A 288,358-nucleotide genomic window follows, 5' to 3' on the forward strand; every position below is an offset into this window, starting at 1 on the left:
GTCAGGTTAGGGATGCTTGAGGAGGGGACCTGCTCTCTAATCCTGTTGTCCTGGCCGAGCAGCCACAACATCACCGGGCATCACACGGCTGAGGGTTTACCCCATCCTCAGCCGTGACAATAACATAAGCATCACCAAAGCAATACAAACATACATAGAAACGCTATATCGCGGACCCACAGTCAATGTCTCTGCCCACTGGACAGGCCTAGCCGATGGTGGACACAGCAGAGCCTGTAAGTCGTGCTGTGCCACTACAGTGGACACCCCTAGCCAGTAGCAAACGCAGCAGAGCCTGCAAGTCAATAACTGCGCTGCAGTCCAGTACAGCCTAGCAAAAACAATATAATCTTAACTGACTAAATAATGCGAGGCCTAGGCTAGTCTCTGTAACTTCAGGCGCCACACAATATATTACAATCAGTAACCAGGTGTACTGACCTGCATCCATTCTGGGCCCGAGGATGAGATGGCCACCAACTTCACAGCAACCGTGCGACCTTGCTTAATGATGAGGCCTTCTGTCCACACACTGAACTGGTCTTCCTGGGGCAACCTCTCTTTCAAAAGAGCTGGATACAGAAAGGATATTACAGCTACTCTCCTTCTCCTGAGTGTCCATTAACTGCCGGACATCTGCAAGCCAGGATGGAATCGGATTCAGTCACTCACAGCAGAATCCTTCCACCATGCCAGATTAACACACTTCCTGGTTCACTCACAGGCAGCAGCATGAGTCATCATCTGTTTTGCATATTCAAATCTCAGAGTGTGCTGGCTGTAGCTGCAAAACAGTGACCTCTTGCGCCCGGAAAGCCAAATGACAGTTTAAGTACAGACATGATGCAGAAATATAAAACACAGAGAGAGAATGCACCAAACAGATATAACACTGACTATGCTGGCAAGACATAAATGCAGGTATTAAAAGCTGAGACTTTTGCCAATATATTCCAGTCATGGAGATATCGGAGCCCATCATGCACCACGTCACGGTTCTCAGCATGGCAAGGGGTCCTAACCGCTGCTTTAACTATGGTGTGAACACGGTCTGAAGGTGATATAATGCAACTCACAGCCAAGCTTCCCACAAATGCCCAGCATGTATACTGCGGTAGTACTATGTGAATGAAGCCAGGCCGCGAGCCACACCCACACCAGACCATGTGATGGAGGTTACCAGGTGCAAAAGAGTGTTAGAATGCCAAGTAAAGGCAAACGCACTCAAATCTAACAAGGCAGAAAGAGAAAAACAAAAAAATATTGTGGCAATTCTGGAGGAGCTGCTAAACCCCTGACACTGTGGCGTGTCTTTTATTGGGGGAGCAGCCCGACCGCATGTGGACCGCAGTAATCGACTAACCCCAGCAAATTATGCATACAATGGAGGATGTCGGCGCGGTCCACATGCACCACAAGAGCAAACTACACAGAATGTAGCAATTAATCATATAAAACACGGAGAGAGAATGCACCAAACAGATATAACACTGACTATGCTGGCAAGACATAAATGCAGGTATTAAAAGCTGAGACTTTTGCCAATATATTCCAGTCATGGAGATATCGGAGCCAATCATGCACCACGTCACGGTTCTCAGCATGATGCAGAAATAGCTGTTTCACAATTTCACATGACCACCACCTCTTCCTCTGAACTGCACACGTCACTCGCATGACCCTGAATCAATGTGGGGCCTAGGACCTCATTATCCTCCACATCATCTTCCACCCTCTCTTCACCCCTACTTGCCGGTCTGCACACTGCAGAAAGCCGCAGCAGTTGGCACCTGTGTTTTGTCATCATCATCAGAGACGTGCTGCAGTCGTCCTCCCATGTCCACATCCTGAAACATAAGTGGTGGGGCATCAGTGCAGTCAATCTCTTCCATTTCTGGGGCAGGGCTAGGTTGATGGCCCACGGAAACCCTGCCAGCAGAGTCATCAAAAAGCATGAGACTGCTGCATGACTTGGGGCTCAGACTGCTTGGCTGATTTGCAAGGGGGTGAGGTGAAAGACAGATGCCCCTGGGCTGCAGGTGCCAACTCTGTGATTTTAGCAGGGGACTGGGTGGGAGACAATGTGAAGGAACTGGAGGCACTGTCAGTCATCTAATCTACTACTGCTTCTACTTGTCCTGGCCTCAGCATTCGTACGCCGGTATTCGGGCCTACAAAATGACGCTGAATGTCCTGTTGTCTATGTGCACCTGAGGAAGGTGTTTCATTTGGGTGTGTAGCTGGCACAGATCGACCACGTCCTCTTCCTGCAACAGGAGCTCCACCAGCACTAGCAGCACTACGACCAGGGCCACGTCCCTTATTTGATGCTCTTCTCATTCTTTAAGGTCACCCACCGAACTAACAGACAGATTAACTATATTAATTTCCCTGTCATGGATGCAGTGCAGCTGTACCTCACACCAAAAATGGGAATATGTCACCCACTGAACTAACAGTCGGATTAACTATATAAATTTTTCTGTCACAAATGCAGTGCATATGTATCTCACAGGGGCGTCGCTAGGTTAAAACATTCGGGGCCTGGGCCCCAGATGTTTTGTCCCAGGCCCCGAATGTCCTGCCTGCCTGCGCGATACAACTGTATTGCCGTACACAGAACGGCAATACAATTGAATCTTACACTGGGAAGAGGTGAAGGACCTGTGGTGACATCACAGGCCATGTGATCAGCAAAACAGGCTGTGATAGGATGACCTGGATGATGTCACCATCATGTGACCAGTGCAGGATTGGACCGGAGTGAAGAGGAGAAGGAGCCTAATGGTGATGTCTGTACATGAGGAGAGGTAAGTTGGCAGATGCTGGGAGTTGTAGTTATTTAACTGGGATGTATGTTAGGGCTGAAGGGAGGGATGTTATTGACATGGAACTATGTGCTTGAGGTGGCTGGGGGACAGAGTGATGTTATTTACATGGGACTGTATGTTGAAAGTGGATGGTGGGGGGAATGATGTTTATGTACATGGGACTTAATGTTTAGGCTACGTTCACACTTGCGTTTGGTGATCCGCTTGTGAGATCCGTTTCAAGGCTCTCACAAGCAGCCCCAAATGCATCAGTTTAACCCCAATGCATTCGGAATGGATGCGGATCCATTCAGAATGCATTCGTTCGGCTCCGTACGGCCCCCCGTTCCGTTTTGGAGGCGGACCCCAAAATGCTGCAAGCAGCGTTTTTGTGTCCGCATGGCCTTGCGGAGCCAAACGGATCCGTCCTGACTTTCAATGTAAGTCAATGGGGACGGATCCCTTTGCATTGACACAAAATGGTGCAATTGTAAACGGATCCATCCCCCATTGACTTTCAATGTAAGTCAGGACGAATCCGTATTGGGACTTAGAAATTCAAATCTAATACAAACGGATCGGTCCTGAACGGATGCATTGGTTTGTATTATCGGTGCGGATCTGTCCTGTACAAGTACAGGACAGATCCGTATGAACGCAAGTGTGAAAGTAGCCTTAGGGGGTGATGTTTACATGGGATTGTGCGTTGGAGGCGGCTGGGGAGGAGGTGATGTTACTTATGCAGAGACGAGGTGGCTGAGAGAAGTTGTACAGACCGAGTGGAGAAGATCTACAGAGAAGATGATGACAGAGAGGAGACGTCACCTGGAGGCCCTGGATGTGACAGGTAAGTGCTGCTGTATAGTAAGTACAGCAAAGTGCGCGGGGGGGGGGGGGGGCAACATATTTATTGGGGCTTGTGCCCTGGATCTTTTGAGACTCTAGTAACACCCGTGGTATCTCACACCAAATATGGGTATATGTCACCCACCAAACAAACAGACGGATTACCTATATTAATTTCCCTGTCACGTATGCAGTGCAGTTGTACCTCACACCAAAAATGGGAATATGTCACCCACCGAACTAACAGTCAGATTAACTATATTAATTTCTCTGTCACATATGCAGTGCACGTGTATCTCACACCAAAAATGGGTATATGTCACTGGCAAAACTAATACTTAGATTAACTATATTAATTTCCCTGTCACCTATAAGAATATAGGGGAAAATATGTCCGGCGCTTTGCTTGTTATGATACCTTCCTGCCGCTGCAGTGCTGGAGTGGAAGGGCCGGCCGTGCTACGGGTGCTGGGAGGAATGGTCGGGCGAGCTGCAGTTGTGTCTAGGCAGGGACTGGCCGCTGCTGGAGATGGCATGATGCAGGGGCTGGTCGCCTCTGCGGGTTGTCTGTGGTAAGGGCTGGCCGGCCGCAGCAAGTGCTGTGCCGGCCCGAATGCGATGCGCTGTTGTGGAGGAGGAAAATTGAATGGGAGTGCGGGAGCAGGCGGAATAGGGGCGGAGCAGACTTCCCTGTCACACATACCTGCTCCGCCTCTCTGTCTTCACACGTGACTGCTCCTGGCTACGTGCACTGTGAGAGCTGTGCCCTACCCTCCCTAAGGACCCCCCAATAAAGTGACTAGAGATGAGCAAATTTCATATTTTGAAATTCGTTCACGTTTTGTTTGGTGGTAAAAGCAGAATTGTGTTATGGATTCTCTTACCACGGACCATAACGCAATTCTATGATGGAATGCATAACAGAATGCCTCTAGTGTAATTCCGTTATTCATTCCATCATAATAGAAGTCTATGGCCTGCAAAACGGGTCCGTACCATTTCCGTTATGCTGAGGAGTCCTCTTCTGCATAACGGAAACGGGACAAATCCGTTATGCAGCCCACAGACTTCTAAATTATTATTTTTCCTATTTTCACCATCTAAAACCTAGTGTGCGTCTTATGGGCAGTTGCGTCTTATAGGGCGAAAAATACGGTAATTTCCCTGTCTCATATGCAGTGCACGTGTATCTCACACCAAAAATGGGAATATGTCACCCACTGAACTAACAGACAGATTAGCTATATTAATTTCCCTGGCACGTATAAAGTGCACGTGTATCTCACACCAAAAATGGGAATATGTCACCCACCAAACTAACAGACAGATTTATTATTATATTTCTGTGTCAGGGGTGCAAAGCTGGTGGATTGCACCCACAAAAAAATCGCTATAGGTCACCCACAGAATTAACAGCTAGAATAATTATTATATTTCTGTGTCAGGGGTGCAAAGCTGGTGGATTGCACCCACAAAAAAATCATTATACAGTGGATATAAAAAGACCTATAAACTGTACAACTCAATTGAAAAACAAACTGCAATCTTTTTGGTGGAGGGAAGAAAAAATATAAAAATAAAATAATATGGTTGCAGAAGTGTGCACACCCTTAGACTAATACTTTGTTGAAGCACCTTTTGATTTTATTACAGCACTCAGTCTTTATGTCAGTCTGGGTATGAGTCTATCAGCATGGCACATTTTGACTTGGCAAGATTTGCCCACTCTTCTTTGCAAAAACACTCCAAATCTGTCAGATTGCGAGGGCATCTCCTGGGCACAGCCCTCTTCAGATCACCCCACAGATTTTCAATCGGATTCAGGTCTGGGCTCTGGCTGGGCCATTCCAAAACTTTAATCTTCTTCTGGTGAAGCCATTACTTTGTTGATTTGGATGTATGCTTTGGGTCGTTGTCATGCTGAAAGATGAAGTTCCTCTTCATGTTCAGCTTTCTAGCAGAAGCCTGAAGGTTTTGTGCCAATATTGACTGGTATTTGGAACTGTTCATAATTCCCTCTAGCTTAACTAAGGCCCCAGTTCCAGCTGAAGAAAAACAGCCCCTTGGCATGATGCTGCCACCACCATGCTTCACTGTGGGGATGGTGTTCTTTTGGTGATGTGCAGTGTTGTTTTTGGGCCAAACATATCTTTTGGAATTATGGCCAAAAAGTTCAACCTTGGTTTCATCAGACCATAACACCTATTCCCACATGCTTTTGGGAGACTTCAGATGTGTTTTTGCAAAATGTAGCCTGGCTTGGATGATTTTCTTCATAAGAAAGGCTTTCGTCTTGCCACTCTACCCCATAGCCCAGACATATGAAGAATACGCGAGATTGTTGGCACATGTACCACACAGCCAGTACTTGCCAGATATTCCTGCAGCTCCTTTAATGTTGCTGTAGGCCTCTTGGTCGCCTCCCAGACCAGTTTTCTTCTCATCTTTTCATAAATTTTGGAGGGACGTCCAGTTCTTGGTAATGTCACTGTTGTGCCATATTTTCTCCACTTAATGATGACTGACTTCACTGTGTTCCATGGTAGATCTAATGCCTTGGAAATTCTTTTGTACCCTTCTCCTGACTGATACCTTTTAACAATGAGATCCCTCTGATGCTTTGGAAGCTCTCTGTGGACCATGGCTTTTGCTGTAGGATGCGACTAAGAAAATTTCAGGAAAGACCAACTAGAGCAGCTGAAATTTATTTGGGGTTAATCAGAGGCACTTTAGATGATGGCAGGTGCATGCTGACTCCTATTTAACATGATTTTGAATGTGATTGCTTAATTCTGAACACAGCTGCATCCCCAGTTATAAGAGGGTGTGCACACTTATGCAACCACATTATTATTATTTTTTGTTTTCTTCCCTTCACCTAAAAGATTTCAGTTTGTTTTTTAATTGAGTGGTACAGTTTATAGGTCACATTAAAGGTGGAAAAAGTTCTGAAATGATTTTTCTTTGTCTCATTTTTTTTACATCACAGAAACCTGACATTTTAACAGGGGTGTGTAGACTTTTTATATCCACTGTAGGTCACTCACAAAACAAATAGCCAGATTCCTCACACTCTCCACCGCTTCAGCTGCCTGCTTCCTGTCCCTGCACTACTCAGAGCTGATGGGCGGTGCTACACATGATCCTGCTTTTATAGAGGCTGGGTCACATGATGCACCGGCCAATCACAGCCATGCCCTTACTAGGCATGACTGTGATGGCTTCTAAGTGCCCACAGCTTAAAGGCTTGTTGATTGGCTGCCCTGCAAAGTTCGATACGGACCCGAATTTTACAGTTCGGGTTCTCTCAACACTAATTTGGACTACTATTAAAAAATATTTAATGTTATGGCTGAAGATCAGTGTATACCATGTATGTGTTGTCTTTGCCTGTTGCCACTTGATGAAAATATGATTGATTACAGACCAGATCTACTTGTTACATTGTTATATATATATGAAATGTAGAGCAGAAAACCAGTGGCACTACAACAAACCTAAAATGATCAAGGTGCGACCGCCGAGGAGTGGTGCCTCACGGAGGTGCTCAGCTTGTAGCTGCAGTGAGCATATATGATAAAAGGAAGAAGAGAACAAAACGAGCGGCACTCACCGATGATAGGCAGGTAACTTTATTCCATGGCAGGAGGGGGGTGCAAGGGTTGCAGATACAGCAGCAAGTAAGCGACAGCCGTTTCGCACGTATATGCGCTTCTTCTGGCTTTCCATCACTGAAGGGGTCACGGCACCTTATATAGTGCACAGGAAGCCGCGTCATCACAGTAATTTGCCTAATTACTAATTAATAAACACCTGGCCTCTCAAAGGGAGGGCAGGGGTTTGAATCCAGCTGGACCTCTTCAATGATGTAAGGTGCATATATAAAAATACATAAACCAATAAGAACAAATCAAAATACGAAAATACAATAAACAAGAGTGGTTCATTACAAAAATACGCTCATATCTATTTTTTCATTTAGTCCCAGGGGACCCATTGCATCCGTGCGTAGGATCCATATGGCTTCTCTTCTCAGAAGCTCCCTTTCTCTATCACCACCTCTTTCAGTGCGGTTAACTACTTCAAGGCCAGCAAAAGTCAACACATTGGGATTTCCACTATGTGCCCTGTTCACCTGCTCTATTAACCGCGGAACACCCTTTCCTGTTTTTAAGGAATTTAGGTGTTTGCGGAATCTTTCAAATAAGCAGCGAATGGTTTTTCCGATGTAGAAGCGTCCGCATCTACATAAAATTATATAAACCACAAATTTGCTGCGGCAGGTAATAAGTGGAAAAACCCTGTGTTCTATCCCTGCAACAGAGATCACTTGTAATTGGGAATTGAAGCTGCAGAAGGAGCAGCTTCTGCAACTCCTATTCCCTTTTGGTCTCTGTTCAGACAGCCATGTGAAAAGTTTTTTTCTGAAATGGCTAGTTACCACTTGATCGCGTATAGTATGGCATCTTCTAAACGCTATCACTGGTTTGATATCTTTCAATTGTTTTAGGGAATCGTCCCTCACTAGGATACTCCAATTTTTCTTTATGACCTGTTTTATCTTATCGGCCATAGGACTGAATTTAAAGGAAAAAGCGAAGGGTGGGGGCCCTTTTATTGAGGGTTCACCCTCCCTTAGTTCTGTCTGATGTACTTCTGACGCTTTTTTCATAGCTTGATTCAACAAGTCTGGGGGATACCCTCTATGTCTCAGCCTATCGCGCAGATCTTGCGCTTGTTTTTCATAACTCATTAAGGTGGTATTTATGCGCGCAAGTCTTCTGAATTGGCCATATGGCACTGATTGTTTCACTGTGCTTGGGTGATAGTGCCCGGAGAAGTGGAGAAGGGAGTTGGCTGCGGTTGGCTTGCGAAAACCTTCCGTCACCAGCTCCCCCTCCACCACTGATACCACTACATCCAGGAATTCTATTTTATTGCCCCCAAACTGGTAAGTAAATCGCATGTTCATGTCATTCTGTGTATTCAAGTAATCCACGAAAGCCCGGAAGTGTGCCTCGTCGCTGGACCATATGATGAATACATCATCCACGAACCTGTAATAGGCATGCATGTATGTCAAAAATGGATTAGAACTCGAGTACACAAAACGATCTTCGAAGCGGGCCAGGTACAGATTGGCAAAAGTACATGCCACTGGGGTCCCCATCGCGGTACCGACTCTTTGTTTATACCAGGAATCTCCAAACATAAAAAAAAGGCATTGTTTGTGAGAATTAGTTTCAGGCCTTCCGTGATAAACATCTTGAAGTCCTCACTTCTATCTGTATTCTGTAGGACTTCCATCACTGCCTCAATGCCCTTATCCTGAGGGATCCGGGTATAGAGACTCTCCACATCGAGGGACACAAGTTGAAACTCCTCCTGCCACTGAATATCGGTCAGTGACCGGAGGAGGTCCGAAGTGTCCCTCAGATGCGAGGGTATCATCTTAACAATGGGTCTCAAAAGCCAGTCTATGTACCTGGACACCGGTTCGGTCACTGACCCAGTCCCGGAGACAATAGGTCTCCCAGGGGGCTGGGTCAGTGACTTGTGTATTTTAGGCAAAAAATACCAGGTGGGGCGTCTCGGAAAAGTCGGAAGCAGTTTCTCTGCCTGCTGGCGTGATACTACATTTTTCTCTACGTATGTATGTAGAAACCTGCGCTGGGTATTTAGGATTTTCCAAGTGGGATCCGTACACAATTTCTCATACACTTGTCTATCATCCAATTGCCTAAGTGCTTCGAAAACATAGTAAGACTTGCTCAATATCACTATATTACCCCCCTTGTCCGCCGGCTTCACCACTAGATCCTCTATATTTTTCAGCCACTCTAAGGCTTTTTTCTCTACATCTGTGAGATTATTTTCAGCACGGGGGTATAGCAAAGCCTTAACCTCTTCCAACACTCTTTGCTGAAAGAGGTAAATGCTGGAGCCGGCGGGCAAGGGGGGACAATAGGTGGAGCGAATGCCCCCTGTGAACGTAGAGCATTCAATATCCTGTGCTTGATCCCTCAACACAGAATCTGTCAGGGCCTCAATGCAGGAAATTTCCTCATCGCTAAAGGTAGCATTGATGCTGAAACCTAAAGGGCCGATACTCATGGGTCGTTCCCCTTCAAGATGGATGGGAGGTATTTTAGGGGCTATAGGGTTCTCATATATTCTTTTGAGGTTGAGTGTTCTGGTGGCTTTAAATAGGTCTATCTCGAATTGTACTGGATCGAACTGTTCCGTAAGACTGTAGTTGAGGCCCTTATTGAGCACCCGTTCACAGTCCCGAGGCAATTCGATCCCGGAAAAAATAACCACCAGAGTCTCTTCACTGGCAGGTTCCTCCTCTATCGTTTCCAGGATACCTGTTTGCGTTTGTAACCTTGCTTCCCTATATTTTTGTTTTTGTTTCTTACTATTCCCTCTTCCCCTTCTAATGCCCTGTCTAAAGGGTTCATGTCCATAGAAGAGTTGTCTGTATCATCATGGGCACTAGAGTCCGAATCTGATGTCCAATAGTCACTATTCCTTCTTTTTGGGCGTATCCTTATCTGTTGTTTGTTACCCCAGTTGAACATTTTGCCTGCGTCGTAATCTAGCTTATCACGTAAAAACTTGTCACGTTTATTTGTATTATGGTCAGTTTTTTGTCCATTCGTTTCAGGAAGGCTTGCGATTGGCTGTCAGTATGGCGGGAAGCCAAGACAGTCTTTGCTTTCTGTAGTTCAGTTGTTATTTTAGCGTATTCTTTCTCATTTTGTTTTAGCACTGTGTCCATAATGGTGAGGAAAAATTCCTGGTGGATCAGATGCCATTCAGTGACAAAAAGTGGGTCCTCTTGGAACTGAGATATTTCCTTAAAAATTCTTAAACCTCTTGGCACTCTTTTGCTTTCCTGGTAGGATTTAAGCGAGCTGACTCTCCAATATATACGGACTTCTTTTGTAGCCATTTGTATCACTTTTGCCTCCAGAGCTTTTGTGCTGAGTATTTCGTAAATATCTTTTTGGTTGCACTGCAAAAAATATGCGTCTGCCCCCTCTCTGCCTTCCATTACTCCCGGTTTAGGTTCAGACTCCGCTGAACTGTCCATCATATTTGGTACAGAACCAATTTGATCCATATGAGTAGGTTGCGTGTGTGCTCTACCGGAACCAGTAAGGAGCAAAGTCCAAAAAATTCATATGAAATGTAGTGCAGAAAACCAGTGGCACTACACCAAACCTAAAATTATCAAGGTGCGACCGCCGAGGAGTGGTGCTTCACGGAGGTGCTCAGCTTGTAGCTGCAGTGAGCATATATGATAAAAGGAAGAAGAGAACAAAACGAGCGGCACTCACCGATGATAGGCAGGTAACTTTATTCCATGGCAGGAGGGGGGCTATCACCCAAGCACAGTGAAACAATCAGTGCCATATGGCCAATTCAGAAGACTTGCGCGCATAAATACCACCTCAATGAGTTATGAAAAACAGGCGCAAGATCTGCGCGATAGGCTGAGACATAGAGGGTATCCCCCAGACTTGTTGAATCAAGCTATGACAAAAGCATCAGAAGTACATCAGACAGAACTAAGGGAGGGTAAACCCTCAATAAAAGGGCCCCCACCCTTCGCCTTTTCCTTTAAATTCAGTCCTATGGCCGATAAGATAAAACAGGTCATAAAAAAAAATTGGAGTATCCTAGTGAGGGACGATTCCCTAAAACAATTGAAAGATATGAAACCAGTGATAGCGTTTAGAAGATGCCATACTATACGCGATCAAGTGGTAACTAGCCATTTCAGAAAAAAACGTTTCACATGGCTGTCTGAACAGAGACCAAAAGGGAATAGGAGTTGCAGAAGCTGCTCCTTCTGCAGCTTCAATTCCCAATTACAAGTGATCTCTGTTGCAGGGATAGAACACAGGGTTTTTCCACTCATTACCTGCCGCAGCAAATTTGTGGTTTATATAATTTTATGTAGATGCGGACGCTTCTACATCGGAAAAACCATTCGCTGCTTATTTGAAAGATTCCGCGAACACCTAAATTCCTTAAAAACAGGAAAGGGTGTTCCGCGGTTAATAGAGCAGGTGAACAGGGCACATAGTGGAAATCCCAATGTGTTGACTTTTGCTGGCCTTGAAGTAGTTAACCGCACTGAAAGAGGTGGTGATAGAGAAAGGGAGCTTCTGAGAAGAGAAGCCATATGGATCCTACGCACGGATGCAATGGGTCCCCTGGGACTAAATGAAAAAATTGATATGAGCGTATTTTTGTAATGAACCACTCTTGTTTATTGTATTTGCGTATTTTGATTTGTTCTTATTGGTTTATGTATTTTTATATATGCACCTTACATCATTGAAGAGGTCCCGCTGGATTCAAACCCCTGCCCTCCCTTTGAGAGGCCAGGTGTTGATTAATTAGTAATTAGGCAAATTACTGTGATGACGCGGCTTCCTGTGCACTATATAAGGTGCCGTGACCTCTTCAGTGATGGAAAGACAGAAGAAGCGCATACACGCGCGAAACGGCTGTCGCTTACTTGCTGCTGTATCTGCAACCCTTGCACCCCCCTCCTGCCATGGAATAAAGTTACCTGCCTATCATCGGTGAGTGCCGCTCGTTTTGTTCTCTTCTTCCTTTTATCAAATCTACTTGTTACATTGTATCAGTGAAGGGAAGCTTGTTCTTGTGATTCTCCTTCCGTCATTCCACCAGACACTGTAGCGACATGTCTGACAACAAGCTTGTTGACTGTTTCCTATGACAGCTGTAATACCCCAGAGGGGGCAATACCATTCTTACACCAAGCTTCTGTCTCTAATGGCTAGCAGAGAATGTCATCTGTGTATTTAATTCCAGATCCTCCGATACTGTGCCATAACAACAGTGCTATGTAACTGTAATGTATTCTATTTCATTCCCTGTGCCTGGTTTACCAGCAGGTGTCATTGTATCTGGCAGAGTATCTATAGATAGAATGGAACTTACCATTCTATTCTCCCCCCTTTTTGGGCAGAAGTGGGCTAGTCCTGCTTGCTACCAAGGGAAGCAGAGTTGAGAGTGGAGTAAGAGGAGTTCAGAGTTTGAGAGAGACAATGAGGCAGCTTAGTGTGGTGAGGGAGCGTTTTCCCCCACTGCTGCAGGAGCTTTAGGAAAGCAGCTCAGAGAGCAGCCCACTTCTGATATAAATAGACTTAGGGGGTCATTTATTATATTGGTGTAAAGTAGAACTGGCTTAGTTGCCCACAGCAATCAATCAGATTTCACCTTTCATTTTCCAAACCAGCTGTCCAAAATGAAAGGTGGAATCTAATTGGTTGCTATGGGCAACTAAGTCAGTTTCATTTTACACCAGTTTGATAAATGACCCCTTGGTAGCTCTGAGAGGCAAAACAGAGCCAAAACCCCTACTCTGTAAAATGGGTCACAGGATACCTCAATCTCATAAGAGACAGTAACTGAAGCGGATAGGAACCAGACTGAAGCCAGAGATTAGCACAGCAGCAGATTGATAAAGCAAAGTATTCAAGTTTACCTGCCAGTTTACCCTTAGTCTACTGGAGCCAAGAGAAAGATCAAGTATTGTTTGGATGACACAAGTTTATTCAATTAAAAACTGTTGAACTTCACCCATTATAGACTCTACTTACGCCACCAACGATTTCAGCTCAATAACATAAACCAGTTAAGAAGCAGCAGGAGGATTGCATTCTTTAATGAGAAATCATTCTGTAGATAACAATATGACATACAAAAATAGTTCAAATAAACTGTGATACAATCGCTCTCCTAAGATGCATAAAACAATATATTGTACAGTATTGTCTTCTTGTTTGATAATAAGCACCACATCGTTGAAATCGGATTTTATGAAATCAAGAATAAAAAACTTTGATCTTAACATTTAGATTTTTTTTTATTGCATTGTGAATACTGTAGACGCCCCGATTCTGAAATGTAGCATGGCATGCTGGTTATTCATGTGACCATGGACTTGATTGATACTGTACCTTTTTACCCAAGCAGAAAGCTGATAGCACCTATTTAAAGGGACAGTACATGCGAATCCACACCTTCCAATGCAACTCTTCAGAGGAGGACTTGGGAGTCTTGATCTAAGGGCTCACGCATTTCCGCATTCACAAAGCCAATATGGCGATGTACTGGATCTGTATTGTGAACTCAGAGATATTCTCCAATAGAATTGTCTGATATCTGGCATGCAATGGAGCAAGCCATAAAATATCTGAACGCCTCCATGTAAAATTGACAGGCCGTTGGCTCAGTATCATGGATTTGTACAACATGAATCATACAGTCTCTAGGATGGCACACCGACTGTGCTTGTCTATGGATAATGCTGGAGAAGTTGTAGAGCTGCGTCTGTACTTTTTGACAACCTATCGTTATAGGATTTGTTATTTTTGGAATTATGTATAACCTGCTAAGTAAGTTAAAACTCAGTGCCAAGATCAATGGTTGAGAAGGTTTCTGGGAACACAACAATCCACAGGCTCCTCCATCCCCTTACAAAACAGAATAAGAATAATTTGTAGAATAAAGGAATACTTCAGCAATATGGGCCTTATGGAAGCACCATGCTATGTCTTAATACCTGATATGCAGTGTCAATAATAATAATAATAATTATAATGCCCTAAAGTACCCAATAATAAGTGTTAAAAACTGGAATAAAGGGGGCAGTAATAAAAGTGTCATAAAATACCCAAATAATAAGTGCCATAAAGTGCTCAATGATAACTCAGCTATATCGTGCCCAATAATAAAAACATCATAAAATATCCAAATTGTAAGTTTAATAAAGAGTTTAAAAAAAACACAGCCATAAAAGGCCCAATAATAGCACTGCCAAAAAGTGCCCAATAATACCAGAGCCATGAAAGGTCCAATAATAGCGATGCCATAAAATGCCCGATAATAGCACTGTCATAAAATGCCCAATGCCATAAAGTACACTGACCAATCATACCACTGCCATAATGTGATGAATAACAGCACTGCCATAAACTACCTAATAATAGCACTGCCATAAAATGCCCAATAATAGCACTGTCATAAAATGCCCAATGCCCACTGCCATAAAGTACACTGACCAATCATAACACTGCCATAAAGTGCTGAATAATAGCACTGCTATAAAGTGCCGAATAATAGCTCTGCCAAAAAATGCCCAATAATAACACTTCCATAACGTACCCAATAATTACACTGCCATAAAGTGCCCAATAATAGCCCTTCTATAAAATGCCCAATAAGTGCACTTCTATAAAATGACCAATAATTACACTGCCATAATGCACACTGGCCAATAATAGCACTGCCATAAAATGCCCAATAAAACACTGACTTAAAATGGCCAATAATAGCACTGCCATAAAGTACACTGCCGAATAATAACACTTCCATAAGGTGCCAAAAAACAGCACATACTGTATGGCTTTCCCATATTGCATGTGCTAATTATCTAATGATGGAGACCCATAGATTGTGGAGGCTGTAGGTCACTTTGCTCCTCCTGTAATCCGGCTCTAGTTTTCACTGTGCACACAGGGACAGTAAAGTGACACATTTAGTACTGCTACATCTGCATTTAAACTACTATATAAGGTCCAGGAGGCTGCCCTATCAGTGATTGACAGCCTTCCCTCTATGAGCTAGCTCTCAATCACTGATAGGACCGCCTCTTGAACTTCAAAACCAGAATGAGCAGGAATTAAAAGGGGTTATTCCATGAATAATGTAAAAGAATGAAAATCAGACATCATATAGTCCATGACAATAGCTTTCTGACAAAGCTACAACCAGCCCTGTACCTCACATGGATCCAGAGATCTCCCCATTCATTGTTCTGCTAGATTTATATCAAGCTGACCGCTGAAGGGGAGTGTCTTTTCTGCTACAGCTCAGGGGTCGTGTCCATGCTCTCCCTATCACAGCTCAGGGGGCGTGTCCATGCTCTCCCTATCACAGCTCAGGGGGCGTGTCCATGCTCTCCCTATCACAGCTCAGGAGGCGTGTCCATGCTCTCCCTATCACAGCTCAGGAGGCAGTTGAAAGATGAAACTGAGCATGTGCGGCCATCTCAGTGAGCAGGGCAAAGAAATAAGAAATTAAGTGGTGCTATAAAGATACGTTTTACTAAATGGCTCAGTGGCTATACAACATTTTTGTTTTACATGTAAATACAAAAGTAGATCCAGGTGCTGGTTTGAAAACTGTATAACATTTTTCATGGGACAACTCCTTTAAATGAATGAAATCCTTTCCTATAAAACGATACATCAATCTGCTCAGCTCCTCCTGCTCTATAACATGAAGCTTAGACACAATGTTCAACGTGACAGGTTCCCTTTAAGCAGGTCAAAATATTTAGTCACCACAGAAGCTGTGATTATTGCTCTGACACTGATCTGTCAATAAAACACATGCCCGCTTCTGTCACCAATTCTTTTTATCGCTTTGCATCTAAAATAAAAAAATAAGCAACTTCCTAAAAAAATCTTCCTCTAAAATATTGTACTATGTGTTGTATACGGCTTCTCTGCAGAACCTTGCGTCTCTATGGTTGCGGTTAGTGTTGAGTGGATTGAAGTATTCAAAGTGGACTTCTATCTGAATTTCAGGAAAAATTTCATTTGCAGTGAAGCCGAATTTCCTCGCGAATCAATTTTCCCTGAAATGGCTGTAAAAAGAAAAAAATACACACTCACCTCATCTATTTGTGTGCAAAGAGGCCACTGGAGATTTCGCGCCAAGATGGCTGCGGCGGCCTCCACGCGATCAAATGGATAAGGTGAGTGTTTTTTTTTTTTTTTTTACCGGGTTAGTTCGTGATGAAGTACTGTAATCCGTCACAAAGCGAATTTCTTTGTGAAATTTGGCGAAGCAGCTGAATCGAATTTTTCATAACTTCGCTCATCTCTAGTTGCAGTCTACAAATAAACCCTGTGTAAGTAATGTGATCCTGCAGTCAACTGTTAAAGTAGCCAGGCACCATTGCCAAATTTTGTTTGACTCAGAAACGACCCTCCTTCTTCATCCACATACTATACAGGCTTGGCCAAGTATGCAAGTGTTCTCGAAAGGAAGGAATAAGCCGCTGCCAGGCACCTCTATTGGATGCTCATCTCATCTTTTTGCTCACATGCAAGGGAACATTTTTGTATTTTTTTAAATCTTTCCTGCTATGTGGGGGGGGGGGGGGGGGAAATTATGCACAAACACCAAAGATTAGCACCATTGTGGAAATCTGCTGCAGAAATACAAGGGTGCAGCGCCAATTTTAATTTGATGTCTGAACATAACCTTACACAATCAGTTAAAGTATATGTGCTGTAACCATAGAGACATTTAGGTATGCATAAGAGCTGTGTACACAAACTCTAGGATGTTATTAACAAAGTATTTTTTAGATGTATTGGAGCAACAGAAAAATGTGGTTGCAAAAGTGTATATGTATATATTTTTAAAGTGCACCTCCAGATATAAAACAACATTCCACAAGTGAATAGTACAGGTGACTATAAGAAACTTTGTAATATATCTTTTTTATAGAAAAATACTTCCTTCTGGTTTGTTATTTATTGCTTTTAACATTGAATTCTTGGGAGAAAGGAGAGGGGTAAAGGAGGTTGCTGGATGAGAGATGCACAAACTGCAGTTTCTTTGCTCTGCTGTATTTAGAACGTTTGACTCTACGACATCTAGTAGGATAAGGCTCTAACAATGTCCAGAATGAGGTAATAAATAACTAAGTAGCATACAGCAGCCTCTTCATCCCCTCTCCTTTTACAAAAAAACTTCTGTGTGTGAGGCTGGAAAGGAGACAGGAGCTACTAGAGATAACAGGCTAAGTGAAGGGAAAGAGGAGGAATGTAGCCTGAGAAGCCCAAGAGAAAGCATCATTCTTAAATCAAATATATTACAAAGTTTTTTTAAAATATTTATCAGTACTTGTTTATAACTGGAGGTTACACTTTAACAATTTTATGACCAGTTTTGGCTACTTGAGTTCCAGATATTGAAAGATAAGTCTTTCTGAAAAAGTACATAGGGGAAATAGTGTAAATAGTCCATTTAAAAGGATTTGGGACTATGCCTCAGGATTTCCATACAATATATACACAATCCAATAATCTCATCAGTTCATTTAAAAAAATCTATACATATTTTCTGATGGAAAAATAGCATTTTCATGTTTATTTTTTCTTTTAGAGATTTTTTTTAAAATTGAAGCAAAACAAATTCAACGTAAAAGAAGGTGAACACCGGCATGTGTTCAGTATGTTCAATGGCTCTTGGTCATTTGTCCTTCACAGTAGAATCAGACAGTATCAGTTCTCATCTGATTATTGTTATTCAGGGCAGGAGAAGGTTTGCTTTTAGGGCACTCTGTCGCTGCTCTAGAGAGTTCCTGAAAGAATAACCTTGGCATCCACAGTGACATTAAAATCCTTTTGTATTCTTTCCGAAAGTTTTGGTTTAGAAGTCCATAAATCACAGCATTAAGGCAACTATTAAAGTAAGCCATGAAGTAACTTAAGACAAACAACCACTCAGGAATTTTGGGTGCTACTTTCGTAGGGTTGATGGCCACGGCTAAACCGATGAAGTTCAGAGGAGCCCAACAAAAAGCAAAAATGACAAAGACTACAAACATAGTAAGAAAGTTCCTGAAGTCACTTTGCTTCATCCTAGGCTTCATCTCGGATTTGACCTTCCTTCTTACTTGAATGACCAAAATCCATATTCGGAGATAGCAAAACGTCACCACAGTGATTGGAACAATGAAATGGATGACCACAACCGTGATGGTGTATGAGGAGCTTACAGTCTGAGTAAAAGTACAGGAATAGATCCGAGGGTCATATTCCAGAGACCCAAGAAAAAAGTTCGGAACTGTGGCCAGAATGGTGAGGACCCAGATAAGACATACATAAAGCATTGTATTCCAAGGTCTGAAGAGCTTGTCATAGACAAAGCTGTGGCAGATGTAGCAATACCGGTTGATGGCAATCCCTGTGATGTTGAAGATGGATCCAATGACGCTGAGGCCCATGACAAATCCACTCACTTTGCAATGAATCTCTCCAAGAACCCAACCGTTTTTAAATATAGCCACCAGGACTAACGGGTAGGGATACAAGGCCACCACCAGGTCTGCAAAGGCCAGGCTTACTACAAACGCATTACCTGCAAGAGAAGACACCAGGTTAGCCTTGAGGAGCACATTTATATTTCAAAGGTTCTCTGAATAACTTAGAAGGTGCCATGTTTCTGAACATAGCTGACTTAGGCTACTTTCACTCTGGCGTTTTTCACTCCGTTCAGGGCTCTCACAAGCGGTCCAAAACGGATCAATTTTTGCCCTAATAAATTCTAAATGGAAAAGGATCTGCTCAGAATGCATCAGTTTGCCTCCAATCAGTCACCATTCTGTTCTGGAAGAGGACACCAAAACGCTGCCTGCAGTATTTTTCTGTCCGCCCTGTGGTGCGGAGCAAGACGGATCCGTCCTGGCACACAATGTAAGTCAATGAGGGATGGATCAGTTTTCTCATGGTGGTCATGACGGATTCGCAAAAAACGCTAATGAGAAAGTAGCCTTAGGGTACTTTCACACTAGCGTTTTTCTTTTCCGGCGCTGAGTTCCGTCCTAGGGGCTCAAATCCGGAAAAGAACTGATCAGTTTTATCCTAATGTATTCTGAATTGAGATAAATCCGTTCAGGATGCATCAGGATGTCTTCAGTTCAGTCTTTTTAACTGATCAGGCTTTTCAGAAAACCATAGCATGTTGTATTTTTACCTCCGGTCAAAAATCCGGAACACTTTGACTGAACGCCAGATCCGGCCTTTTTCCCATTGACTTGCATTAACGCCGGATCCGGCGCCGTGTGTTCCGTCAAAACAGATCCGGCTTTTGCATGTTAAACCCGAAAAATGTGAAAAAAAAGTTAAAGTCCATAAATGGCGGATCCGTTTTTTCCAATGCATTTTTTCATTGTGATTTGTGATCAAAATCCTGATCAGGATTCAAATGTAATCAGTTTTCACACATTTTTCCGGATCCGGCGGGCAGTTCCGTTGACGGAATTGAACGCCGGATTCAAACAACGCTAGTGTGAAAGTAGCCTTACTTACATACTGTACTTACTGGGCCATAGGTAAATTTTTTTGCTTTGAAAGAACTGATAAAACAGGATAAAAATCTTAAGAGACATTTTTTTTAGATGTATCAGCATAGCAAAAATAAGTTAATTGTCGGATCCATAAGGCAGCTGTTCATATGTAATAGAGATTGTGGAGATTATTGTGTCTAAATACAGTAATTTGAGTATTTTCCATCTCTCTGGTGCTTTCTCCAGTACCACGACAATCTTAATAGCATGCTTCAGCGAATAATTTTATTAATGCAAATAGCCTTTATCAGGTGCAGAAGTCATTATTCCATATCCAGTAAGGGCTCTTTCACACGAGCGAATGTCGTGCATGGAATCCAATGCGTGAAAGACAGCCAAGCCCCGTTCCGGACAGCAGAGACACGGAGTAGTAACATGACTGATAATGCTCCGTGCCTCTCTGTGATCTTTTTACTACAAAATCACGGTGACAACTTTATCTCACTGTGATTTTGTAGTAAAAAGGTCACAGAGAGGCAAAGAGCATTATCCATCATGTTACTGCTCCGTGCCTCTGCAGTCCAGGATGGGGCTTGGCTGTCATTCACGCAGCGGATTCCACGCACGGGAGCCGCTTGTGTGAAAGAGCCCTAACACTCGTATATTACCGAATATCACGGTCAACATTGACCTTCAGCAAAAAAATTTAAAAAAATACATTAAATAAATAAAATACATGAATAGTGCAAATTAAAGTCTTTGAGGAACATTAGTCATTTGAGGTTGCTTTTGTGTCCGTTTTAAGTCTGATTTTGCTTTGTGTGCCAGTGACTAATTTATGAAATGGCGAGGATCACCAAATGTCGCAAAATGTGACCAAAAACATCGCAGAAAATGTCACAATCGCCATGAGTTTTTGAAGCTACAAAAGAGATGTATCTGATTTTCTACATGTCCCCCCATTGTATATGTATACATATACAGTCATGTGAAAAAATTAGGACACCCTTTGAAAGCATGTGGTTTTTTGTAACATTTTTAATAAAAGGTTATTTCATCTCCGTTTCAACAATACAGAGAGATTAAAGTAATCCGACTAAACAAAGAAAACTGAAGAAAAGTCTTTTCAAGATCTTCTGTAAATGTCATTCTACAAAAATGCCTATTCTAACTGAGGAAAAAGATAGGACACCCTTGCCCCTAATAGCGAGTGTTACCTCCTTTGGCTGAAATAACTGCAGTGAGACGGTTCTTGTAGCCATCTACCAGTCTTCGACATCGGTCTGAGGAAATTTTACCCCACTCCTCAATGCAGAACTTTTTCAGCTGTGAGATGTTTGAGGGGTTTCTTGCACGTACAGCCCTTTTCAAGTCACCCCACAGCATCTCAATGGGATTCAAATCTGGACTTTGACTTGGCCATTCCAGGACTCTCCATTTCTTCTTTTTCAGCCAATCTTTGGTTGATTTACTAGTATGTTTTGGGTCATTGTCATGTTGCATGGTCCAGTTTCGCTTCAGCTTTAATTTTCTAACTGATGGTCTCACATGTTCTTCAAGCACCTTCTGATACACAGTAGAATTCATCGTGGATTCTATGATGGTGAGCTGACCAGGTCCTGCTGCAGCAAAGCAGCCCCAAACCATGACACTTCCACCTCCATGCTTCACAGTTGGTATGAGGTTCTTTTCTTGGAATGCTGTGTTTGGTTTACGCCAAACATGTCCTCTGCTGTTGTGTCCAAATAATTCAATTTTGGACTCATCTGTCCAAAGAACATTATTCCAGAAGTCCTGGTCTTTGTCAACTTTATCTCTGGCAAATGTCAGTCTGGCCTCGATGTTTCTCTTGGAAAGCAAAGGTTTCCTCCTTGCACACCTCCCATGCAAGTTAAACTTGTACAGTCTCTTTCTGATTGTAGAGGCATGTACTTCTACATCAACAGTAGCCAGAGCCTGCTGTAGTTCTCGAGATGACACTTTAGGGTTTTTGGAGACCTCTTTTAGCATCTTGCGGTCTGCTCTTGGGGTGAACTTGCTGGGGCGACCAGTCCTGGGCATGTTGGCAGTTGTTTTGAAAGCCCTCCACTTGTAGACTATCTTCCGGACAGTGGAATGGCTGATTTCAAAATCTTTTGAGATCTTTTTAAATCCCTTCCCAGACTCATAGGCTGCTACAATCTTTTTTCTGAAGTCCTCTGACAGCTCTTTTGCTCTCACCATGGTGCTCACTCTCACTTCAACAGTCAGGAGCACACCAAACTAAATGTCTGAGGTTTAAATAGGGCAAACCTCATTCAACATGCAGAGTAACGATCTACTAATTATGTGCACCTGGTGTGATATACCTGTGTGAGATCTGAGCCAATTTAAGAGGGAATACATGTGAGGGTGTCCTATCTTTTTCCTCAGTTAGAATAGGCATTTTTGTAGAATGACATTTACAGAAGATCTTGAAAAGACTTTTCTTCAGTTTTCTTTGTTTAGTTGGATTACTTTAATCTCTCTGTATTGTTGAAACGGAGATGAAATAACCTTTTATTAAAAATGTTACAAAAAACCACATGCTTTCAAAGGGTGTCCTAATTTTTTCACATGACTGTAAGATATCCAATATACATCAGAGAAATGTACAGAACAATTTGTGCCAAAGTTACAAAAGAAGGCAAAGCAGATAATTCATACAAACTCAATTTATCAAATATTGCAGTAGAAATACAGTACCGGTATGTGCCATGGATATGTCACTAGAATAAAGTTCATACTCAATAAGCGTAACTGGAGCAGCACATATTATACAGGGCCGGTGCAAGGATTTTTACCGCCCTAGGCAAAGATCCATTTTGCCGCCCCCTCATGTCACTCACTCACTGACAGACAGATACACACTGACAGACAGACACACACTCAGACACTCACTGAATGACGTACACAGAAACTCACTGACAGACATACTCACTGACAGACACACATACACTCACTGACAGACACACACCTACCCACTGAAACACACACACACAGAAACTCACTGACAGACGCACACACACACTGACAGACATACACCTACCCACTGAAACACACACACACAGAAACTCACTGACAGACAAACACACACATATACTCACTGACAAACACACAGACACTTACTGACCGACATGCATCCACACTCACTGACAAACACTCACTCACTGACATACACACACAGACACTCAATGACAGACACACATACATTTACTGACAGAAAGACAGACATACATACACTCATTAACTGACATAAATACACAGGCAGACAGACAATCAGTCAAACACTTAAACACTCACCTCCCTGGGGTCCAGTGTGGTGCAGCTCCTCAGTCCTCCAGCGCGCCGTTTAGTATGCCGAGGCCGGAATGACGTCATATTCCGGCATCACAGAAGGCGCACGAGGGAGGAGTGGGCAGCTGCTAGAACAGCCTCCCTTGCCGCCCGCCTCCTCTCCTCCGGTAATTTACTGGCAGAGCAGGCACCTGCCATCGGGGTAAGCAGATGCCTGCTTTGCCATATTTAAGAAGGACCTCCACCTCCTGGCCCCCTTGTAACGGCGCTGGGGGCGGCTCAAGAGCTGCTCGACCAGGGCTGCAGCCCCAGTCAGGGGGAGGCCACCAGGGCGACCCCAGCAGGCCGGTGCCCTAGGCGAACGCCTAGTTCGCCTATATGGTTGCACCGGCCCCTAAAACGTAAAAAAAAAACTATGCATATTTGGCATTGTCAGGTTTGTATCTACTGATTAGATAAAGTGTGTTCAGTTACCAGCCCTGTGTCTACAGTGAAGTCCTGTGGCAGTGTTCTAGATCAGCTACTCCACAGTTACAAGCTGAACACTGCTACTCCACAGTTACAAGCTGAACACTGCTACTCCACAGTTACTATCTGAACACTGCTACTCCACAGTTACTATATATAGTTTTAAAATAAAATATTCAGTGTGCCTGAAGCCACCACTAGGGGGAGCTTGCTGCATACTGTTTATACAATGAACTCAATAATGGCACATTATTATATACAGTTCTTGTAGTGGTGGCTGCAGGCTTCCAGACTGTGTTTTAAATCTATACTCACAAGTAAGGTAATGCTATGCAGTGTGGTGTATATTCTGAGCATGGGGTAAGCACAGCCAGGGTTAATTATCTTAGCTCAGCCCTCTTAGGGAGCTTAGGTTGTGGGCTGGCTCCAACCCTAGCTCTAGAGAATTCTAGGCAGATGTAGGGATAGATTGAAGGAGGCAGGGAGCAGACTCTATGTGTTCCTCTCCTCAGGCCTCTAGCTTCAAGAATCCAAAGACTAACAGATCTCTGAAGGATCCTCTGCTTCTGCTACAGCAAGACGAAGAAGAGACAAGATTGGAGAATCTGCACGGCCAGGAGAGGAGTGAGTCAACAAGATAACATGTGTAAAGCTTTCCCGGCGGTGCTGCTATGGAGGGGTAACATGTAAAGACACCCTACACAACCTCAGTAATGACTTGGCCAGTCATATCATGGAACATGCACAGGGCCTGGCAAATTGGAGGCATTGTTGATAGAATACAGTTGCTAGCCAGAGATTCTATTAAGAGAGACTTTAGCAATAGTGTAAGCAAAGGACCTTTGCTTCCTAAATTGCCTAACTCATGCACAGACATCTGGGAAGAACCTGTACTGTGTACAGATCATTATTGGATGTACTACAACTCCTATTTTGCATGAAGGTAAAGAAGGACATTTGCTTTGTTAATCTTGGCCTGGTTACTGACTCCTGTTAAACCTGGCTTGGTTACTTAAGCCATATTCTTACCAGTTTGATAAGAATTGAGCTATAATGTGTGTTTATGAGGTTAGGAGATCAGAGATAAGAGCTTCACACGAGCCATCAGATGACAGGATTAAAAGAAAACTGTGACAGTTTGGAAACAGACTGATTTTTAACCAATGTATCTCAGAAACAGCTGAATATTTTTAATAAAGACCAATTAAAAACATTATTATTTGCCCAAAATGAGTCAAAAACAATTGCCCCGAAGGTGTCCATAGCCTTGAATGCTGCTCCTATGAAATGGACCTGGGGCATTATAATGATTTATAATACTGTGTGTTCCTGTGTGACCTCAACTCTCATTGATTTGTACTGACGGCATTATGTGAGTACAATTCATTAGATTTGAGGTCAGGCAGGAACACACAGCATTATAAATCATTAGAATGCCTGGGTCCATGTCACAGGTGCAGTATTCAGGATGGGAAGGAAATACCTCTGACACATGGATTGTATTTCTCGCACTGAATACACTTGTGGGAAATTTGACTTTCACAAAAACTTCACTAGAAGGGAAAAAAATGCCCAAAAAATGCATATAAAAATTTGTGACCAAAAACAACAGTGGTAAAAAAATAAAACGCAGGAATTCCATGGTGTTTTTTTTTTTTTTTTACGAGTCCAAAAAGCTTCCACAAAAACTATGTTTGAAGAAAGCCTTAGGGCTTGTATCCAGCATATGATAAGTCCTTGTCACTTACATCATACTCTTCTCCTGTCTTACTTTGAGTGTCTAATAATAGAGCTGTCATCATCCAGTTTTCTACATCTATGGCAGGGTAATCCTTATCATTCCTGTGTACATTGGAGAGAAGCTGCTGTCTATGGACTGTGTTTGAAGTCTATCAGAAATCAACGACCCCCAGACAGTTGTAGACACGGCAGTGACATCTCAATTCACATCGCACAGTGAGGGTAGGGTACTTATACCAGCTTGAAAAATGTAGCATAAGTGACCCACGCCTGCATTACGCAAATATTACGATTTTCGCAATCAAGAATATAATCTCGAATTCGCGAATATATGACGAATATTCGACAAAATATTTGCAAAATATCACAAATTCGAATATTGCCCCTGCCGCTCATCACTAGTAAGGATATGGAGGCAGATTGGTTGGTGGCAATTCAGCACTTAGGTGCTACTGGCCTAGTGGTTGTTTGGTGATGGGTGGTTTGGCTGTAATCCCACACCTAGCAGCAGTGTCTTCAATGCTGATGGTAGCAGTTCACTCTGCTGTCTGGAACCTCAAGGCTTTTCTTCAGAACAATTAGAGTTGTTCTCTCTGGAGAATTTGTAACAGGAGCAGGAGCTCTGCAGTGTGCTTCCTCTCCTCGCTGTCTCTGGACAGGAACTCTTAGCAGGGTGCAGGTCTAACCCACTCCTGCCAAGAGGGGAGGAACAGTGTGGTTAGCTCTGTTCCTTGCCAACCTTTGCCAACCATTCCTTGAAGGGAAATACGGCCAGAAGCAAACAATAGAAACATAATGCACAACAATATACCGTTTGTAGTACTTCCAAGTCTGGGGTACTACACATACAACGGAATTGCTGCAAACTTTCAGTCTGGATTTATGGTGCTAAATTTTTCTGATAAGTATCGATTTCTGATGTACAATGGGCATGTGTTTTGGCCGAGTGATTTGCTACATTGAGATCAATGGGAAAGCTAAAATCTGCAACAAACTCCAAATGTAATACTCACTCCCCTTTTGGCCTTTCAGGTATCTCTTGCATAGTAACATGACTGTAGACCTGGCCTTCTGTGGGACTGCGTCAGTCATATAGGAGAAGACATCATTACAAGAGACCTGTAGATTTCTCTGTGGCAGACCACACAGTTGGTGTGGGGATGGGGGGTGGGGGTGCCCTGCCAGCACACTAAAGAGTCCCTGAACTTCTCTAAAGAGTCATGGTTGGACCACTCCGCCTTTCAGATGCTGCTACTAAACTGTGCTCTTAGACTTCCCTGGTCTTCTCTAAGGAGTATGGTTATTCTAATAGTGATGTGCATGCTTTTGTGTATTTAAAACTTTCATAACTTTTTTTTTTTTTTCTAGTTCTATTATTTTTTTATATCTGCTACCAGGTCTTCAACCAGGACCTACTGTTTATTGTCATTTGTTTTGCTACATACATTTTTTTTTAAATTGTTGTACTGTATGGAGTATTGAGTATTGACTGAAGATTGATGGGGAAAACTTTAATTATTTTTTAAAAAAATTGCACAAGGCTGCAACATAACAAAATGTAGAAACATGAAAGGGTCTGAAGACTTTCCGAATGCATTGTATTCTAGATTTGTTTTACTATAATGGAACCCATGCTCACCATGCTACTGCATCCACCAGGGGCGGACAGGGAATTTAAATTGGCCCTGGAAAAAAATACTAAAAGTGGCCCCGTTTTGTAGTTGGGTCCAAATTGATGGAAGGCAGGGCCAGCAATACCATATTGTGGCACAATATACTACCCCAACAGAGCCAAATACCATAGTCCATCACAAAATACTGCTGTCAACAGCACAAAATACATCCCCAAAAACTTCCACTGCCCGGCCGTGAGGCACAGGTGGCCCCCTGGGCATCGGCCCACCGGGAAATTCCCTGTAAGGTCTATGGCCAATTCGGCCATGGCATCCACACATATAACCCGAGCTCCCCCCAGCAAACTGTGCCCACCTGCATACATACCAAATCAACACAACTGTTTGGGATAGACACATAAACGTCCATTATTGGCACCTGAAGTGCACAGCTACCAAGGATGAGTTTAAGTGCAATGTTGTGTAAGGCCTGATGCTGAAGGCCACATTTATCATTTGTGGGTTGTTCTTTGCACACATGGGTCCTTCCTGTGCTGTCCTATGATGCCCCCCTGACTCACCAGATACAACACTTCTAGAACAGGGTACCTCTGTATTACAGCACATAATGTAGCACGCTCCCGTTATTCTGAATTTCCATATTACGGGCCCATAGAAAACTATGGGCACCAGATTCGGAATGTGTATGATACAGTTCCAGAATAACACACTGTGGCACATTTATCAAGACTGGTGTTCCTATAGTCTTGATGCCTGTGCACCAAAATGAGATGCACCTAATTTATTAAGAGGCGGATGAACCAAATTGTGGGTTCCGTGCTCCCCTCTCACTAACATTAGCTGTTCTTTGTAATTCAACTTTAAGTTTCTTAAAAATAATTTAAAAAAAATTCTAAATAACAACTTCAAAAATTAGGAAAAAATTAATGAAGAATCTCTTTACCATAAACAAGAGTCCTCAGCTGCAGGGCTCTTCAAAACAGGTAATCAAGGATTATTGCAAATTTTATACAAAATGAATAAATTACTCAAACCATCCAAACTGTGAACCTAGTGACACATCACCACATAGATATGGGATGGCTACAGCCAGAGAGCTGTGTTTTACCTGTCTGTAATCGGACGCTACAGTGGAGCTAGGACACTTTTTGAGATGTTGCCCAACTGGTGGGCCATGAGCCACATAGAGCCTGATGTGTGGCCCATAAGGGCAAATTTATACAGTGCGGCTGCCTTCCTTCCTTCAACATTATTTATGTGTAGTGTATATGGTGAGATTATATGTATGTTATGGTGGCATTTTTTATGTGTATGGTATGTACAGCATATAGCAGCGCTATTTATATGTATGTATGGCAATATTATTTATGTTTCACCCCTTTGTGCAAAACAATGGGCAACACGGTGGCTCAGTGGTTAGTGCTGGTGCCTTGCATTGTCAAGGTCCTAGGTTTGAATTTGACCAATTGATTTGCTACATGGAGTTTGTATGTTCTCCCTGAGTTTGTGTGCGTTTCCTCCGGTTTCTACCCACACTCTCCATTGGGGGCAGCTTGATGCTAATGTCTGTAAAGCACTGCGGGAATATAGTGGTGCTACATAAGTGCATAGAATAAATAAATAATGGCAGATTCCAGCTTCATACAGCTGACATCTGCCGTCAGCAGCCAGGATTGAAAGATTGAAGGTAACTCTGATCCCATCCAATTAGCCCCTGAGATGCCACGGTTAGTATTGACTGCTGCATCTGAGCAGTTAGACAGAGGAAGGGGGCTTTCTCTGTTCTCTCGCCATCCCCCCTCCCCACGACATAATTGCAAGGTCCCAAGTGCTTGTCAAGGTAGCCAGAGGCCATGTGCTATGCCATGTTAAGATTCGTATTACACCCTGCTTGAATCGGTGGAATAAAATTCTGGAAAAACACCATACACCATAATACAGAAGTATTGCAGTGCACAGTATAAGCAATCGAATGATCACATGTTCAAGTTTTTTAAGGGGACTAAAAAACACGCAAAAAATGTATAACATTTTTTTAAACACAAATGCACAAATCTTAAAAATTCCAAACCTCCTTTCTCAAATTATCTTTATCAAAAATAATTGGTAGGACTGTCTCTGATAATGTCCAAACGACTAAAATATCACATTTATCCTGCATGGTGAAAAGCCTCCTCAACAATTGTGAAATAAAACATGAAAAAAAAGTTGCATGTACCAATAAAAACTACAGCTCCCCCTACAAACGAGCCCTCACACACTTCCATCGGTGGAAACATAAAAAGTTGGAATATGGCGATACAAAGCCATTTTAAACACTACAGCGTTGTTTTGGCATCCAAAACTGCATCAAAACCTTGAATGTGTGTTCCTACTCTAAAGGTCATAAAAAACTACTCAGAGCAAGGCTTTAAAGCAGTGGTGGTCAATCTGACATTGCATCACCACCAGTGGATCTGATGAGCTCGGAAAGCAGCAGTCATCAGATCCACTGCTCAGACGACGAGTTAACCCTATAGAGAAATACAATATGTAATTTCACCCAGCATTATCAACCCTACCAGGCAATATGCCTGGTTTAATAGGGTTGATGATGTAGACAGATGGTCTTGAAACTTGGCCCGTGACACCACCATACATAGTACCGCCATTTCCTGCGCATAACTAGTGCCGCTATTACTCACAGTGTTGATATTCTGTCACATTTGACAGGAATTTTATTGCTGCGTGCTGCGCTATTTTTCCCATCCAAACGATTTGAACTCTATGTAAAATACTTTGAAGTTTGCGCAGTGTTAGTTTATGACGCACCTAAAACGTGTATGCGGCGTGAGATTACTTTCCTACACTTGCAGAAACTGACAAAAAACACATCAAGAGTGTGAAAAACACAATCCAGTCAGCAGAAAATTGATGATTCTGCCAGGAAGAATTATCTAAAGACCTATAACTCCAACAGCTACTACTAGTTTATATGTGCAATGGTGTTAAAATAATGTCTGTCTATCTATCTATCTATCTATCTGTCTTTCTGTCTATCTATCTATCTATCTATCTGTCTATCTCCTATCTATCTATCTCATATCTATCTATCTATCTCTCTATCTATCTCCTATCTATCTATCTATCTATCTATCTATCTCTCTATCTCTCTATCTATCTCATATCTATCTATCTATCTATCTGTCTTTCTGTCTATCTATCTCATATCTATCTATCTGTCTATCTACAGTGGGGAAAATAAGTATTTGATATACTGACAATTTTACAAGTTTTCCCACCTACAAAGAACGGAGAGGTCTGTAAGTTTTATCGTAGGTACACTTCAACTGTGAGAGACAGAATTTAAAAAAAATCCAGAAAATAACATTGTATGGATTTCTAAATACAGAATTTGCATTTTATTGCATGAAATACAGGTGAAACTCGAAAATTTTTAATAGCGTGCAAAGTTTATTTATTTCAGTAATGCAACTTAAAAGGTGAAACTAATATATGAGACTCATTACAGGCAAAGTGAGATATTTCAAGCTTTTATTTGTTATAATTTGGATGATTATGGCTTACAGCTTATGAAACCCCAAAGTCACAATTTTGAGGTCCCCTTTGCTCATGGGGTATGGACTAATTAGCTGACTAGAGTGCGACACTTTGAGCCTAGAATATTGAATCTTTTCACAATACTCTGCATTAATGCAATTACTTTGAATTTGCACTACTGAAATAAACGGACTTTTGCACGATATTCAAATTTTTCGAGTTTCACCTGTAAGTATTTGATCACCTACCAACCAGCAAGAATTCTGCCTCTCACAGGCCTGTTAGTTTTTCTTTAAGAAGCCCTCCTACTCTGCACTCATTACCTGTATTAATTGCACCTGTTTGAACTCGTTACCTGTATAAAAGACACCTGTCCACACACTCCATCAGTCACACACCAACCTCTCCACCATGGCTAGGGATACAATTGGCCTACAGGACAATAGACAAGCAGCTTGGTGAGAAGGCAACAACTGTTGGCGCAATTATTTGAAAATGGAAGAAACACAAGATGACTGTCAATCTTCCTTGGTCTGGGGCTCCATGCAAGATCTCGCCTTGTGGGGTAAGGATGATTCTGACAAAGGTCAGGAATCAGTCCAGAACTACATGGGAGAGCCTGGTCAATGACCTGAAGAGAGCTAGAACCACAGTCTCAAAGATTACCATTAGTAACACACTACACCGTCATGGTTTAAAATCCTTCAGGGCACGCAAGATCCCCCTGCTCACGCCAGCACATGTCCAGGCCCATTTAAAGTTCGCCAATGACCATCTGGATGACACAGAGGAGGCATGGGAGAAGGTCATGTGGTCAGACGAGACCAAAATAGAATGTTTTGGTATCAACTCCACTCGCTGTGTTTGGAGGAACAAGATGGATGAGTACAACCTCAAGAACACTGTCCCAACCGTGAATCATGGGGGTGGAAACATCATACTTTGGAGGTGCTTTTCTGCAAAGAAGACAGGACGACTGCACTGTATTGAACTTGAAAATTGCAATTGAAAGTTGCAATTTTTTATTGAATAAACCAGCATGCATTGAGGACCAGGGAGTGCCGTGGTTTTATTTGATTCATTCTGAAGATTTGGGGGTACTACAGACTGGTACCCAACACCGCAGGCAACACCACCATAGAGACTTAATACACAGATTCGTTAGTGCTGCTACTTCTTTTTCTTCCTTTGAGTGCACTGTACTGAAGGGAGAATGGATGGGGGCCATGTATTGCGAGATTTTGGCCAACAACCTCCTTCCCTCAGTAAGAGCATTGAAGATGGGTCATGGCTGACAATGACCCAAAACACACAACTAGGTGTCACTGGCGTTCCCGTGGCAGGAGATCAATGAGTCTGGCAACATGTGGTTTAATCAGACAGGTTTTCCTTGTGGATCAATAGGTGTCTGTGTTGTTTCTGGTAATGACCGGACCCCTTGCCTCAGGTGTTGCTAATGTGGTCATTTAACCTTCCTTATTTATAGTTGCTTCTCCCACAATGCTGTGCGGTTTATAGCTTCAGTTGTGGATTGCTGGTGTGTGGATCTCGGCGGAGTTCCTGATGTTTTAATAGCCCCTTTGAAGTTAAAGGGACACTGTCACCTGGATTTTACTTACTGAGCTAATAACATCACCACGTTAGTCTCCACGATTTACATTCAAATATGCTAGTATTAATGCCCTGTGTCTTTTATTTAGTCTATAAAATCGTTTTATTAATATGTAAAGTACCTCAATAAGGAGCCCAATAGGACGTCCATCGTGGAGACTAATGTGGTGATGTTATTAGCTCAGTAAGTAAAATCCAGGTGACAGTGTCCCTTTAAGTCTTTCCTTTCCCTTTTTGTATTTTGTTTGGGTTCTGTGTGTTGCATTTCCCTATTGTTTGTATTGGACCCGAAAGAGACTCCTGTTCGTCCTTCCTTTTGGAGGAACAGGTAGTCTTGTCCCTGCCATTAGTACCAGGGTTCTATAGGGCTAGATAGCACTTTAGGTATTCCTGCGTATGAACTCACCTACCTCTGGGGTCTGTTCCTACTGGTAGTCAAGATTTTGGTTAGGGTTCTACTAGGAGGTGTCCATTTTCCTTGCCTAGCTCTCAGGCCTGATTCCCTGTTCCCCCCTTCCCTCTTATGCTCGGTGTGGTGTTTCCCTCTCACACCGAAACGTGACATTATAAACCGCCAAAACCATAATTTTTTTGTTTGTGTGCAGCCATGGATCCTATTACTGTACTGGCAGGTCAGCTGCAAGGGCTGTATTTGGAGGTAGCCGACCTCCGCATGACCGTCTAGCAGATGCCACAGGCTGCTGGTCCTAGTGGTGGTTACCAGGCCTGTCTTGAACCTAAAGTTGCCCTCCCGGACAGATTCTCTGGGGGACGTGATAATTTCATTTTGTTTAGGGAGGAATGCAAACTGTATTTTAGGCTACGTCCACACTGATCTGGGGAGTCGGTCTGGTTATTTCCTTGCTTAAGGGAGTCATAAGCAGTCATGGGCTTTTTCTCTGCTGACCGGATCGCAGTCTCTCCAGTCAGCAGATAATTTTTCGAAGCTTTGGGTTTTATCTATGATGATCCGGATCGGACCTCTCTAGCCGAAACCAAGCTGCGCGGCCTTCGTCAGGGTGATCGTTGCACTGAGATTTATTAGGCTACATGCACACGACCGTTGTTTTGGTCCGCATCCGAGACGCAGTTTTTGCAGGTTGGATGCGGACCCATTCACTTCAATGGCGCCGCAAAAGATGCGGACAGCACTCCGTGTGCTGTCCGCATCCGTTGCTCCGTTCCGTGGTCCACATAAAAAATATAACCTGTCCTATTCTTGTCCGCAAAACGGACAAGAATAGGCAGTTATATCAAAGGCTGTCCGTGCCGTCCTGCAAATTGTGGAACACACACGGACGCCATCCGTGTTTTGCGGATCCGCAATTTGCGGACCGCAAAACACACAATGGTCGTGTGCATGTAGCCTTACTCTGAGTTTAGGAGGTGGGCTATGGATACGGAGTGGAACGATCCTGCCCTCCGTAGCCAGTTTTGTCAAGGGTTATCAGGGAGGCTGAAGGACGCTTTGGCCTTTCATGAAACCCCAGTGTCTTTGGAGGCTGCTGGAGGGACATTTTATCAGAGTATATCCATGCATTCAACGGCAAAAAAGAAAAAAAAAAGGGACATTTAATTCCCATCTGACTCTTGGAGGGGTGAGAGGAGAGTCTGAAAATGTGCATTTGTCTTTTACTGTTAGTACCCGATTTCTCCTGGCTGCTGAGGTAGCACTAGAGTAAAAATCTGTGGGGATTGAGGTGTTTATCGACAGCGGGGCCGGGGTGCACCTGATTGATGCTCATCGAGTGCATTAGAAAAAAAAATATTCTGTTTTTGCTATTGATTCTGCACCTCTAGCTCAGAAGTGTTTATCTCAAGTGGTGCATGATATCAGATTAAGAGTGGGTGATTTTCAACAAAAATGTATCTTGTATTGTATATTTTGTGTTCGAGGGTCTCCCTGCACTGATGGTTCTGAGTTTACCGTGGTTAAGCAGGAACAATCCAACCATCAGATTCTAGATTGGGGTGATTATTGCATTGACAATTGTCTGAATACTGTACATCTTTTTCTGTTTTAACTACTAAGACATTACCCTCTTTTATATCTGATTTTGCTGACGTGTTTTCTGAGAGTGGATGCCAGGATTTACCTCCGCATCGGGAGCTAAATTGCCGAAATCTAGATTGTAGGACCTTTCTGAACCTGAAAGACAGGCCATGAGAGAGTATGTACAGTTTATTGCCGAGAGTTTGAAGAAAGGGCACATAAGACCTTCCAAGTCTCCAGTGGCAGCAGGGTTCATTTTTGTTAAAAAAAAGGACGGCGGTCTTCGTCCATGTCTGGATTTCCGTGAACTCAATCGGATTACTTCCGTGATCCTTACCCTCTTCCTTTGATTCCAGATTTGTTTAACCAGATTATTAGTGCCAAGGTGTTCTCCAAGTTGGATTTAAGGGGGGCATATAATCTGGTTAGGGTCAAGGAATGGGATGAATGGAAGACGGCTTTTAATACTCCTGAGGGCACTTTGAGAACCTGGTCATGCCTTTTGGATTGACCAATGCTCCTGCGGTTTTCCAGCATTTTGTGAATGACGTTTTTTATCACCTTGTGGGGAGGTTTGTAGTCTTGTATTTGGATGACATTCTAATTTATTCTCCAGACGTGGAAACACATCAGGATCATGTTAGAGAGGTGTTACAGATCCTAAAGGACAATAAATTGTATGCAAAATTAGAGAAGTGGGTTTTTGCTGTACACAAGGTTCAGTTTTTGGGCTACCTGCTGTCATCTTCGGGTTTTGGAATGGATCTAGAGAAAGTCCATTGAGGAGGTAAGTATGAGGAGGTAAGTATGATTTTTTTTGTTTTTTACACTATTTCAGGTTAAATCGATTCATTGACACAAAGCACGAGGAAATTTGGATCAAATGCCACTTCATGGGATACGATTCGCTCATATCTAATACTCACTTTACAAATAAACGTGAGCAAAGATATTTTGATCAAAATTATTTGTACACATCCTGCATGGCAAGGTGACCTCTTTTGGATGGGAACCTACCCAAATTCTACTGTCTTGTTAAGCTCTATATAGACCAGTGTTGGTGAACGTATGGCATGGGTGTCAGAGGCGGCACTCAGAGCCCTCTCTGTGGGAACCCGCAGCCTGGAAAAAGTCTATGGTGTACCAATATGCCTTTGCCGTTTCCTGCCATCATCAGCACAGTGCGCACAAGCAGAGCACTGAATGTAGACAGGATATTATAGCTAAATGATAAAGTACATGGAAGATATACTATACTGGTATTCAGGTTAAATTGCCGTGTTGGCACTTTGAGAGAAATAGGCGGGTTTTGGGTTGCAGTTTGGCCACACGGTCTCTCAAAGGATCACCATCACTGGTCTAGACTGTTGTTTATGTCTGCCATCAGATTAGTCACCCCCATTGACTTGTATTGAGGCTCAATGCAAGTCTATAGCAGACTGAAACTGCAATAATGTTTCTGTTAGGCTGTGCTTCTCCATTCCACCTCTACCACTAGAAGGTTCTTTTTTAGCTAGAAACTGTATAAAAGTGGATAAGTCAGAGACCCTAGTTGTCTGCTGATAGGGACCATTGTTTAGTAGGAGAGACTGCCAGACTACATGAGTGACCAGAGAGATGCTGAGATATGCTGGGAATACTTTACCACAGACCCTGGCTCACCAGCCCTTTGATCAGGAAGCCAGCCGGATGACTGTGCCTGACCCTGGGCCATGAACCCTCTGGCCAGAGTACCAGCTTTCTAAGGGAGAGAGGGACAGAAGGTGCAGGCAATTCCTTTGCACTGAACATTCTTCTACCAGATGGATGACTGGAGAAGCCAAGCACTGCGTCTACTGTAGACCCTGACTCTCTGGACTTATTTCCCATTGGGGTGCACCACGCCTTACCATTTGCTCTGGAGAGCAGCAACATGTGGTGACACCTCAGCAGTGTCCAGGGGACTCAGCGTAGTGTTGGGGCCATCCCAAACCCAGCCACTGGCTTTTGTCCTTTGTATGCTCATGTCAACAGCACCTTACAAACATCTCCATTAAGCAAACAGCAAAAACTCATTGTTGTTCTGATCCATTCTTGTCTTGAATACTGTAACTTATTACTAATCGTCTTCCCCTCACTAAACTCTCCCTTCTCCAATCTATTCCGAACTCAGCAGTCCATCTCATTTACTGTATCTGTCTAACGGCTACACTGATGCCTCCATCCTGTACATCAAATGTAAAAAACGTAAAATACAAAAGTAACTAGTTTTCATGCTGTATTATATCAAAATAACATATAATGGCGGCACAACCCCTTTAAGCCTGAATATGCTGATAATATCTATATTTTAAGTTTTTGAATAATTTCATTGCAAATACCGTAGTAAACTACGCAGCCCGACTTGTAATTAGGAGTGGAGTTGGCTTTGTAGGATCACACACTTTCAGCAGGAAACGTCTCTTTGTATTTCTGAACGTCTTAGTCCTTGAAGAGACAGAGATAAGTGAATCTGCCGCCTGTGATAGCTTCGTACAGCACAGGAAACAAGATACGGAAACAGTAGTAAAATACAGCGATCACGCATTTCATTTTTGCCACTTTTTTTTCATCTTGCACAATGTCATCTCACTTTTCCTCTCTGAAATGCAATACAGCAATCTCCAATCCATTCATGTATAAAACAATCACAATAGCGACTAATTCTCTCCTCCGCCATTAAGAAGCCTATATAATCAGCCTGAAGTAAGATACCGAAGTCATTGAAAAGAATAGCAATCAGGCTTGAAAGGCGGCCATGGTAGGCACAGCTTCAGGTGCTTTCCGGCAGATAAACCATTTGTGAATACTTACCACCTATTCTAATCTAGGCAAAAAGACGGCGCTGAATGTGGAAACTTAAGGAAAGACTTATTTCAAGATGTTAATTAAGAGAGTAAAATTACCGGTGTAGTATAAATAGAGAAATTACCAAATTCATTTAAATATTAAGACTTTTTTTATTATTTAGATTGTCAGTTAACAATACAATGTAATAAAATAAAAATAATTTGGGATGGGAACAAGTGTCTGATCGGCAGAGCGTCTGACTGCTGGGGCCCGTTTTCCTATTACATGTCCGCCTCTCTATTAATCTCTATGGGACTGCTGGAGAGAGACGAGTACAAGCCTCATATTGCTGAATCTGAAAGGCAGTGTGCATGAGTGCTCCAAATGTTAGTACATGGGCCGCTGTTCTCCTGATCGGCAGGGGCCCAGACAGTCAGACCGCTACCAATACGATACTTATCCCAACTTGTTGTAATGGGACAACCCCATTAAAATTAAAGGGCTCGTCTGAGATTTTGATGAGCTATCCTTATCAGTGGGGGTCCAACTCCTGGCAACCCATTCGATCAGCCGTGTGAAGAGATGGGGGAACTCTGAGGCCTCTTCCTAGGCCAGGGACGTCATGTTCATTGGTCACATGGCAGGAGCCGACAGCCTCCTCAAACAGCTGATCGATGGGGGGGTCCCAGATAGGGTATTGGACCTTGGCCGATCTAATACTGATGATTTTTTTCTCAGGATCAGTATCAAAATCTCGGAAAACCCCTTTAAGTGGGTTTCATCCATTTTATATTTTCAAATTTTGTGGGATAGTTCCGCAAACCAAACCACAAAATTGGTGTGTGTGTGTGTGTGTGTGGGTGTGTGGGGGTGGTTATGTTAATTTTCCTAAAAGGGTTGTGATCAGCCAGTTTAGGGACATTCCATATAGAGCAGGGACAGAGCTTAAATAATTGCTAGTTGGGATTCAAGTTTTTTTATGTATATGATTTGCCTGATCTACAGGAGTAGAGGTCTCCAACATTTTCTACCCTGAGAGCCATAAGTAAGTTAGAGTGCTTATCACAGTCAACTAAATTACAGAAGAAAGGCAATAAAATACAAAAATACAGCCAGGGCAGTTTTAACTGAATTCATGACAACCACCCCCACCACCTCTGTGCCCATGTAAGCAAGTTTAGCACAAAACAAGGTATAGCGTAGTCTAGGCCCCAAATTAAGTACAAACCCTAAATCTCCTAAATAAATACAGACCCTAGATGAGATAACTTTTTCTTGACGTGTGATGGGCATGTACATTACATGTCACAACAAAGCGGTTTATGGAGTTGGCTCAGAAGCTGAGCATGAGCCATACATGGAAGGTGTCAAAAGTTTAAATGGGCTGTTTGAGAATTTTATATTAATGGCCTATCCTGAGGATAGGTCATCAATATCTGATCTGAGGGGGTCCGACTGGTATGCTCGCTGATCAGCAGTTTGAATAGACCGCGGTGAGCGCGGTCACCTCACAGGTTACCAAGCACAGAGCCGTACATTACATAGCGGCCGTGCTTGTTATTGCAGCTCAGGCCATTCATTTGACTGGGACTGAGCTGCGTCTAGGCCACGTGCCCGATTGATGGTGACATCACTGGCCTAGGAAGAGGTGAGCTCCACAGTCTCCTCAAACAGCTGATTGGCAGGGGTACAGACAGTTGGACCACCACCGATCAGATATTGATGACCTATCCCAAAGGAAATATTAAAATCCCAGACAACCCCTTTGATAAAAAGTTTCATACGGTTTTAGAAACATACAAAAAATATTAAAAGTTCAAACCATTTTCCATTTATCAAGTAACAATGTAAACAATAAAAATTAAACATAGTTGGTATCGCCACGTACATAAAAGTGCAAAGTATTAGTATCGAAATGTTGCTACCAACAAAAACTAAAGCTTGTCCCACAAAGAAAACAACCCCCTACTCAGCTCCATGGATTGGAAATTAAAAAGTTATAGGGTCAGAATATGGCCACACAAAGTGTTCGTTAAAGTTTATTTTTATTTTGTAAAAGTAGCAAAACATAAAAAAATATATCAATTTGGTATTGCCATAATTGTACTGACGTGTAAAAGAGAATCCCAGCAGACGTGACTTTAGTCTTCAAAGAATTTTATTTTCACAAATCAAATATGTCCCATCATCAAGGAAGCGTTTCGGCAACTGCCTTTTTCAATAGGTAAATTTACATGGTCAGAAGCACATATATATACAGGCATCAATGATTGAGGATGGGGAGTCTCCCAGTGGCATCACCGCCCATAAAGGGTGGTACACCGCCCATAAATGATAATCTTATCATTTTTCTAGACATCCACTTATTGAAGAATTTTCTCAGCTACACTGGTATTTATTATTTATTATTCATCAGTATGTGTTCTAATATCAGTGCCGCCCACTTGAGTGACTAACCCTTGATTTGTATACCTAATTGAAATGTACCACCCTTTATGGGCGGTGATGCCACTGGGAGACTCCCCATCCTCAATCATTGATGCCTGTATATATATGTGCTTCTGACCATGTAAATTTACCTGTTGAAAAAGGCAGTTGCCGAAACGCGTCCTTGATGATGGGACATATTTGATTTGTGAAAATAAAATTCTTTGAAGACTAAAGTCACGTCTGCTGGGATTCTCTTTTACATTGCACGTGAAACTGGTCCTATCCCGCGCGGCGTGCACCTCAGCGAGTGCTGGTCTACTTACTGCAATAATTGTACTGACGGCAGAATAAAGTTAACACTTAACATTACCATAAAGTGCATGCTGGAATGAAACAAAAAAAAACTATCGCAAAAAATTCCAGAATTGCAGAACCCTGAATACAGTCCCTTGAACAAATATCTACCCAGAATAAATACAGAAAAACGTCTCTACACAAAAACAGATCCAGACCTGACCACTTAAATAGACACCCCAAAACACAGATGCCCCAATTCAGACCCTTAGAAATAATGATGCCCCTAAAACTAATATAGACCCCAGATCAGGGCCCAGACACTTACATAATGGCTCACCCTCTTTTTCTTTGTGGAGCTTTGCAGATCCATTCTCTGGTTTGGGGACCTGCACAGATCTGGATAGATGACCTGATCTGGCAGGTCCTTCAACTGTAACAAGATCTGCAGAAGATATGTGGGAGCATTGCTGGGCGCCTTCTCTTTCTCTACTGCTCCCCTTACCCCCAGGTATTAAAGGGGTTGTCCACGTTCAGAGCTGAACCCGGACATACCCATAATTTCACCCCGGCAGCCCTCCTGACTTGAGCATCGGAGTAGTTCATGCTCCGATGCTCTCCTTTGCCCTGCGCTAAATTGCGCAGGGCAAGGGCTCTTTTGTTTACAATAACACACTGCCAGGCGGAAGCTTCCGCCTGCAAGTGTATTCGGTGACATCACCGGCTCTGATGGGCGTGCTTTAGCGCTGCCCTAGGCGTTTTACTGGCTAGGGCAGCGCTAAAGCCCGTGCATCAGTGCCGGTGACATCACCAGGCTTCCTGGCAGCCCCATGGTGAGCCCCGGTACGTCACCGGATCTCCAAAAAATGCCTTTGCCCTGCGCGATTTAGCTCAGGTCAAAAGAGAGCATCGGAGCTTGAACTGCTCCGATGCTCAAGTCAGGGGGGCAGCCTGGGTGAAAATGAAGGTATGTCTAGGTTCAGCTGTGATCCCGGACAACCCCTTTACCTAGTAAGTCCAGTGGGAGACGAGGCAGTTGCTGGAGTAGTGTTCAAATGTATCTCCATCCAAGGCATGCAAAGTCAGTAGAAAATGCATTGATGCCAGGGAACTCAGTGCAGATCCACCAATTGGAATATGATCAAAGTAGCCTTGAATAAATATATGAAGCTGAACGTGTCATCTAGAAATTAACAAACTTCTCGAAATTCCTTTTGGCTGCAATTTCTTCAATAAATTAGACCCAAATGAACAGTGACCCAATTGCCTGAAAAGTTCATTTACGACTGTGTCCAACCCCGTTAAAGCTCTTTACTGCCAAGGGTCCATTAGTAATGTCAGAGTGACAGTCACATATATGGCTATGGATGGATGATAGCTGGTGATAAACAGCCTGTTTAATAATACACTGTGCTCTTATCATTTTAATACTTAGTTAAAAAAGGTCCAAAAATTATCCCTTTTTGGTGGCAGATGCCTTCTTCTCTGTCTTTCTGACCTGTGGTGGCTGGCATTTTGAGTTATCTGCCTGAAAAACTAATATTTGGAGGAAATTTGTAGCTAATTCGATTTGTTTTGAATAAATTTTCTCAATATCTACACACAACTCATTGTGATAGGATAGTAAGTACAGGTGAAACTCGAAAAAATTAGAATATCGTGCAAAAGTCCATTTATTTCAGTAATGCAAATGAAAAGGAATTGCATTAATGCAGCTTAAAATTTGAATTTTGTGAAAAGGTTTAATATTCTAGGCTCAAAGTGTCGCACTCTAGTCAGCTAATTAATCCATAACCCCTGAGTAAAGGGTACCTCAAAATTATGACTTTGGGGTTTCATAAGCTGTAAGCCAAGATCATCCAAATTATAACAAATAAAGGCTTGAAATATCTCACTTTCCATATAATAAGTCTATCTCATATGTTAGTTTCACCTTTTAAGTTGCATTACTGAAAAAAAATTAACTTTGCACAATATTCACATTTTTCGAGTTTCACCTGTACTGACATTTTTAAGTTAGTGAGGCTGTGTGTATTACATGATGAGCATGCTTCAAAGCTCTAAAGTATCCTGAGCATTCTTCTCCATCTTACTTTTCGAAAGAAAGTCTAAATTTATCTTTAGGATTTCTTTAAGCGCTATGTTTTTTTAAAAATGAACTCTGATTTGAAACCAAAATTCACTTAGCTTTTATCTGCTCCTCGTGGTAGATTAGTGCTAAGCTCCACATGGGATCAAAAACAATGTGGTAGAAACGTCAGCTAGAGGAGAACTGTACAGGGTTTACCGCTGGAGTCTATGGAGCTTGTCTTGACTGATGGCACGCAAAGAATGAATATTATAGAGCTGGTTTAAATAGATGAGCCTGACCATGGAAAAGAAGAGAGGGAGGATGGGGGGGGGGGGATTAGTAAAAATATTAGACACATGGTCAATCTTAAGGGGCCATATGGCTCTTGGTGCTCATTTACCCAACATATTTTCATCCTGACTTTACCATATACATGCACTTTTGATTCATCTGAGCGTGTATGTGTCTAGGGTGGCCAGAGGTCCGGTTTTAGGCCGTACAGTCCGGATTTCAGACTCCCTGTCCTCCGTCCGGCGCAGGGCCTGGGACACAGGGATGTCCATTTGAACAGCTCGCTCTCAGACAGCAGCACTGTGCTGTCTGAGCGTGAGCTGCAGGAACAAACTTAGCCTCCCTCCCACCCCTGCAACTGACCTGTGGTTGAGTTTACCTTAATTTTTTAAACCCCTGTCGGTTGCGGGTTAGGAGGCGGCAAGGCATAACCAGGTCAGGGGTGTTGCTTAACAGGGCCGGGGTTTTAAAGTCCGTCTTTTGAGGGACCCTATACAGGTTAAACTCGAAAAATTAGAATGTCGTGCAAAGTTAATTTATTTCAGTAATACAACTTAAAGGGTGAAACTAACATATGAGACTCATTACATGCAAAGCGAGATATTTCAAGCCTTTATTTGTTATAATTTGTATAATTATGGCTTACAGCTTATCAAACCCCAAAGTCACAATTTTGAGGTCCCCTTTGCTCAGGGGGTATGGATTAATTAGCTGACTAGAGTGTGACACTTTGAGCCTAGAATATTGAACCTTTCAGAAAATTCTAATTTTAAGCTGCATTACTGCAATTCCTTTTAATTTGCATTACTGAAATAAATGGACTTTTGCATGATATTCAAATTTTTTTTGTTTCACCTGTATGTGTCCCTTGTGAACAAAGGAATTTCAACATGCCAATCCTATTTTTCTCTGACATCTGCTAAACAAGCAATACTGCACTTCTATTAGAATCATGCAACGCCTCTGTGAAGAACTTCCCAGTAACCATTCGGTTATTTTACCTCCCTGCTACTTAATCCCGTTGGATACCTACTCCTAACAATGGACGTAGACATCTATGTGTATCAGGGACTTGTGTGTTTGCACACTTCCAAGACATTCAGTCTGCTTCTGGCCACAAGACTGATCTACTAAATTAGGATACACACGATAACACTCTTGGCCATTGTCTTGGAAAACACACAGTAATTGCTTGTAGGCTGCATGACCAAGCCCCTGCTTTGTAAATTGAGTTTAGTATGTTTTCAAAACTCCATTGTCTCGCTGGCTCAGAGGAGGAGTTTGATGCTGTTTAAATTGAATGCCCTTGCTTTCCATTAAACGTGTCTTGTTCCAGCATGAAGCTTTGGCTCCTGTGTGGATTATTATGTGACACCAGCGATATTTTACTCTGTGGATTCTTGGAGATATTATTTCATGGGAATAAGGGAACGACAGACGGTAACTCATATTCAGACAGCCACAGCCTCCAACAGCGGAGTTTAATATTCTAGATTATGGCTTCAGGAAATCCCCTTTATTAGAGTTGTCAGCATTCAAAGACTGGCCACAAAATTGGTGACTTTTGCCAAGTGGGGCCCAAAAGAAGTCTGTGGGTCCTCAGAGGTTGTTTGGAGCTGTAATATTTCTTCTGAATTCTGCATTAGATAAATTCAGGAAGTATTCAATGAAAATCCACAGCTAACATATTGTCAGAGGTGGATTTAACCGCCACGCAAATGCTTAGGGCTCAAGAGATCAGAGGGCCACCCCCTGCCCCAGGTAGCTGGACCTCCAATAGCGGCACCACTTTCAATAGCATCCTTGTCCTCAGCATGCAAATACAATTAAATACAACTGTGAAGAAAGTCCCTCAAGCCCCGGAGGAGTGGAGGATGGAAGTGGTAGTGTGGCTGGCAGTGACAGTTATTCATACAAATCACAGTCGCAATCCTCGCACTGATGCTCCCTAGGGCCAGGGCATTGATAGGAGAGCGGACACTTTCTTCCTTTGGGGCACACCCTGATGTTGGGGCTCCAGGCTGATGGTAGTTGGGGTGCCCTTGGTGTCGTAGGTTTGGTATGGGTGCAAGGCAGGGGATGTAGATGCTATGGCTGGTGAATGGTGCTGGAGTCAGTAACCAGATTATTTGAAGAAAATAGATAAGTACTAAAGTGCATAATGGGAGTTGTAGTACATCCACACATCAAACACACATATCAAACACAGTTCCAGTGCAGATCTTTCCTGCTAGCAATGTATGGCTATAACCAAGGATGGCAGTTGTAGTACTCCTTCTTGCTATCTTTCTAAAGTCTCCTTCTGCAGAATCTAAGTCTGGCTATAGGGTTTTTGCAAACATGTCTGTAATTCCCAGCTGACTTATGTCTTTATCAGTTTTAAACAGCAAATACTTTACTGACTGATTTCAATGTGTTCGGCCATACAGATTCTGGACCTTCTTGGTTCTTTCTCTCTCTGGAGTACTGTGAAGTAGAGAGGACATATAGCTCCTCTCAATATCTCAGTAAACACAATGCTCTCTGACTGAACTAGGGGCAGACCTAAGTCCATCACCTAGTTTCCTACAAGGGCTGCCAGGGGTGTTAACCCTGACTGATCCATACAGAGCTATATGGGTTACAATCAGTGGCGTGCCTAGGGATTTTGGCACCCAGGACAGGTCCTTTCTTTGGCACCCCCCCAATACTTAAAAAAAATGGAACCCCTCACAGTAGTATTGCCCTCATTGTACAACCTTCACAGTAGTTTTGTACAGATGTGTGCCCCCTCACAGTAGTTATGCCCTATCTGTGCCTCTTCACAGTAATAATCCCCATTGTGCCCCATTTATAGTAATAATGCCCACTGTGCCCCTTCATAGTACTAATGTCCATTGTGCCCCTTCACAGTAATAATGCCCTCTGTACCCCCTTCATTGTAGTAATGCCCTCTGTGCTAGTAATGCCCTCTGTGCCCCCTCCATAGTAAAAATCCCCATTGTGCCCCCTTCACAGTAATAATGCCCTCTGTGCTCCCTTCATTGTAGTAATGCCCTCTAACTCTGTGCCCCCTTCATAGTAGAAATGCCCATTGTGCCCCCTTCACATTAGTAATGCTCTCTGTTCCCCCTCCATAGTAGTAATGCCCTCTGGGCATCCTCCATAGTAATAAAGACCTCTGTGCCCCCTCCATAGTAGTAATGCCCTCTGTGCCCCCTCCATAGTAGTAATGCCCTCTGTGAACTCTCCAGAGTAATAAAGTCCTCTGTGCCCCCTCCATAGTAATAAAGCCCTCTGTGCCCTCTCTGTATTAAAAAAACACAGTAACTACTCACCTTGTCCCGTTCCTGAAGCTCACAGTCCTCTCTTCCCTGCAGGCACAGATCGCTCTGCAACACTGTGTGGGCAGAGCTTATGCAGATTCCTGGTCTGCAGGCTCCACCCACACATGCCGCCAGTGCAATCTGTGCCTACAGGCTGAATGGCGGAGCGGGGAGAAGTCTTCCTGCTTCACCATTCTGTGCCCCGCCAGCGTGAAGGAGGGAAGGAGTGCGGGGAGCTGAGCGGTGAGTGACAGGACATTAGCTCCCTGCACTCCAGCATTGAGCACTGCTCATTGCTTCTGACACCCCCCTGAGAGCTAGCACCCGGGGCGGACCGCCCCCCCCCCACCCTTAGTATGCCACTGGTTACAATGCATCAGAACATTGTAAAACATGAAACAATTTGCAAGTACCCTATTCTGCAGAAGTAGCAGTCAGTTACCTGCTCCAATATGCACCCTGCAACCATTTGTTTGGCGCTGGCAGGTGTGATGAAGTGACATCATTGGTCTGCTGTGCCTAGCCACCAGATAGACCGAAGCAGATCTACCCTGAGAGATCTGCTCCATTCCTTGTGGGAATGTAGGCTAGGTGAGTAATCATTTTGGAGATGCTTCAGGAGCACCATAATGTGTTGGGTCACATAAGGGTGCATTGTACTGTATTGGGTGCACATACGGGGCATCCTATTGCATGAGGAACATATAAGGGGGCATTACACTGTGTTGGGGGTACATAAGAGGGCATTACACTATTGATTGCACATAAGGGGGCATTATACTGTGTTGGGGGTATATAAGGGAGCATTACACTGTGTTGGGGGTACATGAGGGGGCATTACATTATTGAGGGCATTGTACCCCTATTAGGGATGGGTTAAAGTTTAGAAGTGCAACAGGGATAGATTTGATTAGGGCTCCAGAAATGCCAAATCCGTCTCTGTATATTCTATAGTCACAATGAGCTGTGGCCCATGACAAACTCATCAACTCTACTAGAAAACCTAGCTCTGCTACCTCTGTCTAGAAATAATTGCTGAAATGCTCTATGGCAGAGCGCTCAGTTACCAAAAGCCACATATTTCTTCATAAATATTGTAGACATGACCTGTTATGCCCTCCTGCCACATAAATGTTTCAGCATTAAAGAATATTGAAATATTTTTTTCCATTTTCCCCTGTTGCTGCATTACTCTAGCTGTGCCGGCTTTTATGTTCTGTGTCCCCAAGCTGTCTGGGGTTTGGAGAAAATTGGGAACGCACGTCAATAATAACAGCACGATGCAGCTTGAAGTAGTTATAGCAAATTACAGGAGCACACCAATCATTACACCAGCAATAGAAGGCTCTTAGTATCACGGGCCGAGATACAGCAACCTCTCAGAAATGTACAATCCCTGGGCATTCGAAGGTTCCTCCAAAATAAGCTCATCACAAGGTGTCAGGATGCTGGAATCTCCAGCCATCGGTTGCAATGTCTGGGGGAACCTAGTAGTACGTTCTCTGCAGCGCCACCACAGGGGAGGTTATGCATTACATCCTGTTCATTCCAATCTATGAGGCTGTTTGCGTACTGCAGAGACGGGGTGGGTCCTCCAGTAAAAGGTCCTCTTTGCTGCAGATTTCACTCTCTGCATTGTAAAGTGTGAAATGCATGATGGCAATTTGCAGCCTAAATTCCCACCGCATATCAAGTAATGCGTAAATTCAGTTGCAGAAAATTTCTATATATGTTGTGAATTGTCCACACACAATTCTGCTTGTGGCCGAACACTTAACCCTTTAAAGCCCTAGGGGCTTTTTGGGCAGATCCCCCCTATATGCCCATTTGGCAGTACCTGCGCAATCATACTTACCTGCTCCCCGGTTTTGGGTTTCAGCTGCTTTGCTGCCCTCTGGACTCCCAGAGTCAAAATCTGGTTTTACACAGGTCATGTGTGGCCACTGCAGTGGTGACGTGCCCCCCATTCAACATGTCACTGGGTCACCTGATCCACGGGGGACACGTTACCTCTGTGGCGAGTCAATGGCTGCAGCAGCCACGTGACCCGAGGCAAACCGGATGTTGACACAATGAGACCAGAGAGCTATGGTGGCAGAAGGGAAGCATGCTTCCCACTGCAGGTCTGGCCACAAGAGGGGAGGGAGGAGGTCTGGCAGAAAGGCCCCCTGGTGTGAACAATCCTTTAATAACCAGACACCTTTTTGTGATTTACAGCACATAGTGGTTTAACGGCCCTAACGTTTTTCCTTGTTGGATTACCAAAATAATTTGTGATATTTTTTTTATGGCCTTTTTTTACGGTTCAATCAGTATTTTATTGAAGCATATAAGTAAGTGATATAATAAGCACCTCAAAATACCCATACAAAGGGAATATATAATGGCCAACACTGGCCTCACAAGTAGTTCAAAAGTAGTACAATCCAGATACATCCAGATATAACATGGTTGATAATTGACAAACCATTAAAAACTACCAGAATTAAGAGTGAGAGATAATAGGGTATACATTCTCCAATTTCCTTACACTCAAAAACAAGGAACAAAAACTAACATGACAAGACTCGATAAACCAAGACATGACACAAACACAAGGAAAGGGGAGAGAGGGTAGAGAATGGGTTAGCCCTACTGTGAATAACACTTTTATAAACCACTATTCTGAATGGTACCAGTTGACAACCAGCTAGGAAAAGATGTGGAAGCACGGAATTGGTTCCATGGATCCCACACCACCCAAAAGGCCGAAGTCGATTCATTGTCTGAAGCACTCAGCTCCTCCATATGCACTAGTAACATAGTACATAAGTAACATAGTACATAAGGCCGAAAAAAGACATTTGTCCATCCAGTTCGGCCTGTTATCCCGCAAGTTGATCCAGAGGAAGACCCCTCTCTAGTAGCTATAGCCTGTAATATTATTAAGCTCTAGAAATACGTCCATGGCCCTCTTGAATTCCTTTATTGTACTCACCATCACCACCTCCTCAGGCAGAGAGTTCCATATTCTCACTGCTCTTACCGTAAAGAATCCTTTTCTAAGGCATCTAAAGCGTTAGACCAGGTCACTCTCAACAGATTCTCAGTAGACCTCCATTGGCAGGGGATTATCTGTCTCCTAGCTAAAATAAAGAGACGCAATGCACCTTTCTTAGTCTGAGAAATCCGCCCTGAGAACATGGATAAGAGAGCTATCGCTGGTGAGGGCACCACAGTAGCTTTATATAAGTGGTTGTACAAAATGAAAACATCCCGCCACAGGGGGGCCACACCTGGACAATCCCACCAGATATGTGCCATTGTGCCTTTTGCAACAAGACACCTCCAACACACATCAGATACCTGTGGGTAAAACTGGTGTAATCGTACTGGGGTCCTATACCATCTAGTTAGAATTTTATAACTAAGCTCCTGTAAATTACAGGATATAGTTAACTTATGAGTAAAGAGGAGAGATCTAGACCATTGGTCAGCTGAGAAGGTGGATCCCAGTTCCGATTCCCAGTCAGACATGAATTTAGGCTTAGCTCCGTGAGTACCCGCGGAGGGGTCCCATTTCTCCCCAGAGTTCAACATGGCATACAACAGAGATATAGCATGGTCAGGAGCTGAGCTCGCTGTACACATCTTCTCAAATTCAGTCAAGGCGGGACCTGTCTGCAATCCAGGTATCAGGGAATTAATGAAGCTCCGTAACTGGAAGTAAAGGAACCAACGACCAGGACTAGAAGGTATGATATGGGAAAGGTCTTCCAGAGGAAGCAATCCAGACTGTTTAAAAAAACGTCCATCAGTCTAATTGGATGCCTGCTGTGGCATCCCAGGGCTGAAAGCTGATTCAAACCTACGGGAAGGTCTGAGTGGCCCGAGATTACCGTGAGGGACCCAGGGGATTGTATAAGTTCTAGTTTGACAGCAAATTTAGACCAGATTCTAGCTAAAGTGTGGAGAAGCATCGAGGATTGCGAGTCCGGTAATGCATTCAAGGAGGTAAGAGAAAGCCAAAAAATACCGGTGGCCAAATGTGGAGCCATTTCATGCTCAATTTCCACCCTAAGTTTGGTAGAGCGGTTATGACACAGGTCAAGAACACAGTTCATGACTGTTGCTCTAAAATACGAGACGAAATTCGGCAATCCCGTACCTCCTGAGGCCTTGGAACGGGATATCAGCCTGTAGCTAAGTCTAGCCCTGGGCGCCTTCCACACAAAGACCGACACCATTCTCCTGAGCCTGGCAAAATAAGTCAAGGGAATTTTACACGGGATCGCTTGAAAAAAATAAAGAAGGCGCGGTAAAATGTCAATTTTCACCGCGTTGATTCGCCCAAACCGGGATTTCAGGAGCGGGGTCCATTTATGAAAACTAGCTTCAATGGATTTGAGAAGGGGTAGATAATTAAGCCTAAACACATGCGTCAGGTTCGCGGGAATGTACACTCCTAAATATTTAATGTGTTGCGAGGTCCATCGAAAGGAGAAAGAACCCCTAAGAGAATCTGCTTATCTGTGGGGAATGCTAACATTTAATATCTCGGATTTTTGCACATTGACTTTAAAGTTGCTAAGGTAACCAAAAAGGTCAAATTCACGTAGAATCGTGGGTAGGCCTATCCTGGGGGAGGTCAAATATACAAGCAGGTCTCTGCGTATGGCCTTTTTTTAAAAATAGATTTTCATTCTTTTTTTAGTTTTATTTGGGGTAAAAATTTAATAAATAAAAAAATCTATATATTTTTTAAACTATAGCTCCTTAGGTTACTTTCACACTAGCGTTATTCTTTTCCGGCATTGAGTTCCGTCCTAGGGGCTCAATACCGGAAAAGAACTGATCAGTTTTATCCTAATGCATACTGAATAGAGAGCGATACGCTCAGGATGCATCAGGATGTCTTCAGTTCAGTCTTTTTGCCTTTTCAGGACGGAGATAATACCACAGCATGCTGCGGTTTTATCTCCGTCCAAAATTCCGGAACACTTGCCGGAATGCCGGATCTGGCATTTTTTTTTCCATTGAAATGCATTAATGTTGGATCCGGCCCCAAGTGTTCCGGCAAAACGGATCTGGAATTGTGGTCTGTACATGCTCAGACCACAAAAAAATGCTATGGTTTCGGCTGGCCAGGACATTTAAATATTTTATTATATTTTTTATGTATTTTTAAATATCTTTTTGCCACTTTATATGCCATTAAAAGACCCCTGGGGTACAATAACACTGTTATGTTATTTTCGTCCAAAGGGCCCCAGTTACAGAGTAAAATAGATCCCTGTGGGGGCAGTTTAGACAAGCAGAACTGATCAATGCAAAGACCCAGGAGCTCTGCCCTGCATGGTCTTCTCGGGTGGCACTGTCAATCGAGGAGGGGGAGGGGCTGGCTGAGGAAGCAGGAGGAGGTGCATACAGCCCACCCTCAGTGCACTTAATTACTAGTTGACATATGGATTAAAAGTAGTTTTTCTCCAGAATATAGCAACAGATTGCTATGTAAAAGGTATGATTACATTCAGCTGAGCTAGTCCTACAAGGCATTGTCCCTTCTTTATCATTGAACTTCTTTAATGCAATATGCATTCTGCTACTCTGCACACAAAAAAAGTTATTTTCCCCAATATTACTGTGCAGTGATCGGTGTAAAAGCAACAACAAAATGCAAATCAGTAGAGCAAACTCCATTCTGAAAATAAGTGGTTTGCTGAGAGATTTTAGCTCATCTGCTATGTTCTGCTTCGAATTTGAATGAACCAGAATAATGCTGTTGTAGACCAGTGTAGGTTGACAGTATCTTCACGTCGTGATTGTTGTCTCATTTTTTTTGCCACAATTTTTCCAAATCTCTCAACAAAAACTCTCTGTACAGCTGAGACAAAAACCATAACATATATATATGACTACCCTAACAACTGGCTGTTACTATTCTCCTTATCAAAAGGCTTTCTCTAATCATTGTTGACAGCATCAGACTGCGTAGGGACACATCCTATTGACAAGGGGAATGTTAACAACCAGAAAATCCCCTGGCAAGAGATGACATGTCATGTTTCTTCTCTCTGGATACCTAAACTCTCTTTAACCATGGTATGGTTGGACTCTTCACATGACTGGGCTGTTAATATTCAGTGATTTACTCTCTTTAGGAAAGACAGGGCTAATAGAAAAGGCGATGGTGTATGTCTGCATGTGAGGAGTGATATGAAGGCGGGTGTGAAAAAGGAAATTATGGGTGAGGATGGTAAGAATGCTGAGACCTTATGGGTGGAATTATAAAGGGATCCATGGACCCCCGAACATCACTGAGGAGAATGAAGTTCAGCTGTATAACACTTGAAACACTTGTTAATAGTGACCACAATATTCCCCCTGAACTGTAAAAAAACTAACTCTGTATGGGATGGTAAAAAACACAATTTAAAAAATGTTGATTTCCCAGTGTTCAGGGCAGCATTTCAGGGCATAGCCTGGGAGCAGCTGTTGTCACGTAATAATACAGGGGATATATGAGAGAGCTTTAAATCCACATTTGGTAATTAAACTGCAAAATTTTTCTGTAGGTAACAAGTATAAGCAGCTAAAATTAAACCCTACATGACGCACAGCTACTGTAAAAAAGGCAATAAGTGACAAGAAGGGTATTAGCCTTTGAAGGCTGTAGCCTTTGAATTTTACAAAGGGGCCTAATAAAAATCTGTAAAAAAGAAGAGATTAAATCTGCAAAAAAACGAAAGATTCTTTATATAAATGCAAAAACAGGTACATTTGAACAAGGCTTCGAGAAGGATTACACCCAAGAGTTCTTAGAGAACTGAGTTTAGTTATTTCTTTGCCCCTGTTCATATTTTTCCACACTCACCCTAGGGACTGGTACAAGACAAATTTGGTGCCCATATTAAAAAAGGGCTCTAGGTCTTCCACAAGTAATTATAGACCGGTAAGTTTAATGTCTGTTGTGGGAAAAGACAGAAGTTGACTAACCTGATGTATTTTTATGAGGAGATGAGTAGAAGCCTGGACAGAAGGGTGGCTGTGGATGTAGTGAGGTGAGTAGAAGATTGGACAGAGGGGCGGCTGTGGATATGGTGTTTTGGGATTTTGCAAAGGCTTTTGATACTGTCCCTCATAGACGTTTAATAGGTAAAATAAGGACTATTGGCTTGGAAAGTATAGTCTGCAATTGGATTGAAAACTGGCTGAAGGACCGTGTCCAGAGAGTCCTGGTCAATGATTCCTATTCAGAATGGTCCCGGGTTATAAGTGGTGACCCCAAGGTTCAGTGCTGGGTCCTCTATTATTATTATTTTTTAATAGCACCATTTCTATTTTTGCAGATGACACTAAGCGGTGTAGTACTGTACGGTCTATGGAAGATGTCCATAAACTAGCTGACTTGAATGCTCTGAGTTATTTGGCATCAACTTGACAAATGAGGTTCAATGTGGATAAATGTATGAGAAGTTATGCATCTGGGTAGTAATAATCTCTGGGCATCATATGACCTAGGGCAGTGATGGCGAACCTATGGCACGGGTGCCAGAGGCGACACTCAGAGCCCTCTCTGTGGGCACCCGCACTGTGAAAAAAGTCTATGGTGTACCAATATGCGTTAGAATTTTCCTGCCATTCATCAGCGCAGGGCGCACTATGAACAGCACAGGCAGGGCACTGAATGTAGGCAGGCTTTAATAGCTAAATGATAAAGTTCATGGAACTATGGAACTGTGAAACAGGAGCACATGGAAATATTGAACTATAGTATTCAGGTTAAATTGCCGTGTTGGCACTTTACGATAAATAAGTGGGTTTTGGGTTGCAATTTGGGCACTCGACCTCTAAAAGGTTCGACATCACTGTCCTAGGGGATGTATCACTGGAAGAGTCACTTATAGAGAAGGATTTGGGTGTCCTTGTAACATAGTAACATAGTAACATAGTACATAAGGCCGAAAAAAGACATTTGTCCATCCAGTTCGGCCTGTTATCCCGCAAGTTGATCCAGAGGAAGACTCCTCTCTAGTAGCTCTAGCCTGTAATATTATTACACTCCAGAAATACATCCAGGCCCCTCTTGAATTCCTTTATTGTACTCACCATCACCACCTCCTCAGGCAGAGAGTTCCATAGTCTCACTGCTCTTACCGTAAAGAATCCTTTTCTATGTTTGTGTACAAACCTTCTTTCCTCCAGACGCAGAGGATGTCCCCTCGTCACAGTCACAGTCCTGGGGATAAATAGCTGATGGGAGAGATCTCTGTACTGACCCCTGATATATTTATACATATTAATTAGATCTCCCCTCAGTCGTCTTTTTTCTAAAGTGAATAACCCTAATTTTGATAATCTTTCAGGGTACTGTAGTTGCCCCATTCCAGTTATTACTTTAGATGCCCTCCTCTGGACCTTCTCCAGCTCTGCTATGTCTGCCTTGTTTACAGGAGCCCAGAACTGTACACAGTACTCCATGTGCGGTCTGACTAGCGATTTGTAAAGTGGTAGGACTATGTTCTCATCACGGGCATCTATGCCCCTTCTGATGCAACCCATTATCTTGTTGGCCTTGGCAGCAGCTGCCTGACACTGGTTTTTGCAGCTTAGTTTGCTGTTTATTAAAATTCCTAGATCCTTTTCCATGTCGGTGTTACCCAGTGTTTTACCATTTAGTATGTACGGTTGACTTGCATTTTTCCTTCCCATGTGCATAACTTTACATTTATCAGTGTTAAACCCCATCTGCCACTTATCTGCCCAAGCCTCCAGTCTATCCAGATCCCTCTGTAGTAGTATACTGTCCTCATCAGTGTAAATTACTTTACACAGTTTAGTGTCATCTGCGAAAATTGACACTTTACTGTGCAAGCCTTCTACAAGATCATTAATAAATATATTGAAGAGAATAGGGCCCAATACTGACCCCTGAGGTACTCCACTAGTGACAGTGACCCAATCTGAGTGAGTACCGTTAATAACCACCCTCTGTTTTCTATCACTGAGCCAGTTACTTACCCACATACAGATGTTTTCTCCCAGTCCGAGCATTCTCATTTTATATACTAACCTTTTATGTGGTACAGTGTCAAATGCTTTGGAGAAGTCCAGATATACGACATCCATTGATTCGCCGCTGTCAAGTCTAGAACTTACCTCCTCATAGAAACTGATTAAATTAGTCTGACATGACCGATCCCTCACGAAGCCATGCTGATATGGCGTTATTTGCTTATTTCTGTTGAGATGCTCTAATATAGCATCTCTCAGAAAACCTTCAAACAGTTTACCCACAACAGATGTTAAACTTACCGGCCTATAGTTTCCAGGCTCTGTTTTTGGCCCCTTTTTGAATATTGGCACCACATATGCCATGCGCCAATCCTGTGGGACATTCCCTGTCAGTATAGAGTCTGCAAATATCAGAAATAAGGGTCTGGCTATGACATTACTTAATTCCTTTAGGATACGGGGGTGTATGTCATCCGGTCCTGGCGATTTGTCTATTTTAATCTTTTTAAGTCGCTGATGTACTTCTTCCTGGGTCAGACAGGACACTTTTAATGGGGAATTTATTTTTGCATTCTGCATGTCATCTGACAATTTATTTTCCTCAGTGAATACATTGGAGAAAAAAATATTTAACAGCTTTGCTTTCTCCTCGTCGCTCTCTGCGACTTCCCCCTCATTACTCTTTAGAGGGCCGACACCTTCAGATTTATACTTTTTAACATTTATATAATTGAAGAACATTTTAGGGTTAGTTTTACTCTCTTTGGCAATTAATCTCTCGGTCTCTAGTTTGGCCGCTTTTATTTGTTTTTTACATGTTCTATTTTTTTCCTTATAGTTTTTCAGTGTTTCCGTGCTCCCCTCCTGTTTCAGTGAATGATATGCTTTCTTTTTGTCATTTATTGCTTTCTTTACAGTTCTATTTATCCACATTGGTTTCTTTTTGTTCCTTAACCTTTTATTACCATACGGTATGTACCTCTCACAATGAGATTTTAGGATGTTTTTAAAGATATCCCATTTTGTGGCTGTATTTTTATTTTTGAGGACTTTGTCCCAGTTAGTTTGGCCTATGGCCTCTCTTAGTTGGCTAAATTTAGCTTTTTTGAAGTTTGGTATTTTTGTTCCTCCCTGTAGAAACGCTCTTTTGAATGATAATTGGAAGGTTATTACTTTATGGTCACTATTTCCCAGGTGTCCCCCGACCTGCACGTCTGTTGTTCTGTCCGGCCTATTGGTTAATACTAAGTCCAGTATGGCCGTCCCTCTAGTCGGGTCCTGAACCAGTTGGGAGAGGTAATTGTCTTTGGTTATTGCCAAGAACCTGTTTCCTTTATGAGATATACAAGTTTCAGTTTCCCAGTCTATATCTGGGTAGTTGAAGTCCCCCATAATAACCACCTCATTATGATTTGCCGCCTCGTCTATCTCGTTTAGTAATAGATTTTCTGTGGACTCTGGTATATTAGGTGGTTTATAGTAAACTCCTATTAGTAATTTATTGTTGTTTTTAGCTCCATGTATCTCTACCCACACTGACTCCACATGTTCATGTCCCTCACTTATATCTTCGCGGAGTGTGGGCTTTAGACCGGACTTTACATAAAGGCAGACCCCTCCCCCTCTCCGGTTTTGACGATCCTTTCTAAACAGACTGTAACCTTGTACATTAACCGCCCAGTCATAGCTATCATCCAGCCATGTCTCAGTTATTCCCACTATGTCATAGTTCTCCTCACACATCACTAATTCCAGTTCACCAGTTTTATTAGTCAGACTTCTGGCATTAGTATACATACATTTGAGAGGTTTATGTATATTTTTTACCCTACACCTTTCCTTCTGAACTGTTCTAGTCCCTCCTTCCATTCCTCCCCCAGTCCCATTACCTTGCCCCCGGTCTCTATCTGCGCTATCTTCCCGTCCTATAACGTAATTACCCTCCCCCCCAGTCCCTAGTTTAAACACTCCTCCAACCTTCTAGCCATCTTTCTCCCCAGCACAGCTGCCCCTTCCCCATTGAGGTGCAGCCCGTCCCTACGATAGAGCCTGTAGCCGATAGAAAAATCGGCCCAGTTCTCCAGGAACCCAAACCCCTCCTTCCTACACCAGTTCTTGAGCCACTTGTTAATCTCCATAATCTCCCGTTGCCTTTCTTGTGTGGCTCGTGGTACAGGCAGTATTTCGGAAAATACTACCTTTGAGGTCCTTGCCCTCAGCTTTTGACCTAAATCCCTGAAATCATTTTTAAGGACTCTCCACCTACCTCTAACTTTGTCATTGGTTCCGATATGGACCATGACCGCTGGATCTTCTCCAGCCCCTCCCAGTAATCTGTCAACCCGATCCGCGATGTGTCGAACTCTAGCGCCAGGAAGACAGCACACTGTTCGGCGATCACGGTCTTTGTGACAGATTTCCCTATCTGTTCCCCTAATAATGGAGTCGCCCACTACCAGCACCTGTCTGGCCTGCCCTGCTCTCCTGGTTCCCTGCTTACTGGAGCTGACATTCCCCTGACTGGCAGAGGAAGTGTCCGGCTGCAGCAGTGCCGTCCCCGGACTGACATCCCCCTCATATGCCAAACGTGCAAACTTGTTGGGGTGTGTCAGATCAGGGCTAGCCTCCCTGACACTCTTCCCTCTACCCCGCTTTCTTAATGTTACCCAGCTAGCTACCTCACTTTCCTCAGCCTCCTCTCTGTCACCCTCCCCCTCATCTACCCCAAAGAGTGCTTGCTCGGTGAGAAGCAAACTCTTTTGCAAATTATCAATGCCTCTCAGTGTTGCAACTTGCCCGTTTAGAGACTCGATTTGCGATTCCAAACGGGTTATTTGCTCACATCTAGAACAAAGATATGCACCCTTGAACTCCTGTTCCAGGACTGCATACATCATGCAAGATGTGCACTGGACTGCGTTGTAAATTGTGCAACACATACTAAATGGGGATTACAACAGTAAAAAAGTAAAACAGTATATAAGATTCAGACCTAGACCCTGTCTGCTTTAGCCGAAGGGCTACGCAAAACCAAGCCAACAACACACAAGGAAATTATATCCAACCTTAGTTTCCAAACTCCTTTTCTTAAACTCCTTGTTTTTTTAACTCCACTTAATAAGAAGCCCACTTAGTAGAGCAAGCCCCAGGAAGAGCAGGCTCTAGAGAGTTTTAGTGGGTTAATTTATAGCACCTGGTTGCCCAGGGCACTCCCCTTAATTAAGCAGAGAAAAAAAAAAAAAAAAAAAGGTTTAAATGGCAGTACTAGAATACAAACATTTGTAGATGGTAGATTAAATAATAGCATACAATGTCAATCAGCTGCTTCTAAGGCTATTAGGATATTGTAATGTATTAAACGAGGCATGGACTCGCAGGGCAGGGATGTAATATTACCACTTTACAAAGCTTTGGTGCGGCCTCATCTGGAATATGCAGTTCAATTCTGGGCACCAGTCCATAGAAAGGATGCCCTGGAGCTGGAAAAAAGTACAAAGGAGAGCGACCAAACTGATGAGGAGGGTCTTATTGATGAGGAAATTAAAAGAATTTAAGGACAAGTGAAATCCCCTCAAAAAACAAGGGGGCGCTGCCTCCATTTAGAGAAAAAAAAGGTCAGTCCCCAGAGTTGAAAAGGCTTCTTCACTGCGAGAACTGTAAATCTATGGAATAGTCACCTCAGGACATAGTCACTGCAGATGAATTCTTAAAGAGGACCTTTCGTCTGACAAAACATTGTGAACTAATCATGATATATACAGCGTCGCCCAGGGATCTCACTGCACTTACTATTATCCCTGGGCGCCACTCAGTTCTCCTGCTATGCCCTCTGGTATGTTCGGTCACTTGGTTATAGTAGGAGGAGACTGCCCTTGTTCTCCTTGGCGTCTCCTTCTCCTAGGCTGTAGTGCTGGCCAATCGCAGCGCAGAGCTCACAGCCTGAGAGAAAAAAAACTCCCAGGCTGTGAGCTCTGCGCTGCGATTGGCCGGCGCTACAGCCTAGGGGGAGGAGACACCCAGGAGAACAAGGGCAGTCTCCTCCTACTATAACCAAGTCCCCTAAGTCTCCTCCTACTATAACCAAGGGACCGAACATACCAGAGGGCATAGCAGGAGAACGGAGCGGCGCCCAGGGATACTAGTAAGTGCAGTAAGATCCCTGGGTGCCGCTGTACAGATCATGACACTTAGTTCACAATGTTTTGTCAGATGAAAGGTCCTCTTTAAAATTGAAAAACATTAATGTTTATGAAAATGTGTCCCCTTTTCTAAATTTCTCGTAGCCTCCTATGTCAACCAAAGGTGTACCATAAAAACTGAGTGTGTTTTCCACATGGTTTATACAGGTGAAACACATTCATTTCGAATGTTTCACCTGTAAAAGCTGTGAAGGCAATTACTGCATCACAAAACCATGGCTTTTTGTGGTAGTTTCTAAAAAAATAAAATATATAATAATACACAGGTATACCCAAAGATTTTCTAAATGGTATTATTTAGTGACAGCTACAGTCCACAGGTAAAACCTTCTTTGATTAGAGTCTTTTCCTTTCTTTCTCTTCTCAATCTGGCCCAGACGCCTACAGCGACTTCTGCCAAGTTGACCAAAAGTTTGGCCCAACTTCTGCATTTCTAGCCTCTATATATTAACACAGATGAATTCAGGCCTCAGAGCAGATCTCTAAATTAAGTCCAACCTCAGACTAGACCCCTAAAATATTGCAATTTACAACCCCTAATTAGAATATAGGTCCCAGATCCAAATTAATTAAGACCCTAGATCAAACCACTATATATTACGGTAATTCAGACCTCAGAGACCTAAATACTGTAAATTCAGACTGCAGAATAGACCCTCTAAATGAATTCAGACTCCAGAGAAGACCCCTAGACAAACCCTGCAAACCCTAGACAACAGCCACAAATTATTGCAGACTCCCCAGACCAGAACTCTAAATTATTTCAGACCCCAGAGCATATCCCTAAATTAACTGAGACTCCAGATCAGACCACTAAATTAATTCAGGGCACAGAGCCCTAAATAAAATAATTTCAGACACCCCAACCAGATTTTTTAATACATTATGTCTCTAGACCACACCCCTTAAAGGGGTTATGCAAGAATAGTGGTGGTGGAGGCGGGGTTGTCAAATCCTCCTACTTGGCTGCACCTGTAAATGAAGGATGACTTACCTGTTTCCTGTCACCAGCTCTCTGCTCCTTCTTCTCCCGGGCTGTGATGCTTCTCTGGACTCCCTCAATGTCAACTTCGGGTTCGACAACGCTGCAGCCAAATACTGGCCTTGGCGATGACTGCCATCACTTACATCATGACAAATGTTCACATGAGGCAAGTGATTGGTTACGGCAACGTCAAACTGGATGTTGAGGGAGCCCAGAAGAGCATTGCAGGCCTGAAGGAGAAAGAGCGGGGAGCTGGTGATGGAAAGCAGGTAAGTAATCTTTCCTTTGCAGGTCCAACACAACACATAACAGACCCCAGAGCAGACCCCAAAATTTGGTGGGTGTAATATGCATAGAGGGGGAGGGTTTGTTAGGAGAAAGGGACGTTTTATTAGTAACTATCACTATTCATTAACAAATAATACATTCAGCTCTGCTATATCTGTAGCTGAGTGCAGTGTGGGTGCCGTGTGGGTGTCTAGCAAAGACTATCTACACAACACAGCTTTCTGCACACAAGTCAAGTGATACTTTTCCATAGGGACTGATGAGATGCAGCGCTATTACAGGAAAGGTTTTATCCAGAACAAAGAATTCCCATCGCTCTCAGCGGGCGTCCTCACACATCTCCGAGGAGGAAATCACCACTCTTTCCAGCATTTAATAACACAGACAAAAGTGATCTTATCTCCAAGACGAAGATTTGTAGAATCCAATAAACAAAAAGTAACTCAATAACGCTCTCGTACGTAGAGAGGTAAAGCACATGTACAGGATTTAGACAAATCAAACAATGAAACTGGAGACATCACCCCACATTGCGCCATATACTGCAATAACAAGATGACAGATCGATGACAATGACCACCAATCATCCTGGCAGTGACGTGAATACTTTTATGGAACAAACAAGTTTAAAGAGATTGGCCCATGAACAACATAACACAACATCGCTAGACTATAGGATAGGTGATAAATGTATGACTGCGGCGGAGGGTCCTACAGCTACGACACCCATGACCACAGAATGGGTCACCTGTGTGAATGAATGAACTCCGTTCAAAAACATATAGTTGGGGGTGGAGGGTGGGGTAGCTGTTGTACTTAAAAGCACTTGGAATAATGTTAAAAGGGTTGTCTCACTTCAGCAAATAGCATTTATTATGTACATAAAGTAAATATAAGGCACTTCCTAATGTATTGTGATTGTCCATATTGCTCCTCTGCTGGCTGGATTCATTTTTCTATCACATTATACAGTACTTGTTTCCATGGTTACGTCCACCCTGTAATCCAGCAGCGGTGGTCGCGCTTGCACACTATAGAAAAAAGAACCAGCCTACGTGTGCAGTGTCCCACTACGTGTGAAAAGGGGACACTTCAAACTTGTGTTTATGTCATCAATTTTCATTCTCTATTGCCATGTATTAAACTGCTGATTCTTTACAACAGGCTGGTGTCTGCATTTACAAACATTCGCCACTAGGTGGTGCTGTCTCATCACTTATATACAACAGCTCAGTGATAGGAAGGGAGTTGAGAGTTAGTTGGGAGCAAGGAGGAGAGTATGTAACTTAAGCTGTGTGCCCCTGGGTACTCCCCAGAGGGGTAAAGGTTGAAAAGGGAACTAAGCTCAAGGATTACTGGATCACCTTTGTGTAGTACTACTGTCCTGGAGTCAGAGACTAAGTAGATTAAGTGTATGGAAGCAACCTGTGCAAATAATGGAGCAGAAGACTGATACCTGCCGCTAGGGAGACCGCTCTGTTGGTTGCCAAGTGCTAATGCACTGTCCGTAAACACACTGCTTAATACTAAGGTTGTGTTTCATGTAAATTGTGCTTGTATATGAGTTCCAATAAAGTTGCATAGGGAGGGGGGGGGTTCTAACAAGCCTCCCAGGGCTGACTTCGCCCCGCACATAGTACAGAGGAGAAGGAGGTCAGAGTGTGTGATGTCTGAGGATAAAGCTGCACCTCAGCAGCCACCTTGGAGAGTTACAAAAACTCCAAAGTTAGTTCCATGTACCAGCCCATAGAAGGTAAAGATTACAGAAGATCCAGGCAACTCAGAGAGGGAGTGAGAATATTGGCAAAGGAAGGGATATTGGCAATGGAAGGTAACTGTTGTTTATCAGACTCTAGTCTCCTTTGCCTTAGGTGGAGAGATTCTAAGCTACCAGCTGTCCACCATAACCAAGGACAGAAAGGCCACCTGTCAGAATATAGTATTCCTAGAGAGGATACAGAAGTATATGATTATACAGTAAAGCAGAGATAGTCCATCCCTCCAGCCTGGAGAAACAAGGGAGAAAGATTGATTGTCATAGAAAACGGCCCCTTATTCAACTTCTGGGAACTAATCTGAATCACTGTAAAAGCTGCCTTGCTGTAAATTACTTTTGCATAGTGTTGGGTGCGAATATTTGAATAGCGAATATTAATTGCGAATATTGGCACTTCGAGAATTCGCAAATATTTTGAATATAGTGATATATATTCGTATTTTCGAATATTCCAATTTTTTTTTCATCTGAACCCACGATCCCTCCTTGCTTCTTGCTTGTGGGCCAATGAGAGGGCTGCAATGTCTTTGAGCTTAGCAACATCCCTAGCAACCAATAGGAAAGTTGCCTACCCCTTACTATATAAGAAACTCCCCAGCAGCCATTTTCTACAGTTTTTTAAAGTTCTGCGAGAGAGAGCAGTGTCATTGCTGTGCTCTGTGCTTTCCACACTACAGTAGATAGAATGTCACAGACGGTGTACAGAAAACAAGACAAAGCAACATGCATATATGACTCACTGGATCCAAAGCTAAGGAACCAAAAGGGAGACCCCTGCACAAGACCTGAGACTTTCGCTGGCTGCTCAGCCTATGCAAAGATCCCAAAGGTGGATGGTTGCATATCCACGTACCTCGACTGTATAACCCCTGAACACCCTACAATAGTGAGGGGACACGACCACCGCCTCCCTACACCAGACACGGAGGGAGTCAGGGTCACCTGGGATCCAGCAAACAGAAAATAACAGATAAAAGTTCAGCACTTAACTTTGTAGCAGACTGCAAAACAGGACCAGCATGCACACACACTCCAGGAAGTAGTATAAGCCGCCCAGTAATGCATTATGGGGCGGAATTTAAAGGGATGCAATTAGTCAAACTCCATGACAGCTGAGAGAGGCTAACGAGATGAGGAACTGAACATCACAACAAAGAAACTCAAGGAGGAGGTTCTGAAAGGCTTCTGTTAGAGCTTCTCAGCTGTCTGGTTGTGACATAGATAGATAGTTAGCTTATATACTGTATATATTACAGATAGTTAGTGGGAAATAGTCAGTGTAGGTTAGATAGTGATATAGTGTAGCTGACAGGTCCCAGTGCAGGGTGTTAGCTAGTGTGATAGGTTCTGCTGTCCATACATACATGCTACATACATAGTGCTGTCATGTCACAAGTTCACAACAATACTTAGTGCACCAATCAGTAATTTGTAGTCAGACCTGCTAAAATGTAAAGTTGCACGTATTGCGCCAAAATATGCGCATAATTAATTGCTGATTAGCGCAATCGCTAATTTATTGGAGCACTCTATCTGCATATAAAGCCATTTGTAATGTTCTGCTGTGCCAACCATTTTCTCCAGTCTCAGGAAACTTCTAGCAGCTTGGAAAACGTAGCAAAAGTGACCCACGCCTGTATTGGCGCGCTTTACACAAATTTACATTGCCAATTTTCGCAATCAAGAAAATAATAGCGAATTCTCGAATATATAACAAATATTCAACAAAATATTAGTGAAATATCGCAAATTTGAATATTGCCCCTGCCGCTCATCACTACTTTTGCATACATTGATAACCTTTGGATCAGCTTCAGTAAAGTACTGGGAGTTTGTTAAGAAACTTGGTCTCCTTATTCCACATCATCTCCTAATTGCACCTTACAGTGCTGGCGTCACGAACACAGGGGCACAGCCACCAAAGCACCCTAAGCATACCCATTACCATCAAGGACACCTCAACTTCAATCTGGCTGGTGTTTCCTACAATAGAGAGTGCAAGGGAGGATTTAGTGCTTTTTTCCTCATCAGTGCACGCCGACCCAGGGAGCTGCAAAACCGTGAGTACGACTACTACCCCCATCAGCCCACTGTGCACTCACATACTGCCCCTGTGGTCCGGTCCACTGCACTAAGTTCAAAATTAGAGTAAGATCCAAGTACCCAAAAGTCTGAATTCCTGAAGCAAGTGAGGTAAGTTGAAGGAAAGTGTCATCCTCTTGTAGTTTGAGCTGTACCCTGCTATCCACCACTGTCACACCGTGCCTGTTGTATGAAGTCACAGCTTGCATACCTTTTCTGTACCAAGGCATTATCTGTATGGAAAATCACCTATCTCAAGGCAAACCTTATCAAGTAAATTTCTGTTGTTACAACAAGTGACTCCTCATCCTTTCTACACTATCTCTCAACGCACTTTACGGTGCTGGCGTCATGAACACCAGGGACCCTGCCAGCCAGGCACCCAAAGCATCTCCACCATCAAGGGCACCTCAACTTTCATCTGGCTCAGGATCCCTGGACAAATAATGAGTTCCCCGAGGGATTTTGTGCCGTCCTTCCCTTCACTGCACGCTGGCCCTGGGAGATACAGAACAGTGAGTGATACTACTACCCCCATCGGCTCACCATACACTACACTCACATTTGCCCCTGTGGTCCGGTCGCCGCACGTGCACTCCCATAGACCCGGCCACCAGAGAGGCTGGCACTTTGTCCTACAGTGTGCACGCACGACCACAACTGCTGGATTGCATGGCGATCGTAACCATGGAAACGAGCAGTGTATAATGTGGTGGAAAGATTTATCCAGCCAGCAAAGGAAGCAATATGGACAATCACAACACATTAGTAAGTTCCTTGTATTAATTTTCTCTATGTGATAAATGACACTTGATGAAGTGAGACAACCGCTTTAAGAGGTATCTGTCAACATCTGCGGCATTGCCGTTACACCTAGAGGCTCTGTTCTCTCTGCAACTGCTGTGCCCTCTGCACTTTGATTGACAAGCCCATACAGTGAAAACATCATCACTCCTGGTCCTGTCAATCAAAAGTACAAAGGGTAGGGCAGTTGCAGAGAGAGCAGAGCCTCTAGGTGTAATAGCAACGCCCCCGTTGCTCCTAGAGGCTCATTTGCATAAATTAAAACATCATTTTTCTCAGTAATGCGGGCACATATGAACATGGGACCAACACAGATGCCTTCAGCTGCCAAGCGCACATGTAACAGGTCTGCCAGTGTCATAGGTACAGAACTGTTGACAGATGCCCTTTAATATTGTCCCTCTAATGTTCCAGATATAGCAAGACAACCTTGAATTCAGTTCTGTGAGTCTCTTCCATATACTCTCTTACTAGTAGGGTTGAGCGAACCCGAACTGTAAAGTTCAGGTTCGTACCGAACTTTACGGTGTTCGGCACCCGAACCCGAACCCGAACATTTCAGTAAAAGTTCGGGTTTGGGTTCGGTGCTCGGGTAATATTAATATACCATCGGATCGGAGTTTTCTCCAATCCGATGGTATATTTTAACTTGAAGCGTCCCCATCACCATGGGAACGCCTCTATGTTAGAATATACCATTGGATTTGAGTTAGATCGTGAAAACTCAGATCCGACAGTATATTCTAACACAGAGGCGTTCCCATAGTGATGGGGACGCTTCAAGTTAGAATATACTAAGAACTGTGGACATAACGGCCACCTGCTGCCTGGCAGCACCCGATCTCTTACAGGGGGCTGTGATCCGCACAATTAACCCCTCAGGTGCCGCACCTGAGGGGTTAATTGTGCGGATCACAGCCCCCTGTAAGAGATCAGGTGCTGCCAGGCAGCAGGGGGCCAGACCCCCCTCCCTCCTTAGTATTAAATTCATTGGTGGCCAGTGCGCGCCCCCCCTATTAAAATTATAGGTGGTTAGTGCGGCCCACCCACCCCCTATTAAAATCATTGGTGGCTAGTGCGGCCCCCCCACCCCCACCCATGCTCTATTAAAATCATTGGTGTCCAGTGCGGCCTCCCCTCTCCCCCCTAATTAAAATCATTGGTTAACAAACCCCCCCCCCCCATTATTGGTGGCAGTGGAGCGGCAGTTCCGATCGAAGTCCCAGTTTAATCGCTGGGGCTCCGATCGGTAACCATGGCAACCATTACTTAGCACTTTTAGAAGCATTATACTTGCGGCACCTGAGGGGTTAATTGTGCGGATCACAGCCCCCTGTAAGAGATTGGGTGCTGCCAGGCAGCAGGGGGCAGTTATGTACACAGTTCTTAGTATATTCTAACTTGAAGCGTCCCCATCACCATGGGAACGCCTCTGTGTTAGAATATACTGTCGGATCTGAGTTTTCACAATCGTGAAAACTCAGATCTGAAAAGCTAATACTATTATTTTCCATTATAACCATGTTATAACGGAAAATAATAAAGTGAAGTTCGGGTCCCTATTGACTTCAATGGGGTTCGGGTCCAAGTTCGAATCAAGTTCGGGTCCCGAAGTCAAACTTTTTTTTAAAGTTCGGCCGAACTCCCCGAACCCGAACATCTAGGTGTTCGCTCAACTCTACTTATTAGGTCTAACATGGTCCAGGCAGCTGAGAGAACCTTTGTGACAAAATATAGTTTATTTCTTTATTTTGCGGCAACATATTCCGTAGCATTTACAGACATTAGTATCACGCTGTCCCCAGAGAAGCTCCAAATCTAGATTCCTTATCAATATGTCTTTGGAGTGTGGGAGGAAACCGGAGAACCCGTAGGAAACCCACGTAAACACGGGAAGAACATACATTCCATGCAGATGTTGTCCTTGGTCGGATTCGAACCAAGGCCCCCAGCGCTGCAAGACACCAGTGCTAACCATGTCACCAATGTGTCACGTGAATTAGTGATGTCATTGGCTGCAGCAGTCATGTGATGTTGACACAGGGAGACTCGGGACCTGCAGATCTGGTGGGGAAGTGATGGAGCCAATGGTTGGGATTAGGAAAGTATGATTACCAATGCAGGTCCAGCCATGCTGGAAGGAGCTCTGGAGTGTCTGTAGAAAAGGTTCCGAGGGGAGAACAACCATGACTTACATTCTATGCCAGCATGCTATGGGAGCTTTTCTTATGGAGGCAGACCACACAACTGCTATGGGGCCCGGTGTACGGGGGACCCGTGCTGAACTCCTTTCTCTTCATGATGTAGCTGCCACTAGAGGGAGCTCAGTGCAAAGATTTTTTCAGTTTCCAGTGACTAGTAACTGTATACATTCTTATGCACTGAGCTCCCCCTAGTGGTGGCTGCAGGCAGACAGCTGTATAATAGAAGGGAAGCAGGAGATTTATCAATGTCTTTTTGCCAGCTGTCTGGTGGTTGAGGTGGGGGAAGCCTTTTTTTATAGCATTTTGTTAAATAAAAATTTCTTTCACATAAGTAAATTCATCAGAAATGAGGGACATTGCACTTTGCGTTGCCTGCGAGTGATTGTCACATGTATATAGAAAAAATGGGTGGGACAGAGAGGCCCATACTAAGTTTTTCTATGGGGCCTTATGAGATCTGTGTACGTTATTGCTTTTACAAATGCATTTCTTAAAAATGGCAAAAAAAATAACAAAGCTTTCAAAGCTGCAATATTGTGTTCCTGGAGTCTACCAGGCTTGTGGTGAAGATTTATCAAGATGGGTGAAAAGAACTGGTATGCCCCTTGCAACCAATCAGATTCCACCTTTCATTTTTCAGAGCTCCTTTGGAAAATGAAAGGATCAATCTGATTGGTTGCTATGAGCAGTTTTCCTTTATGCCAATTTTGATAAATTCCCCCCTTGGTGTTATCGGTTATTTTGTGTTTGTCAATTTTATACAGTACTGTATGTGTGCGTAGGAGATTGCAGCCATTTTTAAGGTTTCGGAGAGATATCATTGGTCACTCCACATACAAATATTTGAAATCTCTTGTCTATCCCAACACGCACTCTCCTTTAATAAGGCTGCGGTAGAACCCCCCATGACAGCCTGCCTTCATGTTAAGAAACCCCTCAAAATTTGTATATTTTTTTTTTTTTACATTCAGAGATATGCAATAATAATGTCTTAAATGGAATGTCAAAACAATGGACGGAGCTGGAATTGTATCTCAGCTCTTAGTCGAAAGGATGATTTGTGGGGGAAAAAAGTGCAATAAATTTTTGTTGCATTTTAAAATTCCTCATTTTACAATTCCTCTGAGCCAAAACATAAGCTTCATAAAACTTTAGAAAACTGTTGATGTAGGACGACCATTAAATTGCAATAAATAAGGAGCACTTCAATAAGGAGCATTTTCAATATAATCCGGCTGAATTTTTCTTAGTAGCTTTCCCCCATTGCATTATTAAGGGGTTGTCCTCAAATATTACTATCATTATATGGCTTAAGGATTGTCCGAGTGTTTAATACTAATGAACTACCCCCAGGATAGGTCATCAGGTCATCAATATCATATCAGAGGGAGTCTGACTCCCGGGACCCCAGCTGTATGAAGAGACCATTGTACTCCCTTAAGCGCTACAGCCTCTTCCTAGGCCAGAGACACCATGTCCATTTCTCACATGGCCCAGATGCAGCTCAGTCCCATTTAAATGAGCCAGGCTGAGCTGCAATACCAGACAAAGCCGCTTTACTTTGTACGGCGCTGTGCATGGTGAGCTGTGAGGAGCGCTGTGGTGGGAGTTGGACCCCTACCGATCACAGACTGATTCTATCCTGAGGATAGAAATAAAGAATATGTATCAACTTGTGCTCTTTATAACATACCCAACAGTACACACACAGACAATGTTTCGGCTTATGACAAGCCTTGGTTTGAGAAAGGCTTGTCATAAGCTGAAACATTGTCTGTGTGTGTACTAATGGGTATCATAAAGATGCTGGCGACATTTTTTTTCTCCAGCAGATTTAGTGGTGATGAGCCTGTCCACTAGGAGCCGTACATCGTAAAATTAAGACTCGATGCTTTTTAAATATAGTTGTAACAGATCTCCTGGCACCCCAACTGGGTACCTCTGTTGATGGATGCTCATAGTGCTTCCTGAGGGCTCCAAGCACTCCACTTGACACCGTAAGCACTGCCGACCCCACGAACCGCCGCAGCTTGGTTGGAATCTCACCGTCTTTTACCCACCCTGGACCTACGACAAGGCTTCCAGGTTCCAGTGGTTGAACCTCTCTTCTTTCAGAGAGTGATGCAGGAACAAGCTCTTAAAAGAGCTCCGGGATTATAGCCAGGGGAGTATACAGCGTATAGCATTCCCCAGTGTAGATGCAGCCTTTTCCCCACACACATGAGACAAGGCTCTATGTTGAGGGTAAAGCAGGAACTCTTTAATGGAGCTACATGTCAGCCTTTTATGCAGGTCTCCAAGTAAGGGATACTCCCCTGGCGACCTTGGGGAAGACTGAGACAGTTTTTACATCAGCCGATCACATGCATTTACAGTATGGAAACACTCCCAGCAATTGTACACAACCCCCATCCCCCTCTGCCTGTGATACAATTAACAAACACAATTGGCTCTGCCTGGGATACAATTAACAAACACAATGGGCTAACTTAATCACTTACAGGCAGAAAACACAAATTTTTCCAAAACACAGAAAACATCCCAAAGCCCTATATATCCCCATAAATTATACATCCCTGCATAGCTCTGATCTGGGCGAACAACATATCCAGAAATTACTCAGATCCGAGCAGGGGTTCCCGAATTATATGGAAGTCACATTTGACCGACCGCAAGCATGGCTTTCCTGAAAAAACAGTTCCACTGATTTAGGCTGTGCCGCCGGTTTACCTTCTCCTTCAATGTTTTAGTATATGGGTCATAATCCTGAGGCAAAAGGCTGGCAAACAGGCCACTCCAAAATCCAGTGGCTAGGTTATTTCCGCCACAATAGTTTATCCTGAAGATAGGTCATCAATAGGGATGAGTGAAGTTTTGAATTCAATTCGGCAACTTTGCCAAAGTTCGCTAATAAATTTGATTTGTTACATATCAATACCTGTCATAAATTGCTATAAATCTGGTATACCCAAGCCACTCTGCCTTATGGTACAGCCACACGGAGCCGCTGTGCTGCAAGTGGGTTGCGGCTATGCTGCAGTGAAGAACAGTGTGGCAAATTAGCTTGCAGCTGCCTTTCTTTAATAATGAAGACCGCACTCCATAGTCCTTCTTCATTGTTAATGGCCGAGCAGCACCTTTAATGCACCTGTAAACAGGGGCTGTACCCACTTCTCTAACCCCAGTACTCTCCTTCCCTACAGGTGGGAGCCCTTTTCTGCCGTCTGCTTTTACTTATTTTCCACATCATCTAATATCGATGAGAATATGTCTTCAGGAACATCCAGCTCCTCCCCCCTCAGCATCTTGCTGACTTTTCTAGGACATGGAGAATTTGAAGGATGATTTGAATGAAGTACATCCAGCAAAAGATGTGGATGGTCATCATGAAGACCAGGCCCCCCTAAAGGGGTGGAATAATAAAGGCTTCCATCTTATTGGTATTGAATTACATATTTTAGTTTATGGCTGATGTAGGAATAATTTAATGTAGGAATAAATAAATGAAACTGATGCAGAATAAGTCTCCCTGCACTCTCCCTGTAGTCTCCCTGCACTCTCCCTGTAGTCTCCCTGCACTCTCCCTCTCCAATATTCTCTATTAATCATTTTCAGCAACACTGTCCCTAGCACATTAGCGTTGCGACGTCTCTCCCTATACTCAACTCACAGGACAATGGTGGAGACCGGGCGGGATGAGGGTTTTATAGGGCTGTGACACCACAGGGGATGGCTATCTGCGGACTGGCTGGTTTCAGGGCATCATGGGTGATCTCGTGTTAACCAGCTTCTTACTTTCACTTCATAACACGTGCAGCCACCATTTTAGAAAAAACGGATTTGTTAACACAAAACGCGAGGAAATTTGCATTCTACCAAAAAATAATCATATATAAGGTAATTCTGATAAAAAATACATATGGAAGTGCAAAAAAAAAAAAAAAAGGTGGCATGTAACAATGCTAATCAAAACTTAAACTTAAATGGTTCTGGCTGTTAGAGGTAAAAACTGAAAAATAGACAGACGAAGACAGACAAAATTACACATAGAGTAAGATGCAAAGTAGTGTAGTCATACGTCTGTTTGTTTTCTGGATGCACTAATTTCTCATCACTGCTCCACATTTACCATGTTTTTATGCAGAGAGACAGCTGGCTAAACGGGACCTGGGCCAGCAGCACTGACACCTGCTTATGACTATTCTAAAGGGCTATTTGTTTGCACACACAGCAGAAGCACAGCCTGGAAGGATGCCTGGCAGGCAGCCATAATACGGTAAGCAACATTGCTGCGCACTGGAAGACAGTTAACATGACTGCTACCGAGAAGCCAACAAGTTAAAAATGTCTTCAGAAATATCTATTTTTCATATAAAGCGTTCCGATTTAAAGTGCAACTCCAGACAAATACTGGAAATTAAAGGGGTTTTCCATAACTTTAATACTATTGACCTATCCTCTGGATAGAGATGAATGATGACATGTTCATCGGTCACGTGGCCCAGTCGTTATCCTTCTTTAAGCATGAAGAAGGCTAATGTCTAGCTGAAATGTTGCATCTACTGGATTGCTGCAACTGATGGAATAAAGACCTTACTTTTCCCTGTTTTACTACATGAGTGATGCCATTTCCATTGTGCAGTTAATAATAAGGGAAAAATATTGAATAGCCCCTCACCAGCTGTGTTCCAGCAAAAATAGAGTTAATTCATGTATGCGCTGACTGAGGGCTGATTTATATCATAGTAAAGATCTCTTCTCAAGAGGTTTCTTTGGGAAAGCTGAGCTTATGGACAGACATGACAAGAGCTAGGAACAGTGTTTCAGAAAGCTTTTAATTGTAGAATATTAGATAGGGACAGTATAGGGAGATCGTAGGGAGAGTTTTTAGACACTGAAGGGAGAGCATAGGGAGACTGCAGGGACAGTGCAGGCCATGTAATTGCTATGTGCATCTTGTTGAACTGCTACCACAATCTCATTTAATCTGTTAGTTTATATATATAATTACTATGCCTCAGTATTAAAGGGCAGTCTAACATATCGCCATCTGCATCTTGTTGAACTGCTGAAACATTCACAGTTAATCTGTTAGTTTATATATGGAATAACTGTGCCTCAGTATTAAAGGGCGGTCTAATATATCGCTGTCTGCATCTTGTTCAACTGCTGCAACATTCATAGTTAATCCGTTACCATTACTGATTCAGTTACTGTACACTATGGCCAACAGACAGTTGCCTGGACCCTCCAAAGGAACGGGCAGTGGCAAAAATGTTGCTGTAGCCGACACAAGTAGCAGCAGTAGAAGGGGGGGGGAGGTGGTAGCTTCAGCCACAGCAACAAGCCAGAGATGCCACTGTCATCCAGTGGTTGTGTTTTGACCAACAATCCAGCTGTACTGGAATGGTTAACTCGCTCTTCAACATCATTCAAAGTGACAACAGATACACACAGTCAGGAATCGGTGGGTTCCTCTGACACCATGCTTAGTTGGCATAGCCCAGGAACTGCCTCTATGCCCTCACCTGTCCTGTACCTGCCTCTTGCTTTTGTTGCTTCTTCTGCTAGCCTAGTAAGGTATGCCACCTGCTCTGGTCCACTTTTCAATTAGCTTTGTGAGGAGCGTCAGCAGTTACAGGCCAGCACAGACATGGAAGTGAGATCTGCTGCGGACTTGTCTAGGCGTGCAACTACCGATGAGGAAAGTCGGGTGGGAGCACATGTTGCAAAAGGTCAGGGACATATGCAAGAGACAGGTGAAGGTGACAAAAGTGACGACCAAACATTTGTAGATGATGATGTAGCTGATTGCAAGTGGGAGCCAGGTGAAGAGAGGACATTGTCATCATCAGGGGGCAAGGGTAGCAGCATGGCCGTGAGCCAGCAAAGTGGAAGCATGCCTGTGAGACAGCAAGGTGGAATCAGTGGGAGATCTGCAGCCAAACGCGGGAGGGGTACACCTTCTGCTACTCTGGAGAATACCTTTGAGGAACACACTAGCAGTGCACAGGTTCATAAAAGCAGCAGCAGGCATCACACACCAGTGACGGGAAAATGCCATGCTCACCAGTGTGGGAATTTTTCACCAAGTTGCTGGGGGACGTTAGCATGGCAGTATGCAGGATAGTGTGCAGAACGTGAGGTGCGACCAGGGTGTTAATGTTGGCATTACGGCCCCACGTCAACACATGGAGCATCACAATAAAGTGGTGTGGGAAAACCGTGCCACTCATTTAGGGTTACAGCCTGATGAAGCAACTGATACATCTCCCACCAGCCCGAACCCCTCTCCAGCAGTCAGGGCTCGACAACATCAGCAGAAGGAAGCTTCCCATCGACTTCAATGTTGTCTATTTTACCAAGGTGATTGCAAGAAGACAACAGTATGTGCAGAAACTACATGTGCACCTGGCCAAGTTGCTGGTACTACAGACCTTCCCTTTTTATGTAGCTGACTCTGCACATTTCAGAGAATTGATGGCTTGTTCCTACCCAAGGTGGAGAGTCCCAAGATGAAATTACTTTTCCAAAAAAGCTGTACCAGGTCTGCACATGTACTTTGGGCAGAAGGTGGGCCAGTCCTTGGGCCTCCTGGTGTCTGGTAGAGTTCACGGCAGTGCTGACGTATGGAGTTATAACAAGGCTCAAGGACAATATATGCCATTCACATCCCACTGGGTAAATGTTGTTCCAAACCAGACACACCAGCAACTTGGCCAGGTGATGGCAATGTCACCTCCGCATTGTAATGCTGGGATTTCTGTGCCAATGTCCTCTTCTGCCTCCTCATCTTCCACCTTGTCCTCACCCTCCCCTCAAGGCACAGTTCACATTGGTCCTCCAGCATATCCCTTTTGCAAAGCTAGGCATTGTCACGCGTTTCTAACAAAGAAATCGAACACTGGCTGTTTCCTTGCCAACTGGAGATAGAAACCGTGGTTACTGATAACGGGAATAACATTTTGTTTGCGCTGCATCGGGGAGGGCTGACCCATGCGCCCTGCATGGCATGAGTCTTTATTCTCATTGTCACCCAGTTTCTCAAGTCTTCCACTGAACTGCAAGAGCTGTTAAAAAGGTCCAGAAAACTGTGCATGCATTTCAGCCACTCTTTTTTTTTTCTGTTTAAATGTTCTTTATTATGCAAAAATAGATTACATACAAATGAGGAGGAAACAACCTCCTAAAGAGAATATTAAACATGTAACATGTAACAAGGTCACAAAAAGGATTAAACCTTATGAAAGAACTTGTACATCATAGAAACATAGGGTGGTTCAAACTTTAAGGTCTGATCTGAAGCGGGTTGGCAGCGTGGGACTCAAAGGAAGAGTAAAAATAGAGAGAAATTACTACATCTGGATACATTAATACACATCCTTTCTAAAGCAAGGGATCATATCATTATTATTAACCGCGTAATGGACTCAGTTTCCGAAACCTCTGAAAAAACTCCAATCATGCCAAAGTTTGGTAGAGCTCTGATATGTCCTCATTTCCCAATAAGAAATTTCTTCGAATCTAAAGATCTGGTCTACTTTAAGCGACCATTGTTCTACTGAAGGGACTTCGGTAAAGAGCCAGTATTTCGGGACAAGAAACCTGGCTGCGCATATTAAGTGTTTGAATAATCCCAGATTAGTAGCCCGTTGATTAGAGGGGAAAAGGTTTAAAAGCGCTAGCTCCGGAGAAGAACGGAGATCTGCTCCACAAATTTGATTGCATATCTGGAAGATTTGATTCCACCAATTAAGTAGTATTGTACACTCCCACCATATATGTAGATAGGAGCCTCTTCCCCCTGAACATCTCCAGCATGTGTCGGAGGCAGACTCAGAGTATAAAGACACAATATCAGGGGTCTTATACCATCTCGTAATTATTTTGTAACCGTTCTCTTGGAGTCTCACACATCTGGAGGACTTGTATGGGGAAATTAATATAGTGTCAATCTCCCTGAAGGAGAATAAACTGTTCAAATCCCTCTCCCATAGTCTTACGTAAGCCGGAGTGACATTGGTCGCTGGGGATCTCAGTCTGTTATATAGTTGTGATATCAGTTAAGGGGGGTTATGAGAATTGCTGATCAGACTTTCAATCCAACCTTGAGGCCGGTGTAAGTCTCCAAGAGAAATGTGTTGTGATAAGTATGCACGGAGGAAGTGTAGGGGAATCTCTAGAATGCATGGGCAGACTTTTGAGGAGAGCCTCATGGGCAAGATGTAAAATATTCCTGACTTGAAGAATTGGGGATGGATAAGGAACAGAGTAATGTTAGGTTTATAGGCATTTCCAAGCTGCTATGGTAGCTTTAATTAAAGGAGTAGTATCAGGGTGGAGGGGAATGAGGATTTGTGTCCGAGCAAAAGGGCCCTGAACGTGGACTTGACTATCGACTGTTCCATGGAGACCCAGGATTTATGGGGTGGAGCTCTCAACCAGTCCACCACTCTAGAGAGGAGAACTGCTTTACCATACAGTAAAGTTTGGTGTCTGGGAGAGCAATCCCACCTGATTTCTTAGGGTGGCATAGGGATTTATAAGAGAGGCAGGCTTTCTTTTGGTTCCAAATAAATGAACTAAATAGTGCCCTTAGGGATACAAAGTAAGAAGACGGGACCAGGATGGGCAGTACTTGTAAAAGGTAAGTCAGTTTAGGCAAGACCAATGACATAAGAATATTTTCCTTGCCGAACCAAGATAGTATGGGCAAATCCAGGTTTTTAAGAGTGTCTGAGATATGTTTCAGAAGGGGTGTGTAATTTAAAGAGAATAATTGAGAAGGCAATAAAAACAGAAGAAACTGGGCACTCTCAGATATTGAAACCAACACTGAATTTATTATAAAACCAATAAATAAATAAAACCTATTCCTGCCCCGTGTACGGGGTAAAATAATAAAACCACAATAATTATAGGCTCATAAATAGCTTCTACTGTACACCAGCAATATCATAGGTAGCAGCGCAATGAGAGGTGCAATTGGAGTCCAGCGAATAGAGATAAAGTGCATCTAGTGCGTAAACCGCCTATATTGTGCTGGTCTAATCACCAATAGAAACAATGTCTCTTTCTCCAATAAATAAATTAATGACTGTTGTTCCAATACATAGTCCTTCAAAGTGCAGACAGTCAAATAAACGCTCATTCAAATAGGGCTAATCGATAGATACATTCGCTACAACAGAAATGAGTTGGAATACTTGTGCCTATCGTTTCTCCACCGTAGATAGCAATAGTAGCGGCGTACCGCTATGGTGAAGTATCAGCGGCGTACCGCTGAAGCACAGTTCACTGCGTACTGTCAAAATGTATTTTCTCTTTCCGGCATATATTTTGAAACAGTCTTACCATATAGTGTAGTCTGTGCCCAAATGTCGCTCTAGACGCTGGTCTTGTAATGGAACGGACCGGTTTCTTGCGAGCTGTTCCCGTCTGAATTCCCACGCCAGCGGCCTGGACCTTAGATTTTGCTTGCGGTCTTTATTGCAGCTTTATTCATGCCACCTATTACGCGGCAGACGGTACTTGGATAGGCGCTTCAATACAAACTTTTTGGCTCCATCACAATTTAAAAGTAGTCCTTTGGGGGATTAAACCAGACGCGTTTCAGGGCAATAAGTGACCCCTTCCTCTCGTTGCTCCAGTGCGCCACATTACCACTATTCTAATAATTGAGAAGGGTCGTTGCTAATTTCCAACCCTAGATATGTTAAGTGAGGGGAGGACCAGTTGAAGGGGGAATTTTGCTCTAACTGGATTTTGTGAGATATGGATAGGCCAATGTAAATGACAAGAGACTTGTTATGGTTCACCTTAAAGTTAGAGTGATTACCGAATATCTCTAGGTGATGGTAGATTTTTGGGAGAGCTATATCAGGGTTGCTGATCATGATTAGCAAATCATCTGCAAATGCGGCTGTTTTATGTTCCTGGTCACCTAGCTTCACCCCCATTAACTCTTTGTCTAGTCTAATTAATTGTAGAAGGGGTTCCATTGTCATGACGAATAGAAGGGGGGATAAGGGGCATCCCTGGCGAGTGCCATTTCGGATCTGAAAGGGGCTGGAGAGGGTGTCGTTAACTGAGATAGAAGCGGAGGCATTAGTATACAAGGCATCAATCGCATATAGGAAAGAGTCAGGGAATTTTTGTAAAGATAGGACCTGTTTCATGAACGACCACTTAACTCTATCGAAGGCCTCTCAGCATCTGTGCTGAGAAAGACTAGCGGCATAGACTTCTTTTTTAGTGTAATAGATAGCACCCTAATGGTATTATCTTTCCCCTCTCTTCCCCTAACAAAACCAGTCTGGTCTCTGTGGATCAGGGATGGAAGGATACTTGCAAGACAGTTCGCCATCAACTTGGCTAGCAATTTTAAGTCAATGTTGAGAAGAGAAATGGGTCTATAGTTTTGACATAGGGGATGGTCTTTGCCCTCTTTCGAAATAAGGATTATATGCGCTCTGGTCATTTCTCTAGATAGGAGTTTATCCAATAGGGCTAGATTATAAACAGGAAGTAAATGTGAAATAAGAATATTTTGGAATGTGGAGTAATAGGAAATTGGTAGGCTGTCGGGCCCTGGGCTCTTGCCTTTTGGATAATCTTGGATGGCTTCTATGAGTTCATCCGAGGTATAGGGGGATGACAGAAGCTGTTTGTCCAATTCGGAGAGTGTAGCGAGGTTGAGGCCTTCCAAAAGACGGGTAGGGGAGGGGAAATCACTTTTGCTGTTTGTTTATGTTGTTTGGTTTCTAGATTATATAGTGTTTCATAGAAGTCTCTAAATTGGGCGGCAATTTGATTAGAATCAAATGTTAATGAGCCGGAGGGGTTTCTGAGTTTGTGCACAAAGTTGTTTAGCTTCCTCTTCTTAACCCTCTGAACCACCTATTTAGAAGCCTTATTTACATGAGCAAAAATCTTCTGCTGAGAATGAAGATAGAATTTCTCTGATTGGGTATTCAGAAGGTTCTTAAGAGTGTGTCTGAAATTGTTCAAATCAGACAGCTGTGCTTGTAATAAGGAATGTTTATGGACTCCCTCCAGGCATCTGATTTTGTTGTGTAAGGCATCTATCGGTTTGTTTCTTTCTTAATGTGTGCACCTATGCTAATGCAGTGACCTCGGAAGAAAGCCTTGTGAGCGTCCCAAAGTGTTTGTGGGGAAACTTCTGGGGTCTTGTTCAGAGAAAAATAATCCTTTAACAACTGTTGTAATCTGGATATGGTGTCAGGGTTTCCCAGTAATTGTTTGTTTAAATGCCGTCAGGAAGGAACGTTGTATTCTTAGGGGGGGGAAAAGATATGTAGACTGGGGAATGATCGGAGATGAGATTGGAACCTATGTCTGCCTCTGCACACGACTGGAGATGCTCCTTGGAGACAGAGATAATCCAGGCGCTGATAAGAGCCGTGGATAGATGAAAAGAATGTATAATCTTTGATGTCCGGGTGCATAGTGCTCCACACGTCTATGAGATGGGCCTTCCATAACTTGGAAGTTAGGGAACGAAGGGCAGTTTGGAAATGTGCGGATATTCCAGAGGAGGAATCAAGAAGAGGGTTTATTACCAGGTAGAAGTCCCCCCCCCCCCCCCCCCCAATATTGTAATTCTCATTTTTTTTAGCCACGAGATTTGCTTGTTGTTTGGGGAGTATACATTTATGAATGTATAGAGGTGTTGATGTATCTTCCCTTTCAACATTACAGGGAGTGCAGAATTATTAGGCAAGTTGTATTTTTGAGGATTAATTTTATTATTGAACAACAACCATGTTCTCAATGAACCCAAAAAACTCATTAATATCAAAGCTGAATATTTTTGGAAGTAGTTTTTAGTTTGTTTTTAGTTTTAGCTATTTTAGGGGGATATCTGTGTGTGCAGGTGACTATTACTGTGCATAATTATTAGGCAAAAAACTAAAAAAACAAATATATACCCATTTCAATTATTTATTTTTACCAGTGAAACCAATATAACATCTCAACATTCACAAATATACATTTCTGACATTCAAAAACAAAACAAAAACAAATCAGTGACCAATATAGCCACCTTTCTTTGCAAGGACACTCAAAAGCCTGCCATCCATGGATTCTGTTAGTGTTTTGATCTGTTCACCATCAACATTGCGTGCAGCAGCAACCACAGCCTCCCAGACACTGTTCAGAGAGGTGTACTGTTTTCCCTCCTTGTAAATCTCACATTTGATGATGGACCACAGGTTCTCAATGGGGTTCAGATCAGGTGAACAAGGAGGCCATGTCATTAGATTTTCTTCTTTTATACCCTTTCTTGCCAGCCACGCTGTGGAGTACTTGGACACGTGTGATGGAGCATTGTCCTGCATGAAAATCATGTTTTTCTTGAAGGATGCAGACTTCTTCCTGTACCACTGCTTGAAGAAGGTGTCTTCCAGAAACTGGCAGTAGGACTGGGAGTTGAGCTTGACTCCATCCTCAACCCGAAAAGGCCCCACAAGCTCATCTTTGATGATACCAGCCCAAACCAGTACTCCACCTCCACCTTGCTGGCGTCTGAGTCGGACTGGAGCTCTCTGCCCTTTACCAATCCAGCCACGGGCCCATCCATCTGGCCCATCAAGACTCACTCTCATTTCATCAGTCCATAAAACCTTCGAAAAATCAGTCTTGAGATATTTCTTGGCCCAGTCTTGACGTTTCAGCTTGTGTGTCTTGTTCAGTGGTGGTCGTCTTTTAGCCTTTCTTACCTTGGCCATGTCTCTGAGTATTGCACACCTTGTGCTTTTGGGCACTCCAGTGATGTTGCAGCTCTGAAATATGGCCAAACTGGTGGCAAGTGGCATCTTGGCAGCTGCACGCTTGACTTTTCTCAGTTCATGGGCAGTTATTTTGCGCCTTGGTTTTTCCACACGCTTCTTGCGACCCTGTTGACTATTTTGAATGAAACGCTTGATTGTTCGATGATCACGCTTCAGAAGCTTTGCAATTTTAAGAGTGCTGCATCCCTCTGCAAGATATCTAACTATTTTTGACTTTTCTGAGCCTGTCAAGTCCTTCTTTTGACCCATTTTGCCAAAGGAAAGGAAGTTGCCTAATAATTATGCACACCTGATATAGGGTGTTGATGTCATTAGACCACACCCCTTCTCATTACAGAGATGCACATCACCTAATATGCTTAATTGGTAGTAGACTTTCGAGCCTATACAGCTTGGAGTAAGACAACATGCATAAAGAGGATGATGTGGTCAAAATACTCATTTGCCTAATAATTCTGCACTCCCTGTATGTATCTCCCATCGGAGTCTGTAACTTGGTCTATCATTTGAAAGTTAACCTTCTTCTGGAAGCCTAAACTAACTCCTCTGGAGTTGGAAGAAGGAGAACCGCAATGATACCATTGAGAGAAATATGAGTATGTGAGATCGGGATGGTGGTTTATTTTCCTGTAGAAATACCACTGTAGCTCTGTCTCTCCTTAACGTCCCAAATACATGTCTCCGTTTGTAAGACCTCGTACATTGTAGGAAGCTATTCTTATATCAGCCATTTGGATCATCATGAAAGATGGTAGCTGCTACCAGAAGTGTGCAGAAAAACAAGACTTGCATAATGTGACTCAACCTTCAGAGCCATGTGTAGATGTGACCCTTGGATTTTTCTGCAAACCATAACCCGCTTCAGATAATGTACTGGTGACGTGAATTTAAAAGAGGTAACACAACATTGATGAAGAAATAAACACAGTAAGCAGTATAACTGCGAAGGCATAAATGAGGGGGGGGGGGGAGTTGGGCAATTTACCCTTGTAAGACTAGAACTTTACTGCTGGAAGCAAATGATTGCTGGGGCTAGAACCGGATACAATGCCAAAACGGTCCTCCCCTCAGGTCTAGGCCCCTAGCAACCTAAAGAAGTAAATACAAACCAAGTGGCGGAGTTCCAGTTAGTCAGGTCTGAAGGACTAAAAGAGTAGACAAAATATGTCAAGCCCTCTCTCCACCTGGTGTATATAAGAGAGAATGACATTGGGATTTAATTATTTGAGGTAGGTTTCTAGGGGGAAGAGGAAAAGATGAGAGGAAATATAGGAAAAATAGAGGATAGGCAGGGAGGGAAAAAGGGAGGGGGAAAGGGGAGGGGGAGTTTTCAGCCCACATAATAAGGGGGAGGAAAGATCAAAGAGACATAGAAACTATACTCAAGAATGTGATATAGAGTCCCCTCGCATCATTCTCTCCATATAATTAGAGATGGCAGCTGGGCAGCTGCATGGATAGGTATGTCTTCAAAAGGTGTCTGTGGATAGACATCTTGGTGTTAGGGGTGGATTTTATTTCTTCTGATGTTGAGTTTTAGCGGTACGTCTAGGCTTAAATGGGTTAGGCTTGGGGACCTCTGGAATGAGAAGCCAAGTCTTGTATCAAGTCCCAGTTCTCAATTTCCATTTCTCCCAACAGGTTAAAAGCTTGGTCTAGGTCGGCGTGGGAGCAGATGGTAATCCGATGACCATTATGAAAGAAAGAGAGACCAAAGGGGAAGGTCCATCGGCAGAGGACTTTGTGAATTCTGAGCCACTCCGTAAGCTTTTTAAGAGCTTTACTTTTTTTTAAGAGTGATGGGGGCCAGATCTTGGTATATGTGTCATGGTCTTACCTCCTTGCTGTTCCCTTCGTTTGACATGTGCTGGCGGCCATCTTGGTTTCTGGGTTTTCTTGTAGCCTCCCACCCTGCGGCTCCTCCTTCCCACTGGGAGGAGCTGGATGCCCAGCTCATATATATAGGAGGTCTGTGGCTTCAGTTCCTTGCTTGGTCCTCCTGTGTTCACATGCTTCCAAGACTGCTGCTGCTTCTGGTTCCTGATCCTGGCCTCGTCTGACTACCCCGTTGGTTCCTGATTCCGGCTTCGTCTGACTACCCCGTTGGTTCCTGATTCCGGCTTCGTCTGACTACCCCGTTGGTTCCTGTTCCTGGCTTCGTCTGACTACCCTTCTGGTTCCTGACCTCTGTCTCCGCAAGACCCTGCTTCGGTTTAGCCATCCGTTCGGACTTTGCTTACGGCTTGCTCTTCAATAAAACCTTCTTATTTTCCACTTATCTCTTGTTGTACGTCTGGTTCATGGTTCCATGACATTAGGACCAAGCCATGAATTCTGACGGTACAGGGCCACCCTCGCTACCTACGCTGGTTGCCAGACTTGATCAGCAGGATCACCTGTTGGGTCAGTTCGCTGTGGCATTGCAAACCCTGCTTGAACGCACGGCTCATTTAGCTTCCGTTGCCGATGGGTCGGTTGTCGCTCCTGGGCCCGCTCCTACTGCCGCTCCGGTTGTTGCGCCAGAGTCTACCCTGACACCTGTTGCTGCCCCTGTGGTGTTTCAGGGTATGACCGGTTCTGCCCCCCTTCCACAGCGCTTTGGGGGAGAGCCAACTCAGTGCCGAGGTTTCCTTAACCAGGTGGGCATTTACTTCGAGTTGCTGCCACATGCCTTTCCTACTGAGAGATCAAGGGTGGGCTTCTTGATCTCGCTGCTCTCGGACAAGGCCTTGGCCTGGGCCAGCCCTTTATGGGAGAACAACAATCCGGTGGTTGCCGAGTTTTCCGGTTTTGTTGCTTCTCTTCGGAAGGTATTCGATGTGCCGGCTCGTGCTGCCTCTGCTGCGAAGCTCCTCATGTCCATCAGACAGGGTTCACGATCCGTAGCTGAATACGCCATTGAGTTTCGTACCCTGGCAGCAGAGGTGGGCTGGAATAATGAGGCTCTGGTCGCTGCTTTCTCTCATGGTCTCTCGGATGCCTTGAAGGATGAGGTTGCAGCTAAGGACCTACCAGTGGAGCTCGAGTCTCTTATTTCTTTCCTGATTTTGATTGACACCAGACTCAGGGAGAGACCTTCCTTTAAGGAGAGCCTGCGGAGGTCTCCTAACAGATTGGCGCCTACGTTTGCTGTCCCACCCGTGCCTCCCTCTCCTCCCACGCCTCCTGGGGATGACTTGTCTAGGGGTGAACCCATGCAGCGGGGGTTTGCTCGCCTGTCTGAGGGGGAGAGGGTACTCCGGAGACGCGAGGGCCGATGCATGTACTGTGGTCTCGGTGGGCATTTTCGGTTGGCATGTCCGAACCGTCCGGGAGAACGCTCGCACCTGAGGTCCTGTCGGGGGCAGATCTTGGGTGGAGTCTCCTCGTCCCCGGTTTCCCGTGTTGACAAACCACTGATCACGGTTGTCCTCTCCTGGGTCGGGGGCTCGGTGACGACCCAGGCGTTGGTGGACTCTGGTGCTGGTGGTTTGTTCATTGATAGAGTGTTCGTTGCCGCCAATTCCATTCCTCTGCAGCCTCGAGGTTCCCCACTGGCTCTTGAGGCGATAGACGGCAGACCCCTTCTGCCGCCACACGTGACTCATGAGACCCTTCCAGTGGGGATAGCCATTGGTGCCGTTCACAGAGAGTCGGTCTGTCTCCAGGTTATTTCGTCTCCACACTACTCGGTGGTCTTGGGGTACCCCTGGCTCCAGAAGCATAATCCGACTTTCGATTGGAGATCGGTCGAGATCCTCTCGTGGTCACCGCAGTGTGGGGCTAGTTGCATCCATGGGCCTGTCAAGTTGCTGTGTACTTCCTCGGACTCTCTGTTGCCTCCTGAATACGAAGAGTACCGGGATGTATTCGATAAGGTGCGCGCGGTTGCCCTACCTCCGCACCGCCCATACGATTGTGCCATAGAGTTACAATCCGGTGCCGTTCCTCCTCGTGGCAAAGTCTATCCACTGTCGGTAGCGGAGAATGAGGCCATGGAGGAGTACGTGAGGGAGGCGCTTTCACGCGGACACATTCGCAAATCCTCGTCCCCGGCAGGGGCTGGATTTTTCTTTGTGAAAAAGAAGGGCGGCGAGTTGAGGCCTTGCATCGATTACAGGGGTCTCAATCGCATCACGATCAAGAACGCTTACCCGATACCCTTGATTTCCGAGCTGTTCGATCGCCTCAAAGGGGCCACGGTCTTTACCAAACTCGACCTGAGGGCGGCATATAACCTGGTAAGGATCAAGGCGGGCGATGAGTGGAAGACCGCGTTTAACACCAGGACCGGTCATTATGAATCCTTGGTTATGCCCTTTGGGTTGTGCAATGCCCCCGCAGTCTTCCAGGAATTCATCAACGATGTTTTCCGTGACCTGTTGCAGCAGTGTGTGGTGGTCTATTTGGATGACATCTTGGTATATTCTGCATCCATGGAGGCCCACATTCTGGATGTCAGACGAGTGTTGCAACGCTTACGAGAGAACAAGCTGTTCGGTAAGCTTGAGAAATGCGAATTTCACCGATCCCAGGTAACCTTCTTAGGTTACATCATTTCCGCTGAGGGGTTCTCCATGGATCCTGAGAAGGTTTCGGCTGTCTTACAGTGGCCCCAGCCCAGTGGGCTTCGTGCCCTGCAGCGCTTTTTGGGCTTCGCCAATTATTATCGGAAGTTCATCAGGGACTTTCCATGCTAGCCAAGCCTCTCACGGATCTGACCAGGAAGGGCAGTAATCCTCAGGTCTGGCCGCTCGAGGCCATCCGAGCTTTTGCGGCTCTAAAGTCCGCCTTTGTGTCGGCTCCGATTCTGTCGCATCCCAACCCTGGGTTGCCTTTTGTCCTCGAGGTGGACGCGTCTGAGACGGGAGTAGGCGCCCTCCTGTCTCAGCGTAGAACACCAGAGGGTCCTCTGCTTCCTTGTGGGTTTTACTCCCGGAAACTGTCTTCCGCGGAGTGCAACTATCAGATTGGTGACAGGGAGTTATTGGCCATCGTGCAGGCCCTTAAAGAATGGAGGCACTTGCTCGAGGGCTCGGTGGTTCCGGTTCTCATCCTGACGGACCACAAGAATCTGACCTACCTCTCTGAGGCCAAGAGATTGACACCACGTCAGGCCAGATGGGCTCTGTTCTTGTCACGTTTTAATTACGTGGTCTCCTACCTACCCGGCTCCAAGAACATCAGAGCGGATGCCTTATCACGGCAGTACTCCGAGCTGTCCGGGGAGGAGTCGATTCCGACTACGGTCATACCCCCGAATCAGATCCTGGCCGCTATTCGCACCAGCCTGACTTCTCCTCTGGGTGAGCAGATTTTGGCGGCTCAATCTGGTGCTCCCTCTGGGAGACCCAACGGCAGATGTTTTGTGCCTGAGGAGTTGCGCACTCGGTTGTTGCGAACCTACCATAACTCCAAGGCCGCGGGGCACCCTGGAAAGAATCAGCTGTCCTGGGCGGTTTCACGTCTGTTCTGGTGGCCTTCTCTACGTTCCGACATCGCCGCATATGTAGCGGCATGCTCCGTTTGTGCCCAGAGTAAGTCCCCTCGGCACCTTCCGTTGGGCCTTTTGCAACCCATAGCCACCGGGGAGCGTCCATGGTCACACCTGGGGATGGATTTCATTGTGGACCTCCCTGCATCCCGAGGCCATACGGTCATTCTCATGATTGTGGATCGGTTTTCCAAAATGTGCCACTGTGTTCCTCTCAAGAAGTTACCCTCTGCACAAGAGTTGGCCTCGATTTTTGCCAGGGAGGTCTTCCGGTTGCACGGTTTGCCCAAGGAGATTGTGTCGGATCGGGGGAGTCAGTTTGTGTCCAGGTTCTGGCGCGCCTTTTGCTCCCAGTTGGGGATTCATCTCTCTTTCTCCTCGGCCTACCACCCTCAGTCCAATGGGGCCGCAGAACGATCCAATCAGGCCTTGGAGCAATTCCTTCGTTGCTATGTCTCCGATCACCAAGACAATTGGGTTGACCTCCTGCCTTGGGCTGAGTTTGCCAGGAACACGGCGGTGAACTCTTCCTCTGGGACGTCTCCCTTCATGGCCAATTATGGGATCCAACCTGCCGTGTTACCGGAGGTATTCTCTCCCCAGGATATTCCGGCTGTGGAGGATCACCTTTCCGTCCTACGTGCTTCTTGGGTACAGATCCAGAGGTCCCTTGAGGTCTCTGCGCAGCGCCAGAAACTCCAGGCTGATCGCAGACGAGCGCCCGCTCCTTCCTACCAGGTCGGAGACCGCGTATGGTTGTCCACCCGCAACCTCAACCTTCGAGTGCCCACTCCCAAGCTGGCGCCTCGCTTTGTTGGTCCCTTCCGAGTGCTTCGCAGGGTAAACCCGGTAGCCTATGCCCTTGCGCTTCCTCCTGGCATGCGGATCTCCAACGTGTTTCATGTCTCCCTGTTGAAGCCACTGGTGTGTAATCGTTTCACTTCCTCGATTCCTCGGCCTCGTCCGGTCCAAGTGGGCAATCGTGAGGAGTATGAGGTGAGCAATATCCTGGACTCACGCCTGGTCCGCGGCCGGGTGCAGTTTTTGGTCCATTGGCGTGGTTATGGTCCAGAGGAGCGTTCCTGGGTTCCCTCCGCAGATGTCCATGCTCCTGCTTTGCTCCGAGCCTTCCACGCACGCTTCCCTCAGAAACCGTTCCTTACTCCGCGGAGGAGGGGCCCTTGAGGGGGAGGTACTGTCATGGTCTTACCTCCTTGCTGTTCCCTTCGTTTGACATGTGCTGGCGGCCATCTTGGTTTCTGGGTTTTCTTGTAGCCTCCCACCCTGCGGCTCCTCCTTCCCACTGGGAGGAGCTGGATGCCCAGCTCATATATATAGGAGGTCTGTGGCTTCAGTTCCTTGCTTGGTCCTCCTGTGTTCACATGCTTCCAAGACTGCTGCTGCTTCTGGTTCCTGATCCTGGCCTCGTCTGACTACCCCGTTGGTTCCTGATTCCGGCTTCGTCTGACTACCCCGTTGGTTCCTGATTCCGGCTTCGTCTGACTACCCCGTTGGTTCCTGTTCCTGGCTTCGTCTGACTACCCTTCTGGTTCCTGACCTCTGTCTCCGCAAGACCCTGCTTCGGTTTAGCCATCCGTTCGGACTTTGCTTACGGCTTGCTCTTCAATAAAACCTTCTTATTTTCCACTTATCTCTTGTTGTACGTCTGGTTCATGGTTCCATGACAATATGTAGATTCTCTCATCTCTGAACAAGACTTCGGATTGCTTTCTAGAGCTCGCCAGTATAGCTTCTTTGTCCTGGAAGTTTAAGAAGCGGCATATTATATCTCTAGGAGGTTCTGTAGGTTTGGGTCGCAGACGTATGGCTCTGTGGGCCCTCTCTAGTCCATGTGAGGGGTAATCTGGACCCAATAGAGTCTCACACAATGCAAAGATGGCTTCAGGAATTTCAGAGGCGATTATAGATTCAGGTAAGCCATGGAATCTTAAATTGTTCCTCCTACCGCGGTTGTCCTGGTCTTCTAAAGCTGTGTATACCGTGTTAAGGTGGGTCTGGAGTCTGAAGGGTATGTAGATTATTTTAAGCCACGGTCCTTGTGTTGTGCAAATGGACAGATGCATGCTGTCATGTTTGTGTAGTGACAACTGCATTGTCATTATTCGGCAGAGGGGTGACTACTGGCTATCCACATTGTTAGACCCTTGCTACCAGTCATAAATGGGGGCATTTTTTAGATCTTCTGAGAGGGATGCAAAAATAGACTACTATAGAGACATGCTGCCCACGAGGGCCATTGTTTATCCTCAGGAAGGTCTGACACACTCCACTGCCATGTCTGGCAGCAGCTCCATATGCAGCAAGATCAGTCTGGGGTCTATGATGAGCAGTTTTCTTCAGCCGCCTACTGAAGAAACTACTCAGTAACAGCAGAAGGACATGCAGCAGAACCTCAACCAGCAGGTGGTAGCATAGTTGGGCATATAAACTTGAAGTATGGAAGCAACTGCCCGAGTTTGCCATGGGCATGCTTTCCTGCCCAACCAGTGGTGTAGCATCAGAGCAGGGGTTCAGTACTGCAGGGGGAATGGCTACCCCAAAGAGGGCTCGTCTTTCCTCCCAAAATGTTGAGAGACTGACCTTCTTAATAATGAATCAGGCATGGATCAACCCAGATTTCCAGATGCTGGTGCCTGATGCAACAGAATCATTCTATCACTAATGACCACACTGTAGTGTGCTGCCACAGAATATTGTGTAAAATGGGCCGTTACTTCTGGCCACATGCTGCTTCCACTATTCTGATGCTGCCACCCGCCTGCTTCCTTTAATGCCATTCCTACAATGGGATTTCTTACCCTACTGATATGTACATGTTAAAATTTTAAAAGGATATGCATGCCACTGGGTCTTGCTATCACACTGCTGTTTTTGGGTTCTGCTACTAATGTGATCTGCCACCATCTCGTGCGGTATGCCACTGCTGCTGCCTCCCTTCCCCACTCTGTCATGGGGCGACTATTGACCCTGTTACTGCCACTGCTGCTGCCCACCCCCTCCCCACTCTGTCATGGGGTGACTTTTTTCCCTGTTATTGTCACTGTTGTTGGCCCCCATCCCCAATTTGTTTTAATAGGGCCACTATTGTCCCTGTTTGTCCATGTTGGCATCACCATTTATTTTTATGTTCTTCTGATCTGTCAGAAGAACAGAAAAATAAAAGAAAAGGATCTTGTATTTTGAGCATCCATAAGGCCTCTTTCACATGGTCAGTATTTGGTCAGTATTTGATCAGTATCTGTAAGCCAAAAACAGGAGTGGGTCCAAAACACAGAAGAGATGCAAATATATCTACTACATTTTATCTCTGTTTTGGACCCAATCCTGTTTTTAGTTTACAAATACCGGTACTGACCATGTGAAAGAGGCCATTAATGTCCTGCATGCAGGATTTTTTTTCCTTGTTAAAAAAACTCACGCAATGGCCAAACTGAGCATAAGGCCTCTATCACATGGTCAGTATTTTGCATCAGTATTCGATCAGTATTTGTAAGCCAAAAGCAGAAGTGGATCTAAAACACAAAAGAGATACAAATATTTATATTACTTTTTATCTCGGTTTTGGACCCACTCCTGGTTTTGGCTTACAATTACTGATCACATACTGACCATCTGAAAGAGGCTTTATGGATGCTCAAAATACAGGCTTCATTTTTTTCAGTTTTCTGTTCTTCTGACGGATCAGAAGAATGGAAAAATAAACTGTGATGTGAACACAGACACAAGTCCAGCTACAATATAACCCTTAATAGTAAATAATCTTTATTAATTCATATAACGCACAGTAAGTCCTATCCTGTCCATGTACAAGAAGTCCACACCAATACTAAGAAGAGGAGGTTTAATGACCCTGGTAATCATACTACAGCTAGGCCCTGTGCCCAGGGGCGACTCCTGAAGGTGGAGACCCCCCGTCCTCGAACCTCACTGGCAACTCCTAGTTCACCCTATGGTATGCGGGCTGGTAATAACCGTATGGGTGGACTGTGTTGGGCATGGACCAGACAGGATTTCCCTAAATGCACAGTGTATACTACCCTATCGGTAGGGATACCAAAAGGTACACGGTGCAACTGACTACAAAACAAAACACGACACCTAAGAGGATACCTAGTGGAGGCACAGACGTGTCTGTGCTCAAAACCCCAACGCGTTTCCCCCACGGTGTGGGATCATCAGGGGGCACATTGATAATAATAAATGATTACAGTGATGGATGTCCAGCAGAAGGAGGCCCAGACTTGGACCACCCCGATACATCTGTAGGACAAACCCAGGTGTCAAAAGACGGTCAGGGGAGGATGCCAACTGACGGTCATAATAAAAGATTGGACCAGATGACCTTACTGGGAGGAATGAAGGGAGGGAAGGATCACGCATCAACCATGAAGATGTTTGGGACACGCTAATTTAGATATCGTGGAACCATGATGGAAGTCTGTAGGAAAAAGAGAGAAACATACACATGTATATCTATACATATATATCCGTCAGACACCCAGATAGAAAAAGTGAGGGACCATCACCGAAACAAGGGGCCTCATTAAGGGGGAGTCACTCACTGTGTCCAGAGGCAGTATATATTGCATATGGATGTGCCCCCACTCTTAAACACAATCAGCGTCCGCCTTATTCATACGATACAGCCAAGTGATGTAGCATGATGAGCAATCAACTGAAATAAGTCAAGATGGCCAATAGATAAGACGAAACCCTCATAGACCTATGCAACAAGGCCTAAACCAATGGGCATACCTTAAGACAAATCAGACTGTCCCTGAGAATGAAGAGGCCATTCTTCCTGCATGTCTGTTAGTGCCGGCAGACTGCTTCTCCTCCCATGATCGATACCTTCTCCCAGGGTCTCTGGGAGAAGGTATCGATCATGGGAGGAGAGGCAGTCTGCCGGCACTAACAGACATGCAGGAAGAATGGCCTCTTCATTCTCAGGGACAGTCTGATTTGTTATATGAATTAAAAAAGATTATTTACTATTAAGGGTTATATTGTAGCTGGACTTGTGATTGTTCCCTTCAACCCATTATATTTAATTACATCCAATTGGCTGGATTTTGTGATGTGAACACAGCCTTACTGCCACCGCATGTTGCTCCCCCTCCTCACTCTGTCATGAGGCCACTACTTGAATTTTGAGGCACTGCATGAATAAGTCCACAGCAATGAATTAGACCTGACGGTAACAGTGACCTTAATACTGACTCTCAGTAAATCTACAGCTAACAGTCACCGCTGTTGCTCCCCCTCCTCACTCTGTCATGGGGCCACTACTTTATTGGTTTCTTTTGTTCCACTAAGGAGCCTTTGCGCTGCAGGGGTGTGCACAGGTTTTTGGCTTTACTGAAGGGTGCTGTATGCTTTTATTAGCTATGAATCTTGGTGCCCTGCACAGTGATGTAGATGGTGATACATTACACCTGTAATACTGATGGCACAGTACCTACAGAACCGATATATAGCTATGAATGTGGGTGCACTAGAACGTGACGCACTAGAACGTGATGCACACAGCGATACCCTCTCCCTGCAGTTTAACTTCCAAGCCTTCCCACTGAGATTGGGCCACCGAGTGGGATGAATACGTTTAGGCAGAGTGGCCTGGGTATACCTGATTTATCACAATTCATGACAAATTAATTTGTAACAAATCAAATTTCTTGTTGAAGTTCAGAAAATCGTCCTAATCCAATTTTTCTAAACTCTGCTCATCTCTAGTAAAAGGTATGTGAACTCCTTTAAAATGAAGACATACCCATCTGTAGATAGCTATTTCATGGTTACCCCTTGTCAGTGCAGATCAGGGTACTGGCTGCTTGGATGAGATGCTGTTGACACAGCTTTGGGGTGTACTGGTTCTCAATGAAGACATCTAATGGTGTATGGAAACTTATAGGCATGCAAACCCAGGAGGAGTGGAGCAGAGGGGAGAGGAGTAGCAGCTCTGGCTGCAGCAGTCCTCACACCGATGCTCCCTAGTGCTAGGCAGTGACATGCCCTTTCTTTCCTTGGGGCACACCCTCATGTTGGGGCTCCTGCCTGATGGTAGTTGGGTGCCCTTGATGGTATGAGTCTGGTACGGGTGCTAGGCAAAAGATGTAAGTGGTGTGGCTGGTGAATTGTGTTGGAGTCAGTAACTAGTTGTATTAAGTAGACAAGTCTCTCTTTACTAAAGTGCAGAATGGGAGTTGTAGTACATTCAACAGTATTAAACTCACTTCTAAACAATTCACTGTGCAAATCTTCCCCCATAGCAGTGTATGAATGTGGGCAATGATGGGGATTGTAGTACTCCTTTTCTCTATCTTTCTCTCTCTCTCTCTTTCTGCAGAATCTAAGGCTGACAATAAAGTTCTTGCAAAACTTGTCAGTAATTCCCAGCTGAGGGATACAGGATTAAAATGCAGGCCAGGAACGTGTCCAAGTGTGAAGGGAAGTGCAGTAAAGTTATTTATCAGCCTTAAACAGTGAATACCTTACTGACTGATTCCAATGCTCGGCCATGCTGATTCTGGACCTTTTAGTTTTTCCTTGGGTTCTCTGAAGTACTGTAAAATAGGGATAACTTTCTTGATGCAGATACCTCAGAGATAGTGATTCTCTGGTACTTAGGCCTAGTTGTCTGAGGAGTGAGCTCCTCTCTCTTCCTCAGCTAACACAAACTAAACTAGGGGCGGACCTAGGTCCATCCCTTAGCATCTTACAAGGACAGAGTCAGGATTGTTAACCCTGACTTATCCATATGGAATATTTTGGGGGTACCGCACATGTAAATTAGCTCTCCTCCAAAAGGGTGAAAACTGCCTCATAAGAACCAAACCCTGATCCCTTGATTAAAAGGAAATACTCGTTGCACTACTGTGCTTGGACATGTTGGCATGTAGGTGGGGGCCTCACATGCAGTCTGGGTGCTGCACCTTACTTTCAATGTCTATGGTTCCTAGGAAAAGTGGTCAACATGATTGTCATTCTTTCAACAGACAGACGTATACTGATCAAACATTTATGGTGGACATTACCAAGCACAGTGTTGTTTATTGTATAGTATGCAGATGAAAGCAGGCCACTGGTCGATGGTCCACAAGGCAAGCACTTGACACCAGTTGCCAACAAATGATCATACCACCAGAGTGAGTGTCGGAAGTGCTATATCTTCAGCCATGTTGCTTCATGGAAGGCACTGAATTATCAAACTCAAAAAATGGAAGAGCAACGTAGCTACTGTTCCTGAAGCTCTATAAAGCTGTAACATAGAGCCCATGGAAAAAGGGAGGTATCACTTTCATTGGGAGCAGGATGTTGTGCGGAACTCATTGGCATTTGCCAATGGGAGAAGGAGAAGAAGCTAGAGGGTCTCCATACCCTTATATCAGTCAGCAGTTAGTATGGGTTGTGGGGGCCAAAAAAGCAACAGACCATCTTCTCCTGGCTAGGACAGGTACAGTAGATACAAGTAGAATGCCCCATCTTGATATGGTTGTAGCCTTGGTGCGCTATGGTGAGGATAAGCAACTAGACTAACAAAAATAAAATTATTTTCAAAAACGAATAGTGTGGGATTGTATCCTGATTGTGAAAGCTTAAAGGGAACCTGTTATCAACTTTATGCTGTCTATATTAATGGCAGTATAAAACAGAGACAAGTGAGTTGATTTCAGCGGTCCGTCATTAAGTTAAAAGTAAGTGGTTGCCGAGAACCAACATCATAATCATTGCAGCCTGGACCTAGAAAAGAGTCCCGGCCACCTGAGAAGAGTCCTGGTTATTCATGACTTCCTGCTCTCCTGCTGATGACTGGCAGTCTTCTACCTAGTTTTCTCCCTTTCTCTCTAGGACAGAACTGCCAATCATCAGCAGAGCGCAGGAGATTATGGATAACCAGGACTCTTCTCAGGTAGATGTGACTCTTTTCAAGGCCTGGGCTGCAATGATTATGATGCCGGTTATCAACAACCACTGACTTTTAGCTCATGAGTGACACACCGCTGACATCTGCATTTCTGTCACTATTTTATGCTGCCCTCAGCGAGGTCACCATGAAGTTGATGACAGGTTCTCTTTAACATATTGGGGCTCAGAATTAATTTTTAATTAAGGTTTCATGAGGCAATGTGATTTTTATACTGCATGAATGGAGCATGGAAATAATGAAGCTTTCTTTCTTTCTGAAGATTTCTTACCAGCAAACTACCTGTTAAGACTAATCAGCCATGAACCTGTCACCGTAGTGCTGCGGTGTATGCATTATTGTGTTCCTATCTTCCCACAAGTTGTCCTTCATGATCAAGTGATAATTAACTATATTCTCTATAATTGCTAGTTGATTATATAACGTAGACATTTTATTTTAGATGAACTGTCTTAAAACCTCACCCCTAACGTAAAGGGCCTTAGGTCAATGGTGTTGCTATTACCAGCCATCTGGGATGCATTCAACAGTTTTTTAGTCCAGTGCTACAGATCTCTGGGTGATTATTACATTAACCTTAATCTCTGCACTCACCTGCTGATCCAGCGCAGATTAACCTGAAGTCCACCGGTGGTCTTTGTTTACAAAGTTCAAGCAATGATGTGCCATACCATTAACTACAGACTACCTCTGCAGTTAATCAGTGGCTTCAGTGGTCACATGACACCCTGCTGGAGCCCTACTTGGTGTGGACCACCAGAGCATCTGTGCTGTATCGGCAACGGATCAGTAGTGGGGTTTTTCTTATAACAGTTGCATCAACTTTTTTTTAAGAGTCAAAGTCCCTTCAAAAATGATAAAAAAAAATGAAAACAAAGTTTACAAAAAAGAATGTAAAACATCTAAAAAAAAAAAAATCTGCATGTAAAATACTTAGGAAAAGTAATAGCATAAATAAATACAAAATACATACAGTACATACTAAATATATACACTTATTTCACAAAGTACCAGCAATTACAGTATGTGCTATAACATTAACTACAGACTACTTCTGCAGTTAATTAGTGGCCTCAGTGGTCGGCGACTGATTGACAAGGTCAGTAGTGTTTTTCTTTGTTTTATGTTATAACAGTTGCATCAACTTTTTATTTCAAGAGCCAAAGTCCCTCCAAAGACAATAAAAAGGCTAATCCCGCCTGCCCTCACTAGCCAGTAACAATAGCCCCCCAAAAGTGTCAGTAACCAGAGCCCTCCCCCTAAAGGGTTAATCTCCTGCAGCACAAAGGGGTCCTCTTACCACATGTTGCTGTCATTTATACACTGAGCAGATGGCGGATCTCCCTTCCCTGGTCCGCGCTGCTTCAACTCTGCATTGTCCCAGCTCTGCTGAGGGAGGGAGCGTCTGCCAAGCGCAGGAACAGGGAGAAGTGCACACAGCCCAGGCACTGTTATCAGCTGCTGGGGAGGACCTGGCTGTAATAATTTACACACAGTCCCTGGCTGTCAGGAATGTGACCTTGCACGCAGCCCTCCGTCCTTCAACAGATAGACGGACCATGCCTAGCAACCCTATTCTAAGCACAGGTAAAAGTAGGCAGTACAGGGAACAAAACTGTGGAATTAAGGGGTTATTGAATACACAGTGAAAAGTTGAAATAGGGCCACCAAGGAGATATTAATCACCACAATCCAAAAACACGACAGTTATACTTTAACATATTTTTTAAGAATTTTTTATGATTATTTTTAATTTAATTTTCCATGTCATTATCTATATTTAAACAAAGAGCATAAAGTCCTGCATTTCTCCCACTGGCCACTAAGCCTAATAATAGGCGCCACTTCTTGGCCTGTGCAGAACACTTTACTGCAGTAATCTGCTTATCAGTTATTCTAATCCTGCCTATAATTACCGTATTTTTCGCAGAGGAGAAAAATAAGAAAAAAATATTTTTCATCAGACTTCATATCAGACCCCCAAAAATATCAAGACATTATATCAGACCCCCATATCAGGCCTCCATGTCAGAACCCCATCAGCCCTCTATATCAGACCCCCTTCAGACCTCAGATAAGCCATTAATCTCATACCCCCATCAGACCTCAAATCAGCTCTTTACTTCTGACCCCATCAGACCTTACATCAGAATAAAATAAAAAACTTCTCTTCATCTCCGGCAGAAGTCATTCTCCCCTGTCTTCTCCGGGCCGCGCTGCACTGTCACCTGACAACGTGCAGAGTCAGGTCATAGTGCGCGCATTACATCCTGACGCTGTACAGGGTCAGGACAGTGCAGCGCCGGCTCTAGCATAGAAGACCAGGGAGGGTGAGTACTGAAAGTGCTTGCAGCGCTACTTCTCTGCTCCCGTAATAAAAAAAAAAAAGAATATATATATATATATATATATATATATATATGTCCACAGTGCGACTGGTCATAGTCTAAACCTTGCCTCACAAAAATGTAATATACAGCAACCAAAAATCATATGTAGCCTAAAAATAGTCCCAACAAAACTGTCACCATATCCCGTAGTTTCCAAAATTGGGTCACTTTTTTGGAGTTTCTACTCTAGGAGTGCATGAGGGGGGCTTCAAATGGGACATGGTAAATAAACCAGTCCAGCAAAATCTGCCTTCCAGGAAACCATATGGTGTTCCCTTCTGCGCCCTGCCGTGTGCCCATTCAGTAGTTTATGACCACATATGGGGTGTTTCTATAAACTACAGAATCAGGGCAATAAATATTAAGTTTTGTTTGGCTGTTAACCCTTGCTTTGTTACTTGAAAAAAATGGATTAAAATGCCCAAAAATTTAAACTCTGAAATTTCATCTCCATTTGCCAATAACTTTTGTAATTCCTCCTAAAGGGTTAACGGCGTTTGTAAAATCAGTTTTGAATACCTTGAGGGGTGTAGTTTCTAAAATGGGGTCATTTTTGGGTGGTTTCTATTATGTAAGCCCCACAAAGTGACTTCAGACCTGAACTGGTCCTTAAAAAGTGGGTTTTGGAAAATTTCTGAAAAATTTTAAGATTTGCTTCTAAACTTCTGAGCCTTGTAACGTCCCCAAAAAAAAAAATGGCATTCCCAAAATGATCCAAACATGAAGTAGACATATGGGGAATGTAAATTATTAACTATTTTTGGAGGTATTACTATGTATTATAGAAGTAGAGAAATTGAAACTTGGAAATTTGCAAATTTTTCAATTTTTTTTGTATATTTGGTATTTTTTTATAAATAAAAATGAATTTTTTGACTCCATTTTACCAGTGTCATGAAGAACAATATGTGACGAAAAAACAATCTCAGAATGGCCTGGATAAGTAAAAGCGTTTTAAAGTTATTCACACATAAAGTGACACTGGTCAGATTTGCAAAAAATTGCCTGGTCCTTAAGGTGAAAATGAGCCTGGTCCTTAAGGGGTTAATTAAAAAAAAAAAATGATTTCGCAATTCTGTGTCATGAGATACTGTGATACCGTATCATGTCTATGTGTGGCCACCCAATGGTTGTGTTGTCATCTGCATCCGGAGAAGGGCTGTACTTTATTGTAAGGGCTGTCTCGAGATTTTACTAATGAGAAATTAGGTAAGGGATACATCAGTACTTGTAGTACTAGTAAACCAGTAGTAAGATACCTCAAGAAAAAGTGCCACAAGCAACAAATACATTTTTTGGACCCGATATTAGGTCCTTTACTTCATAAACTTTTCTCTTTTTGCGACAGCATCTTTTAGAGTCACAGGTCCCTTACCTCCTTCACGTTTGACACAAGAAGTTTAAAGAATTCCATTGAAGTCAGTTGATGTGTTTGTGTTCTTCCTCTGGCTGACATGTTGTTTTATTCTCTCACTGCTGAACAATAATCTTAACTTTGTTCATTCTCATTTCCTGCACTCCAGAGAGTCTGACTAGAAACAATAAAACCCGGGATACAAGGATCTTTCCTACGACATCAAATAAGATCTATTAATATTTCAGCTCGAACTTCGGTGCAGTCACTCACAGAGCATTGGTTATATGACTTGAGTATGCTGGAGTCATATTATAGCTCTTGGCTTTATTACGTAAAGGATTAGATAGGCTTTAATTTATTTCATTTACGTAGTTTAATTTTGTGTTAAAACTAGGAGTGAAGTTCTTAAATGAGGCTAAAGATGCAGTATTGTAGGTCTGAAGACTGCCAATGCACACAAAGTAGCTGCATCTTGGCCGACAGCTCTTCTTCCCGACTGCATAATAAACATGTTCCATCGGCCATCCATGCATTATATTTTTCACTGCCAGATAAAAGATCAAACATGTTGAAATTCAAATTATCCAATTCTTTTTTCCCTTGATACCTATTGTCAGGAGCAAGTCAGAAATCAGTAATATTGGACAACTTTTATCGATGAGCCATAACCGGCTCTTGTAAAACATGAAAATGAGATCATTCTGTTCTACCACATCTGATTCCAACTGATCTACTGCCACTACTGTCAGCCATAAAAGTAAGCTAATTATTAGCACATCTCATAGACAAGAGATAATTTTCAAAAACACCAATTCCAAATGTTTCTCTAGATTCTTGGCTTCTGGCATGGGATAATTCCATTTTGAAGCATCCAATTCCAACTGATCTTCTCAATTGTTGGCTACAGACCTAAGATAAAATCTCTTCAGAAGAAAACAAACTGTTCTGTAACAAGTAATTCTAACAGTTTTTCAGAATGTCAGCTATAGATATTTGATTTAGTAAATATTCTGAAACAAGAACAAGTTAATTGTTCTTTTAAAATGTCATCTAGGCATGAGATACATCTCACAGACATGAAAATAAGGTCTTCTGTAATAACTGATTCCAACTCTTGATCCCAGTAGTCTGAACTTGGACATTAGGTAAATCTTCTGAAATAACCAAAGTCAAATATTCTTCCCAAATGTCGACCATATACATAAATCTCTTCTAATGGAAAAAAAATCTAATTTCTTTCCATTTTTTTGCCATCTCTTCAGAATATAAAATTTCAACAGTTCTTTCTGACTGCCATAAACATGAGATTACTCTCTTCTGAAACAACCAACTTCAAAGTTATTTTCTGACTGTCAAACACGGACATGAGGTCATTCTGTCCTACTTTTCCACAAAAATGAATCCGCCAAACGAACCCAAAGCTTTTCAGGTTCACTTCAGTTGAACCAAGTAAAAGGGTGGTTCCACCTGCCAAAAAATTCATCAATGGAGAAATGTGGCACACTTCCACGCATTCACTAAAATTTAATTCTGCTGTATGATATTCATACTTCTGGCTGAGGCTGATGAATAGATCTGGCCTTGCTGATGGTGTCCCATTTTGCCAATGCTGCCGTCTGTCTGCCAGCCCACCATCATGTTCCATACCATATGGCTGCTGCAGCTGCCATCATTCCACTGCCGATGTCTGCCTTCCCCCTATTATTATGGCAGTGGCTGCTACTCCTCACTGCTAATCTCCTGCTGCCACCATTATTAAAGCCACACAGCTGCTGCCACTACTGCTACTACTCTAAACAGCTGATCTACTGCCTTGTCTGTTCCATGCCATGCTGCTACTGTTGCCACTACTGTTGCAGCCACATCCCATGATTACCTTACCCTTCCCACACCCACACTGTAATCCTGCTTCTCCCAATTAAAAGGGAGAATTTTTCTAGGCTTGTTCAGAACCAGACACTCTTTCTTCTGACCATTATTACTTGTGCATGTATAAATAAAAGTAAGCATTTTGCCCCCATTAGGGCATAATTTTTAGATGCTTGGTCCCCCAAGCCACAGTTTTTTCCCCTTAACACCATGTGCATTTAAACAACAACTGATAAGGCTCAATTTTTGGAAGCTGTGCCATGATCCAATCACAGTGGAGAGCATCACAGCCAGGGAGAAAAAAAAAACAGCTCACCTTCTCCCTGGCTGTGAGGCTCTCCACTGTGATTGGATCATGGCACAGCCAGGGAGAAGGAAATGCCCATTGAGAAACCCTGGCGTCTCCTCCTCCCTGTACCGATACTCAGTATTAGCATACTGAGAGGGAAAAGTGCAGTGGGGCACAGCGGGGTGTACGAGCGCTATTTTAAAAAATGAGGCAGGGTGGCAGCATCAGCAGGGGGTACCCCGCAAGTAATGGTATGTATCGCAATTAATAAAAAACCATGAAAGGTCCTCTTTAAAATTCTCCTAGAGGGCGTTATTTACCAATTGTCAGGGCAATTGAAGCAACTTTGGTTCGGGTAGAATCAATTCAGGTCCGAAACAACCTTTTTGAAAAATTCTGCAAACCTGAAATGTACCAAATCTCAAATGATTCGCTCATCACTAGAATACACATTCCTAGTGTTCCTTCTAATACTTGGCTTTTGACATGGGATACTTTCTGAAGCATCCAATTCCAACTGTTCTTCTCAATTGCTGGCTATACAGACATAAGGCTACTTTCACACTGGCGTTTCTGGGTCCGCTTGTGAGATCCGTTTCAGGGCTCTCACAAGCGGTCCAAAACGGATCAGTTCAATGCATTCTGAGTGGATAAGGATCCGTTCAGAATGCATCAATTTGGCTTCGTTTTTTAGATGGTCACTAAAACGCAGCTTGCAGCATTTGGGGACCGTCTGACGATGCAGAGCCAAACGGATCCGTCTTGACTTACAATGTAAGTCAATGGGGACAGATCAGTTTTTCACTGACAATATGGTGCAATTGAAAACGGATCCGTCCCCCATTGACTTTCAATGTAAGTCAAGACGGATCCGTTTTGACGTAGACTTTTTTTTTTATGAATAATGCAAACGGATCCATTATTAAAGGATGCAAGCGTTTGCATTATTGGTGCGGATCCGTCTGTGCAGATACAAGACGGATCCGCACCTAACGCGAGTGTGAAAGAAGCCTAAGATAAAAGTCTTCTGAAGATAGAAAGCTGTTCAGTTTTACAACAACCAAGTCCAGCTGTTTCCGAATGTCAGCCAGAGATGTTAGAATAGATAAATCTTCCAAAACAACCAATTCTAATGGTTCTTTTAAAATGTTATCTATAGACTTGAGATAAATCTCTTTGAGAGAAAAAAATCCAATTGTTCCCACTGATGCAAATAGACAAAATAATTATCTTCTGAAATCACCAACTGCAATTGTTCTTATGTCAGCCATAGACATGGGTTAAACTTTTAGGCCCTTTTCACACGAGCGAGTTTTCAGCGCGGGTGCAATGCGTGATGTGAACGCACTATATCCCGACCCATTCATTTCAATGGGTCTGTGTACATGAGCGTTGTTTTTCACACATCACTTGTGCGTTGCGTGAAAATCGCAGCATGTTCTATATTCTGCGTTTTTCACGCAGCCTTGGCCCCATAGAAGTGAAGAGGCTTCAGTGAAAAATGAATTGCATCCGCAAGCAAGTGCGTTCGTGTCACGCATTGCACCCGCACGGAAAACTCGCTCGCGTGAAAGGGGCCTAACTGTTGACTACAGACATAAGACAAAACTTTTCTGAAGAGCAAAAACTGTTCTGTTCTGCAAAAAAACATTTCCAACTGTTTTGCAGAATATAAGCCAGTGACAATAGATAAGATAGATAAATCTTCTGTAAATACAGATTCCAATTGTTCTTGGAAAATATTACCCATATACATGAGATGAATTAATTTTTTCGGAGAAAATGAAATCTAATTGTCCTTTCTGATCCTTGGCAATAGAGCTTAACCGCCTGAATAGAGTAAACTATAACTATAACTTTATTGTTTCTCATTAAAAATCAGTGACTAAACCAAAGTGTAAATCAATATTTGGCAATAGACATGAAATACCGGTAATTCTCTTCTGAAACAACCAATTATAATTGTTCTTCCAAAGACATAAGATAAACCTGTTATGAAAAACAATCTACTTCAATTGTCCTTTCCGATTCTTGGCCATAGACATAAAAATAACGTTTTTTTAGGAACTGATTCCCAGTTCTCAGACCTTGAACATTATATGGTAGGCATCTGAAATAACAAGTTCCAGTTGCTCTCTCCAAATTTTAGCCATAGAAATAAATCTAGAGATAAGCGAATCAAAGCTGACGAAGTGGAATTCGATCCGAATTTCAGGAATTATTCGATTCGCACCGATTCCGAATTTCCTCGCGCTATGTGGTAACGAATCACATATTTTCCTAAAATGGCTGCTGCACATGTTAGGACATGGAGCAAGGAACTCTGGGAATGAGGGATCACCCACGATGACATGCATGCAGCCAATCAGCAGCCAGCCAGCCCTGTGATGTCACAGCCCTATAAGTAGCCTCAGCCATCTTGGATTCTGCCATTTTCCAGTGTACTTAGTGCAGGGAGAGACATCAGCAGGCGCTAGGGACAGTGCTAGGAAAGACTTTAAAACTTATATTTTGCTTAACAGAAGTTCAGGAAAAGAGCATTAGAAGTGTAGGGAAAGGATAGAGAGGAATTATTCCACAGTATTGAAGCAGAAAAGGGTTCAGTAGGGGAGGTTACAGCCTGGGTAATAGGAACAATCATATTACACCTTGCTGCACTGACTGAGGATCCAAATTGCCATTATACAGCTCTGTAATTCCAGCAAACCATTCTTGTTATTGGAGTCTTATTATCCCTTGTGTGGTGCAGATATATACAGTGGGATGCGAAAGTTTGGGCAACCTTGTTAATCGTCATGATTTTCCTGTATAAATCGTTGGTTGTTATGATAAAAAATGGCGGTTAAATATATCATATAGGAGACACAGACAGTGATATCTGAGAAGTGAAATGAAGTTTATTGGATTTACAGAAAGTGTGCTATAATTGTTTAAACAAAATTAGGCAGGTGCATAAATGTGGGCGCTGTTGTCATTTTATTGATTCCAAAACCTTTACAACTAATTATTGGAAGTCAAATTGGCTTGGTAAGCTCAGTGACCCCTGACCTACATACACAGGTGAATCCAATTATGAGAAAGAGTTTTTAAGGGGGTCAATTGCAAGTTTCCCTCCTCTTTTAATTTTCTCTGAAGAGTAGTAACATGGGGGTCTCAAAACAACTCTCAAATGACCTGAAGACAAAGATTGTTCACCATCATGGTTTAGGGGAAGGATACAGCAAGCTGTCTCAGAGATTTCCGCCGTCTGTTTCCACAGTCAGGAACATATTGAGGAAATGGAAGACCACAGGCTCAGTTCAAGTTAAGGCTCGAAGTGGCAGACGAAGAAAAATCTCGAATAGACAGAAGTGACGAATGGTGAGAACAGTCAGAGTCACCCCACAGACCAGCACCAAAGACCTACAACATCATCTTGCTGCAGATGGAGTCACTGTGCATCGTTCAACCATTCGGCGCACTTTACACAAGGAGATGCTGTATGCGAGAGTGATGCAGAAGAAGCCTTTTCTCCGCCCACAGCACAAAAAGTGCCGCTTGAGGTGGACTGAAGCACATTTGGACAAGCCAGCTTCATTTTGGAATAAGGTGCTGTGGACTGATGAAACTAAAATTGAGTTATTTGGCCATAACAAGGGGCGTTATGCATGGAGGAAAAAGAACACAGCATTCCAAGAAAAACACCTGCTACCTACAGTAAAATATGGTGGTGGTTCCATCATGCTGTGGGGCTGTGTGGCCAGTGCAGGGACTGGGAATCTTGTCAAAGGTGAGGGACGCATGGATTCAGCTCAGTATCAGCAGATTCTGGAGACCAATGTCCAGGAATCAGTGACAAAGCTGAAGCTGCGCCGGGGCTGGATCTTTCAACAAGACAACGACCCTAAACACTGCTCAAAATCCACTAAGGCATTTATGCAGAGGAACAAGTACAACGTTCTGGAATGGAATATAATTGAAAATCTGTGGTGTGACTTAAAGAGAGCTGTCCATGCTCGGAAGCCATCAAACCTGAATGAACTAAAGAGGTTTTGTAAAGAGGAATGGTCCAAAATACCTTCAACCAGAATCCAGACTCTCATTGGAACCTACAGGAAGCGTTTAGAGGCTGTAATTTCTGCAAAAGGAGGATCTACTAAATATTGATTTCATTTCTTTTTTGTGGTGCCCAAATTTATGCACCTGCCTAATTTTGTTTAAACAATTATAGCACACTTTCTGTAAATCCAATAAACTTCATTTCACTTCTCAAATATCACTGTGTGTGTCTCCTATATGATACATTTAACTGACATTTTTTATCGTAACAACCAACGATTTATGCAGGAAAATAATGACAATTAACAAGGTTGCCCAAACTTTCGCATCCCACTGTATATGTTCTAAAGCCTTTTTTGTTGTGTATTAGTGTGTGTGGGGGGAAGGGGCTTATTAGCCGTTGTGTGGTGAAGTGAGAAAATTAAAGTCCTTTTTTGAAATGTATTAGTGGCAAAAAAAAATACTTTATTTACCATTCACGACCGCAGTTATATGTTCGAAAGTCTTTTTTTGGAGTGTATTAGTGGGGAAAAAGAATAAGGTCTTCTTAGCCATTGTGTGGGGAAGTGAGAAAATTTCAGCCCTTTTTGGCGTGTATTAGTGGCAAAAAATATATTATTTGCCATTCACAGCCGCTGTTATATGTTCTAAAGTCTTTTTTTTGAGTGTATTAGTGGGGAAATCCATGCTGCCTCACCCAAACCTTGACAAAAGAGACCGTTTTCTTCTGGATACCTGCCTCAGCTACTATTCTGATGCTGCCACCTGCCTGATGCCACACATCTGATACCAAGTGCTCCTTACACCCACCATCGTCAGCGGGTACTGTTAGTGCCATACACTTCCCCACTCTGTCACCGGGTCACTCTGTAGTCTCCTGAAGCTGCTGCCACCTCCACACTATGTTACTTTGCCACTCTGTGGTCTCCTGATACTGCTGACACCTGCACACTATGCCACCTGGCCACTGTGTGGTCTCCTGATGCTGCTGCTACCTCCACACTATGTCACCTTGCCACTCTGTGGTCTCCTGATGCTGCTGCCACGTCCACACTATGTCACCTTGTCACTCTGTGGTCTCCTGATGCTGCTGCTACCTCAAAACTATGTCACCTTGCCACTCTGTGGCCCCATCATGTTGCTGCTGTCACCTCCACACTCTGTCATTGTGCTACTCTGTGGCCTCCTCATGCTGCTGCTGCCACCTCCACACTATGCCACCTTGCCACTCTGTGGTTTCTTGATGCTGCTGCCACCTCCATACTATGTCGCCTTGCCACTCTGTGGTCTCCTGATGCTGCTGCTACCTCAACACTATGTCACCTTGCCACTCTGTGGCCTCCTCATGCTCCTGCTGCCACCTCCACACTCTGTCATTGTGCCACTCTGTGGTGTCCTGATGCTGCTGCTACCTCAATATTATGTCACCTTGCCACTCTGTGGCCTCCTCATGCTTCTGCTGCCACCTCCACACTCTGTCATTGTGCCACTCTGTGGTTTCCTGATGCTCCTGCTACCTCCACACTATGTCACCTTGCCACTCTGTGGTTCCTGATGCTGCTGCCACCTCCACACTATGTCAACGGGCCACTCGTTTGAGTTCTCATGCTGTTCCCACCCTCCCCACTTCATGACTGGGCCACTATTTAGCCTTTTTGGGCTGGTTGACATCATCATTTATCTGACCCTTCTTCTAATCTGTCAGAAGGAAGGAAAATGAGACACACAATGGATACAGTCTGTGTAGAAGCTGTAAGACCTGTATGGTCCCATCAAAATTGGCTTATGATTTGGTACCCAAAAGCAGGAGTGAGTACAAAACACAGAAGACATGCAAATATTCCATTCACGTGTCATCTCTGCTTTGAATCCACTCCTATATATTTTTTGGGCATTAGTATTACTGATGGATTACTGACCAAATGCTAACCAAGTAAAAGCAGATGCTCAACAGACCGGATCAGTTTTTTGGGGGGTTATTGTTCTGATGGATGAGAGGAAGGACAAAATAATCAGTGACGTCAACACAAACTTACTGCTGACACCCTCTCCACTCTGTCAGGGGGGCTCTACTTGTATAAGCGTTTAATATAACAGGTTCTGTAGACATCTATGTGGAATCCGCTGACGATGGTGTAAAAGAAGTGCGCTATTTTACGCTATAGTAGGATCTTGGGCCTCTGCATGGTTCTTTATACCTGACGCTAACATCGACCTGTAAGGTTGAGTTCACACTTGAGTTATTTGGTCAGTTTTGTCCCCGTAACTGCCCAAATAAGTGAAGTGTAAAGTGATTCTAAGAGCGACGCCTGTCATCTGCATGTCATACTGACTCACAGTATTGTTTTTTTCCTACCACAGCAGACTCCCTATGCGTGTTACTGCAAGGCACAGTGTTCCACTATACAGGCTCTCTGCAGCCAGGAAATAGCTGTTTTTTAACGCAATTTGCCACAAATTAATTTGGACCGAATCAAATCTTTTCGTACAATTCGGCGAACCGACCGAATCAAATTTTTTAGAAATTCGCTCATCCCTACATAATTCTCCTTTCATAAAAAAATCCTAATTTCTTTACAGTTCTTGGACATTGACATGAGACAATTCTTATTGCCATAAACATAAGATAATTCTCTTCTGAAACAACCAATTCCAATTCTTCTTCCCAACTGCGAAACCTGGACATTACATCATTCTGTTCTGACACATCTGAGTCCTATGGCCTTGACTGTTGGCCATAAACATAAGCTAATTATTAGTTCATCTCATAGACAAGACTAGTACTATTTCTGGAACAAAAATAAGTCCTTTCATCTAATCTCATGAAGAGGTGACAATACTTATCGCTGAACTATACTTGGAAGAAATCTTGACGGTGTCTTTCATTCAACTTTGTTTCTGCTCAACTCACCTGTCGAGGGTCTCTGTATCTTGCAAATCAGAGAAATGATATTCATAAATGATCACTCGCATGAATCATAAGAAAGGAGTAGTGAATAGTGATCTGGATTAATTAAGACTTAACTTTTACTTTTGATACAATATAAAATATATCCCTTAAACTATACTAGAGGTTGAGTACAAAATACAATTTTGCACAGTCCCACACTCGGGGGGGCTCTTTGGAAACAAAGACAGCTGTGTCTACACTTATACAATCAGTGTCAGACACTAGAAGGTGGCAAGAGCTGATATGCTGCAATCAATGTATACTGGCACCCTATGTGCACAATTCAAGCAATATTGCAGAAAACAACATATAGCAGTGTATACATAATGCACAGTACCATACAGAAAAAACAACAAAAAACATACAATGATTAGGTGCAAAAAGACACAGTGCAGCAAACATGCACAGCTGCACCTATACCATAAGGTGCACGGCGGCACCGTTGAAACCCAGTGTCCTACCCTACAGATGATGGGTTCTTCAGACACCTACGTTCCGTTGTTTCTTGTTAGGGTGGTCCGGTTTGACAGAAGAGAGTTTTCACGATATGGGGGGAATCACAGGAAGGTGTTCCTATCTATCCCTAGACGACCTTCAGGGCCCTACAATAGCCCTGTTAGTCTAATCACGGGGTATCCCACTAATTGGGCCCCCGTCCGGAACCTAACCCTGGAATTGCATTCCCTATTTTGTCCTAAAAAGATCCCAACATGCACGTTTCTGAGGCAGAAACAATCATCTCATCAGGGGAATATGTAAAATGGGCCAAAATATGATTCGCTTGCCGGAGACGATATTCACCACCAAACAATTGCTGGGAGTAGTACTCACCAGCAGGTACAAGAACCACTGGGAGAGATAGCTCCCAGGTGGAATAGAATGCACAGGTAGGTGCAAAACATAAAGGGAAAGAAAGAATGGGACAGATGAAACACCCCCTCCCTTCGTTGCGGTACACAATTTGGGGCCGCAGGCATTGATGTTACCTGCATTATTGCTTGAATTGTGCACATAGGGTGCCAGTATACATTGATTGCTGCTACCTTGTTTTTGTGCACCTAAGGTGCTTGTGCATATCAGCTCTTGCCACCTTCTAGTGTCTAAAACTGATTGTATAAGTGTAGTCACAGCTGTCTTTGTTTCCAAAGAGCCCCCCCCCCCCGAGTGTGGGACTGTGGAAAATTGTATTTTGTACTCAACCTCTAGTATATTTTGAGGGATATATTTTATATTGTATCAAAAGTAAAAGTTAAGTCTTAATTAATCCAGATCACTATTCACTACTCCTTTCTTTTGTCTCTGTATCTTGGCAGTACGGACCTGCCTCCTGCTATACCCTTCCCAGCAGATCCAGCCACCAGGGTTTCTCTATCCCTCCACACAGGCTGCTACCTGCTTGGCAGAAAGGCCTCTCCCTCTCTGTCTATAGGGCAATGGGCATGCTCATGTTCCCTTCAGCTTTTAAAGGGCTAGCATGTGTGCACCCTAATCTGCTCAAGCCTATGGCTGTTATCTGGGGGTACTGAAAGGCTATGTACACCTTTGGGGGCAATTTTTTTTTTATTACTGCATTGTACTTTTTTTTTTAATTGGTCTTTATTAACAATATGGAATCCTATTTTCTATACAGAGCTGAGATGCTCTACTAGCAGCCTATGGATTTTTTTTGTCTTTTCCGTCATCTGAGGAGCAGACAGACTCCTTATCTCTGCTCTATGACATTATAGACACTCATCAAAGCTCAATCCTTCTTACTGATAATAATGTGGCTTAAATAAGTCGTTATGACCTCTTAGTAGTTTAGGGATGAGGGTTGTTAGATGACCAGCACAAAGTGAAAGTGAAAGTATCAGTCACACTGTTAGAAAAACAGTTAACCCTTTGTGACAGAATGGCTCAATATTTTTTTTAATAAAGGCCAATTGAAAATATCATTTTTAACAAAAAATGAGTAAAATGCAATCATATAAAAAAAATTGCCTCCAAAGGTACACATAGCCTTTAAGTGTGATCCAATGTAACACGGCACATCACAATTGCAAGATAATGTGTAGGTTTACTATTCCAACCGAAAACGAATGCATCACATGTTACAATTCACAGCAACATTTCTGACCTTTATAACGTAGAACCTGTGTATGGACCTGACCTCAGCTGCCTGGCCTGACCTTGGAATTTTTACTGTACTGCCTGTACTGTTCCTGCCATAACCCTTGACGCCAATGGGAGTAACCCAAAACCAAATCTGTTGGTTGAAACACCCACTGTAACATTCATGAAAGCCATGAGACTGTGCTCTATTTGTTGGATGAATGATCTGGTGACTGTCTGACTCTATTGACTTAAAACATGGACATTATCCTTTTGTTAAGGACATTGTAACTGTATGCAGAGTTTTGCACATTGCACTATACTTGCCATCAAAAGTGGTTGAAACTTCAACTCAATACCTGACAAAAGCTATACATAGTAATAACAGATCACAGCAGTCAATCTTAATCCAAGGTTGCTTTTTTTATTGCTGAGTACTCAGCAATAAAAAAGCAACCTTGGATAAAGATTGACTGCTGTGACCTGTTATTACTATTAACTGGGGTGGGAACCCTATACACAGCAGATGCCAGGTAGTGTGCGAAAAAGTTCTGTGAAAAGCTATACATACACATTAGATAAATGTTGACTGAGCCCACTGACTTCGGTGGGACCGGCCAACCATCTAATTTTTAAAGGGGCATCCTAACTGTTCCTCATCAGCAAATGTTTCAAAAAGGAAAAAAGATCATGGATGGGGAGATAAGCCTTCACCAGAGGAAACTGGAAGTAGCTTATATCCCTTTCCCTGTTCGAGGAAAGAATGCATATGTATGGGGCAGTCGCGAGAGATAATTATCGGATGACCTGTATCTTCTGTGTATGGCCAGCCTAACGCCAAAAGCAGAACCTTAGCAAACAAGGAGAGAGGGAGCTGACAGAAGGGTCTGGAGGTTTTCCTATGGGGACCCACTTTGGTATAGACTACATACTGAGACAATTACAAAAAATCCCAATGATGAGGACAGCTCAAGCGCAAAACCTGATAAAGTCAATGCTTCAATTGGCAAAGCACCTTTTTGCAATTTTTGCATTTCACCATCGAATGGGAAGACCCAGAGGAAAAAGTTTTTGGTTTTGTCAGCTTAATGAGCAAAATGCATGATGGCATATACTGTACCAGGTCAGCGGTGCCGAGGATCCATTTTAGCTGTTGCAGTCTGACCTTATGCTGACTGGATTGGCATGTGTTTGCCGCTATGCCTCGTCAATTACTTCCCTTTAATCTTTTCTCAAGGCTGACAGAGAATGGCTTACATTATTACTTCTTTCCCCTACAGCAATTCACTGTCTGCATTATTATATTTTTCCAAGTTCTTGCTAATGTCTTTGTTATGCTAGCCTAGTCTCAATCTTCCTTCTGGTTATAGATGTTGCACATCGAAGGACATTTATGCCCAGTTAGACGGCCGTGATGCTTTGGAAAATCCTCTCCTGGTTCTCTTTTTAAAATTCGACATATTTGGATTGCAAAGGTTCTTAGTAGGCAAAAGAGGAGCAAAACACCAATTTGCTGAATGTGGGTTGTGTAGAAAATAAAAACATTTTTAGCTTACAAAGTCCCACTCTTGATTGCAGGACATATTACAAAGCCCCTGTCCTCAACTAAACTTATCTTACATAAAGTTGACATTTATGGTTGATTTCATAACCAATTGACTAGAGATGAGCTGATCAATTCTAAAGGAATTTAATTTGTCTCGCATTTCCCCCCAAAAAGGGGGGTTCCAGTGGACCTAAAACTTTTGAGATTGGACAAATCATTCAAAATGATGTCGGCCATTTAACAGATCGAAGCAGGAAAGCCATGTGTATCCTGAGCTTGTACATTGAGGTGACAGGATATCTAGCAAAAACGTGGAAAAGACCGCAGCACTCCAAGGTCTTCAAGCATTTCTGATTTATTCATCAAAATGTGCGACATTTTGACCTTATTTGGTCTTTCTTAAGCAAGACCGAATGAGGTCGAAACATCGCACATTTTGGTGGCTAAATCAGAATTGCTTAAAGACCTGGGAGTGCTGCGGTCTTTTCTTTGTTTGTGAAGATTTGGGGGGGTACTACAGACTGGTACCCAACACCGCCAGCACCACCACTACATTGGCTGAAGGAGCATACCCGTTAGTGCTGCTACAACTTTCTTTTCTATTTGATTAGGACATCAAGCAGAGAGAGAGATAGCAAATAAAGCTTATCATTAGACACACAATAAAGCTAGTTTAAAGGGGTTATCCACCTATAATGCCCACCAAAATGCCTGGTCACCTCATATAGGTTATACTTAACCCGCGTCGCTCCTGCTCCCCGCACAGCTGCCACCCGCCATGATAGGGAGGCTCATCCCTGTTGCGGCTTGCTATTGGCTTCTCCCCGCATCTCTAGATGTTTTGATCCTTGCGACGGGGAAATGAAGTAGGAGGAGGCGGGTGCCGGGGAACAGGGTATGAGGCACCCAGATATTTTAGGGGGCATTATAGGTGTTGGATAAACCTTTCAAACAAGGACAGTTTTAGACAAGATAATAGCTAATAGATTGGACAAGTGACTGGAACCGGACCATTTTGCCATCAGTGTTCCGTCTTTGTCCAGTCTCCAGTGTACTGTCAGAGAGGGTAGTCAGTGCAGCAGGTGGCATCTTCACACTGTAGTGGACAAGACTGTTCTCCATAAGTGTAGAAAACATTGCATTTGTGAAATTGTATCAGGCATGGATCCTCGCATCTCTGGGTGAAGCTAATGGATAGATATGCCATTGCTGACAGTGGGGACAGGCTATTCATCACAGGCCTAATGACACCACTGCCGCTGTATGCCTGTCTATCATTTTTCATGCTGTACTTCTGCAGACTCAGTTACTGCTGCCCTGGATGCCACTACAACCCCCACAGATCTGCATATCTCCTGCCTTGTCCATCAGGCTCCATACTATAGTCCTGCTGCTGCACACAAAGATGGAAGAATTGTTTCACAGCTTTTGTAAAAACAAAAGTTATTGCTTTATTGCTTCTTTACTTTCCTAGAAATCAGCTACAATGTCACCAGCATATGTATTTGTGGCGGTGAAATTGGTGTGTATATATATATATACACACACACACACACACTCACCTAAAGAATTATTAGGAACACCATACTAATACGGTGTTGGACCCCCTTTTGCCTTCAGAACTGCCTTAATTCTACGTGGCATTGATTCAACAAGGTGCTGATAGCATTCTTTAGAAATGTTGGCCAATATTAATAGGATAGCATCTTGCAGTTGATGGAGATTTGAGGGATGCACATCCAGGGCACGAAGCTCCCGTTCCACCACATCCCAAAGATGCTCTATTGGGTTGAGATCTGGTGACTGTGGGGGCTATTTTAGTACAGTGAACTCATTGTCATGTTCAAGAAACCAATTTGAAATGGTTCGAGCTTTGTGACATGGTGCATTATCCTGCTAGAAGTAGCCATCAGAGGATGGGTACATGGTGGTCATGAACGGATGGACATGGTCAGAAACAATGCTCAGGTAGCTCGTGGCATTTAAACCATGGCCAATTGGCACTAAGGGGCCTAAAGTGTGCCCAGAAAACATCCCCCACACCATTACACCACCACCACCACCAGCCTGCACATTGGTAACAAGGCATGATGGATACATGTTCTCATTCTTTTTACGCCAAATTCAAACTCTACCATTTGAATGTCTCAACAGAAATGGAGACTCATCAGACCAGGCAACATTTTTCCAGTCTTCAACAGTCCAATTTTGGTGAGCTTGTGCAAATTGTAGCCTCTTTTTCCTATTTTTAGTGGAGATGAGTGGTACCCGGTGGGGTCTTCTGCTGTTGTAGCCCACCTTTCTTTCTCATTCTGACAATCAGTTTGGAGTTCAGGAGATTGTCTTGACCAGGACCAAAACCCTACATGCATTGAAGCAACTGCCATGTGATTGGTTGACTAGATAATCGCATTAATGAGAAATAGAACAGGTGTTCCTAATAATTCTTTAGGTGAGTGTATATATATATATATATATATATATATATACAGTGCCTTGCAAAAGTATTCACCCCCTTTGACTTTTTTTGTATTTTGTTACATTACAGTCTTAAATCCCTTGTTTTGTTAATTAAAATTTTATGTGATGTGCGTATGTATTCACCCCCTTTGTTAGGAAGCCTATAAAAAGCTCTGGTTCAACCAATTTCCTTCAGAAGTCACATAATTAGTGAAATGATGTCCACCTGTGTCACATGATCTGTCATTACATATACACACACCTTTATTGAAAGGCCCCAGAGGCTGCAACACCTAAGCAAACACTAACCAAACACTGCCATGGAGACCAAGGAACTCTCCAAACAAGTAACGGACAATGTTGTTGAGAAGTACAAGTCAGGGTTAGGTTATAAAAAAATATCCAAATCTTTTATGATCCCCAGGAGCACCATCAAATCTATCATAACCAAATAGAAAGAACATGCCACAACAGCAAACCTGCCAAGAGAAGGCTGCCCACCAAAACTCACAGACCGGGCAAGGAGGGCATTAATCAGAGAGGCAGCACAGAGACCTAAGGTAACCCTGGACGAGCTGCAGAGTTCCACAGCAGAGACTGAAGTATCTGTACAAAGGACGACAATAAGCCGTACGCTCCATAGAGTTGGGCTTTATGGCAGAGTGGCCAGAAGAAAGCTATTACTTTCAGCAAAAAACAAAGGTGTTCTGGTTTGAGGAGACTAAAATTAAACTTTTTGGCCATCAAAGAAAACGCTATGTCTGGCGCAATCCCAACACATTACATCAGCCAAAGAACACCATGTTTTTCAGCAGCCGGGACTGGGAAACTGGTCAGAGTTGAGGGAAAGATGGATGGTGCTTAATACAGGGACATTCTTGAGCAAAACCTGTACCACTCTGTGCGGAGGACGGAGGTTCACATTCCAGCCGGACAATGACCCCAAACACACTGCTATAGCAACACTTGAGTGGTTTAAGGGGAAACATGTAAATGGGTTGGAATGGCCTAGTCAAAGCCCATATCTCAGTCCAATAGAAAATCTGTGGTCAGACTTAAAGATTGCTGTTCACAAGCGCAAACCATCCAACTTGAAGGAGCTGGAGCAGTTTTGCAAGGAGGAATGGGCAAAAATCCCAGTGGTAAGATGTGGCGACTGCTCATAGGGACTTATCAAAAGCGATTTGGAGCTGTGATTGCTGCAAAAGGTGGCCCTACAAAGTATTGACTTTAGGGGGGTGAATAGTTATGCACATTGATGTTTTCTGTTATTTGTTGTTTGCTTCACAATAAAAAAAAAATAAAAAAACATCTTCAAAGTTGTGGACATGTTCTGTAAATTAAATCATGCAAATCCTCAAAAAATCCATGTTAATTCCAGGTTGTGAGGCACCAAAATACAAAAAAAGTCAAGGGGGGAGAATACTTTTGAAAGACAGTGTGTATATGTATATATACAGACGTGGACAAAATTGTTGGTACCCTTTGGTCAATGAAAGAAAAAGTCACAATGGTCACAGAAATAACTTTAATCTGACAAAAGTAATAATAAATTAAAATTCTATAAATGTTAACCAATGAAAGTCAGACATTGTTTTTCAACCATGCTTCAACAGAATTATGTAAAAAAATAAACTCATGAAACAGGCATGGACAAAAATGATGGTACCCCTAACTTAATATTTTGTTGCGCAACCTTTTGAGGCAATCACTGCAATCAAACGCTTCCTGTAACTGTCAATGAGACATCTGCACCTCTCAGCAGGTATTTTGGCCCACTCCTCATGAGCAAACTGCTCCAGTTGTGTCCGGTTTGAAGGGTGCCTTTTCCAGACTGCATGTTTCAGCTCCTTCCAAAGATGCTCAATAGGATTGAGGTCAGGGCTCATAGAAGGCCACTTTAGAATAGTCCAATTTTTTCCTCTTAGCCATTCTTGGGTGTTTTTAGCGGTGTGTTTTGGGTCATTGTCCTGTTGCAAGACCCATGACCTGCGACTGAGACCAAGCTTTCTGACACTGGCTAGTACATTTCTCTCTAGAATTCCTTGATAGTCTTGAGATTTCATTGTACCCTGCACAGATTCAAGACACCCTGTGCCAGACGCAGCAAAGCAGCCCCAGAACATAACAGAGCCTCCTCCATGTTTCACAGTAGGGACAGTGTTCTTTTCTTGATATGCTTCATTTTTTCGTCTGTGAACATACAGCTGATGTGCCTTGGCAAAAACTTCGATTTTTGTCTCATCTGTCCACAGGACATTCTCCCAGAAGCTTTGTGGCTTGTCAACATGTAGTTTGGCATATTCCAGTCTTGCTTTTTTATGATTCGTTTTCAACAATGGTGTCCTCCTTGGTCGTCTCCCATGTAGTCCACTTTGGCTCAAACAACGACGGATGGTGCGATCTGACACTGATGTTCCTTGAGCATGAAGTTCACCTTGAATCTCTTTAGAAGTCTTTCTAGGCTCTTTTGTTACCATTCGGATTATCCGTCTCTTAGATTTGTCATCAATTTTCCTCCTGCGGCCACGTCCAGGGAGGTTGGCTACAGTCCCATGGATCTTAAACTTATGAATAATATGTGCAACTGTACTCACAGGAACATCTAGTTGCTTGGAGATGGTCTTATAGCCTTTACCTTTAACATGCTTGTCTATAATTTTCTTTCTGATCTCTTGAGACAGCTCTTTCCTTTGCTTCCTCTGGTCCATGTCGAGTGTGGTACACACCATATCACCAAACAACACAGTGATTACCTGGAGCCATATATATAGGCCCAATGGCTGATTACAAGGTTGTAGACACCTGTGATGCTAATTAGTGGACACACCTTGAATTAACATGTCCCTTTGGTCACATTATGTTCTGTGTTTTCTAGGGGTACCATCATTTTTGTCCATGCCTGTTTCATGAGTTTATTTTTTTACATAATTCTGTTGAAGCATGGTTGAAAAACAATGTCTGACTTTCATTGGTTAACATTTATAGAATTTTAATTTATTATTACTTTTGTCAGATTAAAGTTATTTCTGTGACCATTGTGACTTTTTCTTTCATTGACCAAAGGGTACCAACAATTTTGTCCACGTCTGTATATATATATATATATATATATATATATATAATGTAACATAACAGCAAACCTGTTGCTACTGCCCAAAAAGGGCTCATTTTTGGATTGCTTGTTCAAAACAAGTCATTGTTTCTTCTGATACCACTGTGTGTGTGTATAAACTTTGTCCGACATCTGCCTCCAAAAAGGATTATACTTGAACCATTTTTAATTTTAAAAAGTATAAAAATTCAGTGCAGTGTATTATTAAAGAGGTTGCTTATTACCACGGGCGTTTACCCATAATTATATGTACTGTCACTAGAGAGGGTTGGATACAGTTCTAGGAGATCTCAGAGTGTCCTCCATGACTTTTCATGCAATCTGAGCACTTTAAATCTCAGTCAAATTTAATTGTACCTGAATCAAATCTGTCAACCAGTATTCAAGAAATTCACTCTTCTGTACAATTGACGCATCAGTATGTAATTTTTGGGGTGTGGAAGGATACCAGAAGAAACCCATGCAAACACAAGAAGAAGATATAGTATTATGCCTGTGGTCGTATTTGAACTCAGGCCCTAATTTTTTTTTTCTTTTTCAGATTTTCTTTAACATGGTTCTTTTTGACTAATGGCTTCCTTTGAGCCACCTTATTAGACAGGCCAGTGTTATGTAGGCCAGTGTTTGATTCTAAGTGCCTTCAAAGCGACTGATGATGTCTCTGAAGCTTCTCTCCTTAAGTCTTTTTGATCTTTTTGGAGAGAGTATTGACCTTTTTTGGCAGAGGATGGAAGGTTGACAGAACATCCACTTCTTGATAAGTTATTCAGTATTTTAGATTGCTGCTTTGCAGAAACCTTATTTGCCTTCTTGTGACATACTCTTAGGCTATGTTCAAATGCTCAATAATAATCTGTTTCATAATCCAACGTGTATTCTTCTGGCAGAAATCAGAGGCAGATTTCTGCTTTGAACGTGCAGTTTGCTGTGGATCTGCAAAATAATTTGTCCAATGTCATCAATGGGGCAATCTTTAGGTTTTCCATGAGGAAGAATTGTGATGCATGTGAGCAGGGTTGTGCAAACCCCAGTAAGGCTACTTTCACATTAGCGTTTTCAATTCCGCTAATGAGATCCATCATAGGATCACAATAGCGGAAGAAAACGCTTCAGTTTTGTCTCCATTCATTGTCAATGGGGACAAAACTGAACTGAACGAAACGGAGTGCACCAGAATGCATTCCGTTCCGTTTGGTTGCGCTCCCATCGTGGACAGAATAATGCATTTTTCTGTCCGCGATGTGGTGCGGAGGAAAACGGATCCGTCCTGACACGCAATGTAAGTCAATGGGGACGGATCAGTTTTCTCTGACACAATAGAAAACTGATCCGTCCCCCATTGACTTTCAATGGTGTTCATCACGGATCCATCGTGGCTATAGAAGACATAATACAACTGGATCCGTTCATGACGGATGCATGCGGTTGTATTATTGTAACGGAAGCGTTTTTGCAGATACATGACAAATCTGCAAAAAATGCTAGCGTGAAAGTAGCCTAACTTGTATTGGAGGCAAATTGTCATCATATTTGACACAGATTTTGACACAGAATTGACGCTGAAATTTCCTTTCTACACTAGATTATCAAGATTTGAACAGTTTTAGGTAAGGGCTTGTTCACATCATGGCTAGTTCTTCCAACTTACAGGAAAGTGCCGTCACATAACTGAATTAACTGGGCTGAAAAGACCCCATTGACTATAATGGGGTCTGTTCAGTTTCCGTTCTGGATTCCACTCTTTTAGAGGAAAAAGGTCCTACAGTCGTGGCCAAAAGTTTTGCGAATTACATAAATATTGGAAATTGGAAAAGTTGCTGCTTAAGTTTTTATAATAGCAATTTGCATATACTCCAGAATGTTATGAAGAGTGATCAGATGAATTGCATAGTCCTTCTTTGCCATGAAAATTAACTTAATCCCCAAAAAAACTTTCCACTGCATTTCATTGCTGTCATTAAAGGACCTGCTGAGATCATTTCAGTAATCGTCTTGTTAACTCAGGTGAGAATGTTGACGAGCACAAGGCTGGAGATCATTATGTCAGGCTGATAGGGTTAAAATGGCAGATTTGACCTGTTAAAAGGAGGGTGATGCTTGAAATCATTGTTCTTCCATTGTTAACCAGGATGACCTGCAAAGAAACGCGTGCAGCCATCATTGCGTTGCATAAAAATGGCTTCACAATCAACAATTTATAGGATCATCAAGAACTTCAAGGAAAGAGGTTCAATTCTTATTTAGAAGGCTTCAGGGCATCTAAGAAAGTCCAGCAAGCGCCAGGATCGTCTCCTAAAGAGGATTCAGCTGCGGGATCGGAGTGCCACCAGTGCAGAGCTTGCTCAGGAATGGCAGCAGGCAGGTGTGAGCGCATCTGCACGCACAGTGAGGCGAAGACTTTTGGAAGATGGCCTGGTGTCAAGAAGGGCAGCAAAGAAGCCACTTCTCTCCAAAAAAAAACATCAGGGACAGATTGATCTTCTGCAGAAAATATGGTGAATGGACTGCTGAGGACTGGGGCAAAGTCATATTCTCCGATGAAGCCTCTTTCCGATTGTTTGGGGCATCAGGAAAAAGGCTTGTCCGGAGAAGAAAAGTTGAGCGCTACCATCAGTCCTGTGTCATGCCAACAGTAAAGCATCCTGAGACCATTCATGTGTGGGGTTGCTTCTCATCCAAGGGAGTGGGCTCACTCACAATTTTGCCCAAAAACACAGCCATGAATAAAGAATGGTACCAAAACACCCTCCAACAGCAACTTCTTCCAACAACAGTTTGATGAAGAACAATGCATTTTCCAACACGATGGAGCACCGTGCCATAAGGCAAAAGTGATAACTAAGTGGCTCGGGGACCAAAACGTTGATATTTTGGGTCCATGGCCTGGAAACTCCCCAGATCTTAATCCCATTGAGAACTTGTGGTCAATCCTCAAGAGGCGGGTGGACAAACAAAAACCCACTAATTCTGACAAACTCCAAGAAGTGATTATGAAAGAATGGGTTGCTATCAGTCAGGAATTGGCCCAGAAGTTGATTGAGAGCATGCCCAGTCGAATTGCAGAGGTCCTGAAAAAGAAGGGCCAACACTGCAAATACTGACTCTTTGCATAAATGTCATGTAATTGTCGATAAAAGCCTTTGAAACGTATGAAGTGCGTGTAATTATATTTCACTACATCACAGAAACAACTGAAACAAAGATCTAAAAGCAGTTTAGCAGCAAACTTTGTGAAAACTAATATTTGTGTCATTCTCAAAACTTTTGGCCACGACTGTACATACAGGTCCTTTTTGTCTCCTGGGATGACGGAATTTGCAGTGAAGGCCCCAAATGCTGAGCTTTAAATGTAGATGTGAACATAGCGTTAAAGTAATCATAAGAGTTTGTACTTGGTATAACGATCATGACAAGACTGTGAAATAATGCAAATGACAAAGCTAAGACCAAAGCTAAGACGTCTTAACTTTGCCTTAATTTATCGGTCAAATGAATATTCATATGGACACTTGTTTCAGATCATTGCCCTGTCGAAAAATAGCCTTAATCTCGTTGATCGGCTGATCGCATATTTAATATGGCCATAAAAAACATTATTGTCAACCACATATCGTCCCATGTAAACAGGGAACAGGCTCCCAACAATATGCAAACTGGATGGGGACTGATCAGTCTTGTTTGTCCCCATACGGGGCGGTGTGATAACTGTTACATTTTTTATTGCTTTTGCCCATGTGAAAGGTCCCTTAGTCAGCGCCACCAGTAATGCCTCCTCCACACTTCTGTGTCAGTATGACATACAGTACGTGAATTAAAACGTCCTTATGAAATCCATGAAGATGTTTGTGAAGGGATCCGTGGTTGGTCCATCTGTCAGCTTTTACTCGCCGCGTGTCATCCGTATTCCACAGACGTTGCAAGGGTGAAAACGGAACGCACCATGGAGGCCATCCGCTTTGTCTCTGTGATTTTCACTGAACAATAGACTTCAATGGGTGTGTGCAGTACGGATGAAAATAGTGCATGCATCCGTGGATTTTTTGTGTGGACACACGGACATATTAAACATATTAAAATAAATAGATCAGTATGCTGTCCGTAAAAAAGCATGAAAAACTGAATTGTGGATAAGGAGTAACTGGGCAGGTGCAAATCAGCGTATTATAGGGGTCATTTATTAAATACGCCAATAAATCTGCGACTTCTCCCCGCTCATGTAAGGTCTAAAAAAGTGGGTGTAGCGTGGCCGAGGAAGGGGAGCGGTCGGCAGGCCCATCTCATTCATCATTTTCTACAGGTGTTTTCTACCCCGACGCCTCTTCATAACATTGGCGTATCCACCGCCACATTTAGGGCTTATTAAGACCGGCATCTTAATAAATACACCCCTACATATTTGCTTCCACTAGATAGTAAACGCCTTGCCATTCAGGATAAAGAGGTTGGACACTGAGATGGAAATGGTTAAGGAACACGAACGCTTGTACGTTATGTAATATTTCCATAGTGAGTAAGAGGCCGGGGAGATACAGATACAGCGGGAATGACTCACTGCGGGAATAGGTTATTATTAGTAGATAATTTCTTCTTTTTTTTTTTATAAATCTAAAACTTTTTACAACTTCTTACAACAATATCCAGGTTGTCTACATGCCGTCTATATGGACATCACCAGCTGTGGTCTGATATTGGCTACAATGCTGTACATTAGGCCTCATACACGCAATAGTATTTTTGGACCGCGTCCGATCCTTATTTTTTGCAGTTTGGATGCAGACCTATTCATTTCTAAGGAGCCACAAAAAATGCTGACAGCACGCTGATGTAACGCGTGAGCTGTTCGCATACGTCCGAAACTTACAGAACATGTTCTATTCTCCTCTGTTTTGCGGACGCGGCCGGTATCCGTATTTTGCAAATCCATGATTTGCGGACCGCAAAATACATACGGTAGTGTGCGAGAGGGCTCACTCTTAACATAGAGTATTTTATGGAGCAATTATTCCCTATTTTATGGGGTTGGAAAACTCTTAAGCCACACCTGGGGAAATTTATCACAGATCATGCGTGTAGGATGCCAGCGCACTCCTTCGACATAAATTAGGCGCATCCTCCAGCAGTCCGTGCACCTCAACTGAAATCTAAGCCAGCCCGAGCTGGTATAGAATAAAGCTTTCTTCTACGCGAGAAGACTGGTGTAAAAGACGACAAATATACTAGGCCTACTGGCCCCTCCTCCTTTCCTGCCCTGGCCACTCCCCCTTTTTGGAACGTAGCAAGGGTGGTGGAGAAACACCACTTGCGACAAAGTGGTGTTAGAAAAGTCACAAACACAAACTGGTGTAAAGTAGAACTGGCTTAGTTTTCCATAGCAACCAATCGGATTCCACCTTTTATTTTTCACAGCTCCTTTGGAAAATGAAAGGTGGAATCTGATTGGTTGCTATGGGCAACTTAGCCAGTTCTACTTTACACCAGTTTGATAAATCTCCCCCATTGTTTGCGACTTTTTTACACAGGTTTTTGTGGGGGAAATGATAAAGTCCCTCCAATTTGCCTCTTGACAGGCACCATTATACCTTTTTTGGAGATCATTAAGGGGCCTTTTCCTATAACTCATCCTGCAAAAAACGCTCTGTCAATACAAAAAAAGATGTCATGGCTAGGGATGAGCGAACTCGAACTGTATAGTTCGGGTTCGTACCGAATTTTGGGGTGTCCGTGACACGGACCCGAACCCGGACATTTTCGTAAAAGTCCGGGTTCGGGTTCGGTGTTCGTCGCTTTCTTCGCGCTTTTGTGACGCTTTCTTGGCGCTTTTTGAAAGGCTGCAAAGCAGCCAATCAACAAGCGTCATACTACTTGCCCCAAGAGGCCATCACAGCCATGCCTACTATTGGCATGGCTGTGATTGGCCAGAGCACCATGTGACCCAGCCTCTATTTAAGCTGGAGTCACATAGCGCCGCCCGTCACTCTGCTCTGATTAGCGTAGGTAGAGGTTGCGGCTGCGACAGTAGGGCGAGATTAGGCAGATTAACTCCTCCAAAGGACTTGATTAACTGATCGATCTGCAGCTGTGGATCATTGAGCTGCTGATCCTCAATTGCTCACTGTTTTTAGGCTGCACAGACCGTTTGTCAGTCACATTTTTCTGGGGTGATCGGCGGCCATTTTGTGTCTTGTGGTGCGCCAGCACAAGCTGCGACCAAGTGCATTTAACCCTCAATGGTGTGGTTGTTTTTTGGCTAAAGCCTACATCAGGGTGAAGCTGTCACACCAAGTGCATTTAACCAGCAATAGTCTGTTCATTTTTTGGCCATATACAAAATCAGGGGCAAGCTGCGCCTGTCACCAAGTGCATTTAACCCTCAATGGTGTGGTTGTTTTTTGGCTAAAGCCTACATCAGGGTGAAGCTGTCACACCAAGTGCATTTAACCAGCAATAGTCTGTTCATTTTTTGGCCATATACTAAATCAGGGGCAAGCTGCGCCTGTCACCAAGTGCATTTAACCCTCAATGGTGTGGTTGTTTTTTGGCTAAAGCCTACATCAGGGTGAAGCTGTCACACCAAGTGCATTTAACCAGCAATAGTCTGTTTATTTTTTGGCCATATCCCAGTCTAATTCTGTCACTAAATCCATACCGGTCACCCAGCGCCTAAATACTAGGCCTCAAATTTATATCCAGCTAAATCTGTCCCTAGTGCTGTAGCTGGGCGAGCACATTTCTTGTTCTGGGTTGAAATACAATTCCCAATTTAGCAATTTCATAATTTAGTGGTTTCTGCTATATCAGAGCTATTTGAAATCTATCCCTAAAAGGGTATATAATATTCAAGGTGCACATTGGGTCATTCAGAATAACTTCACACACACCCGCTACTGTGTATTTCCAAGTCTAATTCTGGCACTAAACCCATACCTGTCACCCAGCGCCTAAATACTAGGCCTCAAATTTATATCCCGCTAAATCTGTCCTTAGTGCTGTAGCTGGGCGAGTTATTTAGTGTCCGTTCAAGCACATTTCTTGTTCTGGGTTGAAATACAATTCCCAATTTAGCAATTTCATAATTTAGTGGTTTCTGCTATATCAGAGCTATTTGAAATCTATCCCTAAAAGGGTATATAATATTCAAGGTGCACATTGGGTCATTCAGAATAACTTCACACACACCCGCTACTGTGTATTTCCAAGTCTAATTCTGGCACTAAACCCATACCTGTCACCCAGCGCCTAAATACTAGGCCTCAAATTTATATCCCGCTAAATCTGTCCTTAGTGCTGTAGCTGGGCGAGTTATTTAGTGTCCGTTCAAGCACATTTCTTGTTCTGGGTTGAAATACAATTCCCAATTTAGCAATTTCATAATTTAGTGGTTTCTGCTATATCAGAGCTATTTGAAATCTATCCCTAAAAGGGTATATAATATTCAAGGTGCACATTGGGTCATTCAGAATAACTTCACACACACCCGCTACTGTGTATTTCCAAGTCTAATTCTGGCACTAAACCCATACCTGTCACCCAGCGCCTAAATACTAGGCCTCAAATTTATATCCCGCTAAATCTGTCCTTAGTGCTGTAGCTGGGCGAGTTATTTAGTGTCCGTTCAAGCACATTTCTTGTTCTGGGTTGAAATACAATTCCCAATTTAGCAATTTCATAATTTAGTGGTTTCTGCTATATCAGAGCTATTTGAAATCTATCCCTAAAAGGGTATATAATATTCAAGGTGCACATTGGGTCATTCAGAATAACTTCACACACACCCGCTACTGTGTATTTCCAAGTCTAATTCTGGCACTAAACCCATACCTGTCACCCAGCGCCTAAATACTAGGCCTCAAATTTATATCCCGCTAAATCTGTCCTTAGTGCTGTAGCTGGGCGAGTTATTTAGTGTCCGTTCAAGCACATTTCTTGTTCTGGGTTGAAATACAATTCCCAATTTAGCAATTTCATAATTTAGTGGTTTCTGCTATATCAGAGCTATTTGAAATCTATCCCTAAAAGGGTATATAATATTCAAGGTGCACATTGGGTCATTCAGAATAACTTCACACACACCCGCTACTGTGTATTTCCAAGTCTAATTCTGGCACTAAACCCATACCTGTCACCCAGCGCCTAAATACTAGGTCTCAAATTTATATCCCGCTAAATCTGTCCTTAGTGCTGTAGCTGGGCGAGTTATTTAGTGTCCGTTCAAGCACATTTCTTGTTCTGGGTTGAAATACAATTCCCAATTTAGCAATTTCATAATTTAGTGGTTTCTGCTATATCAGAGCTATTTGAAATCTATCCCTAAAAGGGTATATAATATTCAAGGTGCACATTGGGTCATTCAGAATAACTTCACACACACCCGCTACTGTGTATTTCCAAGTCTAATTCTGGCACTAAACCCATACCTGTCACCCAGCGCCTAAATACTAGGCCTCAAATTTATATCCCGCTAAATCTGTCCTTAGTGCTGTAGCTGGGCGAGTTATTTAGTGTCCGTTCAAGCACATTTCTTGTTCTGGGTTGAAATACAATTCCCAATTTAGCAATTTCATAATTTAGTGGTTTCTGCTATATCAGAGCTATTTGAAATCTATCCCTAAAAGGGTATATAATATTCAAGGTGCACATAGGGTCATTCAGAATAACTTCACACACACGCTTCTGTGCATTTCCAAGTCTAATTCTGTCACTAAATCCATACCGGTCACCCAGCGCCTAAATACTAGGCCTCAAATTTATATCCAGCTAAATCTGTCCCTAGTGCTGTAGCTGGGCGAGTTATTTAGTGTCCGTTCAAGCACATTTCTTGTTCTGGGTTGAAATACAATTCCCAATTTAGCAATTTCATAATTTAGTGGTTTCTGCTATATCAGAGCTATTTGAAATCTATCCCTAAAAGGGTATATAATATTCAAGGTGCACATAGGGTCATTCAGAATAACTTCACACACCCGCTACTGTGCATTTCCAAATCTAATTCTGTCACTAAACCCATACCTGTCACCCAGCGCCTAAATACTAGGCCTCAAATTTATATCCCGCTAAATCTCTCGTTACCGCTGTCCTGTTGTGGCTGGGAAAGTTATTTAGTGTCCGTCAAAGCACATTTTTTGTTCTGGGTTGAAATACAATTCCCAATTTAGCAATTTCATAATTTAGTCGTTTCTGCTATATCAGAGCTATTTGAAATCTATCCCTAAAAGGGTAGATCATATTGAAGGTGCACATAGGGTCATTCAGAATAACTTCACACACACGCTTCTGTGCATTTCCAAGTCTAATTCTGTCACTAAATCCATACCGGTCACCCAGCGCCTAAATACTAGGCCTCAAATTTATATCCCGCTGAATTTGAATACAATACATTGGGCCAAATAATATATTTGTTGTTGTGGTGAACCATAACAATGAGAAAAACATCTAGTAAGGGACGCGGACGTGGACATGGTCGTGGTGGTGTTAGTGGACCCTCTGGTGCTGGGAGAGGACGTGGCCGTTCTGCCACATCCACACGTCCTAGTGTACCAACTACCTCAGGTCCCAGTAGCCGCCAGAATTTACAGCGATATATGGTGGGGCCCAATGCCGTTCTAAGGATGGTAAGGCCTGAGCAGGTACAGGCATTAGTCAATTGGGTGGCCGACAGTGGATCCAGCACGTTCACATTATCTCCCACCCAGTCTTCTGCAGAAAGCGCACAGATGGCGCCTGAAAACCAACCCCATCAGTCTGTCACATCACCCCCATGCATACCAGGGAAACTGTCTCAGCCTCAAGTTATGCAGCAGTCTCTTATGCTGTTTGAAGACTCCGCTGGCAGGGTTTCCCAAGGGCATCCACCTAGCCCTTCCCCAGCGGTGAAAGACATAGAATGCACTGACGCACAACCACTTATGTTTCCTGATGATGAGGACATGGGAATACCACCTCAGCATGTCTCTGATGATGACGAAACACAGGTGCCAACTGCTGCGTCTTTCTGCAGTGTGCAGACTGAACAGGAGGTCAGGGATCAAGACTGGGTGGAAGACGATGCAGGGGACGATGAGGTCCTAGACCCCACATGGAATGAAGGTCGTGCCACTGACTTTCACAGTTCGGAGGAAGAGGCAGTGGTGAGACCGAGCCAACAGCGTAGCAAAAGAGGGAGCAGTGGGCAAAAGCAGAACACCCGCCGCCAAGAGACTCCGCCTGCTACTGACCGCCGCCATCTGGGACCGAGCACCCCAAAGGCAGCTTCAAGGAGTTCCCTGGCATGGCACTTCTTCAAACAATGTGCTGACGACAAGACCCGAGTGGTTTGCACGCTGTGCCATCAGAGCCTGAAGCGAGGCATTAACGTTCTGAACCTGAGCACAACCTGCATGACCAGGCACCTGCATGCAAAGCATGAACTGCAGTGGAGTAAACACCTTAAAACCAAGGAAGTCACTCAGGCTCCCCCTGCTACCTCTTCTGCTGCTGCCGCCTCGGCCTATTCTGCTGCTGCCGCCTCGGCCTCTTCCTCCGCCTCTGGAGGAACGTTGGCACCTGCCGCCCAGCAAACAGGGGATGTACCACCAACACCACCACCACCACCTCCGTCACCAAGCGTCTCAACCATGTCACACGCCAGCGTTCAGCTCTCCATCTCACAAACATTTGATAGAAAGCGTAAATTCCCACCTAGCCACCCTCGATCCCTGGCCCTGAATGCCAGCATTTCTAAACTACTGGCCTATGAAATGCTGTCATTTAGGCTGGTGGACACAGACAGCTTCAAACAGCTCATGTCGCTTGCTGTCCCACAGTATGTTGTTCCCAGCCGGCACTACTTCTCCAAGAGAGCCGTGCCTTCCCTGCACAACCAAGTATCCGATAAAATCAAGTGTGCACTGCGCAACGCCATCTGTGGCAAGGTCCACCTAACCACAGATACGTGGACCAGTAAGCACGGCCAGGGACGCTATATCTCCCTAACTGCACACTGGGTAAATGTAGTGGCAGCTGGGCCCCAGGCGGAGAGCTGTTTGGCGCACGTCCTTCCGCCGCCAAGGATCGCAGGGCAACATTCTTTGCCTCCTGTTGCCACCTCCTCCTTCTCGGCTTCCTCCTCCTCTTCTTCCACCTGCTCATCCAGTCAGCCACACACCTTCACCACCAACTTCAGCACAGCCCGGGGTAAACGTCAGCAGGCCATTATGAAACTCATATGTTTGGGGGACAGGCCCCACACCGCACAGGAGTTGTGGCGGGGTATAGAACAACAGACCGACGAGTGGTTGCTGCCGGTGAGCCTCAAGCCCGGCCTGGTGGTGTGTGATAATGGGCGAAATCTCGTTGCAGCTCTGGGACTAGCCAATTTGACGCACATCCCTTGCTTGGCGCATGTGCTGAATTTGGTGGTGCAGAAGTTCATTCACAACTACCCCGACATGTCAGAGCTGCTGCATAAAGTGCGGGCCGTCTGTTCGCGCTTCCGGCGTTCACATCCTGCTGCTGCTCGCCTGTCTGCGCTACAGCGTAACTTCGGCCTTCCCGCTCACCGCCTCATATGCGACGTGCCCACCAGGTGGAACTCCACCTTGCACATGCTGGACAGACTGTGCGAGCAGCAGCAGGCCATAGTGGAGTTTCAGCTGCAGCACGCACGGGTCAGTCGCACTACAGAACAGCACCACTTCACCACCAATGACTGGGCCTCCATGCGAGACCTGTGTGCCCTGTTGCGCTGTTTCGAGTACTCCACCAACATGGCCAGTGGCGATGACACCGTTATCAGCGTTACAATACCACTTCTATGTCTCCTTGAGAAAACACTTAGGGCGATGATGGAAGAGGAGGTGGCCCAGGAGGAGGAGGAGGAGGAGGAGGAAGAGGGGTCATTTTTAGCACTTTCAGGCCAGTCTCTTCGAAGTGACTCAGAGGGAGGTTTTTGGCAACAGCAGAGGCCAGGTACAAATGTGGCCAGCCAGGGCCCACTACTGGAGGACGAGGAGGACGAGGATGAGGAGGAGGTGGAGGAGGATGAGGATGAAGCATGGTCACAGCGGGGTGGCACCCAACGCAGCTCGGGTCCATCACTGGTGCGTGGCTGGGGGGAAAGGCAGGACGATGACGATACGCCTCCCACAGAGGACAGCTTGTCCTTATCCCTGGGCAGCCTGGCACACATGAGCGACTACATGCTGCAGTGCCTGCGCAACGACAGCAGAGTTGCCCACATTTTAACCTGTGCGGACTACTGGGTTGCCACCCTGCTGGATCCACGCTACAAAGACAATGTGCCCACCTTACTTCCTGCACTGGAGCGTGATAGGAAGATGCGCGAGTACAAGCGCACGTTGGTAGACGCGCTACTGAGAGCATTCCCAAATGTCACAGGGGAACAAGTGGAAGCCCAAGGCCAAGGCAGAGGAGGAGCAAGAGGTCGCCAAGGCAGCTGTGTCACGGCCAGCTCCTCTGAGGGCAGGGTTAGCATGGCAGAGATGTGGAAAACTTTTGTCAACACGCCACAGCTAACTGCACCACCACCTGATACGCAACGTGTTAGCAGGAGGCAACATTTCACTAACATGGTGGAACAGTACGTGTGCACACCCCTCCACGTACTGACTGATGGTTCGGCCCCATTCAACTTCTGGGTCTCTAAATTGTCCACGTGGCCAGAGCTAGCCTTTTATGCCTTGGAGGTGCTGGCCTGCCCGGCAGCCAGCGTTTTGTCTGAACGTGTATTCAGCACGGCAGGGGGCGTCATTACAGACAAACGCAGCCGCCTGTCTACAGCCAATGTGGACAAGCTGACGTTCATAAAAATGAACCAGGCATGGATCCCACAGGACCTGTCCGTCCCTTGTCCAGATTAGACATTAACTACCTCCCCATAACCATATATTATTGGACTCCAGGGCACTTCCTCATTCAATCCTATTTTTATTTTCATTTTACCATTATATTGCGATGCTACCCAAAGTTGAATGAACCTCTCCTCTGCCTGTGTGCTAGGCCTAAATATATGCCAATGGACTGTTGCAGTGGTGGCTGACATGAAGCCTGATTCTCTGCTATGACATGCAGACTAATTCTCTGCTGACATGAAGCCAGATTGTCTGTTACGGGACCTCTCTCCTCTGCCTGGGTGCTGGGCCTAAATTTATGACAATGGACTGTTGCAGTGGTGGCTGACGTGAAGCCTCATTCTCTGCTATGACATGCAGACTGATTCTCTGCTGACATGAAGCCAGATTGTCTGTTACGGGACCTCTCTCCTCTGCCTGTGTGCTAGGCCTAAATATATGCCAATGGACTGTTGCAGTGGTGGCTGACGTGAAGCCTGATTCTCTGCTATGACATGCAGACTGATTCTCTGCTGACATGAAGCCAGATCCTCTGTTACGGGACCTCTCTCCTCTGCCTGTGTGTGTGCTGGGCCTAAATATATGCCAATGGACTGTTGCAGTGGTGGCTGACGTGAAGCCTCATTCTCTGCTATGACATGCAGACTAATTCTCTGCTGACATGAAGACAGATTCTCTGTTACGGGACCTCCCTCCTCTGCCTGGGTGCTGGGCCTAAATATATGCCAATGGACTGTTGCAGTGGTGGGTGACGTGAAGCCTCATTCTCTGCTATGACATGCAGACTGATTCTCTGCTGTCATGAAGCCAGATTGTCTGTTACGGGACCTCTCTGCTCTGCCTGTGTGCTAGGCCTAAATATATGCCAATGGACTGTTGCAGTGGTGGGTGACGTGAAGCCTCATTCTCTGCTATGACATGCAGACTGATTCTCTGCTGTCATGAAGCCAGATTGTCTGTTACGGGACCTCTCTGCTCTGCCTGTGTGCTAGGCCTAAATATATGCCAATGGACTGTTGCAGTGGTGGGTGACGTGAAGCCTCATTCTCTGCTATGACATGCAGACTGATTCTCTGCTGACATGAAGCCAGATTGTCTGTTACGGGACCTCTCTCCTCTGCCTGTGTGCTAGGCCTAAATATATGCCAATGGACTGTTGCAGTGGTGGCTGACGTGAAGCCTCATTCTCTGCTATGACATGCAGACTAATTCTCTGCTGACATGAAGCCAGATTGTCTGTTACGGGACCTCTCTCCTCTGCCTGGGTGCTGGGCCTAAATTTATGACAATGGACTGTTGCAGTGGTGGCTGACGTGAAGCCTGATTCTCTGCTATGACATGCAGACTGATTCTCTGCTGACATGAAGCCAGATCCTCTGTTACGGGACCTCTCTCCTCTGCCTGTGTGTGTGCTGGGCCTAAATATATGCCAATGGACTGTTGCAGTGGTGGCTGACGTGAAGCCTCATTCTCTGCTATGACATGCAGACTGATTCTCTGCTGACATGAAGCCAGATTCTCTGTTACGGGACCTCTCTCCTCTGCCTGTGTGTGTGCTGGGCCTAAATATATGCCAATGGACTGTTGCAGTGGTGGCTGACGTGAAGCCTGATTCTCTGCTATGACATGCAGACTGATTCTCTGCTGACATGAAGCCAGATCCTCTGTTACGGGACCTCTCTCCTCTGCCTGTGTGTGTGCTGGGCCTAAATATATGCCAATGGACTGTTGCAGTGGTGGCTGACGTGAAGCCTCATTCTCTGCTATGACATGCAGACTGATTCTCTGCTGACATGAAGCCAGATTCTCTGTTACGGGACCTCTCTCCTCTGCCTGTGTGTGTGCTGGGCCTAAATATATGCCAATGGACTGTTGCAGTGGTGGCTGACGTGAAGCCTCATTCTCTGCTATGACATGCAGACTAATTCTCTGCTGACATGAAGACAGATTCTCTGTTACGGGACCTCTCTCCTCTGCCTGTGTGTGTGCTGGGCCTAAATATATGCCAATGGACTGTTGCAGTGGTGGCTGACGTGAAGCCTCATTCTCTGCTATGACATGCAGACTAATTCTCTGCTGACATGAAGACAGATTCTCTGTTACGGGACCTCTCTCCTCTGCCTGGGTGCCGGGGCCTAAATATCTGAGAATGGACTGTTCCAGTGGTGGGTGACGGGAAGCCAGATTCTCTGCTATGGAACCTCTCTCCAATTGATTTTGGTTAATTTTTATTTATTTAATTTTTATTTTAATTCATTTCCCTATCCACATTTGTTTGCAGGGGATTTACCTACATGTTGCTGCCTTTTGCAGCCCTCTAGCTCTTTCCTGGGCTGTTTTACAGCCTTTTTAGTGCCGAAAAGTTCGGGTCCCCATTGACTTCAATGGGGTTCGGGTTCGGGACGAAGTTCGGATCGGGTTCGGATCCCGAACCCGAACATTTCCGGGATGTTCGGCCGAACTTCTCGAACCCGAACATCCAGGTGTTCGCTCAACTCTAGTCATGGCCTTTTGAATTTGTGACATAATACATTATTTTTACAAAATACTTTTTTGGGTGTGCAAAAGCAGACTACAGATATAACTAGAATACAATACATGTAAATCAGTCTCTGCACAGATATCTGTGAAGTTAGACATTTTCTAGAGATCTAGAATAGATATTTTTCTTACATAATGTTGTTTGTAAGAGTAAAAAGGAGATAAAAAAATAATAATTTTCCCTTTTTAAAAACTTTTTTCTATGTCCCGGCGAGGTATGTGAACACGCGATCTTCTGATCACTTCTGTATTGCAGTGTATTATGTCGATTACTATGAAAACAGAGATAGGGGGAGATTTATCAAACTGCTGTTAAGTAGAACTGGCTCAGTTGCCCATAGCAACCAATCAGATTCCACCTTTCATTTTCTAAAGCAGCTGTCAATAAAGAAAGGTGGAATCCGATTGGTTGCTACGGGCAACTGAGCCAGTACTACATTACACCATACCTATTTGGGTGATTGTAGAGAGAAATATAAAAGACAACGCCGGGCCCTACACAGAGAGGAACAGTTGGATAATAATAGCGTCTTCCAGTTAGACAAAGCTTAAAGGGGTTGTGTCACGAATCAGATTCTACATTTTTCAAACCAGCACCTGGATCTAAATACTTTTGTAATTACATTTAATAAATGTGAGCTATTCAATAAAATTTATCTGTATAGCGCCACCTGCTGTTTGTTCTTTTTCTTATTTTTTTATCCATGTCACTGAGCTGGTCGCACACGCTCAGTTTAAATCTTTAACTGCCACCAGCCATATGTTCTGTTGGAAGCTGTGGCAGTTCCAGGGAGAGAGATGCAGCAGAAAGGACACATCCCCTGAGCTGCCAGGCTGAGAAAATCTAGCACAACAATCAGCAATGATTAGTGAGTGCTCTGGATCCATGTGAGGTCCAGGGCTGGTTCTAGCTTTGCTAGAAAGGTATTGTCATGTACTATATGAGGTATGATTTTCATCTGTTTACATAAATCGTGGGATAACCCCTTTAGGGTGTTGCTTTCACCCATAGGCGTCGCTACAGGGGGGCAACTGCCCCACCTTGGTTATTCCTTTCCCCTTTAAAATACTGGCCGCCGCTAGATCAGCCAGGGACGTCCTAAACGTGGGGCAAAAGGGGCATATACCCTGGGACCAGTTGCTCCTGGGGGGCCCAAGGCAGCTGCCTCTTGAGCCCTGCTGGCCACTGGTGACGTGGGGGGTAACGGCAGGGCACAGGGAGATGAGCGCTTCCATTGTGGAAGCGCTCATCTCCATAGTCATCTGTATCGCCGTCCCCAGGACAGGGATACAGATGGCTGTGTTGCGGCGAGGCAGGGAAGGGAGAGGCGTGTCCCTTCCCCGTTCCTCTGATAGGCTGCAGGCACTAGGCTGGCAGCCTATCAGAGGCCAGTGCAGGCGGCGCAATGGCGACAAGTATAAGTGTTTATTTTTTTATATGTTACTACTACTGGCACATGATTGGGGGGCATCTATGGGGGCACCTGTTACTGGCACATGATTGGGGGGCATCTACGGGGGCAATTGTTACTGGCACATGATTGAGGGGCATCTATGGGGGCACTTGTTATTGGCACATGACTGGGGGGTATCTATGGGGGCACTTGTTATAGGCACATGATTGGGGGCATCTATGGGGCACCTGTTACTGGCACATGATTGGGGGGCATCTATGGGGGCTCTTGTTACTGGCACATGATTGGGGGACATCTATGGGGGTGCTTGTTACAGGAACATGATTGGGGGGCATCTATGGAGGCACTTGTTACTGGCACATGATTGGGGGCATCTATGGGGGCACTTGTTACTGGCACATGATTGGGGGGCATCTATGGGGGTACTTGTTACTGGCACATGATTGGTGGGCATCTATTGGGTTACTTGTTACTGGCACATGATTGGGGGGCAACTATGGGGCACTTGTTACTGGCACATGATTGGGGGGCATCTATATGGGCACTTGTTACTGGCACATGACTGGGGGGCATCTATGGGGGCACTTGTTACTGGCACATGATTGGGGGGCACTGTGGGGGCATCTATGGGGGCACTTCTTACTGGCACATTATTGGTGGCACTTTTTACTGGCACATTATTAGGTGGCACTATGGGGGCACTTCTTACTGGCACATTATTGGGGGCACTATGGGGGCATCTACTGAGGCCACAAAGAAGGGGTATTTTATACGGGGGAAGGGGGGAGAGGAACACTATGGGGCCTTCTACTGAGGCCACAAAGAAGGGTTTCTTTATACTGGGGCACATTATGGTGGGTACTATGGGGAAGGGGAGAGAGGAGTACTATGGGCTCATCTATGGGGGGCACTAAGAAGGAGTATTTTATACTTGCAAATTATGGGGGACACTGAGGGCATCTACTGGGGCACTATATATGGGGCATTTTATACTGGTACATTATGGGGGGCACTAGGAAGAAGGGGGAGAGGAGCACTATGGGGCATTTACGGGGGGGACTATGTAGGGGTATTTTATACTGGCACATACGGGCCCATAACACATTTTTTTTGCGGGACGGGCTGTAGTTTTTATTGGTATCATTTTGGGGTACATATGTCTATTTGATCACTTTTTATACCATTTTTTATGATGGTGAAGTGGGCAAAAATGGCTGTTCTGTCAGTGTTTTTTATTTTTATTTTGTATTGGGTTCTTCTTGTGGTAAATATTATATGATTATTTTATTATGTGAGTTGATACGGTTATGGCAATACCAAATTTATGTAGTTTTTTATGTTTTACTACTTTTTCAGCATAAAATCACTTTTGTGTTAAAAATAAATGATATTTTGCATTGCCATATACTAAAGCCCATAACATTTATATTTTTTCACCAATGTAGCTCTGTAGGGGCTTGTTTTTTGCGTAACGGGCTGTAGTTTTTATTGGTATCATTTTGGGGTACATACAGGTGAAACTCGAAAAATTAGAATATTGTGCAAAGTTCATTTATTTCAGTAATGCAACTTAAAAGGTGGAACTAACATATGAGACTCATTACAGGCAAAGTGAGATATTTCAAGCCTTTATTTGTTATAATTTGGATGATTATGGCTTACAGCTTATTTAACCCCAAAGTCACAATTTTGAGGTCCCCTTTACTCAGGGGGTATGGATTAATTAGCTGACTAGAGTGTGACACTTTGAGCCTAGAATATTGAACCTTTTCACAAAATTCTAATTTTAAGCTGCATTAATACAATTCCTTTTAATTTGCATTACTGAAATAAATGGACTTTTGCACGATATTCTAATTTTTAGAGTTTCACCTGTATATATTTTTGATCACTTTTTATACCAATTTTTGAGGAGGTGAAGTGGGCAAAAATGACAATTCTGTCAGTGTTTTTAATTTTTATTTTTTATGGGGTTCTTCTTTTGGTAAATATCATATGATTATTTTATTCTTATTTTATTCCGTGGGTTGATTTATTCTGTGGGTTTAAATTTATGTAGTTTTTTTATGTTTTACAACTTTTTCAGCAATAAAATCACTTTTGTGTTAAAAGTAAATGATATTTTGCATCGCCATATACTAAAGTCCATAACTTTTTTCTTTTTTCACCAATGTAGCTGTTTGGGGGCTTGTTTTTTGCGTGATTGGCTGTAGTTTTTATTGGTATCAATTTGGGGTACATATGTCAATTTGGGGTACACTCCCTGCTGATGGCAGCGGTTCAGTTTCTTGAGCCACTGCCATCACAGCCGGCAGAGAGGACATGGCAGCAGGGGGCATCTGGGGCTATGGGGGGGCAATGGCTACATGTGGTGGGCACTTACAATTATCAGGGGCACGGTGGCAGTCATGCCTGATTTTAGGCTGTGATCTCGAGTGTGGAGATCACAGCCTGAAACTGGCATTTTTTTTAATGAAGAGCTCCGATTGGTAAGTCTGCAGAGACTAACCAATCATAGCGCTTGCTGGCAAGGGACCACTCTGATTGGTCCCTTGCCAGATTCCACGGTGTCTCTGCTCTTCGGGAGAGAAAGGGTTAAAACTAATGAGGAAAATCTCCAAAATTGCCATTTAAAATAAAATACAGGAGACTATAAAATCGCTATAATATATTTTTAGCAACCTACCCCAAAAAACGCTCCTTCTGGTGATGCTCAAGAGAAGTAGCCATATAGCGTAGCCATAGAGTAGTCACCATTAGAGGTACCTCCGTACATACTGTAGATACTGTAGTGTGGAATTTAAAGGGAGCTTTATAGGTAGGTATGCACAGGGATATTACATAGAACGCCTAACCATCTTTGTCCACCAAAACGAGATTTTCCCCAGGACAAGTTGTCATCCATATCTGATCATTGGGGGTGTGACAGCTGTTTTCGGCAGTCGCTCCAAACTATATAGTGGACAGAAGTCTCCACCAACTGTGTAGTTTCGAGCAGCGTGGAGCTTTCATTCCCTTACATTGCCACCAGTGAGCAGAATCTTCCGCCTCTGGCTCCATCCAATTTTATACGTAGTGTCCGGTACTGGCAGCTGCCTCAAAAAGCTGATCAGTGGAGGTGCAGGGTAGTGTTGAGCGAAGCGCGCTTTGGATCATAGATCCGCAGTCGCTTCGTTCAAGACTTCATTTGAATGGTGTACTGAGGCCCGTTTCTATACAGCATTTGAATGTATGGGCTTCGCAGAGTTAAAATTAGTTAAATCTATAGTTTTGTGAGTCTTTGTTGAATTAACTTCGGACTTCCATTATGCAACTTGAAAACCATTTTAAAACTGTGATCCGAAGTCGGCTTTGGTACCGAGTCACCAGCCGGTAAGGAACGCGACTTTGAATCCCTGTTTTAAAACGGTTTTCAAGTTGAACAATCAAAGTTATTTAACGAAGTCTCGTGAGACTTCGGACAACGATTTTCACCTGCGCAAAGCCCATACATTTGAATGCTATACGGAGACCCAGCATTAAAACTAAGTTTAGAACGAAGAGACTTCGGATCTATGATCCAAAACGCGTTTCACTCAACACTAGTGCAAGATGTCAGACCCCCATCAATTTGATACTGATGACTTATACTCTGAAAAGTCTAGGAAAAACCCTTTAATACAGTTACTGTGCTAGACCATCAGATATCTAACACATTAAAACACTCTAGACCACCAGGAATATTACAGGAATACTGACATTAACCTCATATGCAAAAACATGTGATGTACATTTGAAAAGTTTTTTTTAAGTGAGTATAGTGGAATATTAGATATAACCCATAGTCCTCCAAGTCTATATGAAACATTAACGCATCTAGTAATCCCTACGCCAAGCCAGACAGTCAAAAATATTAGATATTAACCTGTAAAGTACACTAGACCACCAGGAATATTACAGGAATGCTATCACTAACCCCTAGAACCTTGTGGAATGGTGTCAAAATCAGTCTACTGAGGGAACATGCAGTTTATTGTCTTCTGAACTCTCAACTACTTAAAAATAAAAAATTAAGATGGAAATTATTCATAAAAGAAGCTCTCCGAACCCCTTTTTGACACTGGTAAGCAGGGTACAGGAATAAAAAAAAAAAAAGACTCCTCTGTCATTGGAGCTCCGGTTCCAGCCCTGAACTCACGTCTCCTCCGCTTCCGATCCCTGCTGGACCAGGAGTGTGACATTCCTTCTACATGCACCTCACCATTGCTGGTCAGTCAATGGCCTCAATGGTGACATGTACAGGCATGGTACATGACCACTGAGGCCATAGTTGGGCTGACAGCGGTATTGCGTGTGTACAGTAGATGGAGTGCAATGTTTCTGGTCCAGAAGGGACTGGAAGAAGAGAAGAAAGGACCTCATTGTTGTAACCGGAGCACCGGTACCAGATGAGTCTTTTTTTTCTCTCTTTTTTTAATCCCTGCACCCTGCCTGGCAATATCAAAAGATCAAAAGGAGTTCCCGATCTAGGAAAAACCCCTTTCACACTGTAAAAACAAAAAGGTGTAGCTTCGAGAAGGCTTCAGAGCAGCACAATTCCAGGTGGACTGGTGGAGTGGCTCTGTACGAAATTTGCCACTTGAGTGAGCAGCAAGACGTTTCTATCATACAGACATCCAGGCGATAATTGGGAACAGAAGGAAATCATAAGAAGCGGAGGTGCTAGGAGTTGTGGTGCTAGAAAATTGTGAAATGGTTCTGTCCCAGCTGTCCGGGAGAGAAATGCATCGTAGGAGAAGCTATCAAAACTTGCCAACTTATAGCATTTGCGGATCTGCAATACACGAGCACCATTCCGTGTGCATTCACTTCAATGGGTCCGCAATTCAGGAGATGCGGAGCGGAAGCACGGAACGGAACAGAACCTACGGAAGCATTACAAAGTGCTTCCGTGGGGTTTCGTCCCGTACTTCCGTTCCGCAAAAAGATAGAACATGTCCTATCTTTTTGTGGAACGGACAGATCGCAGACCCATTAAAGTGAATGGGTCCGCGATCCGCTGCGGCTGCCCCACGGTCGGTGTTCGTGCATTGCGGCCCACATTTTGCCGGCTGCAGCACGACCACGGGGCGCACACGTTCGTGTGCAGGAGACCAAAATTAAGAACAAAAATTGGAGGGCACTCAATTATCTGGTGTTGCATAGAACAGTTAGATAAATATCTATAGAAACATAAATATCCCTTTATTACCAAATCATGGTCCACCACTGAGGAACTCCGAAACGCGTTTGATGCCTTGAAGCAGTGGATTTAAGAATGTTATACATTAATTGTGGCTCCTACTAACACTGTAGTCGAGTATTTATTCCAAGTTGAAGGATTGCCAACCTGCGGCTCTCCAGCTGTTGCAAAACTACAACTCCCAGCATTCCCAATCTGCCTACAGCTATCAGCCTACAGCAGGGCATGGTGGGAGTTGTAGTTTTTCAACAGCTAAGGACTTCAACAGAAGAGACTGATTGTGATTTCGCCAACACTCTGTGCACAGAGGACTCCAGCTGAGCCATACACAGACTACCGCTATGTGGCCAAACCCAGTAACAGTTCCTCAAACACGTGGGACGGCACGTGGGACGCTACTCAAGTCAGCACATCTCAGCGGTACTTTGAATTCAGCTGTATTCCGGACACAAAGTTTGCCAGCTGAGACGAAGTGTGGTAACGTAACCAACCTACGGTATTTTTAACCATATAAAGTTACTCATAGGACACTAATATAAGCTCGTATATTCTAGCGGATCTTTGAACATAACTATATCTCGGACGCAGAGACTGCTGGGTGACACAAAGGGAGGCAATATAGATAGAAAGCTATTTATATGACACAAACAACAGCAGCCACAATTATATATAAACTGTATACAATTGATACTATATAACTACTACAGAAGATATATGAACTTTTCTTGAGTATCAACCTTTACGAGTGGGATCGTAAATTCAGGACATGATACTATAAATACTAGACCGGACAATGGTTATGTGCGCAATAGTCATAGAAACAACAAAAGAAGGACTACAATGTCTGTAAAGGCTGATATTGCTTTCTTTGGTATCTGAAAATCGTGGACAATTGGTATTTATATATTTATCATCATATTAAAGCTTTGTCCATTAATGACATCTACATGATATAAGTCCTGTTTTTTTCTTATCGGACACCTACCAATGAATGTAAGTAGATTGACACCCTCAGAGTAATAATAACTGTGAGGCTGTGAATCACCATTGTTTTAGGCTAATGTACAGTTTTTGTTTTGGGGTTTTATTTTTCTTTCTTTTTATAGGTTTTTATTTTATTCTATTGGGATTTTTTTACATTTTTTTAAATATATATTTGTATACATGATTTGGTAATAAAGGTATATTTATGTTTATAGATATGTATCTAACTATTCTGTACAACACCAGATAATTGAGTGCCCTCCAATCTCCGTCCTTTATGTTTTTAGCCTAGGTGGAGCGCTGTACATACGATTGTGGCTATATCTGGTACTGCAGGTTACTGTGGCTCAGTTCCATTCTATGGGATTAGACAACACTACCAGCCAGGACCATCTGTGGCTGCTGTGCTCGAGAAAGCAATAGAGGGGATGCAACACCGGTCACACTGAAGCACCGTGACCCAGTCATCCAACTGCATCTCAGAAGTTGAACCCTCACTCATTAAATACTGATATCCTATAGCAATGATAGACTATCAATATTAAAGTCTTGACATTTGTTACTATATTAAGGCTCTTTGACATGGCACTGGACCCTCTTAACCCCCAGCTTGCAGATTTTACCCCATAGCATCATAAAGACAGTGACATCTATAACGAGGTCTCAACTTTTATAACATTACCTTGTCAAACGAATGATTAAGAGTACAACTACCACGGGACCATCTCGTCACGGTACCTTCAAAACTGTGTGGTCATTAATAATGCAGCTGTAAGAGGGCGCCAAAGGCGCACTCGGTCTCCCATCAGCCGCAGACCTGCTGCTTAGCTTCAGGAGCGAGGATCTGTGTTTGGCCTCGTTCCCAGGGCGGCTTTGCTAGCTGGGAGGCTCCCTGCTCCTAGGTCTGCCTTGAGCGCCAAGCTGATCACTCGGTGCTCGACTTGTCTGTCTGTCGGTCATGTGATGCTGGCCACGTCACATGACCCTCAGACCCCACTATACATACAGGCGGCCTGCTGGCCACAGGTTGCCTGTAATTTTCGTCTCTAGGGCTGTGTGTACTATTATTATTGCTTCCTACTTGACCTCTGGTATTGACCTTGTTTGTTTCCTGACCTCTCCCTTGGTACCTACGCTATCTCTCGGATTTGACCTCGGCTCATTCTCGGATTAGGTCTCCTGCCTCATCCCATGTATTGGCAGGACCTCCCGGACCGACCTCGACTAGTTGACCCGCCATTGCCTTTCCCATCACTGGGTACTGTTGTCTCATCTACCTCTCTGTCTATCCGTTTGCCTTAGTCTTGTACCGCCTTCTGCCTTGTCTGTCTGTTCCTCTCTTTCTCTGTTCGCTCTGCTCTACACTTACGTAGGTCAGGGACCGTCGCCGATGACGTCATCGGCGCAGGCGCATTGAGGATGGAGAAGCCGAGCGACCGTCCGCCTCTCAGTGCGCCTGCGCTGACTGAATACCGTTACGGCGCAGGCGCGAGATCCTGATAGCAGACAGGGCTAGCTAGAGGACGATCCCATTCGCTGGCCCTGTCAATCACAATGTGGAGGGGGCGTCTTTAGGATAGGAGGATGCGGCTGCTACCAGCAAGTAGCCGCCCTACTTGCTGGTAGCAAGGTCATTTGCATATTTTAAAAGTATGTTTTTAACAGAGTCTACTGAACTGAAATGATTAATTAGATTATGTATGCATAAATCGCAGTATAGGGATTATAAGTTAACAAAAAAAAAAAACTGTTTAGTGGGGTGACAGAAGCCCTTTAATATAATAACCAATGGATACAGAGTGTATCTTTTTTCTCTCTCTATATCTGTCAACATGACCAACCCTATTAAACCAGGCATACTGACTGTTAGGGTTGATCCTTGCTGAGTTAAACATTCCCTCTGTCGTTGAAATCAGTGAAATTAGCGTTCTATCGCATATTCTAACAAGGTGTTCGGAGCAACGAGGGGTGGGCCTAGCCCTTGGAGCACCGTTTAACCACTGCCTTTTCACCTTAGCCACTCCTCCTCTTCTTCAGTGACAGGGTCAATCATTCTCACTGTTGCATGCACAGGAAAGCCTGCTGAGAACCAAACTGTGCATGCGCTGATTCAACATTGATGCAATAAAAGGCATATTTGTGTTCAACTACAGAAGGATAGTTTAAAAGGGTTTTCTGAGGCTTATATACTGATGACCTATTGTCTGGATAGTGAAAAAGATAATGTAGAGCAGCACCCACGGGCCTTCTCGACCTTACCGGAATGCACCAGCCAAACTACGACCGAAGATCCTCAGCAGTCCACAGATTAGCGTTCAAAGAAACGGTAAGGGCAGCATCTCCAGATATTCTTTATTGGACGTGCTTCAACGAATGTGTTCAATAATTTTCGGCTACGTGGTATGCTTGATAAAGGCTACCATGTAGCCGAAAAGTTGCAATTATTGTACACATTCGTTGAAGCATGTCGAATAAAGAATATCTGGAGATGCTGCCCTTCACCTTTCTTTGAACGCTATTGTCTGGATAGGTCATCAGTATCTGATCCGTGGGGGGTTCGACACACTGATCAGCGGTCTTAGAAGGCACCGATGCTCCTGAGAGTGGTGTGGCCTTCTCTCAGCTCACCAAGCACAGTGCCGTCCATTGTATAGTGGCTGTGCTTGGTATCGCACTAAGCCTCATTCACTTCTCTGGGGATGAGCCTCTCCTAGGCCACGTGACTGATGAACGTGACATCACTTGGCCTAGGGACAGCTGCGAGCACTGCTGCCTTCTCAAACAGCTAATCGGCGGGGGTCGCTGGTGTTGGAAAACCCCTTTAACTCATGCTGATGAATGCCTATTAATACCTAATGAGATGGAACAGCATACAGATTATAACTTTGTGGTCCAAATTGTGTAACTCCTTAAAGTAAATTTTCCCCTTTGATGACCATTTTGTTTGGTCCACCTCTGAGATCCGCACCTATCTCTAGAAAGGGGTCTTCATCCCGTCCCACCTCAGAGTTATGGAACTATGGTACTCATCTCATAAGTTATGGAAACAGTGGAGCACAGCCCGCTTGGCTGTGTCTGTAGTTTCAAACATCTCTGCTGCCTCATCCAGGAGGTTCTGAGAAAGGAATCTCCCTTTAATATACCATATTTTGTCCACCAAAACATTGGTGCCTTCTTTCTTCACTTACCACTTACAACTGACTGTTTCCATTGTCAGTCACTAATATGCCAAACTATGTTTTCTCCACACTTGAGTCAACTTTGTACGTACATTAAGAACTTAAGAACTTCTGCTTCAAAATTCGAAAAAGGGAATGTTCTTCATTGAGACTCCAAGAGCTTCATACTTCCAGGACCAGCGACCAGGTTTGGATTGTTGGTTGTGCTTGACTGGGGAAAGAAAGTGACTGCATCTCAGGGAGTATAGTGTCTTCTGTTTAACCGGCAGAGACTCTGCTCTGTGATGACATTGAACAGAGTGGTGGCCGATTACACAGCAAACACAACATGGAAACCGAATAGCAGCAGAAGAAGAAGCTCAGTGTGAATTAAGGTGACACACGTTCAGCTGAAATTCAGTATTGTATTATTATATCGCGATTCATGTTCAAAGGAAATAATGCTATAATTGATGTAAAAATATGAAAACAAGGCATCAAATAGTAAATGACAACCTCTTTCTAACAAAGCTATAACCAGCCCTGTGCCTCACATGGTTCCAGAGATCTCCACTATTCATTGCTCCAACTGTTCTAGGATGTGTGACATTTCTAAGGGGGTGTATCCTTTCTGCTGTAGGTCTTTCCCCGTACCTGCCACAGCTTCTAACAGAAGATATGGTTGATGGCAGTTGGAGATTTAAAATGAGCATGTGCGACCATCTCAGTGAGGTGGACAAGAAATAAAGACAAAGCACAAACAGCAGGTGGCGCTATACAGATACATTTCATTGAATAACTCAGTGGTTATACTAAATTTTTAATTACATACAATTACAAAAGTATTCAGATCCAGGTGCTGGTTTGAAAACTTAACAGGGGTCTCCCCGTTTGAATAAAGCAATGGCCGAGTATGCACATGATCACTTTATTCAAACTCTATGGGACTGGCCAGGATAGCGGAGTGCAGAGGTGTTAGCAGTGGGAGCATGCTTAGCTATCGCTCCATTCAAACGTGGGTCATGTAACTACTGTGGGTCCCAGCAGCCAGACTCTTACCAGTCTACTTGTTATCAGAATACCCCTTTAAGAGGGTTTACAAAACTAACTCCACCAAAATCCTCCAAATTGAAAAAATAATATGTATTGCAATATACTTGCCCTTATATTTTGCTCTAATGGTTCCCTTTGACTTACTTTTCAAGGGGTATTTCAGAATCGGAGAATAGATGTTATAGTGGTGGTGCTACTAATAACATTTATCTCCTATCCAGAGGATAGCAGACAAGTGTTTGATCGCTGGGGGTCCAACCTCTGGGACCACCAGCAGTCATGAAAAGGGGGTCAATAAGCGCTGGGGAACTGCCCCATGAGAAAGGAGCGGTGGTGCGTATGTGCGTCCTCTGCTCCATTCACTTCTATAGAGTGACTGTGAGCACTCTGCAGTCCTATAGAAATGAATGGAGGATGCGCATGCGCACCACTGGTCTGTTCTCATGGGGCAGTTCGAGGGCAATTATGGACCCCTGTTCTCATGATCGTTGAGGGTCCTAACGGTTGGGCCTCCTGCGATCAAACACTTATGCCCTATCCTGTGGATAGAAGATAAAATATTAGTGGCACAATACCTTTAAATAATGAAACCATATACAACTTTTGCAATATACTCTGTGTATGAACTGGTGAACACACATGGCTGCACCGCTCCTTACAGTTATACTACAGATACACTAGTTGTGTCTTGTAACAAACCTGCCTGCTCCTCACCAGGAAAGATCTCTATCCCCTGGAAGCAAGCAGGGAAAGCTTTTACTGTAGGACTGCAAGCAGAGTTCTTCATACAGGGATTTATACAGAAAGTACATCTTGTTGCAAACAATACTGTTCACAGGTAGCTACTAGAAGGACCTAGAAGATCCCTCAGATTTTCTGCAGTTAAGTTTTCAGCTTTTCTGTGTAGACTGAGACAGAATCAGCAGAGTCATCTCATTATCATTAGAAAGTGGGAGATTTAATGACAGATGACGCTCTATAGTAATGCTAGGGCCACTATTCTAAATATCTAAGGCTCATATGGTCAGAATCTCGATGGCTATTGTCCACATCACCCATCTGGTAACCTGTTATTACTTTGAATGAGCCTATTATAGTCACTCACTTAGTCTTGTAGTTTATGCTGTACAAGTGATTTCCCTTTACCTTGCACTAGTAACTTGTATTCCCCCAATAGAATAGATGCTCTAGAATTCCCCAATTCTAGAGCATCTATCCTTATGGATCTATGTTGTGTATAGTCCTCTATTATTCCATCTAGAAGTTCTGAATGATTTGCCAGGAGGTCCTACTGGGTGTTACCAGTTGAGGAAGGGGGGTATTCATGCACAGTCTGCCACCATACAATCAGTACTACCAGAGTCAGCATGGGCAGGGAAACATCCCCAACTGGTAACACCCAGCTGGACCTAAACTACAAACTGCTAGTAATTCAATAATAACGTCTTGCAGGAATAATAAAGGAATGGCTCAACATAGAATCATATGAATAAATGCTTCAGACTTACAGCGGGAATACAGGTGGGTACTAAAGCAGACATACCCAGACATGTCCTTATTAACTAATTCTTCCACAGAGGTGTTACTTGTGGCATTATTAGTGACCTGCGTGGGGGCGACAGCACTTCCATTAGCATCTCGTTACCATTCTGTAAACAGTGTGATCACCTCAAAGGTCTCAGAGTTAACCTTTAGCTTTGCTTCCATTAGACCATGTCGGCCTTCCGCCGGCACGCTCCCTCTTCTAGGGTGCCCTTCATTAGCGGTTATATCTTGGATAAATAAGACGAAATAAACAGATGTCGCAGTCCCACACTGTCACACAATAGCAACTGTGTACCGCAGACACATTGCTCAGACAAGCATGGCCTCCCCCGTGCTGTATTCACACAGGGGCTCGCTTTTACATTACTGTCTCCCCTCTTTTTATTTTTGACAATGCACTTTCGCTAAGATCCGAGCAGAATCTTCCTCAAATCCCTAAAGTGCCAATTATTTAGGTCAAGAACAAATGAAAGCTAGCCATCTTTCACTTACTAGGAAAGTATCCAATCATAAAGTAAAAATAGTAAAATAATAAAGTAATAGTAAAAGTAAGGCCACTTTCACATCTCCGTTTTTGCTGGATACGTCATTGATCAGCAAAAACACTTCCGTCATGATAATAAATCTCTAAAATAGCCCGTCTCTAAAAACATTGTAAGTCAATGGGCACTGGATCCGTTTTCTTTTGCTTCCGAGAAAACGGATCTGGCATCGTTGACTTACATTGTGTTTCATGCTGGATCCGTCTTGCTCCTCATCCCGTGACGCACTGACCGTCATGGGAACGCAATCAAACGGAACGCAATGCACTCCGGTGCACTCAGTTTTGTCCCCCATTGATAATGTCCTCCTGTATTGAGATCCTATGACGGATCTCAATAACGGAAAGGGGAAAATGCTGATGTGAAAGTGGCCTTAAAAAATTGTAAAATAATAAAATAGTCAAATAAAAAGATAGCAAAATAATAATCACATACAAAAAAATAAAAAAATATTGCTGATTTTAGGGCTCCTCCGATGAAGGCCAGGACACTAGTGTGAATACTTCCTTCACATCAACGTTTATAAATCCAGGAGGCTATTCCAGCTGAGGAACGGCCTGCCGGAGTCCACCGTATGTGGCATAGCCGGATAATGCCGGGAACCACCGGATCCCCATTGACTACAACGGGATCTGAGAAAGATCTGGACGCTTTCCAGCATAAATTGTACATGCAGGACTTTTGCCCGGGCGAGAGCAGACATTTATGCTGGAAAGTGGCGAATTCCCAGTCGGATCCTATTGTGGTCAATGGGTATCGTGGTTCCCGGCAATAGCCGGCTAAGCCAGATACGGTGAACTCTGGCAGGCTGTTCCTCTGATGTGTACGTAGCCTTACAGTTCTATTCACATCCCAGGAGCTTAGTCTTATACAATATCGAAACGCATTTTTATAATTTTTACCTTAACATAGGCCCCGCCCCTAATTAGCAGATAATTGCATTTAAAAGGAATGTGTCACCCATCATTTTTTTTCTGTTAGTTAAAACCAGATAGTGACAGATAGCCGTTTTTCTAGTCTGTTTTTTTTATCTGATTGTAACTTTTTATTTTTTATTTTATTCCATGAGCATGATTATAGGGGCGGCCGCTCATGCAGTTCGGCCATAGTGCGGTGGCGGTGTGACCACACTGTGGGTTCGATATCTTACAGCCGCTTGAGCCGCAGCAAGCGCCAGTTAAATAATTATAACCGCACTGTTTAGTCGGTCTGCATTGTTATTGGCAGCGAGGCGTTGCGGGTGCCGCGCCGCTATTAACAGTGAGGACTGCCGCCCGCCGCGGATAGAAAGGCCACTCAGTACTAGTACTAGACCGCAGAGCGTCGTCGTCACAAACATGTCACAGCTGTGCCTTGTCGTCGTGCCCTTGTATTATTCTATGACTGCTGAATAATCCGACTTCTCTCCCATCTCGTTAATAAAGCGCTGATGTTTTAAGGAAGACCTACGGTATTTTGGGAATTTTTCATTTTCTGCACTGCTGCATTCCGACCATGCTGTAGGAAGTCTCTTTATTGCGGGATGGATTTTATTTTTCATCAGAACCATTCTGAGGTACAGAAGGATTGTTCGGTAATAACTAATGTTGAGTTAATTGAATCTGGGAAAATTCAATTCGCTGCAAAGCCAAATTTCCTCATGCTTTGTGGTAACAAATCGATTTCCCTGAAATGGCGGTAAAAAGTAAAAACAAAATCATACTTACCTCATCCGTTTGAGCGCAAAGTCGCCATCTTGATTGAAGATCCCATGCGAAATCCCGTGAGTTGTGATGTTTGATCCCGTGAGTAGTGACGTCATCACGGGCCAGGTGAGATTTCACGCTAGATCTTCAAACAATATGGCGCCGGCCTGCTCTTCACAATCAAATGGATGAGGTAAGTATAATATTATTTATAATTTATACTTTAATATTAATGTCAGATGCCGCAATCGGCTATGACCGTGGCATCTGAGGGGTTCAATGATGGAAGGGGGGGCACATTTCCATTTTGGAAATGTGGCTGTTGGCTGGACAAAAAAACGGTGCATGCAATATTTTTTGTCCGCCCAAAACCCGGCATTTATGCTGGAAATTGGTCGGATCACTGCCAGACAATGGGACCAATAGGCATCCGGTGGAGAAGTACAGGACCCGGCAGGCTGGTCCTAACGGAGACGTGAACGAAGCCTTAGCATCTCCACATGGAAGCTTTTTCAATAGTAAACTGATCAACGTTCTAGTGATTTATTTTGCAATCACCATGAGCTAGATGCTGACATTCACATTTAGGGTCCGTTCACATCACAAAAGCGTGTTTCTATACTTTCATTGTAGCGGTCCACAAGGAAGGCATAGGGCAGAGTTAATGGCAGTTGTAGAAGAAGCCAATGCTGGTAGTAGTCCTCAACTGTAGCGATCCCTCTCTGGCTATCCCTGGGTCAATGCACAGTGAAGGAAGGGGGGCAACCCATGGTTTTGGGGTGCCCTTTATGTTGGTTGGCTTTTGGGATGCAAGACGGGGTTTTCATAAAAAGATGCAAAGGCCATGCAATACTGCGGCAATGCAAGTGTTGGTGCATGCAATGAAGAGGCTGGTTTTTCAACCAACAACAGTTCTTTACTAGAAATAAATTTCCAATACACTAGTCACGGTCCTTTTCATGCATAGACTGGCAGATCTTACATAGATTTCAGTTTCCACAGTTCTACAGGCCACAAATGTAGTAGACAGGCCAAGATGTTTCCTCTCTTAGTCAATCTTCCCAAATCTCTACTGTCGTTTCTCTCTGTTACAGCCACAGGGGTGCAATCAATACATATTTCTCTCTGTATCTTTCAATTGCTTTACTTCTCTCAAAATGCACAACTATGAATAGCCAACTTAGGGTGTAGTTTTGTTAGCAGAAGGCCGGTATGTATCCAAAATATGTCTGGATGCTTCAGCTCCCTTTTCTCCCAGACAAATGTACTATGGAGTTAAAAAAAAGTTTTAAGCAGGTTATCTCCACAGTCTAACACGCACCACCTCAAAAAAGGCTGACATGCTCCAGAATGACTTAATTGCTTCCTCAGAGGCTGGCGTAAGGCTCTATCTCTCAAGCTGGCTGACTGGCTCCCCCAGGGCTGTTTCTGCTCCCTTGTCTCACTGCACTAAACTGCATATTACATACAGACCCCTTTCTATAGGACGGGTGGAGCAGCCCACCTAGAAACAGTATCTAAGACCTAGTAACCCTTTGACAGCCTGTAGAAAATAAATGAATATCATCAATTTTTAACCCTTTTTAGCAGTGGGCTATCAGCACACTACATAATAAAACACAAACTTAAAGGGGCTGTGCTACCTTTACATTTTATTTTAATAAAATGCAACATTAAAAAACTAGTTACTGTTGTCATTTACTTTCTGTTACAAAAATCCTCCAATTGTGAGATATTCTCTTTACTTCTTTATAATGGAGTCCTGTGGTGCTTAATCTGTATAGTAATGAGCACGCTCACCTACCTAGGTGATGGAACACGCTCAGTCCCCTCATTCAACTGCCACCAGCCATGTCTACTCTGCAGCAGAAAGGACATGCCCCTGAGAAAGTACACACCTCCTGAGCTGTGATAGGGAGAGAACTGCAGCAGAAAGGTCACACACTCCTGAGAAAGTACACACCTCCTGAGCTGTGATAGGGAGAGAACTGCAGCAGAAAGGTCACACACTCCTGAGAAAGTACACACCTCCTGAGCTGTGATAGGGAGAGAACTGCAGCAGAAAGGTCACACACTCCTGAGAAAGTACACACCCCCTGAGCTGTGATAGGGAGAGAACTGCAGCAGAAAGGTCACACACTCCTGAGAAAGTACACACCTCCTGAGCTGTGATAGGGAGAGAACTGCAGCAGAAAGGTCACACACTCCTGAGAAAGTACACACCTCCTGAGCTGTGATAGGGAGAGAACTGCAGCAGAAAGGTCACACACTCCTGAGAAAGTACACACCCCCTGAGCTGTAATAGGGAGAGAACTGCAGCAGAAAGGTCACACACTCCTGAGAAAGTACACACCTCCTGAGCTGTGATAGGGAGAGAACTGCAGCAGAAAGGTCACACACTCCTGAGAAAGTACACACCTCCTGAGCTGTGATAGGGAGAGAACTGTAGCAGAAAGGTCACACACTCCTGAGAAAGTACACACCCCCTGAGCTGTGATAGGGAGAGAACTGCAGCAGAAAGGTCACACACTCCTGAGAACCACCTCCTGAGCTGTGAAAACAATGATATCACAATATGTATAACCCTGACGCGTTTCCCCCACCAGGGCTCATCAGGGGGTTGGTTAGAGATGGATATATATAATCAATACATGTGTAGAACATATTAGATAAAAAAATAAAATAATAGAAAATGTACTATGTCCTGGGTGAGACAGCTGAGGCGGTCCGTGCTAGGGCTGGATGTATTACGAGGGCATCCTGGCAGGAGGCAGTCTAGACGCGAATGGGGCAGATCACAAGTGTTATCTCTCTCCAATAACAGGGGAGCCCTCGTGATACATCCAGCCCTAGCACGGACCGCCTCAGCTGTCTCACCCAGGACATACTACATTTTCTATTTATTTATCTTTTTTTGATCTAATATGTTATACACATGTATTAATTATTTATATCCATCTCTAACCAACCCCCTGATGAGCCCTGGTGGGGGAAACGCGTTGGAGTTATAAATATTGTGATATCATTGTTTTCTTTTTTTCACAACATGTAGGGTTGTACAGGGCAAGACAGGGCAGGTACGGAGACAGGTAAATCCCACCATCAGGGATCATTCTAGGGCAAAGGCTAATTGAGTGCTGGTACAGGGAGAGAAATTCCCTAGCACCCATTTAAAGTGCCCCTAGCCTTCCCTTGGTTCATACCAAAGCCTATGTCATAACTGCCGATATAGTTTTTGTACTATCTATACGGCATCCAATTCACCATTCACGGTGGTAGCTGGGCGATATCCTTGTCCTTATACATTCATTGAGGTCACCCAGGTATCATAGGGGGATTAATTTTATATTAACTATACAGGGAGTGCAGAATTATTAGGCAAGTTGTATTTTTGAGGATTAATTTTATTATTGAACAACAACCATGTTCTCAATGAACCCAAAAAACTCATTAATATCAAAGCTGAATATTTTTGGAAGTAGCTTTTAGTTTTAGCTATTTTAGGGGGATATCTGTGTGTGCAGGTGACTATTACTGTGCATAATTATTAGGCAACTTAACAAAAAACAAATATATACCCATTTCAATTATTTATTTTTACCAGTGAAACCAATATAACATCTCAACATTCACAAATATAAATTTCTGACATTCAAAAACAAAACAAAAACAAATCAGTGACCAATATAGCCACCTTTCTTTGCAAGGACACTCAAAAGCCTGCCATCCATGGATTCTGTCAGTGTTTTGATCTGTTCACCATCAACATTGCGTGCAGCAGCAACCACAGCCTCCCAGACACTGTTCAGAGAGGTGTACTGTTTTCCCTCCTTGTAAATCTCACATTTGATGATGGACCACAGGTTCTCAATGGGGTTCAGATCAGGTGAACAAGGAGGCCATGTCATTAGATTTTCTTCTTTTATACCCTTTCTTGCCAGCCACGCTGTGGAGTACTTGGACGCGTGTGATGGAGCATTGTCCTGCATGAAAATCATGTTTTTCTTGAAGGATGCAGACTTCTTCCTGTACCACTGCTTGAAGAAGGTGTCTTCCAGAAACTGGCAGTAGGACTGGGAGTTGAGCTTGACTCCATCCTCAACCCGAAAAGGCCCCACTGTCATGGTCTTACCTCCTTGCTGTTCCCTTCGTTTGACATGTGCTGGCGGCCATCTTGGTTTCTGGGTTTTCTTGTAGCCTCCCACCCTGCGGCTCCTCCTTCCCACTGGGAGGAGCTGGATGCCCAGCTCATATATATAGGAGGTCTGTGGCTTCAGTTCCTTGCTTGGTCCTCCTGTGTTCACATGCTTCCAAGACTGCTGCTGCTTCTGGTTCCTGATCCTGGCCTCGTCTGACTACCCCGTTGGTTCCTGATTCCGGCTTCGTCTGACTACCCCGTTGGTTCCTGATTCCGGCTTCGTCTGACTACCCCGTTGGTTCCTGATTCCGGCTTCGTCTGACTACCCCGTTGGTTCCTGTTCCTGGCTTCGTCTGACTACCCTTCTGGTTCCTGACCTCTGTCTCCGCAAGACCCTGCTTCGGTTTAGCCATCCGTTCGGACTTTGCTTACGGCTTGCTCTTCAATAAAACCTTCTTATTTTCCACTTATCTCTTGTTGTACGTCTGGTTCATGGTTCCATGACATTAGGACCAAGCCATGAATTCTGACGGTACAGGGCCACCCTCGCTACCTACGCTGGTTGCCAGACTTGATCAGCAGGATCACCTGTTGGGTCGGTTCGCTGTGGCGTTGCAAACCCTGCTTGAACGCACGGCTCATTTAGCTTCCGTTGCCGATGGGTCGGTTGTCGCTCCTGGGCCCGCTCCTACTGCCGCTCCGGTTGTTGCGCCAGAGTCTACCCTGACACCTGTTGCTGCGCCTGTGGTGTTTCAGGGTATGACCGGTTCTGCCCCCCTTCCACAGCGCTTTGGGGGAGAGCCAACTCAGTGCCGAGGTTTCCTTAACCAGGTGGGCATTTACTTCGAGTTGCTGCCACATGCCTTTCCTACTGAGAGATCAAGGGTGGGCTTCTTGATCTCGCTGCTCTCGGACAAGGCCTTGGCCTGGGCCAGCCCTTTATGGGAGAACAACAATCCGGTGGTTGCCGAGTTTTCCGGTTTTGTTGCTTCTCTTCGGAAGGTATTCGATGTGCCGGCTCGTGCTGCCTCTGCTGCGAAGCTCCTTATGTCCATCAGACAGGGTTCACGATCCGTAGCTGAATACGCCATTGAGTTTCGTACCCTGGCAGCAGAGGTGGGCTGGAATAATGAGGCTCTGGTCGCTGCTTTCTCTCATGGTCTCTCGGATGCCTTGAAGGATGAGGTTGCAGCTAAGGACCTACCAGTGGAGCTCGAGTCTCTTATTTCTTTCCTGATTTTGATTGACACCAGACTCAGGGAGAGACCTTCCTTTAAGGAGAGCCTGCGGAGGTCTCCTAACAGATTGGCGCCTACGTTTGCTGTCCCACCCGTGCCTCCCTCTCCTCCCACGCCTCCTGGGGATGACTTGTCTGGGGGTGAACCCATGCAGCGGGGGTTTGCTCGCCTGTCTGAGGGGGAGAGGGTACTCCGGAGACGCGAGGGCCGATGCATGTACTGTGGTCTCGGTGGGCATTTTCGGTTGGCATGTCCGAACCGTCCGGGAGAACGCTCGCACCTGAGGTCCTGTCGGGGGCAGATCTTGGGTGGAGTCTCCTCGTCCCCGGTTTCCCGTGTTGACAAACCACTGATCACGGTTGTCCTCTCCTGGGTCGGGGGCTCGGTGACGACCCAGGCGTTGGTGGACTCTGGTGCTGGTGGTTTGTTCATTGATAGAGTGTTCGTTGCCGCCAATTCCATTCCTCTGCAGCCTCGAGGTTCCCCACTGGCTCTTGAGGCGATAGACGGCAGACCCCTTCTGCCGCCACACGTGACTCATGAGACCCTTCCAGTGGGGATAGCCATTGGTGCCGTTCACAGAGAGTCGGTCTGTCTCCAGGTTATTTCGTCTCCACACTACTCGGTGGTCTTGGGGTACCCCTGGCTCCAGAAGCATAATCCGACTTTCGATTGGAGATCGGTCGAGATCCTCTCGTGGTCACCGCAGTGTGGGGCTAGTTGCATCCATGGGCCTGTCAAGTTGCTGTGTACTTCCTCGGACTCTCTGTTGCCTCCTGAATACGAAGAGTACCGGGATGTATTCGATAAGGTGCGCGCGGTTGCCCTACCTCCGCACCGCCCATACGATTGTGCCATAGAGTTACAATCCGGTGCCGTTCCTCCTCGTGGCAAAGTCTATCCACTGTCGGTAGCGGAGAATGAGGCCATGGAGGAGTACGTGAGGGAGGCGCTTTCACGCGGACACATTCGCAAATCCTCGTCCCCGGCAGGGGCTGGATTTTTCTTTGTGAAAAAGAAGGGCGGCGAGTTGAGGCCTTGCATCGATTACAGGGGTCTCAATCGCATCACGATCAAGAACGCTTACCCGATACCCTTGATTTCCGAGCTGTTCGATCGCCTCAAAGGGGCCACGGTCTTTACCAAACTCGACCTGAGGGCGGCATATAACCTGGTAAGGATCAAGGCGGGCGATGAGTGGAAGACCGCGTTTAACACCAGGACCGGTCATTATGAATCCTTGGTTATGCCCTTTGGGTTGTGCAATGCGCCCGCAGTCTTCCAGGAATTCATCAACGATGTTTTCCGTGACCTGTTGCAGCAGTGTGTGGTGGTCTATTTGGATGACATCTTGGTATATTCTGCATCCATGGAGGCCCACATTCTGGATGTCAGACGAGTGTTGCAACGCTTACGAGAGAACAAGCTGTTCGGTAAGCTTGAGAAATGCGAATTTCACCGATCCCAGGTAACCTTCTTAGGTTACATCATTTCCGCTGAGGGGTTCTCCATGGATCCTGAGAAGGTTTCGGCTGTCTTACAGTGGCCCCAGCCCAGTGGGCTTCGTGCCCTGCAGCGCTTTTTGGGCTTCGCCAATTATTATCGGAAGTTCATCAGGGACTTTTCCATGCTAGCCAAGCCTCTCACGGATCTGACCAGGAAGGGCAGTAATCCTCAGGTCTGGCCGCTCGAGGCCATCCGAGCTTTTGAGGCTCTAAAGTCCGCCTTTGTGTCGGCTCCGATTCTGTCGCATCCCAACCCTGGGTTGCCTTTTGTCCTCGAGGTGGACGCGTCTGAGACGGGAGTAGGCGCCCTCCTGTCTCAGCGTAGAACACCAGAGGGCCCTCTGCTTCCTTGTGGGTTTTACTCCCGGAAACTGTCTTCCGCGGAGTGCAACTATCAGATTGGTGACAGGGAGTTATTGGCCATCGTGCAGGCCCTTAAAGAATGGAGGCACTTGCTCGAGGGCTCGGTGGTTCCGGTTCTCATCCTGACGGACCACAAGAATCTGACCTACCTCTCTGAGGCCAAGAGATTGACACCACGTCAGGCCAGATGGGCTCTGTTCTTGTCACGTTTTAATTACGTGGTCTCCTACCTACCCGGCTCCAAGAACATCAGAGCGGATGCCTTATCACGGCAGTACTCCGAGCTGTCCGGGGAGGAGTCGATTCCGACTACGGTCATACCCCCGAATCAGATCCTGGCCGCTATTCGCACCAGCCTGACTTCTCCTCTGGGTGAGCAGATTTTGGCGGCTCAATCTGGTGCTCCCTCTGGGAGACCCAACGGCAGATGTTTTGTGCCTGAGGAGTTGCGCACTCGGTTGTTGCGAACCTACCATAACTCCAAGGCCGCGGGGCACCCTGGAAAGAATCAGCTGTCCTGGGCGGTTTCACGTCTGTTCTGGTGGCCTTCTCTACGTTCCGACATCGCCGCATATGTAGCGGCATGCTCCGTTTGTGCCCAGAGTAAGTCCCCTCGGCACCTTCCGTTGGGCCTTTTGCAACCCATAGCCACCGGGGAGCGTCCATGGTCACACCTGGGGATGGATTTCATTGTGGACCTCCCTGCATCCCGAGGCCATACGGTCATTCTCATGATTGTGGATCGGTTTTCCAAAATGTGCCACTGTGTTCCTCTCAAGAAGTTACCCTCTGCACAAGAGTTGGCCTCGATTTTTGCCAGGGAGGTCTTCCGGTTGCACGGTTTGCCCAAGGAGATTGTGTCGGATCGGGGGAGTCAGTTTGTGTCCAGGTTCTGGCGCGCCTTTTGCTCCCAGTTGGGGATTCATCTCTCTTTCTCCTCGGCCTACCACCCTCAGTCCAATGGGGCCGCAGAACGATCCAATCAGGCCTTGGAGCAATTCCTTCGTTGCTATGTCTCCGATCACCAAGACAATTGGGTTGACCTCCTGCCTTGGGCTGAGTTTGCCAGGAACACGGCAGTGAACTCTTCCTCTGGGACGTCTCCCTTCATGGCCAATTATGGGTTCCAACCTGCCGTGTTACCGGAGGTATTCTCTCCCCAGGATATTCCGGCTGTGGAGGATCACCTTTCCGTCCTACGTGCTTCTTGGGTACAGATCCAGAGGTCCCTTGAGGTCTCTGCGCAGCGCCAGAAACTCCAGGCTGATCGCAGACGAGCGCCCGCTCCTTCCTACCAGGTCGGAGACCGCGTATGGTTGTCCACCCGCAACCTCAACCTTCGAGTGCCCACTCCCAAGCTGGCGCCTCGCTTTGTTGGTCCCTTCCGAGTGCTTCGCAGGGTAAACCCGGTAGCCTATGCCCTTGCGCTTCCTCCTGGCATGCGGATCTCCAACGTGTTTCATGTCTCCCTGTTGAAGCCACTGGTGTGTAATCGTTTCACTTCCTCGATTCCTCGGCCTCGTCCGGTCCAAGTGGGCAATCGTGAGGAGTATGAGGTGAGCAATATCCTGGACTCACGCCTGGTCCGCGGCCGGGTGCAGTTTTTGGTCCATTGGCGTGGTTATGGTCCAGAGGAGCGTTCCTGGGTTCCCTCCGCAGATGTCCATGCTCCTGCTTTGCTCCGAGCCTTCCACGCACGCTTCCCTCAGAAACCGTTCCTTACTCCGCGGAGGAGGGGCCCTTGAGGGGGAGGTACTGTCATGGTCTTACCTCCTTGCTGTTCCCTTCGTTTGACATGTGCTGGCGGCCATCTTGGTTTCTGGGTTTTCTTGTAGCCTCCCACCCTGCGGCTCCTCCTTCCCACTGGGAGGAGCTGGATGCCCAGCTCATATATATAGGAGGTCTGTGGCTTCAGTTCCTTGCTTGGTCCTCCTGTGTTCACATGCTTCCAAGACTGCTGCTGCTTCTGGTTCCTGATCCTGGCCTCGTCTGACTACCCCGTTGGTTCCTGATTCCGGCTTCGTCTGACTACCCCGTTGGTTCCTGATTCCGGCTTCGTCTGACTACCCCGTTGGTTCCTGATTCCGGCTTCGTCTGACTACCCTGTTGGTTCCTGTTCCTGGCTTCGTCTGACTACCCTTCTGGTTCCTGACCTCTGTCTCCGCAAGACCCTGCTTCGGTTTAGCCATCCGTTCGGACTTTGCTTACGGCTTGCTCTTCAATAAAACCTTCTTATTTTCCACTTATCTCTTGTTGTACGTCTGGTTCATGGTTCCATGACACCCACAAGCTCATCTTTGATGATACCAGCCCAAACCAGTACTCCACCTCCACCTTGCTGGCGTCTGAGTCGGACTGGAGCTCTCTGCCCTTGACCAATCCAGCCACGGGCCCATCCATCTGGCCCATCAAGACTCACTCTCATTTCATCCGTCCATAAAACCTTAGAAAAATCAGTCTTGAGATATTTCTTGGCCCAGTCTTGACGTTTCAGCTTGTGTGTCTTGTTCAGTGGTGGTCGTCTTTCAGCCTTTCTTACCTTGGCCATGTCTCTGAGTATTGCACACCTTGTGCTTTTGGGCACTCCAGTGATGTTGCAGCTCTGAAATATGGCCAAACTGGTGGCAAGTGGCATCTTGGCAGCTGCACGCTTGACTTTTCTCAGTTCATGGGCAGTTATTTTGCGCCTTGGTTTTTCCACACGCTTCTTGCGACCCTGTTGACTATTTTGAATGAAACGCTTGATTGTTCGATGATCACGCTTCAGAAGCTTTGCAATTTTAAGAGTGCTGCATCCCTCTGCAAGATATCTCACTATTTTTGACTTTTCTGAGCCTGTCAAGTCCTTCTTTTGACCCATTTTGCCAAAGGAAAGGAAGTTGCCTAATAATTATGCACACCTGATATAGGGTGTTGATGTCATTAGACCACACCCCTTCTCATTACAGAGATGCACATCACCTAATATGCTTAATTGGTAGTAGGCTTTCGAGCCTATACAGCTTGGAGTAAGACAACATGCATAAAGAGGATGATGTGGTCAAAATACTCATTTGCCTAATAATTCTGCACTCCCTGTAATTAATAAAAAGTTATATTTTAAAGGGTCCATATACTGTATGCTAATCCTTTTTTTCACACTGCAGACACCTATATTATTGTTATATATATCTATTTCTTTTTTAGATTAATTAACATCTTCTTCCTGACCCTATTAACAGATTCCTCGACACATACGTAACTCCCCGCAGGAATTCTCTGTAGGCTCCTTTCACACTTTGTTAAATCTACCGATGTGTGAAATGGAGATATTATGTATAAGTGTACTCAGATCCACACTGTTTGCCGCAAATTCTAAAACCAGGAAGTTTCAAACGAATATGATTTTTTTTTTGAATCGATTTGTTCGTCTCTAACGGACCATATATTCTGGGGACACAAATTCAAATGAAATTGACTTTTATTTTAGTGAATTTTCTGTCCTTGGCGATCTTTGACGTAAATCATAATTGCGAGTAGGTTCTGCAGTTCTCTGACATAGCAGTGTTCTCCTAAAGTTCCCCAGAGCTGCTCTCCCCTATGTAACTTCTTTCCTACTGAACATGCCCAGTTCATCAGCTTTAGAGTATACTGAAAAATCAGCGGCTATGTAACCACCTAAGTTTTGAACGTTTTGGACAATCGGACCCATGTGAAATGGGTTTAGTAAGTTTTGGAGCGCCTGGGGCATGGCACCCTTCTCAAGGAAGGTCTAAAGGACTGAAACGTTCAACGCTAACTCACTGTCTGGATGAATTTGTCTGCACTAGAACCTGAATTGCAAGAGATTTTAAGTGCTGTGGATTTCTTAAAGTGTACCTGTTTTGATCTCAGCACTCATACCATCACTGATCACTTAAACGCGTAGTAAGAAGCTCCCCACGAGCGGTCTCTCCTTGCTGCAGGAGACGGACTCGAGCCAGGCACATAGAGGGTCATTCAGGAAACAGAAATACGCCTAAAGTAGCCATATTTCTCATGCAGATTGCAGCACAAAGGTCCTCTGCTCCGCAATCTGCGACTTCTCCCCGCTAGGGTTGCCACCTTTCCCAACAATAAATACCGGCCAAGTTAAGCCACACCCAAATGGTGTTAAGTCGCTATCATACTGTGGCTCCCAATAATATTAATGCCCCTGTTAGTGCCCCAGAATTAATAATGCCCACATTAGTGCCCCCAGTAATATTAATGCCCCCATTAGTGCATCCCAGCATGAATGCCCTCATTAGTGCCCCCAGAATTAATATTGCCCACATTAGTGCCCCCAGTAATATTATTGCCTCCATTAGCGCCCCCCAGAATTAATACTGTCCACATTAGTGCCCCCAGTAATATTAATGCCCCCATTAGTGCACCCCAGTCTTAATGCCCCCCATTAGTGCCCCCCAGTAAGAGTAATGGCCCCATTACTGCTCCCCAGGAAGAATAATGCCCCCCATTTGTGCCCCCAGGAAAAATAGAGCCCCCATTAGTGCCCCCAGGAAGAATAATGCCACCCATTAGTGCCCCCAGTTAGAATAATGCCCAACATTAGTGCCCCCAGTTTGCTCCTGCAAAAAAAAAAGCACTCACCGCCTCCATTTGCTCTCGCTGCGGTGAACGCCCCCTGCTGACTGGAAGCACAGGACAGGACCTGCGCTCCAGCGTGATGACGTCTCACAGGTCCTGTCCTGCACATCCAGTCAGAAGAGCGAGCAAATGAAGGAGTTGAGTGTTGGGGTGAAGGGGGGTTCTTGCAAAATTCCCACCCGAAGGGTTTGATCTGTGGAGATCTGAGTGTTGAGAGCCCGGGGGACAGAAAGAAACAGGGAGAAAGACAATCTCACACGGAGCGCCGTCTCTCCTCCCTGGTGAAAGCAACTCAGTAAAAAGTCTGTGGGGCACATTTTAGACGCCGGCCTCTACATAACTTTGGCGGATCTACCACCGCTTCTAAATGTAAGATAGCTGCCTTGTTGTCTTACATTTGGACCATTTTCTACGCCTCAAACAGACGTAGAAAATGGTAAATGAGACGGGCCTGCCAGTCTTTCCCCTTTCCCCCCCACCCATACCCACACCCACTTTTTTAGACCTGGCATGAGCAGGGAGTAGGTTTGCCACCCGGCTTGTATCTCATGTTAATTGCCGGTATTTAATTGTGCCGACTGCTACTAATGAGCACTTCCATTGTGGAGCGCTCATTAGTGCAGCACTAATGAGCGCTCCACAATGGAAGTGCTCATTAGTAGCAGTCGTAGTGGCGTCGCTAGAGGGGGGCGAGGGGGGGCAATAGCCCCCTCCCTATGTTGTTCTTTGCCCCCCCGGGTGCCCCCCCCCCCCCCGCTGATTCTCCCAGGTGAATACTAATGAGCGCTCATTAGTACCGAAGGACCAGGAAGCGGTAAATGCTCTGTACTTACCCCTTCCTGGTCCTCGGCTGTCGGCTGTGCAGTGCTGCGCACAGCATGAGGGCGCTCTGTGACCTCACGCTGTGCGTGTCAGTTCAGAGCACAGTCGACTGAGGAGAGAGAAAATTGCAGGCGGCATCCGTGCAGGAGCAGGAGAGGTAGGTGTTTTTTATTAAAAAATGTGGCTGCTGGGGGCATAATGGGGGCTAATTGGAGGCATATGGGGGCTAATTGGAGGCATATGGGGGCTAATTGGAGGCATATAGGGGCTAATTGGAGGCATATGAGGGCTATTTGGAGGCATATGGGGGCTAATTGGAGGCATATGGGGGCAAGTTGGAGGCATATAGGGGCTAATTGGAGGCATATGAGGGCTAGTTGGAGGCATATGGGGGCTAATTGGAGGCATATGGGGGCTAATTAGGCATATGGGGGCTAATAAGAGGCATAATGTGGGCTAATTAGAGATATAATGGGGGCTAATTAGGCATATGGGAACTAATTAGGCATATGGGGGCTAATAAGAGGCATAATGTGGGCTAATGAGGCATAATGGCTTATAATGGGGGCTAATGAGGCATAAGGGCTGATATGGGGGCTAATGAGTGATATGGGGGCCGATATGGCGGTGATAAGAGGCATAATGGGGGCTAATAAGAGGAATAATGGGGGCTAATGAGGCATAAGGGCTTATAATGGGGGCTAATGAGGCATAAGGGCTGATATGGAGGCTAATGAGAGGCATGGGGCTGATATGGGAGTGATGAGAGGCATAATGAGGGCTAATGAGAGGCATAATGTGTCATCCACAAATCCACCTTAACAGTGTCATCCCCAGACCCCCCATAACAGTGCGCCTGCGCAGTGACGAGAGACAGAAAGAAGGGGAAAGAATCCGCTGAAGCAAGCAGAGGACGGCACAGCAGACGACTGAATAGCTTCTTTTGTAAGTAAATTGTTTTATTATAAATGTATCCCTGCATACCGCAATTCTCTCGTATTTTGTAATCTTATTTATATATACTTATTTTGTTTTTGCCCCCCCATTTTTGACTGTGGTATCTTTGTGCCCCCCCCCCCCCCCCCCCTATATATTGTTCCTAGAGTCGCCACTGAGCAGTCGCAATACGGCCACAGCCGGGCAACAGACGTGTGCATGAGCCCCTAATGCTTGTAAATGTCCATCATCTGCACTTGGGTCTTCAACAAAACTGTGTTTATAGAAAATAAAGCTTTTTTCGCTGCATAAAGGGATTCACCTGGTAATAAAAGCCCTGCATTGTATGAAGAATAGATGAAATGACAGGTTTAATTCCATTATTGCATTCAGATCAAATACATCACATGGAATGGGAATAATTACATTACATGTAACTGAAGTAATTGTGGTTACTAAATGTATATTGTCCTACACATCTGCAAGAAATATAATCGGGTCTTATCCTTTTCAACAATCTTGAACATTCCAAAGCGAAATATTGAATTATTGTGCTGCAAATTGCTGCTATTCATATCTTTTCTAACCCACAGGCTGATCTGTCTGAATATACCGCATGCTATTTCTATAGATAAGGCCAACATGTAGGTGACAATTATATGTACACTAGTTCTACTAATAGAGTTTACAAGAGTTTTATAGAAGAAAAGTCAAGTAGAAAAATAAACTCCCATAAATTCAATAAACTTAGATGTTACAAGGTAGTAAAGAGGTGATGAATGTAGATTCATGCAGTAGACCTAAGAAGATGGTTATTATGATGAACCAGGGTTTGAAAAGAACAGAATTATAATGATGAACCAAGTTTAAGGCTATTGTTATGATGGACCAGGTTTTACAGATATTTTACTGACATGAGTTTTCTTTTTGTTCGACCACCGCTGGACCAATGATTAGTTGACATAGGCTTACAATAAACCAGGTTTTGTTGTAATGTGGTGAGGAATAAGGTTTGATTGTAATGGTGTGATATATAGGTCAAGATTTGGTTGAAAAAGCTTATGATGGAACAGGCTTGCTGAAAAGAGGAAAATGGTCCTCTTATGGTTATTAAAATAGACCAGAATTGGATTACAATTGAGTTATGGTGGCCTAGGCTTTGTCTGGAAGGGGGTTATGATGGACCAGGATTTGGTTAGAATAGGGTTATGATGGCACGGTTTGGTTGCAATAGGGTTTTTATGAATGCCCTAAACTTTGTTGTAAAAAGTGTATGACAGACTAAAGTTTGGTTAGAAGAAGGTTATAATTAATCATATTTGGTCAGACTATAATTTTTATGATAGACCAGGGTTTGGCCGGAATGAGAGTACGATGGACCAGGAATTGGCTGCCATGGGGTTATAATGAAGAACCAAAGTTTGTTTGGAATAATGTTATGAAGGACCAGGGTTTGGTAAAAAGCATTATGATGAATTAGAGCTTAGTCAGAATATGATTATTAGGATGGACCAGGAGTATATTGGAAGTAGGTTATGATGAACCATGGTTTAATTGCAACTGGATTATGATAGCCAAGGTTTGGTTCGACCAAGGTTTGGTTACAATGAATCAGAGTTGGGACAGGATATGGATAGTATGATGGTATTGAAGTTGGAATTGTATGCTTTCACTAGAAAAAAATATGAATATACGCCAGGGTTTGGTTGAAACTGTGTTATGATGGACAAGGGATGGGATGGATAGAGGTTTTGATGGCCCATGGTGTAGTTGAAAGGTTATGATTTCCCATAGTTTGGTTAAAAAGTTATGATAGCGTGTGGTATGTTTGGAAGGATATGATTACCCAGGAATTAGTTGCAATAGAGTTATTATTAATAGTGTTGATCACGAATATTCAAATTTTTATCGCGAATATAGGTACTTCGAAAATATATTCATAATTTCGAATATTCGCATTTTTTTCCCTTTTTTTTTTTTTTTTTTTTTAATCAGTACACATGATCCCTTCCTGCTTCTAGCTTGTGGGCCAATAAGAAGGCTGCAATATACTTGACTTTAGGAGTAATAGTGTTTGCGAATTTTGCTCTATATTCATTTTTTCGAATATTCGCTATATTGCTATATATTCAGATAAGAAAAATTTAGATGAGAAAAAAATTACAACTATTAGAGAAAGAAGATTATAACACTATATTTGCTAAATTGCTCTATATTCGTTTTTTCCGAATATTCGCTATATTGCTATATATTCTTGTCTTAGAATATTGCAAATATTCGAAAAAACTAAGTTATAGCAGTATAGAGAATATTCAGAAAAAAAACTAACATAGAGCAATTTAGCTAATATAGTGCTATAATTAGCTAAAAAAAAATTGCAATAAAAATTCGAATCTGAAAATTCTAATTACGAAAATTCGCATATTACACAATCATTACCTTGCCAATTTTTTTGTAAAAAAAAAAAATCGCTAATTTTCGAATATTTGACGAATATTCTAAAAAATATTCGCGAAATATCGCGAATTCGAATATGACCCCTGCCGCTCATCACTAATTATGAAGGACCAAGGTTTTTTGGGAAATAATGTCATGATGAATGAGGGGCTTGGTCAGAATATAATTATTACAATGGACCATAGTTGTTATTAGAATTGAGTTATGGTCCAGATTTACTTGCAGTATGGTTATTATCAAGGATCAAGTTTTGTCTAGAATAGGGTTATGGTGAATAAGTGCTTGATAAGATTATGGCTACTATGATGGGTCATAGCTTTAGTAGAATTAGGTTAACATGAGCCATGGTTTGATTAGTATAAAGATAGACCAAGTTTGGGTTGCAATTTAGTTGTGATGGGCCGGGGATTGGTTGCAATAGGGTTATAATAAATGACAGTTTGGTTGTTATTGGTTCGAATATTGGTTGTTATTGGGTATAATTCGTCATCACATAAGTGATGACGGACCAGGGTTTAAGTAAAATAATATTAAGAAGCACTAGGGTTTGTTTCAATTAGATTCATAACAGAATTGGTTTATTCTGGGTTTGACTTTAAGGGTTCATATGATGGACTTATAGATACACATTTAGCTATGGAATGGTCCACAGTTAGATTACATTTTCAATGTAAAAGTGGAGAGTTTAAGATAAAACTCTGCTAATCACAGACAGTAATATTACTTTGATGCCCCCCCCCCCCCCACCTTGATACCAGGGCTCAAGAAATGCAAATAAAATCATATATGTTATTTTCTACATTTATTGTAAGATACTTACCTGTCTGGGCTCCAGCGGCACGATCTTCAGCCTCGGCACGGCCGTGTCGGGAGAGATGCACTGCTGAGCCAGGCCCCCCTGGTTAAGCGACAGCATCCTAAGCATTAAGATGTAATGCCCTGTTTCTCCCTGCAGTGGGCATGTTTCTGACTAACGGACTGCTGAGTCATGGACCTATCAGGTTCTGATTCAGGGACTTGGCGCTCTGTGTAAACCCCTTCCTGGCCATACACTGTTGCCAGTGATAGTCTCTGACTCACTAGCTGTGTTCCTGGATCCTTCTTCCTGTGCTTATTGGATTTATCATTCCTCTGACCCCGGCTTGTCTTCTTACCACTCTCTGTCTCTCGTTTGGTTCTGTGTTGTCCGTCTGGTTTTGATCTTGGCTTATCTTTTTGACCACTCTCTGTCTCTTGTTTGGTACTGTGTAGCTTGTCTGGTTCTGACCCATTTACGTACGACTCTGGTATTGTGTTTGTCTGTCTTTGTTTGCTTGTTCTTCTCTGCACTTAAATAGTGTAAGCACCGGCGACCAGTTGCGGTCTGGCTATCTAGGGCTTGTACTGCAAGTTGGTAGGGAAAGCAGGCTGGGTTCTAGTCTTAGGGCTCACTGTCCTTGTCTGTCCCTACCTTCAGTCATCACAGTTATGCCCCATGATACATCTATCAAATCTTTACTACCCTGCAGGAGCTTAGTTAGCGAACGCCTGTGTATATCAGACAACTGATCCCTGTTGGTATGTTGCTAGACCGGGATTAGAGTGAGTCTTGTCTTTTACTGGCATAAGTAAATAAGTGTCATGGTGATAATAACCACAAAACCTTCAGCAAAAATGTGTATGCCCAGGTCATATAACTACAAACGACCATATTGTAAGCAAAAAACATATCTTTATTAAATACAATCCATAAAAAACACAGAATGGAGTCCACACCTTACGGCGGGATAAAAAATGTATAAAAGTGAGACAACCAGGATGAGGCTAATATCCAATTAACCCTGACACTTCCCCTGACGAAGCCATCGGGCGAAGAGTGAGGGACACTGGGATGGGTGATTTGACTGTTTGGTACTAATACTAGCGGTGAGGAACCTTCATGGATATGTTTGTGGTTCTCCTCTGTAGATTGGCAATATTTGAAAGCACTGTGTTTGATACAGCTTAATGTGCAATCTGCACTGGGGACCAATATACTTTTCTTTTTCTTTTTCTTTGCACTGGCACTTTAATGTATATGATTATATGCAATTGAATATTATGTACACGTATTTTTGCTTCTTCCCTGTATATGTAACTGGTTATTAGCCTCATCCCGGCTGTCTCTCTTTTATACAATTTTTATCCCGTCGTAAGGTGTGGACTAAATTCTGTGATTTTAATGGATTTCATTTAATAAAGATATGTTTTTTGCTTACAATATGGTCATTTGTAGTTATATGACCTGGGCATACACATTTTTGCTGTAGGTTTTGTATTTAATGAATGTGGCTCATATAGGTCGCCTTATAGGTTGTGGTGATAATAACCACTAGCGTACGTCTGGTACCGGATTCGCATTAATAATATGCAATTTTATGGTGCACATATTTGAAACTGATTATGTAGAGTGAACAGCTTATATCTCGATGATTCACGACTTCAATTTATTCCTAAATCACACTACCAGTATATGATGGGAACATGTAGAAAGTGTATGAGAAGTCATGAAGTAATATCAGATCTAGAAATCCCCAGACAGCAGCTGAATTCATGAATACAAAAAAGCTATAATACAATCACCATATAACGGCACACCACAGGGCACATTATGGCTCCCATTCAAAACATAAGATCTGACATGACTGCAGTTAACCCTAACATAGTACTTTTCATGCCCTTGCATGTACTTTTCACATTCACGGCAGTCGGGAAGCTGACATATGGGATGCTGTTTGTGATCGTTTCGACACTTGGAGGGTCATTTTCTTTCCTTGGGTATCAAAATAACACTCTAGGGTAATAAATCTTAACTCTTACCCTTACCCTAACATTGTTGATCACCAGGTAGGAAACGTGTTTCTTTAAATGGCATCTGTCTGCAGTTTTCTATGAAACTGGCTGACCTGTTACATGTGCGCTTGGCAGCTGAAGGCACCTGTGTTGGTCCCATGTTCATATGTGCCCGCATTGCTGAGATTATATGCAACTGAGCCTCTAGGAGCAACGGGGGCGTTGCCATTACACCTAGAGGCTCTGCTCTCTCTGTAACTGCCGCACCTTCTGCACTTGAATTGACAGGACCAAGCAGTATAAACGTCATCACTGAAATAAAAGGATATTGTGAACCGGCACTCTACAACTAGGTCCAGGCAGAGAGCAGTATCAATATAGGTATAAAAACAATTAATTTATTTATTTCTTAAAAAATTACCCAACATACCCACATAATGTCACCAATGCATTATTACTAAATATATAAAAACTGAGTGGTGGCCACCTCCTGTATCTGGCCCCCTGATAGACGTAGCGGCAGGACAGTCATAAGGTGTCCCATCAGTAGTGCATATTATCCGAATATGTGATTCATGTCCAGTTTTGAGATTAAACAATATAAACACTATAAAGAGGGAGATCTGACAATACCTCCTCTATTCAATCCTTCAGTGGTTATGGTATTGGATTAGAATACTTTATCTATAAAGTGTCCTATTTTGAGGTGTCTATGAATGCCCCAAAAGTGCTTAATTCGTATCCAAAGGTCGGACCTCAATTGTCATTTATCAATCCTCTTTACTGACTTTTTTTGCATATGACTTCTAAAAAGTTGCACTGAGGGTGTCCCATTTTGAGAAACACTCTTTAAAGTTGTGATATTGGCCTCTGTCCTTAAAAGTCCTATAAGTGACATTTCTATGTATATATCTATTGAAAACAGTAGAGGGAACATCATTTGTGCACCTATTGATGCACCATATATAACAAGACATACCTTATAAAAAAACATATTTCATAAACCATATAATATATGGAAATGCATAAGGAGAAATAACTTCATCTTCAATGATGCGGCCTGTAAGATAGCTGGACCTTCAATATGTAGTTATGGAGTGGAGGCCTCCTACCGAGTGAGGGTAGAGGTGCTTGTAAACAGCCGGACGCCTATCCCCAGTCGGCCAGAGGCGGCCACTCGAGATGAATCTACAGTTCAAAGTCAGCATTCAGTCCTTCTGGTATGAGTGTATTAAACTCAAATATGAATTGTGATTCTGTACGTGACATCCTTGTGATGTGATTTCCTCCCCTCTGATCTATTTCTACTCTTTCTAAGGCTGCAAAAGATAAACCTGAGGGATCTTGATTGTGGTGTAGCTTAAAGTGTTTAGAAAGGGAGTGTTTTTCATAACCCTTCTTTATGTTATTTATATGTTCTGATATACGTTATTTCGAAGACCTTTTTGTTCTACCAATGTACAGTTTTTTGCAGGGGCATTGTATGATGTAGACATTTGTACTGCTACAGGTAAGAAATTCCCTTATTACATATTCATACGAGGTTGTTGTGGAGTGTATACCTTCCGTTTTTTTCTCAAAAGAGGTTATTTTGTAGCTGCAACATTGATTGCATCTGAAGAATCCTCTTAGTTTTTGCCCACTTTTTGTTGAGTGCTTTTGTTTTTTATTGTATGGTTTGATAGATGGGGCAACTTTCAAGCCCACATTTGGGGCCCTTGTGTAAATGATGTGTGGATTCATGGAGATGGAAGAACCTATCAGCTTATCTTTTTGAATGTGATGCCAATGTTCTTTGATACTCCGTTCAATTTTTTTAAGTTGTGCATTGAATGGTAAAATAATATATGGAGTTTCGTCTTTTTGTGATGTATCCCTTTTTTCAATATTTTCATTAAAGAAGTAATTTCTGTCTAAACTCCTTACTTTGGCCAGAGCTGTTTCAATTTTGGTCAGAAGGTATTCTTTTACAATAAATTGTTTTTTCAATGCTCCTGCTTCATGTTCGAATCTGTCCTCATACGTTTCAAGCGCCTAAATTGGCTTTCTGGAATGTTTTCCAGCCATCTGGGTAAGTGGCAGCTGGAATAAAGAATAAAACTATTTCTTGCTGATGGTTTTTGAAAAGTACAGCACGTCAATTTTTTATCTTCTACTTTGATGTTTAGATCTAAAAATTCTACCTGAAATTAGTTTATATTGGCTGAGAAGTGTAGATTCATCTGATTGTTGTTAATTTCTTCAAGGAATGTATGAAGTTCAGACTCTCCTTTTTGCCAAATGAAGATAATATCATCAATGTATCACTTCCATAGCAGCAGGTCCATCCCCAGTCGGTGCTGTACATGTAAATCCTCCCACTGTGACATGAAGAGATTAGCATAACGGGGCGATTAGATTTAAAAAAAAATTGTTATAAACATCATCACACCTGGTCCTGTCAATCGGAGTGCAGAGGGTGCGGCAGTTGCAGAGAGAGCAGAGCCTCTAGGTGTAATGTCAACGCGCCTGTTGCTCCTAGAGGCTCAGTTGCATACATTTGCAAGAAAAAGTATGTGAACCCTTTGGAATGATATGGATTTCTGCACAAAATGGTCATAAAATGCGATCTGATCTTCATCTAAGTCACAACAATAGACAATCACAGTCTGCTTAAACTAATAAGACACAAAGAATTAAATGTTACCATGTTTTTAATGAACACACCATGTAAACATTCCCAGTGCAGGTGGAAAAAGTATGTGAACCCCAAGACTAAAGACATCTCCAAGAGCTAATTGTAATGAGGTGTCAGCCAACTGGAGTCCAATCAATGAGATGAGATTGGAGGTGTTGGTTACAGCTCCCATATAAAAAACACACACCAGTTCTGGGTTTGCTTTTCACAAGAAGCATTGCCTGATGTGAATGATGCCTCGCACAAAAGAGCTCTCAGAAGACCTACGATTAAGAATTGTTGACTTGCACAAAGCTGGAAAGGGTTATAAAAGTATCTCCAAAAGCCTTGCTGTTCATCAGTCCACAGTAAGACAAATTGTCTAAAAATTGAAAGTTCAGCACTGCTGCTACTCTCCCTAGGAGTGACCGTCCTGTAAAGATGACTGCACAGAGAGCACAGCGCAGACTGCTCAATGAGGTGAAGAAGAATCCTAGAGTGTCAGCTAAAGACTTACAAAAGTCTCTGGCATGTGCTAACATCCCTGTTAGTGAATCTACGATACGTAAAACACTAAACAAGAATGGATTTCATGGGAGGAAACCACAGAGGAAGCCACTGCTGTCCAAAAAAACATTGCTGCACATTTACAGTTTGCACAAGAGCACCTGGATGTTCCACAGCAGTACTGGCAAAATATTCTGTGGACAGATGAAACCAAAGTTGAGTTGTTTGGAAGAAACACACAACACAACCTTATCCCAACTGTGAAGTATGATGGTGGGCGCATCATGGTTTGGGGCTTCTTTGCTGCGTCAGGGCCTGGACGGATTGCTATCATCGAAGGAAAAATGAATTCCCAAGTTTATCAAGACATTTTGCAGGAGAACTTAAGGCCATCTGTCCACCAGCTGAAGCTCAACAGAAGATGGGTGTTGCAACAGGACAATGACCCAAAGCATAGAAGTAAATCAACAACAGAATGGCTTAAACAGAAGAAAATACACCTTCTGGAGTGGCCCAGTCAGAGTCCTGACCTCAACCCGATTGAGATGCTGTGGCATGACCTCAAGAAAGCGATTCACACCAGACATCCCAAGGATATTGCTGAACTGAAACAGTTCTGTAAAGAGGAATGATCAAGAATTACTCCTGACCGTTGTGCACGTCTGATCTGCAACTACAGGAAACGTTTGGTTGAAGTTATTGCTGCCAAAGGAGGTTCAACCAGTTATTATATACAAGGGTTCACATACTTTTTCCAACCGCACTGTTAATGTTTACATGGTGTGTTCAATAAAAACATGGTAACATTTAATTCTTTGTGTGTTATTAGTTTAAGCAGACTGTGATTGTCTATTGTTGTGACTTAGATGAAAATCAGATCACATTTATGACCAATTTGTGCAGAAATACATATCATTCCAAAGGGTTCACATACTTTTTCTTGCAACTGTATATTAAACTATCATTTTTCTCAGCAATGCGGACACATATGAACATGGGACCAAGACAGATGCCTTCAGCTGCCAAGCGCACATGTAACAGGTCAGCCAGTGTCATAGGTAGAAATCTGCTGACAGATGCCCTTTAAGCTCCTTGGCCCTTGTACAAAATCATTAACAGGGCCTCCAAACCACTAAATGTCTTTTACTGTATAGATCTGGTCTCCTTATATGGGACAGAAGGACCCTCTGAGCCCCATCAGACTTATGGACCCAAGTTATATAGTACTGGAAAAAAAAACTTCAAAGTAAAGGCCCCAGTAGATAATAATTTCAAAAAATTGCAAAATCGAGCGAAAGGGATCAATTATCGAGCAGTGTAAAAGCAGTGAATGATCCAACGATAAGAAATAATTTGCGATCCTTGCAATAGCTGATGTAGACACCTAAATCATCGTTCTTCATTCCATAAGAGTGAACAGGTCCCATTTCCAGCACAGACGATTCCACAGTGGGTGGAAATGCAACAGTTTGCTTGACAAATGATCTATTACAGGATTGCACTGACCAATTTTTACACGATGTGCGCATCTAAAGGGTTGTCGTTTGAATGAATCAATTATCTACTTGTATGAAGGGGCCTAGAGAATGCTTTAAAAAATAAAAGTGGTAATAGTTTATTTTATCAATGAACCACATGCAAAGTGAAAGAGAGAAATGTGAGTCTGATCAATATTTGGTGTGACAACTTTTTGTGGTCAGACAGCATCAGTTCTTCTAGGTACACTTCCGGGCACTCGGCAGGGAGGTTGTTCCAAACATCTTGGAGAACTAAGCACAGATCTTCTGTGGATGTAGGCTTGCTCAAATCCTTCTGTCTCTTCATTTAGGCCCAGACAGACTTCATGATGCGAGGAGGAAGGACTGTATATGTAGTGGTCGGCCAAGGACGCAGATGAAAGACACATAGGTGGTCATTTATGAAGATCAGCGTTTTAGACGTCGGTCTTAATAACACCTATATCTAGCGGTGGATCTGCCGAAGTTATGAAAAAGGGCAGGCCTCTATATAACATTGGCGTATTCAGCACCGTTCTAAATGTAAGACGGCTTCCTTGCTGGCTTACATTTCGACCATTATGCCTAAAATTTGTGTAGAGAATGATGAATGAGACTGGCCTGCCGGCCTGTCCTCTTCCTTGTCCACACCACGCCCACTATTTTAGACCTGCCGTGAGCGGGGAAAAGTCACAGATTGCAGAGCAACTAACCGTTGCGCCAGAAATACATCCAATATAGACTTATTTCAGGTTGATAAATGATTGTGCTTACTTCTCTTGGAAATTCAGAAGATGTCCTGCAGTGCCATCAGCAGAGAATTGGCAGAAACCAGTGGGACCCAGATACACCCATCTACAGATTTGATTTAGATTTCTCTTTGGTTCATTCATTTTGCATTTTGTTAATTGATAAAAATAAATTATTAACACTTCCATTCTTGAAAGCATTTTTACTTTGCAGCATTTTTCCACACCTGCCTAAAACTTTTGCAGAGTACGATGTATATATATATATATATATAGCGGTACCGATGACATTATATTCGCAAACATAAAAATTTCTATCACATTCAACTTCAGTTTAGACTACATCAAAAAGGAAGGCAAAAATAAATAGGCCAGATTGCCTATGCATCCAGAAGGTCAGAAGATGAAGGAACATGGTGATAGAGACCAGGAAAGGTGGCCGTTCGTATACGTAACTCTCTCAATTGAAATCCATGGGAGTTAAAGTCATTTTCCTGGAAAATGGTGGTAGTAGGGGGTCATCAACACTGTAAAACCACTATCATGCCTTCTATCATTCCTCATAGGGATAAGTCATACAACTATTGCAAAGTTTCCCACAGAGAGACAGTTAAGGCCCACGTCTTTACTTCAATGTTATTTCTGACTTCATATCACCATGTACTGAGGTAACTTAACCCCTTCAGGACCCTGCCATTTTTCACCTTAAGGACCAGGCAATTTTTTGCAAATCTGACATGTGTCACTTTATGTGATGATAACTTTAAAACGCTTTTACTTATCCAAGCCATTCTGAGATTATTTTCTCGTCACATATTGTACCTCATGACAGTAGTAAATTTGAGTTAAAATATTTCATTTTTATATATAAAAAAAATACCAAATTTGGAAAAATTAGCAATTTTCATAATTTCTATTTCTCTGTTTTTAAAACAGATAGTGATACCTCCTAATATAGTTATTACTTTACATTGTCTACTTCATAATTGGATCATTTTGTAAATGACATTTTCTTTTTTGGGGACGTTAGAAGGCTTAGAAGTTTAGAAGCAAATCTTGAAAATTTCCAAAACACACTTTTTAAGGACCAGTTCAGGTCTGAAGTCACTTTCTGAGGCTTACATAATAGAAACCATCCACAAATGGCCCTATTTTAGAAACTACACCCCTCAAGGTATTCAAAACTGATTTTACAAACTTTTTTAACCCTTTAGGTGTTCCACAAGAACAGTTGAAGTTGATTTTCTCATCCCTAATGACCTACCAACAGGATAAATAGGTTATTAACATAATATTTGTGTGATCAGACACTCAGCACCTCTCCCGGTCAGCTGTTTGCGGCAGACGCCGGAAACACAACTGTGAATAGAGGCAGAAGCAGACAGTGCCATACATTGTGCAGTGGCCATGCTGGGGTACTGCAGCTGAACTCCTGTTCAAGTAAATGTGAACAGCTCTATCCACACAATAGGGGTAATTTATTAAGAACAACATTTAAGATGGCGGTCTTAATAAGGCCTTGCACTGGCGGTGGATTCGCTGAAGTTATGTAGAGGCACCGGCCTGTACATAACTTCGGTGTATCCAGCGCCAGTCCAAATGTAAGCCGGTTTTAAAGGATAGGATTGTGGAACATCTAAAATCCCATGGATTGCAAGATGAAAAACAGCATGGGTTTACTTCAGGGAGATCATGTCAAACAAATCTTATAGATTTTTTTTGACTGGGTGACTAAAATAATAGACGGTGGAGGTGCAGTAGACATCGCATGTCTAGATTTTAGTAAGGCTTTTGACACTGTCCCACATAGAAGACTTATCAATAAACTGCAGTCATTGAGCATGGACTCCCATATTGTTGAGTGGATTAGGCAGTGGCTGAGTGACAGACAACAGAGGGTTGTAGTCAATGGAGAACATTCAAAACAAGGTCATGTTACCAGTGGGGTTCCACAGGGATCTGTACTGGGACCAATTTTGTTGAATATCTTCATAAGTGATATTGCAAAAGGCCTCGATGGTAAGGTTTGTCTTTTTGCTGATGACACAAAGATATGTAACAGGGTTGATGTTCCTGGAGGGAAACGCCAAATGGAAAAGGATTTAGGAAAACTAGAAGAATGGTCAGAACTCTGGCAACTGAAATTTAATGTGGATAAGTGCAAGATAATGCACCTGGGGCGTAAAAACCCAAGGGCAGAATATAGAATATTTGACACAGTCCTGACCTCAGTATCTGAGGAAAGGGATTTAGGAGTAATTATTTCAGAAGACTTAAAGGGGGGAAGACAATGTAATAAAGCAGCACGAAATGCCAGCAGAATGCTTGGATGTATAGGGAGAGGTATAAGCAGTAGAAAGAGTGAAGTGCTTATGCCGCTGTACAGAACACTGGTGAGACCTCACTTGGAGTATTGTGCGCAGTACTGGAGGCCATATCTCCAGAAGGATATAGATACTCTAGAGAGAGTTCAGAGTAGAGCTACTAAACTAGTACATGGATTGCAGGATAAAACTTACCAGGAAAGGTTAAAAGACCTTAATATGTATAGCTTGGAAGAAAGAAGAGACCGAGGGGATATGATAGAAACTTTTAAATACATAAAGGGAATCAACTCGGTAAAGGAGGAGAGAATATTTAAAAGAAGAAAAACTACCACAAGAGGACACAGTTTTAAATTAGAGGGGCAAAGGTTTAAAAGTAATATCAGGAACTATTACTTTACTGAGAGGGTAGTGGATGCATGGAATAGCCTTCCTGCAGAAGTGGTAGCTGCAAATACAGTGGAGGAGTTTAAGCATGCATGGGATAGGCATAAGGCCATCCTTCATATAAGATAGGGCCAGGGACTATTCATAGGATTCAGATATATTTGGCAGACTAGATGGGCCAAATGGTTCTTATCTGCCGACACATTCTATGTTTCCTTGCTGTCTTACATTTAGACCATTTTCTACGCCTAAAACAGGTGTAGAAAATGACGAATGAGACGGGTCTGCTTAAGACCTGGCGTGAGTGGGGAAAAGTCGCAGATTAAGGTTATTTGCATCGCAATCTGCAGCAAAAAATATGCTTAATATAGGCGTATTTCTGATCGTAAATGACCCCCAAGGTACATGTCCTCATCTCCATTCCCTTTTTTTAATAAGTAAACTTCAAATGTATGTATTCACTAGCTGAAGGACCCGGCTCCGCTCGGGTATATTTAATCTATTTAATGTAATGTTTTTGTGTGTCGTTAAAAGATATCAACACTATCCACTATAACAGTGACATCTACAGCACCCCACCCCTAAAACAGTGACCTCAATAGACCCCCACCCCTTAACACTGACCCCCCCACAGTGCCTCGTCCCTTAAAATTGGACCTCCACAGCAGCCCATCCCCTTAACTTTGACCTTTATAGCAGCCTTCCCCTTTAACAGTGACTTTCATAGCATACCACCCCCTTGAAAGTGACCTCCACTTAACAGTGGCCTTTACTGGATCAGGGGGTGTCCTTTTGAACAGCTCACTCAAAGACAGCAGCACAGTATTGTTTGAGTGGGAGCAGCAGGGAGAAAGTCACCCTCCCTCTCACCTCTGCAGCTGACATTTGATTTTTACCTTCATTTTTTCAATCCCCGTTGGCTCAGGAGTGGGAGGGGGAGTGACCTAACCAGATCTGGGCGTGGCTTAGCAGGACCTAGAAGTGGATTTTTAACTTCATTTTTTTAATCTCAGTCGGCTGAGGAGTGGGAGGGGGTGTGGCCTAACCAGATCAGGCGCGTGTCCTTTTGAACAGCTCACTCTAAGACAGCAGCACTGTGCTGTCTGAGTGTGAGCTGCAGGGAGAAAGTCACCCTCCCTCCCACCCCTGCAGCTGACAGAAGTTAATTTTTACCTTCATTTTTTTCAATCCCCGTCGGCTCAGGAGTAGGGGCGTAGCTTATCGGGACCTGGGGGCGGAGTTTTAAGTCTTTTGAGGGTGGACACGTTGTGGCAGGGGGCGTGTCTTGGCTCCTTCCTGCAAGAGAGATGCCGCTCTGGGCACCTTACTGGCTCATTTGTATACCAAATAAACTGGATTTTCAGAGGATAAAAACATGTATTGCTGGAACAAAGGCACATCTTGAAATAAGGTACTAAGTGCCACGGCTTTACTTCAATAGCAATTATCCTGGTGACAGATTTCGTTTAAAGCTCTCCTACAGCAGTGAAGATAAATGGCTGGGTTGTTATGGAAACCTGGAGTAAAACTGTGTATGTGGAGGCTGGAGGACCTGCGAGCTTCTATTGGCTGATAAGGGTCATGTGACCAAGCTTCTATTGGCTAATGCATTTTTTTGGGAATATCTCGGGAACGGTACGTCCTAGAGAGCTGAGACCTGTTCTAAAACCTTCCCGGACACCCGATGTACCTGTGTGCCAAATTTTGTGATTGTAAATGCGACGGTGCGGATTCCTTTAGCGAACATACACACACACACATACATACACTCAGCTTTATATATTAGATTTTTATTAACATTTTCTCGTCTCTATTTCAATTAAAATTACAATAACACCAAAATGAAATAATGTTATTTAGTAAACTGCTAATTATCAGGCCTAAAAAAAATTGCTTCATCAGAAGACATTCCAGCTGGTTATTATGAGGAATGGCTTTAATTATATTAATTGGAATTAGATCCATGGTATGACATCCCTGCTCACTGAGACGCCACAAAATCCGTACCGCTCATGCATATGTTTATGTAGGAGAAGCACATTGACGCTGTAAACGCCGCAGAGCAGTATTATGCTGGGCTCACATATAGCGGTGGGGTAGGGCATCTCCAATTGCTGGGTGGCAGCACAACACGTGCTTTACTGCGGATTACTATAATTTGGCAAAAAATAAAAATGCAGTTTTGTTGCATGGTAATAGACTGCACAGCTCTCGTGATTGTCTTGGGAGAGTTGCCAACATTTCCAGGAGTTTGGGAGGTTCCTCCATTTTCTGGGAGTCTCCCGGGCGTTCTGAGAGAGTTGGCAAGTACAGATAATGGCCTTCATTTATCAAAAAAGCCTAACAATACAACTGGTTTTGTCACCCATAGCAACCAATCAGAGCTTGCCTTTCATGTCTTAAACTTCTGAGGCAATGTGAAAGCTGCGCTCTGATTGGTTGCTATGGGTAACAAGGCCAGTATTACCATGAGGCCTGGAGTGTGTCTTTTTCAGTTAATCCATTAAAGTTTTTTTAATTATGTCAAAGGGGTTTTGTCACTTCAGCAAGTGGCATTTATTATATAGAGAAAGTTAATACAAGGCACTTACTAATGTATTGTGATTCTCCATATTGCTTCCTTTGCTGGCTGGATTCATTTTTCCATCACATTATACACTGCTTGTTTCCATGATTACGACCACCCTGCAATCCAGCAGTGGGGCTGTGCTTGAACACTATAGAAAAAGCCAGCACTTTTTCCTATAGTGTACAAACACGACCACCACTGATGGATTGCAGGGTGGTCTTAACCCCTGGATGGCCAGCAGTGTATATTGTGCTGCGGTTTTTGTCCGGCCGCCTCTCGACATGTTTGCTGTGTGGCGGCTGGACCTCCACGGCACAAGTGTGCTAGCGTTAGTATGGATCCGGCAGGCTGCTCCCCTGCCAGAACAGCCTGCCGGACAATCCTAATGTGAAAGTAGCCTAAAGTAATAAAATGAATGTGTGGACTACAGTACCCAGAAAGATGATCAATATTACGGTTACTTTGTTTGGAAAAAAAATCTCTGAGGGGAGATCTAATAACTGCAATGCATTTGGAAATTCTTTGTTATGTTGCAGCCTTACGGTTAAAATAAAAAAATGATGTTTTCCCCCCATCATTCTGCACTCAGTACACTATAATGAAAACATGAAACCAGAATTTTAGAAATTTTTGCAAAGTTATTAAAAAGGGAGATGAGCATTCACACCCTTTGCTATGACACTTGACATTTAGCGCTGGGGCCTCCCATTTCTCTCGACCATTTTTGAGATGTTTCTGCACCTTGATTGAAATGATCTGTGGTAAATTCAGTTGACTGGAGGTGATTTGGAAAAGCAAAGTCCTGTCTATATGAGATGTCACAGCTGAGAATGCTTATCAGAGCAAAAACCAAGCCATGAGAAGGAAAGAAGTGCCTGTAGAGATCAGAGACAGGATTGTGTGGAGGCACAGATCTGAAGGAGGGTACAAAAATGTCTGCAGCAAAGTTTGGAACAACGAGGTGTACGTTCTACCAAACTAAGTACAAAAATTGGGGGAGAAGGTCTACGTAAGACAGAACCCAATGGTCACTCTGGCTGAGCTCCAAATACCCTGTGTGTAGATGCAAGGCCGGCGTCAGCACCCGGCATACCCGAGCAAGTGCCGGGGCCTGTGGGGGACCACAGCACAGCTGCCAGAGGCCAGAAACAATGAGCGCTTCCAGCAATACAGATGGAAGCGCTCATTGCTGAAGCGCAGGGAGCTGGGTCCTGTCACTCACCGCTCATCTCCCCGCGCTCTTCCCCTCCCTCAGGCTGGCAGCGCACAGAATGGTGAAGCAGGAAGACTTCTCCCCGCTCCACCATTCAGCCGCCGGCACCAATGGTAGAGCGGGGACACCAATCGAGCTGCCGACATGTGTGGGCAGAGCCTGCAGTCCGGTAATCTGCATAAGCTCCGCCCCCACAGTGCTGCAGAGCAATCTGTGCGTGCAGGGAAGAGAGGACTGTGAGCATCAGGAACAGGACCAGGTGAGTAGTTACTGTGTTTTTTTTTTTTTAATACAGAGGGGTCACAGAAGTCTTTATTACTATGGAGGGGGCACAGAAGTCTTTATTAGTGATGAGCGGGAGGTGCCATATTTGATTTCGCAATATTTCGCAAATGTTCGATTGAATATTCGTCTTATATTTGTCGAAATCGAATATTCGTAATTTTTCTATTTATCGCGAATAATATACGATTTAATTATTTGCGTATTGCGATTTTTCTTTTGACAGTATAAGGCAACGTTCCTATGACTATGGCTAGGCTAATATGTGTATTTTACGAATATTCATAATATTGCTCTAACTTCGTCTTTTAGAATATTACGAATATTCTAAAAGACGAAGTTAGAGCAATATTACGAATATTCGTAAAATACACATATAGTCTGTAATTTAGCTAATATAGTGCTATAATCTTTTTTTTTTTGTCAAATTTTTTTTGCCTCTTCTGAACTTTTTAAACTATTCAAAAATTACTATAGCACTATATTAGCTAAATTGCAGTCTATATGTGTATTTTACGAATTTTCGTAATATTGCTCTAACTTCGTCTTTTAGAATATTACTAAATATTCTAAAAGACGAAGTTAGAGCAATATTGCGAATATTCGTAAAAAACACATATAGACTGTAATTTATGTGTGCTGTTATTCCACTTTGGCATACTGCTCCCCGACAAGCATCCCCGTAACCATGGGAACGCCTGTGCGTTAGAATATACCATCGGATCTGAGCTTTCACGATCTCAGGGAAAACTCAGATCCAATGGTATTTTCTAACCCCTAACCCACAGGCGTTCCCATGGTGACGGGGACGCTTGTCGGGGAGGAGTATGCGAACAACTGTACAGATAGGAAAAAAATAATGCCAAAATTCTAAATAACGAATATATTCACTATATTGCTATGTATTAGTTTTTTAGAATATTGGTCATTTTATTTTCCATATGAAAACATGATTCCCCCCTGCTTAAGTTGCTTGTGGGCCAATGGTTTATTGACCCACAAGCAAGAAGCAGGGAGAAATCATATTTTCAGATGAAAAAAAACAACCAATATTCGATTTCGCGAATATATAGAACTATATTCAAAATATTCGCGAAATCTCGAAGTTACGATATTCGAGAAAAAAATTAGCAATTCGAATATTCGCGCTCAACACTAGTCTTTATCACTATGGAGGGGGCACAGAGGGCATTTCTACTATGGAGGGAGCACACAGGACTTTATTACTATGGAGCTGGCACACAGGACTTTATTACTATGGAGGGGGCACAGAGGTCTTTATTACTATGGAGGGGGCACACAGGACTTTATTACTATGGAGGGGGCACAGAGGTCTTTATTACTATGGAAGGAGCACAGAGGTCTTTATTACTATGGAAGGAGCACAGAGGTCTTTATTACTATGGAAGGAGCACAGAGGTCTTTATTACTATGGAAGGAGCACAGAGGTCTTTATTACTATGGAGGGAGCACAGAGGTCTTTATTACTATGGAGGGGGGACAGAGGTCTTTATTACTATGGAGGGAGCACACAGGACTTTATTACTATGGAGGGAGCACAGAGGTCTTTATTACTATGGAGGGGGCACACAGGACTTTATTACTATGGACGGGGCACAGAGGTCTTTATTACTATGGAGGGGGCACACAGGACTTTATTACTATGGAGGGGCACAGAGGTCTTTATTACTATGGAGGGAGCACAGAGGTCTTTATTACTATAGAGGGGGCACAGAGGTCTTTATTACTATGGAGGGAGCACAGAGGTATTTATTATTATGGAAGGGGCACAGAGGTCTTTATTACTATGGAGGGAGCACCGAGGTCTCTATTACTATGGAGGGAGCACAGAGGTCTCTATTACTATGGACGGGGCACAGAGGTCTTTATTACTATGGAGGGAGCACAGAGGTCTCTATTACTATGGAGGGAGCACAGAGGTCTTTATTACTATGGAAGGGGCACAGAGGTCTTTATTACTATGGAGGGAGCACAGAGGTCTCTATTACTATGGAAGGAGCACAGAGGTCTTTATTACTATGGAGGGGGCACAGAGGGCATTTCTACTATGGAGGGGGCACAGAGCCAGAGGGCATTACTACAATGAAGGGGGCACAGTGAGCATTATTATTGTGAAGAGGGCACAGTGGGCATTATTAATGTGAAGGGGCACAATGGGTTTTCTACTATGAAGGGGGCACAATGGGGATTATTACTATGAAGGGGGCCCAATGGGGATTAATACTATGAAGGGGGCACAATGGGGATTATTACTGTGAAGGGGGCAGAGATAGGGCATTACAACTGTGAGAGGGCACAATGTGAGCATAACTACTGTAAAGGGGCACACATCTGTACAAAACTACTGTAAAGGTTATACAATGAAGGCAATACTACTGTGAGGGGGGTACAATTATTTTTAAAGTATTGGTGGTGGGGGGATAGCTGCCAGAGAAAGGACCTGCCCCGGATGCCCAACACCATAGGCACGCCACTGAAGCAGGGAAATATTTGCTCTCCCCTGCTGATCTGTGTAGGAGGAGGAGCGGGGCAGGCTGGGAATCATCCTCTGCTCCTCCTATACAGCGCCATGTGTCACAGTATCCTGCTGCTGCATAACCACTGTAAAGGGGGCACTGGGCACATATCTTGGCATATCAACTGTGAGGGGGTACATACAGTATTTTGGGATATCTACTGTGAAGGGGCACATATCTTGGCATATGTACTGTGAAGGGGCACATATCTTGGCATATGTACTGTGAGGAGGCACATATCTTGGCATATCACTGTGAGGGGGCACATATCTGTGTAAGGTATTTAATCTATAATACATGCAGTTTCATTGCTGTAAGCACCGTGCAAAATGCCACAAGGGGCCCACTGAGACTTTATTGCCCAAGGGCCCACATGAACCTGGGGCCGACCCTGTGCAGATGGGAGAAACTACTAGAAGGTCAAACATCACTGCAGCTCTCCACTAATCTGGGCTTTATGGCAGAATGGGCAGAAAGGATCCTCTCCTCAGTAAAAGACACATGAAAGCCCACCTGGAGTAAAAAAAAAAAAAAAAAAGCACCTAAGGGCCCTTGCACACGACTGTATGCCCTCCGAGACATGCGGACCGTGAGCGGGCCATATGTCCAGGAGCGGCATTGTCATCTACGATGATGCTGTGTATTCCCGTGCGCACTATCAATACGGCTTCGGGACATATGGCCCGCTCACGGTCCGCATGTCTCGGAGGGCATACGGTCAGTGGCGACTCTAGGAACAATATATAGGGGGGGCACAAAGATACCACAGTCAAAAATGGGGGGGGGGGGCAAAAACAAAATAAGTATATAGAAATAAGATTACAAAATACGAGAGAATTGCGGTCTGCAGGGATACAGTTATAATAAAACAATTTACTTACAAAAGAAGCTATTCAGTCGTCTGCTGTGCCGTCCTCTGCTTGCTTCTGCGGATTCTTTCCCCTTCTTTCTGTCTCTCGTCAGTGCGCAGGCGCACTGTTATGGTGGATCTGTGGATGACACATTATGCCTCTCATTAGCCCTCATTATGCCTCTCATCACTCCCATATCAGCCCCCATATCAGCCCTTATGCCTCATTAGCCCCCATTATAAGCCCTTATGCCTCATTAGCCCCCATTATTCTTCTTATTAGCCCCATTATGCCTCATTAGCCCACATTATGCCTCATTAGCCCACATTATGCCTCATTAGCCCACATTATGCCTCTTATTAGCCCCCATATGCCTCCAATTAGCTCCATATGCCTCCAATTAGCCCCCATATGCCTTCAATTAGCCCCCATATGCCTCCTATTAGCCCCCATATGCCTCCTATTAGCCCCCATATGCCTCCTATTAGCCCCCAATTAGCCCCCATATGCCTCAAATTAACCCCATATGCCTCCAATTAGCCCCATAGACCCCATATGCCTCCAATTAGCCCCCATATGCCTCCAATTAGCCCCAAATTAGCCCCCATATGCCTCCAATTAGCCCCATAGACCCCATATGCCTCCAATTAGCCCCCATATGCCTCCAATTAGCCCCCATATGCCTCCTATTAGCCCCATATGCCTATTAGCCCCCATATGCCTCCTATTAGCCCCATATGCCTCCTATTAGCCCCATATGCCTCCTATTAGCCCCCAAATATGCCTCCAATTAGCCCCCAAATATGCCTCCAATTAGCCCCATATGCCTCCAAATGCCCCCATATGCCTCCTATTAGCCCCCATATGCCTCCTATTAGCCCCATATGCCTCCTATTAGCCCCCATAATGCCCCCAGCAGCCACATTTTTTATAAAATTTAAAAAAAAAACACTTACCTCTCCTGCTCCTGGACGGACGCCGCCTGCCATTTTCTCCCTCCTCAGTCGACTGTGCTCTAAACTGGCGCGCACAGCGTGAGGTCACAGAGCGACCTCACGCTGTGCGCAGCCCTGCACAGCCGACAGCCGAGGACCAGGAAGTGGTGAGTACAGAGCGTTCACCACTTCCTGGTCCTTCTGTACTAATGAGCACTTCCATAATGGAAGCGCTCATTAGTATTCACTCGGGGGAATCAGCGGGGGGGGGGGGGGCACCTGGGGGGGCAAGGAACAACATAGGGGGGGCAATTGCCCCCCCTCGCTCCCCTCTAGCGACGCCACTACATACGGTTGTGTGCAAGGGCCCTAAAGGTGAGAGAAAGAAGATTCTCTGGTCTGATGAAACCAAGATTGAACTCAGTGACAACCCTGTTAATGTCCTTGAATGGCCCAGCCACAGCCCTGACTTGTACCTAATTGAACATCTCTGGAGAGAACTGTAAATGAAAAAATGAAAATCCCCATCCAACCTGACAGAGCTTGAGAGGATCTGCAGAGGAGAATGGCAGAAAATCTATAAATTCAGGTATACAGACCTTGTGTAATCATAAGAAGACTGGAGGATGTATTCGCAGTAACCCAGAAATATCAGCAAATAGTTTTTAATTTAATTTTTTATGTAATGTTATTGAATGCTACGATGTATGGTTATGACTAGGGATGAGCGAACTCGAACTGTATAGTTCGGGTTCGTACCGAATTTTGGGGTGTCCGTGACACGGACCCGAACCCGGACATTTTCGTAAAAGTCCGGGTTCGGGTTCGGTGTTCGTCGCTTTCTTCGCGCTTTTGTGACGCTTTCTTGGCGCTTTTTGAAAGGCTGCAAAGCAGCCAATCAACAAGCGTCATACTACTTGCCCCAAGAGGCCATCACAGCCATGCCTACTATTGGCATGGCTGTGATTGGCCAGAGCACCATGTGACCCAGCCTCTATTTAAGCTGGAGTCACATAGCGCCGCCCGTCACTCTGCTCTGATTAGCGTAGGGAGAGGTTGCGGCTGCGACAGTAGGGCGAGATTAGGCAGATTAACTCCTCCAAAGGACTTGATTAACTGATCGATCTGCAGCTGTGGATCATTGAGCTGCTGATCCTCAATTGCTCACTGTTTTTAGGCTGCCCAGACCGTTTGTCAGTCACATTTTTCTGGGGTGATCGGCGGCCATTTTGTGTCTTGTGGTGCGCCAGCACAAGCTGCGACCAAGTGCATTTAACCCTCAATGGTGTGGTTGTTTTTTGGCTAAAGCCTACATCAGGGTGAAGCTGTCACACCAAGTGCATTTAACCAGCAATAGTCTGTTCATTTTTTGGCCATATACAAAATCAGGGGCAAGCTGCGCCTGTCACCAAGTGCATTTAACCCTCAATGGTGTGGTTGTTTTTTGGCTAAAGCCTACATCAGGGTGAAGCTGTCACACCAAGTGCATTTAACCAGCAATAGTCTGTTCATTTTTTGGCCATATACTAAATCAGGGGCAAGCTGCGCCTGTCACCAAGTGCATTTAACCCTCAATGGTGTGGTTGTTTTTTGGCTAAAGCCTACATCAGGGTGAAGCTGTCACACCAAGTGCATTTAACCAGCAATAGTCTGTTTATTTTTTGGCCATATCCCAGTCTAATTCTGTCACTAAATCCATACCGGTCACCCAGCGCCTAAATACTAGGCCTCAAATTTATATCCCGCTAAATCTGTCCTTAGTGCTGTAGCTGGGCGAGTTATTTAGTGTCCGTTCAAGCACATTTCTTGTTCTGGGTTGAAATACAATTCCCAATTTAGCAATTTCATAATTTAGTGGTTTCTGCTATATCAGAGCTATTTGAAATCTATCCCTAAAAGGGTATATAATATTCAAGGTGCACATTGGGTCATTCAGAATAACTTCACACACACCCGCTACTGTGTATTTCCAAGTCTAATTCTGGCACTAAACCCATACCTGTCACCCAGCGCCTAAATACTAGGCCTCAAATTTATATCCAGCTAAATCTGTCCTTAGTGCTGTAGCTGGGCGAGTTATTTAGTGTCCGTTCAAGCACATTTCTTGTTCTGGGTTGAAATACAATTCCCAATTTAGCAATTTCATAATTTAGTGGTTTCTGCTATATCAGAGCTATTTGAAATCTATCCCTAAAAGGGTATATAATATTCAAGGTGCACATTGGGTCATTCAGAATAACTTCACACACACCCGCTACTGTGTATTTCCAAGTCTAATTCTGGCACTAAACCCATACCTGTCACCCAGCGCCTAAATACTAGGCCTCAAATTTATATCCCGCTAAATCTGTCCTTAGTGCTGTAGCTGGGCGAGTTATTTAGTGTCCGTTCAAGCACATTTCTTGTTCTGGGTTGAAATACAATTCCCAATTTAGCAATTTCATAATTTAGTGGTTTCTGCTATATCAGAGCTATTTGAAATCTATCCCTAAAAGGGTATATAATATTCAAGGTGCACATTGGGTCATTCAGAATAACTTCACACACACCCGCTACTGTGTATTTCCAAGTCTAATTCTGGCACTAAACCCATACCTGTCACCCAGCGCCTAAATACTAGGCCTCAAATTTATATCCCGCTAAATCTGTCCTTAGTGCTGTAGCTGGGCGAGTTATTTAGTGTCCGTTCAAGCACATTTCTTGTTCTGGGTTGAAATACAATTCCCAATTTAGCAATTTCATAATTTAGTGGTTTCTGCTATATCAGAGCTATTTGAAATCTATCCCTAAAAGGGTATATAATATTCAAGGTGCACATTGGGTCATTCAGAATAACTTCACACACACCCGCTACTGTGTATTTCCAAGTCTAATTCTGGCACTAAACCCATACCTGTCACCCAGCGCCTAAATACTAGGCCTCAAATTTATATCCCGCTAAATCTGTCCTTAGTGCTGTAGCTGGGCGAGTTATTTAGTGTCCGTTCAAGCACATTTCTTGTTCTGGGTTGAAATACAATTCCCAATTTAGCAATTTCATAATTTAGTGGTTTCTGCTATATCAGAGCTATTTGAAATCTATCCCTAAAAGGGTATATAATATTCAAGGTGCACATTGGGTCATTCAGAATAACTTCACACACACCCGCTACTGTGTATTTCCAAGTCTAATTCTGGCACTAAACCCATACCTGTCACCCAGCGCCTAAATACTAGGCCTCAAATTTATATCCCGCTAAATCTGTCCTTAGTGCTGTAGCTGGGCGAGTTATTTAGTGTCCGTTCAAGCACATTTCTTGTTCTGGGTTGAAATACAATTCCCAATTTAGCAATTTCATAATTTAGTGGTTTCTGCTATATCAGAGCTATTTGAAATCTATCCCTAAAAGGGTATATAATATTCAAGGTGCACATTGGGTCATTCAGAATAACTTCACACACACCCGCTACTGTGTATTTCCAAGTCTAATTCTGGCACTAAACCCATACCTGTCACCCAGCGCCTAAATACTAGGCCTCAAATTTATATCCCGCTAAATCTGTCCTTAGTGCTGTAGCTGGGCGAGTTATTTAGTGTCCGTTCAAGCACATTTCTTGTTCTGGGTTGAAATACAATTCCCAATTTAGCAATTTCATAATTTAGTGGTTTCTGCTATATCAGAGCTATTTGAAATCTATCCCTAAAAGGGTATATAATATTCAAGGTGCACATTGGGTCATTCAGAATAACTTCACACACACCCGCTACTGTGTATTTCCAAGTCTAATTCTGGCACTAAACCCATACCTGTCACCCAGCGCCTAAATACTAGGCCTCAAATTTATATCCCGCTAAATCTGTCCTTAGTGCTGTAGCTGGGCGAGTTATTTAGTGTCCGTTCAAGCACATTTCTTGTTCTGGGTTGAAATACAATTCCCAATTTAGCAATTTCATAATTTAGTGGTTTCTGCTATATCAGAGCTATTTGAAATCTATCCCTAAAAGGGTATATAATATTCAAGGTGCACATAGGGTCATTCAGAATAACTTCACACACCCGCTACTGTGCATTTCCAAATCTAATTCTGTCACTAAACCCATACCTGTCACCCAGCGCCTAAATACTAGGCCTCAAATTTATATCCCGCTAAATCTGTCCTTAGTGCTGTAGCTGGGCGAGTTATTTAGTGTCCGTTCAAGCACATTTCTTGTTCTGGGTTGAAATACAATTCCCAATTTAGCAATTTCATAATTTAGTGGTTTCTGCTATATCAGAGCTATTTGAAATCTATCCCTAAAAGGGTATATAATATTCAAGGTGCACATTGGGTCATTCAGAATAACTTCACACACACCCGCTACTGTGTATTTCCAAGTCTAATTCTGGCACTAAACCCATACCTGTCACCCAGCGCCTAAATACTAGGCCTCAAATTTATATCCCGCTAAATCTGTCCTTAGTGCTGTAGCTGGGCGAGTTATTTAGTGTCCGTTCAAGCACATTTCTTGTTCTGGGTTGAAATACAATTCCCAATTTAGCAATTTCATAATTTAGTGGTTTCTGCTATATCAGAGCTATTTGAAATCTATCCCTAAAAGGGTATATAATATTCAAGGTGCACATTGGGTCATTCAGAATAACTTCACACACACCCGCTACTGTGTATTTCCAAGTCTAATTCTGGCACTAAACCCATACCTGTCACCCAGCGCCTAAATACTAGGCCTCAAATTTATATCCCGCTAAATCTGTCCTTAGTGCTGTAGCTGGGCGAGTTATTTAGTGTCCGTTCAAGCACATTTCTTGTTCTGGGTTGAAATACAATTCCCAATTTAGCAATTTCATAATTTAGTGGTTTCTGCTATATCAGAGCTATTTGAAATCTATCCCTAAAAGGGTATATAATATTCAAGGTGCACATAGGGTCATTCAGAATAACTTCACACACCCGCTACTGTGCATTTCCAAATCTAATTCTGTCACTAAACCCATACCTGTCACCCAGCGCCTAAATACTAGGCCTCAAATTTATATCCCGCTAAATCTCTCGTTACCGCTGTCCTGTTGTGGCTGGGAAAGTTATTTAGTGTCCGTCAAAGCACATTTTTTGTTCTGGGTTGAAATACAATTCCCAATTTAGCAATTTCATAATTTAGTCGTTTCTGCTATATCAGAGCTATTTGAAATCTATCCCTAAAAGGGTAGATCATATTGAAGGTGCACATAGGGTCATTCAGAATAACTTCACACACACGCTTCTGTGCATTTCCAAGTCTAATTCTGTCACTAAATCCATACCGGTCACCCAGCGCCTAAATACTAGGCCTCAAATTTATATCCCGCTGAATTTGAATACAATACATTGGGCCAAATAATATATTTGTTGTTGTGGTGAACCATAACAATGAGAAAAACATCTAGTAAGGGACGCGGACGTGGACATGGTCGTGGTGGTGTTAGTGGACCCTCTGGTGCTGGGAGAGGACGTGGCCGTTCTGCCACATCCACACGTCCTAGTGTACCAACTACCTCAGGTCCCAGTAGCCGCCAGAATTTACAGCGATATATGGTGGGGCCCAATGCCGTTCTAAGGATGGTAAGGCCTGAGCAGGTACAGGCATTAGTCAATTGGGTGGCCGACAGTGGATCCAGCACGTTCACATTATCTCCCACCCAGTCTTCTGCAGAAAGCGCACAGATGGCGCCTGAAAACCAACCCCATCAGTCTGTCACATCACCCCCATGCATACCAGGGAAACTGTCTCAGCCTCAAGTTATGCAGCAGTCTCTTATGCTGTTTGAAGACTCCGCTGGCAGGGTTTCCCAAGGGCATCCACCTAGCCCTTCCCCAGCGGTGAAAGACATAGAATGCACTGACGCACAACCACTTATGTTTCCTGATGATGAGGACATGGGAATACCACCTCAGCATGTCTCTGATGATGACGAAACACAGGTGCCAACTGCTGCGTCTTTCTGCAGTGTGCAGACTGAACAGGAGGTCAGGGATCAAGACTGGGTGGAAGACGATGCAGGGGACGATGAGGTCCTAGACCCCACATGGAATGAAGGTCGTGCCACTGACTTTCACAGTTCGGAGGAAGAGGCAGTGGTGAGACCGAGCCAACAGCGTAGCAAAAGAGGGAGCAGTGGGCAAAAGCAGAACACCCGCCGCCAAGAGACTCCGCCTGCTACTGACCGCCGCCATCTGGGACCGAGCACCCCAAAGGCAGCTTCAAGGAGTTCCCTGGCATGGCACTTCTTCAAACAATGTGCTGACGACAAGACCCGAGTGGTTTGCACGCTGTGCCATCAGAGCCTGAAGCGAGGCATTAACGTTCTGAACCTGAGCACAACCTGCATGACAGCTTCAAACAGCTCATGTCGCTTGCTGTCCCACAGTATGTTGTTCCCAGCCGCCACTACTTCTCCAAGAGAGCCGTGCCTTCCCTGCACAACCAAGTATCCGATAAAATCAATTGTGCACTGCGCAACGCCATCTGTAGCAAGGTCCACCTAACCACAGATACGTGGACCAGTAAGCACGGCCAGGGACGCTATATCTCCCTAACTGCACACTGGGTAAATGTAGTGGCGGCTGGGCCCCAGGCGGAGAGCTGTTTGGCGCACGTCCTTCCGCCGCCAAGGATCGCAGGGCAACATTCTTTGCCTCCTGTTGCCACCTCCTCCTTCTCGGCTTCCTCCTCCTCTTCTTCCACCTGCTCATCCAGTCAGCCACACACCTTCACCACCAACTTCAGCACAGCCCGGGGTAAACGTCAGCAGGCCATTCTGAAACTCATATGTTTGGGGGACAGGCCCCACACCGCACAGGAGTTGTGGCGGGGTATAGAACAACAGACCGACGAGTGGTTGCTGCCGGTGAGCCTCAAGCCCGGCCTGGTGGTGTGTGATAATGGGCGAAATCTCGTTGCAGCTCTGGGACTAGCCAATTTGACGCACATCCCTTGCTTGGCGCATGTGCTGAATTTGGTGGTGCAGAAGTTCATTCACAACTACCCCGACATGTCAGAGCTGCTGCATAAAGTGCGGGCCGTCTGTTCGCGCTTCCGGCGTTCACATCCTGCTGCTGCTCGCCTGTCTGCGCTACAGCGTAACTTCGGCCTTCCCGCTCACCGCCTCATATGCGACGTGCCCACCAGGTGGAACTCCACCTTGCACATGCTGGACAGACTGTGCGAGCAGCAGCAGGCCATAGTGGAGTTTCAGCTGCAGCACGCACGGGTCAGTCGCACTACAGAACAGCACCACTTCACCACCAATGACTGGGCCTCCATGCGAGACCTGTGTGCCCTGTTGCGCTGTTTCGAGTACTCCACCAACATGGCCAGTGGCGATGACACCGTTATCAGCGTTACAATACCACTTCTATGTCTCCTTGAGAAAACACTTAGGGCGATGATGGAAGAGGAGGTGGCCCAGGAGGAGGAGGAGGAGGAGGAGGAGGAAGAGGGGTCATTTTTAGCACTTTCAGGCCAGTCTCTTCGAAGTGACTCAGAGGGAGGTTTTTGGCAACAGCAGAGGCCAGGTACAAATGTGGCCAGCCAGGGCCCACTACTGGAGGACGAGGAGGACGAGGATGAGGAGGAGGTGGAGGAGGATGAGGATGAAGCATGGTCACAGCGGGGTGGCACCCAACGCAGCTCGGGTCCATCACTGGTGCGTGGCTGGGGGGAAAGGCAGGACGATGACGATACGCCTCCCACAGAGGACAGCTTGTCCTTATCCCTGGGCAGCCTGGCACACATGAGCGACTACATGCTGCAGTGCCTGCGCAACGACAGCAGAGTTGCCCACATTTTAACCTGTGCGGACTACTGGGTTGCCACCCTGCTGGATCCACGCTACAAAGACAATGTGCCCACCTTACTTCCTGCACTGGAGCGTGATAGGAAGATGCGCGAGTACAAGCGCACGTTGGTAGACGCGCTACTGAGAGCATTCCCAAATGTCACAGGGGAACAAGTGGAAGCCCAAGGCCAAGGCAGAGGAGGAGCAAGAGGTCGCCAAGGCAGCTGTGTCACGGCCAGCTCCTCTGAGGGCAGGGTTAGCATGGCAGAGATGTGGAAAACTTTTGTCAACACGCCACAGCTAACTGCACCACCACCTGATACGCAACGTGTTAGCAGGAGGCAACATTTCACTAACATGGTGGAACAGTACGTGTGCACACCCCTCCACGTACTGACTGATGGTTCGGCCCCATTCAACTTCTGGGTCTCTAAATTGTCCACGTGGCCAGAGCTAGCCTTTTATGCCTTGGAGGTGCTGGCCTGCCCGGCAGCCAGCGTTTTGTCTGAACGTGTATTCAGCACGGCAGGGGGCGTCATTACAGACAAACGCAGCCGCCTGTCTACAGCCAATGTGGACAAGCTGACGTTCATAAAAATGAACCAGGCATGGATCCCACAGGACCTGTCCGTCCCTTGTCCAGATTAGACATTAACTACCTCCCCATAACCATATATTATTGGACTCCAGGGCACTTCCTCATTCAATCCTATTTTTATTTTCATTTTACCATTATATTGCGAGGCTACCCAAAGTTGAATGAACCTCTCCTCTGCCTGTGTGCTAGGCCTAAATATATGCCAATGGACTGTTGCAGTGGTGGCTGACATGAAGCCTGATTCTCTGCTATGACATGCAGACTAATTCTCTGCTGACATGAAGCCAGATTGTCTGTTACGGGACCTCTCTCCTCTGCCTGGGTGCTGGGCCTAAATTTAGGAAAATGGACTGTTGCAGTGGTGGCTGACGTGAAGCCTCATTCTCTGCTATGACATGCAGACTGATTCTCTGCTGACATGAAGCCAGATTGTCTGTTACGGGACCTCTCTGCTCTGCCTGTGTGCTAGGCCTAAATATATGCCAATGGACTGTTGCAGTGGTGGCTGACATGAAGCCTGATTCTCTGCTATGACATGCAGACTAATTCTCTGCTGACATGAAGCCAGATTGTCTGTTACGGGACCTCTCTCCTCTGCCTGGGTGCTAGGCCTAAATTTATGACAATGGACTGTTGCAGTGGTGGCTGACGTGAAGCCTCATTCTCTGCTATGACATGCAGACTGATTCTCTGCTGACATGAAGCCAGATTGTCTGTTACGGGACCTCTCTGCTCTGCCTGTGTGCTAGGCCTAAATATATGCCAATGGACTGTTGCAGTGGTGGCTGACATGAAGCCTGATTCTCTGCTATGACATGCAGACTAATTCTCTGCTGACATGAAGCCAGATTGTCTGTTACGGGACCTCTCTCCTCTGCCTGGGTGCTGGGCCTAAATTTATGACAATGGACTGTTGCAGTGGTGGCTGACGTGAAGCCTCATTCTCTGCTATGACATGCAGACTGATTCTCTGCTGTCATGAAGCCAGATTGTCTGTTACGGGACCTCTCTGCTCTGCCTGTGTGCTAGGCCTAAATATATGCCAATGGACTGTTGCAGTGGTGGCTGACATGAAGCCTGATTCTCTGCTATGACATGCAGACTAATTCTCTGCTGACATGAAGCCAGATCCTCTTTTACGGGACCTCTCTCCTCTGCCTGGGTGCTGGGCCTAAATTTATGACAATGGACTGTTGCAGTGGTGGCTGACGTGAAGCCTCATTCTCTGCTATGACATGCAGACTGATTCTCTTCTGACATGAAGCCAGATCCTCTGTTACGGGACCTCTCTCCTCTGCCTGGGTGCTGGGCCTAAATTTATGACAATGGACTGTTGCAGTGGTGGCTGACGTGAAGCCTGATTCTCTGCTATGACATGCAGACTGATTCTCTGCTGTCATGAAGCCAGATTGTCTGTTACGGGACCTCTCTGCTCTGCCTGTGTGCTAGGCCTAAATATATGCCAATGGACTGTTGCAGTGGTGGCTGACATGAAGCCTGATTCTCTGCTATGACATGCAGACTAATTCTCTGCTGACATGAAGCCAGATCCTCTTTTACGGGACCTCTCTCCTCTGCCTGGGTGCTGGGCCTAAATTTATGACAATGGACTGTTGCAGTGGTGGCTGACGTGAAGCCTCATTCTCTGCTATGACATGCAGACTGATTCTCTTCTGACATGAAGCCAGATCCTCTGTTACGGGACCTCTCTCCTCTGCCTGGGTGCTGGGCCTAAATTTATGACAATGGACTGTTGCAGTGGTGGCTGACGTGAAGCCTCATTCTCTGCTATGACATGTAGACTGATTCTCTGCTGTCATGAAGCCAGATTGTCTGTTACGGGACCTCTCTGCTCTGCCTGTGTGCTAGGCCTAAATATATGCCAATGGACTGTTGCAGTGGTGGCTGACATGAAGCCTGATTCTCTGCTATGACATGCAGACTAATTCTCTGCTGACATGAAGCCAGATCCTCTTTTACGGGACCTCTCTCCTCTGCCTGGGTGCTGGGCCTAAATTTATGACAATGGACTGTTGCAGTGGTGGCTGACGTGAAGCCTCATTCTCTGCTATGACATGCAGACTGATTCTCTTCTGACATGAAGCCAGATCCTCTGTTACGGGACCTCTCTCCTCTGCCTGGGTGCTGGGCCTAAATTTATGACAATGGACTGTTGCAGTGGTGGCTGACGTGAAGCCTGATTCTCTGCTATGACATGCAGACTGATTCTCTGCTGTCATGAAGCCAGATTGTCTGTTACGGGACCTCTCTGCTCTGCCTGTGTGCTAGGCCTAAATATATGCCAATGGACTGTTGCAGTGGTGGGTGACGTGAAGCCTGATTCTCTGCTATGATATGAAGACTGATTCTCTGCTGACATGAAGCCAGATTGTCTGTTACGGGACCTTTCTCCTCTGCCTGGGTTCTGGGCCTAAATTTATGAAAATTGACTCTTACAGTGGTGGGTGACGTGAAGCCTGATTCTCTGCTATGATATGAAGACTGATTCTCTGCTGACATGAAGCCAGATTCTCTGTTACGGGACCTCTCTCCTCTGCCTGGGTGCTGGGCCTAAATTTATGACAATGGACTGTTGCAGTGGTGGCTGACGTGAAGCCTGATTCTCTGCTATGACATGCAGACTGATTCTCTGCTGACATGAAGCCAGATCCTCTGTTACGGGACCTCTCTCCTCTGCCTGTGTGTGTGCTGGGCCTAAATATATGCCAATGGACTGTTGCAGTGGTGGCTGACGTGAAGCCTCATTCTCTGCTATGACATGCAGACTGATTCTCTGCTGACATGAAGCCAGATTCTCTGTTACGGGACCTCTCTCCTCTGCCTGTGTGTGTGCTGGGCCTAAATATATGCCAATGGACTGTTGCAGTGGTGGCTGACGTGAAGCCTCATTCTCTGCTATGACATGCAGACTAATTCTCTGCTGACATGAAGACAGATTCTCTGTTACGGGACCTCCCTCCTCTGCCTGGGTGCTGGGCCTAAATATATGCCAATGGACTGTTGCAGTGGTGGCTGACGTGAAGCCTCATTCTCTGCTATGACATGCAGACTAATTCTCTGCTGACATGAAGACAGATTCTCTGTTACGGGACCTCCCTCCTCTGCCTGGGTGCTGGGCCTAAATATATGCCAATGGACTGTTGCAGTGGTGGCTGACGTGAAGCCTCATTCTCTGCTATGACATGCAGACTGATTCTCTGCTGACATGAAGCCAGATTCTCTGTTACGGGACCTCTCTCCTCTGCCTGTGTGTGTGCTGGGCCTAAATATATGCCAATGGACTGTTGCAGTGGTGGCTGACGTGAAGCCTCATTCTCTGCTATGACATGTAGACTGATTCTCTGCTGACATGAAGCCAGATTCTCTGTTACGGGACCTCTCTCCTCTGCCTGTGTGTGTGCTGGGCCTAAATATATGCCAATGGACTGTTGCAGTGGTGGCTGACGTGAAGCCTCATTCTCTGCTATGACATGCAGACTAATTCTCTGCTGACATGAAGACAGATTCTCTGTTACGGGACCTCTCTCCTCTGCCTGGGTGCCGGGGCCTAAATATCTGAGAATGGACTGTTCCAGTGGTGGGTGACGGGAAGCCAGATTCTCTGCTATGGAACCTCTCTCCAATTGATTTTGGTTAATTTTTATTTATTTAATTTTTATTTTAATTCATTTCCCTATCCACATTTGTTTGCAGGGGATTTACCTACATGTTGCTGCCTTTTGCAGCCCTCTAGCTCTTTCCTGGGCTGTTTTACAGCCTTTTTAGTGCCGAAAAGTTCGGGTCCCCATTGACTTCAATGGGGTTCGGGTTCGGGACGAAGTTCGGATCGGGTTCGGATCCCGAACCCGAACATTTCCGGGATGTTCGGCCGAACTTCTCGAACCCGAACATCCAGGTGTTCGCTCAACTCTAGTTATGACATGTATTGAAACCAGTATAGCTGTGTATAGATGGCACAGCCAGGGGTAACTAACCCTGGTTCCGCTGTTTGCAGGAGGTTGGGTGGGGATCTAGGGTGTGCCCCCAGGCACTTCTTCTTAGGCCTCAAGTTCCAGAGACTAACAGATCTCTGTGTGATTTATTGCAAGATCAACAGAAAGAGAGAAATAGAAGGAGAAAGACAAAGCAGGGAACTCAGAATCTACATAGCTGAGCATTGGAGTCAGCAAGGTAATCTGCGACTACAGCCATTCAGACTTTGCTGCAATGAAGGAAAACATTAAGACAGCCTTCACACCTGGACATGTTCTGATCCCACAGTGGACACTACAACCATTATTGCCAAGATACTGTTGCCAGCCATAGATTCTACTCAGAGAGACTTTAGCAATATACTGTACAAATCCATACACTGCTTTCTGGCATATAATTACTCTGTGCACAATTGGAAATGTGTTTTGCACTGTACGCAACTTGCCCTGCACCAATCCAAGACCCTACCATCAAGGGCACCGCAGGTACCATCAAGCAGGAGCCCTAGAATCAAGGTGTGTCCTTAGGGAAGAAAGGGTGTCCTCCTTTTACTTCAGGGCCTAGGGAGTAACAGTGTGAGGACAGCCACTGTGATTGACTAACAGTCAGAGCTCCTACCATCCCAACCTCCGCTCAGGCCCCTCTACATAATCACTGCCAAAGGTAATTCAGTCCTGAGTAAAGGATCTAAATACTGATTTCTAGGGATGAGCGAACCTGAACTGCAAAGTTCGGGTTGACACCACACTTTGTGAGTTCAGGTACCTGAACCCGAACCCAGACTTTTTCACTGAAGTCCGGGTTCGGGGTTTGGTTGATTTTTATTATTTTCCGTTATAATATGGTTATATCTGAAAATAATAGAATTCTTAAGACAGAATGCAAATCAATATGGCCATTTAGGGGTTAAAAACTCTCACCTCATCCACTTGACGGAGCTGCAGCAGCTTCTTACGTCGTGACAGAACAGGACCTGCAATGTGCGTGATGACGTCACCGTGCTCTCCCACGTGGTGACGTCATCACGCATATTGCAGGTCCTTTGGCAGGTCCTGTTCAGTGAAGATAGAAGAAGCTGCAGCAGCGCCATCAAGTGGATGAGGTGAGTTTTATTAACCCCTAAATGGCCATATTGTTTTGCATTCTGTAATCGTATTCTGTCTCAGCCTGTTATCCTGAAAGTTGATCCTCTGGATCAACTTGCAGGATAACAGGCTGAACTGGATGGACAGATGTCTTTTTTTCCCCAAAACACATTCCCCAACTTCTCCTGAGTACGGCGATACCAGATGTGTCACACTTTTTTGCTGCCAAGGTGGGCAAAGGGGCACATATTCCAAAGTGCACCTTTCGGATTTCACAGGCCATTTTTTACAGATTTTGATTGCAAGGTACTTCTTACACATTTGGGCCCCTAAATTGCCAGGGCAGTATAACTACGCCACAAGTGACCCCATTTTGGAAAGAAGACACCCCAAGGTATTCCGTGAGGGGCACGGCGAGTTCCTAGAATTTTTTATTTTTTGTCACAAGTTAGCGGAAAATGATGATTTTTCTTTTTTTTTCTTTTTTCCTTACAAAGTCTCATATTCCACTAACTTGCGACAAAAAATAAAAAATTCTAGGAACTCGCCGTGCCCCTCACGGAATACCTTGGGGTGTCTTCTTTCCAAAATGGGGTCACTTGTGGCGTAGTTATACTGCCCTGGCAATTTAGGGGCCCAAATGTGTGAGAAGAACTTTGCAATCGAAATGTGTAAAAAATGACCGGTGAAATCCGAAAGGTGCACTTTGGAATATGTGCCCCTTTGCCCACCTTGGCTGCAAAAAAGTGTCACACATCTGGTATTGCCGTACTCAGGAGAAGTTGGGCAATGTGTTTTGGGGTGTTATTTTACATATACCCATGCTGGGTGAGAGAAATATCTTGGCAAACGACAACTTTTCCAATTTTTTTATACAAAGTTGGCATTTGACCAAGATATTTCTCTCACCCAGCATGGGTATATGTAAAATGACAGCCCAAAACACATTCCCCAACTTCTCCTGAGTACGGTGATACCATATGTGTGACACTTTTTTGATGCCAAGGTGGGCAAAGGGGCACATATTCCAAAGTGCACCTTTCGGATTTTACCGGTCATTTTTTACACATTTTGATTGCAAAGTTCTTCTTACACATTTGGGCCCCTAAATTGCCAGGGCAGTATAACTACCCCACAAGTGACCCTATTTTGGAAAGAAGACACCCCAAGGTAGTCCGTGAGGGGCATGGCGAGTTCCTAGAATTTTTTATTTTTTGTCGCAAGTTAGTGGAATATGAGACTTTGTAAGAAAAAATAAAAAGAAAAAATCATCATCATTTTCCGCTAACTTGTGACAAAAAATAAAAAGTTCTATGAACTCACTATGCCCATCAGCGAATACCTTAGGGTGTCTACTTTCCGAAATGGGGTCATTTGTGGGGTTTTTCTACTGTCTGGGCATTGTAGAACCTCAGGAAACATGACAGGTGCTCAGAAAGTCAGAGCTGCTTCAAAAAGCGGAAATTCACATTTTTGTACCATAGTTTGTAAACGCTATAACTTTTACCCAAACCATTTTTTTTTTTGCCCAAACATTTTTTTTTGTCAAAGACATGTAGAACTGTAAAGTTAGCGAAAAATTTATATATGGATGTCGTTTTTTTTGCAAAATTTTACAGCTGAAGGTGAAAAATGTCATTTTTTTGCAAAAAAATCGTTACATTTCGATTAATAACAAAAAAAGTAAAAATGTCAGCAGCAATAAAATACCACCCAATGAAAGCTCCATTAGTGAGAAGAAAAGGAGGTAAAATTCATTTGGGTGGTAAGTTGCATGACCGAGCGATAAACGGTTAAAGTAGTGTAGTGCCGAAGTGTAAAAAGTGCTCTGGTCATGAAGGGGGTTTCAGCTAGCGGGGCTGAAGTGGTTAATGTCCATGCACTTCCCCTTTTTAGTCCTAAACCTTCTGCAATAATTCAATTCCCTTCTTTCCCTCAAAAGTTGGTTCTTAACAAAGTTGCTTTTCAGGCAGATTTATGGGATGGTGTCTTCCCTAGATAAGGATTCTTTCTTGGTCTCCTCAGCAGCAGCACACAGCTTGCTTGTTTACCAGAGGGCTCACTAACCAGTGGAAATGGGATCAGCCGATTACCCGGCAACTATCATTAAAGGGGTTAGCCACTTTCTGGTTACTGTTGACCGATGTGTTTGTAGGATGATTATATGGCAGTTATTAATATAGCCTTAGTTGGAGTTCAGCACCATTTTCTATATTATGTAAGGTTTGCTCCCCTGTTTACAAATTCTTTTGTGCTGTCCACAGAGGTCCTGTCCGTAAGATGGCTGCTGATGGAGGGTCATGTGACCAGGCAATTCACCTCCATGTGATGTGTCCTCCATCAAACACACTGCATAAACTCCCAAAAAGAACAAGTACAGATGGCAGATTCAGTGTATTTTATTGGAGGACACATCACATGGAGGTGATTTGCCTGGTCACATGACTCTCCATCAGCGGTCATCTTATGGACAAGACCTCTGTGTGGACAGCAGAAAAGACTTTGCAAACAAGGTGGTATACCTTAAGATGGTGCAGAATTTCAAAGAAGACTATATTAGTAAGTGTCATATAATCATCTCACAAACACATTGGTCAACAGTAGCCAGAAAGTGGCCAGCCCCTTTAAGAACTGACAGTTAACTATTTCCTCCCATACATAGCCTTGTGGGATACATACTGTAGAGCATAGTAAACATTACAGCGTGTACCACTAAATGTGCATAGTTAGCATCTCAGTAAACATCCGAACAACTTTTAAAGTAAACTATGACATTAACCCTTTAGCAGTGGACCAGTGGGTCACTGCATGTGGTCCCGGGGATAATTTTCTATTGATTTCTTGAGCCTTTAATTGAGCCATCTCCCTATCTCCCTAGAATGCCTCTACTCAACAATTACAACAAGGTTATAAATAGTGCAGGTAAATGCAATTATTAGTCTCCTACAAATTGTAGAATGGAGGCCGAAAAGTGCAGCACAAATGTGAGCTGCTGACTAGGGCTGCAACGAGTACTTGATTAAATCAAGTCATTAGATACAAAAAAATAATCAAGGAATTGTTTGTGTCACGTGACCAAGGAGCGGGAGTGAAGCACTTGCTATTACTCCCGCTCCGTGGTCTCCCGCTTGCCAGCAATGCGCTCAGAATACTCCTCTTTCCGGCAGGGGGCCTCAGGACACTCCACAGCACGTCCATGGTCCCGCTCTGCACTGACCTCCTGACGCATGCACGCCGTGACCTGACGCGCTGTGTGACGTCAGGTCCAGAGCAGCGCGGAACGATGGAGTATCGGCGGCGCCCCTGCTGCAAAACATAAGTTGGTGACACCAAGGGGTTGGAGGCGCGTCTAAAGCCGGGTGCCCGGAGTGCAAAGCGTCATAGCAAACAATGGGGGAAGAGATGATGGCACAAGGGGGAAGAGACTATGACACAAGGGGGGAGAGACGATGGCACAAGGGTGAGTGGAGCTGATGGCACTGGGTGGGGAGAGCTGAAGGCACTTGGGTGGGGAAGAGCTGATGGCTCTGGGGTGGGGGAAAGCTGGTGGCCCTCGGGTGGGGGAGAGCTGATAGCACTGGGGTGGGGGAGAGCTGATGGCACTGAGTGGGGAGAGCTGAAGGCACTGGGGAGTGGAGCTGATGGCACTAGTGGAAACAGATCTGATGGCACTTGGGGGGAAGCTAAAGGCACTGGGGTGGGGGAGAGCTAATGGCACTGTGGGATAGTGGAGCTGATGGCACTGGGGGAAATGGAGCTGATGGCACTGGGGGAAACTGATGCACTTGGGCTGATCGCACAGGGGGGAACGAAGGGTGTTGGGGACTGATGGCAGGGGGTCTGATGAGTTTTTATAAAGGAAAACAGTCTATTAATTCATTTTATCTTATTAGAGTACTCAATGCATCATAAAAATAATCAGTATAATACTCGATTGCTAAAATAATCTTTATGTAAGCTGTGTACCGGGGTGGGCTCCCCTGGATACAGTGAAGTCACGAACGAGGAAAGCAACCCCAACACCAGCTTTTGCCAAAACAGAATTTTACTTAAATGTGACAAAAAAACAAACCAAAAATGCTGGGAACATACAATAAATTTACATACACCCAGCCCAAAGGCTTAGACCTTTGTGCTGCACAGCGCGGCGCCCTCCGATGGATGCAGGAGGAAAGAGCAGTAATTTACCTACCTGCGGGCACAACTAAACTGCCACACCTTACCTGTTATTACCCTAAAAACAAGAATCACTGTATAGGTGTGTGTTACGGGCTAGCCTGCGGTGCAGCACAACAGCTTACAACCTTACAGTCCTCTACAGCATTTCCCGTCCTGTAGCACGTGCCTGAGTATTCCCTCTGAGCAAGAAAACGTCCACCTGACTTGAGTTTGTGAGAATTTTATCAGCTCTCCAATGTGAAATGTCACTTTAAGTCCTTGAAATTAACAGCAGTAACCCTTGTGGCCTGACACAAACAGAAACCCTAACTAACTAACTACAGGCCTAGTCTCAGTCTCTAGGCGCCAAGACGGTGATGATGTGCGTGCACGATCTTACGACCCGGGTCTGCTCTGCCTCTGCTGGTGACTCTGAACAGAACAAATGTCTCACCAACAAGCATTTGGTACCGCAGTGTATGTAGCTTTGTTCCTCTGCTCTCATCATCGTTGCTGGCAACAATCCTACTTCTTTTGGACAGAATCAGGATCTTGGAAACGACCAGTTTCACTTAACTGCAGCTCTGGTCACTGAGGGGGGATACTCTCACACCTGGATGCCGTCAGATTCTTTGCTCAAACAGTTCCTTAGTTTCACCTCCCTCTAAGATGACTGCTCTCTCCTCTTCTCTCCAGACGCTGGGTAAACCCCACCTCTCTAATGAATATGGAGATATATGTGCAACTGCAGCTGTGTTTAGGAAACAGCGGCATCTTGTGGCCAAACAGCAGAATGTCAGTCCAGAACATTTAATTTAATCACACAACCAGTGTTCAGACAAGAAGAGCTGTTTCCCCATCTCACAGTTAGCTGCAGCCATACTGCTGACAACACAATCTGTGGTATAATAGTTTTATAGAACAAAAGGGCAATTTCATCTGCTGCTTCCACCTTTACAACAATTCGTTTAACCTACAATCTCAGAGTCTACTGCAAATCTGGAAACTTTAAACTTTCGACTTTTAACTTTTTTTTTTTTTTTTACTCCATTTAAGAAGTTTGTGGATATTTTTCTACTATGTAGCTAATGGTAAAGCATCCGGGTAATAAAACCTCAAAGTCGTAACGAAAGTTCAAGGAGAACATTGAGGGAGGTTGTCACTGTGAGGTGTTACTGTCACTAAGTCCATGGTGCTGGCTGTGGCTGATCACCTCTGTCTATAGAGAGAGGAATGGGCGTCTGTCTACACTGCACCAAAGCCTCAGCTGTCACATGTATCTTAAAGAAGCTGTCCGGGCTTTTAATATCGCTGACCTATGCTCAATATCAGATCGGCGGTGTCCAACACTCAGCACCCCACTGATCAGCTGTATGAGGAGACGCAGTGCGCACGTGCCGTCTCCCTTCTCTATTCCTGCTCTGCTGCGGTCTATTTACACTGCCGGAAGGTAAGGAAAACATTTAAGCAGGGTTTAGACATGAATTATCCTTTCTTGACACATCTCTGAAAGTTGTATGTAAGATACACGGATATACGATAGATAGATAGATAGAAGATTAAATAGATGAATAGAAAGATATAATAGTTAACTTAGTTTCACTTGTCCGTCCGAATCCTGGCACTAATACCGGAAACAAGCTGGGTACCTGCTGGTTTTCATTATACTCAATGGGCTCTGGCGGTGAAAGGCAGTATCGGGGCATGCCAGATATGATGAACAGATAGATATATGATCTATATGTAAGATAGAAGAACGAAGCAGCACTCCAAAATTGGTACAAAAAACACTGGCCTATTGAGCTCCCACGGTCCCAGCCACCAGAGAAGCCGGCACTTTTTCCTATAGTGTGCAAGCACGACCACCACTGATGGATTGCAGGGTGGTTGTAACTATGGATATGAGCAGTGTATAATGTGATGGAAAAATGAACCCAGCCAGCAAATGAAGTAACATGGACAATCACAATACATTAGTAAGTGGCTTGTATTAACTTTCTCTACATGATAAATGCCACTTGCTAAAGTAGGACAACTCCTTTAAGAAAATCTAGAAGACGAGAAGGAAAGACAGGTGTAGGGAAGCAGGGAGGACAAGAATATGGGTCCTTTTACACCTATAACAAGTATGAATTCTCATTCCCAATCTTTCATTTAGCAAAAGTTCTTCGTTTGTCAGCAGTTCAACTTGTGTAAACAGGGATGTGAAGCCGATCAATAATGGAACTGTATGTAAATGATCGTAGTCACGATCATTCCTCCCCATACAGTCGGGATGACTGCTTCAAGGAAATGCAGCAAACAAGAAGGCAATTATAGGGAAAGAACATTTCTCATTTCCAAACGTCCCTGCAATGTCGGCTCATGTAAAAGTGTGGAAGGAAGGAACGATAAGTTTATGGAAGTAAGGGAGAAACAGAAGGAAGACTGAGATCAAGCTTGATGGAAACCTTTAAAGTCTATGTACACCTTTGGGGGATTTTTTTTTATTTATTATTGCATTGCACTCATTTTGAGCTGAAAGTAATTTTTTTAAATGGTCTTTATTAAAAATATGGTGTCTTTTTTTTCTGTACAGAGCTGAGATGCTCTAGTAGCACCCATTGGATTTTCAGTATTTTCTGTCAGACCAGGAGCTGATGGACTCCTTATCTTTACTCTCTGACCTTATAAACACTCAGTTCTCTTGTTACTGATAAGAATGTGGCTTTAAGTGTTTATGACCTCTCAGTAGTTTAGAGATAAGGTTTATTAGATGACCGGCACAAAGTGAAAGCACCAGTCACACAGCTAGAAAAATAGTTAACTTTTTGTGACAAAAACAGTTCAATATTTTTAATAAAGGCCAATTGAAAAAATTATTTTTTTTTTGCCAAAAATGAGTAACATGCAATCATTTTAAAAAATTGCCTCCGAAGTTGTACATAGCCTTTAAGCTCAATATTTGAAGGAGTCACCCTCTATAGTGGTGGTGGTGGGTAACTCACGCTGGACATATTGTATTTTCACAGTGATCTCCTATGCTAGTTTGCCTGTATTAATAACATTTGGCCTGAGTGTTCAGATGACTCCGCCATCTAATGATGAAATATTAAACTACAAGACATCGTATATCAAAATGCAAGCAACACATCCACGGAAAGAAATTAAAGATGATTCCACCTCGAAGATAGAAGCCCCCTGAGAAGAAAGCATGCTATGTTTTGAAAGCCTCCTGTGATTTGCCTTAAAATTATGATCCCTCAAGAATCTTTTAGAAGTTAACATTTTATGTCTCAAAACTCTGGTAGCGTTATACACGCCGCAGCTGAAGGTCGTTATAAATGAAGGCAAGGATTAGCTTTCATCATGGAGGCCGTGAAAGGAGATGAACAGTCGGGCGGAATGCATATTTTTGGAAGCAGGTATTTGTATTTACCTTGCCTTCCGATAAAGATTCTATCCAGAAATATCACACTACAGCTTCCCTTTCCTTCCACATTAGAAACGTACGGGATCCCTTAAGAACTAAAGTCTGAGCAGCAAAAATACATTATTTATACAGTAAATGCTAGCAATAAGATGGAATCACACAGTTCGGAAACAAACAAATACAAATGTAGCAGAGCTGAGGTGTGTTTTCTTCTGATTGTGATTTTACTTGCACAGTAAAATATAAATGTTTGCAGATGGCAGTAAAGTAATTAACACAGAAGAGGACAGTATACTGTATATATACACTACAGAGGGCAGTATACTGTATATATACTACAGAGGACAGTATACTGTATATATACACTACAGAGGGCAGTATACTGTATATATACTACAGAGGACAGTATACTGTATATATACTACAGAGGACAGTATACTGTATATATACTACAGAAGACAGTATACTGTGTATATACTACAGAGGACAGTATACTGTATATATACTACAGAGGACAGTATACTTTATATATACTACAGAGGACAGTATACTTTATATATACTACAGAGGACAGTATACTGTATATATACTACAGAAGACAGTATACTGTGTATATACTACAGAGGACAGTATACTGTATATATACTACAGAAGACAGTATACTGTGTATATACTACAGAGGACAGTATACTGTATATATACTACAGAGGACAGTATACTTTATATATACTACAGAGGACAGTATACTTTATATATACTACAGAGGACAGTATACTGTATATATATATACTACAGAAGACAGTATACTGTGTATATACAACAGAGGACAGTATACTGTATATATACTACAGAAGACAGTATACTGTGTATATACTACAGAGGACAGTATACTGTATATATACTACAGAAGACAGTATACTGTGTATATATACTACAGAGGACAGTATACTGTATATATACTACAGAAGACAGTATACTGTATATATACTACAGAAGACAGTATACTGTGTATATACTACAGAGGACAGTATACTGTGTATATATACTACAAAGGACAGTATACTGTATATATACTACAGAGGACAGTACACTGTGTATATATTCTACAAAGGACAGTATACTGTATATATACTACAGAGGACAGTATACTGTGTATATATACCACAGAGGACAGTATAATGTATATATACTACAAAGGACAGTATACTGTATATATACTACAGAGGACAGTATACTGTGTATATATACCACAGAGGACAGTATAATGTATATATACTACAAAGGACAGTATACTGTGTATATATACTACAGAGGACAGTATACTTTATATATACTACAGAGGACAGTATACTGTATATATACTACAGAAGACAGTATACTGTATATATATACTACAGAGGACAGTATACTGTATATATACTACAGAGGACAGTATACTTTATATATACTACAGAGGACAGTATACTGTATATATACACTACAGAAGACAGTATACTGTATATATATATACTACAGAGGACAGTATACTGTATATATACTACAGAGGACAGTATACTGTATATATATATATATATACTACAGAGGACAGTATACTGTATATATATACTACAGAGGACAGTATACTGTATATATATACTACAGAAGACAGTATACTGTATATATATACTACAGAGGACAGTATACTGTATATATACTACAGAGGACAGTATACTGTATATATACTACAGAGGACAGTATACTGTGTATATATATGAAGTGAAAGAAAATCACTGCAGCTCTCACCTGCCACCTCCTAGTGGAGCACGGAAACTCAGACCTGGACTCGATCAGGTACAAACTGTGAAAGAACAAATGGAATCCAGCTCCCCATAAAAATATGCTTTAATCGACCTCCATAAAATTCAGACATCAAAAAGGACAATTTGCTGTGACGCATTTCGGGGTATTACATCTTAGCCCTTCATCAACATAAAGGGCCAAGATGTAATAGCCCGAAACGCGTCACAGCAAATTGGCCTTTTTGATGTCTGGATTTTATGGAAGTCGATTAAAGCATTTTTTTATGAGGAGCTGGATTCCATTTGTTCTTTCACTGTGTATATATACTACAGAGGACAGTATACTGTATATATACTACAGAGGACAGTATACATACTACAGTATATTGTGTATATATACTACAGAGAATAGTATACTGTATATATACAGTTAGGTCCATATATATTTGGACAGAGACAAATAATTTCTAATATTTGTTCTCTACATTACCACAATGGATTTTGAATAAAACAATTTAGATGCAGGTGAAGTTCAGACTTTCAGCTTTAATTCAGTCGGTTGAACAAAATTATTTCATAAAAATGTGAGGAACTAAAGCATTTTTTAAACTCAATCCCTTCATTTCAGGAGCTCAAAAGTAATTGGACAAATTAAATAAATAATTTCTAATACTTGGTGGAAAACCCTTTGTTGGCAATGACTGCCTGAAGTCCTGAACTCATGGACATCACCAGACGCTGTTTCCTCCTCTTTAATGCTCGGCCAGGCCTTTACTGCCGCGGTTTTCAGTTGTTGTTTGTTTGTGGCCTTTCTGGTTTAGTCTTTAACAAGTGAAATGCTCTATTGGGTTCAGATCCGGTGACTGACTCGGCCATTCAAGAATATTACACTTCTTTGCTTTATTAAAATCCTGGGTCGCTTTGGCTTTATGCTTTGGGTCATTGTCCATCGGTATTATGAAACGCCGACCAATCAGTTTGGCTGGATTTGAGCGCACAGTATGTCTCTGAAAACCCCAGAATTCACATAATCAATAAACACTTAGGGACCCAGTGCCACTGGCAGCCATGCATGCCCAAGCCATCACACTGCCTCCGCCGTGTTTTACAGATGGTGGTATGCCTTGGATCATGAGCTGTACCATGCCTTCACCATACTTCTTTCTTTCCATCATTCTGGTAGAGGTTGATCTTGGTTTCATCTGTCCAAAGAATGTTCTTCCAGAAGTGTGCTGTTTTTTTTTAGCAAAGTCCAATCTAGCCTTCTTATTCTTGAGGCTGATGAGTGGTTTGCACCGTGCAGTGAACCCTCTGTATTTCCTTTCATGCAGACTTCTCTTTATGGTAGATTTGGACATTGATACGCCTGTATCCTGGAGAGTGTTGGTCACTTGGTCAGCTGTTGTGAAGGGGTTTCTCTTCACCATGGTAATTATTCTGCGATCATCCATCACTGTTGTCTTCCGTGGGCGTCCAGGTCTTTTTGCATTGTTGAGGTCACCAGTGCTTTCTCAGGATGTACAAAACTGTAGATTTTGCCACTCCTAATAGTGTAGCAATTTCTCGGATGGGTTTTTTCTGTTTTCGCAGATGAAGGATGGCTTGTTTCACCTGCATGGAGAGCTCCTTTGACCGCATGTTTACTTCTCAGCAAAATCTTCAAAATGCAAGCACCATGCCTCAAATCAACTCCAGGCCTTTTATGTGTTTAATTGAGAATGAAATAAGGAAGGCATTGCCCACACCTACCCATGAAACAGCCTTTGAGTCAATTGTCCAATTACTTTTAGTCCCTTTAAAAACAGGGTGCCACATGTAAAGGAGCTGAAACTCCTAAACCAGTCATCCAATTTTAATGTGGATACCCTCAAATGAAAGCTAAACGTCTGGACTTTATGTCCATTATATAACTATAACTTGAATATGTTTTAGTAAACAGGTAATAAAAATAAAATTTGTATGGACCTATCTGTATAGTACAGAGGAAAGTATACTGTTACAGATGGATCTGGATAGATTGGAGGCTTGGGCAGAGAAGTGGCAGATGAGGTTTAACACTGACAAATGTAAGGTTATGCACATGGGAAGGAATAATGCAAGTCACCCGTACATACAAAATGGGAAAAAATTGGGTAACACTGACATGGAAAAAGGAATTTTAGTGAACAGCAAACTAAGTTGCAGAAACCAGTGTCAGGCAGCGTCTGTCAAGCCCAATAAGATAACGTTGTGCATCAAAAGGCGCATAGATGCCCGTGATGAGAACATAGTCCTACTACTTTACAAATCACTGGTCAGACAACACATGGAGTACTGTGTACAGTTCTGGGCTCCAGTGAACAAGGCAGACATAGCAGAGCTGGAGAGGGTCCAGAGGAGGGCAACTAAAGTAATAAGACTACAGTACCCTGAAAGATTATCAAAATTAGGGTTATTCACTTTAGAAAAAAGACGACTGAGGGGAGATCTAATAACTATGTATAAATATATCAGGGGTCAGTACAGAGATCTCTCCCATCATCTATTTATCCCCAGGACTGTGACGAGGGGACATCCTCTGCGTCTGGAGGAAAGAAGGTTTGTACACAAACATAGAAGAGGATTCTTTACGGTAAGAGCAGTGAGACTATGGAACTCTCTGCCTGAGGAGGTGGTGATGGTGAGTACAATAAAGGAATTCAGGAGGGGCCTGGATGTATTTCTGGAGTGTAATAATATTACAGGCTATAGCTACTAGAGAGGGGTCGCTGATCCAGGGAGTTATTCTGATTGCCTGATTGGAGTCGGGAAGGAATCTTTTCCCCTAAAGTGAGGAAAAATTGCTTCTACCTCAGTTTTTTTTGGCCTTCCAGCCTTATAAACTATGTTACTATGTTACTTTGATACAGGAACCAAGGAAATGGACATTAACCCCATCACTGCATTAGTCCATCCGGAATCTCAGCATTAAGCCTCATGCACACAGCCATTGCCTGGCCGTGGACGTATTGTGGCCCCCAAACAGCGGGTCAGCAATATGTTGGCACCGGCCGTGTGCTCCCTGCATCACGGATGCGGACCCATTCACTTGAGTGGGTCCGCAATCTGGAGCTGCGGTGCGGAACAGAGGCACGGAACCCCATGGAAGCACTACGCAGTGCTTCTATGGTGTTTCTGTCCGTGCCTCCGCACTGCAAAAATATAGAACATTGCATGCACTACTTTTTTGTGGTGCGGACAAACCACGGATCCATTCAAGTTGAATGGATCTGGATCTGTCTTAGGAATCCGCACTGATATTGTCCATGCATTAATAAGCTCCCCACAGACTTCAATGTAAAATACTCGTTCACATGGCCACGTATTTTTACGCCTGATTTAAAATATGTTTCTAGATGCGGCAAACACTTTTCTGAACCTCCTATAACACTTCTTCGCTGTTTGGCACGTATTTTACAGCCTTCTGCACAACTGAAAATGCATGATTTCAGTAGCGGATTTGTCTTAAAGTGAACTCCGTATTTTTCAGCTTCAACATTATGCAAACATAGCCTATTGTGATATATGATGCTGCTTCTGAGTGACCATGAGTGGGCAGAATCTACTGTCTCTATGTGCAGTCTATGAGAGACATCACAACAGCTGTGACAACTGAAAATGATAGATGGAGTCTGCTAAAAAATATGGTGTGGTTCACTTTGACAGTTGTGGCCGTGTAGGCTCGCTGCAGGCCCTCTTGCGTACTGGTTGTAGGCTGCCTCCTGTGCAGGCTGGTTGTGAGGCTGCGTGCTGGCTGCGGTATCTTGTGCGAACTGCTGCCTGTGTGCACTCCCCGTGTCTGCATCTCTGTGCAGTTCTTGCCACTCTTTCCGTGCAGGCTGGCTGCTGACCCAGGAGGTTTTGCCATCTACCCTTGTTTGTGGTGTCGCCTGGTAACGTGTTGTTGATGTCATGTCCTTGTCTGATCTTCTGTACCTGTCCTATATGAGGTTTATGTTGTTATCCTTGCCCATGCCTTGCTTGTTCTTCTGTACCTGTTCTGTGTCTGGATTCACTCTGTCTATGTCTAGCCTAGCAGTGCTCTAACTGATAGCCTGGCAGTGCTAAACTGCTTCAGATCCTGCCCGTTCCATGTCCAGCCTGGCAGTGCCTACTGCTTCTGAAGTCCTGATCCATGTCTGTCCTGCAGTGCCTTACACTGTCACGTGCCCGGGGCCCAAGGCAGACCTCCGGGACGTCATGCAGACAGAACTCAGGCAAGAAACAGACCAGGGACCAACAGAGTACTTATTACACATGTAAAAAAGGAATATGACAGTACAGCAGGTAAGCAATAGTGGTAGACCTACCATAGAACCAAGTGGACCGGCAGACCAGAGGCAAAACCCAGAGGGCAGAGAGCCAGTGAGCCCCATTCTTCACAAAGCCCCTGGTGGTGGGGATCACTAGGCCGAGGGCTCACTGGTCAAACCTCCAGGAAGGTCCCGGTACACTTGGCCCCTACCTGCAGAGAACCACACTAGTGAAACCACCAGCAGAATAGACAACAGAACTGGAACCCAAGCGAACACAGGACATGGATCAGACAGCAAGATAAATGGGATCCAGCACAGAAGCAGATGCCTGGACCCCAAGCGGAATGGAAGCATGGCAGTCTCAGGCAGAGCTGCACACAGACTAGAGATCCTTCCTCCGGAGAACCCAGGGGCCCTCTCACGAAGGTAGGACAAACACAGGAACAGAAGCAGTAAGGCACTGCAGGACGGACAAGGATCAGAAGCAGTAGGCACTGCCAGGCTGGACATGGAACAGGCACTGCCAGGCTATCAGACACAGTTAGAGCACTGCTAGGCTAAACATGGAACAGAGTGAATCCAGACACAGAACAGGTACAGAAGAACAGGCAAGGCATGGACAAAGATAACAACGTAAACATCATACAGGACAGGTACAGACGATCAGACAAGGACATAACGTCAACAACATGTTAGCAGGCAACACCACAACCAAGGGTAGATGGCAAATCCCCCTGGGTCAGCAGCAAGGGGCAGCACCCAGTAAGGCACAAGAAACTCCTGGGTGAGCAGCAGGGCAGAAGACTGACTGACCTCAAGCCCCACAGCTCACAGATAGATATAGCTGCATAAATTAGGGCACCTGATAAGCCACACCCAGGCACAGATCAGGGAATGCTAACCCCATCAGAACCAGGATTAACAAGAAGCACCGAACATGCAATCACAAATGAATCCAAACTCAGTCCCTGTTCACACACAAGGCCGCAGCCAGCAAGCATTGCAGAACCAGCATGCATGGGAACACCCACAGCCAGTACACAAAGCACATGCAGCCAGCCTACATGGCGCAAGAGACAGAAGCCACAGAGATGCAGACACGGAAGCCACAAACACAGACTACAGTTGACACACAACACCACAGCCAGCACGCAGTCCCAAGCAACCAGCACACACAGGTGCCAGCCTGCAGCCAGTACGCAAGGGAACCTGCAGCCAGTCTACAAGGCAACAGTGGTAAGAACTCCACAGAGATGCAGACACGGGGAGTTCACACATTCACAGGCAGCAGTTCACACAAGACACCGCAGCCAGCACACAGCCCCAAGCATCCAGCCTACACAGGAGGCAGCCTGCAGCCAGTACGCAAGAGGGCCTGCAGCCAGCCTACACGGCCACAACCGTCACAGTGAACCGCACCGTGACAGCAATCACTTATGTCAACACATGGCAGTTTGTATTGAAATGTCATCTAAAAGTGCAGATATACTACAACCCCTTTATTACCCTGAGAGACTACGTAAGGCTAGTTTCGTACTAGCGCTAGCGATCCGGCAGGGAACAGCCTGCCTGATCGCTCTGCATTCTGGCATTGCATCTTTGTCGGCCCCATTAACTATAATGGGGACCGGCGGAGATCTGGCCGCATTCCAGTAAATATACAGAGAATCGGCTGGAAGAAAAACGTTGCGAGCAGAGCAATCCATGCCGGAACATCCTTCCAGATCGCTGGAGCTAGTGTGAAACTAGCCTAAGTTGGCCTTTACATTTTAACTGCTTCGGGACCGAGACATTTTTCACCTTCGTGACGAGGTAATTTTTTTAATCTGACGTGTCACTTTAAGTAGCAATAACTTTGTATAGCTTTTACTTATCCAATTGATTCTGAGACAGTTTTTTTGGTACTTCAGGTTAGTGGTAAATTTAGGTCGATATTAGAGATGAGCGAATCTATTTGCAGATTCAGAGATACGAACGATGGTGGTGGCAGCAATAACTGGCAGAGGCAAAGTAGGGCCAGACCTGCTTTGGGAACTGGGGAGGCTGCAAGTAGCATGGGGGCAGATTCAGGGCCGAAGAGTGCAAGAGCTAAGGCAAGCTTGGCCACTTCTAAAGGGATTGGGCAAAAATCTGGCGTCTGGAAGTCCTTTTTCACTATGACAGAAGATAGCAGCACTGCCCTGTGGAGGCCCTGCAAGCAGTAGTTGAGCAGTAGGTCAAAAGACTCAAGCGTAGGCACCACTGCTCTGTGGAACCACTTGAAGCGGCATCACCCCATGCAGTTGTCAAAACAAGATGGCTGACAGCTACCACAAAAAGAGTTTGCTCCTTCTCCCGGGCTCCATTGTGGCTGCATCCATGGGCAGTACTAGGGCTTTCACGTCCTCATCATCATTCATGTGTGCTTCTCCAGCTCCTCCTCTGCTCCGTCACATTCGTCAGGCATCAATAATGCACCCAGCAATCCCACAATTTTATGCACCCAGCAATCCCACGATGCGCAAACTTAATTCCCACCTGGCCAAGTTGCTAGAGGTGCAGTCGCTGCCTTACAATTTAGTGGAGTCTGCTGCCTTTAGGGAGCTGATGGCCTGTGCTCAGCCATGGTGGAAGATCCCTGGCCGCCATTACTTCTCCCAAAAAGCCATCCCTGCCCTTTACTAGCACATGGCGAACAACATCGGTTGCTCCCTGCAGCTGTCTCTCTGCAGCACCGTGCTCGCCATGGTGGACACCTGGAGCAGCACATATGGCCAGGGGCAATAGACATCCTTCACAGCCCACTGGCTCAAAGTTTTTAACTTCTATCACATGTGTCAGGTTAAGCGCTGCCGTGCGGTGTTGGTCTTGATCTGCCTTGGCAGGAGCAGCCACACAGGCAAACGATTGCTGAAGCACATCAGGCAGCAAACAGCATGCTGGCTGTCTCCCCGACAGCTCCAAGTTGGCAAGGTCATGAGCGACAATAGTACCAACATAGTGGACGCACTGAACCTAGGCCGAATGACACATGCTCCCTGTATGGCACACGTAATTTACCTCATGGTCCAACACTTCTTGATAAAGTTTTCTGGCCTGCGCACACAATATTGGCAAAGTCAAAAAAGCTGTGCAATCATTTCAACTATTCCCACAAAATGCTCTCCTGGACTTGCAGCGTCAAAACGGTCTGCTGTTATACCGCATGATCGTTGATGTGCCAACTGGCTGGAATTCGACACTGCACATGCTAGAAAGGCTCTATGAGCAGTGGAAAGCAGTGACTGACTTTGTCATACACCAGCCAGGATCGTCAAAGATAGGGAGCAAGTGTCAATTTGAAGATCCGGCAGTGGAAGTTCGTCCGATGCCTGTAGCCTGCTGAAGCCCTTGGAAGGGGCCACAAAATTCGTAAGCAGGGACTGAACAACTTCATTTTCATTATATTTGTGTTAGAAAAAATGCTGATGCTCATGCAGCAGGGGACGATGGGGGAAGAAGATCACCTGGCGCGTTTTGCTGCGCGCCCTGTCGCTGTTGGGGAGCCCCGAGGAGAAAGTTCCATGGAGGAGCAGGAGGGGGATGAGGATGAGGAGCTTCAGCTAGAGGAGGAGGAAAGAGGAGCATGACAGTGTAGGAGCATGATGATGACGATCACTCCAACATGGGGGACTGTTTTCCTCCCTAAGAATTAAGGAGAAATAAGCTTACCGTCGGGAAACACTGTGTACGAACCTTGCCGCAGCTTTCGGCCAGCAGACGCCTGCCACCAGCGTGTCCGAAAGCAGCAGCAGTAGCAGCAGAAGCAGCCAGTTCAGCCTATTCAGCATGATGGAGCAGTTTTTTTATATCCCACACCAGGCTCGGGTAAGTCAGCAAGCCCAGTCCCATCACCTCAATGACCAGGTTCAGGACTACCTGGCCTCTGGCTCGCAAAGTCTGTCCTCGGACCCCGTGGACTTCTGGGCAGGCAGACTGCAATACTGGCCTGAACTGGCCCACTATGCTCTTGGTCTTGCTATTGGCCGCGGGCTGGGGGAGGTTATGGTGACACCCAAATGGCCCAAGTTGTCCTGTGCCAGTGTCCAAAACATCACCTTTTTAAAATAAACCAAGCCTGGATTCGGAAGGATTTTCACACTCCTTCGCCTGAGGCAGATGAGTAGATCTGGCCTTACTGACGGTGTCCCATCTTGCCACTGCCATCTGCCTGTCTGACAACATGTACCATATAACAGCTTCTGTTTTTCTTGCCACCCACCACCATCGCAGCTACAGTACCATTCCGTGCTGCTGATCCCCTACTGCCACCACTATTAAGACTTTGCATCTATCTCTACTACTACTACTACCACCCATTAAAAAGCTGATCAACTGCCATGCCAGGTTGCTACCGCTGTTACTAATGTTGCTGCCACAGGACGCTAATACCTCACCCAGCCTTAATCCTTTCTAATTATGCTGCTAAAAAAGTGAGGAAGAATAAAAGGCCGAATTTTTCTAGGCTTTGTCCAAACAAGCCAAGCCCCCCTTTCTTAGTTCTGGCAGTTACCGCTGTGACTAGGAGCATCTGGCCACGTAGAGCTCTAATTTTTTGAGGTTTGGTCCTTCGTCATTAATTTTTTTTCAAATAACTAACACTGTGTGTGTTTAAACTCCATCTGCCTCCGATAAGGGACAATTTTCGGAAGTTTTGAAATAGAAAAAAGCATAAAACGTGCCATGGCACGATGTGTTTTTCAAAACAACGCTTTTAGGCTACTTTCACACTTGCGTTGTGAAGATCCGGCAGGCTGTTCCGTCGCATTAATGCATTTCAATGGAAAATAATGCCGCACCTGGCATTCTGGCAAGTGTTCCGGAATTTTGGACGGAGAATGCTGCGGTATTTTCTCTGGCCCAATACCGTAAGAGTGACTGAACTGAAGACACCCTGATGCATCCTGAACGGATTTCTCTCCATTCGGAATGCATTAGGATAAAACTGAAGCGTTTTTTTCCGGTATTGAGCCCTCGTGACGGAAAACTTTAATGCAAGTGTGAAAGCACCGTTAAACGCCTTTAAACATTCCTTTATCCAAAGCTATGTGTGTCAGTGTCATTCTCAGTGTCATGATTTTCTACTGCTGTCATTCATCCCAGAGCTTAGAGTGGGAGGCTGGGCGAGGACAAATGAAGAAGAAATCATTTAAAAATGAAACAAGATAGGAGCTTTTCATGAAAAATCAGTTTTAAAGGACTAGAGGGGGTTATACACCAATTTCCAGGGGAATTGGAGCAATTTTTGTTCGTAATGAATAGATTCGGACCCAAGCCAAACTTTTTGAAAGATTCGGGGAATCTGAAACTAAACTAATTTTGGAAGATTCGCTCATCTCTAGTTGATATGTTTTACCTTTAGTTAAAAACAAAAACAATACAGGACAGGGGCCGGAAGACTGGTGAGCGGAGCTTGAACCAAGCAGGCTGGGGCAGAGTTAAAAAGTCTGAAAAGCTGAACAATCCTTGGAGTTACTATCAAAATTGCCATTAGCCTTGATCACCAATAATTAAATATATAAATATTATTATTATCATCACCAGGGTTGTTACCATGATTAACCTAGTCCACCATGGATACTGCTATTTCCCCTTCAACCACTCAGACCACCCGGGAAGCAACATTTTGTCTTGTTAGGTATCCAGAACTTTCTTAGGGACTACCTGATTTATTTGTTTCCTGTATGCAATTATCTCGATGCCCTGTAATACTGTGTATTACGGCTCATTCACATGACCATATGTATTTTGCGGTCCACAAAAATCACGTTTACGCAAAAAATATGGATCCGTTTTTTTTTTTTTTGCGGATCCACTGTAACAATGCCTCTCCTTGTCCACAAAAAGGACAAGAATAGGACATGTTCTATCATGCAGACATACGGAAACGGAATGCACATAGAGTCATTTCTGTTTCTTTGTGGACACATTGAAATAAATGGATCCACATACCGACCGCAACAAAAAAAAAAACAGAACAGACACGCAAAGAAAACACGTGAGCCCTTAGGCCTCTTTCACACAGGCGAGATTTCCATGGGAGTGCAATGCGTGAGGTAAAAGCATTGCACCCGCACTGAATCCGGACCCATTCATTACTATGGGGCTGTGCACATGAGCGGTGATTTTTTACGCATCACTTGTGCGTTGCGTGAAAATCGCAGCATGCTCTATTTTGTGTGTTTTTCATGCAACGCAGGCTCCATAGAAGTGAATGAAGCTGCGTGAAAATCGCAAGCATCTGCAAGCAAGTGCGGATGCGGTGCGATTTTCACTCATGGTTGCTAGGAGACGATCGGGATGGAGACCTGATCTTTATTATTTTCCCTTATAACATGGTTATAAGGGAAAATAATAGAATTCTTAATACAGAATGCTTAGCAAAATAGGGCTGAAGGGGTAAAAAATTTTTTTAAAATAATTTAACTCACCTTAATCCACTTGTCCGCGCAGCTGGCATCTCTTCTGTCTTCTTTTTTGCTGTGCAGGAGGAAAAGGACCTGTGGTGACGTCAGTGCGCTCATCACATGGTCCATCACCGTGGTGATGGATCATGTGATGGACCATGTGATGAGCGCAGTGATGTCATCAAAGATTCTTTACCCAGGTCCTGAAGAAAGAAGACAGAAGAGAAGCCAGGCTGCGCGAACAAGTGGATTAAGGTAATTACATTTTTTTTATTTTTAACCCCTCCAGCGCTATTGTACTATGCATTCTGTATTCAGAATGCTATTTATTCCCCTTATAACCATGTTATAAGGGAAAATAATACAATCTACACAACACCTAACCCAAACCCGAACTTCTGTGAAGAAGTTCAGGTTTGGGCACCAAACATGCCGATTTTTCTCACACGCGTGCAAAACACATTAAAATGTTTTGCACTCGCGCTGAAAAATCGCGCATTTTCCCGCGACGCACCAGCATCTTATCCGGCCCAAATCCATGACGCCCGTGTGAAAGAGGCCTTAGTCTACTGCTGCCGCTTCCTTCCATTCTGCAGCCCAAAAATCCATCCCTTGATTTGAAGAAAAACGTGGCACCGAGATTGCGATTCCAACCCGCAGACAAGTCTACATTGAATTGAGAACATGAATTAGGTTACTATTGCCCTTTAACACTGGGCTCCGCATCCTCAGCCTCACAAGGTATCACATACATGAGATGACAGGTTTTCTTCTGATTATTATAGGGGAACATTCCTCCTTGCTGAGCTCCAGTGCACGGGATTAATCGTCTTATAGATAAAGTGCCGCTTTCTTCCAAATTGGGATTGACGTCTGGTCGTGGAGTTAATCATGGCTGCTGCCGTAAGATCACTTAGAGAGCTCTTGACTCTCTATAAATTGAGTTCACGGAGCTTGTTCAATGCCACCCGAGGTTACCCATAATACACATAAATATTCACATCCAGTGCCGATAAACCTTTCATCATCAGCGTCTGCAGCCTCTCCACTATTCCGATCATGTGCTGAGGGCCTCCCCATACTGTACCCACCCGCATGTCAGCTTTTCTTTCTAGAGCTGCACTAATAAGAATTAAATAAAGCCCTCGCTGAACGTGGGCGGAAAAACGGCAGAAATTTAAGAAATGCAAAAATTGCAGAAGTCACTAACCCTGGGTTCACACCTGAGCGTTTTACAGCGCGTTCAAACGCGCTGTAAAACGCTCAAGACATGAAATCCAATGCTTCCCTATGGGAATGGTTCACACCTGGGCGTTTTACAGCGCGTACGAACGCGCTGTAAAACGCCCGACGCTCAAACAAGTACTTGAGCTTCTTTGGGGCGTTTTGACGCTCGTTTGTGGCCATAGGACACTGCAGTCAATCACACAAACGCGCGTCAAACGCGCGTTTACTATTACAAAAACGCGCATAAGAACGCGCGACAAAAACGCGCGTAAAACGCGCGTTTGAGAAGCGCTCAGGTGTGAACCCAGGGTTAGGGATTTGGTGGGAAGGCGACGCGACGAAGAAAAAAAAAAAAAGAAGCATATTCTGACATTAAGGCAGAGTTAGTGCTACGGATCATTGCACTTGGATGGGATACGTGATGTGCACAGATGGAGCGGACCTGAGCGCGCCAAAGCTAAAACTGCCATTTGCCGTGACTTCTTGTGATATTGTACCTAGAGGGTATTCATACCCAGTCCTTAGCGGGCCCAAAAGCCTCTGCCGCCAGTCTTATAAACTGGCGCATAGGTGGGGACCCTGTTACTGCTTCTACACTGGGGTCCGGTACAGTGGCGTCACTAGAAATCACTTGACCCCACAGCTTATTTTTTGGAACGGGACCCCACAGTGCAACCCCCCACTCCTGTGACTAGTCGCTCTCTCAGACCAGGCCCGCTCTGTCTGTTTTGTACACGTATATTTTTAATACTGTTGAAGGGGCTCTGACAATAACAGCTTTTAGTCCTCCTCTTGGGCGTGCCCCTTCTGAGTTCGGGCCCCGTAGAAGCCGCTTCCACTATAGCTACGCCACTGGCCTATGAGCTTCAATATACAAACAGCCAGGGTCAGAGCTATAGATGAACTACAGCTGAGTGTTTCTGAGCTGAGTTTTACATTTTGCGCGGCGCAGGACAATATCATAATCCATTATACGTGGTTTTCCAGAGCACTACAGGTAAGGCTACTTTCACACCAGCGCTTTCCCTTTCCGCTATTGAGTTTTGTCATAGGATCTCAATACTTGTCCCCATTCATTGTCAATGGGGACAAACCGTAACTGAACAGGATGGACTGCACCAGAAAAGCATTCCGTTCCCTTTGGTTGCGTTCCCGTGCTGGATGTAAAAACGCTGCAAGCAGTATTTTTGAGTGCGTCATAGGATATGGAGCAAGACGGATCCGTTTTTTCGGACACAAAAGAAAACTGATCCATTCCCCATGGACTTACAATAGTTTTAGAGACGGATCCGTCATGCCTATTTTAGAGATAAAACAATCGGATCTGTTCATAACGGATGCAGACGGTTGTATTATCAGTAATGGAAGCGTCTTTGCTGATCCATGACGGATCCGGCAAAAACGCTGGTGTGAAAGTGGCCTAAAGCTGCAACTATGTTAACTCAGCAGGTTGTTAGGATGCAGAATCAACAGATGTAGCAGAGATGAATTTTACCAGCAATCCTGGTAAAAAAAGAAATACAGTAATTGTGGGAAGCTCACCAGACTGGTGCTCAGCCTCCTCTGAGGACATGCGCAGTATTCCAGGAAGGACGGGGAGGTGCGCATGCGCAGTGGGAGATTGGAGACGCTATGCGCACTTTTCTACTATTTAACCCCCCTGGAATACTTCTCTCAGCACAATATTAGGTATGATAATCAGTTTAATGGCTAACTAAAAGATTAATTTGAACGTACAGTGCCTTGCAAAAGTATTCACCCCCTTTGACTTTTTTTGTGTTTTGTTACATTACAGCCTTAAGTTCAATGTTTTGTTAATCTAAATTTTATGTGATGGGTCAGAACACAATAGTCTAAGTCAGTGAAGTGAAATGAGAAAAATATATAAATAAAACTATTGTTTAGAAATAGAAAACAGAAAACTGGCCTGTGCGTATGTATTCACCCGCTTTGTTAGAAAGCCCATAAAAAGCTCTGGTGCAACCAATTACCTTCAGAAGTCACATAATTAGTGACATTAAGTCCACCTGTGTCACATGATCTGTCATTACATATACACACCTTTTATGAAAGGCCCCTAGAGGCTGCAACACCTAAGCAAGAGGCATCACTAACCAAACACTGCCATGAAGGCCAAGGAACCCTCCAAACAAGTAAGGGACATTGTTGTTGAGAAGTACAAGTCAGGGTTAGGTTACAAAAAAATATCCAAATCTTTGATGATCCCCAGGACCACCATCAAATCTATCATAACCAAATGGAAAGAACATGGCACAACAGCAAACCTGCCAAAACATAGCCGCCCACCAAAACTCACGGACCGGGCAAGGAGGGCATTAATCAGAGAGGCAGCACAGAGACCTAAGGTAACCCTAGAGAAGCGGCAGAGTTCCACAGCAGAGACTGGAGTAACTGTACATAGGACGGCAATAAGCCGTACGCTCCATAGAGTTGGGCTTTATGGCGGAGTGGCCAGAAGAAAGCCATGAGCTAAAAACAAAAAGGCACGTTGTGAGTTTGTGAAAAGGCATGTGGGAGACTCCCAAAATGTATGGAGGAAGGTGCTCTGGTCTGATGAGATGACAATTTAACTTTTTGGCCATCAGAAAATGCTATGTCTGGTGCAAACCCAACACATCACATCACCCAAAGAACACCATCCCCACAGTGGTGGCAGCATCATGCTGGGGGGACTGGGAAACTGGTCAGAGTTGAGGGAAAGATGGATGGTGCTAAATACAGGGATATTCTTGAGCAAAACCTGTACCTCTCTGTGCGTGATCTGAGGCTAGGACGGAGGTTCACCTTCCAGCAGGACAATGACCCCAAACACACTGCTAAAGCAAGACTGGAGTGGTTTAAGAGAAAACATGTAAATGTGTTGGAATGGCCGAGTCACAGCCCAGATCTCAATCCAATAGAAAATCTGTGGTCAGACATAAAGATTGCTGTTCACAAGTGCAAACCATCCAACCTGAAGGAGCTGGAGCAGTTTTGCAAGGAGGAATGGGCAAAAATCCCAGTGGTAAGATGTGGCGACTGCTCATAGAGACTTATCCAAAGCGATTTGGAGCTGTGATTGCTGCAAAAGGCGGCTCTACAATGTATTGACTTTAGGGGGGTGAATAGTTATGCACATTGACTTTCTCTGTTATTTTGTCCTATTTGTTGTTTGCTTCACAATAAAAAAATAAATAAAAATCATCTTCAAAGTTGTCGGCATGTTCTGTAAATTACATGATGCAAGTCCTCAAACAATCCATGTTAATTCCAGGTTGTGAGGAACCAGAACACGAAAAAAATCAAGGGGAGTGAATACTTTTGCAAGGCACTGTATATACGTGTTTATTATATAAAATTAAGTTATGGGCAGAGTTGACCTTTGTGAAGAGACCACTTTGTCCAATCAAATGTGTATTATGGGCATATTTAACGTTCACTGAGGTGTATTCATTTGAGCTTGAGAAAGACTCAGAGTCGAAACGTCTCTCATCTGGTGAAAATAAACAAGAAGTGTTTCGAAGACTTGGAGCGCCGCAGCTTCTGTTTACTAATCGAGATTCTATGACGGATCTCAATAGCGGAAAGGGAAAGCGCAGGTGTGACAGCAGCCTTAGTCATTCTACAGTTACGGCATAACCCACATCTATAAAAATCTTTTCAATGTGGCCCATGGTGCTGTCAGGGATTTCTCCCTTGGTTTTCTAATGGTTGGCGCTACTTGTAGGCATAAACTGGGGGCTCTAGTATATACTATGGGTGGTTTTGCAGGGAGATTAGTACCCAGGAGTTTGTCTTCACCTAGTACAGTAGATGCCAATATTTATCAATTATGGCTGAGATCTTTCTATATTCTACATTAAATGGCAATATTAATTTTGATGTTTCCTCCTCTCCTTTGTTTAATGGTGGCATCTTCTGAAAAAACGTCGCTCTATCTAATTCCCTTACTCTATTTAGTGAGTTATCGAATAGGTCTAGTGGATATTGTTTAAATAGAGTAAGGGAATTAGATAGAGCGACGTTTTTTCAGAAGATGCCACCATTAAACAAAGGAGAAGCGGAAACATCAAAATTAATATTACCATTTAATGTAGAATATAGAAAGATCTCAGCCATAATTCATAAATATTTATTTAAGGCTAGTTTCACACTACTGGCAAGGAACTCCATCAGGCATGTCGTACTTTTAGTCCGGCTGCCTCTCGGCATGCGCTGTCGTGCTGCTGCCGGAACTCCGCCCCGTCCCCATTATAGTCAATAGGGCCAGAGCGGCAGTCCAGGGGTACGCGTGCACTAGCGGCAGCGTGGATCTGACAGGCTGTTCACCTGCCGGAACAGCCTGGCGGAGTTACTTGCCGCTAGTGTGAAAGTACCCTAACATTTCGCGCATGCGGAATGGGGATATTAGAACACCAATCTCGGCGCTTCTATATTAGAATGGAATAAGTTTTCTCCTCTCGGTATGTCGATATCACAATTGTACTAGGGGAGTCAGTACCGCAACTTGTTTCTTCATCACCAGACACGTTTCGAAACCATAATTATCTTATACATATTGGTTTAAGCACATATTTTTTATATATTTATATTTAGATATTATGTTTTATTAAATTATCTATTGATATTCCCCCCTGTGAGCCGACCATTTTGATAAAAAAAAAAATATATATATATATTTATATATATATATACGGCCAATCTCCTATAGGGCGGTGATGGCGAACCTTTTACAGACCGAGTGCCCAAACTGCAACCCAAAACCCACTTATTTATCGCCAAGTGCCGACATGGCCATAGGTTTGCCACCACTGCCATAGGGCATTACATGGTTAATGTAACGTGTCCCCGCTAGTTATGCAATGTTTATATGTTTAGTGGTAGAGGGCCACGCCGTGTAAATAGCGTAGAGCACCATAGGTCGCCGGCTATTAGGAGCTGTGCTAGGACCATGTAAGACAATGGATGTTTAAAAGCGTTTTCCGGGATTGAGATACTGATGGAATATCCTCAGTATAGGTCATCGATATGAGACCGGTGGGGGTCCGACACCCCGCACCCCTGAAGATCAGATGTTTTTGGAATCCATCAACCCTGTAAACTTTACAGTGGACAGAAGGCTCAGCTCCCATTCAGATTTGCTATATAAACGTTTCAGAGAATATCCCACAGCAGTACTACTCTCAGCATTTCACCGCTAAATCACTTTAGTCTTATTCCTAAAATAAACAGAATGTGATTAATATTGAAAATCCCTGCAGGTTTAACATTATTACAGCTCATAGAGGAATCCGAATACAAAATGTCCCCGTTCTATCACAGCTCACTCCACCTGCACCTAATATTTCACTAGGGCTCATGCACATGTACGGATTTTAGGTGCGCATTTGATCCTCCTTTTTTTGCAGGTCGGAGATGGATCCATTCACCTGCAAAAAAACAGAACATGTCCTATTCTTGTGCCATTTTACAGACAAGTTCTATAGAGGACAGGACGTTCCGTTCTGCAAAATGCGTAACACACGCGGCCGGTATCTGTGTGCATCAACCCTTTGGACGGGACAAACGCTAAGAAATCTATTAGCCCCCAGTTCTCCGAAAGACTTTAATCCGATATTGTCTAGTGCTACTACACCCATTATCCCCGGAGTGTAGAAATGTTTACGCTCTTCTGCCCCCTTCTTTCTGCTCCTCCTCCTCTAAGGAAGTTTTTCAGATTTCGTATCATTATCCCTGTACGTCCAGCTATATCATTTACCTGTTACAGTGCCCATGTGGGCTCCAATTTCTTGAACGCAGGACACAGACCTTACGTGCTCGGCTACATACCTGTAGATCCAACATTTATCGTGGTAAAATGGGCCACATTGTTTCTCGTCACTTTCCTCTAGTACGTGACAATAACCGCCCTCTCTTAAGGTTTTTGTGTAAGGCCTGTTTCACGTTGTCGTTAGAGAATTCCGGGAATTGGCCGGACAGAAAATAATACTGCACGGAGTGGTATTTCTTCGGCCAATTCTTAGCATAGTTGCCGGATCTCCGCCAGACCCCTATATAGTTAATGGGGTCGGACGGCATTCCGGCAGTGAGAGATCCATCAGGCTGTTCCCGGATCTGTAAACGCTAGTGTGAAACTAGCCTCAGAACAGGATGCTCCTCATCTGAGAAATCGACTGATCCATATAAACAACAGAGAGGATCTTTAAAGGGAACCTCTCGCCATGAAAATGCAGCGTAATCTGCAGGCAGCGTCTTATAGAGCAGGAGGAGCTGAGCAGATTGATATATAGCTTTATAGGAAAAGATTCAGTAAAACTTGTATTTTATACATTTAAATTCCTTCTCATTTTAGGCTTTGAAGTCCAGGAGGCGGAGCTATCTGTGATTGACAGCTATCTCTGTATACACAGTCATAGGGAGAAGGCTGTCAATCACTGATAGCTCCGCCTCCTGGGCTTCAGAGCACAGAATGAACAGGAATATAAATGAATAAAATACAAGTTCTACTGAATCATTTCCTATAAATCTATATATCAGTCTGCTCAGCTCATCCTGCTCTATAACCCGCTGCCTGCAGATCAGACACCATGGTCAGTGTGACGGGTTCCCTTTAAATGTTAACACCCTGTAAGCGACCGGATTGAATGAAATGGATGAACACATCAAATGATTTTTCCTGCTGTTGTAATGTATACACTGCTTCTCTGCACTTCTTCCACGGTCATTCACTGCTTTAAACTTCTAATGCATTGTCTTTTACTCCCAAATAGAGATGAGCGAATTTCATATTTTTGAAATTCGTTCACGCTTCGTTTGGTGGTAAAAGCGGAATTGCGTTATGGATTCTGTTATCACAGACCATAACCATGCCTTTAGAGACATTCCGTTATTCATTCCGTCATAATAGAAGTCTATGGGCTGCAAAACGGATCCGTTGCGTTTCCGTTATGCAGGAGAGGACTCATAGACTTCTATTATGATGGAATAAATAACGGAATGCGTTATGCATTCCGTCATAGAATTGCGTTATGGTCCGTGGTAACTGAATCAATAACGCAATTCTGCTTTTGCCACCAAACAAAGCGTGGACGAATTTCATAACTTGAAATTCGCTCATCTCTACTCCCAAATTTTATAACTTTTTATGTCATTATTTATTTTATTCAAGTATAAATATGTATTTTTATTATATTTTACTGCAAATCCCAAACCATCTTTTATGGCATATACTTTTCAGTGACAGTTATTTGATAATGTTTCTTGATTCCGCTTTCACATCTACTGGATATTTTTTTTTTTTTTTTTTTTTTTTTTTTTTCCGCCAAGATAATTGTGTAATCCTTTTTACATCCACGCTTGTATTTCTTTCTTTTTTTCAGAAAACAATTTGAACAGTTTTTTTTTAATTTGTCTTGTGCAAACTCTATACGGTAATAACTTTTGGGGGCTATTTATCCTCCGGTCCACTCTTCTTTCTATCTGGTCCTGCGCCGATCCCCTAGTCATCATGGTGCCACAGATTCACCTGCTTAGCTTCCACTTTACACTTGTCCACTTCCATGATTCTTCATTCCGTCATCTCAGTGTTCTTTCCTAGAGACTGATCATGTTGTAGTTGTATACATGTACATTTCAATCTTTCTCTTGTTTTTTTGCACTTATTGACTGTATTATTTTAATCTTTTTTGATCATTCTAGTTGTATTGTCCATTTATAAATTATGAAGGCCTCTGTGCTCTTGGGAGCTTTCAGAGCAGCAGAATATATATTGTGCCGTTCTTCAGATCTGTTCCTCCACACAATCCTGTCTCTGAGCTCCACAGGCAGTTCTTTCCTCCTCATTGGTTTTTGCCCTGATATTCATTCTCAGCTGTGAGATCTTCTATAGACAGGGCTGTGTCTTTCCAAATCATGTCCAATCAACAGAATTTACCAAAGGTGGACTCTAATCATATCCCCAGGACTGTGACTGTGATAAGGGGACATCCTCTGTGTCTGGATGAAAGAAGGTTTGTATACAAACATAGAAGAGGATTCTTTACGGTAAGAGCAGTGAGACTATGGAGCTCTCTGCCTGAGGAGGTGGTGATGGTGAGTACAATAAAGGAGTTCAAGAGGGGCCTGGATGTATTTCTGGAGCGTAATAATATTACAGGCTACAGCTACTAGAGAGAGATCGTTGATCCAGGGATTTATTCTGATGCCTTAAGTGGGGAAAATTGGCTTCGACTTTACACTTGTCCACTTCCATGATTCTTCATGTTGTTATCTCAGTGTTCTTTCCTAGCGACTGATCATGTTGTACTTGTTTGTAAAATCAGTTCTACAACTTCTTTTTACTGTAATTGTGAAATGTATAAATATACATGTACCGGTACATTTCAATCTTTCTCTTGTTTTTTTGCACTTATTGACTGTATTTTTTGTATTTTCTGTTGATTTGATTTCCATTTCCTGTGTTTTTTTCATTTGGATTTTCTGCGCTTGTATAAATACCTGACATGCTTACTGATACCTTTGTGTCAGATGAAGCCAGTTGGTCGCTGGCGAAACACGTTACACTGTTCCTATATTTTTTGTTTTAATAAAGCCTTTTACCTGACTGGATTGGCAGCACCTCGTAATCTGGTTTCATTTGCCTTTTTAAAACTGTCCATTGTGGTTGCCGTAGCTTGGATCCACGCGTAGGGAGCAGCAGCCTATACTGCATGTGGGACGCCGTTGTTTGAAGGACATCTCCATGTATATTTGATGGGCATGTTTCTTCCTTGATTTGGTGACCACCTAGATCATCATAGGTGGTGGCATCACCTCTTAGGACTGGTTTGTGTGTCATCTTATGTGTGGAGAATCCTTCTACCAGATAGAAGCTGTCCACAGTAGACAATCCGTTTAAACAGTACGTAATACGAGGGCACTGGCTGCATTCTTATCATAGTCAGTTCGTGCCAAACAAATAGTTGTACAAGAAAATGGAGGTCACAAAATAACAGAAGTCAGGTGATATAGGAGGCCACATGATAAAGGAGGCCACATGATAAAGGAGGTCACATGATACAGGAAGTCACATGATACAGGAAGTCACATGATACAGGAAGTCACATAATAAAGGAAGTCACATGATAAATGAGGTCAAGTGATAATGGAGGTCACATAATAAAGGAGGTCACATAATAAAGGAGGCCACATGATAAAGGAGGTCACATGATAAAGGAAGTCACATAATAAAGGAAGTCACATGATACAGGAAGTAACATGATACAGGAAGTCACATAATAAAGGAAGTCACATGATAAATGAGGTCAAGTGATAATAGAGGTCACATAATAAAGGAGGCCACATGATAAAGGAGGTCACATGATAAAGGAAGTCACATAATAAAGGAAGTCACATGATACAGGAAGTCACATGATACAGGAAGTCACATAATAAAGGAAGTCACATGATAAATGAGGTCAAGTGATAATAGAGGTCACATAATAAAGGAGGGCACATGATAAAGGAGGTCACATGATACAGGAAGTCACACGATACAGGAAGTCACACGATACAGGAAGTCACATGATACAGGAAGTCACATGATACAGGAAGTCACATAATAAAGGAAGTCAAGTGATAACGGAGGTCACTTAATAAGGGAGGTCAGGTGATAATGGAGGTCACATAATAAGGGGGGTCACATAATAAAGGAGGTCACATGATAAATGAGGTCTCTATCTCTAATGGTACTAGGCAGAGATGCCCATTATCCCCCCTTTTATTTGTCCTCTGCCTAGAGCCCTTCCTTGCAAAAATCTGATCCAACCTCAAAATAAAAGGTCTATGCACTAAAAACAAAGAGAATAAAATTGAGGCCTACGCAGAAGATACCCTGTTTTGCCTTAACAAATCCGTTAGACCCTTTTCCAGAATTGATTCATGAGTTTGACTCATTCAATAGGGTCTCTGACTTCAAAATGAATTTGAATAAATCTGAAATGTTCAATGTTACCGTAAATAGCAAAGTATGGGAGAAGGTTAAAAGACTAAGCCCCCTAAAACCAGCCCCGCAATCCTTTAGGTATCTAGGGGTCAAGGTTTGTCTCGATCTTTTGGATACCTATAGAAGCAACTTCATCCCACTTTTAAAATCCACTGAAATACAGCTGAAAGAATGGGACTCATTATGGCGGTCATGGTTCGGCAGAATTAACGATGATCTTACCAAAATTTCTGTTCCTTTTCCAAACCCTTCCCATAGAAATTCCCCAAGAATTTTTTTCAGCCAAAGGCTGTCCGGGCTTGCTGGGAGTTGTAGTTTTGCAACAGCTGGAGGCACACTGGTTGGGAAAAACTGCTCTAGAAGACCTCCATAGATTGTTTGGACATGGGGTGATCTCTCCCAAAAAACACGCAACACTATCTAAGCTGTTGATTAAATGTTTTACCAAGCAGACTGATCCTGTAGAGCAGGGATGGCCAACCTGAGGCTTTCCAGCTGTTGCAAAACTACAACTCCCAGCATGCCCAGACTGCCTACAGGTAGCAGCCTACAGCAGGGCATGGTGGGAGTTGTAGTTTTACAACAGCTGGAGAGCCGCAGGTTGGCCGTGCCTGCTGTAGAGGATAACCTTCGCTCCACAAAAATGCAACAGGTGATCGCCTAGTGTCCAAATGTTATAAACCGGTCAATAAAACAGATAACTTGTCCTCATATAGAGATAAATGGAATGAGGAATTTAACAATATGCAAACAGAACACATTCTGAAAAAATCCCTCACTGTCTCTAAACCCTATCTCTATCAAGAAATGCAATAAATAACAACTCGCCGGTACAAAACTCCAGCCCTAATGCATGGGATCCACCAGGAGATGTCTGATTGTTGCTGGAGACATCTGGTGCAGACGCCCACGCGGGATTCCTTTCTGGGAAGCTATAAATACGATAGTAGATGATGTATATAAAACGAAGTCCAAGTTCACAGAAAGATTGATATTGTTTTACATATTTAATGTTGGCCGTGAGGATATAAAATCCGAACTGTTAAAGAGTGGTTCCTGGAAATCCAGAAAATACAGGACTTTGAAAAACTTAGATGGACTGTTACACAAAATCTACAAATATACAAGGACACACGGAGAGCTTGGGTGGAATATTTGACTCCAGAGAAAGTTTCCCAATTACTGTCATGTTGGTCCGGTAAATTGTATAAAACATTTTGTCTAAGGGTATTTTCACACTTGCGGCAGGACGGATCCGACAGGCTGTTCACCCTGTCGGATCCGTCCTGCGGCTATTTCGCCGTCCCGCCGGACCGCCGCTCCGTCCCCATTGACTATAATGGGGACGGGGCGGAGCTCCGGCGCAGCACGGCGGTGCACGGAGAAAGGGCGCCGGACTAAAATTACTGCATGTCAGGCTTTTTAGTCCGGCGGCTTTCTCCGTGCACCGCCGTGCTGCGCCGGAGCTCCGCCCCCGTCCCCATTATAGTCAATGGGGACGGAGCGGCGGTCCGGCGGGACGGCGAAATAGCCGCAGGACGGATCCGACATGGTGAACAGCCTGTTGGATCCGTCCTGCCGCAAGTGTGAAACTAGCCTAAAGTGATAATACACATTGAATTAACATATGAATATGTAGACTGGTACCTCCTTACCCTCTTCCCTCCTCTCTCCCCCCCTTCCCTTTTTTATTTTAACTCTTCCCTTTCCTTCCTTGTTGGTTGTATTATTTTGTTCTTGTCTTGCCTAATGATATCGATATAACTTGATTCGAATGGAGTGAATTAACTCCAAATGTTTGTGAAGCATTATTTACTCTTATAAAAATAACAATTTACAGATACATAAGGTCACATGATAAAAGAGGTCTGTCACGAGGGTGTCAAGAACCACGCCTGACTCCGTTATACCCGTGGTCAGGAAGTCGCAGCGGGTGGCTGCGCGCTCTATGTAGTAAGATAGGGCTGTTTCCTTATTGTAGCTTTCTGGGTTTGCTTTGCAAACCCTTTTGGCTCACTCAGGGATCCGTAGCTCCTTCTCCTCAGCTGTTCCTTGTCCAGCACTCCCAACCTCCTTATATTCCCCTCTCACACTTCTCTGGTTGCCAGATATAGAGCTTCCTGCCTGGACTTCTATACTGACCCACTGGAGCTGTGTTGCTGCGTTCTCTGGTTGTTGGTCCAGAACGTTTCCCTCCAGATCCCTGTTGGACCTTTGTGGTCTGCTGTGGTCGCCCACCTGGGTTTATGTGTTTGTCTGTATTGTCTGTCCTCTCCCTGGTGTTTTTCCTCTTAGTGTCAGTGGTGAGGACTAGCGATCCCACCGGCCCGTTCACTATCTAGGGCTCATTTTAGGGAAAGCCAGGGTTTAGGCACGTGATCGCCGCACGGGTGAGGAACCCGTCTAGGGACAACAGGGCAGTCAGGTGCCAGCCGCAAGGTGAGTCAGGGGTCACCACCTTTCCCTCTCCCTTGGGCAGGGCTTTCCCTTTTCCCTCCCTGTGCGTGACGCCGGTCATTACAAGGTCAAGTGATAAAGAAGGTCACATGATAAAGAAGGTCACATGATAAAGAAGGTCACATGATAAAGAAGGTCACATAATAAAAGAGGTCTAGTGATAAAGAAGGTCACATGCTAAAGGAGATGATGTAACAAAGTTCACATTATAAGGGTCCATTTACACATCCGTAGTTCTGGGTCCGAATCCGTTGCGCAATTTTGCGGAACGGATGTGGACCCATTCATTTCAATTAAGGCCGCAGAAGATTGTGGAGAGCACTCCGCGTGTTGTCCGCATCTATAGTTCCGTTCCACAGCCCAGCAAAAAAGATAGAGCATGTCCTATAACTGACAAGAATAGGCAGTTTCTATCATTGTGCCGGTCATGCGCGGTCCGCAAAATGAGGAACGCACATGGGCCGCAAAACACTTACAGACGTGTGAATGGACCCTAAACTAGGTAAAGTAATAAATGAGGTCACATAAAAAACAAGGTCAAGTCAAAGCTCTACCTAAGTCACAAGAAAAAAAGGAGGAACTGTGTAAAATGTGTAAAAGTACAACAAAGTGAGTGAAAAGAAGCTCCGAGAATGGACAGTAGAGCCCAAAGTGCCGCACTACACCCAACGACCTCCATTAATTGTATTAGTGTGCACTATCTGCGGATCTCCCCATACACAGAAGTCCACGGTTTGATATTTCAGGGCGTTTTTTCCATCTGCAGATTTTAATTAACATCCAGCGCTCTCCTGCGCTCTGCTCTCCTGCGCGCCGCAGAATATCAAACACTGTGTATTATTTAATAAAACATAGATTCTTATCGAGGCAGCAGCTCCGGGGAAGCGGAACACCTGTTTTCCTCCAAGTGCTTCCAATCCAGCAATCCGACACAGAACCGACACTTAGCTAGTCAGAAAGATCATCTATATACAGATGCGGCAGAGCTGAGTTTGCCGTCCGTCTTCTTCTACTGTTCAGATAACTTATTAGGTTACTTGTACTATTTAGATGTCATATTGGGATATCGCCATCTCATCTCTGTTCGATATACGCAGTCAGCTCTGCTACATCTATCTCTTAAATCTATGTTCACCTTTCCAGTTCATCATTTTTTTTATTGCTTTGATGCCTTTTAAATGAATGAAGCGACCTTCTGAATAGTGTTTATTACGAGGGCTCTAACATTGATGGTCTACAGCTCCCATGCAGACCTATGTGTCTCTGTGGTTGCAGACTACAAACATACAGTCAGCGGGGCAGTAAATACAGGAGTGGGGACAACGGGAATGAGAAAGTGAGAACAGGATGTCCGAAACCTAAGGAAAAACTAAAATCTTGCTACTCAGACCATTTACTCAGAACTTAGTTGAAGCCCCTTTGGCACCGATCACAGCCTCCAGTCGTCTTCGGGATGATGCCACAAGGTTCCCACACCTGGATTTGGAGATTTTCTGCCTTTCTTCCCTGCAGATCCTCTTAGGCTCTGTCAGGTTGGATGGGACCGTCGGTGGACGGACATTTTCAGGTCTCTCCAGAGATGTTGGATTGGGTTCCAGTCAGGGCTCTGGATGGACCAGTCAAGGACATTCACAGAGTTGCCCCTAAGTCACTTTGCTGTGTGCTTAAGGTCATTGTCTTGTTAGAAGATGAACCTTTGGTCCATCTAAGGTCCAGAGAACTTTGGATCAGGTTTTCATTAAGAATACCTCTGTACTTTGCTCCACTCAGCTTTTCCTCAACCCTGACCAGTCTCCCTGTCCCGGCTGCTGAAAAACACCCCCACATCATGAAGCGGCCACCACCATGCTTCACAGTAGGGATGGTATTGGGCAGGTGATGAGCATTGCCTGTGTCCTCCAGACATGATGCTTAGAAATGAGGCCAGAAAGTTCAGTCTTGGTTTCATCAGACCAGAGACTCTTCTTTATCAAAGTGGGGGGTTCAGCCCGCACAACCCTATGCAGGTGCACATTGCTATGGCAAAATACAGATACAAATGCAAAAACACAAATGCAATCGCACTCTGCAACCAGCACTCTGCCCTGCCTTTATGCTGGATGTTGAATGAGGCATTGGTGTACATTTTGGCCAAAGCGTAATAAACCACTCACCACGTCAAGGTCGCCTCCATGAGTGGTCCCTAACACTAGTTCCTACCTGTTATGGGCCATAACAAGGCGACCTTGACGTGGTGAGTGGCTTAATACGCTTTGGCCAAATTGTACACCAATGCCTCATTCAACATCCAGCATAAAGGCAGGGCAGAGTGCTGGTTTGCAGAGTGCGATTGCATTTGTGTTTTTGCATAGAGGACAATATACCTACTAGGGGACTATAGTGGCCATTATACCTAATGGGGCACTATAGGGGCCATTATACCTACTGGGGCACTATAGGGGGCATTATACATACTGGAGCACTATAGGGGCCATTATACCTACCGGGGCACTATAGGGGACATTATATCTACTGGGGCACCATAGGGGGCATTATACCTACTGGAGAACTAAAGGGGGCATTATACCTACTGGAGAACTATAGAAGACATTATACCTACTGGGCACTATTGGGGTCATTATACCTACTGGGGCATTATAAGGGGCATCATATCTACTGGGGCATTATAGGGGCATTGTACCTACTGGGGCACTATATGGGCCATTATACCTACTGGGGCACTATAGGGGCCATTATACCTACTGGGGCACTATATGGGCCATTATACCTACTGGGCACTATAGGGCCATTATACCTACAGGGGCACTATATGGGGCATTATACCTACTGGGGGAACTATAGGGGGCATTATAACTACTGGAGAACTATAGAGGGCATTATACCTACTGAAGAACTATAGAGGGCATTATAACTTCTGGGGCACTATAGGGGGCATTATACCTACTGGGACACTATAGGGCCATTATACCTACTGGGGCACTATAGGGCTATTATACCTACTGGAGCACTATAGGGGGCATTATATCTACTGGGGCACCATAGGGATTATTATACCTACAGCCTGCTGGAATTCTCTGAATCTGGCTCTGCTGGATACCAAAAGGCTGAGAATCGGCCAGACACAGACCGCTGCTGCATGCCATGGTTTGTGTCAGGCCGACTCCCGGCATTCTCTGCCGAATCTGTGCCTTAGATATGAAAGTAACCTTAGTGGTCTTATGAAATTTATATAAAATTATTACATAATTGTCAGCTCATTGGTGCTACCACTACAACTACTACTACTACTACCACCACTACTACTACCACTACTGCTACCACTACTACTACTATCACTACTGCTACCACTACAACTACTACTACTACTACCACTACTACTACCACTACTACTACCACTACTGCTACCACTACTACTATCACTACTGCTACCACTACTACTACCACTACTAATACCACTACAACTACTACTACCACTACAACTACTACTACTACTACTACCACTACTACTACCACTACTGCTACCACTACTACTATCACTACTGCTACCACTACTGCTACCACTACTACTACCACTACTAATACCACTACTACTACTACTACTACTACCACTACTGCTACCACTACTACTACCACTACTAATACCACTACTACTACCACTACTACTACCACTACTACTACCCCTACTACTACTACCAATACTACTACCACTACTACTACCACTACTGCTCCACTACTACCACTACTGCTACCACTACTACTACCACTACTACTACCACTACTGCTCCACTACTACCACTACTACTACCACTACTACTACCACTACTGCTACCACTACTACTATCACTACTACTACCACTACTACTACCACTACTAATACCACTACTACTACCACTACTACTACCACTACTGCTACCACTACTACTACTACCACTACTACTACCACTACTACTACCACTACTGCTACCACTACTACTACCACTACTGCTCCACTACTACCACTACTACTACCACTACTACTACCACTACTGCTACCACTACTACTATCACTACTGCTACCACTACTACTACCACTACTACTACCACTACTACTACCACTACTGCTACCCCTACTACTACCACTACTACTACCACTACTGCTACCACTACTACTATCACTACTGCTACCACTACTACTACCACTACTACTACCACTACTGCTACCACTACTACTATCACTACTGCTACCACTACTACTACCACTACTGCTACCACTACTGCTACCACTACTACTACCACTACTACTACCACTACTACTACCACTACTAATACCACTACTACTACCACTACTACTACCACTACTGCTACCACTACTACTACCACTACTAATACCACTACAACTACCACTACTACTACCACTACTAATACCACTACTACTACCACTACTACTACTGCTACCACTACTACTACCACTACTAATACCACTACTACTACCACTACTACTACCACTACTGCTACCACTACTACCACTACTGCTCCACTACTACCGCTACTGCTAACACTACTGCTACCACTACTACTACCACTACTGCTACCACTACTACTACCACTACTGCTACCACTACTACTACCACTACTGCTACCACTACTACTACCACTACTGCTACCACTACTGCTACCACTACTACCACTACTACTACCACTACTACTACCACTACTGCTACCACTACTACTATCACTACTGCTACCACTACTACTACCACTACTACTACCACTACTGCTACCACTACTACTATCACTACTGCTACCACTACTACTATCACTACTGCTACCACTACTACTACCACTACTACTACCACCACTACTGCTACCATTACTACTATCACTACTACTACCACTACTGCTACCACTACTACTATCACTACTGCTACCACTACTGCTACCACTACTAATACCACTACTATTACCACTACTACTACCACTACTGCTACCACTACTGCTACCACTACTACTACCACTACTGCTCCACTACTACCGCTACTGCTACCACTACTGCTACCACTACTACTACCACTACTGCTACCACTACTACTACCACTACTACTACCACTACTACCACTACTGCTCCACTACTACTACTACCACTACTGCTATCACTACTGCTACCACTACTAAAACCACTACTAATACCACTACTACTACCACTACTACTACCACTACTGCTCCACTACTACTACTACCAATACTGCTACCACTACTACTATTACTACTGCTACCACTACTACTACTACCACCACTACTACTATTACTACTACTATCACTACTACTATCACTACTACTACCACTACTGCTACCACTACTACTATCACTACTACTACCACTACTGCTACCACTACTATCACTACTGCTACCACTACTACCACTACTACTGCCACTACTACCACTACTACTGCTACCACTACTACTACTACTACCACTACTGCTCCACTACTACTACCACTACTATCACTACTACTATCACTACCACTACCACTACTGCTACCACTACTACTACCACTACTGCTACCACTATTGCTACCACTACTATCACTACTGCTACCACTACTACTACTAACACTACTACTACTACCACTACTGCTACCACTACTACTACCACTACTGCTTCCACTACTACTATCACTACTGCTACCACTACTACTACTACCACTACTGCTCCACTACTACTACTACTACTACTATTACTACTGCTACCACTACTACTACTACTACCACTACTGCTCCACTACTACTACCACTACTACTATCACTACTACTATCACTACTACTATCACTACCACTACCACTATTGCTACCACTACTACTACCACTACTGCTACCACTATTGCTACCACTACTATCACTACTGCTACTACTACTAACACTACTACTACTACCACTACTGCTACCACTACTACTACCACTACTGCTACCACTACTGCTACCACTACTACTATCACTACTGCTACCACTACTACTTCTACCACTACTGCTCCACTACTACTACTACTACTATTACTACTGCTACCACTACTACTACCACTACTACTACCACTACTACTACCACTACTGCTAACACTACTACTACCACTACTGCTACCACTACTGCTACCACTACTACTACCACTACTGCTACCACTACTACTACCACTACTACTACCACTACTGCTACCACTACTATCACTACTACTACCACTACTACTACCACTACTGCTCCACTACTACCACTACTGCTACCACTACTACTACCACTACTACTACCACTACTACTACCACTACTTCTTTTGAGGCTGCTGCTGCTACTACTAAATGCTGTTTACAGAGCTACTATTACTCTTGCTACTCCTGCTAATACTGCTATTGCTGCTGATACTTCTACTACCTCCCATGATGCTACTGCTGCTGCTACTACTACTAAATGCTGTTTTTACTGCTTCTACTATTAGGGTACTACTACAGCAACTGCTGTTGCTACTACTATAAGTGCTGCTGCTACTAATACCTCTCATGATTATGATGCTGCTGCTGTAACTGCTGCTTCTACTGCTTCTAGTAGAATTACTACTACTACTCATTATGCTGCTGCTGCTACTACTACTACTGTTACTACTACCAGCAGCTGCTGCTGCTATTACTATGACTGCTGCTTCCAGTGCTACTATTACTACTTCTATTACTACTTCTTATAATGATGCTGCTGCTACTACAGTTACTACTACTACTACAGCTGCTGCTACTACTACTATAACTGCTGCTTTTACTGCTACTCTTAGTACTATTACTACTTATCATAATAATGCTGCTACCACATCTACTATTACTACTTCATCTTTTACTACTACTGCTACCACATCTACTACTACTACTACTATTAATACTACTACTAATTATAATATTGTTGCTATTGGTAGAACTGCTGATGCTGCTACTACTAATGATCAGCACAGAATATGGCGTAGATATTTTGCAGTAACATGCCCTGGTATCCTGGTAGTGACTCAAGGAGAGAAGATAATGCTTCACCAGCACAGAGTCCATGTCTTACTGGTAACACTGGCTGACACTTTAAAACCTCTGCTCACATCCCCTGCCTGAGCACATAGTCCTGTCTAAACATATGGTCCCTGCATTAATATATGGTCCTTGCCTTCTGTCTGCCTGGACATATATTGCTTACTGTACTACACTGGACCTCCCTAATACACAGCCCTCAACATATTACAGTCTGCATATCTCACGTCTGTTCCCATAGCCCCATCATTATTATACAAGCCCCTAATGCACAGAGAACGCATGGAGATATTACAGACTAGTGCTATATACAGATATTACAGACTAGTGCTATATACAGATATTACAGACTAGTGCTATATACAGATATTACAGACTAGTACTATATACAGACATTACAGACTAGTGCTATATACAGATAGTACAGACTAGTTCTATATACAGATAGTACAGACTAGCGCTATATACAGATATTACAGACTAGTGCTATATACAGATATTACAGACTAGTGCTATATACAGATATTACAGACTAGTGCTATATACAGATAGTACAGACTAGCGCTATATACAGATATTACAGACTAGTGCTATATACAGATAGTACAGACTAGTGCTATATACAGATATTACAGACTAGTACTATATACAGATATTACAGACTAGTGCTATATACAGATATTACAGACTAGTGCTATATACAGATATTACAGACTAGTACTATATACAGATATTACAGACTAGCGCTATATACAGATATTACAGACTAGTACTATATACAGATATTACAGACTAGCGCTATATACAGATATTACAGACTAGTGCTATATACAGATAGTACAGACTAGTGCTATATAGAGATATTAGACTAGCGCTATATACAGATAGTACAGACTAGTGCTATATACAGATAGTACAGACTAGTGCTATATACAGATATTACAGACTACTGCTATATACAGATAGTACAGACTACTGCTATATACAGATAGTACAGACTACTGCTATATACAGATATTACAGACTAGTGCTATATACAGATAGTACAGACTAATGCTATATACAGATAGTACAGACTAGTGCTATATACAGATATTACAGACTAGTGCTATATACAGATATTACAGACTAGTGCTATATACAGATATTACAGACTAGTGCTATATACAGATATTACAGACTACTGCTATATACAGATAGTACAGACTAATGCTATATACAGATAGTACAGACTAGTGCTATATACAGATATTACAGACTAGTGCTACATACAGAGGGTACAGACTAGTGCTATATACAGATAGTACAGACTAGTGCTATATACAGATATTACAGACTAGTGCTATATACAGATAGTACAGACTAGTGCTATATACAGATAGTACAGACTAGTGCTATATACAGATAGTACAGACTAGTGCTACATACAGAGGGTACAGACTAGTGCTATATACAGATAGTACAGACTAGTGCTATATACAGATATTACAGACTAGTGCTATATACAGATATTACAGACTAGCGCTATATACAGATAGTACAGACTAGTGCTATATACAGATAGTACAGACTAGTGCTATATACAGATATTACAGACTAGTGCTATATACAGATAGTACAGACTAGTGCTATATACAGATATTACAGACTAGTGCTATATACAGATAGTACAGACTAGTGCTATATACAGATAGTACAGACTAGTGCTATATACAGATATTACAGACTAGTGCTATATACAGATATTACAGACTAGCGCTATATACAGATAGTACAGACTAGTGCTATATACAGATATTACAGACTAGTGCTATATACAGATATTACAGACTAGTGCTATATACAGATATTACAGACTAGTGCTATATACAGATATTACAGACTACTGCTATATACAGATAGTACAGACTAATGCTATATACAGATATTACAGACTAGTGCTATATACAGATAGTACAGACTAGTGCTATATACAGATATTACAGACTAGTGCTATATACAGATAGTACAGACTAGTGCTATATACAGATAGTACAGACTAGTGCTATATACAGATATTACAGACTAGTGCTATATACAGATATTACAGACTACTGCTATATACAGATAGTACAGACTAATGCTATATACAGATATTACAGACTAGTGCTATATACAGATAGTACAGACTAGTGCTATATACAGATATTACAGACTAGTGCTATATACAGAGGGTACCCCACACCAGTACAGAGGATATCCTACACCAGTACAGAGGATATCCCACACCAGTATAGAGCATATCCCACACCAGTACAGAGGATATTCCACCCCAGTCCAGAGGCTATCCCACACCAGTATAGAGCATATCCCACTCCAGTCCGGAGGATATCCCACACCAGTACAGAGGATATCCCACACCAGTACAGAGGATATCCTACACCAGTACAGAGGATATCCCACATCAGTCCAGAGGATATCCCACACCAGTACAGAGGATATCCCACACCAGTACAGAGGATATCCCACACCAGTACAGAGCATATCCCACTCCAGTCCAGAGGATATCCCACACCAGTACAGAGGATATCCCACTCCAGAGGATATCACACATCAGTCCAGAGGTTATCCCACCCCAGTCCAGAGGATATCCCACACTAGTCCAGAGGATATCCCACACTAGTTCAGAGCATATCCCACACCAGTTCAGAGGATATCCCACCCCAGAGCACATCCCCCCCTGGGCTCCTCACCTGAGTTCCTCAGCTTCCTGTTCTTCAGCACGGACACGATGACCAGCAGGCTCCCCAGTACATCCACCACGGTGGTGAAGATCAGCACCCCGGACAGCGCCGCCACCAGCCCGGCCGCCCTGGGCGCCGCCTCTCCCCTGTCTGGGGCGCAGCAGTTCCTGGAGAATGACGCATTGTGCAGCATCTCTAGCGCCTTCCCTCTCATCTCACATGCCGAGGACTGGACGCCGCGCGCTAAACAGTCGCATGCGACCGACCTCCGCGCCTCCCACACCTGTGCAAGTGCGGAGCAGGTAGCGGGGTCCTGGCGGTAACCACGGCGCGGAGCGGGGGTCCATGTTTAAATGATCAGCTGACAACCCGGGGAGGGGACGGCTCGGGGGGGGGGGGGGGGGGGTCAACAAAAGTCAGAGCCAGGGGAGCCCGACGTGACCGGGAGGCGGTGCAGGTGTAGCAGAGCCGAGTGTGTCAGCTGGTGCAGGACTGGGAACAAATCCACGGAGTTATTATTGTGATTCCGCAGGTTATGACTGCATGCAAAAAAAGAGCTCTCAGACAAACTCAGCTCTGCTACATCCCTGTCTCCAAAAGTGCATGGAACGATGCAAGAAGCATGTAGCAGATCTGATTCTGTCCCTATTGTACTGTTCCCTAAAAAGTAGAGCTGAGTTTGTCACTTTCTTGATGCTATCTGTTGCTGTCATGAAATTGCTTACAAATTCAGCTCTGCTGCATCACCGTCTGCAAAGTGGGTGCAGCTGCATGGTGCAATGTGAGAAGCATGTAGCAGATCCGATTCAGCTGTTTCCTAAAAGCAGACTAAACTGCTGACAAATTCATCTCTGCTCCTTCACCGTCTCCACAGTGGGTGTATAGAAGAGTGCATAAAGTGTAAGAGATACAGATGTAGCAGAGCTGATGATTACCCTCCTCTTAGGTAGCTGAGCAGTCGCCCAGTAGCAGAGCTGAATTTGCCATCTGGCACAGCTCACATCCTATGTCTTATCTATTGTTCTCATAGTCTACGGTTGCGAGCTAACAACTTCAGCACTGCTACATCTCTGTTCCCAAAAGGGGGTATTCAGGTGTGATTTATTTAATGCAAGAAATACACATGTAGCAGAACTAATTGTGTCCTGCCTATGAAGCCTCAGAGCTGTATTCCAAAAAGCAGAGCTGAGTTTGCCATCAGGCATAACTCACACACTAGGTGTTCTCTATTGTTCTCATGAAGCTGCTTACAAATCCAGCTCTGCTGCATCCCTGCACCCAAAAGTGGGTATTATTCAGAAGGATTTTTTAATTTTTTTTTTGCAGTTGCATGGAGAAGTGCGAGACATGCAGATGTAGCAGAGCTGAGTCTGTCCCTCCTCTTACTTAGCAGAGCTGTTCCCCTTACAGTAACTCACACACTAGCTTGAGACTGATGATAAACCTACACATTGTATAAAAGAAAACGGCAGCTGACAAATTCAGCTCTGCTACATCCAAAAGGGTGTGATAACAAATGGCCCCTTCCCTGCCCATCCTCACTTTGCAGGGGCAGAGAACGTTGGAAGGCACGCAGATAGAATGGAACGGATTCAACCATGCTGCACGTATAGCAGGGTTGAGTTAGTCGAGAAGCAGGGATGAGTTTGCCATCTTTTGTTTTCCACTGGACTGCCGATCAATTTACTGAGATGAATGGAAGGGATTTTCGGCAAACAAACCCGCCTCGTGTGAATATGCCCTAAAAGACAAAGCTCGTTGACAAATTCATCTCTGCTACATCTCTGCATGCAAAAGCGGATATTCACAAGAGGCTTTAACAGTCCATGGAGAAATGACAAGAAATGCAGATGTGGCAGACTTGTACTCGTCCCTCTATGTATGTAGCAGAGCTGAGTTTGCCTTTGGTCATAAATCACGCCCATTGTTATTATCTGCCGTTTTCCATTAAGCCGCTGAAAACCTGCACACACCACAATTCAGCCATTTATGAACAGCTCAACGACAAAGTCACCTCTGCTACATCGGGTGAGGCTGTAGACAGATATTCTAGATATTCTGAGTACGACTGTCCTCACGCGGCTGCTCTCCGCACACGGACGTGTTTCTTCTACCTGCCTCACAGTCACAAGTCATTATAATCAATCAGTGCAGCGCACAGCAGGAGCGCCGCGACACCCGTGGATCACCCCGGGGACCCTCACACTCAGATGAGCGGACTACTTCTATCTATAAAATATAGATGTGTTCTGGCACAGGGCGTAGAAATGGTGCCCGGCTCCCAGCGGGTGCTGATGTAGCTGGCTGTGCAAAACTGGAAATGGTTGTTACAGAAGTAGTAGCACTGAGTTTGTCATTTTATACAAGTTTTATCTACAGAATGTATAGTAATGTGGAGTTACTGGTAAACCTGACACTACATCATCATCATCATCCAGAAAGTTATAAATCTATCAGAGCGCTGACAAAAAAACATATACAAAGAAAGAACAATAAGTTGTGGATGAGCATTTTTATTTTTTTTAAATCTAAAAAATTCGATTCGGCGGGTTCGCCGAATGGTCCCCAAGAATTTGGTTCGACCAGAATTAATTTTTGGCGAATTACGTAAAAAACATCTATTTCCTGACTGCAGAGAGCCTTTATAGTGGTGTAGAACACTGTGCCTTGCAGTAACACACATAGGGAGTCTGCTGTGGTAGTGAAACAATACTGTGAGTCAGTATGACATGCAGATGACAGGCTTCGCTCCTCCTCCTCAGACTTCACTTACTTGGGCAGTCACGGGGCCAAAACTGACCAAATAACTGAAGTATGAACTCAGCCTTACAGGTCAATGTTAGCGCCAAGAAGAAGCGCACTCCTTTCACACCATCGTCTGCTGATTCCACATAGATGTCTACAGAACCTGTTCTATTAAACGCTTATAACTCAAGTGTGAACTCAACCTTACAGGTCGATGTTAGCGTCAGGTATAAAGAACCATGCAGAAGCCCAAGATCCTACTACAGTGTGAAAAAGCGCACTTCTTTTACACCATCGTCAGCGGATTCCACATAGATGTCTACAGAACCTGTTATATTAAACCCTTATACAAGTAGAGCCCCTGACAGAGTGGAGAGGGGGTCAGCAGTAAGTTTGTGTTGACGTCACTGATTATTTTGCCCTTCCTCTGCTCATTCAGAACAATCACCCACAAAAAACGGATCCTGTCTGTGGAGCATCCGCCTTCACTCGGTCAGCATTTGGTCAGTAATCCATCAGTATTGCTAAAGCCAAAAAAACAAAACAGGAGTGGATCCAAAACAGAGATGACACGTGAATGGAATATTTGTGTTTTGTACCCACTCCTTCTTTTGGCTACCAAATTATTAGCCAATTCTGATGCAAAATAGGGACCATGTCATGCAGGCCTTACAGCTGTTCCATAGGATCCGTTGTGCGTCTCAGTTTTCCTTCCTTCTGACAGATTAGAAGAAGGGTCAAATAAATGATGATGTCAGCCAGGCCGAAAGGCAAAATAGTGGCTTAGTCATGAAGTGGGGAGGGTGGGAACAACATGAGAAGTCCACAGAGTGGCCCTATGACATAGTGGTGAGGTGGAAACAGCATGAGGAGACCACAGAGTGGCCCAATACCAGTACCAGCTGAAGATGGTGGGTGAAAGAAGGAGCACTTGGCATCAGATGTGTGGCATCAGGCGGGTGGCAGCATCAGAAAAGTAGCTGAGGCAGGTAGACAGAAGAAACCTGTCTCTTTTGTCAAAGTGTTGGTGTGGCACCATGGATGATCTAGTCTGATGCATCAGGCATTGGTGGGTGGAAATCCTGGCTGATCCACGCCTGATTCATCTTGACAAAGGTCAGTCTCTCCACATTTTGGGAGGACAGGCGAGTTCTCCTTGGGGTAACTATGGCCCCCGCCGCACTACACACCCTCTCTGTTGGCACACTACTGGCCGGGCAGGACAGCTTTTCCAGGGCAAACTCGGCCAGTTGCGGCCACAAATCCAGTTTGGCTGCCCAGTAGTCCAGCTGATCTTCATGTGGGGTGGCAAGGTGCTATCCAAGTATGCCACCACCTGCTGGTTCAGGTTCTGCTCCAGGTCTAGATGCTGCTGCTGGTGAGTAGTTTCTTCACTAGGCAGGTGAAGAAAGCAGCTCATCAGCGACTCTAGACTCAGGCTGCTGCTGATGGAGCTGGAACTGCTCCTACCCCCCCACCCTGCCACAGCAGCCATGGCAGAGAAACGTGAGCGCAGAGGGCCCCCCCAGTCAGACCTGGGGGGATGGACGATGGCGCAGATAGGCAGCGTCCAACTGACTACAAAGGATGTCTCTATAGTAGTTCAGTTTGTCCTCGTCTCAGCAGGTGTAACAGAAAGCCCCCATTTTGGACCGGTAGCGAGGGTCCAACAAGGGGGAGAGCCAGAAGTCATCCCTCTGCCGAATGGTGACAATTCGGCTGTCACTACGCAAGCAAGTGAGCATGCATTGGGCCATTTGTGCAAGTGACTCGAAGGGACGCCCTGCCTCCATCTCCACTGCGTACTGCCACGGTGTGTCTGGGTCCTCTGCCTCGTCTTCCTCATCAGACTGTAGCTCCTCTGGCTGCTCCTGCTCCTCCTCTCCTGTCACCTGTGTAGAAAAACCACCCATTTGACTACACATTGCTTGTGCTCCAATGTCCTCCTCCTCCTGTTCAGCCCCCACAGGGCTCATGTGGCCGTGAGATCTAGGCGCCACGTCTCCAGTCCCCCGACCAGCCATATTTACCAGCATCTGTTGCAGGACATGAAGCAGTGGAATGACGTTCATCCCGTAGTCCTGGCGACTGACAAATAACATGACCTCCTCCAAGGGCCTGAGCAAATGGCAGATGTCACGCATGAACTGCCACTGGCTGACATCTAAGTTACATAGGGGAGTACTCCTGTCCGCTTGGATCATCAAGAAATCGTTGATGGCCTTTCTCTGTTCGTACAGTTGGTCCAACATACGGAGGGTGGAATTCCAAAGGGTGGAAACGTTGCATATGAGCCTATGGGGGATGGTGTTCTGCCGCTGCTGCTCAATGAGGGCCTGCTTTGCGGTGTACGAGTGGCTGAAGTGCATGCAAAGTTTCCTGTCCATTTTTAAGATGTCTTGCAGATGGATGGAAGACTTCAGGAACCGCTTGACAACCAGATTGAACACGGGTGCCATGCAGGTCATATGGCTCAGCCCTCCTTGACACAGCGCCGACACCATGTTCTTCCCGTCGTTGGTCACCATGGTTCCGATTTTGAGTTGTCAGGGAGAAAGCCAGGATTCGATTTTTTGCTGAAGGACACGGAGCAGTTCCTCCCGTGTTCGTCCAGGCAATTGAGGTGCAGAACAGCGTGACACCGCCAAGCCCTGCATAAGTGGTATGCTGGAGGGGCACTGTGAATTGTTCCTGCAGTGGAGGCTGAGGACACGGTGGAGGATGAGAAGGAAGAGGCGGACATTGTCGCAGGACCAACGGCGTGAGAACGTGGAGGCTGAGGCGGCGTCACCTGGCCAAGTTGCTGGTGTGGCTGGGCAGGAACCACATTTACACAGTGGGCCGTAAAGGACATGTATTGTCCCTGACCGTAGTTACAGCTCCACACGTCGGCGCTGCCGTGCACTTTGGCAGACACTGACAGGCTCAAGGACTGGCCCACCTTCTGTTATACATGTGTGTGCAGGGCTAGTACTGCCTTTTTGGCAAAGAAATGACGGCTTGGGACTCTCCACCTTGGCTCGGCACAAGCCTTCAGTTCTCTGAAAGGTGCAGAGTCCACTACTTGGAAAGGGAGGGACTGCAGCAGCAGCAACTTGGACATGAGCACATTCAGCTTCTGCGCCGTTGGAGAGTTCATTCATACTGTTGTCTCTTGGCAATCGCTTTGGTGATCGATTAGTGACGGAATGACTGACAAGGAGGAGGAGCAGGAGCATCAGGACCAGCAGGTGATGGGAAGGACAAACAGCTCTCTTCGGCTGAGGTGGTGGAGCCTTGACTGCCTGAAATCGGTGTGTGCCACTGGGTGCTGTAGCAGTTGCTGCGGCAGGCAGGACCACCACATCGGAGCCACGGTTCTCCCAGGCCACTTTATGGTGATGCTGCATATGTTGACGCCCAACACTCCGCAATGACTGACTGCTACCCCTGCACCACTACTTTCCGGGCAGGTAGGCTCCTGTGAAGCGGGTGGTCTACCCCGGGCACGTTTAGCTCCTGACCTCCCACTGCTGCCACCCTGCTGACTCCCGGCCAAGCTGCCACCCTCTCCTCCCGATGATGATGAAGCCCCTAATTCACCCGGCTCCCAAGTGTGATAAGCTACATCATCATCGAGTACTTTCTGCACATCACTGATGCCCTCCTCACCGGTCTCTGGGTCAGGAGCCTGACCACTCGTAAAAACCAGCTCCCACTCCACTCTCCTCATCACTACTTGCCTGCTTACCGGAGGAAGCGGCGGATGTTTCCTCCACATTTTGGCTGGCCAGTGGCTGCTGACTGTCCTCTAGTAGCTCGTCCTCGCTGTATAGTGGGGCTGACCGCACAGCATATAATACTTCTCTGGCTGAGGGAACATAAAAGGACAGAGGTAGGTTGAAGACAGGTGAGGGCACAGTGCCTGCTCCTGGGCCATGCCAACTAAGGGTTGTGTCTGACGAACCCACCGACTCTTGGCTGGGGGTGTCTGATGTCACTTGGGACAAAGCGGATGACCGAGTCAACCATTCAAGAACCGCTGGATTGCTGGTCAACACACGACACTAGCTGACACTGGGAGCTCAGGCCTTTCGAAGTGACCCCTGCTGCCACAACCCCTCTGTGCAGGGCCTGGCACTTCTTTGTCTGACATACTGTTAGATCAAATAAATAAATAAATAAAAAGGAAATTAAAACACCCCAAAAAATGGCTGTAATTTTCTCACTTCACCACACAACGGCTAATAAGCCCTTTTTTTCCAACTAATACAAGCCAAAAAAGGGCTTTAGAACTTATAAATGCACCGCACAAGGGCAAATAAGACGTAGAAATATTTCCTTGGAATAAACCCTGTTAATGGCTGTATCACACAGCACTTGCACCCCAATAACAAGAACGGTTTGCTGGAATTACAGAGCTGTATAATGGCAATTTGGATCCCCAGTCAGTGCAGCAAGGTGTAATAGGATTGTTCCCATTACCGAGTCTGTAACCTCCCCTACTGAACCCTGTTCTACATAAATGCTGTGGAATAATTCCTCCCGATCCTTTCCCTGAACCGCTATACAGAAAAATAAAAGTCTTTCCTAGCACTGTCCCTATGGTGTTCTTAGTCTCACTGTAGCCCCAGATCTCACTATAGGGCTATATATATATATATATATATACAGGTCCTTCTCAAATAATTAGCATATTGTGATAAAGTTCATTATTTTCTGTAATGTACTGATAAACATTAGACTTTCATATATTTTAGATTCATTACACACCAACTGAAGTAGTTCAAGCCTTTTATTGTTTTAATATTGATGATTTTGGCATACAGCTCATGAAAACCCAAATTTCCTATCTAAAAAAATTTGCATATTTCATCCGACTAATAAAAGAAAAGTGTTTTTAATACAAAAAAAGTCAACCTTCAAATAATGATGTTCAGTTATGCACTCAATACTTGGTCGGGAATCCTTTTGCAGAAATTACTGCTTCAATGCGGCGTGGCATGGAGGCAATCAGCCTGTGGCACTGCTGAGGTGTTATGGAGGCCCAGGATGCTTCGATAGCGGCCTTAAGCTCATCCAGAGTGTTGGGTCTTGCGTCTCTCAACTTTCTCTTCCCAATATCCCACAGATTCTCTATGGGGTTTAGGTCAGGAGAGTTGGCAGGCCAATAGAGCACAGTGATACCATGGTCAGTAAACCATTTACCAGTGGTTTTGGCACTGTGAGCAGGTGCCAGGTCGTGCTGAAAAATGAAATCTTCATCTCCATAAAGCTTTTTAGCAGATGGAAGCATGAAGTGCTCCAAAATCTCCTGATAGCGGCTGCATTGACCCTGCCCTTGATAAAACACAGTGGACCAACACCAGCAGCTGACATGGCACCCCAGACCATCACTGATTGTGGGTACTTGACACTGGACTTCAGGCATTTTGGCATTTCCCTCTCCCCAGTCTTCCTCCAGACTCTGGCACCTTGATTTCCGAATGACATGCAAAATTTGCTTTCATCCGAAAAAAGTACTTTGGACCACTGAGCAACAGTCCAGTGCTGCTTCTCTGTAGCCCAGGTCAGGCGCTTCTGCCGCTGTTTCTGGTTCAAAAGTGGCTTGACCTGGGGAATGCGGCACCTGTAGCCCATTTCCTGCACACGCCTGTGGATGTTTCTACTCCAGAGTCAGTCCACTGCTTCCGCAGGTCCCCCAAGGTCTGGAATCGGTCCTTCTCCACAATCTTCCTCAGGGTCCGGTCACCTCTTCTCGTTGTGCAGCGTTTTCTGCCACACTTTTTCCTTCCCACAGACTTCCCACTGAGGTGCCTTGATACAGCACTCTGGGAACAGCCTATTCGTTCAGAAATTTCTTTGTGTCTTACCCTCTTGCTTGAGGGTGTCAATGATGGCCTTCTGGACAGCAGTCAGGTCGGCAGTCTTACCCATGATTGCGGTTTTGAGTAATGAACCAGGCTGGGAGTTTTTAAAAGCCTCAGGAATCTTTTGCAGGTGTTTAGAGTTAATTAGTTGATTCAGATGATTGGGTTAATAGCTCGTTTAGAGAACCTTTTCATGATATGCTAATTTTTTGAGATAGGAATTTTGGGTTTTCATGAGCTGTATGCCAAAATCATCAATATTAAAACAATAAAAGGCTTGAACTACTTCAGTTGGTGTGTAATGAATCTAAAATATATGAAAGTCTAATGTTTATCAATACATTACAGAAAATAATGAACTTTATCACAATATGCTAATTTTTTTAGAAGGACCTGTACAGTACAGTCCAAAAGTTTGGACACACCTTCTCATTCAAAGAGTTTTCTTTACTTTCATGACTATGAAAATTGTAGATTCACACTGAAGGCATCAAAACTATGAATTAACACATGTGGAATTATATACATAACAAAAAAAGTGTCAAACAACTGAAAATATGTAATATTCTAGGTTCTTCAAAGTAGCCACCTTTTGCTTTGATTACTGCTTTGCACACTCTTGGCATTCTCTTGATGAGCTTCAAGAGGTAGTCACCTGAAATGTGAGTTCCGGACACAGTGATCAGACTTACCCTTGCATCCAGACACATGTTAAGGGGGCGTCACTGCATGGTCATGGGCTGAGAAAAGGGACATGGCGGGCCCAGGGTCCAGTGGCAGGAGTCACCTGCTAGAGGCGTGAGGAGCGGTGCTAGCAATGCCACAGGGGTATGGGTCTTCAGTTACATGCAGGCCTAGAATGCTGAGATACTGAATAGTTTTTGGGGGTGTCACAACTGACCAGCCCCTCAGGATTTCTCTCTGTAGAGTAATAGCCAATCCATTTCCAATCAAAGCTTATTTTGTCAGCTAAGCTAGTCATATATAGCAGTGCTGAGATTGTAAACTAATGCAATTTAAAGGCTATGGACACATTTTTTTTTAGAGATTTTACTCATTTAATGAATTTTACTCATTTGGGGATAAAAAGAATATTTTCAATTGGTCTTTATTAAAATATTTCAGAAATGTTTCCCTCGGCAGCTTTTACTATAACTGCATCTGCTTTCTGTTTCACACTGAATCCCTCAGGGAGCTGCCCTGAAGGCCGAATCTGTAGCCCTTATGTATGAACTCCTGACAGCTCATAAACGTTTAAGCTAATGCAATGATCAGTGGATGTTGAGCCGGTTTCACTTTGAGCTAAACTTAAGGGCGTTATCCTTGCAGTTGTCATGGTCTTACCTTCTTACTGTTCTCCTTCGTTTGACATGTGCTGGCGGCCATCTTGGTTTCTGGGTTTCTTGTAGCCTCCCACCCTGCGGCTTCTCCTTCCCACTGGGAGGAGCTGGATGCCTAGCTCATATATATAGGAGGTCTGTGGCTTCAGTTCCTTGCTTGGTCCTCCTGTGTTCACATGCTTCTAAGACTGCTGCTGCTTCTGGTTCCTGATCCTGGCCTCGTCTGACTACCCCGTTGGTTCCTGATCCTGGCTTCGTCTGACTACCCTGCTGGTTCCTGATCCTGGCTTCGTCTGACTACCCTTCTAGTTCCTGACCCCTGTCTACGCAAGACCCTGCTTCGGTTTAGCCATCCGTTTGGACTTTTGCTTACAGCTTGTTTTTCAATAAAGCCTTCTTATTTCCACTTATCTCTTGTTGTACGTCTGGTTCATGGTTCCATGACATTAGGACTAGGGATGAGCGAACTCGAACTGTATAGTTCGGGTTCGTACCGAATTTTGGGGTGTCCGTGACACGGACCCGAACCCGGACATTTTCGTAAAAGTCCGGGTTCGGGTTCGGTGTTCGTCGCTTTCTTCGCGCTTTTGTGACGCTTTCTTGGCGCTTTTTGAAAGGCTGCAAAGCAGCCAATCAACAAGCGTCATACTACTTGCCCCAAGAGGCCATCACAGCCATGCCTACTATTGGCATGGCTGTGATTGGCCAGAGCACCATGTGACCCAGCCTCTATTTAAGCTGGAGTCACATAGCGCCGCCCGTCACTCTGCTCTGATTAGCGTAGGGAGAGGTTGCGGCTGCGACAGTAGGGCGAGATTAGGCAGATTAACTCCTCCAAAGGACTTGATTAACTGATCGATCTGCAGCTGTGGATCATTGAGCTGCTGATCCTCAATTGCTCACTGTTTTTAGGCTGCACAGACCGTTTGTCAGTCTCATTTTTCTGGGGTGATCGGCGGCCATTTTGTGTCTTGTGGTGCGCCAGCACAAGCTGCGACCAAGTGCATTTAACCCTCAATGGTGTGGTTGTTTTTTGGCTAAAGCCTACATCAGGGTGAAGCTGTCACACCAAGTGCATTTAACCAGCAATAGTCTGTTCATTTTTTGGCCATATACAAAATCAGGGGCAAGCTGCGCCTGTCACCAAGTGCATTTAACCCTCAATGGTGTGGTTGTTTTTTGGCTAAAGCCTACATCAGGGTGAAGCTGTGACACCAAGTGCATTTAACCAGCAATAGTCTGTTCATTTTTTGGCCATATACAAAATCAGGGGCAAGCTGCGCCTGTCACCAAGTGCATTTAACCCTCAATGGTGTGGTTGTTTTTTGGCTAAAGCCTACATCAGGGTGAAGCTGTCACACCAAGTGCATTTAACCAGCAATAGTCTGTTCATTTTTTGGCCATATACAAAATCAGGGGCAAGCTGCGCCTGTCACCAAGTGCATTTAACCCTCAATGGTGTGGTTGTTTTTTGGCTAAAGCCTACATCAGGGTGAAGCTGTCACACCAAGTGCATTTAACCAGCAATAGTCTGTTTATTTTTTGGCCATATCCCAGTCTAATTCTGTCACTAAATCCATACCGGTCACCCAGCGCCTAAATACTAGGCCTCAAATTTATATCCAGCTAAATCTGTCCCTAGTGCTGTAGCTGGGCGAGTTATTTAGTGTCCGTTCAAGCACATTTCTTGTTCTGGGTTGAAATACAATTCCCAATTTAGTAATTTCATAATTTAGTGGTTCCTGCTATATCAGAGCTATTTGAAATCTATCCCAAAAAGGGTATATAATATTGAAGGTGCACATTGGGTCATTCAGAATAACTTCACACACACCCGCTACTGTGTATTTCCAAGTCTAATTCTGTCACTAAACCCATACCTGTCACCCAGCGCCTAAATACTAGGCCTCAAATTTATATCCAGCTAAATCTGTCCCTAGTGCTGTAGCTGGGCGAGTTATTTAGTGTCCGTTCAAGCACATTTCTTGTTCTGGGTTGAAATACAATTCCCAATTTAGCAATTTCATAATTTAGTGGTTCCTGCTATATCAGAGCTATTTGAAATCTATCCCAAAAAGGGTATATAATATTGAAGGTGCACATTGGGTCATTCAGAATAACTTCACACACACCCGCTACTGTGTATTTCCAAGTCTAATTCTGTCACTAAACCCATACCTGTCACCCAGCGCCTAAATACTAGGCCTCAAATTTAAATCCCTCTAAATCTCTCGTTACCCACCGCTGTACTGTTGTTGCTGGGCAAGATATTTAGTGTCCGTCAAAGCACATTTTTTGTTCTGGGTTGAAGTACAATTCCCAATTTAGCAATTTCATAATTTAGTGGTTTCTGCTATATCAGAGCTATTTGAAATCTATCCCTAAAAGGGTATATAATATTGAAGGTGCACATAGGGTCATTCAGAATAACTTCACACACACGCTTCTGTGCATTTCCAAGTCTAATTCTGTCACTAAATCCATACCGGTGACCCAGCGCCTAAATACTAGGCCTCAAATTTAAATCCCTCTAAATCTCTCGTTACCCACCGCTGTACTGTTGTTGCTGGGCAAGATATTTAGTGTCTGTCAAAGCACATTTTTTGTTCTGGGTTGAAGTACAATTCCCAATTTAGCAATTTCATAATTTAGTGGTTTCTGCTATATCAGAGCTATTTGAAATCTATCCCTAAAAGGGTATATAATATTGAAGGTGCACATAGGGTCATTCAGAATAACTTCACACACACCCGCTACTGTGTATTTCCAAGTCTAATTCTGTCACTAAATCCATACCGGTGACCCAGCGCCTAAATACTAGGCCTCAAATTTAAATCCCTCTAAATCTCTCGTTACCCACCGCTGTACTGTTGTTGCTGGGCAAGATATTTAGTGTCCGTCAAAGCACATTTTTTGTTCTGGGTTGAAGTACAATTCTCAATTTAGCAATTTCATAATTTAGTGGTTTCTGCTATATCAGAGCTATTTGAAATCTATCCCTAAAAGGGTATATAATATTGAAGGTGCACATAGGGTCATTCAGAATAACTTCACACACCCGCTTCTGTGCATTTCCAAGTCTAATTCTGTCACTAAATCCATACCGGTGACCCAGCGCCTAAATACTAGGCCTCAAATTTAAATCCCTCTAAATCTCTCGTTACCCACCGCTGTACTGTTGTTGCTGGGCAAGATATTTAGTGTCCGTCAAAGCACATTTTTTGTTCTGGGTTGAAGTACAATTCCCAATTTAGCAATTTCATAATTTAGTGGTTTCTGCTATATCAGAGCTATTTGAAATCTATCCCTAAAAGGGTATATAATATTGAAGGTGCACATAGGGTCATTCAGAATAACTTCACACACACGCTTCTGTGCATTTCCAAGTCTAATTCTGTCACTAAATCCATACCGGTGACCCAGCGCCTAAATACTAGGCCTCAAATTTAAATCCCTCTAAATCTCTCGTTACCCACCGCTGTACTGTTGTTGCTGGGCAAGATATTTAGTGTCCGTCAAAGCACATTTTTTGTTCTGGGTTGAAGTACAATTCCCAATTTAGCAATTTCATAATTTAGTGGTTTCTGCTATATCAGAGCTATTTGAAATCTATCCCTAAAAGGGTATATAATATTGAAGGTGCACATAGGGTCATTCAGAATAACTTCACACACACCCGCTACTGTGTATTTCCAAGTCTAATTCTGTCACTAAATCCATACCGGTGACCCAGCGCCTAAATACTAGGCCTCAAATTTAAATCCCTCTAAATCTCTCGTTACCCACCGCTGTACTGTTGTTGCTGGGCAAGATATTTAGTGTCCGTCAAAGCACATTTTTTGTTCTGGGTTGAAGTACAATTCTCAATTTAGCAATTTCATAATTTAGTGGTTTCTGCTATATCAGAGCTATTTGAAATCTATCCCTAAAAGGGTATATAATATTGAAGGTGCACATAGGGTCATTCAGAATAACTTCACACACACGCTTCTGTGCATTTCCAAGTCTAATTCTGTCACTAAATCCATACCGGTGACCCAGCGCCTAAATACTAGGCCTCAAATTTAAATCCCTCTAAATCTCTCGTTACCCACCGCTGTACTGTTGTTGCTGGGCAAGATATTTAGTGTCCGTCAAAGCACATTTTTTGTTCTGGGTTGAAGTACAATTCCCAATTTAGCAATTTCATAATTTAGTGGTTTCTGCTATATCAGAGCTATTTGAAATCTATCCCTAAAAGGGTATATAATATTGAAGGTGCACATAGGGTCATTCAGAATAACTTCACACACACCCGCTACTGTGTATTTCCAAGTCTAATTCTGTCACTAAATCCATACCGGTGACCCAGCGCCTAAATACTAGGCCTCAAATTTAAATCCCTCTAAATCTCTCGTTACCGTTGTCCTGTTGTAGCTGGGAAAGTTATTTAGTGCCCGTCAAAGCACATTTTTTGTTCTGGGTTGAAGTACAATTCCCAATTTAGCAATTTCATAATTTAGTGGTTCCTGCTATATCAGAGCTATTTGAAATCTATCCCTAAAAGGGTATATAATATTGAAGGTGCACATAGGGTCATTCAGAATAACTTCACACACACGCTTCTGTGCATTTCCAAGTCTAATTCTGTCACTAAATCCATACCGGTCACCCAGCGCCTAAATACTAGGCCTCAAATTTATATCCCGCTGAATTTGAATACAATACATTGGGCCAAATAATATATTTGTTGTTGTGGTGAACCATAACAATGAGAAAAACATCTAGTAAGGGACGCGGACGTGGACATGGTCGTGGTGGTGTTAGTGGACCCTCTGGTGCTGGGAGAGGACGTGGCCGTTCTGCCACATCCACACGTCCTAGTGTACCAACTACCTCAGGTCCCAGTAGCCGCCAGAATTTACAGCGATATATGGTGGGGCCCAATGCCGTTCTAAGGATGGTAAGGCCTGAGCAGGTACAGGCATTAGTCAATTGGGTGGCCGACAGTGGATCCAGCACGTTCACATTATCTCCCACCCAGTCTTCTGCAGAAAGCGCACAGATGGCGCCTGAAAACCAACCCCATCAGTCTGTCACATCACCCCCATGCATACCAGGGAAACTGTCTCAGCCTCAAGTTATGCAGCAGTCTCTTATGCTGTTTGAAGACTCCGCTGGCAGGGTTTCCCAAGGGCATCCACCTAGCCCTTCCCCAGCGGTGAAAGACATAGAATGCACTGACGCACAACCACTTATGTTTCCTGATGATGAGGACATGGGAATACCACCTCAGCATGTCTCTGATGATGACGAAACACAGGTGCCAACTGCTGCGTCTTTCTGCAGTGTGCAGACTGAACAGGAGGTCAGGGATCAAGACTGGGTGGAAGACGATGCAGGGGACGATGAGGTCCTAGACCCCACATGGAATGAAGGTCGTGCCACTGACTTTCACAGTTCGGAGGAAGAGGCAGTGGTGAGACCGAGCCAACAGCGTAGCAAAAGAGGGAGCAGTGGGCAAAAGCAGAACACCCGCCGCCAAGAGACTCCGCCTGCTACTGACCGCCGCCATCTGGGACCGAGCACCCCAAAGGCAGCTTCAAGGAGTTCCCTGGCATGGCAATTCTTCAAACAATGTGCTGACGACAAGACCCGAGTGGTTTGCACGCTGTGCCATCAGAGCCTGAAGCGAGGCATTAACGTTCTGAACCTGAGCACAACCTGCATGACCAGGCACCTGCATGCAAAGCATGAACTGCAGTGGAGTAAACACCTTAAAACCAAGGAAGTCACTCAGGCTCCCCCTGCTACCTCTTCTGCTGCTGCCGCCTCGGCCTATTCTGCTGCTGCCGCCTCGGCCTCTTCCTCCGCCTCTGGAGGAACGTTGGCACCTGCCGCCCAGCAAACAGGGGATGTACCACCAACACCACCACCACCACCTCCGTCACCAAGCGTCTCAACCATGTCACACGCCAGCGTTCAGCTCTCCATCTCACAAACATTTGATAGAAAGCGTAAATTCCCACCTAGCCACCCTCGATCCCTGGCCCTGAATGCCAGCATTTCTAAACTACTGGCCTATGAAATGCTGTCATTTAGGCTGGTGGACACAGACAGCTTCAAACAGCTCATGTCGCTTGCTGTCCCACAGTATGTTGTTCCCAGCCGGCACTACTTCTCCAAGAGAGCCGTGCCTTCCCTGCACAACCAAGTATCCGATAAAATCAAGTGTGCACTGCGCAACGCCATCTGTGGCAAGGTCCACCTAACCACAGATACGTGGACCAGTAAGCACGGCCAGGGACGCTATATCTCCCTAACTGCACACTGGGTAAATGTAGTGGCAGCTGGGCCCCAGGCGGAGAGCTGTTTGGCGCACGTCCTTCCGCCGCCAAGGATCGCAGGGCAACATTCTTTGCCTCCTGTTGCCACCTCCTCCTTCTCGGCTTCCTCCTCCTCTTCTTCCACCTGCTCATCCAGTCAGCCACACACCTTCACCACCAACTTCAGCACAGCCCGGGGTAAACGTCAGCAGGCCATTCTGAAACTCATATGTTTGGGGGACAGGCCCCACACCGCACAGGAGTTGTGGCGGGGTATTGAACAACAGACCGACGAGTGGTTGCTGCCGGTGAGCCTCAAGCCCGGCCTGGTGGTGTGTGATAATGGGCGAAATCTCGTTGCAGCTCTGGGACTAGCCAATTTGACGCACATCCCTTGCTTGGCGCATGTGCTGAATTTGGTGGTGCAGAAGTTCATTCACAACTACCTCGACATGTCAGAGCTGCTGCATAAAGTGCGGGCCGTCTGTTCGCGCTTCCGGCGTTCACATCCTGCTGCTGCTCGCCTGTCTGCGCTACAGCGTAACTTCGGCCTTCCCGCTCACCGCCTCATATGCGACGTGCCCACCAGGTGGAACTCCACCTTGCACATGCTGGACAGACTGTGCGAGCAGCAGCAGGCCATAGTGGAGTTTCAGCTGCAGCACGCACGGGTCAGTCGCACTACAGAACAGCACCACTTCACCACCAATGACTGGGCCTCCATGCGAGACCTGTGTGCCCTGTTGCGCTGTTTCGAGTACTCCACCAACATGGCCAGTGGCGATGACACCGTTATCAGCGTTACAATACCACTTCTATGTCTCCTTGAGAAAACACTTAGGGCGATGATGGAAGAGGAGGTGGCCCAGGAGGAGGAGGAGGAGGAGGAGGAGGAAGAGGGGTCATTTTTAGCACTTTCTGGCCAGTCTCTTCGAAGTGACTCAGAGGGAGGTTTTTGGCAACAGCAGAGGCCAGGTACAAATGTGGCCAGCCAGGGCCCACTACTGGAGGACGAGGAGGACGAGGATGAGGAGGAGGTGGAGGAGGATGAGGATGAAGCATGGTCACAGCGGGGTGGCACCCAACGCAGCTCGGGTCCATCACTGGTGCGTGGCTGGGGGGAAAGGCAGGACGATGACGATACGCCTCCCACAGAGGATAGCTTGTCCTTACCCCTGGGCAGCCTGGCACACATGAGCGACTACATGCTGCAGTGCCTGCGCAACGACAGCAGAGTTGCCCACATTTTAACCTGTGCGGACTACTGGGTTGCCACCCTGCTGGATCCACGCTACAAAGACAATGTGCCCACCTTACTTCCTGCACTGGAGCGTGATAGGAAGATGCGCGAGTACAAGCGCACGTTGGTAGACGCGCTACTGAGAGCATTCCCAAATGTCACAGGGGAACAAGTGGAAGCCCAAGGCCAAGGCAGAGGAGGAGCAAGAGGTCGCCAAGGCAGCTGTGTCACGGCCAGCTCCTCTGAGGGCAGGGTTAGCATGGCAGAGATGTGGAAAACTTTTGTCAACACGCCACAGCTAACTGCACCACCACCTGATACGCAACGTGTTAGCAGGAGGCAACATTTCACTAACATGGTGGAACAGTACGTGTGCACACCCCTCCACGTACTGACTGATGGTTCGGCCCCATTCAACTTCTGGGTCTCTAAATTGTCCACGTGGCCAGAGCTAGCCTTTTATGCCTTGGAGGTGCTGGCCTGCCCGGCAGCCAGCGTTTTGTCTGAACGTGTATTCAGCACGGCAGGGGGCGTCATTACAGACAAACGCAGCCGCCTGTCTACAGCCAATGTGGACAAGCTGACGTTCATAAAAATGAACCAGGCATGGATCCCACAGGACCTGTCCGTCCCTTGTCCAGATTAGACATTAACTACCTCCCCATAACCATATATTATTGGACTCCAGGGCACTTCCTCATTCAATCCTATTTTTATTTTCATTTTACCATTATATTGCGAGGCTACCCAAAGTTGAATGAACCTCTCCTCTGCCTGTGTGCTAGGCCTAAATATATGCCAATGGACTGTTGCAGTGGTGGCTGACGTGAAGCCTCATCCTCTGCTATGACATGCAGACTGATTCTCTGCTGACATGAAGCCAGATCCTCTGTTACGGGAGCTCTCTCCTCTGCCTGGGTGCTGGGCCTAAATTTATGACAATGGACTGTTGCAGTGGTGGCTGACGTGAAGCCTGATTCTCTGCTATGACATGCAGACTGATTCTCTGCTGTCATGAAGCCAGATTGTCTGTTACGGGACCTCTCTGCTCTGCCTGTGTGCTAGGCCTAAATATATGCCAATGGACTGTTGCAGTGGTGGGTGACGTGAAGCCTGATTCTCTGCTATGATATGAAGACTGATTCTCTGCTGACATGAAGCCAGATTGTCTGTTACGGGACCTTTCTCCTCTGCCTGGGTTCTGGGCCTAAATTTATGAAAATTGACTGTTGCAGTGGTGGGTGACGTGAAGCCTGATTCTCTGCTATGATATGAAGACTGATTCTCTGCTGACATGAAGCCAGATTGTCTGTTACGGGACCTTTCTCCTCTGCCTGGGTTCTGGGCCTAAATTTATGAAAATTGACTCTTACAGTGGTGGGTGACGTGAAGCCTGATTCTCTGCTATGATATGAAGACTGATTCTCTGCTGACATGAAGCCAGATTCTCTGTTACGGGACCTCTCTCCTCTGCCTGGGTGCTGGGCCTAAATTTATGACAATGGACTGTTGCAGTGGTGGCTGACGTGAAGCCTGATTCTCTGCTATGACATGCAGACTGATTCTCTGCTGTCATGAAGCCAGATTGTCTGTTACGGGACCTCTCTGCTCTGCCTGTGTGCTAGGCCTAAATATATGCCAATGGACTGTTGCAGTGGTGGGTGACGTGAAGCCTGATTCTCTGCTATGATATGAAGACTGATTCTCTGCTGACATGAAGCCAGATTGTCTGTTACGGGACCTTTCTCCTCTGCCTGGGTTCTGGGCCTAAATTTATGAAAATTGACTCTTACAGTGGTGGGTGACGTGAAGCCTGATTCTCTGCTATGATATGAAGACTGATTCTCTGCTGACATGAAGCCAGATTGTCTGTTACGGGACCTCTCTCCTCTGCCTGGGTGCTGGGCCTAAATTTATGACAATGGACTGTTGCAGTGGTGGCTGACGTGAAGCCTGATTCTCTGCTATGACATGCAGACTGATTCTCTGCTGACATGAAGCCAGATCCTCTGTTACGGGACCTCTCTCCTCTGCCTGTGTGTGTGCTGGGCCTAAATATATGCCAATGGACTGTTGCAGTGGTGGCTGACGTGAAGCCTCATTCTCTGCTATGACATGCAGACTAATTCTCTGCTGACATGAAGACAGATTCTCTGTTACGGGACCTCCCTCCTCTGCCTGGGTGCTGGGCCTAAATTTATGACAATGGACTGTTGCAGTGGTGGCTGACGTGAAGCCTGATTCTCTGCTATGACATGCAGACTGATTCTCTGCTGACATGAAGCCAGATCCTCTGTTACGGGAGCTCTCTCCTCTGCCTGGGTGCTGGGCCTAAATTTATGACAATGGACTGTTGCAGTGGTGGCTGACGTGAAGCCTGATTCTCTGCTATGACATGCAGACTGATTCTCTGCTGTCATGAAGCCAGATTGTCTGTTACGGGACCTCTCTGCTCTGCCTGTGTGCTAGGCCTAAATATATGCCAATGGACTGTTGCAGTGGTGGGTGACGTGAAGCCTGATTCTCTGCTATGATATGAAGACTGATTCTCTGCTGACATGAAGCCAGATTGTCTGTTACGGGACCTTTCTCCTCTGCCTGGGTTCTGGGCCTAAATTTATGAAAATTGACTGTTGCAGTGGTGGGTGACGTGAAGCCTGATTCTCTGCTATGATATGAAGACTGATTCTCTGCTGACATGAAGCCAGATTGTCTGTTACGGGACCTTTCTCCTCTGCCTGGGTTCTGGGCCTAAATTTATGAAAATTGACTCTTACAGTGGTGGGTGACGTGAAGCCTGATTCTCTGCTATGATATGAAGACTGATTCTCTGCTGACATGAAGCCAGATTCTCTGTTACGGGACCTCTCTCCTCTGCCTGGGTGCTGGGCCTAAATTTATGACAATGGACTGTTGCAGTGGTGGCTGACGTGAAGCCTGATTCTCTGCTATGACATGCAGACTGATTCTCTGCTGACATGAAGCCAGATCCTCTGTTACGGGACCTCTCTCCTCTGCCTGTGTGTGTGCTGGGCCTAAATATATGCCAATGGACTGTTGCAGTGGTGGCTGACGTGAAGCCTCATTCTCTGCTATGACATGCAGACTAATTCTCTGCTGACATGAAGACAGATTCTCTGTTACGGGACCTCCCTCCTCTGCCTGGGTGCTGGGCCTAAATATATGCCAATGGACTGTTGCAGTGGTGGCTGACGTGAAGCCTCATTCTCTGCTATGACATGCAGACTGATTCTCTGCTGACATGAAGCCAGATTGTCTGTTACGGGACCTCTCTCCTCTGCCTGGGTGCTGGGTAGTGTTGAGAGCGAATATTCGAAAAGCAAATTTTTTTCGCGAATATCGCAACTTCGCGATTTCGCGAATATTTCGAATATAGTGCTATATATTCGTAAAAACGAATATTCGTTTTTTGTTTTTCCCCCCCCCCCACAAAATTACAGTACACATATAATTGATTGTTTCCCAAAGGTCCAACAGCTCAGATCTTACTCACATTGCCTAGAAAGTGATTGAGGCGCGAATCTTCGTAAGGCGATTTTATTAGCGCACATGCGAATATCGGCACGTCCCAGAACAGAGGCAAAGGGCTTTGCATTCATACATTAGTGAATTGAGTTGCGAATCTTCGTAAGGCGATTTTATTAGCGCACATGCGAATATCTACACTTGTCCCAGAACAGAGGCAAAGGGCTTTGCATTCATACATTAGTGATTGAATTGAGCTGCGAATCTTCGTAAGGCGATTTTATTAACGCAAATGCAAATATCTACACTTGTCCCCAGAACAGAGAGGCAAAGGCCTGTGCATTCATATAGTATAGCACCATATTCGCGAATACGTAGAACTTCGTAAAATTCGATTTACGAATATTCGTATTTTTTATTTTACTTTCCACCTTACAGATTACATTGATCTGTACTCTGTCAACTACTGTCATCACCCCCCACTGTATCTCGATTGATTCCCAAAAGTCTCACATTCCCTAGAAAGTGATTGAGGTGCGAATCTTCGTAAGGCGATTTTATTAGCGCACATGCGAATATCTACACTTGTCCCAGAACAGAGGCAAAGGGCATTGCATTCATACATTAGTGATTGAATTGAGTTGCGAATCTTCGTAAGGCGATTTCATTAGCGCACATGTGAATTTTGCATAGCATATGTATTATGCGATAATTCGAATTATCGCATATGCGAAATAATAACGAATTTGAATAATCGCGAATATTTTACGAATATTCTTTTGAATATTCACAAAATTTCGCGAATTCGAATATGGGACATGCCGCTCAACACTAGTGCTGGGCCTAAATTTATGACAATGGACTGTTGCAGTGGTGGGTGACGTGAAGCCTGATTCTCTGCTATGACATGCAGACTGATTCTCTGCTGACATGAAGCCAGATTGTCTGTTACGGGACCTCTCTCCTCTGCCTGGGTGCTGGGCCTAAATATATGCCAATGGACTGTTGCAGTGGTGGCTGACGTGAAGCCTCATTCTCTGCTATGACATGCAGACTAATTCTCTGCTGACATGAAGACAGATTCTCTGTTACGGGACCTCTCTCCTCTGCCTGGGTGCCGGGGCCTAAATATCTGAGAATGGACTGTTCCAGTGGTGGGTGACGGGAAGCCAGATTCTCTGCTATGGAACCTCTCTCCAATTGATTTTGGTTAATTTTTATTTATTTAATTTTTATTTTAATTCATTTCCCTATCCACATTTGTTTGCAGGGGATTTACCTACATGTTGCTGCCTTTTGCAGCCCTCTAGCTCTTTCCTGGGCTGTTTTACAGCCTTTTTAGTGCCGAAAAGTTCGGGTCCCCATTGACTTCAATGGGGTTCGGGTTCGGGACGAAGTTCGGATCGGGTTCGGATCCCGAACCCGAACATTTCCGGGATGTTCGGCCGAACTTCTCGAACCCGAACATCCAGGTGTTCGCTCAACTCTAATTAGGACCAAGCCATGAATTTTGACGGTACAGGGCCATCCTCGCTACCTACGCTGGTTGCCAGACTTGATCAGCAGGATCACCTGTTGGGTCGGTTCGCTGTGGCGTTGCAAACCCTGCTTGAACGCACGGCTCATTTCGCTTCCGTTGCCGATGGGTCGGTTGTCGCTCCTGGGCCCGCTCCTACTGCCGCTCCGGTTGTTGCGCAAGAGTCTACCCCGACACCTGTTGCTGCGCCTGCGGTGTCTCGGGGTATGACCGGTTCTGCCCCCCTTCCACAGCGCTTTGGGGGAGAGCCAACTCAGTGCCGAGGTTTCCTTAACCAGGTGGGCATTTATTTCGAGTTGCTGCCACATGCCTTTCCTACTGAGAGATCAAAGGTGGGCTTCTTGATCTCGCTGCTCTCGGACAAGGCCTTGGCCAGCCCTTTATGGGAGAACAACAATCCGGTGGTTGCCGAGTTTTCCGGTTTTGTTGCTTCTCTTCGGAAGGTATTCGATGTGCCGGCTCGTGCTGCCTCTGCTGCAAAGCTCCTTATGTCCATCAGACAGGGTTCACGATCCGTAGCTGAATACGCCATTGAGTTTCGTACCCTGGCAGCAGAGGTGGGCTGGAATAATGAGGCTCTGGTCGCTGCTTTCTCTCATGGTCTCTCGGATGCCTTGAAGGATGAGGTTGCAGCTAAGGACCTACCAGTGGAGCTCGAGTCTCTTATTTCTTTCCTGATTTTGATTGACACCAGACTCAGGGAGAGACCTTCCTTTAAGGAGAGCCTGCGGAGGTCTTCTAACAGATTGGCGCCTACGTTTGCTGTCCCACCCGTGCCTCCCTCTCCTCCCATGCTCCTGGGGATGACTTGTCTGGGGGTGAACCCATGCAGCTGGGGTTTGCTCGCCTGTCCGAGGGGGAGAGGGTACTCTGGAGACGCGAGGGCCGATGCATGTACTGTGGTCTCGGTGGGCATTTTCGGTTGGCATGTCCGAACCGTCCGGGAAACGCTCGCACCTGAGATCCTGTCGGGGGCAGATCTTGGGTGGAGTCTCCTCGTCCCCGGTTTCCCGTGTTGACAAACCACTGATCACTGTTGTCCTCTCCTGGGTCGGGGGCTCGGTGACGACCCAGGCGTTGGTGGACTCTGGTGCTGGTGGTTTGTTCATTGATAGTGTGTTCGCTGCCGCCAATTCCATTCCTCTGCAGCCTCGAGGTTCCCCACTGGCTCTTGAGGCGATAGACGGCAGACCCCTTCTGCCGCCACACGTGACTCATGAGACCCTTCCAGTGGGGATAGCCATTGGTGCCGTTCACAGAGAGTCGGTCTGTCTCCAGGTGATTTCGTCTCCACACTACCCGGTGGTCTTGGGGTACCCCTGGCTCCAGAAGCATAATCCGACTTTCGATTGGAGATCGGCCGAGATCCTCTCGTGGTCACCGCAGTGTGGGGCTAGTTGCATCCATGGGCCTGTCAAGTTGCTGTGTACTTCCTCGGACTCTCTGTTGCCTCCTGAATACGAAGAGTACCGGGATGTATTCGATAAGGTGCGCGCGGTTGCCCTACCTCCGCACCGCCCATACGATTGTGCCATAGAGTTACAATCTGGTGCCGTTCCTCCTCGTGGCAAAGTCTATCCACTGTCGGTAGCGGAGAATGAGGCCATGGAGGAGTACGTGAGGGAGGCGCTTTCACGCGGACACATTCGCAAATCCTCGTCCCCGGCAGGGGCTGGATTTTTCTTTGTGAAAAAGAAGGGCGGTGAGTTGAGGCCTTGCATCGATTACAGGGGTCTCAATCGCATCACGATCAAGAACGCTTACCCGATACCCTTGATTTCCGAGCTGTTCGATCGCCTCAAAGGGGCCACGGTCTTTACCAAACTCGACCTGAGGGCGGCATATAACCTGGTAAGGATCAAGGCGGGCGATGAGTGGAAGACCGCGTTTAACACCAGGACCGGTCATTATGAATCCTTGGTTATGCCCTTTGGGTTGTGCAATGCGCCGCAGTCTTCCAGGAATTCATCAACGATGTTTTCCGTGACCTGTTGCAGCAGTGTGTGGTGGTCTATTTGGATGACATCTTGGTATATTCTGAATCCATGGAGGCCCACTGATGTCAGATGAGTGTTGCAACGGTTACGAGAGAACAGGCTGTTCGGTAAGCTTGAGAAATGCGAATTTCACCGATCCCAGGTAACCTTCTTAGGTTACATCATTTCCGCTGAGGGGTTCTCCATGGATCCTGATAAGGTTTCGGCTGTCTTACAGTGGCCCCAGCCCAGTGGTCTCCGTGCCCTGCAGCGCTTTTTGGGCTTCGCCAATTATTATCGGAAGTTCATCAGGAACTTTTCTATGCTAGCCAAGCCTCTCACGGATCTGACCAGGAAGGGCAGTAATTTCCAGGTCTGGCCGCTCGAGGCCATCCGAGCTTTTGAGGCTCTAAAGTCCGCCTTTGTGTCGGCTCCGATTCTGTCGCATCCCAACCCTGGGTTGCCCTTTGTCCTCGAGGTGGACGCGTCTGAGACGGGAGTAGGCGCCCTTCTGTCTCAGCGTAGAACACCAGAGGGTCCTCTGCTTCCCTGTGGGTTTTACTCCCGGAAACTGTCTTCCGCGGAGTGCAACTATCAGATTGGTGACAGGGAGTTATTGGCCATCGTGCAGGCCCTTAAAGAATGGAGGCACTTGCTCGAGGGTTCGGTGGTTCCGGTTCTCATCCTGACGGACCACAAGAATCTGACCTACCTTTCTGAGGCCAAGAGATTGACACCACGTCAGGCCAGATGGGCTCTGTTCTTGTCACGTTTTAATTACGTGGTCTCCTACCTACCCGGTTCCAAGAACATCAGAGCGGATGCCTTATCACGGCAGTACTCCGAGCTGTCCGGGGAGGAGTCGATTCCGACTTCGGTCATACCTCCGAATCAGATCCTGGCCGCCATTCGCACCAGCCTGACCTCTCCCCTGGGTGAGCAGATTTTGGCGGCTCAATCTGGTGCTCCCTCTGGGAGACCCAACGGCAGGTGTTTTGTGCCTGAGGAGTTGCGCACTCGGTTGTTGCGAACCTACCATAACTCCAAGGCCGCGGGGCATCCTGGTAAGAATCAGCTGTCCTGGGCTGTTTCACGTCTGTTCTGGTGGCCTTCTCTACGTTCCGACATCGCCGCATATGTAGCGGCATGCTCCGTTTGTGCCCAGAGTAAGTCCCCTCGGCACCTTCCGTTGGGCCTTTTGCAACCCATAGCCACCGGGGAGCGCCCATGGTCACACCTGGGGATGGATTTCATTGTGGACCTCCCTGCATCCCGAGGCCATACGGTCATTCTCATGATTGTGGATCGGTTTTCCAAAATGTGCCACTGTGTTCCTCTCAAGAAGTTACCCTCTGCACAAGATTTGGCCACGATTTTCGCCAGGGAGGTCTTCCGGTTGCACGGTTTGCCCAAGGAGATTGTGTCGGATCGGGGGAGTCAGTTTGTGTCCAGGTTCTGGCGCGCCTTTTGCTCCCAGTTGGGGATTCATCTCTCTTTCTCCTCGGCCTACCACCCTCAGTCCAATGGGGCCGCAGAACGATCCAATCAGGCCTTGGAGCAATTCCTTCTTTGCTATGTCTCCGATCACCAAGACAATTGGGTTGACCTCCTGCCTTGGGCTGAGTTTGCCAGGAACACGGCGGTGAACTCTTCCTCTGGGACGTCTCCCTTCATGGCCAATTATGGGTTCCAACCTGCCGTGTTACCGGAGGTATTCTCTCCCCAGGATATTCCGGCTGTGGAGGATCACCTTTCCGTCCTACGTGCTTCTTGGGTACAGATCCAGAGGTCCCTTGAGGTCTCTGCGCAGCGCCAGAGACTCCAGGCTGATCGCAGACGAGCGCCCGCTCCTTCCTACCAGGTCGGAGACCGTGTATGGTTGTCCACCCGCAACCTCAACCTTCGAGTGCCCACTCCCAAGCTGGCGCCTCGCTTTGTTGGTCCCTTCCGAGTGCTTCGCAGGGTAAACCCGGTAGCCTATGCCCTTGCGCTTCCTCCTGGCATGCGGATCTCCAACGTGTTTCATGTCTCCCTGTTGAAGCCATTGGTGTGTAATCGTTTCACTTCCTCGGTTCCTCGGCCCCGTCCGGTCCAAGTGGGCAATCGTGAGGAATATGAGGTGAGCAATATCCTGGACTCACGCCTGGTCCGCGGTCGGTTGCAGTTTTTGGTCCATTGGCGTGGTTATGGTCCAGAGGAGCGTTCCTGGGTTCCCTCCGCAGATGTCCATGCTCCTGCTTTGCTCCGAGCCTTCCACGCACGCTTCCCTCAGAAACCGTTCCTTACTCCGCGGAGGAGGGGCCCTTGAGGGGGAGGTACTGTCATGGTCTTACCTTCTTACTGTTCTCCTTCGTTTGACATGTGCTGGCGGCCATCTTGGTTTCTGGGTTTCTTGTAGCCTCCCACCCTGCGGCTTCTCCTTCCCACTGGGAGGAGCTGGATGCCTAGCTCATATATATATAGGAGGTCTGTGGCTTCAGTTCCTTGCTTGGTCCTCCTGTGTTCACATGCTTCTAAGACTGCTGCTGCTTCTGGTTCCTGATCCTGGCCTCGTCTGACTACCCCGTTGGTTCCTGATCCTGGCTTCGTCTGACTACCCTGCTGGTTCCTGATCCTGGCTTCGTCTGACTACCCTTCTAGTTCCTGACCCCTGTCTACGCAAGACCCTGCTTCGGTTTAGCCATCCGTTTGGACTTTTGCTTACAGCTTGTTTTTCAATAAAGCCTTCTTATTTCCACTTATCTCTTGTTGTACGTCTGGTTCATGGTTCCATGACAGCAGTCCCCTGGTTTCGCCCTTTAACCCCTATACAGGGATCTGGACTTTGCTGCAGGGCAGCCACCAGGCCGGCAATGCTAGTAGTCTGTAACAGGCTGCAGTCAAGGCAGGAAAAGTTTGTGCGAATCCGTGAAACAGTCAAAGGTCAGGGCAGGCAGCTCAGGGTCAGTACTGTGAACACTCACAGGGCAGGGCAGGCAGCAGAGACTCAGAATCCGGGATTCAAGCAGAACTCTGTAGACGAGCAGACAAGCAGATTTTACCACCTTGGCAGGATCTAGCAAACTAGTAAACCTATTGCTCAGGCACCTCTCCCTAAGGAAAGTTGCCCTAATTTCAGTACCCTCTGGTGACCAGCCATTGGCTGAGTATGAGCACTAGCCCTTAAAGAGCCAGGAAGCGCTGGGTGAGACCGACAACATGAGACCTTGCCTAGGATTTCGGTGGCCAGCCCCTTTGCCCTCCAGCAGACCACCGGGGCAGCAGCGCCCTGGGCAGGGTGTGTGTCGAGTGGAGGAGCGGGACTGCACAGACCGTAACAGCTAAATTCTTACCAAACAGATATAAGCATTATGAGCTTATATTTACCCCAAAATGAGTAAAATGCTGTGATTAAAAAATATTGACCCCAAAGGTGTCCTTAGGGTTTAACGGGGGTTTCCATGACTTTACTCTGCATCCTTGGATGTATGGAATAGGGTTGGTTTATGGGGTTCATATACCCAGTACAATTCCATACTTGGATAATTCCACATTTCATTCTTCCACCATGGACTGTCCTGGGGTCAGCTGTGAGTTCCGGGAGGGACTGCGATGATAAAAGTTACTTCCAGCTGAGAGATACCATGGATAGTGCTGAAGAACCGGCGCACTGTGTGAGGACGATATTACGCCTCGTCCAGTGCTGATGAAGAAGCCTTTAAATCACGTTTGTGATATTCATTGTAAAAGTGTTTTACTTTCCTCTCACGTTCCTGCAGGGCTAAAGGAACCGTCACAGTCACGACAGCCTGTTATATTCTGTAATTATTACATGCACTCAAAAAGGTCTATGACGGATTTATTATGACATGGCCGTAGAACAAAGAGAAAAAAACAAGCTACAGAATCAGCTCTGGTACATCTCTGGGTTTGTAGCTTACGTTTGGCCCTCTTTAAAGCAGAATTCCAACGGAGATCAAAAATTAATATATAAAGAGCATGTCCATCATTTATCATCATCTGGTTCCAGGGCCAACATTCTGTGTTGATCACTTTCATATCATATCTCTGCGGCGGTCGGAGCACCTGTTTTGTGATACAGAGAACCAAATCCTCTGCACTGACGTTAAACGACTGCTTTTTCAACTATCCTGTGTGTCTCATTTTACATTAATGTAATAAACTTACCTGTCAGGGCTCCAGCGGTGCAATCCTCAGCCTCGTCACAGCCACATCCTTAGGGATCATGCACACGACTGTCCCAATGCATGGGCAACATCCGTGCGGTGGCCAGGACAAATCGTGACCCATTCAACTTGAATGGGTCCATGATCCATCTGCACCGTAAAAAAATTGTGTTCTATTTTTTTGCGGTGCCGAGGCACGGACAGAAACACCACGGAAGCACTCCATAGTGCTTCCGTGGGCTTCCGATCCATGCTTCCGTTTCACACCACATCTCCCGGATTGCGGACCCATTCAAGTGAATGGGTCCGCATCCGTGATGCGGGGTGCACATGGCCGGTGCCCGTGTACTGTGGACCCGCTGTATGCGGGCCGCGATGCGGCCAGGCATGGGCACTTAGTAACAGTATGCAATGCTCTATGTCTCCCTGCAATGGGCGTGTGCTAGGGGAGATTAGCAGTGGGCTGATTGCACAGCTGCTCTATTACTGTGTGCTTGTGTTTCTGACTAATGGAGCATCGAGTCCTTTAAATCTCTTTTTGGCCATACACCAGTGCCAGTGATAGTCTTGTTTGGCTCACTAGCTAGTTTTCTTGTTCCCTGTTCCTACATTTGCATTCTTATTTCTCTGTGCTTCTGACCCCTGCTTGTCTTCTGACCATTCTTTTTCTCACGTGTTTGGTATTGTATATCTCATCTTCTTCTGACCCGGGCTTTTCCTCTGACCACTCTCTTTCTCATATGTTTGGTACTGTGCATCCCGTCTGCTTCTGACCCCGTCTTTTGACCACTTTCTTTCTCACGTGTTTGGTAGTGTACATCCCATCTGCTTCTGACCCTGGCTTGTCTTCTGAGCACCCTCTTTCTTACGTGTTTGGTACTGTACATCCCATCTGCTTCTGACCCCAGCTTTTCTTCTGACCACTCTTTGTCTCTTGTTTGGTACTGCATAGCCCGTCTGGCTCTGACCAATTTCCTTACAACTGTGTTTTTCTGTTTGTTGTCTGTTGGTGTAGAGTAGGGACAGTTGTCCAGTTGCGGTTCTGCCAAGTATGGCTTATACTGCAAGTAGGTAGAGAAAGAGGGCTGGGTTCTACGTTAGGGCTCCCTGTCCTTATCTGTCGCTATCTACAGGCGTTAGTGTCACTGGCCCAAAAACATTTTTTCTGGGTGACCTGCTCGGATATGGACGCCATGGAAATTTTGGCCAATCAGATAGAGGGTATTGCCCAATTGGTTCAGGATCTAGCAGAAAGAGTCCAACAGCAAGAGTCCCACCAGTCCAGCTGCCCTGTTGTTACAGCTCCATCACCAGAAGAGCCTAAGGTTAAGCTCCCTGACCGCTTCTCTGGTGATCATAAAAATATTATAACATTTTGCGAGAGTTGTAAACTTTATTTTCGTCTTAGGCCACACTCATCGGGTGAACGTTCTTGCTATCGCCCAACTCTCCTGAACTATTTTCTGTTGACCGTTTCTTTTCCACTCTCAGGTTCCTGTATGATGAGCCAGATAGGGCAGAGTATGCTGAAAGTCAGCTTCAGTCCTTACGCCAAGGCAGACGAACAGAAGAACAGTCGGCCACACTCATCGGGTGAACGTTCTTGCTATCGCCCAACTCTCCTGAACTATTTTCTGTTGACCGTTTCTTTTCCACTCTCAGGTTCCTGTATGATGAGCCAGATAGGGCAGATTATGCTGAAAGTCAGCTTCAGTCCTTACGCCAAGGCAGACGACCAGTGGAAGATTATTGCTCTGAATTCTGTAAGTGGTGTACGACCTCTGGCTGGAATGATCCGGCCCTTATGTCACAGTTTAGACTGGGTCTTTCTGATACTTTGAAAGACCTCCTAGTTAGCCATCCTTCCCCAGGGTCCCTAGATGAGGCTATGTCTTTAGCTATTCGACTTGACAGACCTCTTAGGGAAAGTAAGTGGGAGAGATCTGTCCGTCCTTCTTTTTCCTCTTTTCCTCAAGCCTCTGTGTCCAAGGTGCCCGTGGAATCCGAAGAGCCCATGCAAGTGGGTACCATGACTTATCAGCAATGGAAGGAACACCACCTGAAGAATGGCCTTTGATTCTACTGCGGCAGTCCTGCACATCAAATCTGATCATGTTCTTCTAGGCCGAAGGCGCAAATACGCCCAGGTATTTCCCGAAAAGACTGATGGGCTTCTACTGCCTGTTTAGCTCTCTTTACAAGGAAGGTCTGTTTCTGGTTTGGCTTTTGTGGATTCGGGAGCTGCAGCTAGCTTTTTTATGTAAACTACCTGAACCCATTCCGATTTCTAGGGTGGATCCTACTCCCTTAACTGGAGGGTTTATTGAATATAAAACCCCTGAATTGGTTATAAAGATCGGAACTATTCATTCCGAAAAGTGTTCATTACTTCTCATAAAAAATGTGTCTGCTGATGTCATCTTGGGATTACCCTGGTTGAGGGCGCATAGTCCTGTCTTTTATTGGAGTTCTGGGGAGTTAACTAAATGGGGTCCTCAGTAGAGTTGAGCGAACACCTGGATGTTCGGGTTCGAGAAGTTCGGCCGAACATCCCGGAAATGTTCGGGTTCGGGATCCGAACCCGACCCGAACTTCGTCCCGAACCCGAACCCCATTGAAGTCAATGGGGACCCGAACTTTTCGGCACTAAAAAGGCTGTAAAACAGCCCAGGAAAGAGCTAGAGGGCTGCAAAAGGCAGCAACATGTAGGTAAATCCCCTGCAAACAAATGTGGATAGGGAAATGAATTAAAATAAAAATTAAATAAATAAAAATTAACCAAAATCAATTGGAGAGAGGTTCCATAGCAGAGAATCTGGCTTCCCGTCACCCACCACTGGAACAGTCCATTCTCAGATATTTAGGCCCCGGCACCCAGGCAGAGGAGAGAGGTCCCGTAACAGAGAATCTGTCTTCATGTCAGCAGAGAATTAGTCTGCATGTCATAGCAGAGAATGAGGCTTCACGTCAGCCATCACTGCAACAGTCCATTGGCATATATTTAGGCCCAGCACCCAGGCAGAGGAGAGAGGTCCCGTAACAGACAATCTGGCTTCATGTCAGCAGAGAATCAGTCTGCATGTCATAGCAGAGAATCAGGCTTCACGTCACCCACCACTGCAACAGTCCATTGTCATAAATTTAGGCCCAGCACTAGTGTTGAGCGGCATGTCCCATATTCGAATTCGCGAAATTTTGTGAATATTCGAAAGAATATTCGTAAAATATTCGCGATTATTCAAATTCGTTATTATTTCGCATATGCGATAATTCGAATTTTCGCATCGCATAATACATATGCTATGCAAAATTCACATGTGCGCTAATGAAATCGCCTTACGAAGATTCGCAACTCAATTCAATCACTAATGTATGAATGCAATGCCCTTTGCCTCTGTTCTGGGACAAGTGTAGATATTCGCATGTGCGCTAGTAAAATCGCCTTACGAAGATTCGCACCTCAATCACTTTCTAGGGAATGTGAGACTTTTGGGAATCAATCGAGATACAGTGGGGGGTGATGACAGTAGTTGACAGAGTACAGATCAATGTAATCTGTAAGGTGGAAAGTAAAATAAAAAATACGAATTTTCGTTAATCGAATTTTACGAAGTTCTACGTATTCGCGAATATGGTGCTATACTATATGAATGCACAGGCCTTTGCCTCTCTGTTCTGGGGACAAGTGTAGATATTTGCATTTGCGTTAATAAAATCGCCTTACGAAGATTCGCAGCTCAATTCAATCACTAATGTATGAATGCAAAGCCCTTTGCCTCTGTTCTGGGACAAGTGTAGATATTCGCATGTGCGCTAATAAAATCGCCTTACGAAGATTCGCAACTCAATTCACTAATGTATGAATGCAAAGCCCTTTGCCTCTGTTCTGGGACGTGCCGATATTCGCATGTGCGCTAATAAAATCGCCTTACGAAGATTCGCGCCTCAATCACTTTCTAGGCAATGTGAGTAAGATCTGAGCTGTTGGACCTTTGGGAAACAATCAATTATATGTGTACTGTAATTTTGTGGGGGGGGGGGAAAAAAACAAAAAACGAATATTCGTTTTTACGAATATATAGCACTATATTCGAAATATTCGCGAAATCGCGAAGTTGCGATATTCGCGAAAAAAAATTGCTTTTCGAATATTCGCGCTCAACACTACCCAGCACCCAGGCAGAGGAGAGAGGTCCCGTAACAGACAATCTGGCTTCATGTCAGCAGAGAATCAGTCTGCATGTCATAGCAGAGAATGAGGCTTCACGTCAGCCACCACTGCAACAGTCCATTGGCATATATTTAGGCCCAGCACCCAGGCAGAGGAGGGAGGTCCCGTAACAGAGAATCTGTCTTCATGTCAGCAGAGAATTAGTCTGCATGTCATAGCAGAGAATGAGGCTTCACGTCAGCCACCACTGCAACAGTCCATTGGCATATATTTAGGCCCAGCACACACACAGGCAGAGGAGAGAGGTCCCGTAACAGAGAATCTGGCTTCATGTCAGCAGAGAATCAGTCTGCATGTCATAGCAGAGAATGAGGCTTCACGTCAGCCACCACTGCAACAGTCCATTGGCATATATTTAGGCCCAGCACCCAGGCAGAGGAGGGAGGTCCCGTAACAGAGAATCTGTCTTCATGTCAGCAGAGAATTAGTCTGCATGTCATAGCAGAGAATGAGGCTTCACGTCAGCCACCACTGCAACAGTCCATTGGCATATATTTAGGCCCAGCACCCAGGCAGAGGAGGGAGGTCCCGTAACAGAGAATCTGTCTTCATGTCAGCAGAGAATTAGTCTGCATGTCATAGCAGAGAATGAGGCTTCACGTCAGCCACCACTGCAACAGTCCATTGGCATATATTTAGGCCCAGCACACATACAGGCAGAGGAGAGAGGTCCCGTAACAGAGAATCTGGCTTCATGTCAGCAGAGAATCAGTCTGCATGTCATAGCAGAGAATGAGGCTTCACGTCAGCCACCACTGCAACAGTCCATTGGCATATATTTAGGCCCAGCACACACACAGGCAGAGGAGAGAGGTCCCGTAACAGAGGATCTGGCTTCATGTCAGCAGAGAATCAGTCTGCATGTCATAGCAGAGAATGAGGCTTCACGTCAGCCACCACTGCAACAGTCCATTGGCATATATTTAGGCCCAGCACACACACAGGCAGAGGAGAGAGGTCCCGTAACAGAGGATCTGGCTTCATGTCAGCAGAGAATCAGTCTGCATGTCATAGCAGAGAATCAGGCTTCACGTCAGCCACCACTGCAACAGTCCATTGTCATAAATTTAGGCCCAGCACCCAGGCAGAGGAGAGAGGTCCCGTAACAGAGAATCTGGCTTCATGTCAGCAGAGAATCAGTCTTCATATCATAGCAGAGAATCAGGCTTCACGTCACCCACCACTGTAAGAGTCAATTTTCATAAATTTAGGCCCAGAACCCAGGCAGAGGAGAAAGGTCCCGTAACAGACAATCTGGCTTCATGTCAGCAGAGAATCAGTCTTCATATCATAGCAGAGAATCAGGCTTCACGTCAGCCACCACTGCAACAGTCCATTGTCATAAATTTAGGCCCAGCACCCAGGCAGAGGAGAGAGGTCCCGTAACAGACAATCTGGCTTCATGTCAGCAGAGAATCAGTCTGCATGTCATAGCAGAGAATCAGGCTTCACGTCACCCACCACTGCAACAGTCCATTGGCATATATTTAGGCCTAGCACACAGGCAGAGCAGAGAGGTCCCGTAACAGACAATCTGGCTTCATGTCAGCAGAGAATCAGTCTGCATGTCATAGCAGAGAATCAGGCTTCACGTCAGCCACCACTGCAACAGTCCATTGTCATAAATTTAGGCCCAGCACCCAGGCAGAGGAGAGAGGTCCCGTAACAGACAATCTGGCTTCATGTCAGCAGAGAATTAGTCTGCATGTCATAGCAGAGAATCAGGCTTCATGTCAGCCACCACTGCAACAGTCCATTGGCATATATTTAGGCCTAGCACACAGGCAGAGGAAAGGTTCATTCAACTTTGGGTAGCCTCGCAATATAATGGTAAAATGAAAATAAAAATAGGATTGAATGAGGAAGTGCCCTGGAGTCCAATAATATATGGTTATGGGGAGGTAGTTAATGTCTAATCTGGACAAGGGACGGACAGGTCCTGTGGGATCCATGCCTGGTTCATTTTTATGAACGTCAGCTTGTCCACATTGGCTGTAGACAGGCGGCTGCGTTTGTCTGTAATGACGCCCCCTGCCGTGCTGAATACACGTTCAGACAAAACGCTGGCCGCCGGGCAGGCCAGCACCTCCAAGGCATAAAAGGCTAGCTCTGGCCACGTGGACAATTTAGAGACCCAGAAGTTGAATGGGGCCGAACCATCAGTCAGTACGTGGAGGGGTGTGCACACGTACTGTTCCACCATGTTAGTGAAATGTTGCCTCCTGCTAACACGTTGCGTATCAGGTGGTGGTGCAGTTAGCTGTGGCGTGTTGACAAAAGTTTTCCACATCTCTGCCATGCTAACCCTGCCCTCAGAGGAGCTGGCCGTGACACAGCTGCCTTGGCGACCTCTTGCTCCTCCTCTGCCTTGGCCTTGGGCTTCCACTTGTTCCCCTGTGACATTTGGGAATGCTCTCAGTAGCGCGTCTACCAACGTGCGCTTGTACTCGCGCATCTTCCTATCACGCTCCAGTGCAGGAAGTAAGGTGGGCACATTGTCTTTGTAGCGTGGATCCAGCAGGGTGGCAACCCAGTAGTCCGCACAGGTTAAAATGTGGGCAACTCTGCTGTCGTTGCGCAGGCACTGCAGCATGTAGTCGCTCATGTGTGCCAGGCTGCCCAGGGATAAGGACAAGCTGTCCTCTGTGGGAGGCGTATCGTCATCGTCCTGCCTTTCCCCCCAGCCACGCACCAGTGATGGACCCGAGCTGCGTTGGGTGCCACCCCGCTGTGACCATGCTTCATCCTCATCCTCCTCCACCTCCTCCTCATCCTCGTCCTCCTCGTCCTCCAGTAGTGGGCCCTGGCTGGCCACATTTGTACCTGGCCTCTGCTGTTGCCAAAAACCTCCCTCTGAGTCACTTCGAAGAGACTGGCCTGAAAGTGCTAAAAATGACCCCTCTTCCTCCTCCTCCTCCTCCTCCTCCTGGGCCACCTCCTCTTCCATCATCGCCCTAAGTGTTTTCTCAAGGAGACATAGAAGTGGTATTGTAACGCTGATAACGGTGTCATCGCCACTGGCCATGTTGGTGGAGTACTCGAAACAGCGCAACAGGGCACACAGGTCTCGCATGGAGGCCCAGTCATTGGTGGTGAAGTGGTGCTGTTCTGTAGTGCGACTGACCCGTGCGTGCTGCAGCTGAAACTCCACTATGGCCTGCTGCTGCTCGCACAGTCTGTCCAGCATGTGCAAGGTGGAGTTCCACCTGGTGGGCACGTCGCATATGAGGCGGTGAGCGGGAAGGCCGAAGTTACGCTGTAGCGCAGACAGGCGAGCAGCAGCAGGATGTGAACGCCGGAAGCGCGAACAGACGGCCCGCACTTTATGCAGCAGCTCTGACATGTCGGGGTAGTTGTGAATGAACTTCTGCACCACCAAATTCAGCACATGCGCCAAGCAAGGGATGTGCGTCAAATTGGCTAGTCCCAGAGCTGCAACGAGATTTCGCCCATTATCACACACCACCAGGCCGGGCTTGAGGCTCACCGGCAGCAACCACTCGTCGGTCTGTTGTTCTATACCCCGCCACAACTCCTGTGCGGTGTGGGGCCTGTCCCCCAAACATATGAGTTTCAGAATGGCCTGCTGACGTTTACCCCGGGCTGTGCTGAAGTTGGTGGTGAAGGTGTGTGGCTGACTGGATGAGCAGGTGGAAGAAGAGGAGGAGGAAGCCGAGAAGGAGGAGGTGGCAACAGGAGGCAAAGAATGTTGCCCTGCGATCCTTGGCGGCGGAAGGACGTGCGCCAAACAGCTCTCCGCCTGGGGCCCAGCTGCCACTACATTTACCCAGTGTGCAGTTAGGGAGATATAGCGTCCCTGGCCGTGCTTACTGGTCCACGTATCTGTGGTTAGGTGGACCTTGCCACAGATGGCGTTGCGCAGTGCACACTTGATTTTATCGGATACTTGGTTGTGCAGGGAAGGCACGGCTCTCTTGGAGAAGTAGTGCCGGCTGGGAACAACATACTGTGGGACAGCAAGCGACATGAGCTGTTTGAAGCTGTCTGTGTCCACCAGCCTAAATGACAGCATTTCATAGGCCAGTAGTTTAGAAATGCTGGCATTCAGGGCCAGGGATCGAGGGTGGCTAGGTGGGAATTTACGCTTTCTATCAAATGTTTGTGAGATGGAGAGCTGAACGCTGGCGTGTGACATGGTTGAGACGCTTGGTGACGGAGGTGGTGGTGGTGGTGTTGGTGGTACATCCCCTGTTTGCTGGGCGGCAGGTGCCAACGTTCCTCCAGAGGCGGAGGAAGAGGCCGAGGCGGCAGCAGCAGAATAGGCCGAGGCGGCAGCAGCAGAAGAGGTAGCAGGGGGAGCCTGAGTGACTTCCTTGGTTTTAAGGTGTTTACTCCACTGCAGTTCATGCTTTGCATGCAGGTGCCTGGTCATGCAGGTTGTGCTCAGGTTCAGAACGTTAATGCCTCGCTTCAGGCTCTGATGGCACAGCGTGCAAACCACTCGGGTCTTGTCGTCAGCACATTGTTTGAAGAAGTGCCATGCCAGGGAACTCCTTGAAGCTGCCTTTGGGGTGCTCGGTCCCAGATGGCGGCGGTCAGTAGCAGGCGGAGTCTCTTGGCGGCGGGTGTTCTGCTTTTGCCCACTGCTCCCTCTTTTGCTACGCTGTTGGCTCGGTCTCACCACTGCCTCTTCCTCCGAACTGTAAAAAACAGTGGCACGACCTTCATTCCATGTGGGGTCTAGGACCTCATCGTCCCCTGCATCGTCTTCCACCCAGTCTTGATCCCTGACCTCCTGTTCAGTCTGCACACTGCAGAAAGACGCAGCAGTTGGCACCTGTGTTTCGTCATCATCAGAGACATGCTGAGGTGGTATTCCCATGTCCTCATCATCAGGAAACATAAGTGGTTGTGCGTCAGTGCATTCTATGTCTTTCACCGCTGGGGAAGGGCTAGGTGGATGCCCTTGGGAAACCCTGCCAGCGGAGTCTTCAAACAGCATAAGAGACTGCTGCATAACTTGAGGCTGAGACAGTTTCCCTGGTATGCATGGGGGTGATGTGACAGACTGATGGGGTTGGTTTTCAGGCGCCATCTGTGCGCTTTCTGCAGAAGACTGGGTGGGAGATAATGTGAACGTGCTGGATCCACTGTCGGCCACCCAATTGACTAATGCCTGTACCTGCTCAGGCCTTACCATCCTTAGAACGGCATTGGGCCCCACCATATATCGCTGTAAATTCTGGCGGCTACTGGGACCTGAGGTAGTTGGTACACTAGGACGTGTGGATGTGGCAGAACGGCCACGTCCTCTCCCAGCACCAGAGGGTCCACTAACACCACCACGACCATGTCCACGTCCGCGTCCCTTACTAGATGTTTTTCTCATTGTTATGGTTCACCACAACAACAAATATATTATTTGGCCCAATGTATTGTATTCAAATTCAGCGGGATATAAATTTGAGGCCTAGTATTTAGGCGCTGGGTGACCGGTATGGATTTAGTGACAGAATTAGACTTGGAAATGCACAGAAGCGTGTGTGTGAAGTTATTCTGAATGACCCTATGTGCACCTTGAATATTATATACCCTTTTAGGGATAGATTTCAAATAGCTCTGATATAGCAGAAACCACTAAATTATGAAATTGCTAAATTGGGAATTGTATTTCAACCCAGAACAAGAAATGTGCTTGAACGGACACTAAATAACTCGCCCAGCTACAGCACTAGGGACAGATTTAGCTGGATATAAATTTGAGGCCTAGTATTTAGGCGCTGGGTGACCGGTATGGATTTAGTGACAGAATTAGACTTGGAAATGCACAGAAGCGTGTGTGTGTGAAGTTATTCTGAATGACCCAATGTGCACCTTGAATATTATATACCCTTTTAGGGATAGATTTCAAATAGCTCTGATATAGCAGAAACCACTAAATTATGAAATTGCTAAATTGGGAATTGTATTTCAACCCAGAACAAGAAATGTGCTTGAACGGACACTAAATAACTCGCCCAGCTACAGCACTAAGGACAGATTTAGCTGGATATAAATTTGAGGCCTAGTATTTAGGCGCTGGGTGACAGGTATGGGTTTAGTGACAGAATTAGACTTGGAAATACACAGTAGCGGGTGTGTGTGAAGTTATTCTGAATGACCCAATGTGCACCTTGAATATTATATACCCTTTTAGGGATAGATTTCAAATAGCTCTGATATAGCAGAAACCACTAAATTATGAAATTGCTAAATTGGGAATTGTATTTCAACCCAGAACAAGAAATGTGCTTGAACGGACACTAAATAACTCGCCCAGCTACAGCACTAGGGACAGATTTAGCTGGATATAAATTTGAGGCCTAGTATTTAGGCGCTGGGTGACAGGTATGGGTTTAGTGACAGAATTAGACTTGGAAATACACAGTAGCGGGTGTGTGTGAAGTTATTCTGAATGACCCAATGTGCACCTTGAATATTATATACCCTTTTAGGGATAGATTTCAAATAGCTCTGATATAGCAGAAACCACTAAATTATGAAATTGCTAAATTGGGAATTGTATTTCAACCCAGAACAAGAAATGTGCTTGAACGGACACTAAATAACTCGCCCAGCTACAGCACTAAGGACAGATTTAGCTGGATATAAATTTGAGGCCTAGTATTTAGGCGCTGGGTGACAGGTATGGGTTTAGTGACAGAATTAGACTTGGAAATACACAGTAGCGGGTGTGTGTGAAGTTATTCTGAATGACCCAATGTGCACCTTGAATATTATATACCCTTTTAGGGATAGATTTCAAATAGCTCTGATATAGCAGAAACCACTAAATTATGAAATTGCTAAATTGGGAATTGTATTTCAACCCAGAACAAGAAATGTGCTTGAACGGACACTAAATAACTCGCCCAGCTACAGCACTAAGGACAGATTTAGCTGGATATAAATTTGAGGCCTAGTATTTAGGCGCTGGGTGACAGGTATGGGTTTAGTGACAGAATTAGACTTGGAAATGCACAGTAGCGTGTGTGTGAAGTTATTCTGAATGACCCAATGTGCACCTTGAATATTATATACCCTTTTAGGGATAGATTTCAAATAGCTCTGATATAGCAGAAACCACTAAATTATGAAATTGCTAAATTGGGAATTGTATTTCAACCCAGAACAAGAAATGTGCTTGAACGGACACTAAATAACTCGCCCAGCTACAGCACTAAGGACAGATTTAGCGGGATATAAATTTGAGGCCTAGTATTTAGGCGCTGGGTGACCGGTATGGATTTAGTGACAGAATTAGACTGGGATATGGCCAAAAAATAAACAGACTATTGCTGGTTAAATGCACTTGGTGTGACAGCTTCACCCTGATGTAGGCTTTAGCCAAAAAACAACCACACCATTGAGGGTTAAATGCACTTGGTGACAGGCGCAGCTTGCCCCTGATTTAGTATATGGCCAAAAAATGAACAGACTATTGCTGGTTAAATGCACTTGGTGTGACAGCTTCACCCTGATGTAGGCTTTAGCCAAAAAACAACCACACCATTGAGGGTTAAATGCACTTGGTCGCAGCTTGTGCTGGCGCACCACAAGACACAAAATGGCCGCCGATCACCCCAGAAAAATGTGACTGACAAACGGTCTGTGCAGCCTAAAAACAGTGAGCAATTGAGGATCAGCAGCTCAATGATCCACAGCTGCAGATCGATCAGTTAATCAAGTCCTTTGGAGGAGTTAATCTGCCTAATCTCGCCCTACTGTCGCAGCCGCAACCTCTCCCTACGCTAATCAGAGCAGAGTGACGGGCGGCGCTATGTGACTCCAGCTTAAATAGAGGCTGGGTCACATGGTGCTCTGGCCAATCACAGCCATGCCAATAGTAGGCATGGCTGTGATGGCCTCTTGGGGCAAGTAGTATGACGCTTGTTGATTGGCTGCTTTGCAGCCTTTCAAAAAGCGCCAAGAAAGCGTCACAAAAGCGCGAAGAAAGCGACGAACACCGAACCCGAACCCGGACTTTTACGAAAATGTCCGGGTTCGGGTCCGTGTCACGGACACCCCAAAATTCGGTACGAACCCGAACTATACAGTTCGAGTTCGCTCATCCCTAGTCCTCAGTGCTCTAATCTTTGCTTATCTAGCCAACACTTTGATCTTAAACTAGAGGAAGGACCGCTACCTGAGTTTATTAAGGACTTTCAGGATGTCTTTTTTTAAAGAGACCTGTGGAGTTTTTACCCCTCATCATGAGTATGATTGTGTCATTGAGCTTGTTCCTGGTGCGAAACTTCCCAAAGGCTGAAATTTTTATCTTTCTGGGCCTGAAGGGCAGACTACCAATCCTCAGCCTCGTCACAGCCACATCCTTAGGGATCATGCACACGACTGTCCCAATGCACGGGCAACATCCGTGCGGCGGCCAGGACAAATCGTGACCCATTCAACTTGAATGGGTCCATGATCCATCTGCACCGTAAAAAAATTGTGTTCTATTTTTTTGCGGTGCCGAGGCACGGGCAAAAACACCACGGAAGCACTCCATAGTGCTTCCGTGGGCTTCCGATCCGTGCTTCCGTTTCACACCACATCTCCCGGATTGCGGACCCATTCAAGTGAATGGGTCCACATCCGTGATGCAGGGTGCACATGGCCGGTGCCCGTGTACTGTGGACCCGCTGTATGCTCCCATGGGAGCTGGATCCTTTTTGGATTGTGTCCCTTCATTGATTACAGAGAACGTAATAAAATCATGGTCAGAAACCAGTAATGCCTTTCTCTTTAGACTGTGTAAAGCCCCAGTTGTGTTTCATAATCTCGTAAATTATATTTTTCAAGAGTTCCAGGGTCATTTTGTATTTGGTTTTTGTCTCCAGATGGCTTGTCTAATGTTATACATGTTAGAAAGGTCTTCCAAAAATTGAGGGACCATAAACTGTTTGCTAGGCTAAGTAAATTCGAATTTGGTAAAAGAGAAGTTTCTTTCCTGGGTTATATCCTGTCACATCAAAGTTTCTGCATGGACCCTGCTAAAGTGCATACCGAGGTTGATTGGGCTAGGCCTACTTCTCTTAAGACCTTCAACGATTCCTCTGTTTTGCAAACTATTATAGAAAATTCATTAAAAAATGTTCAGGTATTGCCGAATCTTTGGCTGACTTAACCAGGAAGGGGATGGATCGTCTCCATTGGTCCTCTGATACTCTGTCCACCTTTGAAACACTGAAAGAAAGGTTCATTCACACACCTGTACTTATTCAGCCAGATGTCACCAAACCATTCATTGTTGAGGTGGATGCTTCTGAGGTAGGGGTGGGTGCAGTACTGTCTCAGGGGTCATCTTCCTTAATTAATCTTAAGCCATGTGCATTTTTCTGGAGAAAAATTTCCTCCGTTGAGAGGAATTATGATATTGGTAATCGAGAACTGCTGGCTATCAAATGGTCCTTTGACCACCACCAGATCATTGTACTTACGGATCAGAAGAACCTGACATATCTGAACGCTGCTAAGCGCTTGAATCCTAGACAAGCATGCTGGGCCTTATTTTTCACCAGGTTTAATTTTATCGTTACTTTTTGTTTTAGGTTGGGTAATGTGAAAGCAGATGCTTTATCACGTAATTTTGGTACTTGTGAGTTTATCAATACTGAATCTGGGAGCATTCTTCCTCCTGGTATTGTCATTGCTGCCATTAATCCTGATGTTGCCTTTGAAATGCCAAGTTGTCATGATTTTGCTCCTAGTAATCTTCCCTCTGGTAAATTGTCTGTTCCTCCAAATCTTCGCCTTAACGTTTTAGAGGAATCTCATTGCTCTGTACTTGCAGGTCATCTGGGAATTGCTGGGACTAAACATCTGGTCTCCAGAGTGTACTGGTGGCCTACTAGGTCAAGAGATGTGGTTGCGTTTGTCTCAGCATGTGATGTTTGCGCAAGGGCCAAGGTACCCAGGAGACATCCTGTAGGTCTACTTTACCCCTTGCCCATTCCACAGAGACCTTGGACCCACATTTTATTACTGACCTTCCGCCCTCCCAGGAGTCGATGGTCATCTGGGTGGTCATTGATAGGTATTCTAAAATGTGTCACCTAATTCCGTTAAAGAAACTTCTCGATGCTAAAAAAATTTGCTACCTGGTTTGTCGACAATATTCTCAGATTACATGGGATATCCAAGTCCATTGTCTCAGATAGAGGTTTCCAGATTCTGGAGAGAATTTAATCAAACTCTCCTCATCTGCATTACATCCTGAGACAAAAGGACAAACTGAAATGGTTAACTAGGTACTGGAGCAGTTTTTAAGATGCTGTGTGTCTGACTGTCTGAACAAGTGGAAGAGGTTTTTGTCCCTAGTGGTGTTTGCTATCAACAACCAAGTAAGCTCCTCTAGTCTAACCTTTTTATTGTAATTATTGTTTTAATACACGCTTTTTGTAAGTTTTTGGGTTAAGCTCTGTGAGTCCTGCGGTGGATGCTATTGTTAATGATCTGTGCACAGTTTGGGCCCAGGCTTGTAATAGACTGGAAAAAGCTCAAAGCATCCAGTATAAACAAGCCAATAAAAAACTTTCTTTGGGTCCGAACTTTGTTTTTGGAGAACTTGCCTGGTTTTCTACAAAAAACTTCCATCTGAGAGTACCTTCCGGTAAACGTGCTCCTAAGTTTATTGGCCCATATAAGATCTAAACCGAGTATCTCTGTGTCTTCAATTACCTTCTATGTTCAGGGTAGATAATGTGTTCCACAATTCTTTTCTCAGGAAGTCCATTCCACCTTTGATTTCTCCAACGAAATCTCCTGATCCAGTTGTAATTCAAGGCAATTTAGAGTACAAGGTAGAAAAAATTCTCAACTCTCGGAGAGTCATTTATAGTACCTTATCCATTGGAAGGAATTGCGGTCCCCAATGTACGGGCACTGTCTGTGTTGCCTGCGCTGGCGGATGCAGACCCATTTATCCTGAATGGGTTTGCGATCCGCCAGCACCGCAAAAAAATTGAGCATGTTCTATATTTTTGGGGTCCGGAGGCACAGACCGAAATGCCACGGAAGCATTCAATGGACCAATTCAAATTGTTGTTTGCGGGCCGCAACATGGGTACCCTCAGCACACATTCATGTGTATAAGCGCTCATACACAGCTACCAGGGAGATCAGTCGGACCGCCGAACTATTTAACCTGTTGTATGCCACAATAGATGCTTATTGCCACATACAGAGGGAGAGACTGAAATGAGGACCCCCTTTCCTGGCTACTCAGGAATCTCTGTAATAAGATCGTGGTGCCTTACAATGAACAACAACAACAAAACATTTGTAAAGTGCTTTTCTCCGGTAGGACTCAAAGCGCAATGAAGGACCTGAGGACTGTCTGACCATATTCCCTGCTGTGCTACCACCAGCATGTAAAAGTCAAAATAAAAAATTCCCATATGAAATCTACAATTTAAAAACAAAATCAGTAAAACACATTTTTAACTATATAAACAAAAAAATCACAGAAAAAACTAAGATAAAAACATCCTGCACGATATGATACAAATTTGCGGATGTCCCTGGCCATATTATTGAAGAAAACCACAGAAATAAGATAATAATGCACTTATTAAAGCAGATGCAAGCACTATATATGGACTAAGTCCTCACTCTGATATGATAATGTCTGAGACACTTAGTCAATATATTTTGATCAAAACACATCTAAGCCCGCCTACCGAGCGTCAAGGTGATCTCAGGTCAGGCGGGTCCTACGCTAAACCTACCTAAGCCGTTGGGCTTCTATGTTCAGGAGCGCAGACGCCGCACATATGGTGTGCTGCTCCTAGTAACCTTCATGTGCATCAAGCAACCAATGGGAGGAGGAGCAAGCACAGCCATATGTACCACCTAATTAAGGCGCTCATTGGATAGGGGAGGGGGGCAAAAGTGCAGAGGAATGCTACTCCCAAGATACTAGGTGCGCATTCACACTTGAAGGTGCCACTCCCTCAAGCAAACACTACATAAACAAAAAAATCACAGAAAAAACTAAGATAAAAACATCCTGCACGATATGATACAAATTTGCGGATGTCCCTGGCCATATTATTGAAGAAAACCACAGAAATAAGATAATAATGCACTTATTAAAGCAGATGCAAGCACTATATATGGACAAAGTCCTCACTCTGATATGATAATGTCTGAGACACTTAGTCAATATATTTTGATCAAAACACATCTAAGCCCACCTACCGAGCGTCAAGGTGGTCTCAGGTCAGGCGGGTCCTACGCTAAACCTACCTAAGCCGTTGGGCTTCTATGTTCAGGAGCGCAGACGCCGCACATATGGTGTGCTGCTCCTAGTAACCTCCATGTGCATCAAGCAACCAATGGGAGGAGGAGCAAGCACAGCCATATGTACCACAGTGTGAATGCGCACCTAGTATCTTGGGAGTAGCATTCCTCTGCACTTTTGCCCCCCTCCCCTATCCAATGAGCGCCTTAATTAGGTGGTACATATGGCTGTGCTTGCTCCTCCTCCCATTGGTTGCTTGATGCACATGGAGGTTACTAGGAGCAGCACACCATATGTGCGGCGTCTGCGCTCCTGAACATAGAAGCCCAACGGCTTAGGTAGGTTTAGCGTAGGACCCGCCTGACCTGAGACCACCTTGACGCTCGGTAGGCGGGCTTAGATGTGTTTTGATCAAAATATATTGACTAAGTGTCTCAGACATTATCATATCAGAGTGAGGACTTTGTCCATATATAGTGCTTGCATCTGCTTTAATAAGTGCATTATTATCTTATTTCTGTGGTTTTCTAAATTTTTAACTATAAATGAAAAAGAAAGCCATGTCTCAAGGCATAAAAAATTAAGACATACAGTGCATTTGGAATGTCTTCAGACCCTTTCACTTCTTTCATATTTTGACTTATTGTTGGTGATGCCCCTTTGGCTGCGGATTACAGTCTCCAGTCGTCTTAGAGATGATGCCACAAGGTTCACACACCTGGATTTGGGAATTTTCTGTCATTCTTCTCAGCAGATCCTCTCAAGCTCTGTCATGTTGGATGAGGACCATTTATGGACGGCCATTTTCAGGTCTCTCCAGAGATGTTTGATTGGGTTCAGGTCAGGGCTTTGGCTTGGCCACTCAAGGACATTCACAGGGTTGTCACTAAGCCACTCCTGTGATGTATTGGCTGTGTGCTTAGGACCATTGTCTTGTTGGAAGGTGACCCTTCAGTTTGAGGTGATTAAAAATATCTCTGTACTTTGCTCCAGTCAGCTTATCTTTAACCCTGACCAGTCTCCCTGTCCTCCCAGCACAATGCTGCCACCACCATGCTTCACTATAGGGATGGTATTGAGCATATGATGAGCAGTGCCTGGTTTCCTCCAGACATGAAGGAAAATTGAGGTCAAAAAGTTTAATCTTGGTTTCATCAGAAACTTGTTTCCCATGGTGTGCGAACTTTAGGTGCTTTTTGCAAACTCCAAAAGGGTTTTTATGTGTCTTTTACTGAGGAGAGGTTTCATTTTTACCCAGGCAGTGTGTGTGTACACCCCAGAGGCATTTGACTTCAAAAAGCGAACATTTTTTTTCGGATAATTTTTTTAACCATAAAAAATTCTACAGTGCAGCTTGTTTTTAAAGAGGCAAAACTTTTCAGGGCAACTGGGTGACTTTCGATTCAGGTCTAATTTATTTGGACCCTGAACTGAATCAGAATCAAATGTCAAGAAATTCACTCATAACTTAGTCACAAGTGTAACACCCAACACAATAGATACATAACATCATTAATGGTGATACTGGAAAAAAATAAACATAAGTAAAAACTGCTGCAGAATAGCTTTTTGTCTTAATTTTTCCAGTATATAAATATATGTTAAAAACAACAATAATAGGTAACCAAATTATGGTAAATTAAACTATGACCCGTCCTGGAAAAAAACGAAGCCCTGTGCAGCAACATCGACCAAAAATACTAAACCAATGAATGCTGGGAAGCGGGAAAAAAAGTAAAAAAAAAATTGGACTTGCCAAAATTGGCCTGGTCCTGATTTTAGTATTTCGAGCTGTTCCAGAATTCTACTGTGCACTAGAGAAGAGTTAAGTTCTTGAAAATTCGGCTTCGCCTAAATTTACAAAGAAATTTACTTCGTGAGGAATCACTTCGTCACAAAGCGCATTTCTTTGTAAGTAGTGGGTGAAATGACGGGGAGCGGCGATTGCGCAACCCCCGTCCCCCCCCCGTCATTGTATCCCTCAGATGCCGCATTCATCGCTGATCACGGCATCTGACATTAATATTAAGGTCGATAATAAATAAATAAATATATAAATAAATAAAATCACACTCACCTCATCCATTTGATCGTGCAGAGTCCGCCGCCGCCATCTAGATCCAGCGTGAAACCTGCGTGATGATGTAATCACGTCGGCCATACGTCACCGCGCAGGAGATTTCACGCGGAATCTTCAATCAAGATGGCGCCGGCAGGCTCTTCGATGAGGTGAGTATTATTATTTTTTTTAACCCCATTTCCAGGAAAATCGATTTGTTACCACGATGCACGAGTAAATTCAACTTCACGACGAATCCGATTTTCCCTGAAATTCGGATGAAAGTCCACTTCGGATAGCTCGATTCGCTCAACAGTACTGCGCACAATTTACTGTACGCTTTAGAAACAAAAGACTTTTTTCTTTTATTTTTTAATTTTGGCATCTAAAGGAGAAGATATTCGGCAACTAGATTTGGAGAATTATATCTCAGACGGCAATTATGGTTTTCACTGTGAGCGACTCCGAGAAGATGAATCTTAATCTCCAGATAATTGCTCGGGATTATGAGTATTTTCTAATTGCAGATTGACCATAAACGCAAAAAGTAAAAATGGCGTCTGAGCCTGGAATGGCAGGATCGACTGCTGTAGACACAGACGACTCCAGGACGCTGACAACAGAGCCATTATGACATCTCCACTCCGCTTACGGTACTGACTGAAGGAATATTATTCCAAAATGCCCCCGGCAGGTCATGTGACTTGCAATCCAACTTTTTGCATAGCCATCGATGCGTCATTTTGATGGTTTCAGACCTGTCACTCTGTATTTGTTAAATGGACGGAAAAATCTATCTCAATAGTTTAGCACTTAGTGGGTGACAGATACCGCTCGCTCTATGGGGGTCTGATCTGAACATTGATTTCCTATATAAAAATGAAGCAGGAGATTCTTCTGATGGGCTATAGGTGCCTGAATGTGCGAGCCTGTGAAAATTATGCAAATTGCGCCAAATTGATCAACATGCTAAGGCTACTTTCACACTAGCTTTAAAGTTTTCCGGTATTGAGTTCTGTCACAGGGGCTCAATACCGAAAAACAAAACTACAGGTTTATCCTCATGCATTCTCAATGGAGAGCGATCCGTTCAGGATGCATCAGGATGTCTTCAGTTCAGTGACTCTTACGGTATTTGTCCGGAGAAAATACCGCAGCATGTTGCGGTATTTGCTCCGGCCAAAATTCCAGAACACTTGCCGGGATGCCATTCTATTGAAATGTATTAATGCCGGATCCAGTACTAAATGTTTCGGTAAACCGGATCCGGTTTCCCGATCTACGCATGCGCAGACCTTTAAAAATGTGAAAAAAATAAATACCGGATCCGTTTTTCCCCAGATGACACTGGAGAGACAGATTCGGTGTTTCAATGCATTTGTCAGCCGGATCCAGAAAAAAATGCTATCCGGCGACAGAACAGCCTGCCGGAATCCAACAACGCAAGTGTGAAAGTACCCTAAACGAGGCATGATTTATTTGGCGCTACTCTGAAGGAATGTCAGCCACTTTCTATTCCTTTTGCATGTAAAAAGTTCATATCAGGAGATTAAGGGTCCATTCACACGTCCGCAAAATGGGGAATGAGTGCAGACCCATTCATTTTCAATGAGGACGGAATGTGCTGTCCGCATCCACATTTGCGGATCCGCACTTCCGCGCTTCCGTTTCCGCAGCAAAAATAGAACATGTCCCATTGTCCGCAATTGCGGACAAGATTAGGCATTTTCTATTATAGTGCCGGCGATGTGCGGTCTGCAAATTGCGGAATGCACATTGCCAGTGTCGGTGTTTTGTGAATCCACAATTTGAGGATCCGCAGAACACTTACGGACGTGTGAATGGACCATTAAAGGGATTGGCCCATCTCGGTAATTGATGGCGTATCGCTAGACCATGACGCTGGGTTCAGACCTGAGCGTTCGCGATGGAGCGCTCTGTATGCGCGATTGTACCGGCGTTTGCAATCGCGCATACAGAGACAAGCGAACGCCCATTGTCGCGCGTTCCCGAAAGTCTATGTACGGGAACGTGTGACAAGACGCCCCAAAGAAGCTCATGTACTTCTTGGGGCGTCGGGCGCTTTACAGCGCGATCGTACGCGCTGTGAAACGCCCAGGTGAGAACCATGCTGATAGGGAAGCATTGGTTTCTCCTTGTTGAGCGTTTTACAGCGCGTAGGAACGCGCTGTAAAACGCTCAGGTGTGAACCCAGCCTCAGTGTCAGATAGGTGCAGATCATGTATCCTCCTACTGTTTTAATGTATGCAAATGAGCCTCTAGGAGCAACCGGGGCGTTACCGTTACACCTAGAGGATCCGCTTTCTCTGCAGCTACCGCACTTTGATTGGCGAAAGACCTCTTGTGAAGACAAGACAGCATGCAATTATGGCACGGGAAAGGGTTAATTAAAGGGCATCTGTCAGCAGTTTTGTACCTATGACACTGGCTGACCTGTTACATGTGTACTTGGCAGCTGAAGGCATCTGTGTTGGTCCCATATTCATATGTGTCTGCATTGCTGAGAAAAGGGATGTTTTATTATATGCAAAACCCCCCAAAAAACAGTCAGTGCAATTGACAAATAGGAATTGAACGATTGTCCACTGCTGAAGATTGTCTGTGCATTTCCTCAAAGGACCACAAGAGGGTGCTCTGACAGAATACGCTAATGACATTTTGGTTACTGAGTCTTTATGTGCAGCAGAGATGAGTTTGTCATCAGTAAGCACTTCATGTGATATTACCATGTACTGTACAGTAATATCATTTGGTTATTCCCAGGGGTGCAGGTGAGTGTAAATCAGTTCTTTCGGCACAGGCACTAAATCTTAACATTCAGCTCTGCTACTTCTGTAATTACCGGCTCAGACCCGAATAAACTTTATGTAAGGAGAATACACAAATCCCATGTTCT

The 288,358-nt window shown here is 44.6% G+C and overlaps 1 protein-coding gene across 1 annotated transcript; it reads right to left on the minus strand.

The window, feature by feature from the left end:
* Window positions 1–17,994: 17,994 nt before the first annotated feature.
* Window positions 17,995–238,456, minus strand: LOC122932696 (melatonin receptor type 1B). Its single transcript, XM_044287259.1, has 2 exons — window positions 238,273–238,456; window positions 17,995–18,863 (listed from the first exon to the last, which is right to left on the minus strand). Exons 1-2 carry the CDS (start codon window positions 238,454–238,456, stop codon window positions 17,995–17,997), a joined length of 1,053 nt encoding a protein of 350 aa, XP_044143194.1.
* Between the last annotated feature and the right edge of the window lie 49,902 nt (window positions 238,457–288,358).

Source organism: Bufo gargarizans, chromosome 3 (assembly GCF_014858855.1).
Source record: "Bufo gargarizans isolate SCDJY-AF-19 chromosome 3, ASM1485885v1, whole genome shotgun sequence".
Classification (NCBI taxonomy): domain Eukaryota; kingdom Metazoa; phylum Chordata; class Amphibia; order Anura; family Bufonidae; genus Bufo; species Bufo gargarizans.

Coding starts and splice junctions, on each gene's coding strand:
- LOC122932696 (XM_044287259.1), bottom strand. CDS start 238,456: ATGCTGCACAATGCGTCATTCTCCAGGAACTGCTGCGCCCCAGACAGG. Junction 18,864..238,272: donor CAGGAAGCTGAGGAACTCAG/GTGAGGAGCCCA, acceptor CTTCTCTTGCAG/GTAATGCGTTTGTAGTAAGC.